This window comes from Girardinichthys multiradiatus, chromosome 8 (genome assembly GCF_021462225.1).
Source record: "Girardinichthys multiradiatus isolate DD_20200921_A chromosome 8, DD_fGirMul_XY1, whole genome shotgun sequence".
Classification (NCBI taxonomy): domain Eukaryota; kingdom Metazoa; phylum Chordata; class Actinopteri; order Cyprinodontiformes; family Goodeidae; genus Girardinichthys; species Girardinichthys multiradiatus.
In genome coordinates this window covers 11654550-11898342 of record NC_061801.1, presented here as the reverse complement: position 1 = coordinate 11898342, position 243793 = coordinate 11654550, and the positions used below count along the sequence as shown (strand labels likewise).

Below are 243793 nucleotides of genomic sequence, written 5' to 3'. Positions count from 1 at the left end.
AGCAACTACAGCAAAAGGAACGTGCGTGTTTTCATCATGGAAAAGGCTCAGGAGATTGATGCCTTCATCACTTCTCAGAGTGATCAGGGTGATGATGAGAAGAGCCCGTCTGAGCTTCCAGGGGCCATAAAGTTCAGCTTCAGGAAGGACATCAGCTGCGTGCGTGTGCTGGCCTCGCAGACTCAAGAAGTGCCATGGGAGCCTGAGCGCTTTCTGTCTGTCTTTGTGGAGGACGAAGAGGATGAAAACATCTGCTCCAAGCAGATCATACACAACATGTCACTAAGTGCCCCAGTCACTGTTTTGCTCTATGACGTCTGATCCATTCACTGTTATCTACACACATGTTAAAAAAACATAAAATACTTATATCATTGTCACACAAAAACCTAAATGATCTTGCTACTTACATATCTCTTGTGACACTTCCAATAAAATCCCTTCTTACCATTTATGTCTCTGCTTCATCATTACAAAGTAAAAAGACATAAGTTATTTATTTGGTCCAGTCGACTGATGACTGGTCCTCCTTGATCATCTGCTATACCGCAGGCCTTAAGACTGTCACTACACTGAGAATAAGTAGAAGCCTACTGACAGTATATGCCATATTAGATGTCATTGTAATAATTGAAGTTATCACTTGAATGGGTGTTGTGAAAGGAACTGTTGTAAAACATGCATTACCTTATTTTGTGGATCAGTCTTTACCCATGTGCTAAAAATATGCAGGACTTAACTTTAAACAAAGTGGTACACTTGTTTTAACATCTGGAAAATGTGGCATAACATTTTCTACGAAAATGACCAAAAAACAAGTCACTTTTATGCAGACACAGGGAGGTAAGTCATGAAGAATAATTGTATACACAATAAATAAATGACTCTACAGAGCCAGGGAGTCAAATAAGCAGAGATTCAAAAGGTAAACCAGAGAAGAGAACAAAACAAACACAGGTAGGAGCTGGAAACAACCGTTTATCGTTATCATCATCATTGTTATTATTATTATTATTATTTTTTAATTTTCAGTTCTGGGATTTAAATATGTATAGGCAAAGATGAAATAGAGATGCATTTAAAAACCCAAAGCTAATCATTGCAACAATCAATGACATTATATAGAACAACTAGAATAGAACAGTGTAGAATACAAAATAATAATTCTTTATTTGTCCAGAAACAGAAACACATAAAGATGTGAAATAATAGAAAATGTACAGAAAAGTATATACAAGTGCAGTGAAATAAAGCATACCTTGCTATCATTTTTTTTTTTTGTGTGTGTACATTTTTCCAAAACTGGCTATGTACAAGTATGTAGAAAGATCTGTGCAAAGAACACCACAGAAATGTAAACAACATTGCCTACTGAAGAAGTTTAATAATATACTCGTTACAAGTTCAGTAGTCGTACTGCAATGGTTTTAAGAAAAGACAAAATTAAAGGGGGGAAATACAATAGTTCGTGTGTATTTGTAGTTCCCATCCTGAACTGTAAGAGGCAATACTCCATCTTGAGACGGGAACCAACGAAGAAGACATTCACTTCCTGTTAGGTCAAAGTTCGGCAGCTAACAGATAACTTGTTAGCCTAGCGGCTAATTAGATCAAACTAATTTCTCTGCAAAATGGATGTAAATCAGGCGAAACAAGAACATTTACTCGCTTTAAAAGGTAATTACAGTTCTACAGCACATATGTTATCGTTACAGAATTTGTTCAGATGCAAAAAAATAAATAAATAAAACATTTCATTAGTCTGTTTCTGCTCTTAGATGCTAAAAGCGCCGCAGACACCTTTAAATCGTTTTTGTTAGCTATAAAGTGAAGGTTTGCTGTAGCTGTGCATAAACTGATAACTTCAGCCGTCATGGAGGTTTTGTCGGACTTATGAGTTGTTTCAAGTGTCGTCTTCATAGCTGTGGCTGTGAACCAAGTTAGCTTCATATTTTAACGCATTAAAGTTCCTTATTGGACAATTTAAGTCAAAGTGAGACACAGACTGCGTCTTTTTATGTGTCCGTGTAGGAAAGTGCATTTATCGCTATGTCGTGCAAAATCATTTGTAATATTTACATACTTTGTTTGTGATTGCCTCAGTTTGCTAATATGTTTTTATTATGCCCAAAATATGGTGACTACAGCTTTTCCCTGTTGTTTTTGGTAAACTAAATATTTGTGGTCACAGGACTTGAAAGAATACAGAGGATGGAACATTTATTTATTTAGCCAGGTGACGTATTTCATATAATACACTAACCTTTTTCACTGGTTGGGGGTCTAGGTTTAACTGAGATGTTTTTCCGCACTTTTTTTTTTTTTTTTTTTTTTCATTTATTGACAAAGAAAAATAGAAACCGATTATTGAAGAATGATTTACCTAGCTCAAACTAGATAAAACTTAAGCATTACTAAAAACCAACATTTTCTTCACTCGTGCATCAGTTTGATGATTATGCTTTTTGCAACTCACTGCTATTGATTTGCTTTGAATCTGTGCAACTAACAGAACAAAGCTCTGTCTATCTCACGTAGACAGAGTCCGTATGCCTACTATGACAAATTTACACTCATTTTTACAGCAAACTTTATCTTTTTAGATCTTGCATGTCATTTAAACCCACCGTATTACCGCCATCTAATGTGCAGTTAATATGGGCCTATTATACGTAATCAGTCGACTTTGTATAGAGGTTTTTGCACATAATGTCATAAGCCCCTGTGTAGTTGTTTATATATATATTTTCTGCATAACAGAGCAAGCTTTGGTATTTATGGAATGCCAAAGTGCTCAAAATTAAATAAATAAATCAGACATTATGAAATAAGTATCTACATCAATAAATAATAGATAAACACATAATGAGACAGTGAAATTGTGAAATATTTAAATACATATTAAATTCTCAGCTCATTATGAAATATGTTTCATTTTCCATTTAAAATCAGCTTTATAATACACTGCTCAAAAATAAAGGAACACTTAAACAACATAATATAACTCCTAGTAAACGTCTGTGTTTTCAACTGAATGACTTGGCCTGTCAATCAGTGGTAACAGGGCGGAACCACTTTTTTGATTGGCTGCTCCTTTACCAAGACAGAAGCAATCCCACACTAAGTATCGAGTTAGGGCTGAAGGTTCAATTCAAATAGGGCTGCCGATGCACCTGTCTCCGTGTCCTCTGTTCGGAGGAGGGGAGCTCAGGTGCCATTGGTCACTGTTTCAGAGGCGAAATCGTCTGACTCCCGCCCAGCATTGAAAATATCCAATGCTTCTTCCAGTGAGCATTCCTAGATCTGAATGAATGAAATATTCTCATTGAATACTTTGTTCTGTACAAAGTTGAATGTGCTGACAACAAAATCACACAAAAATCATCAATGGAAATCAAATGTATTAACCAATTGGAGTCACACGCAAAATTAAAGTGGATCCAACTTTGATGTAATGTCCTTAAAACAAGTCAAAATGAGGCTCAGTAAGTGTGTGGCCTCCACGTGCCTGTATGACCTCCCTACAACGCCTGGGCATGCTCCTGATGAGACAGCGGATGGTCTCCTGGGGGATCTCCTCCCAGACCTGGACTAAAGCATCCGCCAACTCCTGGACAGTCTGTGGTGCAACGTGACGTTGGTGGATGGAGCGAGACATGATGTCCAGATTAGAGGGTGACACGGGAGTGGATTTTCTCTCCTGTCCCATCCCGCTCCCACAGAAAAATGTCTTGTCCCATCCCAATCCCAGGCCAGCATAACGAAAAAAATCCTGTCCCGTCCCACTCCTGGTAAATTGACTCCCACTCCCGTCCCGCTCCCATTTAGAACGACTCCCACTCCTGTGACTCTCCCATTTTTGTTTTCTTCATTTAGTCTTTTGGCAATTTCTTTCTTTGAAAGACCAGTTAGGTCCCTGTTTTTAGCTGTAGTAAAAGCCAGTTAAAGTAAAAAGAATAATAATGAAGAAATAATAAAATATCAAACAAGGAAACAGACCATGCCTATCTTCGCTGAATAAACAAAATGTACATAGTTGTATTTTACTTATTTATTAAGTGATTGTTTCCTTTGAACAATGACATCACTTTTATGTTTCAAGTTGCTGAAACGAAAGAAAAATGTACCTAGCAAGAGAAATGTACTTGGTGAACAAAAGGCCAGAAAGGCATTACCTTCACAATTTAGAAACTGTACCTCAATGGTCCTCAGGGACCCCTTCCCTGCAAGTTTTAGATGTGTGTCTGCTCCAGAACACCTGATTTAAATTCTAACATGACCTCCTATACAGGCATCAAGAATGGAGGGTCAAACTGGACAAAATTAATACAATAAAATCATCATTAAATAAATTAATGTTGTGAATGTCCCATAAGTGAAGTAAATGTAACATGAAAGAAATGTGCCATTAAATTAAAGGTACCATTTATTTATTTAATACATCATTAGAAACAATAAATGTACCATTATATCATGAAATGAACTATTATGCAATTAAATGTGCCACTGAATAATTAAGTATAATTTTATAATTTTAAAGACGACATGGCGTAATTAGTGGTACACTTAATATTTAATGATGTATTAAATAAATTGTACATTTAATGGTACATAAAAATTTTTTCTATTTCACAACATATTTATTTAATATCTTCCCTTGATGAAGCCTTTCTACAGAGCCCGCGAGGGGACAAGGATTTTTTCTCTTTTGTGTCCCCACGCAATAGTCTTTGCGTTATTTCGCAATACTTTGTGGGATAGTTTCCAAACCAGATAACTGTAAAAATGAATCAAACACTACACCCGTTTTGAGATTTATTGAGTTTTATTTTGAAATCAGCATTAAATAAAATGATCTTCAATCAGACTAAAAGACAGTTTTTATCCACAAGCTGTCAAACAAACTACTGAACTCTGGACCATAAAACTGCACGAAACCACATATGTGACACTTTGTTTCCTTATTACTGCTGCATGATGTGTACTTTTTTTTGTACGCCATTAGTGTTTTTGTTTTTATCGTGATTTGAACGGTTCTTCTTATCCTAAGCATTTAATCGCATTGTTTACCTGCATATGACAAATAAACCATATCAATGACATATCAGTGTTGTTTGTTTTATGAGCAGTTTGTCATCTGTGCTGTTGCTCCAAAATGCCGAACGCAAAAGTATTGCGTGGGGATGCAAAAGTAATAAATTTCCCCATGTCCCCTCACGGGCTTCCGTACCTTACCTCTTAAATCTTTAGTGCACATGCAGCAATTTTGTTGGTCAGATGAGACTTGACACATGATGGTACTTTTGGTTTGATGAATGAAGAGATGCAGGACTGATTTAATCCAGAATTTGCCTTACAAGTGTCCCTTAATCACTGGTGAACTTGATTACGACTAAACACGTTTTACAAGCAGCAGACTGCATGTTAACAGTGCTACATTCAACTCTCCTGAAGTTCGGTGATATTTGTGACTTTCCTGTCAGCTCTATGAGTTTAATAGATAAGTCCTTATTTCTGACTTTACGTTACAAATCCAATTTTACCACGTCCAGTTCTCCACCTGCGTTTGCTCTATCCTGAATGCAGGTGGAAAACATCGAGCAGAAGCACTGTTGGCTTGTGGGTCGTGTAGTTCGTTTGACTCGCATTATACTATAGGCTTCTTGGAAAAAAAACTACACAATGGCGGCGTCGATCCAAGTTTTTTTTTCTTAAAGTTTATAACAAAGTCTCAGTTTTACATTTCCAAAGACAATTGATCCTAGTTTGTTTTCCCTCCTATTGGTTATCTCCCGCTCCCGTCTGGTCCAGTTCATTTTTTATCCTGTACCGTCCCAATCACGTGATCTTTACTGGTGCTGTCTCCCGTCCCGCGGGATTCCCGTGGGAATCCCGTGACCCGTGGGACTCCCGAAAAAATGTCAGCCTCTAGTCCAGATGTGCTCAATCGGATTCAGGTCTGGGGAACGGGCGGGCCAGTCCATAGCTTCAATGTCTGCTGACACACTGCAGCCACATGAGGTCTAGCATTATCCTGCATTAGGAGGAACCCAGGGCCAACTGCACCAGCATATGGTCTCACAAGGGGTCTGAGGATCTCATCTCGGTACCTAATGGCAGTCAGGCTACCTCTGGCGAGCACATGGAGGACCATGCGGCCCTCCAAAGAAATGCCACCCCATACCATTACTGACCCACTGCCAAACCGGTCATGCTGAAGGACGTTGCAGGCAGCAGATCGCTCTCCACGGTGTCTCCAGACTCTGTCACGTCTGTCACATGTGCTCAGTGTGAACCTGCTTTCATCTGAGAAGAGCACAGGGCGCCAGTGGCGAATTTGCCAATCCTGGTGTTCTCTGGCAAATGCCAAGTGTCCTGCACGGTGTTGGGCTGCGAGCACAACCCCCATTTGTGGACGTTGGGCCCTCATACCATCCTCATGGAGTTGGTTTCTAACGGTTTGTGCAGACACATGCTGATTTGTGGCCTGCTGGAGGTCATTTTGCAGGGCTCTGGCAGTGCTCCTCCTTTTCCTCCTTGCACAAAGGTGGAGGTAGCGGTCCTGCTGTTAAGTTGTTGTCCTCCTACGGCCTCCTCCACGTATCCTGGCATACTGGCCTGTCTCCTGGTAGCGCCTCCAGGCTCTGGACACTACGCTGACAGACACAGCAAACCTTCTTGCCACAGCTCACATTGATGTGCCATCCTGGATGAGCTGCACTACCTGAGCCACTTGTGTGGGTTGTAGAGTCCGTCTCATGCTACCACGAGTGTGAAAGCACCACCAACATTCAAAAGTGACCAAAATATCAGCCAGAAAGCATAGGTACTGAGAAGTGGTCTGTGGTCCCCACCTGCAGAACCACTCCTTTATTGAGTGTGTCTTGCTAATCGCAAAAGATTTCCATTTGTACAACATGTGAAATTAATTGTCAATCAGTGTTGCTTCCTAAGTGGACAGTTTGATTTCACAGACGTTTGGTTTACTTGGAGTTATTGTGTTGTTTAAGTGTTGCCTTTATTTTATTGAGCAGTGTGTATTATAAAGCTGATTTTCAATGGAAAATGAAATATATTTCATAATAATGAGCTGAGAATTTAATATGTATTTAAATATTTCACAATTTCACTGTCACATTATATGTTAATCTATTATTTATTGATGTTGATACTTATTTCATAATGTTTCATTTATTTATTTAATTTTGAGCATTTTGGCGTTCCATAGTATTCAGATGTTGAGGGAAGCTTTAAGGCCTTTAAAAGTGTAGCTGTACCCAGATTAAGGTTTGATCTGGAAAACAGTGGAGCAAAACCTGTTTGAGCCCATGTTTATATTTTTGTTTCTTTTAACTTATACTAGTAACATGTTTTGATTAAACTTTTTATCAAATTTTGGATTTATTTTTATTTAGCTTTTTCCAGAAGTGTACCTGTTAGTTAAATTGTTTTTAATTTATATGCAAGAAAACAAGTCTCATTTTTCTGTCGTTTTTCTTTGTGTCCTTTTTTCTTTTTGCCTTTTGAATCGTTTTTTGTCCATGTCATTTTTAAAGTTGGACCAACTGACATAAACATTCAGGAGGTACTGGAGAGTTAAAGGACTCTTTTTGTTGCAGCTCTGATCTGTTCATAAACATTAGAGGTACATGCGGGTGTTGTATTACAGCGTCACCTTAATCTGCAATGAAAACATCCTAATAACTGCTACCCGGAGTGTGACCTGACAATAACCTAAACCACTTTACTTTACAGTGATGCGGTTAACAAAACCAACTCTGTTCACCAACCTACCAGTGACGTGTGAAGGTCGAGATCTGCCAGGTGAGTCCACAATAATGAACCTGAGTAGAATTTAGTTTCCTGTTTTCTGAGGGCAAGCAGCCAGAATACCACCAGTAGTCTGTGTACTTGTTTCTTAAGTTCACGTTATGCATAACCTATGTGTCTTAGATGAGTGGAAGGAAAACTGGACACAGAGGGCAAACAAACGCAAAAAGGTGCAGACCATCCAAAGGCTAAATATAAAAAGAAATACAATTAACATCTGTTTTGGTTTATTGAAATCATGGAGGCACGGCGCGTGGTGTGAGGTAGAGCATGCAACCCATATACAGAGGTCTCCAGCCTCGACGCAGCCGTCCCGGATTTGAGTCGCAGCCCTGGAGACCCATGCTGCATGTGTTCTCTGTTTTCTCCTCTTCCTGTCTGCCTACTTTGGAAAAGAAAATAACAAAAATAAAGTTCACTACTGCCACAAAAATATGAAAAAAATATTGAAATCATAATCATTTAACATTGTATCAGTTTATTTTAATGTATTCATTTAGCACAAATTTACAACAGATGTCATCTCACAGTACTTGAGAGGCAAAATAAAAAGGTCCAATTGGTATCGGGAAAAAATAGAATCCAATTTGATCCAAATTCAGTTCAGGTTAATCAAAGTTAATCAAATAGTTACTCATTGTGAAAATACATTTAATAATCTTTTTTTTTTTTTGATTACCGTAATTCGATTTATTTATTTATTTTTGTTGATATTTTGTAATTGAAAAAATATATGTTAGACCCATTTGATTAATTGCCAAGGTCTAAAACCTTCCTGATTGGCTTGGAACGGCTCAATTGACAAATTTTAACCAACTCCAGGTACAAAAATAATTATATAATTCATGGTTTTAGTGTTCCTCTTTAGGGAATCTGCTCCTTTCAGTAAGGATTCATAGATTCCCCTCATTTGTTATGTATAAGGGGGATTTATCGCATTGTACCCACACAGAAAAGTAAATGTAACATTTTAAAATCAGCCACTGTTCAGTTTCTTTTTTCAATAACGACTTGCTCAATGCATACCTCATCCTGAAAGCCACATTTTTAAGATGAGGACATTTTATGTGGACATGGTACTGTGACTTTTTGATCCTTCTACAGACGATCGCCATTTAGCTGAGTTCTCTCCAAAATAGTGTCCCATCATTCCCGGGCATTCTCTGGGCTTGTTTAAATCATTTGAAACACTAATATGTACATCCAAACTTGAATATGAGGAAAAAATGTCAAAGCAAAAACAGCAACCGTCACAATAATCTAAAACTTATGTTAGAAGGTATTTAGACACAGCTGTAGCTCTAACACATCTCTAGTTTCACATTGCCTGCTCAAAACTTTAGACTTTTTAGAGTTTCTTCTTTTCCTTTAGTGAGGTGCTGCTCGATGAAGTGCACTGGTAACTGAACCCCACAAAAACCATAAATCTCTACCGACGTTTCTGGGTAGCATTGCTATTTATACATGTACCATCGAAGTGAAAGTATATCTTTCGCTTGCTAAAAAGGGATTAGATGCATTTGACATCAACAGTGCAAAGCAGTACCGTTTGCCTGAATTTGGATTTGTAGATATAGACAAATGTAAGGATTATGTTGTGGATAATATAGTGATGGCTGGTAACATAAAACAAGTGTAATGTAATGGAAACAGTTACTCGATGTAGTTAGTTTTCTCACCGCTTGATAATAAATACAAACAACTAAAGAAATTCACCTAAATTGATTTTACAAAGCCTTTCTAAGTCCACCATACTTGGTTTGGAAGATGCACAGTTTTTATCTTTTGTTTATATCTTTTGCATTATTGCCACAACATGTAACAATGAAATAAGAGTCAATATACCCATCTACTCCAACACATTTGTGGTAAAACAAGATAGGAATTAAGGAAACAGGAAGTTTAAATTAACTTCTTTTCTGAAGCTGCTGCTTTACGTTGTCCTATGCTTCTGTGTTGGCATACTGAAAAATGCATGTAATGTCATGCTGGCCTAAGCATGAAGAAATTAAGGAGATTTTGTGGGACACAAAGTTTTCTTACAACTTTGAAGTTTATTTGTTGCATTTGAAACACTCCTGCTTTGAATAGTGAATGTTTACTGGGATTAAGAGTGTGGAAATCAATGTTCCTACGCATTAAGACAAGATACTTGACCATCTGGGAATGAAATTGTAGTGCTATATTAGTGCCACCAAGTGGTCAGGTAATTATTCGCTAAATTACCCAGAAAGTAGGCCATACCATCATACCAGTGTTGCATTAGATGAAGGAGATATTGGGTCATTGCTGCAATATTTGAGGAACAGTTGCTGAAATGTTGTAGCAGTGGCACCCTATTGCAGTAAACTTGGCATTTCAGAGCTGCAGAGATAATGCTCCAGAATCTTCTGACATGTCCAAAATATCTGAAGCAGCCTAGCTTATCTGGTTATCATGTTTTTTATGCTATGATGTTGATGGAGCATTATTTACATCAGGCTGCATTATACTTTGTCTTTAAAAAACGAGGCAAATACGCTAAGGTGCAGAAATGAAAGAATAGCTTATAGTCAGTGCCAACATACCACACTCATCATTGTACTCCTTCACTGTCCTATTTCTGTTAGCTTACTTTTTTGTTTAGTTCTCCAGCTTTCATGTAACGCTCAGTGGAACCTCTGAGTCATATCCTTTTAAACTCGGTTGTGTCTTCGCAGGAGATTTGTTTGCTCAACTGATGAGAGAGGACCCCTCCACCATCAAAGGAGCAGAGACGTTAATGCTGGGAGAGATGCTTACCTTACCACAGAACTTTGGGTAGGAAATGTCCAGTTTTCTTATGGTGCTTATTTTAAAACAAATGAAGCAGTTTTGTGTTACACAATCCCCTCTTTGCACTGCTTAGGAATATTTTCCTTGGTGAGACGTTCTCCAGTTACATTAGCGTACATAATGACAGCAACCAAGTGGTAAAAGACATTCTTGTGAAGGTACTGTAGCAGTTGGACAGGGACCTGAAACCTTTGATTGCAGTTTGCATGTCATTGTGACGTGTGGCATGATTCACAACAGGCTGATCTGCAGACGAGCTCACAGAGGCTCAATCTGTCTGCGTCCAACACTGCAGTAGCAGAGCTCAAACCCGAGAGCTGCATTGATGATGTTATTCACCATGAAGTCAAAGAAATCGGAACACATATGTGAGTCTGAATTTCCTGTTTGTTCTATTAAACTCTGAAATGTTCTCCTGTCTAAATCTAATGAGAGGATACAGTGCCTTCAGAAGTGTTCATACCTTTGAATGTTTTACAGTTTATTAAGTTACAACCACATACCTCTTTGTTTTAGTCTATAACATACATCTCAATTAAATACAAAGTAAAAACCACACTTTATTTTGTTTTCAAACTTCACAAAGAAAAAAAATGTGGCGCACAAATGTGTTCAGCCCTATTTTCTCTAATCCCCCTTTATAAAATCCGGTTCAACAAATTGCCTTCAGAAGTCACCCAATTGATAAATAGACTTGTGTGTTATCCACATGCCTATACACTTCTTCTACCTGTGTTATTTAAGCTTGGTATAAATACATCTCTTCTGTGAAGGCCTCAGATCAACATTTAGGCATAAATGGACAACGGCATGTGTGAAGGAAAAGTAACACTGCATATGACCCTGATCACACCATCACCACTGCAAAACCTGGGGATGGTGGTGGGTGCATCATGCTGTGGGGATGCTTGTTTTCACCAGGGTCTGCAAAGCTGGTCAAGAGTCGATGAAAAGATAGATGGAGTTAAATAAAACCACAAACCTGTACAAAAACCTGTTAGAGGCGGCAAAAGACTTGAGAATGGGGTTGAGGTTCACTTTCCAGCAGGACAACTGCCCTAAACATACAGCCACACCAGTGGCTGGCCTTGAAAACTGATGTTCTCCTGAGCTATTCGTCTTATCTCACAGAGCTTTAGCTACTTTGCATAGAAGAATGGGCAAATATATGCTCAGCTGTTAGGGCTGGCAGCTGTTTTCCTTCTACTTCACAATTACTCACTACTTTGTGTTGGGTTCTCTCATAAGATTAAACTAGAATACTTGAGAGTTTGTGGTTGTAATGTGACAGAAACTGAAAAAAATGTTTGCTATAAATACTTCTACAGTTTGGGCAAACATTGCTGATTTTGTAACTTGCTCTCTACTTGCAGCCTAGTGTGTGCGGTCAGCTACACCTCTCAGTTTGGGGAGAAACTTTATTTTCGGAAGTTCTTCAAATTCCAGGTGAGATATATTTGAACGTTCTTATTAGATGGTAGTGCTGAGATCATGGGGAGTCTTGGAGGAGACTCGAGAAATGCCACATACCTACAGCAGTGCAAATGCAATTACCCTTCCCCGCTTACAGTCATCTGCCCTCACTTTGGGAATGAACCAAAGCCTTGCTTTCTACATTGTAATGTCATTTTAACTCTAACAATGATTCAGGCTTGTTTTTATTGTTTTTCTTAGTAAACAGTCATTTCTTATTCACCCAAATGGAATCGCAGTGTGATAAAACGTCAGCGTTTAGTTTTCAATCTATTTTCAATCAGGTTTTGAAGCCGCTGGATGTGAAGACAAAATTCTACAATGCAGAGGTAAGTGGCACTTACCATCACTATTACTTCCCATGCTTTCTATCATATTTCATGCCATTGTGCAGAACATGTTTCCAGCTTCTACTAGAAGCAATTGGCTTTGGATTAGATCTACTTGAAAACCCTTGGATCCCCAGAGATGTCAAACAGGTCACGATTTGTTCTTTTGGAGGCTTATCCTCTTGTTTGGAGCTCAGATCTGGAGATGAAGGGTCTTTTTAAGTAGAGGCAATGTTGTTTTAGTTTCAGTTTTTATTTTCTTTTTCTCATTTTCATGTAGTAGTTTTTTTTTTTTTTTCAACTGCATATGTTCATTGTCACCAACTTTTGCATGTAACCTCATTCATTATGTCTTGTATTTTTATTTTCTCCATTAGAGTGACCTCAGTTCTGTGGTAATTCTTTCTTCTGTTCTCATGGCTGAACACTAGCTTCTCTCAATCCTTACTGGTGCTGCAAGACTGTTGTCTTTCCGAGCCTACAGAAAGGTGCAAAATTACAGAATGGGAGCAAATGTTTGAAGATGAAAGCTTATTCCACCTTATATATTGTTAAAGAAAACTAAAGTCAACTTCCATTGGTGTTCTGTTGCCCTTTCATTGGACGCTCATGCTTTCTTGCACTTACTCTGCACAGGGCTTGGTGTAAATATTGAAGATCGTGGTTTTAAATTGTGGTGGGTGGGAACAGCATTAATTACAGTTCACATCACTAAGAATACATAAGGCATTATTTTGATTGGTCTACATGGGAAATATCAAAATATTGTTACAGTTCAGGTATGAATAATGTAAGATTTTGATTCTTTCCAGTAAACTGTGAGGCTTCTTCAGAATGGCTTTGCATGCAGCAGACATGATAAGCTCTGTGATTTAATAATAAATTAATTCTGAGTTGTTCATGTTCAGATCCTCGGTTCTGAGTTGCAGGCATGAACTAATCTCTGCTTTATCCTAATTGAATTTCACTGTGTTTGCTAGAGGTTGCACAGACAAAGTGACAGCTGGAAATGTTCTGGTCTTCCCAAAGCATCAACTTTACTGTCTTCAAAAAGAAAATAACAATCCTTTACATGCAGCATGTTGAGAAAACGAATGTGTGAAATACTTACTTTTCTTTTAGTTTAATGGACTTTTTCCCTTCACTTTTAATGCTTTTTCTTCAAAAGAATAAGAGTTAAAACTAGAGATGAACTGGTGATCATGACAACCATAGCGCTCTTTGGTGAGGATGTTGTTACTGGAAGGAGACTTATACTTTAGTCACCTCTGTTATCAGTATCGGTGAGTTTAAAAAAAAATTTAATCTGAAGAAGTTACCTAAAGAAAACTGGATTTTCTATTTAGGCATGTTTGCCCCTCATGCAGGCTACTACAACATAAATGCTAGTCATTTTCCCCTTTGCCATTTCTTCCTTATAGCAGTGTTGGTTGTTTCACACTGAAATATTTCAGGCATTAAACCAAGCAGGTCGTCAGCTGAACCCTTTCTATGGGACATTTTGTCAAACTGTTGGATTAGTGTCTCTAGGGTTCTCTTAGGGCTCAATGAAATCATTTTATACATTTTTCTCATATACATGTATTTAGTTATATTTTCACTTGAAGAGCATGTAACCACATATATTAAAAAAGATGGGTTAAAATAAAAATATGTAGAACAGCGACATCTATAGGCAAAGTAAGGTATAAACAAACAGTTTTCCTGAATTTGAATGTATTGTAAAATAACTCAGTCCAGATTTGGTTAATTTAGCTTTGGTTATCAGATTTCCTGACACATTCAGTGGGGCAAAAATGCTCTGAACAGAGTCATAATCTTCCTGCATACCAGCCTATTGCTGCAGTATATTTTGTCTTACTTGCACAATATAAACTGTATTAAATAAGGAAAGAAATTGAAAAATGTTGCACTGCAATACATAAAATGAACAAATATTTGATGCTTGTGAGACTGTAACTTTGTTAAGTTGAAACAAACAGATCACCATCTCTGTGCAGCCTCTCCTATTCATGCAGCTCAGCACTTGTACTAACATGTTGGTAAAAAGGTACACTGAGCAAACCCGATAGAATATAATTCTTGCAAATGGTTCTGTTTGTTTACTGGGTCAGGTAAACAAATAATTACTGAATGATTCTCACATCACCTGAAGAACAGCTCAAAAGATAGGTTCACATTTTTTCTCTGTTTTTATCTCTAAAGCGCCTTGTACTGTAATCTTTCATTATGGCAAAACGCTGATTATGTTCTACTCAAAGTGGTTGGAAACAAAACAATGAAACTTGTGTGCCAATTATATAACAGTCAGCTGTAGTCAAGAATACCTAGTATTTTACAAATTTACATAGTTTTTATAGGAATAAAATTTTTAACAATAATAATAAATAAAATTTAAAAAACTTGCCTTGTCTTATGACAGAGGGTTTTGTCCTTTACCTCATTCAGTAACATCTTGAACACTCATCCTGACCAATAATGACTAGAGGAAAATAATTGTAGCATATAACTAGAGATTCACAGAGAAAGCTGCTCTTGGCTGGAATTGACAAATTTTCAGCTTGATCGGCCCTGTTGACCAGCCGGTGTTGACTCTGCAACGGAGTGAAAAAGACCCAAAGTTAGTTGTTTTTAATATCAGTGAGATGTTCAAAATTGAATTCAGAGGAACCAAAGAGATATTATTTGAACATACAGGTCCTTCTCAAAATATTAGCATATTGTGATAAAGTTCATTATTTTCCATAATGTAATGATGAAAATTTAACATTCATATATTTTAGATTCATTGCACACTAACTGAAATATTTGAATGTTAAATTTTCATCATTACATTATGGAAAATAATGAACTTTATCACAATATGCTAATATTTTGAGAAGGACCTGTTTTTAAAATGAAACTGTGCTACAACATGTCAAAATGTCTTCGGTTCCCTCAGGTTGTGAGAGAGACTTTCAGCGGGTAACAGGAAGGCCAAACAGAGAACAGCAAATCAGCTGTATTTGGTATTTTCCGTTTGAGCTTTGAAATATTGGAGCATTCCTCAGAGATTAGACATGGAGACTGTGGTTTTAGTAATGCTAGCTAGGCTGATTGCTAACATAAGATGCTAAAGACTTTAAAATGGCAGCTCTGTAATAAGTTTTTCTTTTTAATAAGAATTTTAAATATCAATAAAACTGGTTTTCTTAGTGTCTTATTTTTCACACGTGTCATGTCATGGTTTTTTCTTTCTAATATAAATAAGTAATGAACACCCACATAAATGTTTATTGTTGTGCTTATATCTATATCAAAATTTCTAAAGAACAGTCAAAGTCAGCTAAAATTGATATGTGCAGGTCAAAGCTTTACAAAAACCAGTAATGGGAATTTGGCCTAAAATCCTTTATGTAGTTACTGAAATATAGGTGAGCCTTCTTTTAAAATGGTTTTCAAAAATGTGAACTTATCCTTTGAGACAGTAAGATATTTCAAAAGCTAACTTTAAATAGCTCATATATTGCTCAGTTTACCTAGAAAAATGTGTCATTTGCAATTATGGTTATGGAGAAATATTAGTGTAAACCCCCAAGCCTTCTCCGTTGTAGACAGATGAAGTGTTTCTGGAAGCTCAGATCCAGAACATCACCACCTCTCCAATGTTCATGGAGAAAGTATCTCTTGAACCTTCCATGATGTACAACGTTACAGAGCTCAACTCAGTCACATCCAGAGATCAAGGGTAAAAGTGCCTGCTCCTTTCTCCTGAGTACAAAAAAATGTGGAAGTACCCTTAATGCTCATCAGTAATTTATCACCCGGCAGAGAGTCCACGTTTGGGAAAATGTCCTACCTGCAGCCCATGGACACGCGGCAGTACTTGTACTGCCTGAAGCCAAAGACGGAGTACGCAGAGAAGGCCGGCGTCATCAAGGGAGTGACTGTGATAGGGAAGCTTGACATTGTGTGGAAGACTAACCTCGGGGAGAGGGGGAGGCTGCAGACCAGTCAGCTCCAGAGAATGGTATCAGAGTATCCCCTTTATAGGTTCCTGCTTCATCAGATATAGATTACTGCACTGTGTTCACTTGTGTATCCTCCAGGCTCCGGGATATGGAGACATTAGGCTGTCTTTGGAAGTTATCCCTGACACTGTAAACCTTGAAGAACCTTTTGACATCGTCTGTAAAATCACAAACTGCAGGTGCCAAAATCCCCTTAAAAGCTCTTCTATAACCCTCATAATAACTTATCAAAAGAGGTACAGTGTAATGAAAAAGTATTTGTCCCCTACTGAAATTTGTCTGGTTTAGTTTTTTTTCTCTTAAAGTTAACTTGAATAAATGCATAATTCCACTTTAAAATGGTTATTTCATTTATTGACAAAAAGTTATCCAAACCCCTTAACCCAATAACTGGTTGTGCCAGCCTTGGCAGCAACAACTGCGTTTGTGATAACTTGCAGTAACCCAGACACTTAAGCTCAAGGTCCAACCGGATTCTCCTATAGGACTTTCTACTAGTGAGCAGAATACATTACACCACCACCATGTTTGACTGTCAGTATGATGGTCTGTTTCTGAAATAGTGGGTTCATTTTATGCTCGATGTAATGGGATGCACACTTTCTAAAAAAATATTCATATACATCTGTGAGCAGAATATTTTCCCAAAAGTCTTGTATCATCAAAATGTTTTCATCTTGGAGCTCTCTCGTTGGTAGATCTTTTAGCCTACCATCAGATGGGTTTTATTTAGGTGATATCTTGATTATGAACTCTTACTTTCCAAAACAATAAATAAATAAAATAATGTTAGTCATAGATTTTTCTACTTTTTTACATCGAGCCATGTTGTTTTGGATAGCTTTTTTCTCTCAGTGAATGAAATCATTCAAAAACCTATTTTTGTATTTACTCAAGTTCTCTTTGTCAGATGTTTAAAATTTGTTAATCTGAAACATTTAAGTTTGACCCAAAAAAAGCAAAAACTAACAATTTCGGTGAGGGGGCAAATACTTTTTCTTAACCCTTTGTGACCCAATGGTGTTAACTGACATCCTCTCTTGTAACCCTTATGTTGTAGTGAAAGAACCATGGACCTGGTGATGGAGATGTGCAACATGAGGTCAATCCACTGGTGTGGAATATCAGGACGGCAGCTGGGAAAGCTCACTCCTGGTGCCTCCCTCTTGCTGCCGCTCACAGTCTTCTCCTCTGAGCAGGGTCTGCAGGTATGATCCAGACCTTCTGAAGAAACATTTTATTCCTGTTTTATAGGTTATCTCATGTTTTCTGTTATTTGCTTCAGAGCATTTCTGGACTGAGACTCACTGACACGTTTCTAAAGAGGACGTACGAATATGACGACATTGCCCAAGTGTGTGTGGTCTGCCCGTTCATGAGCAACGAGTGCTAGAAGTTTTACCAGATGTTTTTTGCATTTAAGATATGAAAGGACCAACTGTGGAGATCTGCACTAATATTTCACTGTTTTGCATCTTAAGGGGATGATTCTGTATTTTAAAATGAATTGTGAATAATATGAATTGTTTCCTTTGACAATAATCTTGTAAATGTGTTTTGAGTTAATAAATTCTGTGTACACTTTGATTCCTTCACCAATATTTTACTATGAAAACTGTTAAGACATTCACAAAAATATTCAACGTAAACCCTAATTTCTTCATTTTTAAAGGATTCATTGCCACTACTCTGTTTTCATTAACATGTAACTTAAGCCCGGCTCCTATATAAAGACTAATGCTAAGGATGCTGAAGAGAAAAATTGTCAATAATCCTAATTTTAGTTTTCAAATTATTTGAACAAATAATGCAAAACATGGGCAACATTAAAATTTGTCCTCACAAAGAAAGTAACACACAGGATCTGTTACCTTGTGTTAGTGTGACTATAAAATTATTTTGTCAAATGGAAGCAGAGCTAAATATTTTAGAAGTGTAGTTATGTTGTATTAACAACCTACAATTCTACAGAGGGACCTCCTCAGGTGCAGTTATTTTGTAAAACTAAATTCACATATACATGCAGTAGCATAAATCCACACTCAGAGTTAAGCACATTTAAATGATCATGACCAAACTTTTTTATAAAATAACCAATGGCACATTTAATATCTAAAAATAAGCATTATCCTAATTTAGACGTTAAACTGATCAGAGTACCTAGGATCTTTTTATTTGTAATCCATTGCTTCCTTTTTCCCTGGGGTATAAATATGGTGTGACCTGTTTCTTTTGGCCGCTCCTCAAAATGGGAAAGACAAGAAAGCATACCACTCAAGAGAGGCAAATATGTGTTCTTTATAAGTATGGAGATGGCTACAACAAAATGGATACTGGCTTTAAGTTGTACATATCTACAGGTGGAGCGAACGCCCCATATACAGATGCTATAGTCCTCGACACAGCCGTCCTTGAGACCTTTGCTGTATGTCTTCTCCGTTTTTTCTGCCCATTTCCTGTCTGGTATCTGTCAATAAAGCCACTACTGCCAAAAAATATTTTAAAAAAACTGTTAAATACATCTGGAGCTGTGCCAAACAAGGCTGGATGAGGAGCCACCATGCAGAGTGAACAGGATGGTAGGGGTAGAACTGCAGCTGAAAGAGGGTGAGTGGGGGTCACCAAACCTTCAAAACAATTTAACTGTCTACAAGGGTTGGACAATAAAACTGAAACACTTGTCATTTTAGTGTGGGAGGTTTCATGACTAAATTGGACCAGCCTGGTAGCCAGTCTTCATTGATTGCACATTGCACCAGTAAGAGCAGAGTGTGAAGGTTCAATTAGCAGGGTAAGAGCACAGTTTTGCTCAAAATATTGAAATGCACACATTATAGGTGACATACCAGAGTTCAAAAGAGGACAAATTGTTGGTGCACGTCTTGCTGGCGCATCTGTGACCAAGACAGCAAGTCTTTGTGATGTATCAAGAGCCACGGTATCCAGGGTAATGTCAGCATACCACCAAGGACGAACCACATGCAACAGGATTAACCGTGGACGCAAGAGGAAGCTGTCTGAAAGGGATGTTCGGGTGCTAACCTGGATTGTATCCAAAAAACATAAAACCACGGCTGCCCAAATCACGGCAGAATTGAATGTGCACCTCAACTCTCCTGTTTCCACCAGAACTGTCCGTCGGGAGCTCCGCAGGGTCAATATACACGGCCGGGCTGCTATAGCCAAACCTTTGGTCACTCATGCCAATGCCAAACGTCGGTTTCAATGATGCAAGGAGCCCAAATCTTGGGCTGTGGACAATGTGAAACATGTATTGTTCTCTGATGAGTCCACCTTTACTGTTTTCCCCACATCTGGGAGAATTACGGTGTGGAGAAGCCCCAAAGAAGCGTACCACCCAGACTGTTGCATGCCCAGAGTGAAGCATGGGGGTGGATCAGTGATGGTTTGGGCTGCCATATCATGGCATTCCCTTGGCCCAATACTTGTGCTAGATGGGCGCGTCACTGCCAAGGACTACCGAACCATTCTTGAGGACCATGTGCATCCAATGGTTCAAACATTGTATCCTGAAGGCGGTGCCATGTATCAGGATGACAATGCACCAATACACACAGTAAGACTGGTGAAAGATTGGTTTGATGAACATGAAAGTGAAGTTGAACATCTCCCATGGCCTGCACAGTCACCAGATCTAAATATTATTGAGCCACTTTGGGGTGTTTTGGAGGAGCGAGTCAGGAAATGTTTTCCTCCACCAGTATCACGTAGTGACCTGGCCACTATCCTGCAAGAAGAATGGCTTAAAATCCCTCAGACCTCTGAGCAGGACTTGTATATGTCATTCCCAAGATGAACTGACGCTGTATTGGCCGCAAAAGGAGGCCCTGCACCATACTAATAAATTATTGTGGTCTAAAACCAGGTGTTTCAGTTTCATTGTCCAACCCCTGTAGATGCCAACTGGAAAAGCTCTTTCTGTTCTACAATCAAGTATAAATGTATGGAGTTTGTTAAATGCTATTAGGATTTTTAACTGCAGCCTTGTGCTTGGGTCAGATGAGATTCAGATTCAACTTTTCTGCAAAAAAATACTTCACGTGTGTCTGGCGAAGAAATAAAGCATAAATATGTGATAAAGTACCCAATGTCCACTATCGAGATGCTGTGGGCCTTTTTCTCTTGCAAAATGCCTGGGAACAGGCTATGACATCATGGACTTCCTAGAATACTTCAAATAAAAATCTTGTTGTCTCTAGCAGTAAACAAAAAAATGGCTGATCATTGGCTCTTTCAGCAGGTCATCGTTCCGATGCATATGGCCAAATCAACACAAATGGTTCAGCAAATATAAAATCAGCCTCAAATCTCCAACCCTAAATCCCATTGACAACCTGTGGATTGACCTGAAGAGAGGGGAGTTTAAAAGAAGATCTAACAACGATCAAACATTCCTCTCTCCATATAGTCCAACCTTGCCAAATGTTATCAAAGACTAAGTACTTCTGTCCTTCTGGCAAAAGATGGTTGTAGAAAGTATTAACCACAGGTATACTAACTGGTAATCTTGTTAAAAGAAAGATTTTGTTCGTAAAATGGGTTATTTTTAACAACAAAAATATTTTTTATGTTTTCTTTGTGAGTTTGTTACTGTAATAAGACCAAATATATTTGGTTCACCTAAGATATTTTAAAATTACAAATCACTGTACTCCATGCACTACAGAATTTACACGTTCAAATAAAGAGAAGAGTCTTTAAGGGAAGGATCACAAGTATTACAGCTAAGCCTCATTAAAATAATCATGGCTTTAAATTAAAGGCATTACATGATGTTCTTGGGAATAAAGAAGTAAAAATAGTTATCAATGATTAATTTGGTATCTACTTAACTCTGTTAGGGATCCAAGATCAGGCCTAAGTGTTGCCACATTAAATCATTATCAAGCACACTATTCTTTCACACTTTTTTCTGTTGAGGTTTCATCTCACTTTTTCGTTACCACACATGCTGTTCAGACATATTTATATTGTTTAAAGACATTTTTATTTTTGATTATACTGAAAAATAAAATAAGAAATCTTCACTGAGAGCAAGTGTACCCAAGTCAAAGTCCTTGTTTTTGTGCACAAACTCGGCAATGAGGCTGATTCAGCAATTTATTAATCTCAATGGTTAAAAAATACATGGATTAATTTACTGGACCTTTCAGAACAATGTCAGACACGATAGCCTCTATCTCTACATTACAATTTTCCAAAAACACCCTTTTTTATAGTTTATTGTTTTACCAGACTTCCATGGATTTTCTTTACAGATTTTATATAATTACTCATACTCGAGTCGTACTCGTCATCTTCAGTTTATCTGGGACCGGGTCGCGGAGACAGCAGACTAAGCAGAGACGCCCAGACTTTCCTCTTCCCAGACATCTCCTACGGCTCCTCTGGGAAAAGCCCAAAGCATTCCCAGGCCAGTCGAGAGACATGTGGCAGAAGGTGCTCAGATGAGACCCAAATTGAACTACGTGTAAATTACTATGTATGGTGAAAAGCTAACACTGCACATCACCCTGAACATAGCATTCCCATGGTGGAACATAGTAGTGGCAGCGTCATGCTGCAGGGGTGCCTCCCTTTAGCAACGATAGAGAAGCTGGTTAGAGTTGGGAAGCTGGATTGAGCTAAACATGGATGACAGGAAAACCTGTTCAAGGCTACAGAAGACTTGAAACTCAAGGGGGCGTTCACCTTCCAGAATGACTAGAAATCCCAAACGTACAGCAACAGATACAATGGGATGGTTTATGCCAAAGCATAATAATGTGTTAAAATGGCCCAGTCAAAGCCCAGACATGAAACATCTCCTAAATGATTGCTAAATATATTTTATGTTTGAAACACAAAGTCAATGTGACTTGATCATTTGTTAAAGTTTAGCAACCAGAATTCATGAACTATCTTGTATGCAAAACACAATTCATTCACAAGTTATAAAAAGATTTAAATGTCTCACATTTGTCAAAGCACACAACAAATGAGGCATGTTCAGTTTTAAGACATTTATTATTTTCTCACTAAGACAAAAGAAAGTGCTGCCTTAGCATTTATATTAGTTTCCATAAAGCATTTTATCTCAAATACCAGATTTAGGAGCATGCAGAAATTAAAAGTAGGAAGATGTTGTTGGTCACCAACTGAACCGGCTGCAAACACTGCCAATACAATTACATTGTTGTCTTAATGATGAGGTGTATGCATTCAATAGCAGTGATGTGAGTCCCATATAATTAAGGGCTCACTGTTTTCTGGTCAAACAAAGCAAATACAGAGTTAAAAGTTGATTCGGACTACAAAAATAATATTAAACCTTATAAACAAACTAAGCCTGATGTTGTATTTGTATGAAAAGCTGCAATGTTCACTGCTATGCAGTTAAAGTACATTCCTCCTCCAATCTTTCTGAATATTTTATGAATAGAGAGATGGATCCTCAACTCAGAACATGAAGATGGCAGGAGCTTCACAACATCCAACACACAATCTCCACCAAATGTAAAAGATCTGGAGAAAATAATCACTTGATACTCTGTTGGTGGACTGATTGACATCTAGGCTCCTGTCGATGGTATTGTCTTACTTGTATGGGGTGTTTTGTTGAATGGTCCAGTCTCCAGCCTCTCATCTCCTCTCCATTAGTTTCAGTAAAGTGCCTTCGACCCCATCCTCGTCTCTTCTTTCCAGCTGTGCCGGGGTTTTGACTCAAAGAAATGGGTGTAGAGATTGTTATCGCGCCATATGCTTGCTCTTCCTTGGAGGCAAATAGAGTTTCTGCAATGAAATTATTCAGGTCTTATACAAATGTGCCATGGATTAGTGCTAGGTCTGCAGCTGGAGCTTTACCCAAATAAATCATGAGTGCTCCTCGGCGCTGCCGCTGAAGGAACGGCTCCTGATGTGATTCCTTAGCTGCTCGATGAGCTCTGGGTTCTGCTGCTGGATTTCTTGGGCAAACTGTTGGCCCCTGATGGAAAGGCAAGAAAGACAAAGCCAGTGTCAGTGGCTGATATTCCTTAACATCCCAAAAGGTTGGGAATGTAAAATGCAAAACAAATTGCAACCCAAATTTGATAGAAAAATGTCCAAAAACATTGCTGGGAGCAGCAGTAGCAGCTTATCAATGAGACGTGGCCCACGCACGTGTGAGGTTTGATCATCAGCGAATTTTAAGGATGACTGGTCTCATTTCAAGACAACTACTTAATTATTTATAATTAAATTAATTATGCTCGCCTGCAGAATTCCAAGCATTCCAAGTTATTCATTGAAATGCTCATGGCACAGCAGCTGCTATAAAATTGCTGCCCTGCTACTGCTCTGGCAGCAACAACGTCATCAATCAGCTGAAACAAACAATCCACAAAAACCCTATTCACAACAAGATCCATGTGTGCTGGGGTCCCAGATAATAGGGTTCCATCTTAAGTGTTGGGGAAGTGCACACCTCCAAATTGCACATATGTTTGCTGGCAGACCAAGGAAAGCTGTTTCCAGGTGGCAGTTTAGATGCCAAATGTCCCACTGGCAAAGAGAAGTCTTGCCATTGTATTTACCAATAAGAAGAGAGAAGAGCCAGAAGGGAAAAGGCACAAGCAGACGCTGTGCAAAAGTGCACAGTAGGTAGTGTGCTGCACTCAACCTCAACTTCCTAGTGCGGATGTTGGTTCGTCCTGTAACTGGTGGGTTGCCGGTTTAAACCCCCTGTCTCAGTCGTTGTGTCCTTGGACAAGACACTTCACTCGCCTTGCATGCTGATGGTGGTCAGAGGGCCACGGTGGTGCCGATTGTATGGTAGCCACACTTATGTCTGCAACTAAGCAGCTGTGGCTACAATGTAGCTTACGACTGTCAGTGTGCGAATGTGTGTATGAATAGGTGGATGACTGATGGTAGAGTAAAGCGCTTTGGAGTCCTCGGACTAGATAAAGTGCTATACAAGTGCAGGCCATTTACCATTTCAGCCACATTTCAGGGTTTCAAAGCATAAACAGCCTGTGTAAGGTTGTGCAACAAAATCTCAGTTGGATTGAGATCAAGACTTTGAGTACGCCACTACAAAACCTTTGTTTTGTTAAGCCACTGGAACATGGACCTGCTTGTGTGCTTTCAATCATTGTCCTGCTGTCCTACTGCAATCCAACCCACAGTGAGCTTGAGGTTTTCTAGTACATTGGTTCTGACAACTAAGGCAAACCTCCAGTTGCTAAAGAAGCAGAACAGCCCAAACACTTTACCACCACCATGTTTGACTGTCCGTATGATGTCCTGTTCTGTTTAATGCCGGGTGTAATTGGAGGCACACATTCCACTTTTGTCTTGTAGGTCAACAAAACATTTGCCAATAGTCTTTGGGTTAATCATGGTATTTTTTGCAGTGGCTTTGTTTTTTTCATCTGTTTTAGAGCTTCTTTAAATTAGGGCCTGATGTGTTGGTTCTTACTGCATGTTGTCAGACATGTTCAATTTAAGAGATTTCTTGATTTTAAAGGTCGGCCAATAATAATTTTAATGAATGTGATCATGAAGAAGAACCAAAAAGTGTGGTTAAAGAAAATAAAATTACGATTTAACAAAAGGGGGTCAGTTATATTTCATATAGGCCTGCGTTGATTTGGATAGCTTTTTTCCTTAATCAATGAAATCATCGTTTGCTGAAAATTGCATTTTGTATCTAGTCTGTCTATTGTTCTCTCCTATTAAGTTAGTTTGATGATATAAAACATTTATGTCTGACAAAAACAGCATTGTGTTACATTAAAGTCTTGATGTGTCTACCAGCACTAATTATGCCTTCACAAGCTAACCATCATAACTACCTCATACTTTAATTGTGGTAGTTTTTTAGATAAAACACATTTTCTTTAGAACATCTATGATTTTGAAAATAAATATTTAATTATGATTTGTCAGACCTTACAACACTGTTTAGCCATCTTCTGTAAGTCGTTGATTATTTAGTTCCTTTGACAGAAGAGTTCTGACTTGGTTTTATGTTTAGACATATCTGATCCGATTCATGTCTATGGACCATGGCTTAAATAAATTAAATAGTTTCAGATACATTAAATCACAAAAATAATAATCTAGTTGTTTTGCAGTAGACATGACGTATTACAGGAATAGAAGATACAGCTTTGCAGTTTATCAGAGCCAATGTAATGTCATTTTATATGTTATAAACAAAGTTATAAACAAAGTTATTGCTCAGTCTCTTTTTTGCCAGAGACGAATGGATCAATTCCAACAGAAGCTGGAATTATTCCCGGAATAAGCTCTCCAAACCCCATAAACTGATGAAGCAAAGATTTATATTAAAAACACAACGTGTACAAATCTACCGTTTTACATTATTTTACTTACGCTTCAATTAAGCTGGAAATGTCTGACAGTCCTCCCACTCCTGCTGCAGGACCTCTAACTGCATTCGACATCATTCCTGACATGCTGAGCACACAGAGACAGTGAGTTGGTCTGTACTGAAACCTGCTTTAGAACTACAGATCCATTCATGCTTCAAAGCTGCTACCAAACATTAATAAATCCGGATTGCACTCACAGCTGTTGGACTTGTTGGTTCTGCATCACGCTCGCAGCCTGTAAACAGAAATTGAGCTGAAATCAATCGTGTTTCACACAAATGCTGTAAAAGAACAATTTACTGCTGATTGCATTGGCAGTTTTATGACAAAACGTGGCCCACAATTTTTGCTGTGGGGCCTGGGTGCAGTGAGACATATTGGATTCAGATGCATCTTGTCATTGCTGCAGTAAAACTCTGGCAGGTTTGTAGAAGCGTTCTTGACCTGGCTGGCACTCTCATGTGTCATAGTTTTACATGTTAGGAGCCAAGGGTAGAACGTTTTAACAAGACAATAACTCTAATGGTTAAGAGCAACCAGTGGGACCAATGTTAAGGCTCCTGGCTTCCTGTCACAAGTTTTTTGATCAAACTTTCTTAAGTACAATACAGTTTTTAGGAGTCTTACCATGCTGATGAAGGCAGGGTTGTTGATTAAACTAGCCATGTCAAATCCCAGTCCAGCAGCAATCTGCGCCAGAGTATTGGTAATGAAGAAAAAAAACTGTGCAAGTTAACAACAAACAAGTAATCAGTGAGTAACTAAAATAAAAGATTTCCATTTTAACTCACTGGGCTGGAGGCTTCTTTATGCTTCTGCTCTGCAATCTTCAGGTTGGATTTATATGTGTCATTCTCTGGATCTAGAACCAGGGCTTTTTTGAAGTATGAAATTGCCTCTGGATACTTGTTCATAGCAGTTAAAGCCAAACTGCACCCACAAAAAATGTTAACAAATCAGAAATGTATTTATTATATACAAGGTCTTCGACAATTATTGACATCCCTGGTAAAAATGTGTAAAAGGCCATAAAATAAAACTATATTTTATTGCAGCAGCAAAATTTCACAGAGGAAAAGTTTTCATTTGAATTTCTATTCAGTGTAGGACTTTACGATTCAGCCTGTAATTTTCTAGAACTTCAAGGTTGCATTCTGCAACTATCCCAGAATGTACTGTCCTCTAACTTTCCTAAAACTTACCAGCTACATTCCTAAAACCTACCAGACACTTTTCAGGACTCACCAGGTGAAGGTGCCCTCCAGACTCGACCAGGTGCTTTGCTGGACATGAAACCTACTGGCTACTTTCCTTGAACTTACAAGTACTTTCCACACTTATTGGGTGCTGTCTTTTACCAGCTACTTTCCTGTAATTTTCACAGAACGTATCAGAATTTATCAGGTACTTTCCAGAATTTACTAGGTACTTTCCAGAACATAATGGCTACTTTTCTGGAACTTATCACATACTTTGATCAAATTTTGCTAGAACTTTTATTGAACATACCGTGTACTTCCCCTGAACTCATCAGGTACTTTGCAGATCTTGCCTGATAGTTTTAATGAAATATCAAGGTACTTTCATAGAAAGCTAAAGTACCAAGTCCAAGGAAACACCCAGTAAGTTCCAGAAAAGCTTTGGGGAAAGTACCTGGTATGTTCCAGGAATGTAGTATTACTAATGTAGCAGGAAAAAAGCCTCTGAGAAAGCACAGGCTGTCTTATGTGGTGCTACCTACGACGGTGCGACAGTGGCGACAGTGGTAGGGGTCATCCTGTAACCGGTGGGTTGCCGGTTCGAACCACTGCTCTGTCTGTCTCAGTTGTTGTGTATTTGAGCAGCTGTGGCTGCAATGTAGCTTACCACTTTCAGTGTATGAAAGGGTGGATGACTGACTGTAGTATAAAGCACTTTGTTTAAATGAAAACATCAATGCTACAATTACTAGTTTCCAAAGAACTCCTCATCGACAAGTGTAACTACAGCTTTTTATTTGACCTTATTTTTTTTTAGGTTGCTCATACAAGCAACCTAAGTTCTATTTTCCCACCAGTGAAGAGGATGGTAAGGGGAGGGGAAGAAAATCTCCAAAACCCATTGCTGAGGGAACTGCAACAAACGGTGGCATCTTAGTGTCACCAAGTCTCCAAAACAACCTAGCTTTTATGCACCTCTTTACCGGGGATGCCAATATTAGCACAGAGTGCTTTATTGTTGGTATATAGTAATAAACTCACCCCATCCTCCCATATGCTTTGCTGTATGTTGGATCAATCCCAATAGCTCTTTCACAGTCACCATTAGCCTCAGTGTAATTGCCCAGTTTACTGTGAGCTGCAGCCCTGCAAACAAATATATACGCAACTAAATAATTTAGTGGCCACAAATGGAGCTTATGTCAGTGCCTGAAGATATAAGAAAGGATACTTATAACATGAATTTATAAAACCATGATTATAACTGTTACAACATGCAGACTTTTAAAGATTTAAGCACAAACCATGATGATAGCACACCATCATGTAGCCTTTTTGTTCTTAGTACCTGTTGCAATAGTACACAGCGTTTCTTAGATCCAGATCTATAGCCTTTGTGTAGCATTCAACTGCACATCTGTAGTTTTCCTCCTTCATGTGATTGTTCCCTAAATGAATAAAAAAAAAAAAAAAAAACAATTGTTAATGATTTGGATCTTTTACAGCCCTAAACCCATTCTACTTTTTATGTGATTGACTAGTAGAAGAAAAAGGGTTCCCTTTTAAAACAAAATGAGCAAATCTGAAAAGTAAGCCGAGAGATCGTCTTGGAGACCCTTTATTGATAATTCATATCATAGATTACACTTTGAAAAGTTAAATTAAAGAAAAAGACAATAGTGTCTCTGAGTAAGATGTTTATGCCCCGCTTGCTACCAACACAGCTTTATTTCTGGTATTTAATGATGTACTGGAGAAAACTGTCCAGTATTATCAACATGTTTTATATGTTTTTAACCTAATTATTTAGGAATGTGGGTTCCAAAGCACTGAAGTCAAAACATCTTTTTAAAACACTCAACACTCAGAACAACTTTGCATTGATTTTCAGTAAGGGGACCAATAATAAAATATTACTCTGGCATCAGATCCCTTCACTGTTTCTGAAAGGTTTGACATTTTTCCTTTATTGCCTCACTTGTGGATTCTTATATTCTGTTCTGGTATAGATCTTTACCTAAAAGGTCCTTATTTTTAAAGCAAATGGTTTTAAACTGAAATGATGTCTAAATAATGACTGATAGCCCTTGCACATGGGACATCTGCCACACCACTACATAATGTGCTGCCCCATAAAGAAGATATTAACAGTCGTTTATATTCCAAATAACCAGAGTTTATTGGAAGATGGGTGGAGCTAAATACGGGAAAATCCTGGAAGAACATTTTTTTAGGTGCTTAAAGACTTGAGTCTGAGGTGGAGGTTCACTTTCCAGTGGGAGCCAAAACATTCATCCAAACCTATGGTTTAGATGAAATGGTTTAGATGAAAGTATATTCATGTGAATATATCTTTGCCCAGTCAAAGTCCAGACCTAAATCCAATTGAGAATTTGTAGCAAGACTTGAAAATGGTATATACATAGATGTTCTGCATCCAATCTGGTCGAGATTAGGTCACTTTGGAACGAGGAATGGGCAAAACAAAAAAAGAAATCCATCTCTAAATGTGCAAAGACATGCTCCAAAAGGACTTTCAACTCTATATAAAATATTTTAATTTCACTTCACAATTACGCACTACAATTAGTTGGTCAATCACGTAAAATCCCAATAAAACACATTGAAATATGTGGTTGTAATTTGACAAAATGTAAAAAACGTTCAAGGGACATGACTACTTTTGCAAGGCACTGTTTATCCTTAATTTAAAAAGTAAACATGTACCATCATCACCATTGGAAATGCTCCTAAGTCTGCTGGCATTACCTTCATTTTTAAGTTGCTCAGCTCGTTCAATGTCTTCAGGAGATGGGGAGGTCTCTGGTACGGTGAGGTTGTCATTCTGCGTGAAACAGAAAAGTCACTTATGAGATTTAAATGAACAGAGATGAAACTATTAGAGGATTGGTAGCTTCAGAGGTAAAATCATAATGAATAGCAAGGAAATCTACACTACTTTGCTTCTATTTACAAGAGCCAGTGGGAGACTTTGGTATAGGATCGATTTGAAATGGTAATATAACCTCTCTATGACAAGTTAAAACATTTGCAATGAAGCAGGTAAACAGAGCTTACTGTCACCAAGGTAATGCAAATTTTACATAAATATACATTTTTCATCTAAACTGTAAGACCCCTGCTTCCAGCTTGTGCCTTTGCATGTTATCATTCTACACTGATGTCGTTCTCACTACCCACCTTGAGCAGGGCGTTGAGGAATATTTCTCTAAGTGGCTGGGACACAGCAAGATGGCAGTCACTGGAGCTGATCTTGAAGGTAGTCTCCAAACACTGGATCGCAACTGAAGTGAGGAATTAATCATACAGCACAGAGTAAGTAAAAAGGTAAGACATTGAGAGGTTTGTGTAACTGTTAACTGTAGCCTTAATTATAGTCAATGAAGAATGAATGAATGCGCAGTCAGTTTAATAAATCTGAACTCATTTTCACAATTTTATGTTTTTATATCACATAAATCCCAAATAACACATATTGAAGTTGGTGGTTTTAATGTGAAAACGTAGAAAACTTTAAGGAAGTGTTTTCTTTGCAATGGACTGTCTACAGGTGCAGTCAGAGATAAACAGAACAGATAAGGTGGACTGGCTTACCCTCGAGGCTCTCCTGCTCATCAGAATTCAAAGCACTGCGATGAGTTTGATCTCGTAGAAACTGTACAATAGCGAATGCCAGGCGCTTCTCCACTGCCATTTTGACCTAGAAACTGTCGTGCACAGGAGATTCGGTTATAAAAAGGAGGGCACTCGCATACAGTCAACAATTTCAATCCACTATGACTAATTCATCAGAAAATGGGAAATGGATCTGCTTCGGTACAGTTGATGATGATGAAGTAATTGTAATATATTTTAGTAACAAAGCAGTTATTTGTATTTAAATTGTTGTTACTGATTATTCCAATTATTGATTGACTTGTAATGTGAATATTGGATATAGTAATGTTTTTATTAGAGTAATGTGAAGAAACAAAAAATGGAGCTAGAACATTTTTATTCATGCACACATGTAAACACTTCCCTTTTGTGACAAAGGCTGTTGAAAATGTGACATTCAACAAAATGCATTCTTGTCCTTTCTCCCTACTGACAATATTTCAGTGCACTCTTAGTCTTAATGTCTGCTTCCAGCTGGTTCTCATTGTTTATTTTGACTTTTTGGTCCTCTGGAAAAGTAAACACAGAGTTCTTGTGAAACAGCGGAATTTATTTTTCCTAACAGCCATTGTGTCAAAAACACTACTTCTGACTTCTGTGTGCAGGTGATAGCTGAGTCAATTAAAGCAAGATAGAGAGAAGAGATGAAGAGAGACGGATGAAATAATGATACACTGGACATCCGACACACACAGAACCAGTTGGACTGACCAAGCCTGGATCAACTTGGTTAAAATTCGGGTTGCATTGTTTTATTCACCAAAACGTTCATTAATTCTTTTAGCAAGATCATTTTCAGAATTCCTTAAGATTCGACTATGAAATCCAAAGAGAGGAACTGCAGAACCTCCCACACCTGTGCCAAGATGAAAACAGCCCATGTTTCCTTGGAGAGAAAACCTTGAGGCTGGGTCGACCTATTTTTTCGAAGAGATTTTTCGTCCACTCAATGGAAGAGTGTGAGATTCAAAACCATAGGTCAACGGACCCGGTCCAGTTCACTGAAAGGGGACACAAGACCCAAAGCTAAGAGTAAGGTGTTTCATCAGTTTTTTTTTCATGCTGTTTTCAGGCATCAGAAACTGCTGGACCTGAAAGACCTTCCTCTGGTGAATTCTTCATATCTTTTGCAGACGTTCCCCAAAGTTAAGTCAATCATATAGAAATCCCGTATATGTGTGTAAACCGACCATTTGATAAAATGTAATGTTTTACAAGCTAAAGAAAACCTAATCATTCATTCTTCAACCCTTTCAGAATCACTTAGAAGTTATATTTGTTTGTTTAGGTCTTGTTAATTAATTAATCAATATATATTAGTGTAATTTCTTATGATTTTAACTCTGAGAATAAATATTTTATTTTAAATTCCATTTTAGATATCTGGAATAGGTTTTGCTTTTAAATATCGAACATTAAACTTATGACATGAACCAATGGGATTACAGATATCTAAAATGTGTTTTTCCTTGTCAAGATTAAGTTTCAGACGTTCACAGTCTATGTTCTGGATAGGGAGAATGTACTTGTGGATATCAGGAGGTAAACATGTGATGCATAAATGGGAAAGGTGATTTCAGAAATGTTAATAGTAGACACAACAAATGACTACCTAAAATGTTTATTTTGACCACGGAGAATGGTATTATGGATATCTGCTCTGTGGATTCTGTCAGTTATATCATAAAATGGTTTTCCATATATGTCATAAAGTCTTGCAAAGAATTGAGTGTCACTCTAAGGAACATTTCACTGAAAAATCCTAGAGGAAAACTTTGCCTAAAATCTAAAGAAAATATCAATGTGACTGAACAGTAAAATGTAATAAGCTGTCTAAATAAGGACACCTGTTGATTTTTCAGTGTGCTTGAAACGTTATTAGGGTTTGGACAGGATCAAATGTGCTTCCCAAACTTGTGTTTCAAAGTTTTTGCATATGCTAAATTTGGACAGAATAAATTGGCTAAATAAAAATCAGTCGAAATTTAGCATAGTTTTCAATTTGTATTTCTGGGCTAAATAGGGATAAAAAGTTGGCAAGGTTGGCCAACCTGAAATAGCTGTAATAAAGAAGTTCAGAGATGTGTGATTGGATTGTAAACTTCAGGCAGATCTGTATTATTTCATGTATTGTAGACCAGGTAAACCAGTTAATACGCACATATTAAACTGGTAACCTGTCCACAGTGTAAGGTGGTGACTGCTGGGATAGGCTCAAGCCCCCTGAGACCTCAGTAGGATTACGTTCATACTACTTATGAAAACCAGACCTTTTTGTAATTTAGATTATGTATTAAGGCTGCACGGTGGTGCAGTTGGTAGCACTGTTGCCTTACAGCAAGAAGGTCTTGGGTTCAAATCCTGGCCGGGTGTCTTTCTGCATGGAGTTTGCATGTTCTCCCCGTGCATGCGTGGGTTCTCACCGGGTACTCCAGCTTCCTCCCACAGTCCAAAAACATGCCTGTTAGGTTAATTGGTCACTCTCAATTGCCCTTAGGTGTATGAATGAGTGTGTGCGTGGTTGTTTATGTGTTGCCCTGCGATGGACTGGTGACCTGTCCAGGGTGTACCCTGCCTCTCGCCCATAGACTGCTGGAGATAGGCACCAGCTTCCCTGTGACCCACTATGGAATGAGTGGTAGAAAATGAATGACCGACATTTTGTATTATAGAGTATGTATTTTTCTTATGTGTTTGTTGACTGTTCTAGGAGTTGAAATCTACTAAATGCAAAAGTCTTTGGCTATTAAATATTTCTTTATATTTTGCATCCAAAAAGCCAGACTTTATGTTATATTTTGAACTAGTGATGTCTAAAGGTTTACTAGGCTAACATCTGAAAGCAGCTCTCTATACTTTGGGTACGTTTTTTGTATTTCGTATGATAAATTCCTGTTTGTAACCTGGTTATTATGCAAGCATACTGTGCTTTGTAAAAGTAGACATACGTCTTGAAGTTTTTAACATTTTGTGAGATTAAAACCACAAACCTAAGTGTATTCTGTAGAGATTGTATGTGTTAGATCACCAATGTTAATTTAAAGGTGACAGCTTATTTTTACAAACAAATATCTGAAGTGTGGTGTAGATTTGTCTCCTGGAGTCAATACTTAGAACTACCTTTTGTTGAAATTTGATGTAAGTACTATGGGAATTTATTTACCAGTTTTGTATATAGAGACTGAAATTGTAGCCCATCCTTCTTTGCAACTTAGCCCAAACTCAGTCAGATTGGACAGAGAGTGTGAGTGAACAGCATTTTTCAGGTCTTGTCTACAGATTCTCAACTTTAGGTCTGGACTTTGACTTTCATTATACAACATGAATAAGCTTAAATCAAAACCATTCTTTTTTATGTTTGGTTGTATGTTTAGAGTTGTTCTCCTGTTGGAATTTGAACCCCAACCTCAATCTCATTTTTCTGCAGCCTCCAACATGGTTTCTCTTTGGATTAGCCCATAATTAACTGTATCTATCTCTGTCCCTATTGAAGAAAATCCTCCAAACAACATGATACTACCACCATCATGTTTCTCCCACTTGAGCAACAGATATCTGAAGCTCCTCCAAAGTTACCATGGGCATATTGTCCACTTCTCTGATTTATGCTCATCTTTGATCCTCATGATGCAGTTTGTTCACTAATCTTCACTAACAAACCTCCAAGGCCTTTGCAGAACAGCTGGGTTAATACTTAGATTAAATTACAAAAAGATTAAATATATTTATTAATTTCTTTACTTGTTACTAAAATATGTTTCCCTGGATTTTATTTAGGGATTTCTTTGTAAAGGGGGCAGAATAGAAATGCACATCAGGTTTATTGATGTTTCTTATTGAAAAAAATAAAAACCATGTCAGTTGCCTTTACAATAATGTATGTTGTGTTGGTCTTTTACATAAAGTCCCAAAAAATGCAACGTTTGTGGTTGTAATGTGACAAAATATGAAAAAGTTAAATGTATATAATTTTGCAAGACACTGTACATAAAGTGTCTCACTCAATAATTAACTGGTTTTGTGTCTTATTTCGAGAAACTCCGATAGCTTTCCTGTTTTCCTGGGAACGCATAAAGAAATGAAGGGGGTTTCTTGAAATGTACTGTAAACTGTTATTAGTGCGTAATATTAGTGAGCAGGGGCCAAGTCCTGTTGGAAAATAAAATCAGCATCAGAAGGAAGCACGAAGTGTTCTAAATTGTCCTGGTAGATGGCTGGATTGATTGAGGACTTCAGAACACACAGCAGACCAACACCAGTAGATGACATGGCACCCCAAATCATCACTGATGTGGAAACGTCACACTAGACTTCTTCAAGCAAAGTGTATTCAGTGCCTCTCCATTCTTCCTCCTCCTTGGAGCTTGATTTCCAAATGAAATGCAAACTTCACTTTCCTCTGAAAAGAGAACCTTGGACCACTGAGCAACAGTCCTGTTCTTATTTTCTTTAGCCCAGGTAAGATGCTTCTGACAATGTTTTTAGTTCAGGAGTGACTTGACACGAGAAATGTAACATTTGTCCCACATGTGTAGGATTTGTCTGTGTGTGGTGGCTCTTAATGCGCTGACTCCAGTTCACCCCTTGTGAAGTTCTCCCAAATTCCTGAATGTATTTTGCTAGACAATCCTCTCAAGGCTTTGGTTATCCCTGTTACTGGTGCACCTTTTCTACCACACTTTTTTCTTCCACTCAACTTTTTATGAATGTGCTTGGATAGGGCACTCTGTGAACAGCCAGCTTCTTTAGCATTGACCTTTTGTGGCTTACCCTCTGTGTGGAGGGGGTCAATTGCTGTCTTCTGGATATCTGTCATGTCAGCAGTCGTTCCTATGATTGTGTACGCATTTTTAAATTTGTGAAATGTAATATTCTAATTTTGTGAGGCAATGATTTTTATGTTTCATTATCTGAAAGCCATAATGTTAAAAATTACAAGAAAAAAGGTTCGGAATATTTCACTCTATGTGTAATAAATCTATATATGAGTTTCACTTTCTGGGATGAAGCAAAAACTTTTTCACAATATTCAAATTTTCTTAGATGTAGGCTACCTGTATGTTATCAGAAACACCAAGGGCGAATAAACCATTCATAATGCTGTGTTCCTAAATCCTTTACAGTCTGTGCTGACAGCACTAATAAAAGCCTCATACAAAGGTAGCAACATATGAGGCTGACAGAAGGCTAACTGCCTTACTGATTCAGCCGACCATGTTATCTTTCATCGCTCACAATCAAATAAAGCAAAGATACTGGTGTTGCGTGCAGTCCTTGTTTCCAAGACAACTCATTGCATAATTCAGACATATTCATTCTCGTTGCATTCACACATTGGCTGCAGTTCAAGACTGCTTCCCCTACGTCTGATGACCTGATAATCGGTGCAGCAGGGGCAACAAGGAGACCCGGAACTGTTACGTATTTGCCTGCATGCTGAAAGTAAGCAGCAGAAACAAACAAACAAACACTACCTCACATCTCCATCACGTGCTGATGCCATGCGCTGTTCTGTTCATTCTGGTCTGGCTGGCACAGCCACTCCTCCCACTGTGTGTGTGTGTGTGTGTGTGTGTGTGTGTGTTGACACACAGCGAGGCTACATGCAGTGATGCAGGAGCTGTGATGTAAGACCGTTACGGGGGCGCAGAGGTGTTTTGATTAATCGTCCACACTTTATGCTGTTTAAAGCACATTTAACAACCCAGCCAGACTATGACACGCAAGCGGGCGTTGGCTGCTTTAAACAGCCTAATCCGACTACAATGCTGTGCAGCCTGAGTGATGCTGCAGGCTGAAACCAACACAATTCTCTGATAAGGAGCCGGGAAAACACCTCGAACTGAGGAAACATCCCAGCCAAACATCAGCTATTAACCCCATTTATCCATAACACTACATTAAAGGGTAATGATCGATGTCCCCCCCTGCCGCCCACCTACCTGAGCTCCTCAGATGTCTGCTGCCACCGCGTCATGGGGACACAGCGAGCGTATCCTTCCCAGCGCATGCGCTCTGGCTACGGAAATAAGAGGTTCTACACATGCGGAAAGAGCATCGCCATCGACAGACAGGAGCGCAGCTGCTGGGACGGCTGGGATTGTAGTAGTGACAGTAAGACTGGAGGAAGCTGCCTTTTCTGCTAAACGCATGAGAATCCGGCATGTGTGCGTTAGTTGTAGTGTGCAGAACGCTTTGCAGGTATGCTGAACATCTGCTCCTGTAAATCTGGTTGTTCAACATGTGTGCGGCACTTTACAGGATTACAGCTTCATATGCTTACATGGGCTTGTTAAACATGAGAAAAAGTGGAGGAGGTTTTGCTCCTGACCGTTAAATCTGCTCGTGAACTTTCAGCTGTTGTTTGAAAACTGACTGACAGTTATTCCACCCTGTTAATACCTTAGGGTGAAGGGATCCCACTGCTGTGCCATGACATGAAACGTTACACTGACGGCTGGACATAGGAAAGGTTTCTAACTAGCATGGAAAGAATGCAGAGCAGTCTTGACAGTGGGATCATTAGGGGAAAGTCAGCAAATGCTTTAGTGACACCTCTAATGCTGCATGGTTGTTGTTTTTAAGTTGCAAGGAAACATTGATTACGGTAAATTACAACAAAAATCACACAATGTGTTGAAAATATAGGGATGATGATTAGGACTTGTTTTGCAGCTACAGGACCTTGGCAGGCTTGCAGTCGACCATGAAGTCCAGAGTCAATTGTGAGGGCATCTGTGTAACAGCTGAACCTTGGACCAAACTGGGTCATAAAGAAGACTATTACTTCAAATTACTTCTGCTAAGGAGGGTTCTTCATCCTATTGGTGGCAGACCTAGTTTGTCCACATTCTGCTCTGGCTTACTTTTGGTTTAATTAAAACTAGTGAAATAAATTGGAAGAGGATAAAATGCTGTGTTGCAGTTCATTTGACTGTAATGTTTTAAAAAGACTTCACCTTAAAAGGTCCAGGATTATTTTGACATTGACTGTAGACTACAGTGGATATTCTGCAGTAAAATCAGACCAAGACATTCGCACAACATATCAGAGCCACTGGAGCCTCTAAAAATGTGGGTCAAGCATTCAGGCTTGTAGCATGCTCCCAGTTTAACTTGTCAGGAATAGCATAAAAATCACTTGGGACAACATATGTTCTTTCCACTTCCACCAGATTTTCCAGACACATTTATCTTTGCTTTTCCGTGTTTGATTACTGCAACCCGCTGCTATATATTTTTAAGTGCCTGATTTTGACTGTTACATTAACACATGATTGCAGTTATTGGAGTAAATCACTCTCTGTTATGCATTTTGATAATTTCCCTTTGACAGCTGACAGTCGGCATCATCGTGCGTTTACAGACCTGTCTGGTGGAAGAATGAAACTTCTTTTGCTAGATGAAACTGAATACACTGGCATTGATTTTATCAAAAGATTGGATGTTGCTTAACTGAAGCATGCACGGCTAGAAATATGGAATACTTTATACGTGCAATTTAGCTAAAAGCAGTTACATTACTTCGATGTATTTAGTTCGGAGTTAGTGTAATAGTTGTGCATACACAAAATAGTGCATTAGGTATAGATACATTTTTTTTTTCAAATAAAGATCTGAAAAGTGTGTTATGTATTTGTATTTAGTCCCGTTTTACAGCAAATTTAATATGTAAGCTAACAACACATGGCCGTTCGCCTCAACTGGGAAAGAGAGTATTAACAAAAGACACAACCAAAACACCCGTGGTAACTCTGTGGGAGCTGCAGAGATACCCAACTGAGGTGCATTAATCTGTTTGGGGGACAATTATTAGCTGTGAACTCCAGCAATCTGGTCTTTATGGAAGAGTGATAAAAGGAAAGCCAACGGGTCCAGTTCACAGTTTGTCTCAAGTCAAGACCAAAATGTAACTTTCTGGTCTAAATTTAAAATGTTATGTAAGGCATTACTGCACCCTGACACACAATCCTTTTGTTGAAATATGGTGGTGGCAGCATCATGCTGTATGGATGCGATTCTTTCACAAGGACATAAAAGCCAGTCAGCATTGATAAGAAAATTGATGGTGTTAAATGCAGGGCAATCCAGCAAAAAACAAAACAGTTAGAATCTCTAAATGACTGACTGTGGTGGAGATTCACCTTCTAGCGAGACAAGGACCCTAAACATAGAGCCAGAGTTATTATGGAATGTTTTCGCTCAAAATATATTTATGTTAGAATGGATCAGTCAAAGTCCAGACCAAAATCTGAGAATCTTTGGTAAGACTTCAAAATTCCTGTTTACAAAAAATGTTGACTACTTCTTTTTTTCGGCCTATCACATCAAAACCCAGCAACACAACCACAACCTTCCAAGTGTATAAGATGAAAAAGTTCTGATATGCACTGTGTATTTATTTTTAAACAGCATTCAGAAGACTTCTACCACATAGTTAAAATGGACTGTTAACTGTTTTTCCCCAGGTTCTCTGTACATCGCCTGAGAATGAAGATCCCACAGGGGTCTGTGATATCGACCAGAGACTGCTCTCAGGCTGGAAATGGCAGGAACCCACTGAGATGGGATCTTTGCCCAGATGAGATCAGGACTATGACAGACAGCTTGATAGCTAGAGTAAAGAAGGTCTACGATGATGTTGGAGCTCTGCAAATAGAAAGTGTCTCTGTTGAAAACACACTGGAAGCCTTGGCTAATGCTAAACTGGATTATGCATGTGAGTGTGAAGCATGAGTAAGGTGAATTGCTTTTGCTAAGAAAGTCTTTTAAAGAACCAACTTTGAATTCATCCTGCCAACAAATTCTCTGTAATCACCGGCAGTCAAGTAGAAAAGGAGCTTAATGTTGCTGTCAATACAGTTAAGTGGAAAACTAAGCCCAACCCGTGCTGTTTCCATTTGATTTAAGAGTCAAAGCAGCAGCCAGGTGCTGCTAATCGAATGCGCATGATTCCTTCATTCTAAACCGACACTAACCAACACTATAAAAAACAGAGTTTTGGCAGGAAAGGCATCAGCAATGACCTTAAAGAAGCGGCTGATGGTGCCCATCATTCTGGAAAGGGTTACAAGACCAGTTCCCAATAAAGTCCATCATTCTACATTGAGTGGAAGTTACAAACATTTAAAACAGTTTCCAATCTTCCCAGGGATGGACATCTTAAAACATTTACCCCAAGGTCAGACTTGGCAGTGTTTAGAGAATCATAGATTATAAGCGCCCCATCTTAGATTCTAAGGACTCAGTTAGAATGTTCAATGTCAAAGTTAATGACAGTATACTTATTAAAAAAAGGTTTGGTTGGGTTGCAAGAAGAAATCTTCTCTCTAAAAAATATGTAAGCATGACTTAAGTTTGAAAGGTTGCATTTAAGTGAACCTCAAGCCCTCTGAGACAATGTTCTTTGGAAAGACAAGACCAAAGTAGAAATTATTAACCATAGTGGGAAAAAAAACAAAAACAGCCTATTAGCAAAACAGCTCCTACCAACTGTCTAACATGGTGGTGGAGGAGTGATGATTGGGGTGTTTTGTTGTCTTGCTGTTACCGAACCTAGACAAATTTGGTTGATCAGCACAATCATGAACTGCTCGGGTTACCCAAGTATTATAGTGAGGTGTAAATCCATCAGTTTGACAGCTAAAGCTTTGCTCAAACTGGGTCACCCAAAGGACATCCCTAACGCAGCAACTAAGGTACAAGAGCATGGCTGAAAAAGAATAGAATCAAGGTGTTGCAGTGGCCATGTTAAGGTTTAAACTTCAAAAGGGTTAGAAAATGTTGGAATGGGACCTTAAGGAAGCTGTGGATTAATAAATGCATGCAACTCTCAAAGAACTCAAGTGATTATATGAAGTGGAGTCTGGGTAAAACCTTCTCCTCAGAGAGAGACTGAAAATCTCATAGACTGAAAACTACTGTATGAACAAAAACTGCTGAGAGTTTTTGCTGCTTGAGGTGGTTGTACAAGCTATTAAATCTTAGTGTACTTAGCTTTTTCTGTGACTATACAGTATTAAAAGTAATGGAGACTTTCTCATGTCTGAATCTAGACCATGTGTTAATTAAAGGTCAGTTTTTGCTCACAAAATGTAAAAAATACATCAGCAACCCATAGTTTTACAGCTGGGGGTATCATGAATTAATTAATTCATGATTAATCTTGTGCTTTAACTCACTGAACATTTAGAAAGCCAAAAAAAAAAAAGATTACCACGTGGACTAAATCATTGTTAGTTGTTGACTTTTCTTCAGATTTGTCCACAAAATGCTTGCAGTTCTCAGTGGTTCCTTTATGTTTCATCCACTCTCCCAGCATCGCGCCACGTACTTGACTTCCCCCAGTATGTTTTTCCCAATAAGGAGGTCCGATCGGCGAGCACAGAGGCAGACAAGAAACTATCTGAGTTTGACGTGGAGATCAGCATGAGGGAAGACGTGTTCAAGCGTATAGTAGCCTTGCAGGTACGCTTCATGTCAGCCTTTTCATGCCAGGGGGGTGGGGTTGTTTAATCTAACCTTTGATGCCTGGAAATACTAAACTTTTTAGAATGGCCTTGAATCCACCAATAAGATGTTTGTGTGATGTATGTTTTGGCAGAAAAGGTTTCCAGACAATCCCGCTTCTGAAGAAAAGAGATTCTTAGACAGACTGGTTACATTGGGACAGAGGAAAGGATTGCACCTCTCCAAAGAGATACAGCAGGTAAACATTAATGATGAACATTTCATTCTACTCAGTAGGATTTAAGAAAAAACTAAAGTTACTTGTAATTTGGGAAAAAAACAGAAGACATACAAAATATACATTTGGTAAGACTAGTCAGAGTTTTAAATTCTTTCCAGGGAATCATTTGTTTCACTCTTAAAGCAGAATGCTGATATGGGCCATATAGGCAGTTGCTCAGGGCGGCATTAGAAAAGGAGAGGTAGCGCCTAAAATAAAAACTAGTTTATCTGAAAGTTGTGCCCTGGAAAAGTAATCGTTTACTTTTCTCCATGTGCAGTCAACGGGGAGCTGGTGCCCCCTGCTGGATGCTGAGAATAAGGAGACTAGGTTATGTGTTTTGTGCAAAACTACACTACGTTTTATCCTGCCAGAGCCTTAAAATAACTCTTTGACTTTGTGCAAAAACTGCTCACAACATGCGCCAACACATGCGCTTTCACAGGTTTGTACAGCGGAGTTCATCCACTTAATCCAAGGCAGATTGATCTCTGCTTAGATGACCCGATGCAGTGCTCCACTGTGGCTCATGATCAAAATAGATCTCCTCCTGAAAGGTTCTGCTGTCCTGAAACCCCAGCATGGACAGCTCTTCCACTCGTATTGCCTTTGGAGCACCAGGCTTCCCTCCTTTAAATGTTGTATTAAATTTTGGCATAACTTCATAGTGACATGAAACATGAATCTGACAGCCACTTATCATTCTACATAAAAAAATCGGTTTGATCCAGGGAACCCTTACCTCCTGCCCACATTTACACATGAGAGATGTGGATCTCCTCAGTTGTTGGTCGTGATATCGATGTAGGCTTAATTAATGTTCTGTGTAAATGTTCAGTAATTAATCACACATACAGGTCAGATTCATAATGTACATTAAACACCATTTCATGAAATCTGGCTTTTAAAAATATTTCCCATTTTTGAAGCTACAGATTTTTTTTATGATTTCTTTTAGTTTCTAGTTAAATATATTTTATATTGCTAAAGATCATTTTGGACTTGGATGGACTAATAATTTCACCACTTGATTTTCTCTGCTGCACTGCAAGTCCACATTGATTTAAATTTACTATAAATGATCTAAGACCTGCTGTGGGATTTTGTCATGTCCTACACTCTGGTCCAGAATGATAAATTAGTGCAGACATGAAAATAGACCCATTTTTCAGCTGCACACACATTTGATAAATGAGGGTCTTTGTGAAGTTCAATTTGAGGTCCAAATATATTGCAATTTCTTGCAGTGAAGGCTTTCTTATATTTAACCTTGTTTGGTATACATTATGTTATCTCCTATTGTTTTATTTTAGTTCATAATAATAAAAGGTATTGTTTTTGGTGAGATAAGATGCTTTAGATATTGTATTTGTGGATCCATTGATTGTTCATATGAAGTCTGAATTTGTGGCACAACATTCTTGCCATGTCCTTCTTCATTTATCCCAAGGAAGTAAAAAGAACCTCCAAGCTAATCAGTGAGCTGTCCATAGAGTTCAACAGGAATCTGAACGAGGACAATACATTCCTCGTTTTTTCTGAGCATGAACTAGGTAAGCTTGTTTGCTTGAATCACTGCCTGATGCGGAAATGCTCAAAAGGTTCACTCTCGTTTTGTTCATCTTTTGAAGGAGGGCTCACTGATAGCTATCTCAATGGTCTAGAGAAGACAGCAGAGGGGAAGTATAAGGTGACACTGGAATATCCCAATTACTACCCCGTGATGAAGAGGTGTCACAATCCTGAGACCCGGCGGAAGATGGAAACGGCTTTTCACAGCAGGTGCAAACAGGTGAGTTCTGCTATTTATGACAATAGTGCAGCAAGTACAATGTTGAAATCTCTACCTCTTATTACTTTTGTATTTTGCTTACGAAGAATACCATTCTCCTCCTTAAAGGGGTGATTTAGATTTTTTTTCAAAGTGGGGTTCTGTTGAGAGATTATGAGCAGGTAAAAAGGTTACCTGTTGCAGAACACTGTCTTATCTTCATTTTTTTTTTATAATTAGTTGTTTTTTTTAAGATCTTGCCTTTCTTTTTTCTCCAGGTGAACACGGCAATCCTTGAACAGCTAATCCAACACAGGGCAAAGGTGGCAGACTTACTTGGTTACAGCAGCCACGCAAACTATGTGCTGGAGATTAACATGGCTAAACATGCAAGCAATGTGTCCGATTTTATAGGTACGAGTCGTCTGACACTTCGACCATACACAAGCAGACATGATGTAATTTATGTGGTTTGCAGGCTGCAAAGAGGGTCCTCCAGTGTATGCCGTACCTCATTGCTTCTATTCAGCAGAAATACAGCAGTGTTATTGTCAAGAAAATGACCACACCACTGACATTGCTTTTCTGCTTCAGTTGAACACCCTACAGTCCTTCGCTGCATCACTAGCACGGTCACATGCAAGGGAGGTTTATACATTTCATCAAGAAGACAATTCAAAGTGCTTTATCTGACGGAAATACCACATGGCCAACCCCCTCCCCTCCCGATAATGATATGTTAAAAAAATCCCAAACGTCGGCAGATACAGATGTTAATGTTGATATATCATCCATCCCTAAACAGATATATTATGTACAGAAGTCTAAACATTGTGCCTGACATTTGTATTAAATGTAAAGATTAGGTCAGGCCAGGATTTTTAAGTAATGAGGATGAGTTGACAAGAACAGGCTCATGTTTAAAGCACAGCCACATTGTTGTCATAGGGGCCTTTGGAGATTACCAGGAGATAACCCAATAGCACTTGTTTGCCTAATTGAGTCCAGTTGCTACCCAGTCGATGCCTCGAGCTCCAGGATCTGGGAATGAGACTGCATCAAATTGCGTCTCCAGAGAAAAGGACTTACTGACTGCGACAGTGGGGAGAAACTGGTTTCCACACCACTGTTATCCAATGAAATTAATACATGTGCAAGGATGTTTATTTTAGATCTTTAAAAAGCTCTCATATCTAAACAATATTTGTTATATATATCCTCAATGACTATAGACCTGTTGCCCTGACATCTCACATCATGAAGGTCCTAGAGAGACTCCTGTTGGCCCACCTGAGTAAGCAAACAATGAACCATCAGGACCCCCTTCAGTTTGCTTATCGCTGTGGAGTTGGAGTTGAAGATGCCATCATACACCTGCTTCAACAAACCCACTGTCATCTGGACAAAGCCAGCAGCACTGTGAGGATCATGTTCTTTGATTTCTCCAGTACATTTAATACAATCCAACCTGATTTACTTTGTCAGAAACTCCAGAGGACTCAGGTGGAGGCCTCAACAATCTCCTGGATCAAAGACTACCTGACAAACAGACCACAGTTTGTGAGACTGAAGGGTTGTGAGTCTAACCAGGTAGTCAGCAGCACAGGAGCACCACAGGGGACGGTACTTTCACCATTCTTTTTCACTCTGTACACCTCAGACTTCCAGTAAAAGACAGACTCCTGTCATCTGCAGAAATACTCGTATGATTCTGTAGTCGTGGGGTGGATCAGAGATGGACAAGAAGCTGAGTACAGGGAGCTGGTGGACCACTTTGTGGCATGGTGTGGAAACAATCATCTCATGTTGAACGTGACTAAAACAAAGGAGATGATTGTAGATTTTAAGAGAAACAGGAATAAGTCAAACACTATTTCTATCATGGGAGAAGAAGTGGAGGTGGTGGAGGAGTATAAATACCTCGGTGTTCACCTGGACAACAGACTAGAGTGGAGATGCAACTGTGAAGCCATCTACAAGAAGGGACAGAGCAGACTGTACTTCTTGAGGAAGCTTAGGTCCTTTGGTGTTTGCAGCAAGATGCTGCATATCTTCTATAAGTCTGTTGTGGAAAGTGTGATCTCTTCTACCATCATCTCCTGGGGAAGCAGCATCAGAACCAGGGACTTAAAAAAGCTCAACAAGCTGATAAAGAAGGCTGGCTCTGTTCTGGGGACTCCTCTGGAACCTCTGGAGATCATTGTGGAAAGACGGATTCTTCATAAAATGAAGAACATTATGGAGAACTCTGAGCATCCTCTTCATGAGACTGTCCTACAGCAACAGAGTGTCTTCAGTCAGAGGCTTCTTCAGATCTGCTGTAAGACGGAGCGCTACAGGAGATCCTTCCTGCCCACAGCCATCAGCATCTACAACGGCTCTTTGAAGAAACCTACATAATATGAGCTATAACAACATTTAATTTCTCTTTGGGATTAATAAAGTATTTTTGAATTGAATTGAATTGAATTATAAAACTCCAAAAGCACAATTCTACTGATTTTATGTGGAATTCTATGAAAATCTATCAAAATAAGTTGACAAATATAAAGATATCTTGTACTCAGAAAACATCCGTACCTTATTGCATTTGATAGACTAGTCTGTGATATAGATGTTTATTGACTTAACATACTTTTGGTTTGTTTTTTATTCTAAATTGCATAGTTTGTAATTGATTAGTGATTGTAGTGAGAAATTAGCTCCCATTTGTTTTTCTAAGTTACAATTTAGAAACGGGTAAATATTTAAACAGGTTAATATAAGGCACGACAACCTCTCCCTTTCATTAGAAAAATAACCCTAAATTGCACAGTTAATCTGTAACATCCTACATTTGCTTTCTGCAATTGTGGCACCCCCACAGTTGGAGTTGTTGTCTCTACTTACTGAAAGGTTAGAAATCGTACCTTCTTTTAAAGGACCAATTTTATTTTTTAGAAATTGTAAAGTTAAACATTGAGATTTTAAAATGTCTCTAACAGCCTTATCTCAGATCAGCTTTATTGAACTACTAAAAGGAACTAGTTTTAAGTTCATTTCACACAGGATAAAACTGAATTAGTTGATGTTCACCACCTCAACATTTTGAGCAAGATTTACAGTCCCAACATGAACTAGTTCTTATTTTTTCAAAATTGGGATGTTTTAAACTTAATAAAGTTTAAAACTTTATTACTTTGTTGGTGGTGGTGATGATGACTACTTTAAATTATGTCAAACGTTTAGGGTTTTTCTTCATATGGTTTTTGCTCCACAAAAGACTTAGGGTACAAAAAAAAAGGATCAAAACAAACGTTATAGGAGACTGTTCCATTGACTGCTTGTAGTCCTGAGGATTTATCCTGCACTCATTAATGTCTCACAAACCGATTCCCTTTTCCATCTTTTTCAGATGCCTTCTATGAGAGACTAAAGCCCATTGGAATCAAGGAAAGAAAGTACATCCTTGCACTGAAGAAGAGGGAGTGCTTGATGAAGGGCTACCAGTTCGATGGGCAGATCAACGCCTGGGACTTGCCCTACTACATGAACCAAGTGGAGCAGTGCAAGTTTGCTGTGAACAAGGACAAACTGATTGAGTATTTCCCCCTCGAGGTGGTGACAGAAGGGCTGTTTGGCATCTACCAGGAGCTGCTGGGCCTCGCATTCGAAGAGGTTGAGTGTGCTCATGTTTGGCATGAAGATGTCAAACTTTACTCAGCCCGCGACACTGAGACGGGGGAGGAAATTGGACAATTCTACCTGGACTTGCATCCAAGGTAAAGATGTTGACAACATTATCATCTAAAAACGCTAAATTATCCTTATACTTTTAAACAATAGAACAAACTGGAACTTTATGTGCGTTTTCTTCAGGGAAGGGAAATATGGCCACGCTGCTTGCTTCGGCCTCCTGCCGGGCTGCAAAGGACCTGATGGGAAGCGCAGGCTTCCAGTGGCTGTTATGGTGGCTAACTTTACAAGGCCCAGAAAAGGCTGGCCCTCTCTCCTCCAACACCATGAAGTGGAGACATATTTTCATGAGTTTGGTCATGTGATGCATGAGCTCTGCTCTAAGGTGCGAATTCCACGATCAGATGTTTCAGCCTAGTTGCACGCTGTGTATTGTGTGGTTTTTTTTTTTGTTTTGTTCCAGGATAGAGGATGAACTTCTCTTGCGTTTGTTTGACTCAGACCACCTTTTCAGAATTCAGTGGTACTCTGGTGGAAACGGACTTTGTGGAAGTGCCATCCCAGATGCTTGAGAACTGGGTTTGGGAAAAGGAGCCTCTAAGAAGGATGTCTGGCCACTACAAGGATGGGACGCCAGTCCCGGATGATTTGCTGGACAAACTGATTGCGTCCAGGGTAGCAAACACGGGTCAGACACTACGAACTATTTGAGATCTAAAGCTCTCTGTAACATGAATGCTTAGAGCCTCTGCCAATGTCGTTCTCTTTAGGTCTAATGAACCTGCGACAGGTTGTCCTCAGTAGAGTGGACCAGTACCTTCACTCCTGCCCAAGTGCAGATACAGCTGAGGTGTTTGCACAGCACTGCCAGGACATTCTTGGTGTTCCTGCTACACCTGGTCAGTTGTACTATCGACAGCTAGATTGTTAAAGTTATAGAGCCCCAGAATGGGCACTGATTACAGTTAACTTTAAAGCTGCACTTTACTTGAACAACCATGATTAAGATTATTTTGTTTAAAAATGTTAAGGATTTGTCTTACACTTGTAGATGAAATGCTGCTCTGTTGTCCTGACTGCGTTATAAAATTTAATGTACAAACAAAACAGGGAATCTACATCACCTTTTGTATAATGTTATGCGGGTGCTATTTTACCAAGTATGTTAAACCAATATACAATGCCAAGGAACACTAGTTGGACATCAATACATTGTCTATGCCTGCTTATCCACGCAGGGTCGCATGGGGGGGCTGGTGCCTATCTCCAGCTATTATTGGGCTCTTGGATAGGTTGCCAGTCCAATAGAGGGCAGCACAGAGGACAGCCATGCACACACACACACACACACACACACACACACACACACACACACCTAAGGGCAATTTAGAGTAACAAATTAACCTAGCCTGTGAGAAGAAGCCACACAAGCACACGGAGAACAAACAAATTCCCCCAGGCCAGGATTCGAACTCAGTATCTTTTTGCTGCAAGGCAACAGTGCTAACCAAGAAAATAGTTGCATACATGAGGTACAGTGCCTTGCAAAAAATGTATATACTTTACACATTTTGTCACATTACAACCACAAAACTCGATGTGCTTTATGGGATTTAAAATGACAGACCAGTCCAAAGAAGTGCATACATGTAAAGTGAAAGGAAAAGAATACATGTTCTTTAACTTTTTTTACTTAAAATCCATTGCCTAAGTCACCTAATCAGTTAACCACTTGTGTGTAATTTAATCCTAGTGCAAATCCAGCTGTTCTGTGTAGCCCTGAGAGGATTGTTAGGGAGCATTTAGTGATCAAACAGCAACACAAAGACCAAGGAACCAAAAAAGAAATAAAGAAAGAAATATAGCGTGGATCACAGCAGCCAATGGGTCCACTGTAACTCTGGGGGAGCTGCAGTGATCCACAGCTCAGGTAGGAGAATCTATTAATAGCACAAATATTAGTCGCGCACTCCACAAATCTTGCCTTTATGTAAGGGTGGCAAGAAAAATGCCATTGTCAAAAGATACCCATAATAAGCCTTGGACCAAAGTATAGCTTTTTGGCTTATATGCAAAACTTTGTGTTGCAGAAAAAGAATGTTGCACATCCCCACTCACACCATCCCCACAGTGAAACATGGTAGTGGGAGCATGATGCTGTGGGGCTGCTTTTCTTCAGCTGGGACAGGGAAGCTGGCTCAGATTCGATGGGAAGATGTATGGAGCAAAAAACTGAAAGATCCTAGAAGAAAATCTGTTAGGGGCTGTAATAGACTGAGAGTGGGGTGAAGGTTCAGCTTTCCACAGGACCAGAACCTTAAACATGAAGCCAATTTGACAAAGGAACAGCTTAGATCAGGGGGTCTCAACCTTCCCTCCTAGGGGGCCACTGTCCTTCAACTTTTAGATGTGTTCCTGGTCAAACACGCTTGATTCGAATAGTTACGTTTTAGATAATTAGACCTTGATTGCATGAGGAGTAGAGCCTCACGATATTAGTAAGCCTTGCGATGCTGATAAAGATAAAAAATATTGAGATTGATGATATCGGTTGCGATATTTGTCTATATATTTTCTTTTTTCCTCTTATTCTCATCTTTGCTTCCGGTGTGAGCGTCTGCTGCCTTGAGATTCTGTCCAACTGGCTAAATATTATATTAGCATGTAAAATGCAAGTTCATAACACTTGGAATCTATGAGCCAACAATTATTGCACTTAAAACACTCCTTCACATTTTTAATATTGCGCACACAATGACAAAATATTTATGATATATTTTGATTTGATTCAAGCGTGTTGAAATAGGTGCAAATTTAAACATTGCAGGGCACCAGTTTGAGACCTCTGGTTTAAATCAAGGCACATGCAGGTGTAAGAATGGCCTAGTCAAAGTCTAGACCTAAATCCAAGTTGGAATCTGTGGCAAGGGTTGAATGTTGATGTTTAAAGACACTTTTCTTCCAGTCTGAGTGAGCTTGAGTTATTATGTAAATGATAAAGGGCAAAAAATTCAGTTTGAAGGTGTTTAAGGCTGGTAGATATATCCCAAAGGACTTACAGCTGTAACCGCTACAATAGGTGGTTCTGCAAAGCATTGACCTTGGAGGACTGAATGAAAATGTTGTATTTGTAAAACATTTTGCTAATACTGCAATGATGATTGCATTGCATTCTCCTTTGTTAGTAAAAAAGTCTTTATGTAAAGAAATCACTGATAAAAGTTTATTTAAAGCACAGTTTGAAAACCTTGAAAGTAAGCTTTACTTTTAAGATTTCAAACTGTTGAGTCCCTTTCTTATCCTCTCTAATGTGGTCGTATTATTGTCAGCACATAGCAACAGGTGAAGGAAAACTTCCAAAATGGATTCCTGCTATGTCTTAAAGTTCTACTTTAGTCCCTAGTGGGGGGAAAAAACAGCCTCACCATCTGCCTCCAATGCATGTTATTATTTGTCTTATTCTGCAACAGGTAAATCGTACTTTTTTTGAATTTACGTCAACAAATACGTGTTGTGGTTTCTGCAGGCACCAATATGACAGCCAGTTTCAGCCACTTGGCTGGAGGATACGATGGTCAGTACTACAGCTATCTGTGGAGTGAAGTCTACTCAATGGACATTTTTTTCAGTCGTTTTAAAAAGGAAGGCATTATGAACCCAAAGGTTAGTTTGGTTGGTTAGATTGCTTCATTTACTTTGATTTGAACTTGATTTGTATTGCTTAAAATGTCTTCATTTGTGTCCCGTCAGGTTGGGAAAGAGTACAGAAGGGTGATTCTGGAAGCCGGAGGCTCTGTGGACGGGATGGACATGCTGAAGAGCTTCCTCAGACGTGAGCCACACCAGGATGCTTTCTTTCAGTGCAAAGGACTGACTACAGCTCAAGAAACAAAAACTGCATAAAAATGTGTCATTTTTATTATGTAATAAAAATATATGCTTAATTTTACTTCAGTGCAAGGAAACTGATTTAAATAATGGTTACAAAAAACGGGACAAGTTGTTGAAGATTGAGAGGATCATTAGATTTGGTGACAGAGCAGAATTTAGGAAGGAGCAGTCCAGAGATTTGGTGTCTTTCAGAGGTGGAGATGCTGATGTCAGACTAAATATGATAAGAATGTAACTGTTTAGCTATAATGTGCAGAAAAGAAAAGAAAATTCATACATACATACAAGTACAGCTCCAAAAATTAGAATATCGTGAAAAGTTTCAATTATTTTGTCACTCATTTCAGAAAGTGAACCTCATATTTAGATTTATTACATAGTGAATAATTTCAAGCTTTTATTTCTTGTCATTTTAATGTGAACGGCTTACAGATGATGTAGGTGTAATAATGTTTATTATACAAATTTATTCTCCTGGGTTGAGTGCAAAAGTTGCACAAGTTGTTTATCAGAGCCTAAATAACATTTAAGATTAACAGCAGGGGGCGCCAAAACACTACCGATGTTTAAAGTGTAACACATTGGTGCAAACACCTTTTGGGAAATATGATTTAAAACACGTCGTTTACAGCATGGTATGCACATCTACTGTGTTTAGTCTGCGTGGGTACGTATTGAGAAAGAAGGGATAAATTAGAGCCGATAGACGGGGATAATTACAAACACAGCCTAGGTGAGAGAGTGAAAGCATCATCTAAGCGGCTCGGCGTGAAGCTGGAAAATCGACTTCTGGCGGACAGCCGTCTCCTACATGTAAAGGTCGCGGAGAAGAAACTCACCTCCTCATCTGGGCTCTATCAGCCTCCATGTAGCTCCGAGCGACTGCTGAACAGCCGCGACTACGGCCAGTGATTAAACACAAGGAAATTATGACCGAAAACATCTGGGCGCGGCACGCTTTGAGGAAATTGTCTCGCTCAGCCGGAGGTCGTACGCGTTTTTTACCTTTTGTATTTCCTTACTGATTGTCGTGGACATTTTGGATTTTTTTTTTTATGTTTAGTGTCATTTATTCGCACCAGTTGCGGGTCGTGTCGCTGTGGTTCGCCTTTAACTGGTCTGACAGAGACTCATTGAGAGGGTAAACACTTAAAAGAGCGAAAACAGCTGAAGAACTTGAGGGCGGCTGGTTAAGGAAGAAATGTGCGCAGTGGGCCAGCTTCAAGTTGCTTTTTAAGTGGGCAGCACTAGCTAGCTGCTAACCCGAGGCGAACCGTACCTGAAACCTGCCAAGCTAGCCATTGCTGAATTCTTGAAAACATTTGTCGGACAATAGCAGCTTTTCCCACAACCTGGACACCAATAAATGACGGAAAGACTCGACGTGAATTCAGGTAAGTGTCTTTGTTTGCGCAAGTTATGGGGCCCCGTGCTAACATTACTGCTAGCTTCATCGTAGCGTTCTGTGGTCCCATTCTGATACAGTCCGACTTCAGTCTTCTGTATGAATTCAACCTCATTTAACCTTAAACTGTTTTTAAAAATATCGATATTGGTTGTAAAAAGTTTTGACAATGAACTTGGGCACATTTTTTTATCTAAAACAACCGTAGGTTTGGGTCTGTATTATTAATTGTCGCTACAACTTAATATCGGCAGTTGCTCCTTAGAGGTCCGAAAGTTCCACTGCTCAGTAAAGACGAGATACATTATAGGTAATGGTATTCATCAATAAAATAGAAACAAAATGCAATTTATTAAACGTGTAATTATTGTGATACTGTTTGTATCTTAAAGCAGTCGATTTATCTGAACTCAGACGCATAATTTGAGTTCAGGTGACCGTGTTGTCATCTTTTTAACCGATATTATATCTGTTAAGGCTTCAGAGGCCTTTCCAGATCTAATGTAAACAGAGCTATCGGCTGGTTCTCGCTATTGTTTCTGCCAATAATCCAAGAACTGATAACCATCTACAGGGGCAGCCACATTTATTGGAACCCCTGATAAAGATCTGTAAAATAAATTCATCTGTTATTGTAGTAGCAAGTACATTGATTCACCCCAATCATTAGTATTGCTGCTGTCAATACTTGCCAAATTGAAATATCTTGTGTAACATTTCACAGAGCTGGAACATACAAGGCAACGAGTCTTTGACCATACTTTTTTGCACAATCTTTTGGGAAAAATCTTGTGTCCTCCAGTGCTCTCTTCACCATCAGGTTGATTTTGTGCCTTGTGAACCATTTTTGTGTTTTGACTTATTAAAACACATTGATGACCCATTTTCAGTCCTGTGGTAGAGTCCACCATATCATCATGTAAAATCCGATGTTTTATTGAGTTTGTGATACCCAGCACCTTAACAGTGCTTTAGAAAGAGAAACAGGCCCACAGCATCACAGGTCCTCCACCATTCTCTACAGTGAACAAGAATAGCTTTTTGAAATATTAAGTAACAGGTTTAGTGTGTGGAGCCACATGATAACATTACTGCTTGCTGTTAGCTAGTCTTATTTATTAACTTTACCTGGTTTGGTGGACAAAAGTGCCAAGATTCAGTTAATAGTTTGAGCAGTTGTTACTCAAATTTGGTCCGTTGTGAATTAAAAATGAAAGCTGATGTAATGTTTGTTACATTTTCAATAGAGTTGTGCAGTAAAACAAACAATACATCTAAAGGGGCAATTTTATTTTCATTGAAATATTAATTATCCTCATGTTCAAATAATGCAAAATGCATGCATTTAGTAATATAATGTAGTAATGAACATTTTTTTTATATAATGACGTGTATTTCATGGAGTGTCGCATGTTTCATAAGCTCCTTTGCCATCTTGCTTTGTATTCTCAACACATCATACCTTTTGTACCTTTTGTATATTAAAAGCTGTCACTTTGTTAAATGTCATCCCCTCCAACAGTCATTAAACTAATAGTTGTAGCAGCAGCTTTGTCCTCATTGTTTCCACAGATTTGGATTAGTGTGCTGTACAATCAGTTTATAGGCATTTTTATCCTCTCTCTATATACCAACATTACTGCTGTATTGGTGTTTCAGAGCTACGATAGTGGCTAAGATTGTCTAACTTAATAAAAGAAAAAGCAAAAAACATGCAGGGAAAACATGTGGGAACTTTCAGACCATTTTGAACAATATTGTTGTTTGCCCTGTCAAGTGAAAGCGATTGACCTCTGAATTATTATGAAACGGAATTTGTTCTGAATCACCCAAGTTTCTGTCTGTGACGATGATTTCATTTATCAAAACACATGAGACCTGACTGTGCTCAGACAAAAGAGGTTGTTGTTAAAGGGAGAGCGTTGTTGTGTGACAGGATACCAACACTTTCTGCGTTCAAATCAGGGGATTGTTGCCTTCAGACTCATGCTCCTAATTTGATGGCTGTGTTGTTGTCTTGTAAACAGATTCTATATCTGATGAGGCTTCAGAGGCCTTTCTAGCTCTAATGTAAACAGAGCTATCAGCTGCCTCTTGTCATTTCCTCTGCTTATAATCTAAGAACTGATAGAAATCAGATTAAGTCTATGGTGGTAACCAAATTTATTCCCACTTCTGGTAAAAATGTGTTGTACTCAAAGATCTTAGAAAAATGTGACTTTTTAATTTAAAAATATTTATTCGAGGGGGTGCTGAAGCTTTTTTAAACTTTACTTTTTTTTGTTGTTTTTAGGAACTTTTAATTAGTTTTAACATAACATATTTCATAACCGTGTGTTTTCCCTGAGACATAATTATGATGCATATTTGACATAAAAGCCTTTTTTTCTTAGCCACTTCCCACTAAACGGACATACCGTCTACATTTAATCTTTTATTCAAACACCACACAAAGTGTGCAGGAAAATTTAAAACAAAACAAAAAAAGATCTGTAGCTAAGCAGGCTGCTTGGGGTCATTAAGTCTCCATAACAACCATGATACACCATTTACATGACAACTAGTTGTTTGGAAAAAAAAAATGCTTGAAAAAACGTTTTCTAGCCTACCGTCACACAAATGTAACCATGCTAAGCTCTACAGGAACGTTAACCTCTGGTTTGGTCATAGGAGTCTTAAGCTTTAGCTTTTTTCACTCCATGTGGGTTTTGTGTCACAAAGTACATGGAAAAGCCCCTCAAGTCCAAAGTATGGTGGAGGATCCATGATGCTGTGTTGGCCTGTTTTTCTTCCAATGAACGGCATCATGAACTCTTTGAAGTAAGCAAAAATAATAATAATAATAAAAAATAGGGGTGCAACTAACAATTATTTTGCTAATCGATTAATCAGTCCACTATTTTGTTGATGAATCTATTATTAAATCTAATAGCAAAATGTGCTTAGGAGATTTGTTTTTTTTTTTTTTTACAGAATTTGAACCAGGTGAAGCTAAAACAATGCCACTTGAGGAGTTCTAGATAGAGCATGTTTACAGACAGGTTTTCATCCTAAATGCAAAATGTATATATATTTTTGGACTATTTTGGCTGAATTACTACTCTGAGTGCTTTGTTCTTTCAGCAAATGGCATGTTATAGAGTCTGTTTACTCCAGTTAACGACTATTCGATTACTAAATTAGTTGACAATTATTTCAATAATCTAATTAATTGTTTCAGTCCTAAAAAATATTTTACATAAAAAAATCAGGTGGACTCTGCCAGTAGACTGAAAAAGGGCCATGATTTGGTCTTTCAGGAATATGTTTCAAAACAAATGACTAAATCAACACATAAATGGTTTTCACTCAAAGTTGACTATCTCATGGCCATTTAAAGGCTGTGTGCTGAGCTGTAAAAAAAGCGAGAGGACCCAAGTCTCTGGGCAATCTAGAAATGTTGTGCAAAGATCCCTCGGTAAGCTCGAACGTTTTGAAATGTTGGACTAATTGCTGTCCAATCGGCAAAATGGTGGTATACAAAGTATCAGCGGCAGGATTGTCAAACATTGCGGCACTGATGGATTTTGTTAAGAACAGTATTTCATAACATGCAGGTGCATCTTTCTTATTTTCAGCTCTGTAACTGCACATCCTAAAGCAGATATTTCCAAGTGGCAGTAATCTGTCGCTTTCACCAAGCTCTGGAAAATCGTTCCCGAACTTCACACACACTCTTCTCACATTTCCACTCCTGATAAAAAAGATGCTCATACTGTGAAGCGAACATACACTTGCACGGCATTTTTAAATGTATTAAGCTTTTAGATCCCCTGATTATTTACTGCACGTTTTCTAAAACCAAAGATAAGATGGACAGTAAAAGAAAAATACTCTCTGCTAGCCTCTGTTCTCACAGTAGTTTTGTTACGCTTTCCCCTTTTTATGTTTTAACTCAAAGGAGACAAACATCTGACAAAGGCACCAAACTACACTTAATGTTTTGTGTTTAATTGATGGTTTCCCTCATTGCTAATTCTTGTCAGATGACTGTGCTATTCTTTAAAGATGGAGATGTTAAAGCCTGGACTAATAAAGTCAGCTATGATTGAGTATTTTAGTTTTAGAGAGGTCAAACTACTCTGTTCAGGTCTTTCTAAATCTTCTCTGCTTCTACTTGGCGGTTATATTGTTTTAAAAGCCTACTGAATTGCATCTTTACTACCTTAGTGCCGTAGTTCCTGCTAAAAAAACAGCAGTGGGATATCAGAGCATGGGTTGGATTTTTGGACTTTCTGTCGATGTTCAATGTTGCTTTTGAACAAATAACATTGTGTTTTGTGCTTTTTTTCCCCCATCGCAGTGACTAGATGTTTGCCCAGGGATATTTTATCCCAAAGAGTGGAGCTCTTTTACTTCCTAAAGATACCAGCCTCTGGGGAAACTACTAGAGTGCTCATTTCTTCTCTGGCAAACCAATTTCATAGGCTTCCTTTTTCTCAGTCTGAACAGAAATGAGAAATAAGCTATTCCAAAGAGCACATGTACTTGATGCACATGTGTATTTGTTGATCACTGGCAAGTGAATAAATGTTGTGGCTGACGCTTAACAAAACCGGACCCGAGTTGAATGAAAATACTTTCATGCTGTGCTGTGTTTGATGTAAAATTGGCATAAGTTGGCATAAGGCTTCCAGCTGTAGTCACCTGTTATAAAGGAAGGAACATACATTTATTTGACAACTACAGTGCTGTGCAAAAGGACTCAAAACCCTTGAACGTTTTCACACTGTCAACCACAAACTTTAGCTTGTATGTGATAGACCACCATAAATTAATACATAATTGAGAAGTAGAGGAAAAAGGATACATGGGTTTAAAAATTTTTGTGAATATTTACATTTTGCTATAGATTATCAATTGTGTATAAGTGTGGATGCTAAACCATTAATTGTAGGTCTGTTTGTATATTCAGAGTCATTGTCTGCCTGTCTCAAGCCATCTAACTGGTTCTTTCAGGATTGCCCTACATTTATCTTTGTATTTCAAGTATTCTCAGCAGTTTCTTGTCCTTGTTGAAGAAAAGCAACCATAAAGCATGATACTGCCACCCCTGTGTCTCTTTGGGGATGGTGGATCCATAGGGATGGGCAGCATTAACCTTTCCTCCATCCAGAGCATTTAGCATGTAGGCCAAAATGTTTAGCATGACTTGTAACACATTTCATCTGACATTGTTAACTGCTTCTTCAATAAACGCCAGATTTCTGCAGAACTAATACAACTAATGGCTGCTCCATCCACATTTTCTCCTACTTGAGCTGTGGATCTCTGCAGCTCCTCCAGAGTTATTATGAGCCTTACGGCAGCTTCTCTGATTAATGTTCTCCTACCCTGGCATGTAGGTTTAAGTGGCCGACTATGTTTTGGTAGGCTTACAATTGTGTTTCGGATGATGGAGTGAACATTGCTCTGTGGGACTAAACCCTCTGAGTCGGCTCTTCTATTGCAAATAAAATCGAAAGATGTTAATGTTGAAGGTCTGAAATTTATTGATATGTTGTCTTGTATGTACTCTGATAAACCAAAACATTTTTCAGTTATTATTTTAAAGCAGAAGATGTATAGTACTCCTTCCAGATGTGCGTTTCTCACATTTTACTACAACAGCGAGGAGAATGAGCTGAAAACATTGCTGGGCAGTCTGGTTTTTCACTTGAACAGAATATTTAGTAACTTTTAAATGCATTATTTTCAGTATTTTATGCAACCATTTAAAATTGAAGCTAATTTCCAATCTGTCCTAAATTATGGCTCATAGTATTTTCCAATACTGTTTTTTTTTATTAAAAATGTCAATGCTCTTCTTATGAAAACATAAAGTGTTAAATGTTTATAATCCTGTTGTCTGATTAGGCCACATAAACATCAGAGTGCCTCAACTGATTTGATGCATGAAGGATTTAGGATTTATGTTATGAATTATGGCGCAGAAAACAATTACATTTCGGTTAGGTGTTAAAACTGGTTATATACAGGGGTTGGACAATGAAACTGAAACACCTGTCATTTTGGTGTGGGAGGTTTCATGGCTAAATTGGACCAGCCTGGTAGCCAGTCTTCATTGATTGCACATTGCACCACTAAGAGCAGAGTGTGAAGGTTCAATTAGCAGGGTAAGAGCACAGTTTTGCTCAAAATATTGAAATGCACACAACATTATAGGTGACATACCAGAGTTCAAAAGAGGACAAATTGTTGGTGCACGTCTTGCTGGCGCATCTGTGACCAAGACAGCAAGTCTTTGTGATGTATCAAGAGCCACGGTATCCAGGGTAATGTCAGCAAACCACCAAGAAGGACGAACCACATCCAACAGGATTAACTGTGGACGCAAGAGGAAGCTGTCTGAAAGGGATGTACGGGTGCTAACCCGGATTGTATCCAAAAAACATAAAACCACGGCTGCCCAAATCACGGCAGAATTAAATGTGCACCTGAACTCTCCTGTTTCCACCAGAACTGTCCGTCAGGAGCTCCACAGGGTCAATATACATGGCCAGGCTGCTATAGCCAAACCTTTGGTCACTCATGCCAATGCCAAACGTCGGTTTCAATGGTGCAAGGAGCGCAAATCTTTGGCTGTGGACAATGTGAAACATGTATTGTTCTCTGATGAGTCCACCTTTACTGTTTTCCCCACATCCGGGAGAGTTACGGTGTGGAGAAGCCCCAAAGAAGCGTACCACCCAGACTGTTGCATGCTCAGAGTGAAGCATGGGGGTGGATCAGTGATGGTTTGGGCTGCCATATCATGGCATTCCCTTGGCCCAATACTTGTGCTAGATGGGCGCATCACTGCCAAGGACTACCGAACCATTCTTGAGGACCATGTGCATCCAGTGGTTCAAACATTGTATCCTGAAGGCGGTGCCGTGTATCAGGATGACAATGCACCAATACACACAGCAAGACTGGTGAAAGATTGGTTTGATGAACATGAAAGTGAAGTTGAACATCTCCCATGGCCTGCACAGTCACCAGATCTAAATATTATTGAGCCACTTTGGGGTGTTTTGGAGGAGCGAGTCAGGAAACGTTTTCCTCCACCAGTATCACGTAGTGACCTGGTCCCTATCCTGCAAGAAGAATGGCTTAAAATCCCTCTGACCACTGTGCAGGACTTGTATATGTCATTCCCAGGATGAACTGACGCTGTATTGGCCGCAAAAGGAGGCCCTGCACCATACTAATAAATTATTGTGGTCTAAAACCAGGTGTTTCAGTTTCATTGTCCAACCCCTGTGTGTGTATATAGATCTATATCTATAGATATATATAGATCTATATCTATAGATCTATATAGATATAGATATATATATATCTATATATAGATATAGATATAGATATATCTATATATAGATATAGATATATCTATAGATATAGATATATCTATAGATATAGATATATCTATAGATATAGATATATCTATAGATATAGATATATCTATATCTATATAGATCTATATATATAGATCTATATCTATATAGATATATAGATATAGATATACCATAGATATAGATAGATATAGATCTATATATATAGATATAGATCTATATATATAGATATAGATCTATATCTATATAGATCTATAGATCTATATCTATATAGATCTATAGATCTATATCTATATAGATCTATAGATATATAGATATAGATATACCCTAGATATATAGATATAGATATATAGATATAGATATAGATATATAGATATAGATATAGATATATAGATATAGATATATATATATATCTATATAGATCTATAGATCTATATCTATATAGATCTATAGATCTATATCTATATAGATCTATAGATCTATATCTATATAGATCTATAGATATATAGATATAGATATACCCTAGATATATAGATATAGATATATAGATATAGATATAGATATATAGATATAGATATATATATATATCTATGGATGCTATAGATATAGATATATATATAGATTATGATAGATGTTTGGTCCATAACATGCTTTGTGAGAATGCGATTTGGCTCCTAGTCAGTGTAAATATGGAGATTTCCATAGATTTGATATGCTGGTGGAGTGGGTTGAAACATCTGTGCATTCAGCTTCCCCCAAATGATTACTGTGTGGCTGTGACCCACTTATCAGAGCATCTGTCTGCAGCTCATTGAGTCTCATCAACAGCTCTGTTGGTAAACTGAACTGTGGTTCTGTCATGTTTGGTATTTAAGGGTTAAAAAAACAAACCAATAGAGAGATTTCAAACTGACCATGTTAACATGTGAGGGGAAATATGGTCTAGACCTATCAGTGGAATGAAATGACATTTTTTTGTAGGAACTTGCATTCTCACTTGTGTAATGGAAGGATTTTGAAAGGGTTATGTTTACCACATGGGGAAAAAATAGGTTCTTTGAAATTAACCTACCAAGAAGAGATCTGTCGTAATAACCACTGAAGACGCCACCTGCACACACATGCTTTGTGCTTTTTACAGGCTGCTTTAATATGATTAGGAGTAATGGTTTTGTTTTTTGTTTTTTATTAAATATTGCACTATGCAATATTACATTTGATATTTTTAATACTTAGATTGCTGTGTGAGTGGGGTCAGATGTCTCCCAACATGCCATTCGCAGTGTTTTTCTTTAAATTGGGAGGCTTAATGAATCTCCAGAATGATCGTTCAACATATTGCTTATACAAAAATGCAATTCAAACTATTTGCTGTTGAACATTAAACACATTTGTAATCTTTAGGATAACACAGGCTAGGTTTTGTACTTTGTCTCATCAAGCATGGACAGACGGTTTTCCCAGAGTTACTGCAAATCTAAGTAAAACATTATTGTCAATAGTGTAAACATTAGTCTCTGTATCTTGTTTATAAAACAAACGCACTACTTACTTGTCAATACCTGTCTTTATGGTACTGCTCATTCTTTCCTTTATGTTATTGCGCATTTATACAGCAAAACTGTCCCTCATGGGATTTTGTTTTGTGCATGTTTTTACTTCTGTCATTTATCTTGTTTCCTGTATGGTGCCTGTTTTGAAATCTCATGCGTTGTGCAGCTGTATCATAAGCAATTTCCTTCAGACATTTTTCTAATTGTGATTAAGACTTGTACATAATTCTTACTGGTATTGTAAGCCTGTTAAAAACCCACCCATCTATTTTCTGCACTTGAAGGATATAATTTTAGTCTAGTTAGATTTCAAGTAATCGGACAATGGAATATACTGTACTCATTTGTGCTTTACAGAACTGTCCGCCGAAACATATCCGTTGTTTTAGATGAACTGAGTCAGAAGGAACTCAGTATCTCTGTCTTTAACTCAGATCAGCATCTGTAAAAACAATCCTGATTGGGATATCCTTGGTCTTCACACATGGCAGATTTAAATGTTAGCTTATACTTACTGCTAGTTTAGATGAACATTAACACTGTTTTACATCATTGAATATTGTTGTCTTTGGTTGGTTCTGCTCTTTGGACTGGGTGCACAGATGGATATTGTGCTAATGTGTTGTTTTTTCTAGCCTTTGTGGGGTTTTTCTCATGACGTCAAGTTAAGGTTATTTGTTACTTCTAAACGTTTGCATAAACCATTGAAACAGTTAGATCATGAAGCTTTATGTTTAACCACATTATCATTATTCAATGTCAATTCAAGCTTCCGACTTTTATAAAGCTTTTGTGGACAAATATTTATTTTACCAGATTCTGTTTTTTTTGTTTTTTGTTTTTTTCTTTAGGATTTTTTAGGATTTATAACATAGCAAAATATAAAAACAGTATTCAGTATATATGTTTTCCAGCTTTCCTGCTTTGATTGGCCATTAACAATTTAGGCGATTGAAGATTTTGTCTAACGTGGCTGTGGGGGAGAGAAACGATTTTCTTCTGCTTGCCTGTCATGATATGACGCCGTTTATACCCACCCTTTGAAGATGATATGATTTTAGAACGCTTTAACGTTAGCGGTCACACAAGGTGAAAGGAAGCAGGAACAGACTCAGCGCGTGCACTATAGCCGACATAAAAACCACACATAGGGAGCCCAAATGTCAGTCGCTCATTAAAAATCAGTGTATCAGTCTAAATTTCAACGTAGTGGTGACAGTTTTCAGGGTAGCAGCCAGCTATGCTAAAGTGCGCTGGCGAGAACCCTGTAAAAAACAATCTGTCACAGCCTGAATGAACCACAGACATGCCTTGACATGTCATAGAAAATAGTTTCCTTTTTAAATTGCCTCATATGTCTCTTATCTTTCCTCTGGTTTAGTTTGAAGCACTTTATTAAAAATGGCTAACTGGGAGTTTTGTTCAGTAACGGTGTCGTTACAGCACCAAGTATGGGACGGATTTCTGAACGGCCAGTCATCTGTCAGGTCTGTTCCAGCTGAAAATCAGTTGGTTCCAGTCACCTTGGTTCAAATTCAATTCAAAAATACTTTATTAATCCCAAAGGGAAATTAAATGTCGTTGTAGATCATTATGAAGGTTTCTTCAAAGAGTCGTTGTAGATGCTGATGACTGTGGGCAGGAAGGATCTCCTGTAGCGCTCCGTCTTACAGCAGATCTGAAGAAGCCTCTGACTGAAGACACTTCATCTCTCTACACAGCACATTTAAGTTGACTATTTGTTGCCTCTGAAAGTGAAATAGGAAAATAAATATTGGCTAATAGTGCATGGAAAGCTTTTATATAAATTGAGCATTTCTGTGTTAAGGGACACTTCTTATACACTATGTAAATTTCTTCCTTGTTTGCATAGCGTCTGTTCTTCTTTCAGGTGGTTTCCTTCTCCCAGCTGCTTTCAGTTTCATGGATTACAGTGGTGCTAAATCAAAGGGAATAGAGTAGAAAGAAATACAGTCTTAACACTAAACAACCCCCCACTGTCAACCACATTTGGTTTGAAATGGGTGCTCCTCCCTCTTCATTCTCTGTGTGTGATGGAAGGAACTTTTCTTTGTCAGGAATCAGTATCCCAAATAGATGTGATGAGGATAAAGGCACCCTAGAGGAAGCTGGGCAGAAACTAATGAGTGTCAGTGCAGTCCAATGTGTTTGAAACCGATCGTGAGCTCTCTGTGAATAAGTCAAAAAATGTTCTTCCTTCCTGTCATTCCCTCCCTTTCTGTTGCTGCTTCGTTCAGTCCCTCCCTGCCTTCTGTTGTGCAGCTCTATTGTGCTCATTGAGGACAGAGGAGATATGATCCTGTCTTTTTAGGTCGTTCAATAGATTTTTCTTTCTCTAAGATCAGCTGGCATGGCTGATGCTTTCCCAAAAAATCAAGACAATACTGTTATGTTTTTGTGTTTTGTTTATTTTATTTGATCTCTGTTTAATCTGGTAAAGTCCAATTGTGTTCGAGACTTGTTTTTTTACAAGGGCTTCAGGTCAACAACTCACTTCATAATAACTGCAAGTACAAAAGACAGATTACAAACAACAGAATTAAAAAAAATCATAAATCTTTCTGACCTGAGATGTAAGGCCACATTGGGTTTCTAGAACTTTTACATTTGTTCTATCTCCATCACATAATCTAGAATCTATCATCTTTTAAGCTACTGCCCCTTGTGTGTCCTAATGTTAGTGCTAACCCAACAGTTTAGGGATTTTCTGATTGTCCATAAAAAAACTAAAGCTCTCTCTTAAACCTAAATAAATTTTAAAGTTGTGCTTAAAGCTTCACGAATGGCTTTTACAACCCAGATTTGACTACTTGCCATGTCAATATGCCAACTTTTTAACGTGATGAATCTGTTTGGATATTGCAGGTTTCCCATCAGATTTTAGAAGAAATAGTTAATGTAAGAGACTGTCCTTATTACACAGAAGTAAATTCAATTCAATTTATTTATATAGCACCAATTCGCAACGCATGCCGTCTCAAGGTACTTAACAAAGTCCATTCAATCGAAGCGTACAGATTTCAAGTCAGTTATATACATTCCAATTAATCCTTACTATCAAACAGTGCAGTCAGATTCAGTTATTTATTCAAATTGGTTAAAAGGTTTCCTTAGAAAAACCTTTTAACCAATTTGAATAAATAACTGCAGATTGCATTGAGTCAATGACTTGCAGCATTCACTTCTCCTGGATGAGCATGTAGCGACAGTGGACAGTCGCTTGCATTGACTTAGCAGCAATCCCTCATACTGAGCATGTTTGTATAAATAAAGCATCGAAGTAGATTTATGATATTGTGGAATTTAACACACTGCGTAAAGTGGTGATCTGCCCATGCAGTATGTAATTTCATGGAATAAACTGTAAATGTGTTAAAGTTTACAGCTTGTGAGTTTCAAAGCTGGTCTAAGATCTTTGCTTTATATTGACAATAATGGTGCAAGATGCGTTGGTCAAATGAAACTAAAAGCTGTAAATTATTTGACTTTGCATTGATTTTTCTTTTAATGCCGGGTTTCTGATATTTTTATTTATCTTTTTTGTCAGATAATCAGACTCTTGTTGGATCTGTCATCGGCCAACCACTGGGATCCAGGTCCTTGAATCATAAATGACAAGGTATGAAAGGCAGACCACTCATTTCATTCAGGTCTTCTTCATTGGTTATTTAGTTGTAACAGCTCTAATTCAGTTTTACATTTTACACTTTATTAATCTCTGACCTGATTGCTTGTTTAGTAATTCTGTTGCTCCCCTTTTCATTGGTTTACAAGAAACAAGAATGTTCTGTTCAGGAAAACAGACCAACTACAGGATTAGAAACAACAGTTAGTTGTTCTATTTTGAATTTAACATTTGTTCACACAGAGTTTCAGAAAAGACTCTGGGGCAGCGCAACATTAGGAAAATCATGAATCCAAAAACAAGATGGAATATTGTGACATAATGTTTGAATCATGTGTTTTCTGTTGTTACCTGAAAGATGATGAAGATGCTCTGTCCATTTTTGACTTCTGTACTATTCACATTTGTCACTAAATCCAGTCACAGTTCAGTCACTTATGACTTTTTTCCCATTATATGGTGTGGTATGACACCTTTGCTTTATGACCTTGTTTCAAAGTCCATCACGAACCCTACAACCTAAACCACTGATATCTTATTTGTGCATAAACATTGCATATGCACATGCACTAGTTTGTTCACCCTTTTTCCTACCTACTTACTAAAACTGAGCTCTGTAGCACTTAGCTACCCTTTCACAAACTATGTTTTGTACTTTAGCCTCTCTGTACTCTGCACTTGTGAATTGCTCTGAAAAAATGGTGTACTAATAAGTAATTGGTATTGTAATAACCACACACAAGGAAGTGTGTTCCTTTGCTGTGTCACAACAAGCTGATATCATGATTGTTAAATCAGCCCCACAGCGACTCTACTGTGGAAAATAAAGAAGGGAGGATCCAGTTGAATGATCATATAATCATACTTTATGATGCTGATGAACACATCATTATTTTGTTCCAAGCATGTGTAACTTGGCAGCCTCTACTAGAGAGGTACCCAGTCACAGATTTTATGAAACTTTATTGTGGGGATTCCTATGTATTATGAATAATCAACATTTAAATGTTTTTGCTACTTTCAGGAAAAATGTAGAATTTTATCAGCCTTCACAAAATGTTTACTGTCAAATAAAACATGGGAAAAAAATGGGACCTTTTTCTACATAAATAAAAATCTAAAAATACAGTCAAATCTTCCAGATTATGGGACAGAGGTATTTATACTGGTAAAACCAAATTAAAGAGAATAGCAGCATATCTTCTTTACAAAACAGATTATATTTTGCTTTTTTGTTTTTCTTCATATAACCCAAAATATAGAAGTTCAAAATATCACAAGATATATTTTTTCTAAAAGATCCAGTGATGATAAATAACAGCTAAACCCAGGTTGATTTCTGAGTAAAAAGCTCAGATTTACTGTTAAGTGTTACATTGTTAAATCATTTACCGTAAATTCCGGATTATAAACTGCTATTTTTTTCACACACTTTGAACACTGCGGCCTATACAACGGTGCGGCTAATGCGTGTTTTTTTGTTTTTTTTCATGCCGCCAAAAACATTTTGCCTGGTAACAGTAGAAGAATCAAACTGATGATTAGTTCAAAGAGGTCCAATGAACTTGTGCGATAAATCAAGAACACTTTCACAATTCAATTACCGGTATTGTTAATCAGTCATTTATATTCACCCTCATCAACATGGAAAATCACCAACGGGTTTCGAAAGGCTGGACTGCTGCGTGATTAACGGGACCGGGTGCGCTCAAGTGAGAGTGACAACGAAGAGGCTGAAGTGAGTGACGAGATCCTAAAAAAGCATAAGCAACGAAATTTGTGTGTTACTGATAACGTACGTATATTTAAAGGTAGCCGTGTTACAGGCACTGTTAAAAAAAAAAAGCATTTGCAAAATGTATTTGTTTATATTAACAAACGGATTAAATTAAAAGTTAAAACATCCTCATGCGTAAAATCTTTTTCTGTAAATATCTCGTATTACAAAGTGGGACACCCGCGGCTTAAAATCCAGTGCGGCCTGTACAAGTACAAAATTGGTTTTCTTTTTAAAATTAGAGCATGCTGCTTTTAATCAGGTTCGCTCTGTAGTCTGGAATTTACGATATTTATTTATTGTAACTGTATAAAGGTGTTTTGGCCAGAGGCGGTTCCTAGGGCAGTCCAACAGTGTGTGCATGAGAGAGTATGGAAGCATTATGAAATAAGTATCAACATCAATGAATAATAGATAAAGATATAATGTAACAGTAAAATTGTGAAATAATTGAATGTATATGTATATGTTCCTACCCATCCATTCACACATTAGGGATGTCTCGGAGCCCTCCATAGAGATCAGTGTGAGCAAAAAGGCCAAATGACAGGAGGCACGCAATGATTTTGCATTGCTTTGTTGATGGAGACAGGTTTGTGTTTGAAAGCTGAGATTTCCGTTTATCTTCAGTCCAACTTTTACTTGTTAGACGACGACTCCTGTAATTCCTTTACTCTTGTTTGTGCACTTGTCATTGTGAAAAGCTTCTCAACAGCAGACATTCAATATACTTATCTGCCCTCCTAATTTCACTGATAGAGGTGCCAAATAACATGAGACAGAAAATCAATGATTCATAGTTCTCTAATGATGGATCTCCTGTTTGTGAGCACGCAGCTCTGTTAAATGTTCATGTGCTTCTCAAAATATCTTCCTTTTTTTTTTTTTTTTTTGAATTCTTTTAGTTTTTTTATGCTTCTCATTCTGTCAGACGCCAGCCTTTAAGAGCTCAGGCTCTGTTAGCCCAGGTGTGGTTGAACTGCTATGTCACAAAACCTGTTCCCTTCATAAATCGCAGCCATCTTATAATTGGTCAGGATGACGTGTTAGTGGTAACTTGTTTTCACGGAGCTTCAGCTTTATTCTTCAGGGCCAAATTCCTCACATACAGAATCTGTTGTGAGCTCTTCCAGCTTATTTACATGATTAAGACATGATTATTTGGAATGGAATGGGAAAGTTTGCTTCCTTATATTCCTATAGACGTCTTTTGTGTGAGTGAAATACATTTTGCCATTTGTTTAGCAGCATTTTTGTAAGGCTTTCCAAACAGCTATAACCAATGATCTTTAGTTCCAATTAGCTACCGTGGTGCACGTATATTCCAGAGACGTACACGAAATGAAAACTCATCTATTATATTAGTTTATCTATTAGTCATTTGTTTTGTATTTAAGGATGAAAAATTGTTTTGCATTAATAAGTTAATGAATTGCAGTTAGTCTGTATTTTCATGGAATTTTTAATTATTCTGTATTTTATAATTACCAATAAATGTATAATATCCACACATTCTGTTTCTTTAATGGCAGATTATATGCAGCTTTCCTCCTTTTAGTGAATAGACTTTCCTGGGTATATATAATTCAGGGCTGCAGTATTTGCAGGCTGTTCGAAACAGTATATAATGAGCAGATCCAATGACGAGACATTCAACAGCAACCTTATTTGTTTCAGTGTTCTTCAGGATGGATGCAGGAAATTGTTGAAATGTCTGCATGGATGCATATCTCTGACCTGAATATGTCTGACCTGGTTATTGAGTCTTGGCAAATTGTATCATGTTCCCTCAGTTTGTTTCGCCCACATAGAAAATCACACAAACAAACAAGCAACTGTGTCAGATTGCTGGTCCAGTTCCTCCGCTACGGCTCGAACATCCTCCTTTACTCTTGGTCACCCATGACGGGTCTTTTTTTAAGGAGCTCTTTGTGTTTTGATCTTTTTTTTTTTTCTTCTTTTCATTATTGCTGTTGACCCTGACATTCCAGTGTACAATTGTTTCAGTTTCTTTCTTTCGTGGGCATCCATGGGTGTGACCTAGATCATTAGGAGATCTGTCTTCAGGGCGTGTTGCTTGAATGAGTTTAAGATGAGACAACACGCTTTGTTTTTAAGCAGTTGTACTCACAATTTGGTGTATTTGTTTTTTCATTGTTAGAAACTGATACATAGGAAATGCTAAATGCATGTTATAATTAGCATCAAAGTTGAACAGGGTGAACACCCATGCTTTTATTACTGTTTCACAGTAAGGAACTGTAAAACGTTTTCATTGTTTTGTAATGTTTTACATTAGTTACCAGTTTATTCATTTTTCTTGCGCTCAAAAGATTTCATGTTTGATTTTAAAGTATTCATGTATATTCTGTAGATTGATTTTCACACCCACTGTTTATTGATTGGTGTTCTGATTAATTGTGGTCCAATCAGCTCTTTTAAGATATGACAGATTAGGACTCCCTGCTAATGGATTTATGCAACCAACCTTTTCTTAAAGTAGAGTAGAAGCCGAGTATAGAAAACTAATTTAAATTAGAGATAGACAATTTAGCAGTTATCATCACATTATCCACATGTGCAATATTGAAACAACAAAGGACTGTTTAGCTGTAATACTTGATGGACTAATGTATTTTAACTGCTATACATTCATGCTCGTCGTAATATGACTACACCTAAAATACAGTTTAGTACAATTGTTGTCTGAGATGGTTAAGGTTATGAAGAGGGTTTGGAACATCTGCATAGCATCAGATATTAACGCAACTATCACAATTGCATCGTTTTCTATTGAATGCCCTACTTTAAAACGTGTTTTTTTTTAGTTTTTTTTTTTTATTCATTGGGTATGAAATCTCCCTCTGGCGGGGGCTAATATGACCAGCACATGCATCTCCACTCTTGAAGAAATTGTTAAATAATTAAATTTCAGAAGCTTAAATAAATGCAACGGTGGTTATGTTTTTTAATGACTATCAGGTATAGTTGTAATGATCTTCAAAGGATCACATATTTGCTTGTCATTTTTTTCCTATTTATTTCCAAACCTCTGGCTGTTTAATTTTGCAATAATGTTTACGCTTCCACAACATAAGTAAGAGGTGTTACTGTAAATGGTGACACCTCCAGTGCTGCGTTTCCCAACACTCATGTTTCCCCGTTTAGTTTAGGCCATTAACAATCCTCCCCAGAAATGGATAAAGAGCTGCTTAGGGAGTTATTTCCTTGGAATAAAGTGCTCTGAAAAACAAACTGAATTCACTGACAGATATAAACATACTGAAATAAAAACAATTGCTTCAGGACGTTTTGTATTTAAAATATAAAAATCAGAGCAGGTACAACCAGAGCAGTATCCACCATGAAGTTTATACATCTGTTGGTTCACATCCTTTGAGTCAACGCCTTTGATGCTGGGGCCTCCCTCAGGAAATATATGTCCAAAAAAATGTAACCTTTACCACAGATGTACAGAAGTAATGTAATGTCTTACTTAAAGCAAAAGTTTCCTCTGTTCCCTTTATGCTTATTTTCTTATTCAAGCTTTTTAACAATCCGAATTTTTTTTTTCTGGAACTTTGATGGAAGGTATAGAGCAAAGCATTATGGGTGACCTGCTATATTATTTCAAATGTGAGTTGGTCTGTATACATGTTGTGACATTATGCAAATACTTAGGCAGACTATGTCACCAGTCAGTGGACCTGTTCATCCTGTTGCATCTCTCTCTGTTCCCTGAACTGTTTTTAAACTAAATGACTTTTACGTTGCCTCAGATCTCACATACATGGACTCCACTGTAGAAAGGTAAATATGATCAGAGATTGGCGGCCATGGTGTGCACCAAAAACAGTGTTTTACTCATATGTACTGATATATGTAATTTGTCTTATAGATATGCCTATATCACTGTTTCAACAATTAAACATGTGTCTATTTAAAGATGTCTTAAAGTGATTATAAGTTTTGTGTTGTAAAATCCTTTGACGTTCTCTTGGTTAATCAAGATTTAGTATCACTTGCCAGCTGCGGTGAGCTCATTTCACAGGATATCGTCTTGTTGCACATTTGAGCAGCACCCTCGATATGTCTTCATGTAGCCAGGAAGTGGCTTTCAGAAACTAAAGCAGGTAGTTCGTAAAAGTCTGCGGTCCCTCGAGAACTTTACATTATCCACCTGGCAGATACATGTCTTAAGAAGTTGTTTTAATGTGGTTGTCAATGGCAACACTTTCTTTTTCTTGTTGTTTAGCCAAACAGTCGAGCAAATGTTTGATGTCTTTTCAGTTTATTGCTAATCTCTTAAGTTGCAGAAAAATGGAGCATGACTGGAATGATGAGAGAATATGTAGGCCTTTGACAAGATTATAAATTCCACAAAAAAACAACCTGCTTTCACCTAAATCTTTTAAAACAAGTTTTCATTATTAACTTATTTAATTTAAAACACATCACTAGCCATAACCAATTAAGGCAGAATGAAGTTCCAGTTATGTAATAAAGAAGGAGCTATTTTTAGGTTCAACGAAAAAAATCTAGCTTAATAATTTTAATGTTTTTGCAATGACTCCGTCAGAACTGATCAGCATTTAATACTTAAGGGCCTGTTGCAGCGTATGGGTACTCTAGTATTTGTGTTCTGTGACTTTGTATGAATGCGTTTATGGAAAATTAATAAAATCATCTTTTCATGGCAGCGCTGTACTTTTTAATGCAGCGTTGGTTTAAGTGCAATTCCTGTTTACATATTTCCCATAGACGAACATTTCAAGACGAAGTGAAATACAGGACTGACTACTAGAAGCTTGCACAAAAGGCCAGAACATAAACATGCTTATTAATGACCTCGGTGTGTTTTAGTAAGAATGTAACCTTTGAAGGAGGACTGCCTTTTGCCAAGTTTATATCGGTGTCTGGGGGATCCGAGGCATCTCTGTAACCTTCGAGTTGCAAAGACCTGAACAAATTAGGTTAAAGTAGGACTGTGTTCGTTTTCTTCAGGCTCATCTGTGTCTTTAGATAACATGGGGAATTATTCATTAGAGTAATTATGACTGTCATCTCAAAAGGGTATTGGATGAAGCTATCCCAGATTCAGGCTTCTCATGCAGAGTAGACGAGGGAGAAAATGTATCCCACTGCAACTTGACTTGGTTTCCTGCAACCACAGATGCTGATTAGAAGTTGTAATGTGTTCATTACATCCTTTTCCCAGTAATGAGGATATTATCAGCCGCACAGCGGCTTTTTGCTCCACTTTCAAAAAGGGCAGGTCCTTCAGCAGATCTTAAGCTGCTGTTACTAATCTCATCATGTATGTTGGTTCCAAGCATAAAGACAGGCATCACATTTAGTGAAACCTCATTTTCAACATCCTGTAATGTTATGTGAACTGTGTGTCATTTATGATGCATCATTTTTACATATTGCATTGTGTTGGGATGTGGATAGAAATTTGTCACCGTCACCTTCTTGTTGCTTTATTTTCTAATCCTTAACAATTGTATGGCTCATCACAATATGTGTGCCAGTATTGTATCACAAGGACAAATTGGAGGCAATATTTGATGGTCTACTGCACCTGTATTCCATCCCTGCACGCCAAGGCGTGCAACCCTTGCTGCCTGCACCTGGTACAGAGTTTGGAGATCAGGGGCCTCATGTACTAAAGAGTGAGCAGCTTTCATACTAAAAGTTGGCAGTAGGGAAAAATACTGAAAAGTGCGGCCCACAAAATAATTCAGATGTATGAAACTGTGCATAGACATTTCTCCGCACATGTAGCCTTCATACATTCCAATTTGCAAGGAATTCTGCGCAGCTGCACATGGTGCTTTGACTGCCTGGCTCCTGCAGAGTAGGATTAGTAACCGTAAGGCACACACCGAGTGTCCAAATAACCATGGTAACAGTGCTGTGGCAGTCAGAGAACTGAACCGGTTCCTTTCGGTGGAAAACACTAAGAGAGACTGTGTCTACACACCATGAGGAATGTTTGTAGTCAGTTGCATCAAACCAACAACTACTTCAATGACATCAGCAGCCAAAACCTGACTTAAAATAAAATGTTTGTCGGCTCGAACCCGTTTAGTTCTACAATGTCTGCAATAGATCCAAATGGTGCTGTCTGGCTGCTGTATGGAGCTCTATTATAGTTAAATGCTTATCATTATAATGTTGTGAATATGCCTCCTATATTTCTATTAGAAAGACTGTCACCACACATACTGTGAAGTACTTCAAATCTTTAAAACGATTCAGGACGTCACAACAAAAAGAAAAAAAGGAAAATTACCTAGAAGCCACTATCATGCACGGAGCCTGCTGGAGGTTTGTTACCAACACAACTATTATAATTAAAATTATTAGAGTTATTGTTATAGCATAAAGGAATCATGAGTTGAGGAGACCAACGTGCCATTGCATTAGTGAGACACATTTGACACAAATAGGTTGACATATATTAAATGGAAATGCTTTCTATTCATAAATTCATATTCACTTACAGATGGGGCCCTTATAGCAGTCCAGTCTGTATCTCTGATTACATTCAGAAATCGACTCCTCACTTCAAATGAGAGCTACTAGTTAGGGTAACTTTATATATATCTGAGCAACATATGGATGACGCCCTCCCATATGGCTGGCATGGCCTGGCTCAAGGATGAATAAATACCCAACCTGTCAGTCAGCTCCCTCTGAAAAGCTTCGGTTGAAAGGACTGCAACGTAGTGAGAACTCCAACTGGCACCAGCGACGCATGGTTCCTCCCGGTGTCGCTCTGTAACGTGTGGGCCAGCTCTGTGCAGAACTCCAAAATAATTGGCCTGTGTAATCTAAACCTAATACGCTAATAAGACATGCATCATCATGTGCCAGCAGATCAGTTCGATCTCAGACAAAAAAACACTCCCTCTGACTTCTTCCATTGGTGATGCCCTCCAGCTGTACCAAAGCTGCCGTTGTTCCACAGTTACGCGCAACTTTACACAGCTATTTATGGACATGTGTGACTGTCTACAGCTTGTTCACCTTAGGAATCATCAGACCTGACTTATTGGGATATAATCTGCACATCCAACACCGTTTTCCTTTTCAGTTAGAATGAAAGTGCCGCTTAGATGATTCCCATGCATTTTATACTCCTCAGTGCACAGACCGATGCACATTTCCATCTACAGGTGACAAAAACAGAGGAAGCTTTACAGTTTACATCCAACTGTGGATTCCATCATTTTCCGAGATGTTACGTTACTGTATGAGGTTAAATGTAATGCAGTTTCATCGCTCATGTTTGAACCATAAAAGCTCAAGCACGTGAAAAAACATCAGGTTTGATGCTCCATGAATAAAAGTAATGCCGAATAGAGTCATATTTCAGTGGTTTAGGAAAGTTTTAGTTCACTGTAGTTGTCAATTCAAAAGGTCTGCGTGGCTTCTGCACATTTTCCTGTCAGTTCATAAGTAAGCGTGGATTCAAGCACCATTTCACGCAACGTTTTTATACATGCCGAGTTGTGCGTTTTTGTGCGTAAGCACGCTTCATACATGAGGCCCCAGGATGATGAAGCTCAGAGTCATGGGACATTATGATGGTGAAAATAAAAGTGAAGAGTGAGGAAGACTTGATAACTCAATAACAGTAGATACCATTAGCACAGTATTCAACAATTTCACAATTGGCTATTTTATTAATATTGTGCAGCTAATGATGCAGGATATTCAGTATGTCTGTAGATCTGTGGCAGCCTGAATTAGCTGGAGTTCACATTACTTTGGCTCCAGATGTGCAGAAAGGCAAGGGTGATTAGATGTGTTCCTAAAGTTCAAAGAACTTTTCCACCTAATTTTAGACTAAACAAAATCTGACTTTAATGTAACTGAATATTCAACGTGCCCCTATAGCATCATCTGATTCAGCGAGAATGCTTTTCTGACTTTTATAAATAGATTTTGTTGCAAATCAAACATATTCCACTAATTATAATGAAATCCAGTGTTACACAAATGTCGGTAGGCAGAAAATGTCTAGTCATTATGATGATTATTCATTCAGAGCAGTTCTGTACAGGACAGAAGATCAGGAAATGCTGTTAAAAGCTCTTTGTCACAGATCTGATTACTGACCCTCATTTCACCACGTTCAAAGAAAACAATCGTGGTTTTGTTTTTTTAGAGTCATATAAGACCACTGAGACCAGAGCTCACTGGTGAGAACGAAAGCCAGAGGGAAAACTAAACTGGAACTTCAGGTTCCCCCAGCTGCATTCCCTGTTTGTGATACTACGAAAAGGCTTGTCCTTTTACCAGTTTCAGTTGCACTTCTAGCCATTGTTTCAGGAGGGTTTACGTTCATCAAGCATGTAAAGCAGTTCAATAGAAAGCAACTGTGGTTATGATCAGGAGTTGTACATTGTGTTAGGTTACCTGGGTACATGGCTCTGGGTCTCAGTTGTTGCACTACTGTCTTAACCTCATATCAACTGTGTTAGGAGGAGCAGTTCCCTGGTGGTCTTAGCTATATGTGACATATTCGCTCAAATGACTACCACAAACAATGGGATTAAATACAATTCATTATAATTTCGGTGCCTTTCCAATGTTTTAGAATAACCTATATAAGACTGAAAAATAAAAATGACCATTTATGATAGAAGGTATATTATTTACGCAAACATTTATAACATATAATTGCATTTATGTAAAAGAAAAAAATAATTATTTCTGTTATCATTTATAATAATATAGCATTAATTTGCTTTTTAGATTTTGATACAGAATCAACTTTATTTATATAGAGCATTTCAAACAGAAATTTAACTAATTTCCTCAAATTCTCTAGAAGTTCATCAAAATAACTTTAAATAATGCTGGAGTGTGGTCTTGCTTATTCTCTGGTGTGAGTTAAAATAAACTTCTGGAGTTTATTTTCTAAAAGCTGATTCTGCAAACTGCACGTGCATTGCAGTACCTAGTAACTTGTAATATTTTGTCCGTGATACAATAGTTAAGTCTAAATGAGTCAAGCTGGTTCCATATGATGCTGATATGATAAAACCCAGTAGATCATTGATCTAATTGGAGATGAATCCCATCTGGGTAAAAATTACAACTTCCCTTCAATGGCTAATGCACTCACAAAATTCATAGCTTTATAAAGTCATTAGTTAGCCATACACATTTACAATAATCAATCACAGATGTCTCATTTGGATTGCAAGTTGATGTGCATGAATAAATACACAAGACCGTTTTAACAGTGACTCTGAGGTTATAGATTTATGTACAGACAGACGCTCACGCCTACAACATAAAGGTAGACAGTGGACCTTACTACTTATGTTGGTGATCATTTTGATCAAATGTTCTGTTCTTGTGGACAGATCGAGATCGAGGATGTACACAGAGTTTTAAGTTTCTAAAACTCCCCAGCTATAGTCAACTGTGTTTTGGGTGCTGTTTTTCTTAGCTTGCTTGTAAAGTTGTTTGGGCAATATCTGCAACTTTCTACACTACTAAGATAGCACATGTCAATGATTGTCCATGGGGTGAGCGTTTGTGGTCAAGGCATGTGTGAAATGATGTCTCATGCTCTCTGAACACAGTTTGAGCTTGATGAATCCTGGCATTGTCATCCCACATTAGAGTGGCTTCTCTAACGGCTATCTCATGTGGTTGTTTAAGGAAGGGGAAGCGACTTGCAGCATCTGTTTGGGTTAGACCATTATTACCAGCTGAGACCTGAGAATATCTGCTATCCTTTTCTGAGAGGCTATAATATAGTTTAGGTAAATCAAAGTGGAGGTATTTGTTTAGAAAAGCTGTATTCATACACCATTAACATGGAGCTTATTATTTATACTGTTCTGTTTCTAAGGTCAGTTTCATCCTTTGTCTTTTAGGTTATTGTTTTGTTGCATGTTTTATATATTTTTGTAGTACTAAGCATTACGCTTCGGTTCCTTATATCAGTTTAACCTCTTGGTGTGAGCTTTCTGTTGGTTTACTGTTTTGTAGAAATTAAACACATGTTAAAATATTCATGAGAAATGTGAGATCATGACTTAACACTTATTTACTCCCTACCAGTAAATCTTTGAACTTTTTACGACGGTGCTAGTACCAACACTTTTTAAGCAACCCATCACGAACTCGTGACAAAATAAAACCGTTTTATGGGTATGGGGTAAGAACGCTGTCAAAAACAATGTGTATGTAAAGACGGAAATGTGTGCATATTAGTCAATAGTTGTGCATAAGTAAAATCCAAAAGAGGTATTGTACATTTTCTCTATAAGAATACAAAATAAAATGTTACAACTTCAAGAAATTACAAACACAAAGTTCAGGTTTACAGTTGTGGTTTATTCTTTATGAATACAATATGCTATAACAGTTTGTGAATACGATTTCTTTTCTTTGAGAATACGAATTTACATCAGCGATTTGGTGTCACTGTTTTTTTTTTTTTTTTTTTTTTTTTTTCCAACCTTAGCAGGACCAAAACAGACAAAAATAGGTAGAAATCCTACTACCCAAAAATGACCTGCGAGGGAGGTGGGAATTTTTGCTTGGACCCTGAAATAAAGGTGGGGGTTGGTGGTGGGAGGATGCTAAATATTTCTCACTGGCTGAATATTACCAGTTTTATGTTTCAGTCATCTCCCAGTTTATATTCCCCTGCAGTATATATTTTCTGTTAATTTTTAAGGAACTGACCGGAGTTCTGCTATTTGTATGCATGAAATGCGTTGATAAAATCCACCAATCTTAGTGGAAATATTTAATCAAAGGAAGCATGGACTTCTGCTCTGTGTCTCCGTGGAGGCAGAGAGAGTAGAGATGCGCGATATATCAATGTTTAGGGAAAAATAAAATCTACATTTATGCCACGTGAGATATGCAACTTACTCTGTTGTTAACATTTATTTAAATTGCCATAGAATCTTCTGCAAATAATTCGCTGGAAGCTAGGCCTGGTTCACACGGCAGGCTTTTAAAATTGTCGGCTGATTTTCAAAACCCGAGAGACCCCACATGTGGTGATGAAAAAAATCAGATGGAAAAGGTTTAGTCCTACAGTGTGTGGTGTCCAGCCACACGACAAGCACAACACACTACACACGAACAGATTTCACTCAAACATTCAGATGTCAGATGGGAAATCTTGCAAACCCTCTCAAGATCAAACGTGAGTTCAGAGTAATTCCCTTCCTTGTTTCCTGTCACCTCGCTTCTTGATGGTCCTGACATCTATCTGAGCAGACTAGATCACTCTTAATACGCCACACACATCACACACAGCAGGATTATCTTAAGGGACGTTACAGATATTGGGGCATATCAGAAGTGGAAGATCGGGGCAAAGATTGGCATTAAAATGCTGCCATGTGAACCAGGCATTAGTTTTCCCTAATGCTCCTAAATGCATCACTCCCCGCCCATCCAGGTGAGCCACAGCATCATGGCAACAGCAGAAACAATTGAACAGCTCTACAAGAATAAGAGTCAGTTGTCACAACAATACACAAAGGACATGTCTGCAGAGGAAAAACCTTCTGAATCAAGGAGTGATTAGAAGGAAAAGAGTTTAAACAACTGGGATTTTTTTTTTGTCATGCTGGAAACAGACGTTGGCTCATTTCTGTTAAACTTGCTGGGGATTTTAACTGCAGTTTGTCTTAAAAATGAGTTTGAAATCTCAGCTGGAGTCAACAAGACTGAGGCTGGCAGAGACATCAAGGCACCAAACAGAGCAGCTGAGCTGATGAAAAGGGACCGAGTAGTTTCTCAGTTTAAAAAGAAGAGTTAATGGACAGCCGGGTCTAGTGATGAACTTTGTTAATGTTTGTCTCGTCAGTGAAAGGATGAGTAATTCTGCTGCTGTGTAAAGCATCTTTTATTCTGATCTCTTTGTCGCTTTCTTTTATGCTGTGTCCGATGTCACCTTGAACACTTGCTTATACTGCTTATGTTGCTTTAAATATTGATTATTTATAACTTGCATTCACAATGCATTCACAATATTTTTCATTGAATCTCCTTTCGAAATCGTCTCTTTCCTCTGGACCAGCTCAGATTTGGTGCTTTGATCAAAACGTTTTTTCAGGGCAAGAGTTGGTGTTTTCAGCATTGGAAAAGGAAAGAAATTGTGCTAATAAAGCACTGGCACCAGTTAACTAGTGGAACTAGTTTTGGGGTAAACAGCTGTTTGCAGATCAATAACAAGGGCTTCAGCAATTATAAGTGTTGAGCAATTGTCGCATCATTTATCGTTCTGGTCAAAGTCAAAAAATAGGTCATTGTCTAAAGAAGCACAATCAGGATTGGTACTGTTGCTGATTTAACAAGTTTGTCCATTGTAGATCATGTGAAATCCTAAAAAAAAAACTGACGTTTGTTTCATTTTTTTTAAATGAGTGAAAAATAAAGTGAGCGTCTGTGGTAAACATAAAGCATCCAGGTTAAAAGGTGAGCTAAAGCTGCATCATAGAACAAGACAAAAAGCCTGCTGGCTCTCCACCTATTTTGAGGAAGTGGTTTTCTCTTTCCTCTTCCTTCTCAGACTCAGGCAGCACCACCAACCCTGTTAGTTCCTGTGAGCTGCTGTGTCCCCCGCTGTGCATTGTTTCTGTCACTGTAATCTCTGATGTAAATTTGCAGCTGTGGCTAAGCAATCCCATAACAGGCCACTGCAATCTGGATGAAAAGCTGTTCTCCTAAAGCAGGAGCTAGCTTGTACTAATCATATTCTGCCATATCAACCAGAGGGCTCCTATAAATAACACAAGCTGTTCGCCACTGTCAAAAGCTGTGTTTGTTTCCGCTTAACCCCGACACACTCAAAGACGATCACACATTTCCACGCCTTTGTCAGCTTGGAACATCGGTTCTGATGGTAAATATCTTCAAATATATAAAATTTTCTGTTAGAAAATAACAATTGTATCCCAACATATTTAATTGACCTCTGGGGTTGTAAGAATGCATTCACAGCCTTTTTATTAATAATCAGAAATAATTTGTAGAGCACTTTTGCTATGGTGTAGCACAGAGTATTGTATAGGTACATTTAATAAATTATTAGTCATAAATTATACTCTTCTAGATGAAAACAAAACCCAGGTTATAGAAAAAAGTATAAAATTCTAAAATATAAACCATAAATGGTACAGAAGTAAATAAATAACAATAACTAAAGAACAAAATATTGTTGACAAAATGTTTAATAAATGCAACTAGTAATAATAATGATAATAATGATGACAATCCCAATGAAAATAATGAATTAGGAATAACTAAGAAATAAGAATTAAATCTAATTAATAAAATAGATAATTAAATATATAACTAATAAATGACACTTAAAGTTGAATTCAAACCCAGGCTGCCAAGATTTTATTTTGCTTTAAAAAAAAAAAAAAAAAAAAAACATAACTCTCAGCTGACTGCAGGTCTTAAGGAAGGCTTTTCCCAAAGGTGAGGGTGAATTGATAGCTGTTAAAACTAGTCAAAAAACTGTTGACATATTTAGTTAGTTCACCTCTATATGTGGTGTTTAAGACTTTAGGGTTTTATTAGCCAGTTGTACCCCAGATCATAGTCGCCATAGCAGCAGCCCTGACTCGGGAGGCACTTGAGTTACACGGAGCGGGGTTGTTAGAGGAAAGTGGTTTCCTGGCTGTGAGTGAGTGAGTGAGTAAATGGTATTCTGTGACTGCTCTACCTTCTGGACTTTTTTATTCACTGTTGCACAGAGGAAGCCACAAAGTTCATTGCCAGGCTGCAAAGTCACACGGCCACAATTCCCACATTCCCACACATTTTTGAAATTTCTCAACAAATGCGGCCACTGTTTGTGAAAGTTCACACTGTGATTCTTAGGATTTTTACCAGTTTCTCAGCTTTCAGGCGAAGCATTTACTAGCAAGATGATGTGTTCCTTAAAGAAGTAGGCTAAGAAGCAATATCTCTGCTGAGAGCTTAACATGGCTGGAATCTGTGTAGCATGTCTTGAATTTCCTTACTTCAGAAAGTGAAAGCTCCTGATGGAGTTTGGCGAGTGGTCAGTCGTCATTCCAGAAACATGTAGGTCAGTGGATGAGCTTATCTGTGCTGTAGGATGTGCTGTTCTCATTAGTGTGCTGCCTTGCAGATTACTTCTGGGGATGCTTTAGGCAGCCCAACTCTTATTTTTATGTAAAAAAAACTGGACAGAACATAAAGGTTTAATAAAAACAAAAACCTTCACAAATGTGAAGATATCCATAAGGAAGGTGGAGCATCGATGCACATCACCACCTTATATCTCCTTCACCAGCAGCTTGTTCCCCTAAGAATCCCAACCAATTTAGATCTCTAAATGTATTAACCAGCATCATGTTCTTTGAATCACGAGGTTTACTTTAATATATGAAGATCAGATGAATGTAAGAGGCATATGCTTACAATTCCTTGGTTTACTGTGGGACTCAAAATAAGCACCATTGGGACCTGCAACGCATCTTTTCTTTTGTAGCTTATAGAAAGAAAAATCAGAATCGTTCAAGATGGGAATCAGCAGCTCAGACATTCAGTATTTGCCTAAACAGGTGATCAGTGCATCTCTGGTTAGTTTAAAAATAATAGACAAGAAGAATAATATGCCAGACAATTTTGAGCTGAAAAAACACTTTCCTTACTGAGCAAACAGATGGATAGAATATATGAAGTTTAGATAAAAAAAAAAACATTTATTGAGTTTATTATTGAACTTAAAATTGTGGTAAAAGGATAAAAATATACAAATAAATGCAAAAGAAAATGCAATAACACCAAATAAAAATAAAACTTATGGTGAAAACAAATCAGATAAACGGGCTGGACTAAGACCATTATTACTTTCATAAACCAATAAAACCAGTTTTTTTGGGTTATGTGAATATTGAAGAATCTGCATTGCTTATAAATTCATCTATATTTACAGTACTGTCAAAGATTACAACTACTGTAAAGGTTTTCAGTCAGGATATTGACAGGTATAATCCGTTGTACTCTTGTAATGAGGCAGGCAATACGCTGTCTTTCTGTCACTGTGAGCAAAAATAAAGTCTCTCAAAAGAAGGTCAGATTATTGCTCTCTTACTTCCCCATCTGTCTGGAAATAAATTGGCTATTGTCTAATGGGTCGGGTCGGGCTTCGCGGCCTAAAGCCAATTTTCGTGGGGTCACAATGTCGTTGGGTAATTTTTACATAAAGACTAACTTGGTTCATAAAAAAAGATTATACACAGTTCTTAAATTAAGTTTCTTTTCTAATGTTTTTTTTAGTTATACACGTCTTCATCTCTGTTATTTTAATATGTTAAGTTTTCAATTTTAAAACCAGGAGCCTTTGTTGGGCCTAAAATATGAGTGAATTGCATAACCCCCAGTTATTCCATCTTTATCCAACTCCCCACTTATTTATTATGCTTTTGATGCTGTCAAAGTGTGCACATAGGTTAGTTTGAAGAAAAAAAAAAGTTCACTTTTGTCTAAACAGCAACACAAATAATTTGACTTCTCCAAACTACCAGATAATTCACTAAATCCTCTTGCTATTTAAAAATATCGATTTTGACAGGGGCTTTCAAGCTGGTAGTGCGCAGAAATTGCACATTTGTTGTGGAAGCAGTACTTTAAGGCTTTAAAACAAAGTATTTTGAACAGCAAATGGCGTTATGGCATCAGGTCAGGTTGAAATTTTCATTATGATTTAGAAATGTTTTTCAAAAATGATGATTTGGCCAATTGTTGCATTTTTGATCGATATTCTGATCAAATCTTAATAATTACATTTTAGTCCAGGTCTGATATTTTATTTACATTTCTGTTCTGAACTAAAATGCATTACAGTCTCAAACGACACAAAACCATGTATAACAGCGGTTTGTACCTTTTGTAGGTATTGCAGCCTATAAATCCCTGTGCTCTCACATACTCTCATAGTGCAACTATTTGATTTCTTTGTTGTTGGCCTTACTGCAGATATTTTGACTTCTTATGTTTGCACACCGGATTTCTACTTGGATTTAGTCAGGAGCTTTGTTGTCCAGCAGTTCTGTCGATCACATGTTTGGGATCATGTAAAGTTGAACCAAGGAGGAAATGATACAAATGCTGGGAAATCACCATTTTCATCACATTACAGTATGATACAAGAAATATTTAAAAAGAAGTGGGTGAAATGTTAGGGATCCAAGCATATCACACAGACTTTAACAGATCGTTCTTGCACAACTCTTCTCCTGGTGTAGCATCACAGACAGATGAACTTATCCTGTGGTGTTGATTATTTAGTTATTGTGGTTTTATTTTTGAAAGGCTTTGTGTTGCTTATCTGTGCTTTAGAAAAATGCTGCTATTTCTCTGAATCGTCCAAATTATCATAAATCTCTCAGGTTGGCATTTGAGGCAGAAATCTTGCCTTGGGTTGTCCCCAGTATTATTAATATTTGTAAATGGAGTTGCACAATATGTGGAGTTGAGATTATCATTCCAATTTCAATATGTTCAGTGCAGCAATGGCAGAAAAATGCTTGGATGTAATATTTGATAGGCTATAACACTTCAGGTGCCATGTATACAACTCTGCTTGTCAGTTTCAAATTTAACAGTTGGACCTTTGCTGTATTTTAATACCGCTGCACCTTACTGAGGGAGGTCCTCTCAGTAGTTCACCCTGCAATAGTAGTTTGAAGTGTGGCGTGTTCTCAGGAAACCAAGTTTTGATGAAATGGAGAGTTGCAGATCTGTAAACGTGGAGGTTTTTGAGCTGAGAAGCAGCATTTCTTAATTTTTTTTTTTAGCCAGCCGGCGGACATTAGCCAGGTGGATTGAGGGCAAGGGTGTGCAGGGTTATTGTACCCCAGGCTTCACGAGCCCGCCTTCACATTTACCTTGTCTGCATCTCCCGGAAGTCCCATAGAGATCCACTACACCACCAACCAAGATCTCAGTGAAAATTTAAGTAAATATGCCTAGAGAGTAAGGCTGCTCAATATATCTAATGTAAATCAGTGTGTGCAATATATATATATATATATATATATATATATATTATATATATATATATATATTTTATATATATATATATATATATATATATATATATATATATATTATATATATATATATATATATAATATATATACAGGTCCTTCTCAAAATATTAGCATATTGTGATAAAGTTCATTATTTTCCATAATGTCATGATGAAAATTTAACATTCATATATTTTAGATTCATTGCACACTAACTGAAATATTTCAGGTCTTTTATTGTCTTAATACGGATGATTTTGGCATACAGCTCATGAAAACCCAAAATTCCTATCTCATAAAATTAGCATATTTCATCCGACCAATAAAAGAAAAGTGTTTTTAATACAAAAAACGTCAACCTTCAAATAATCATGTACAGTTATGCACTCAATACTTGGTCGGGAATCCTTTTGCAGAAATGACTGCTTCAATGCGGCGTGGCATGGAGGCAATCAGCCTGTGGCACTGCTGAGGTCTTATGGAGGCCCAGGATGCTTTGATAGCGGCCTTTAGCTCATCCAGAGTGTTGGGTCTTGAGTCTCTCAACGTTCTCTTCACAATATCCCACAGATTCTCTATGGGGTTCAGGTCAGGAGAGTTGGCAGGCCAATTGAGCACAGTGATACCATGGTCAGTAAACCATTTACCAGTGGTTTTGGCACTGTGAGCAGGTGCCAGGTCGTGCTGAAAAATGAAATCTTCATCTCCATAAAGCTTTTCAGCAGATGGAAGCATGAAGTGCTCTAAAATCTCCTGATAGCTAGCTGCATTGACCCTGCCCTTGATAAAACACAGTGGACCAACACCAGCAGCTGACACGGCACCCCAGACCATCACTGACTGTGGGTACTTGACACTGGACTTCTGGCATTTTGGCATTTCCTTCTCCCCAGTCTTCCTCCAGACTCTGGCACCTTGATTTCCGAATGACATGCAGAATTTGCTTTCATCCGAAAAAAGTACTTTGGACCACTGAGCAACAGTCCAGTGCTGCTTCTCTGTAGCCCAGGTCAGGCGCTTCTGCCGCTGTTTCTGGTTCAAACGTGGCTTGACCTGGGGAATGCGGCACCTGTAGCCCATTTCCTGCACACGCCTGTGCATGGTGGCTCTGGATGTTTCTACTCCAGACTCAGTCCACTGCTTCCGCAGGTCCCCCAAGGTCTGGAATCGGCCCTTCTCCACAATCTTCCTCAGGGTCCGGTCACCTCTTCTCGTTGTGCAGCATTTTCTGCCACACTTTTTCCTTCCCACAGACTTCCCACTGAGGTGCCTTGATACAGCACTCTGGGAACAGCCTATTCGTTCAGAAATTTCTTTCTGTGTCTTACCCTCTTGCTTGAGGGTGTCAATAGTGGCCTTCTGGACAGCAGTCAGGTCGGCAGTCTTACCCATGATTGGGGTTTTGAGTGATGAACCAGGCTGGGAGTTTTAAAGGCCTCAGGAATCTTTTGCAGGTGTTTAGAGTTAACTTGTTGATTCAGATGATTAGGTTCATAGCTCGTTTAGAGACCCTTTTAATGATATGCTAATTTTGTGAGATAGGAATTTTGGGTTTTCATGAGCTGTATGCTAAAATAATCCGTATTAAGACAATAAAAGACTTGAAACATTTCAGTTAGTGTGCAATGAATCTAAAATATATTAATGTTAAATTTTCATCATGACATTTTGGAAAATAATGAACTTTATCACAATATGCTAATATTTTGAGAAGGACCTGTATATATATATATATAATATATATATATATATATTATATATATATATATATATATATAAACAAAGGACTGTTTGGTTGTTCAAAATGATAAAGGTGACAGAATGTTAGAGAAAGAGAGGAAAAAAGAAAATAGGCCTATATGACTACTGATGTTTGCAATATTTTCCTATATGGTGCAGCCCTACTAGAGACTGTCTAATGTTTAGGAGTTCCTCTCTAGTAGAAATGACCAGAAAATGGTGGCAAACAGCAGAAGCACCCCAAAACAAACAAAGTAATAGAGAGCGAAGTGCCGAGGCTGCCATCTTCGGTGGCATCTAGAGTCTTAATCAACGATGCATAAGTACATGTTATGAAAAAAAAAATGTGCCCAATTACAATCTAACAGCATCTCTTTGGTAATACAGCCAAACGTGTATGCTCTTTATTGCTTACATATGTAGCCGTTAGAAACCATTAAATCTGAATGAATTCCTGTGCAGGTTTTAACATGTTTTGCTCATCTGTTCTTATCATTTCTCTGCCCGTCCTGTTTTGTTTTTGCTCTTTATGCTACACCCATTCCTCATGACAGCGCCTGTAAGTTTTCTCTGTTTTTTCTTGCATACCTAACGATAACCCACAACTGCTCCCCTTCCCCTCTCCCATGCTAAATAGTCTGCACCATCTATACATGCTCTTTACTCTGGGTTAATGTAGCCAGGCACTCTGTCAACCCCTCTGGTGATGGAACAGATTACTTAGGAGTATTTATACATGAGCTTTCTGCTTCTGTGGCACTGATTGTGTGGGATGCAGACAGCCTCTTGGTTGTGCATACCTCCTGAGTGTGGGCAAGTTCATGCATACATGGAAATGGAGGAACTGCTGACTGTTGATCTTTCCAGATAGCTTTAGGCAGATTTTAAAGGCTCCTTCTGGAAAATGTCTGTATTATATAATCAGGAAGAACATGATGGATATCCTTCAGCATGAAAAATGCCAGGATAGCCAAATTAATTATATTTTCTAACTCACCTACGCACTGTGCAGCCCAAGTATATCTGCTCATACCTGCCAAAATATGATGGGACTAGTCTGGACACAGCTGATTGAATTTCATTGGAAACAAAAAAGGTTTCATGTAGATTCTTTTGAATAACTCTTTCTGATCCAGACAGAGTCTGGCTTTAATTTAGAAGAAGACCATCACAATATTCAAGCTCAGTGAGGGTGTAAAGATGCACAGTGAAAGACGTGCGCTGAGATTATGTGCTGTGGCAGCATTCAGATTAAGATGAGGGGGAGGAAAAGTCACATTCCCTGCATGCTCCAGTGAACACTGGCTCTGTTGACCAGGGCACATTCCATATTGGGCACTGTACTTAGAGAAAACCATGGTGTTGACCCCAGACTTAAGCATAAACAGCATATACTAATATTTCCTTACCACATCCCTCCTTTAAGCTTTTTATTTGTTCAAAAAGATGGGACAGAGTTAGTGTCTTAAATATTTTTGCATTAAGAACGCAGTTTTCTATAAATCCAGCTAAAAACCCAAACGTTTGCTTCAAACTTCCAAAATATGGAGTCAGTCATTGAACATATGCCTTTTCTAACACAGAAAATGAAGGAAAAAAATGGGAAGTGGACTAAAAAGGCTCAATTTTCTTTGTTTTCTGTTTTTTTTTTTTTTTATTTTGATGAGAAATAATTGTAAATTGTAAACAAAGTAGTTGGGAAATGATACTTGGTGTGAAATGACCCCCCTGGGTCAATATTCTGCAGTTACAGCTGGAAGTCTTTAAGTCCACTAGCTTTGCACATATAAAAATGGAAATGTTTCCTATCAGGACAATCAGTTAATTTTGATACTGTTGCTGAATATTGCAATGCCGTCATTGATTACACTTAACCTACATTTTCCTGACTTTCTTTTCAATCATTGCAATTATCATTTTTTTGTAAGGTTTTGGCATCTGTAATTTTAAATCTGGTGTGGGCAACAATTCAGTTAGAGACTACCCAACCTGCTAATTGTGTTATTGGCATGCACAGTATGAATGTGTGGCGCTGGAAATTTGACATCCAAACATCTATTGCATCAAGGCAGTCCTTATTGCTTTTAAAATTGTATTTAAAGATGTGATTGTAGTTCATGGTATGGGGTTTATCTGCACTTTATGTTCTAACATGAATAGAGTTTGATCTTAAACTTTCCATTGTAGCTCTGGTCGTATTTTTAGGGTCGTTGTCCCACAGCATGATGCTGTCACCAGCTTGTCGATCATTGAAATGATGTCTTTTCTCCAGATGTTAATAAGGAAAACCGACAATTATCTTTTTCTTCTACTAATTCTGCTTTTTATGAAGACGTATTAAAATACATATGTATACATAGATTTCTTTTGGATTATTGTGAATAAGATACTTTGCCCTTTTAGACAGGAAACTGAATTTATATTATTTTTTTGGCCTCTGCTGTGGAGATGGGAGGTTCAGTTCACCACAACAACATTCATGTTGAGCAGGATAAGAAGAACAAGCCAAATGAAACTCTTTAGGAAATGTATGTTTATCATAAATCAGCCAGTCATGCAATAAGATGACCCAAGAGTAAAAAGAGTCCCAGAGCTATACCTAACCATGCACAAACAGTTTTGGAGCTGAAAGGAAATTACCCATTGCTTTAATTTCTGCACTGAGCTTGTGTCAGTTTGACGTGGAGCCTAAATATTTAAGAGAAGAAAGCAACTGTCTTTTTTTCCAATGAGGGGAGGGCTCACTTCAAAAGTTTCATTAGAACTTTTATGGTTATGATGAAAAATTACATAGCTGTGTGTTGCAACTATATATTCTCTCACTGCACTAAAAACAAATTACGGTAATGATCAAGGAACCCTCTCCATTCTCTCTGCTCTCCCTCTCCAGTCCCTGAGGATGTCCAAGCGCAGCTTCTTTGTTCGCCTGGTGCCATGCCGGTGTTTGCGGGGTGAGGAGGAGGCGGTGACATCTCTGGACTACTCCCACTGCAGCCTGGAGACCGTTCCTAAGGAGATCTTTAACTTTGAGAAGACGCTGCAGGAGCTCTACCTCGATGCCAATCAGATCGAGGAACTGCCTAAAGTAGGACATTTTAAACTTTCTGTCTCAACATCTTTGTAGGTTTGTTGAAAACCTGCTGCAGTAAAATGGCTGGCTGGGTTTGGTGTTAATAAAAGTTAGCTGTTCCCCTTTTCTTCTAAAAGAATAAAACAGAAATGCAGAGATGGGTATCGGAGTAAAGACACCATTAAAATCCAACTTTTTGCTATGCTAGTAGACTTGTTACAGTGCACTCTCCTTCTTAGTACAACTATCCTTGCATTCATATGCCGAAGGTTGCAGTTCAATCTCCATCCCCAATATACAGGTCCTTCTCAAAATATTAGCATATTGTGATAAAGTTCATTATTTTCTATAATGTAATGATGAAAATTTAACATTCATATATTTTAGATTCATTGCACACTAACTGAAATATTTCAGGTCTTTTATTGTCTTAATACGGATGATTTTGGCATACAGCTCATGAAAACCCAAAATTCCTATCTCCCAAAATTAGCATATCATTAAAAGGGTCTCTAAACGAGCTATGAACCTAAACATCTGAATCAACGAGTTAACTCTAACCACTGCAAAAGATTCCTGAGGCCTTTAAAACTCCCAGCCTGGTTCATCACTCAAAACCCCAATCATGGGTAAGACTGCCGACCGGACTGCTGTCCAGAAGGCCACTATTGACACCCTCAAGCAAGAAGGTAAGACACAGAAAGAAATTTCTGAACGAATAGGCTGTTCCCAGAGTGCTGTATCAAGGCACCTCAGTGGGAAGTCTGTGGGAAGGAAAAAGTGTGGCAGAAAACGCTGCACAACGAGAAGAGGTGACCGGACCCTGAGGAAGATTGTGGAGAAGGGCCGATTCCAGACCTTGGGGGACCTGCGGAAGCAGTGGACTGAGTGTGGAGTAGAAACATCCAGAGCTACCGTGCACAGGCGTGTGCAGGAAATGGGCTACAGGTGCCGCATTCCCCAGGTCAAGCCACTTTTGAACCAGAAACAGCGGCAGAAGCGCCTGACCTGGGCTACAGAGAAGCAGCACTGGACCACTTTGGACCACTGAGCAACAGCTCTGCATGTCTGCATGTCATTCGGAAATCAAGGTGCCAGAGTCTGGAGGAAGACTGGGGAGAAGGAAATGCCAAAATACCAGAAGTCCAGTGTCAAGTACCCACAGTCAGTGATGGTCTGGGGTGCCGTGTCAGCTGCTGGTGTTGGTCCACTGTGTTTTATCAAGGGCAGGGTCAATGCAGCTAGCTATCAGGAGATTTTGGAAACTTCATGCTTCCATCTGCTGAAAAGCTTTATGGAGATGAAGATTTCATTTTTCAGCACGACCTGGCACCTGCGCACAGTGCCAAAACCACTGGTAAATGGTTTACTGACCATGGTATCACTGTGCTCAATTGGCCTGCCAACTCTCCTGACCTGAACCCCATAGAGAATCTGTGGGATATTGTGAAGAGAACGTTGAGAGACTCAAGACCCAACACTCTGGATGAGCTAAAGGCCGCTATCGAAGCATCCTGGGCCTCCATAAGACCTCAGCAGTGCCGCAGGCTGATTGCCTCCATGCCACGCCGCATTGAAGCAGTCATTTCTGCAAAAGGATTCCCGACCAAGTATTGAATGCATAACTGTACATGATTATTTGAAGGTTAACGTTTTTTGTATTAAAAACACTTTTCTTTTATTGGTCGGATGAAATATTCTAATTTTGTGAGATAGGAATTTTGGGTTTTCATGAGCTGTATGCCAAAATCATCCGTATTAAGACAATAAAAGACCTGAAATATTTCAGTTAGTGTGCAATGAATCTAAAATATATGAATGTTCAATTTTCATCATGACATTATGGAAAATAATGAACTTTATCACAATATGCTAATATTTTGAGAAGGACATGTAACATCGGCAGTCCCATATTGTAGTAGATTCCCACCCCTGAAACACAGTTGGCTATAACTGTTTCTGAATGGTTCGGAAAGAGTGATGAAGAGTCTGTGCTGTTGATACACTAGCAAGTGTTTTAATCTGATCGGATAGGGTGGAAATATTATTAATGTAAGAACATAGAAACTATTCTTAAGGAGTTTACTTGAAACATTTTTATTTATAATGACGTTGTAAATGGTGAACCTGAGTTCTCAACTTCTTTTCTCTTCCTCCAGCAACTGTTTAACTGCCAGTTACTCAACCGACTGAGCATGCCGGATAATGACATCTCGGTGTTGCCGGCAGCGATCGCAAACCTCATTAACCTCAGGGAGCTTGATGTCAGCAAAAACAGTAAGCCAAAGAACCAAGGGTCTTCACTGTGCACCTTTGCTTTTCAGCAGAAATTGGCCTACGGTCAGAAGTCATTTTGAACCACAGGTAAAACCAGGTCACTCAAAGCTCTGGTCTCAGATCAGCCTGCTGTAACCTTAAAACATCGGTGTCTCACTGACCCGTGTTGCCATCCCTTTTTGGCTGCTTTTAATGTTCATCACATAAAAAAAAATCTGTTTCCTAATTGCTTTCTTGTTTGGACATTCTGAGGTAAAATGTCACAACAAGATTTGGTTAATAAATAGCGTAACAGTACAACGTCTCAAGACGATAATGAACAAGTCACTGCATGCTGTCTTGTAAATGCTTTCTCAATAATTCCCAGGAAGAAAACAACTGTCTTATCTTCCTTAAACGGATCTACTTAGATTTCCTTAATGAATGAATGAATGCATTTTCATCCAGCCTTTCTGAGTTAATACTTTAGAATCAGCCTTTGTATTGTTGGAGTATGTCTCTACTACAGGTCCTTCTCAAAATATTAGCATATTGTGATAAAGTTCATTATTTTCCATAATATAATTATGAAAATTTAACATTCATATATTTTAGATTCATTGCACACGAACTGAAATATTTCAGGTCTTTTATTGTCTTAATACGGATGATTTTGGCATAGAGCTCATGAAAACCCAAAATTCCTATCTCACAAAATTAGCATATCATTAAAAGGGTCTCTAAACGAGCTATGAACCTAATCATCTGAATCAACGAGTTAACTCTAAACACCTGCAAAAGATTCCTGAGGCCTTTAAAACTCCCAGCCTGGTTCATCACTCAAAACCCCAATCATGGGTAAGACTGCCGACCTGACTGCTGTCCAGAAGGCCACTATTGACACCCTCAAGCAAGAGGGTAAGACACAGAAAGAAATTTCTGAATGAATAGGCTGTTCCCAGAGTGCTGTATCAAGGCACCTCAGTGGGAAGTCTGTGGGAAGGAAAAAGTGTGGCAGAAAACGCTGCACAACGAGAAGAGGTGACCAGACCCTGAGGAAGATTGTGGAGAAGGGCCGATTCCAGACCTTGGGGGACCTGCGGAAGCAGTGGACTGAGTCTGGAGTAGAAACATCCAGAGCCACCGTGCACAGGCGTGTGCAGGAAATGGGCTACAGGTGCCGCATTCCCCAGGTCAAGCCACTTTTGAACCAGAAAAAGCCGCAGAAGCGCCTGACCTGGGCTACAGAGAAGCAGCACTGGACTGTTGCTCAGTGGTCCAAAGTACTTTTTTCAGATGAAAGCAAATTCTGCATGTCATTCAGAAATCAAGGTGCCAGAGTCTGGAGGAAGACTGGGGAGAAGGAAATGCCAAAATGCCAGAAGTCCAGTGTCAAGTACCCACAGTCAGTGATGGTCTGGGGTGCCGTGTCAGCTGCTGGTGTTGGTCCACTGTGTTTTATCAAGGGCAGGGTCAATGCAGCTAGCTATCAGGAGATTTTGGAGCACTTCATGTTTCCATCTGCTGAAAAGCTTTATGGAGATGAAGATTTCATTTTTCAGCAGGACCTGGCACCTGCTCACAGTGCCAAAACCACTGGTAAATGGTTTACTGACCATGTTATCACTGTGCTCAATTGGCCTGCCAACTCTCCTGACCTGAACCCCATAGAGAATCTGTGGGATATTGTGAAGAGAACGTTGAGAGACTCAAGACCCAACACTCTGGATGAGCTAAAGGCCGCTATCGAAGCATCCTGGGCCTCCATAAGACCTCAGCAGTGCCACAGGCTGATTGCCTCCATGCCACGCCGCATTGAAGCAGTCATTTCTGCCAAAGGATTCCCGACCAAGTATTGAGTGCATAACTGTACATGATTATTTGAAGGTTGACGTTTTTTTGTATTAAAAACACTTTTCTTTTATTGGTCGGATGAAATATGCTAATTTTGTGAGATAGGAATTTTGAGTTTTCATGAGCTGTATGCCACAATCATCCGTATTAAGACAATAAAAGACCTGAAATATTTCAGTTAGTGTGCAATGAATCTAAAATATATGAATGTTAAATTTTCATCATGACATTATGGAAAATAATGAACTTTATCACAATATGCTAATATTTTGAGAAGGACTTGTAGCTTTGCATATCTGCAGTCTGACAGTTTTGCCCATTCTTCTTTGCTCAATCTCAGTCAGATTGGATGGAAAGTGACTGAACGTTCGAGCTCTTTAATTGGATTTAGGTCTGGACATTGACTGGATCATCCTAACACATAAACCGTTCTATTCTAGCTCCGGATGTATGTTTAGGATAAACATACAGCAACATGTAGGATGGAAGGTAAACCTCTGCCCCAGTCTCAATTCTTGCAGCCTCTTGCAGGTTCTTTTATTAAGGATTATCTTGTATTTAACTCAATCCATGTTCCCATCAGCCCTGACCAGCTTTTTGTCCCTGTTGAAGAAAAGCCCCACAGCATAATGCTGTCGCCATCATGTTTCAGCATGAGGATGGTGGGTGTTTAGAGTTATCTACGTTGGTAGATTTTCACCATGCATAGTGTTGGCCTATTGGCCAAAAGGTGCAGTTATACTCTCTTCTGACCACTCTAGCTTCAGTCATGTGTCCCCTATTATGGTTTACATCGAATAACAAACATGACTTCTCATGACTTTCCTCCTGCCATTCTTCCATAGAGGTTGCGATAGAATGACTAATAGATAGCTTTTTTTTTTTTTTTGTAGTATCAGAGTTGAGGGGAGCTGAAAAGGAATGTGTGCCACATTTCTTGGGTTTTTAGTTGTAAAAAACAAAGTAAAAGCAGAATTTTCAAAATTTGTAGGTTTTATTGTGACAAAGTTTATAAGTTTTAACAGCTATGAATACTTTTGCAAGGTGCTCCATGTAGATTTACTTAAGAGCTCACTGTTGGCATAATGGGAACATATAAACAATCTGATTAAAGTCTCAGTCTTTTATCGTCATCCTTTTAAATCCAGTTTTGCTGTAATTGCCTTCTGTCCTTGAACACTAAGTTCTAGTTCAGTGCAGAAGCAGCCAAGAATAAACATAGTTTTGGATCTTACTGCCCTTTGTTGATGATCCAGAGCTTCTGGTGTCATGTTTACATTAAAAACAGCTTATCCTTGTACACAAACACTTCAGACTAAGTGTTGGTGACACAAAACAAAGTAGAGGATATAAACCTTGAGACTTGATCAATGTTCTCTTTCTTAGAGTTTAAACATTGTTTGGTGAGAACTTGCAGACTGGCGTTTGGTCTAATCTTTATATTCTGTTATTTTATGTTCCAGGGGTTTTTCTCTGTGGTTAAGAAAGGATCTTTAAGATGTAATTTTCTTCAGTCTGTGTTTATAAAATGCTCATGAAATGAAGCACTGATGTGAAACAGCATTCTCTTTTGAATTTCTAAGTGACTGATTTGAATTTTTTTCTGTATTGTGTTTTGCTCAAGGTATCCAAGAGTTTCCAGAAAACATCAAGAACTGCAAAGTCCTAGCTATTGTAGAAGCCAGTGTAAATCCTATAGCCAAGTGAGTGTGCATTTCCCTCCCTTAATGCCTTGCATTTCACTTGAATGTCAAACATATTCTGATGCTGAAGTACCTTTTAAGAGACTCTCTGCGTTTGTTTTGTCAGGCTCCCAGAGGGTTTCACTCAGCTTCTGAGTCTGACGCAGCTCTACCTGAATGACGCCTTCCTTGAGTTTTTACCAGCCAGTTTTGGCAGGTCAGTTTTTTATTTCCAGTCTATATTAGAGAGAAATTGTAAACTCCAAAAAGTACAAAATCTATTTTTCTTTATGTTTTTGTTTTTAGTCCATCTATTGTGTGAAGTAAAGATTTACATAATTATTTTTGTGTTTTCTGTTGAAATTTAAAATGAAACAAATTCTCTTGCTTTGGCAAAAATACCAGTGCGAATTGTACCAAGAATATGGTATATCCAAATGATGATTTGTGTTGGACTTATATTATGGAACAAATTATGTAAATATAAATGAAGGGTCCACTTTCACTCACTGTATAAATAATTACAGCTTAATATTTGGGCATTTTACTTAAAAAGCACAGCATCAAAACTCTAGAGTTTACTTTGCGGAAGCAGATTTGAGTTTTTATTTACCTTTCCCATAAAGTACATAAAATAGTAAAACTAGCAATCTTCTCAAACTTCACCCAGATCACTTGGTCATAAATATATGTTCAATATACTCATATACTCATCTTATGGTACACTAAGTCCTTTGTCACTGTGTTGTTATTGACTCTATGATCTTTAGTCCCTCTAAAAATATTATCTCATGAATAATCATCCTCTAAAATAGATTGTGTCTTCTCAGCTTTTGAGTCAAGTTCTCCTTTCTTGTCCAAATTTGGTCACTTCCTGCATGAGAAAGAAACAGGATGACAGTAACCAAAGATCTTTCTTTAGACATTTAGAGCAGTTCACAAATCATATTTGTTTAATCAATAATTTATCCAAGTGTCATAAAGTAGTTAACCTAGCTGTTTATGCCTCCAATTTACCTCAGGAGTTATTCACAAGCCCATAACCTATAGAAATTGTAATGGGGTATTGTGGAACATGTGGCCCATTTGGTTCTGCAGTCCCAGCTGCATCATCTGAAAGTGCAAATAGTTTTCATTTACTTACATCTCAAGTCCCCAGCTAGCTGGTTGCACAGACCACCCGTAATCGCCACATTACATACTTGAGCTCCAACACATATTTACCCTTTCACAAGTAAGCTAGTACAGCTATTAGTTACTTGCTTTGGGAGTCAGGAGTGTAACAGTAGCAGTTTGACCTTTTTGTATGAGAAAACATTTAAATGCATCTCGTAGAAACGTGGCTCTAGATTTAAAAAAAATGAAGTATTAAATATCTGAAATGCTGTAAAACATTTGAAATAATGCAGTTGCCTTAAATAAATTAACCACAAAGAGAAATGTACTTCCATGATACAATCTAGTGTGAAAGCTGGGTGTCATGTAAAAAAAAGAAAAAGAAATCGGGTCAGCTGTTTCATCCTTACATTGTGGTGAGGTCAGATGAGGTGAAGCGTGTGTAATTACATGCTGCTTGTTAAAGGCAGTTCTGAGCATCAGATCTCTAGATGTAGTTTTATTCTTCCAATCACTACTTGACTTTCATGAGACAAAGACAGCTGCACTTTAAACTCAAAGGTTGGAACATATTTGAGCAGAATATGACTCTGACTTTTTCTTGTTGCAGGTTGACGAAGCTACAGATACTGGAGTTGAGGGAGAACCAGTTAAAGATGCTTCCAAAGTAGGTGGTTTTCACCCGTCTGCCATGAATATTCCCAGCCTTTATCACTGCTTCTTGGCTTGTTACCTTCTGCTTAGAAACCATCTAATATGGACTTCATCCTGTCTCTCCTTTTTATTTCCACACCTCTGCTTGTATTGAATGCCATTGTGTTACATAAAGGCCCTCTTCACTTGGCCTCTTGCTGTGACAGGTTTTATAATCCCCAGCTAACTCTCTGGGGCAAGGATTATTTCACCATTTTCACAGGGGGGGGGACTAAAATTCCCACAAATATTAGAGAAGGCTTCTGGTGCTTTTCACCAAAGTTACTTTCCCTTTTAGTTTTTGTTTTTTTCCTCACTGTCTCTGTTTTTCTTTCATGCTTCACTTACTGCATCATTTCATGCCCTTCCCATTTTCTCAGCAAAACCAAGTTTCCCTACTTTCCTTTAAGTTCTTCCTTCCTCTGGCAGAGTTTCCTTTTGTTGTCATGCCTCACCGTTGTCAGTGACAGACAGGCCAGCCAGCGCTCACAGTGTGGCGCAGCCGGTGCTGCAGCTCAGCAGCGGATCTTCTTTTTTTCGCTGTGTTCGAGTGACACAGGACAGACCTGTTAGAAGCTGGATCCCTGACAAAGAAGAGGACTAATGATCGGGAATGTTGCCAGAGCAACACACAAGCATCTCGCAGATGTAAACAAATGTGTGCACACACAAAGGGGCACAGCTGAAGTCTTTTCATTGTTTCCATATAGAAGGTTCAGCATCTTTTCTCATCCTTTCTCCCACTGCACAGACACACACGGATTACACGCATGAACTGAACGTTTAGCTGTGTTTTTAAAGAACGTTCAAAACAACTTTGGGTGATGAAGTGGTAGGGTTTTTTTTCTTCACACTTTCTAGATGAGGCCGCACAGCTTTTTCATACCCCATTTTAAACTGCCTATAGGGGTCATATTTGTGCCGACTTTGAGGCCATAATGTGTAAAAGCTGGTTAATACTTACTTTCATTGTCATGAGTAATTATTTTACATTGAAACTAATTGCTAAAATGTTTTGAATTATATTTATAATTTGTGCATTGTGTCCAATATCATTACTTTATGGGAGGCACATTAAAGGAAATAAATTCCACAGTGGTGGACCTTAAGCTCTCCATCCTGCTCTGAATATCAGGGAGTTCAAGGTAACACTGCTCACCCCACTTTTAGGCACACATTGGAGGTCTTTATGCTCAATTCCAATTTTTTTGTTGAAATCCAATTTTTGTTTTGCGTGGTCGTTCAAACTACTATGGCGACAGAAGCACGCTGTTTACGGAAGTAACAACAGATGTCGGCATTTCTGTCTTACGTTGATGAGCAATGAGAGCTGACAATATTATGACCACATCATAACAAGACAAAGAAAGGTAAGACAAAAAGAGAAGACGGCTATTAACAATGGCCTTCAGTGGAGCAGCGACGGCTATGTCTGTAGAGAGGTCTGTGTGGATGCGTAGTCGGAGCCAGGACAATAACATAATAGTCGGACAAAATGTGACATGACCGTTCAGACTGCGGACACTTTGAAAACTTTTGTATAGGTGTCTGATTCAGCACTACATATGATAGTGGCACACAGATTATTTTTAGAGGAGAAAAGATTGGAATTGGGCCATTGTGACTGCCATGGAAAAGATCCGATACGGGTCGCCTATGCCTGCGGTGTGAATGTAGCCCAAAAGGCCTTATCAAATCTCAAATATCAAACAGAACGTAGTTTGTTTTTTTGTTTTTTTCCCATTTGCTTAGTTCTAAGTGTAAATCTACATTTCTCTTAAGTATTTTTAGAAATAAGGAAGCTCAATAATCATAAAAAAGTACAAATATCACTTAGTATTTCCTTTTAATTTTACAATATTTTTGGAAAACTTTGTATAGCACCCCCATTTCTATTTAATTTGGTTCTGATCTTGCTTTACGCAATTCTTATGAAATTTGAAGGATCATTACCCTTGATCAAACCAAAATGACTCCAACGACCCCCTGTAGTTAGATAATATTTATTCAGCCTGTTCTGTATGGCAGACTGAGTAGATTATAGAAAATCACTTTGACTTGTTTGTTTTCAAAGTGGTGTGAAACATCGACGACAGGCATGCGCATTGTTGCTACAAAACATGCCCGAATAAGTTGGATACCAAATGTACAAAATGGCAAATGGACAAAACTGACCAAAGCCACATTCTTGCTTCAAGTTCAAGAACCAGTGGAGTTGTAGTTATACTCAGTGGCCAGCGGACCTGCTGTTAGCAATACAAGCTAATAACAATGTATTCTTACTTTTGTGTTTTTAAACACTATAGTAATATGTTCCTTTTAAAGATTATATTGTACTGTGTGTCAAACATTTAATGAGATGCATTTGTCAAAGGTGCTGATTTTAAATGCAAGGCAGCCATGTTAGATTTTTAGATCTGGGTTGGTGAGAAATCTCTAACTTTTCCACTTTTCCAGATCTTTCTGTTCATTTTTTCTTCTTTAACCTAAACTAACTGAATTAAAACCCTTGATCTCAGCTTGTTGTAATTAAAACATTGAACAGCGTGTATTTGGCTGTGACATCAATTTGAAAGAATGTTTCTATTTTGTTTTTTGTTTTTTTAGTTTAATGATTATATTTTATCTTACAAGTAGATTTTGACAGACAATTAAAATACACCAGTACTGCAAAGAATACAAACGTTTTTATAAATCTATAATTTCCTCTTTGCAGCTATTGGTCAGTCAAATAATGTCCAAACAATAAGAGGGTAACAAGTCCTGGTTTTTATCCACGTGTTTACAGTGTAGCCGGGAATGTGAGCCTGTGACCTGAATGTGTGGAGCAAGGCTGAGGGCGAGCATACGTCACATTTTCCTTTCATTTAAAATGTAGTTCTTTCACATCTGGGCACCAAAAGCTATATATGATATATATATGATTAGTCAGTGGCAGGAGAAAAGGGAGAATATCCAAAAACATTTACAATATTACATGTAGATACAGATGAAAATCCCCAAGGTTTTTTTTTTATTATTATTCTTTGGCTTGCTTTCCCAAGTATATGTTCTGCATCGCTTGCAGTCTTAGCTTTTGCTTTTGATTAAGTACCAACACATGGATTTGCAGTCATTATTGTATGTTACATAAATCTTGTGTGGAATTTTTAGACATTTTGTGGCTCCGTTTTCAGTGTGCATCATCTTGTGTGTCAATAGGAGCATGCAGAAGCTTACACAGCTGGAGAGGTTGGACCTGGGGAGTAATGAGTTCACTGAAGTGGTAAGTAGCTGTCAGTCTGTCAATCCCTAGAGCACTCTACCTCTTCAGAGGTGACCTCATCTCCCCCTTCCTTAATTAGTTGGCTTTTCCTTTAATATTTTAGAACAATATCCAACTTTTTTGTTTTTGGTTTATGTAACAGTTTCATATCTCGCTTGTTTTTTCTGCATCTTTAGCCTGAGGTGTTGAAGCACCTGAGTGGACTCAAGGAGCTTTGGATGGATGGAAACAAACTGACATTTCTTCCTGGGGTAAAATGTTCTTTGAACACTAATAATTTCTCCTAATGTATGGCTATTCAGAATTCCTTTCATGAGACTCTTATTTTCCATCCAAACAGCCTGCTTGCTGTAAGTGGGTCAGAGCATTAGTTCTGCTGGCAGCATGTCAGCAGCATCAGCTGTAATCACAGACTGGCCTTTTATTAGCAATGAAGTCTGTTAAGCATAGAAATCCAAAGGATTAGGTGCAAATCATTCAATACATGTGAAATGTGTGTCTTTACTTAACTGGGCTGAACTTCAGGCTAAAATCTGGCATATGACACTTCCCACTAACTAATGTATTTCACATCTAAGGTGACGCTGGATTTCTATCACACTCTTTAGTTTCTGTGAGATCATTTATTGACTTTAATGCATGCTGCCTCCTGTCTGTCCAGATGCTAGGGATGATGAAACAGCTGCTATATCTGGATGTGTCAAAGAACAACTTGGAGATGGTAGATGAAAATATCTCCGGCTGTGAGAACCTGCAGGACCTCCTGCTCTCAAGCAATGCCCTCACACAGCTGCCTGGCTCCATCGGTGAGGATTACAGTTCACCTTATTTGAAGAAAGTCTGTTATGAAACACCTCATGTCTTTGTTTCAGCGGCTGAATTCTCATCTGGGTTGATTACAAAGAGTTCCTGTGTGGCTTAAGTACATTTATCTACCACCCAACTATCAAAACATTTTTTTTTTTTTTCAATTTTCAGGATTGTATTGTCCATAAATGTGTTGAACATTCATAAATGCAACTCTCTTAATTGTGGTTTACTTCACTTTCAATTATATGCATAAGATTTTTGTTAGAAAAAAAGAGTTACTTTCTAACCCACCTCAAAGCAAAGTCATCAACAAAAATCTCCAGGGTTCCTACTGGAAATCTTGAAAAGAATGTGGGTCTTTTTATCTCTCAATAGGTGTGGACAATTTTTGAATTTCCAGATTTTATCCTTCATTCAACTACCAAAAGATTTAATAAAAAAAAAAAAAAAATCAGAATTTCTGGAAAATATACGGCTTTTTGCATTGGCTATTTAAATGATATTCTTTTCTTTGATATGCCACATTACAACTTGATATCTTCTACAACTCCCTTTTTTATTTTTTATTTTGTTTTTTGTATTGACAGAGAACCCACATATAACTGCATCCTCAGTTGTTTTTCTAACCCTCCTGGATAATAGTTTTAAGCTGGAAGTCTGGGTCTTAAATGTCTGGTTTAAATGCAAATTAAACACAACTCCTGTCTTTTTAAATAATTTGATGACTGATCACAAGGAATCTGTATTTGGTATAAATCAATCAAGTCCAGATCTAATCTAAAAATCTTGAGTGTTTTAGATTTTAAAAGTGAGCTGATATAATTTGGTCCAAATGGCAAAAATGCTGTAAAACAGCCCTTTACCACACTGCTGAATTAAACGCTGCCTTCAGATAGTAAAACTCAGTTATTTTTCTTCTCAGATGTCTTCTGTTTTACAAGAACTACCAGGAAAATCTTGTATGAATTTGGAACTCGAAGGTTTTTAAGAAGCTCTGATCAAGAAATAAATGAGAGCATTTATTCTGGATTTCTTTACCTAAGTGAATGTTTTTATACGAAAGCGATTCTTTACACAATCAGTCTAAAACGTAATATGAAAGCTACAAATTGACTTTATTCCAGCCTTTATGACTTCAAATAAAAATGTGAACACCCAACTTGGATAGTTGAATGGATGCACATCATTGTGTGCATCCACAAAAACTAAACTGGGTAAAATAAGGCGTTTTTATTTTTTGGTTACATACAATACCAAAATGCCACCCCAGCCACTTCAGAAAGAGAGCACACCGAAACAGGGGCAGCTGTGGCGTCAATTGGAAGAGCTGTCTTTTAGCAGTTGGAAAGTTGTGGGTTCAATTCCAGTTTCCTGTCCCTCCACATGTCAATGTGCCCCTGGAAAAGGCACTTAACCCCAACTTGCCTACCTATCAGTGTGTGTGTGTTTGTGAGCGCGGCTGGGTGTTGTGGTTCTAATGTTAAACGCCATGAGTGGCTGGGGGGATTAGAAAGGAGCTATATACCTATTTCCTTTTTTTTTTTTAAGTCCTAAGATGGGACCAAGCTCTGTTATGCTGGGTGTCGTGCTATGCCCCTGTGCTTAAGGGAAACAGATTACTAGAATTTAGTATGTAGTCACATAATTAATGGGAGGGCAAAAGTTAAAAAAGAAAAGAGAAAAGTCACTTTCTGTGAAGTAGGATGGTCACAGAGTTGGCTTACGTGTGGAAGGGTGGATGGTCTATGTAACAGATCAACATTTGGAGCAGCCGGCTCCAAGTTAAACATGTGAAAAATAGGTTAGAACGCTCCAAATCTTATTTAAACCTGTTATAATGATTCTAAAGAGAAAAATGAATATTTTTTTGACTAATACGAGACATACTGTATAGTGTATATTAAAGAATAGCTTGTTTTTTCGTCTCTGGGCAACATAAAGTAGGACAAGGGTCATAAAACAGTCTAAGCTGATGCCCACTGCTGTCGATGTCAGAGCTGAGTACTCCTAAACATAATACTGTATTGATGTTAGTATTACTGAATCTAATTAACTGCTTTAATGGAGCCTCCTCTTTGTGGTTAAACAGTCATTGATAATCAATAACTACCCTGCGCTGTTGTATTCCTCTTCCTGATCCAATCGCTTTGTGTTTTTTTACTTCAGGCTCCTTCAAGAAACTGACTACACTGAAGGTGGATGAGAACCAGCTGATGTATTTGCCGGACTCCATTGGAGGGTGAGTGTTACAGCGGTAGCTCTAAAATAATCTGCAGAATAAACCACGAGATCAGTGGATTATTGTGCTATTTGCATCATCCGGTCACTGATCAGATAAAGTCCAGATAAATCGGATATTCCTACAGAACATTAGTATTCTGCTTCTTTGTATTGTTTAGCATATTGAGCTCCTCTGTAATTGTTCTTACTTTGTGGGCTAAATCAGATTAACCAAATATTGTAGTTTTATGGAAGAAGCCGACAATCTTGAGGGGGAGCTTGTGGGAAATCCCCAGACACATTTCTTATCGACTAAAGCAGCCTTCACTTTTCTCAGGCTGATAGGTAAATGTAACTGGTGACGGCTGCTGAATACTGCTCACATACAGACCCACTATCTACTCTAGTCACTGGAGTCCACTACACAGATTACAATCTATTAAATCTATTTTCCCACATCCATAAAAAGATGTAAATCTACATTAACTGACTAATACAACTGCAGCTGCACAGTCTATTTTCTTCCCATGTTATTGTTTCCAAACACTGTGAGTTACCCCTTATGTCAGAATGCATCTCCTTGTTTGCTTTGACACAGATTATGTGACAAAGCCTATGGTTTTACTTAATCCCCTGGAAGCATTTTAGCCTAAGCAAGCTAATTTCTTCTGGTTTATACTTAAATATTTATTCTGTGCCCTCCCTTTACTCTGTGATTTTGGCCAGAGGTCTGTTTCCCAGGTTCTTTAGATTCACATGGATCTCCTAAATCAAAATTGATGTTTAGAATTTCAAATGTTTTACTTTCTTGAGTAATTTAAATGAACATTGAACATTTGTCCTTTTGAAAGAAGGTGGTGGTATTCAGACCCTTTTGTCTTTATATGTGCAAGTTGACCAAAATGTCTTCTGTGTTTAATTGGGATTTTATGTGATAGACTAACAAAGTAGTTCATTGTGAAGTGAAACGCAGATGTTTTCACCTTTTTTAACAACAAAATAGAAACATCCAAGTGTAGCATTTATTTACACTCAGCCTCTCTGAGTCAGTTCTGTGTAGCATAATCCTTTGCTGCGAGTACAGAATGTCAGCTTTATGCCTCTAGAGTTCACACTGTGGTTGAAAGGATTGGATTGTATGAATATAAATGTATGAATATACATTTTGAATACACATTTTTTTTAAATTTTCCACACATTCTCAATCGAATTCAGTTGTGGGCTTTGACTGGGCCATTCCAACGCATAATTGTATGTGATCTAAACAGTTCCAATGTAAACCCGGCTTTGTTTAGGGTTGTTGTCTCAAGTCTTTTGCAGTCTTCCACTGTCACCCTATATTTAGCTCCATTCATCTTGCACCAACTAAGAGCAGCTTCTGTGTCTCTGATAAAGATCTTCCCCACAGCATGATTTTGCCACCACCATGTTTAACAATAGTGTGTTCAAGCTGATATGTGGTGTTAGGTTTCTACCACTTTTTGGTTAGTTTTGGTCCCTTCTGAGCACCTTATTCCTTATTTTTGCTGTGTCCTCTACAGGGTCTATGGAAAAGTGCAAACAGGATTTTAATGTTTGACAATTGCTTTCTTTTTGACACTATTCCATTAAGGACACATTTGTAGAGTGCATAACTCTCAGAAGATCCCCCAGAGTCACTATGGACTTATTGTCTGCCTCTTATTAATGCCTCCTCCCCTCAGACAGACCTGTCAGTATTGGTCTACAGCCATGTCTTAGTAGGTTGGTTACAGTTATAACATACTCTTTTTTCCATTCACATTAAGGATTATAACCTTCTGCTGCTTTAACTTCTCCACAACGTTACCTCTGACCTTTCTGCCGTGTTCCTTGGTCTTTGTGATGCTGTTTGGTTTGTTCTTTAACAAACCAGAAATAGAAGGTTGGGTTCATACTGAAATTAAATTACACATGGGATAAATTATTTCACTAAATGCTTTCACAAAAATAGAAATTCGTGCCACACTTTTCAGATTTTTATTTATAAAAAGAAAAACAAGCTTTTGTTTCTTTACACTTCACAAGTTTGTGCAACTTTGTGTTAGTGTATTACATAATACCCTAATAAACAAAATTTTGCTTGTTTGTAGCTTAACAATCAAATGTGAAAAACATTAAAGGGTACGTCACTGTAGCAAGGCACAGCGTATTTGTTTAATTTGCACATTTAGGCTTGCATTAATGTGAAAGCAGTCTGGTTTAATCATCCTCTGTCACACCATTAGACTGACATCTATTGACGAGCTGGACTGTAGTTTCAATGAGATTGAAGCCTTGCCCTCCTCCGTCGGCCAGTGTGTCAGCATTCGCACTTTTGCTGCCGATCACAACTTTCTCTCCCAGCTTCCCCCTGAGGTGAGCCTGTTCATTGGTTCATACATTTCTGTCAGTCCATTCAGCTAGGCCTGCTGGCTCAGTGCTCACTAGTTCTTGGTTTACTCCCTTCACAGTTGGGCAACTGGAAGAGCGCAACTGTGCTGTTTCTGCATTCCAACAAGCTGGAGTCTTTGCCTGAGGAGATGGGCGACATGCAGAGGCTCAAAGTCATCAATCTGAGCAACAACAAGTGAGTCTCGACTGACCGTGTTGATTTCTTCTGTTCTTAGGGATCTGGTGTTAAATGCAGTCTTATCCTTATAGACTTCTGTTCGAAATATAACCCGCTTAAAATATACAAATATATATTCTTGTTTTTTCTACTACAGGTTAAAGAATCTTCCCTACAGTTTCACCCAACTCAGTGAGATGACTGCCATGTGGCTCTCTGAAAACCAGGTAAGACAAATGTTGTGTATAAAGTTTCGTTGAATTAAATCCAAACTGTCAGATGAAGTAAAAAATAAATAAAAATCAACAGTAAGCCCAAGAGGTAAGACCAAGTGTCTCAAAGGTAAACATTTGAAATGCATGAAACCACCTCCTGGATATTTGATCTAAGCATGTCGGATAGCGGTGGGGGTCAGCCACAAGTGACTGTCAAAGCCCCGTCTTTCAAGTGTAGCAGGATGCTAATGGATGTCAGAAAATGAGATCCTTATCTTAAATGTCTAAGGAAAACAGAGAGGGAACTCTCTACTGAAACCTTGGTATTTGGTGTGTGTTTATCTGAATGACACTGAACCAGTGAGATAAGACTGCAGCAGTCAGCTAGGGGCAAATAAGATAAGGAAAGCAGACTTCTTCCCCTGCTCCTGATAAAATGCAGCTCTACACATGTAATGCAGCTTGGAATCCTTCACATTTTTAAATGCTGGATCTATTCGTATTAAACAGAGCTTAAGAGCAAAGCATTACCTTCCTTTTGTCTGCAGAGGGATACCAATGTTTGAGAAGACTCTGTGTTACAGTACTTGAATAGGTGCTGGGCCTGTCTGGCTTATAAATATTTACACATTACAGTCTGCCTTCCACAAGATCCTTGAATAAATTATTCATGCCAATTCATCTCTGGGGCTGACTATTCTAAGGCTCAGTTAAACTACCTTGACGAATCATCCCTGGGAGCCTGCAGCCATTTTAAAATGCTGCAGCAAAGGTTTTTTAGAGCATCCGCTGCTAGAATTACAGTCCCTAACTAAATGACACCAAAGGATTTTAAAGCAGCAGCAGAGAAATTGTTGACAGGAAAACGCACCCTGTAGTTCTTAAGAAATGTCCTTGTTAAAGCGCATGAGAGGTGAGGAAACTCAACATGACGAGCATCAAGGAGGCAGGTTACAGGGTACAGTTGTCTTGATAATGCAAGGATTGTTGAGCAAAATATATTTTAACTTGGTGCTCCACTGTGGTCCGAAACTATTTAAATGGTTCACTGCAGGAGAGGAAACGGGAGTACCCAGGTCAATTTTGACCAATTTATACAAACTCTGATTTGTATGTGGACAGTTTTACTACAAATGTTAATTATCTGTGGAGCACAAAGACTTTTAAACTCTCCATTCATTTATTAAAGGGGGAAAAAGTGACATCACCATATATCTTCAAAATTAAAAACAAAGATACGTGGCTGATTTCTGATCTCTTTTATTTATTTTTGTATAGCTTTGACTGATTTTAGACAATTCTGATTAAAATTTAAGAACTAGACTTCACAGCATTCAGTCATTTTTTTCTATCCTTCCTGTCGTGAAGCGTTAGCAGTCACTATAAGTGGGTTTTACTCCTTTTTAAAATAAATAGAAAAAGATTCAGGAAGTTTTCTTTTTCTACATCCCTTAGCCTCTTATATTATCAATTACAAACTATACACGGCTGCACATTTGCAAATACAGCATGTTCTATGATCTCAAGAATAAACACCAATTTTGTTTTATTGTAATTAGCCTTCCTGTTATCTACCGACGTCTGCTCTGGGTCAGTATGCTCCTTTGCTAACTTAGCTAAATGTTCCCAAGGTGGGTACGCGACTGACGTCCTGTGGCAGACGGCTCTTTTTGATATACAAAAAATCTGGTACAGAACAATCAAAGCTGCAAAAGTGCAACATCATGAAAGAGTTAAATGACCAGCACTGACAATAGGTTAGTTTTCGCAACCTCAATTAGTTTCTCTTTGAATCACTTCTTAACTGAATCCACATTACCGATACTGAAAAGTTTGAGTCTTCTTCCCTCAGTAGCAACGTTCATACGGAAGAGTGTTGTGGTTCCCGCCACCTGGCATCTCTTGGACAACGTGCGTTCAGTGATTGGAAACAGATTGTAGTCTCTGACCAGCTCCTTACATTTCACCACAGTGAGACTATTCTAAACAGCCTATTTGAAATTAGGTGTGTTGAAGAAGTCAATGTGATATAAACTAATTACACTGAATAAATAAACTCTGTAGAAGCATTTAAACCAAGCATTCCTCATTTTTGAAAGCTGCCCTGTTCTTCAAAAGATACGTCTCCAAACACAAGTGATACTTTATTTTAGCTGTTGTCAAGGTAAAGACAATGGGTGGACTTTTCCAAATTAAAATGTTTTATCATATACCGTAAATTCCGGATTATAAGCCGCTGCTTTTTTCCCACACTTTGAACACTGCGGCCTATGCGACGGTGCGGTTGATGCATGTTTTTTTTCATGCCGCCAAAAACATTTTGCCTGGTAACAGTAGAAGAATCAAATTGATGATTAGTTCAAAGAGCTCCAATGAACTTGTGCGATAAATCAGGAGCACTTTCACAATTCAATTACCGGTATTGTTAATAAGTCGTTTATATTCACCCTCGTCAACATGGAAAATCACCAACGGGTTTTGAAAGGCTGGACTGCTGCGTGATTAACGGGACCGGGTGCGCTCAAGTGAGAGCGACAACGAAGAGGCTGAAGTGAGTGATGAGATCCTGAGGCTGTTCAATTCGGACACTGAAGAAAAGGACTTTGATGGTTTCAGTGCGCAGGAAGAAGATGAAGAATGCAATCAATGACTTTTGACCTGGTAGGCTGCAGTGTAAATCAGTTAGGAGATATTGGAATGTTGTTCGTGCACTGTTCAGTAAAAAAGCATAAGCAACGAAATTTGTGTGTTACTGATGACGTACGTATATTTAAAGGTAGCCGTGTTACAGGCACTGTTCGAAAAAAAGCATTTGCAATATGTATGTGTTTATATTATCATACGGATTAAGTTAAAAGTAAAAAATTCCTCACGTGTAATATCTTTCTGTGTAAATCGTATTACAACGTGGGACACCCGCGGCTTAACATCCGGTGCGGCCTGTACAAGTACAACATTGGTTTTCTTTTTAAAATTAGAGCATGCGGCTTTTAATCAGGTTCGCTCGGTAGTCTGGAATTTACACTGCCTTAGATTTCTTTGGTCAAAGAAGATGGGAAACAAGGTTGGTGCCCATGATTTAAAGTGCTTTAAAACTACAAGATAGTAGAGGAACATTGAATTTAGTGTTAGTGCTAATTTTGTGTTGAGGCTTCTGCATCTGACATTTGTCAGATCACTTCACCCCATATCTCATTATCAATCTTTTTCATGCTGCCAAGGTGAGGAAACCCCAGAACAATCTTTTTCAGTAACAAAGAGCTACTGATTTCAGAGAGATGACGTTCTTTCTGTCTCCCACAGTCGAAGCCCCTGATCCCTCTCCAGAAGGAGGAGGATCCAGAGACTCACAAAACTGTGCTGACCAACTACATGTTCCCACAGCAAACCAGGACAGATGACTGTGAGTGCACAAGACTTTGACTGTATCATGCAACTCATTAAACCAAATGCATTGTACAAAAATGTAATTGTACTAAAATTGCCAATGTATAAACTAACTTTTGGGTGCATTTCATTTGTTTAGACATTGCATTACCTGGACTAAAGTTACCATGTTTGTTTTCACAAACTTATGGGTGACCTACAAGGATCCCTAACTGCATGTTTTATGAGAATTGGTTATATGAGGCTGCAGAAGAAACCCGAGTGGTTGTCTTGTTTCCATTACAGCAGATAGCATGCACTGACCCTGTTTCATCTTGGCTTTTGAGTAATTAGAGGGTTCAGGATCTCCACACTTAAGCACCTGAAATAGTCAGAAGTCAAAAGCTTTCTTTTCTGTTCTGCTCTCTATTTCTCGTATAGCAACTATAGCGTAATATAGATCAGCCTTTTTTTATTTACGTGCTGTTTTCTCTAGGAGCTGGAATTAGTGACCACTTCAGTGCAGTGATAATGTTTTCTAGAGTTTCAATGAGGGGAACACTCAAAAGATGCCTCAGATTATCCACTGAACTTTCACATTACAACATGGAAAGTTGAACTGGAGTTCTTTTTATAAAGCTGTCCCTCAACTACGAAAAACCAGATCAGATCTCTACACATGAAGTGTTGATGTCTTCCTAAGTTGAGGCTGAACATTATTTTGACACAGGAAACCACACAGGCTGATTTTCTATCTGAACTGTCTGCCTGAATCTGTCTGCATGCTCAAAGGTCTCATAATACGTGATATGCAGATACAATTTATTCCTAATGATGGGCAGCTGCAGAAAGTGATTTTGCAGTTTCAAGAAAGCTGTGTTTCAACCGCTAGCTCAGGGACTCTTTACATAATAATTGTGCTCTTGTTTTCCTACTGGCAACATGCTGCATGTACATAAGTTACAGTATAACAGTGGACAGAGCTGGATGTTTTGTTTTGTAAATCAAAATACCCCTTTGTTGCTAATTTAGGGTTAAGCATCTAACTTCTTTCAGGTTTCTCCTACATAGCATCAGTTTAACACATGCTCTCACAGTGCCATCTGGTGGTCAAAATCAAGCTTGAATTACTGCATTTGAATTATTTAATTTAAAAAGACTAATTACTAATTGACTTCTTGGCCTCTGTTACATCGCAGTCATCCCCAACTCTGACTCTGAGAGTTTCAATCCGGCTCTCTGGGAGGAGCAACGCAAGCAGCGCGCTCAGGTGGCCTTCGAGTGCGACGAGGACAAGGATGAGAGAGAAACACCCCCGAGGGTTAGTGACGCTCATTTGTTATTACTTGCATAATTGGGAAAGCGGTGGGAGTGTCACTTAGGACAACTGCAAAGCCATTGTTAGTAAAATTCTGCTTTCTCTGCAAAAAGTATGATAAATAGTTTTGTTTAATAACTTAATTTTCTTTTTAACTGAACTTTCCTTTGGGTCTAAATGCTATGAAACTATTTTCCCGCTCAAACTAATTTAGTTTGATGTACCTTTTAATATCTTTGATTTTGTGCATGATTTAAAAACTGGGGATTGTAATGGTTGGAGTGAAGCTCAGATGCTGAACCGATAAAAATAAAGGCTGTGTTTTGAATACTGGAACTTCCCTCTAGAGGTCCAGGGACCGCGTTCTTTCCCTGACCGTATTATTACAATGAAGGAACCAGGAACTAAAACCTTTTTTAAGTAGCTGTTTTATATGGTTGTGAAAGTAGTAGTTTGAGGCCCACAGATTGAGGTTTTCCCAGCACACGAGTACACCAGCATGTACATTGTTGGTTTCTGCTTCAACGTTTGAATAGCTGATCTTCAGAAAAACCCATAACGCATTCATAGCTGTTTCAGTGAAGGCAGCAGTTAAGCAGGCCTTATCCTTTCTGTTTTATTAGCTTTATTATTTGTCTTTCCTCTGCTGGACATCCATCATGAAGAATGGACTCATTCAGAAAATATTACCAAAACGTAGACCACAGAAGGATAGATCAACAGCCACTGTCTAAAGGAACAGTGAAATAAGTCTTTAAGCTAAAGGCATCGAGAACTAACTTGAATAATGGAGAACTGGTGTCAGTGTAGTGCTTTAATCAACTTGGAAGCACAAATCATGTTTCACCCTGCTTGTTCTGGACCGAATAATGTTGATGTGTTTGACTAAAGGCATTCTGGTGGGAATAAGTTGAAAAAGTTAATAAAAAATAGACTTGTTATATATTTTTGGACCTTTGAATTTAAACATGTGTATTCGCATTCCTCCAGGAGGGGAACCTGAAACGGTACCCGACCCCTTACCCAGACGAGCTGAAGAACATGGTAAAAACAGCCCAGTCTGTGGCTCACAGGCTGAAGGAGGATGAAACAAGTGACGAGTCTGGGAAAGAGTCCAAACCAGTAGAAAGGAACCACATTGGAGTGCAGGACGTGGGAGTTAAGGTCAGCTTTAGCTAAAATAAATATGGAAATATATTAGTCACTTTCATTTTGTGGATTCTTTTTTCTTTAGAGCCTCATCAGTAAGTTATAGAAAGGCCTTTATGGCCTTGAACTATTTCACATTTTGTGACGTTATGACCACAAAGGTTGATGTATTTTATCTCTGAAAAACCAACACAAAGTAGTGAAATATTGTTGAAGGCAATGGATTCATTTTCAGTATTTCTTTTTTTTTTTTTACAAAGAAAAATCTGAAAAGCAAAGCCTGCATTTATATTCAGCTCTCTTTACTCTGGTACCCCTAAATAAAACCTTGTGCAACCAACTGCCTTCAGGTTGTGGAGAAGTTTAAAGAAGGGTTTATAGTTTATAAAACAACATACAATGCTTTAAACATCTCAATGTGCACTTTTCATGGCACAATATTAAAACTCTCAAGACATCATCGTTAATATAAACTGACAGATTCACAGCTCAGGTAGAAGAATCTGGTGACAGACAACAATGATTCGTGTGCTACACAAATCTGCCTTTTATGGAGGAGTTGCAAGAAAAGTTGATGTATTATTTGCATATTGCCACAAGCCACTTGGTGTTGCAGCAAGTATGTAGAAAGAGGTGCCCTGGTCACCTGAGACCAAAATTAAACTTTTTAGACTCTACGTAAAACTAATGTTTTGCTGAAATCAAACACTCCCCACCTTGAAACATGGTGCGGCAGTGTCATGCTGTGGGGAAGCCGAAGCAGGGCAGCAGGCAAGAGCTAATGGGAAGATGACTTGAGCTGAATGCAGGGCAATCCTTGTAGATAAGCTGTTACAGGCTGCAGTGGAAGTTCACCTTCCAGCAGGAGAACTTTAAACATTTAGCCAGAGCTGGTTAAATCAAAGCAAGTTGTTGTATTAGAATGGCCTAGTCAAAGTTCAGGCCTATTTCTAATCTAATCCAATACAAATGCAATTTGTAAAACATGAAAACAAATGATGCTTTTCCTTCATAGTTATTCTCTACTGTGTGTTGGTCCATTACACAAAATCCCAATAAAATACATGTTAGGGGTTACAAAATGTGAATATGGTAAAGAGGTGTAAATAGTATTGCTTGGCATCGCATATTATGGCACATATATAAAAGGAAAGCTTTTAATATTTAACAGACCGTTTTTTGTTCTAAAGGTGATAGAGGCCCCCTGTCCCAACGGTGTAGCATCAGACATTGAACCTCCAGTATCTTCAGCTCGTCTCCAAAATGCTCCTGCAGCTGAATTAAAAGACACTTTAGAGCCCATCAGCTCCCAGATCATTCCCTTTAAATCTTCAGAGGGTTCAGTGCTGAACCACGAGGACACACTAGAGGTGGTTACCATTTTACCGAGTTTCCTCCTTTTCCAAAAAATGAAAAAATACTCAAAATTTCATAGAATTATCCAGCTTTTTAAAAAGTCCTGTCTTCTTCTTCAGGACACTGAGGAGCTTTCAGAGGAAGAAGAGATGAAAATCGCAGAGATGAGACCTCCTCTTATTGAGATTTCCATCAATCAGCCTAAAGTAGTGACTCTAAGTAAGGATAAAAAAGGTAAGCCTAAAGTTAAGGAAGTATAATTTTAGATTTTAAGAGAAACAAATTCAGTGGTGCTCATTTAAAAGTAATATTTCTCTTTAATAGATGATGGAAAAGATGCTGATTCTTTGCTGGATGACACCGTGGCCAACAGTAACCAGAACAACAGCAACTGTTCATCACCATCGCGCATGTCCGACTCTGTGTCTTTGACCACCGACAGCAGTCAGGACAACTCTCTGTGCACGCCTGAGAGGGAGTCCAAGATGCCCTTTCTTCCAAAAAGCAGGTAGGTAGAATTCAAGGCTTAAGTGAAGGAAAACTCATTCTGTTGTTTCTACACAATCTAATTTTGTGTTTCTGTCTTCTGGCAATAAATATTTCTAGGCAAGACGATGAGAATATGAACCAGCCAAAGGACACCACCCCTCTGCTCCATAATGGTAATGGATCTGAACCGTCCCTTCAGGCCCTTTTAAAAACCCAGCAGACCCCACCACACTATGACCTGGCAATGGAAGCCAAACTGGCCTTCATTGAGAAGGAGATAACCAACGGAATGGGAGACGCCTATACAAAGTGGGACCAGATCAATATGAACGTGACCAAGCTGCCAGCCTACCACACTGCTCAGTTTAATCAGTTGGACAAAGCAGAGACTGGTTCAGTTGAGGACTTCAACAGCAAGCAGAGTTACGGTAATGACAACGTGGACCACACACAGAATGGGAATCAGCTAGGAAGTGACTGCATCAATAGTCTTGTGAACAGAAGCCAAGGGATGAGAGGGGAGACATCTGCTCTACACGCAGCCTCGCCAGGCATGGCTGCCAACAGTGACATTTCTCTGTCTCGCAGCACAGAGGAGTTGTCTCCAGAGAAAAGATGTCACCCGCCACAGGTGATGAAATCTCACAGCATTAGCAATATAGAAACAGGAGGCATGAAGCTGTACTCCTTTGATGGGGACGATGATGCTGCAGCAGTGACCAGAATGACGGGGGCTGGTCCAGGGCCAGGAGCTCAGGGCCAGAACATTGTCAGGAGCAAGTCAGCCAGTCAGTTACTCAATGACCAGAGTTTCCTGGTCTACCCTGGCTCCTCAACATCTTCCTCAGACCTGCTGTCCGCCTCTAAGCCTCATGTCAGCACCAGCAGATATCCACCCTCCTCCACCATGAGTATGGGAGCTCCTCCCCCTCAATACAATATTCAGTACGCGAGCAGCGCTATACCTAAAGACGGCCCCTGGGCTCAGAGGGCAGCCGTGCCACTTGACCACCAAGGCTACCTCCCACCTCATCCACACTCCCTCGCCAACACCAATTTCTCAAACCGCAACCAGGCACCTCCTTATCCTCTACAGCCTCAGCAGAGGGGACCCCCTATGGCCCCCATAGGAGACTGGACTAAGGAGAGGCTTCATTCTACCAGCGGGCAGCCTAGAAGCAGCACTCTGCAGCGGCAAAGCAGCTCCGCTTCCTCAGTCTCAATGGGCGACCCAAGGCGCATCCAAGTGCCCGAGGGAGAGTACATGACTTACAGGGACATTAACACCCTCGCCAGGGGGCCCCTGGCAATGAGCCAGGCCTTGCAGAGGCCCTTCTCTGCTCGAACTTACAGCATCGATGCAGCCGTAGCTTCCAGGCCTGTCAGTGCCAGGCCCCAGCCCCGCGAGCTTCCAGAAAGGACCATGTCTGTTAGCGATTTCAACTACCAGCAAAGCAGCCCCAGCAAGCAGCCCAACACCAGGGTGAAGTCTGAGCACTCGCTTCTGGACGGACCAGGTCAGATGTCAGGAGGGATGGGACCAGGAAGGGTGCCCACAGACTGGCGGGACCAAGTGATGCGGCATATCGAAGCCAAGAAAATGGAGAAGGTAAAAAGTACCGATATGATCCATTTTTACGGCTACCAAAATGTTTCAATGTTTCACCTTTTTTTCTTCTTTGATACATAGTTAGGTTCCAACCATTCAGATATATAGCTTTAGTGGCTAAGCTACATTTTAGACACTATTTTGGGCTGCAGACGGGGTTATAACAAATAACACTGTTAGGGGAGAAATGCATCTTGGGTCTTCTCAAAGTGACCTAAATCTGTGGTCTTTAAAGCCATTGTATGCCACAGATAGGCCCAGAGTGAACAGAGCTTTCAATGACTAAATAGAGCCATAGCATATAGCAATATAAAGCCATAATGTGGTGCTGCCCATCACCCACTTGTTGCTGCACACTGCTGGCCAGCAGGCTGAAAGGAAGCTCCTAGACTTTTTTTCTTTGCTAGTGAGCAAATGTAGTTGTCTAGAAATATTGCCAGTTGTGAAAAAACATGGACAGTCATGATGCAGATACTGTGGATGTTAATTAATCCATTCTTATAGATTGATGGACACTTCGGTTATGAAGTGAATGAGTTGGTAGAGCAGTCATGATGAGATGCCTTTTTTAATGAAATCTGTGTATTAGTTTTGATCTGCCACGCATTCCTCTTATTAGGGTAGGCAAGTTACAGATGTCTATAAAACTTCCTGCTGCCCCTAGGGTTGAGCTAATATTAGCTGATTATTCTAATAGAGGTACTATAGAAAGAGCAATGTAGCACATATTATTTGCCATAAGTACTTAAAAAGTACTTCTGTGTTTTTATGTGTGAAATTCAAAACACATATTCATATATAACTGTCTTAGATTAATTTTGATACCACAGATGTTTGATATTTGGACACCTGAATTATATCATGTAATACTTTTTCATTTATTTGTGTAAACACTGTGTAAAGCCTCAGTATTTTTCCTCATGGTTATCATACTTTAAGAATCTCATGTTGGCCAATGCCTAAACACAAACACCAACTTAAACGTTGGTTTCTTGCTCAGCACCAAGGCTAATTTCCACTGTAATGTTGATTTTTTTTTTTTTTTTTTGTTTCATGTTCATAATGTGTATTTCCATTTCTCCTTTAAATGCAAAATACAAATCTTGCATATTCCAGCAGGTTTAAAACAAGAAATGGGACAGTCACAGTAAATATTTTCTTATGGGTTTGTTCCAACATGGAACCGTTAATCGAAGCACCTTTAATAAGTAGGTAAACAAATAAAAGCAAAGAGTTTTTCCGAGACTACTAACCCATCTGCAGAACTCTGATTCACTGCATCCTGGTCTTTACTGTAAATCTGTCGATTGTTTTTGTTTTTTTTTTGTCTCTCACTCATTTTGTGGATTGCATGGCAACCTCTGACATGTCGGCTGCGTCCTTGTCGTCAGAATGTGCTGTCTCGCTCCTATCATTTCAATACTTCTCCGCTGAGCTGGTCTCACTATGGCAGCTGTAGGGATATGCAGGCCAGCCAAGCGGGCGTGGTCTTAAGTGGCACTGACCGACAGCCCTACGGAGCCCTGAGCTTCCGTGTGAGTACTGTGAACTTGTAGTTAGCTCCTGCAGTTCATACTAAGCCAGGGCTTCTAGCACCGGCTAGTTTCACATTATTTTTAAAATGGAAAAAAAAAAAGAAAAGTCTGTTTCCTTGTCTATCAGATGTTGAGAAGTGATCAGACTCCCAGAAGCCATCTTTCACTTGTCCTTTCAGAGACAAACCAGAGTTTAGTGTTTCTCAACATCTGATTTCCCGTTACTAAAATTCATGTCTGGTGCTTAATTTCAGAGTGAAACCTGGAAGGATTCCAGTTTCGTGTTGCTTGTGATCATTAGCAGAAAAGCTGTTTAACAGGGGCCTTGTTATTTTTAATATTTGATATATGCAACAAAATATAAAAAATAATCCAGTAGCAAATGTAAATATTCTTAAAGCTATTCCTCTTTAGCTAAAGTAAAACAGTCTCATCCTGTTTCCATTTGTTCATAAGTTGCAGATCAGATGGGACAGAACAGCCCCTTTTACACATGCTGTGCTCTTTACCATCATAAAAACGTCCCAGTGTCCCTCACCATCTCACCACAAATAAATCCTCCTGTGATTGTAATTGGCTGTCTGGACCATGTTGTTTTCTCCTTTAATGGCAATGCTTAACTCATCGTCTTCACTCCAACCTTTGATCACTTCAGCCTGACTTCATAGCCTCCCACTTGGTGTGTGGAGTTAAAAATATGTTGATGAGAGGTAAGATATTAATGATGTAGATGTGGGAATTAGAACGTAGATTGAGACTTCCTGATCTCATTGTTTTTATGTGTGACGTCTTCCTTTCCTAAACACTTAATAAAAACTAAATCCTGCTTAGTTCTTGATTTGAGCCAAAACATAATTGAATGTTTCCCATTAAAAACCTGATATGATGACCTTGTCCCTCTCTGATGAATCAATACCTTGCTTTGGTGTCATTATAAGACAAACTGTGTCCCTGTCATCCTTTCAACTTGTCGTGCATATTGATTGAAGAAGTAACTAGTACTTGTTTGACATGTGTCATTTCAGTGCAATAATTATCAAAATGTTCCTTTCAGGATGACGTTTTTGTTCCACAAGGGCCACAAAGCTACACCATGGACCCCCACAGAAAAGTAGGTGTAATTCATGTGATCCTATACTGATATTTGTAGATTAAACTTAAACCGTGTAAATCATGCTGCTTTTATCAACTGATAATACAAACACAAGGTCAAGCCTAATAATTAGTGCGTACATATAAAAAGAAAATTATATAGGATTTCCATTTTTTTTTTTTCTTTTAACAAATACTTTAAAATGTGGCATGTATTTGTAATCTAAATGATGAGAGTAAATCAGGGGCTTAATGTGAGAGCATGTCATGCATTTTTTATTTGTAAACCTTTTAGCAAGGCACTAAGCTTGTACACATGAGTCTTAACCAATAGCTGAGCATTCAGTTCATCACTGTGTGTTTCTGTTGCCTAGGTGCCTTTGATGAATGGTCAGATGGGACCTTCTGTTCGTCCTCAGATCAGCATGACCTCAATGACTCGCCATCCTTCCAGAGAGCAGCTCATCGACTATCTGATGCTCAAAGTCTCCCAGCAGCCCCATGGGCCTCCCCGTATTCCTCACGACATGCTACGGCAAGAGGTGAGGGCATAGTTTTCTCTTCTAAACGCTCAAGTGAAATATCATATTTAGCAGCTAATACAAGTACAAACACTCCTTTGTTTCTAGACATCCAAATGACCTCAGATTGTCCTTTTATTTTGCTTATTCCTTAGACGTTTTCTTTCATTTTCATCTTCTTAGTGATCAGCACTATGATAATCTTCTAAAATTACTGTCCTTGTTGGAGCTCTAACTCCAGCCAGTTCTTGTTTATGTGTTTATGTGCTGCTGGCAAGTTTTTATTAGCGGTTATTGATATTTTAACATAACCATAAACATCCGAATATAATGGCTGCAAATTTATTAATACTCCTTGACCTTATCAGATTTTGTCCCTTACAATGCTGCCAACTGCCTCCAGAGGTCACCTAATTAGTAAATTGAGTCTGTCTGTGTGTAATTTAGTCTAATACGGTTGTTCTGTATCATCAAGAGATGCAGATGGCCGTTCTGAAGAGTAGCAAGTAGAAAGCCATAATATTCCAGGACGATCGTGGATGAAAACCAGTTGGAGGCTGCAAAAGACTTGAAACTGGATCAGAGGTTTATCTTCTAACAGAACAACAACCCTAAAGATAGAGCCAGAGCTATAATCGAATAGTTTAGATCTAAGTGTATTCATTTGTTGGAAAGTCCGACATGTTGACATGGGGGGCTGAATACAGAGCAAGGCTTTGAATGTGCTATGATGTGTTGGTCTATCAGATACAATCCCAGTCATACACAGTACAGTTTGTGGTTGTAACATTAGAAGATTCAAGGGGTATGAATACTTTTGAAAGGCACTGTATATGAGATATAAAATGAGACATGATTAGAAGATCACATTTGAGAGTAGCTAATAATGTAGCTGTAGGAGTCTTTTCCAGAAAGGTTTTTCCTCTCAGTTCCAGAAAAAGTCACTGAGGGAAGTTAAAGTACTTTAACTTCAGTAGCATTTAGTATCCACTGCTGCATTTACCTAATGCCTTTATCTCAAAATAAATCATCCTATGTTTTTCAGGTTCTAAATACAGCAGGATGGTCTTTACTTGTGTCCTGGTCTTATTTTGAGAAGTTGATTTTGAGCAGCACATCATCACTGCTACAGAGTCTAAACTGGTGTTTTCTTGTCTTCCAACTTAATCTTTTTGCAACATTTTTTTCCTCTTCATAAAAACAAATAATCTCTTTAAATAATCATTTCATTTTCTCCCTTACTCTGCATCAAAGATCAATACTAGAATTAAGTCTGGATTTCAAGGGGAAAATCTTACGAAGCATTACATATCTGGGCATTTTCTTCAAACTTTCCCACCAGGAGGGACTCGCTCTCTCTCTGTACAATGAGGCTTTGCAAATCTATCCCCAGATATATATATATTGTTGTAACCGACAGTGAGTGAAGTGAAACAGTGGCTTATTTAAAGTGTGTGGGTGTGTTTCAGATCCGTGTGAAAGTAGAGAAGAATCCAGAGCTGGGTTTCAGTATATCAGGAGGCGTGGGAGGCCGGGGAAACCCCTTTCGTCCTGATGATAATGTAAGCTTATTCTTTTTATCTTGTATTCTTTCATTTGGCTTTGAAAGACATTTTGTGTTCAGGTTTTCTACACAGTCTGAAAAGTAGTTTGGAATTTGATTAAATAACTTTTCCAGGTCTGAATAGGAAAAAGGAAACAGAGTACGGACGGAAACTATATTTCCTATCCCGTTCACTTAATAGAATGGAGCCCTCCATCTGTCCGCCTAATTATTTATTCATCCATGCGTCAGTTGAGACATTTGTTATCCATGCATCTATCCATCTGTGCTTCAATGAATTTCTCCATCCATCCATTCGCCTATGCATCCATCTATCCCTGCATGTCCATCTGCACGTCCGTCTATCCTTCCTTACGTTCACCAGTACATTAGTTTATCCACACATTCGTGCGTCTTTCCGTCCATCCTTCCCATCCATTCATGCATACATAAACACAACCATGGATACATCAGCACACAGCCTGTGTTTTCTGCAGCTTTTGTTTAAAGCCTGTCATCTTAACTTATGTAGAATTACACACTTCACAATTAACTAAAAAGGGATGGAGAACTATGGAACTTTGAGTCTAGAACTATGTGGTATTTTGAAATGTAAAAACAACTTGGAAATCTGCGCCCATTATTATTATTATTATTATTATTATCATCATCATTATTATTATAGTTTCAAAACACTGAATTTTATATCTGTAACTTTGTGTTATTTTAGGGAATTTTTGTGACACGAGTTCAACCTGAGGGGCCAGCATCCAAAATTCTTCAACCTGGAGATAGAATAATTCAGGTATTCTATCCCAGAACATGATTGTGAAAAGTATAAGTAATATATATAAATGTAATGTGGATTCAAGTTGGAAACAAATCTATTTTTTCGTCCACAGGCAAATGGATACAATTTTGTTAATATCGATCATGGGAATGCAGTGTCCCTGCTGAAGACATTCCCAACCACTGTGGATTTAATTATCATACGAGAAGTGCAAGCATAGACTCGTCTGAATCTGTCCTCCAGTAGAATGGCATGGCACATGAAAGAAGAACCAAGAAATTTATAGCGACTGTCACATTTTTATACGCAGAAGAGACTGATCTGCTGACACCTATTGGGACTATTTATAGTTGAGACCTCCTGAGGTCTTTGTCGCCTCGATTAAACGGGGAGTACCACTGAATGTAGTGGATCTTAGTGAGACAGCAGCCAACACATGCAAGTACGTGTCCTCAAAAAGCCGTCACTGTGGTATACACATATATATATATATATATATATTTTTTTTATATACAAAAACCTGAAGATTTGATGGAAACTCTGTGGTCTTTGTACAGATCAGCTTTTTTAAAGTCAACCACTTATCAACCACTTGTCAAAGTTTGGGTTTTACATCTTCAGATGGGGCATGGAGGTGACCACTAGGGGGCAGGGCTCCCTCCCCTCTTATTTGTCCTTAAGTTTGCATTTTATTTAATTTTTTGTTTTATTTAGTGAAACAATTTCCCAGTTGCCAGGCGACATTATCAAAAGGGATTGCGTTACGTGCTTCTCATGGAGAGACGAATGTAGATCAAGGAAGCGTTTGTTTCTGTTTTTATTAGAAGATCAAAGAGTAAACAAGAGGGGATCGTCCACTCCGGCTTCCATAAACCTGTGAACATCCACCAGCACACAGACACCTCAGTTGTGTTCTGGATAACCAGACCTGTGCCATCTGGAAATTCATCCCAACTTGTCAGATGTTTTCAGAAATGCAGCTGATCCGATAATGAGACAAGAAGACAGGATAGAATTCTTGTCTGTTCAGAATGTGCAAGTTTTGTTTGGAATAAGGACCAAAACTGGGGCAATAAGCACATTTTGGTTCACACAGGATGAGATAAAGGTGCTAAAGCCAACTTTTCCCATCAGTTTTGCTGAAAGTAGGTTGAGGTTACTCTATTTAACCAAAGCAAGCATTAATAAAATAAACAGAGGGTAAAGGCAGGGACTGTTCTCAGAAAGATTTTAGGATAGTTAGGTGGTTAGTTAGTTGTGGGATTTCATCTTTTAGGTCGCCATCAACGCAAAAAAAGATCTTCAATATCTAACTTTTTTTTTTTTTTTTTTACACAGAAGAAAACCACGGGTTGCCTTTTGTGTCTGTTTTGTCCTCATCACTCATCACTTTGAAGCAGTCTTGTGTTTTTATTGTTCTTCGCTGTACAGAGAACAGGGATGGGAGACAAATTGTCAAGTGCCATAGACCTTGAACTGTTTGAACAAGGGGAGGACGTTCAGCCCCCAGGAACCCAAGCAATACCCACACTCAAAACCCTTCAAGTACATCTGCAGCATAATGGCTTCAAAGCAATATTTAAAAACCTTTATTTTTGTTCACCCAGCATCGTTTTTAAAACTAAACACAAGCTTTTAGTACTCCCTGATGATTTTACATGTTTTTATATTGTGAAATGATCTTTTTTTTTATATAATGAAATGGCACAGTGTTTGTGGCATTGCTCAAAAAGATTCTCTTCGTTGTGTAAGACTTTTTGTCACTTTGGCTGATAAATTTTACTGTTTTGTCAAGTACTGGATGTCTTGCTGTTTGGGTTTCAATTTCTAGTTCCACTGTGGTGTGGGGGTGGTACTGATCCAGCATTCTCACCTGTAAAAGGACTGTGATCAAGATTCATATTACCCCGCCTGTTGATATTCAGACACAGGTACAACAGAGAGATGTGTTTCCAAAACTAGAGGAAATGATAAAATACACACAAAGTTATTGTCCAGTGAATTCCATTTAATATAAATATAGAAGCATTCTCCACTGGTTGCCAGTAGAATATTTTCTGTTGTCCGGCTGGATTTTTGAATCATCTTATGCTATTTGCATTGGCAACCAAATAAAAATACAGATTAACTGAGTTTTAGTTCCTTCAACTACACCAGTAGTTGCTCTAATGAAAGATATTTGTTCTAAATGAAGCTGACCATTAGTTCATCTACTTGATCTGACATTGGTAAATTTTGATTTACAAGAAAGAGATTTTTCACACAGTTTGTTGTATTGTACTCTGAAATCATTGATTGTATTTGTTTTAACATTCTTTTTTTGTTTTTTTAACAATGGAGATTAATTTCTTGGGTTATGGTCACTTTATAATCACTTTAAACGAATTGTCTGATATTTTAGACAATCTAGGGGTAAAAACAATTCTCTTTTCACTGTTTCTTCATCCATGTTTTTGTTTTTCGCTCCCACTTTTATATTTATTTAGCAAACTTACATGGAATTTTAGACCTTACTAATGAAATTGTAAATATTGAAAAAAATTGGTGACTTGCGATTGTAAAACCAGCAATAAATTGCAATGCCGAGGCTCCCATTTAATTGTATAGCTAGTATTTCTAATGTTTCTCCGGAAACGGTCACAGTGAGATGATTGAAATGCATTTATCCAACATTCCAGATTTTGTACATAATTTCCTGTTTCAGAAGTTACCTGTGGGGCAATAAACTAATGCTGTTTAACAGTGATGCTTTTGTTTTTCTGTCTTAGTTATCTTAAGGGCTAATGGAATAGCTGAGGATTACTCAATAAATAGCCCAGTGTATTAGAACGTCATTCACTGTGAGAAAGCTGGTGCTACCTTTAAAACAGGCTACTAGTTTTGTCATTTCTGACAACAGTTGTGTCACCAGAATACCTAGATTAGCAGGCGGTGGTTGTGCAAAACATAGTGGAAGTGAATGGAAAAAGCTAAAAGTCTCCCTTTCTGTCCTTGTTTAATTGCAGTCAGAAGGTTTTTTGCAGGACCCTGTCAGTCATGTCAACTCTGTTAGGCTGTCCACGTTTAGTTTACATGTTTAGCCTTAAAAAGTCTCTCTAGTCACATGTGGATTTACGGTAAGTCAAAAATACTGATACACAATCTCAGGAAAAATGCTTTGGAGGAGGATGGGTTCACTCTGTTTTTTGCAGGACAGGCTGGATACTTGTACTGAGCGACGTGGGTCAAACTGGGGCCCAGTGTGCTCCTGGCCTTTTGTAAGCTGCTCCTCTGCTCAAAAATGAATTCACTTTTTTTATTTGTTTCTTTACATTTCCACACATATTCATTACTGACAAACTGGTGAAACTTCGGTTTATTTAAAAAAATATATTTTTTTTTAATGTCAACTTGACCTTGTGTTGTCTCCCCTTTGTTGTAGACAAACCCGTTGGTGGGGGAAAAAAAGAAAAAACACCAAACCTTTGCTTTTGTGAAATTTTACGGGAAGGTTTTTATCCATAAATATTCAAAAGTTCACAAATGGGTGGTAAAGACTTTTTGTGGAAAAAAATGACTAAGGTGAGGTATGAATGAAGTAAATGAATTACCAATTTGCAGAGGCATTTTTTGAAAAACGATGGCAATGTTGAATATTTTTACACAGTAAAAAAAATATATATATCACTGGTTTAAAGCACGATATTTTTTTTTTATTAAGACTTCATTTTATGACTTTATTACGTTTTTTCACAAATAAGTTGAAATTTTTTTCTTTGTGTGTGTATATTTGTTCTTTTAAGTGCTTCCATCTGTGTCTCTGTCCTGAAATGGTGCTCAGTTTATCTTTTAAATTAAAATGTTTTTTTTGTTTGTTTTTTTAATGGTTAACGTTACATTTGATTAGCTTTGAAAAATACATTTAAGTTTTTGGTTTACCATTAACTTTTGTTGTATGACTTGCATTTCATATTGGTTTGCTTTGGGAGCCAGTTAGTGAGCTTAAATTATGATTTGCCGAAAAGTGTAAAAAGTGAATAAATCAGCTGTAATTTTTTATTTTTTCATTTTAAAAGTAGTGTAATGTTTCTTCCTACAGGGGGGCTGTGATGCTCAAAGCTGATATTTAGACGGCTTTCAAAAATAAGAAGAAGAAGAGTAAAACCTGCCGCACCGCCCTCTGGCGCCGACAAGGATAATTGAGAAATATTAATACAGTACAAACACTATAGTTCGAAAAATATATAAGACGAAACGCTTTATTGTTTGCACAATGAGCGGTATACCGGGGACTGCAGTCGTCCAGGTCACCAACTTGTCTTCGGCTGTGAGCAGCGAGCAGATGCGCACTCTGTTCGGCTTCCTGGGAGACATCGAGGAGCTCCGTCTCTATCCCCCCGAGTAAGAGCTGCTTTTCCGGTCTGAGCTAGCAAGGCAATGCCGCGGTGCAGCGGCCTGGTCAGGGTCCAACATAAGCATTGATATGTAGCTGCCCCCAAATGTTTTTAGATGACTAACGTTGCTTTCTGTTCTTCTAATTCCTCCATACAGCAACACCCCTCTGTCGTTCTCCTCCAAAGTGTGTTATATAAAGTACCGAGACCCGTCAAGTGTTGGTGTAGCGCAACATCTCACCAACACCGTTTTTATTGACAGAGCTTTGATAGTGGTGCCCTGCGCAGAAGGTGAGTGCAAGCTGCTTGGTTTAAACGTATTACAATAAAAACCTTCTTAAATAGCTGTGGGCGTCTTCTCTGGAACTCCTTTTTGTGTCTTTGGGGCTGGTGTTGGATAGTTTAGAGCAGGCATGGGCCGGGATGCAAACCTATTTAAACAAAGATTAAAAACAAAAATACATTGCGTTTATTTTTAGACAGACCTACTGCTTATAATATAGTGTTACATAGATTTTTTTCTGAATTTTTGTTACCTAGATTTAAACAAAATGGAGAATAAACACGCTCTAAATGTAACATTTTTGTGCTTGTTGGAAACCGTGGCAGCCTTCTTTCTGCCAGCTGACTGGCAGTGCAGCAATAGGGAGGAGAGGGGCCGTGCTGTTGTACTCTCTGGATCATAGAGCCGATGAGAAGTCCAGTCACATCAAAACTTTCTGTCAAATCTCATTAAAAGTAGATATGCACCAATCAGAAATGTGATAAGAATTTCTTTTTGGTTCTGATTTCATTTTCTAAGGCACTTTGGAGAATACCATGAGCTGTGGGTTCATTGACACTGCTATTGGATTTGAATACTACAGAATATTCAGCTGAGTTTAATAATGTTGCAATAATCCCGTAGGAAAATTAAACCTTTATAGGAGCTCTCATTACCCGTTTCTTGAAACATTCAAAAAGACAAAGCATCAAAGTGTGCACTGTTGGTTGATGCGTTTATAGAACAGAAATGATGCATTTAGGGAGCAACAAAAAAAAAAATCGAGTCTTTTAGTATTTGACCCACCGATGACAGATCAGAGGCGATCTAGCCAAAACGGTCTGATTCTGATCTCTGTCCAAGCGAGTGGTGCAGCTCTAATTATAAAGAACTAATCCCCAGGAAACGCATGACAGAAATGATTAGGTTGTGAGACTTTGTTGAGCCTTGATACCAGAAACCGGCCCATGCCTAGATTGGATTTAAAGTATTTTGTTGGTCAGTACTGGACTCAGATGATGGGTTTAGCTATAGCTAATGTCTCCAAGCACCCGTTTAGGTTTCTGTTTGGTGTTGCACTGGTTCTGGCATATAAATTAAGGGAGACCGACCTTACCATGAACACTGGACTGTCTGGAATTGCAGCTTGTCTATCTAATGTGACCAAATCAACTGCTAAAGAGTAAACTCAGGTTTTTTTCTCTTTTTCATTTTTTGTTGGTGCTCTTTTTCATTTAACTCCCCCCTCCCTTTTCATTTTTTGGTACCTGTGTACACTTTTAATGATTACACTTCTAACCTGATGCATTGTGTCCACGTGACTTGGTGCTGGATGGCTACTGAGTTTATTAATTTGGTTTTGTATGTTTTTTCTGTGTGATTATGTGTGCATATCAGATGACTAGACTGGCCCAGCTGTTACACTACACTAGCCTGAGTCAGGCATTGTTTTCCAAGCCACTATCCCCGATCGGGCCAACGCAGCCTTCAAGGGGGGGATGTGACCCGGAGAATAGCCCGCAGAACCTTCCAAGATGGACACCTTGTCTCTTTGTTTTTTTTTTTTTTTTTTTCGTTTTTGTTTTCGGTTTGTTTCCTTTCCATACTATCCCATGTTGTCCACTCTCTACTGTCTCTATCTAGAAACTGCAGGTTGTGTTTATATTTGTTATTTTTGTTTGTTATTTTGATTATTGTCCAACTCCCCCACTCCCCTCTCTCTTTCCGCTGCAGCTGGAGCTTGTGTGTGATTGAATTCAGTCCAGGTTGCTACGGCACACCGGTGGGATATGTGCCACACAAAAGATGCTATGAGGATCACTAACTCTTTTGTTCTCTTGTCTCCTACGTCTGTTGACGTAGTGAAGGGCTAGTCTTGGTGGAAAAAGTGAGCCTCAGTAATGAAGCATATACATATATCTTTCTTTTAAATAATCTGTGCACTTACTCATCTGCTCGACACTGAACTAAAAAGCAACATTTAGTACTTTTTTCACGTTACTTCAGTACCGCTCTGATGTGAATGTTTAGTAATGACACAGAAGTGATCAGTGTAGCATCATTCTCTCTTTGTAATACATGCATTAATAAAGTGCTCTGTTCATGTTTTGCTTAACAAAGATGGTTGCTTGCCCCTTTATGCTGAATCCCCTCTAGCTCTAGGCCTAATTGTACAGTGCCTTCCAAAATTGTTCTCACCCACTTTTTCTAGTTTTGTCTCATTACAACCACAGACCTTCATGTATTTATTGGGATTTAACGGGCTTGACCAACACAGAGTGCTGCATGATTGTGGAGTATTTTTTAAAAAAAAGTAGAAATCTGAAGAGTGGCCGCACGTCTGTGTCGGGGTATGTCTGTACCAGCTCTGCATGTCTGCAGATTGAACGTTTTGCCCGTTCTACTTCGTGAAAACTCTTGAGCTCAGTCAGATTGGATTTAACAGGTTTTAGGGTTTGTCACAGATTCTCAGATAGATTTAGGTCTGGACAACAGATATGCTTTGATCTAAGCTATTACAGGTCCTTCTCAAAATATTAGCATATTGTGATAAAGTTCATTATTTTCCATAATGTAATGATGAAAATTGAACATTCATATATTTTAGATTCATTGCACACTAACTGAAATATTTCAGGTCTTTTATTGTCTTAATACGGATGATTTTGGCATACAGCTCATGAAAACCCAAAATTCCTATCTCACAAAATTAGCATATTTCATCCGACCAATAAAAGAAAAGTGTTTTTAATACAAAAAACGTCAACCTTCAAATAATCATGTACAGTTATGCATTCAATACTTGGTCAGGAATCCTTTGGCAGAAATGACTGCTTCAATGCGGCGTGGCATGGAGGCAATCAGCCTGTGGCACTGCTGAGGTCTTATGGAGGCCCAGGATGCTTCGATAGCGGCCTTTAGCTCATCCAGAGTGTTGGGTCTTGAGTCTCTCAACGTTCTCTTCACAATATCCCACAAATTCTCTATGAGGTTCAGGTCAGGAGAGTTGGCAGGCCAATTGAGCACAGTGATACCATGGTCAGTAAACCATTTACCAGTGGTTTTGGCACTGTGAGCAGGTGCCAGGTCGTGCTGAAAAATGAAATCTTCATCTCCATAAAGCTTTTCAGCAGATGGAAGCATGAAGTGCTCCAAAATCTCCTGATAGCTAGCTGCATTGACCCTGCCCTTGATAAAACACAGTGGACCAACACCAGCAGCTGACACGGCACCCCAGACCATCACTGACTGTGGGTACTTGACACTGGACTTCTGGCATTTTGGCATTTCCTTCTCCCCAGTCTTCCTCCAGACTCTGGCACCTTGATTTCCGAATGACATGCAGAATTTGCTTTCATCCGAAAAAAGTACTTTGGACCACTGAGCAACAGTCCAGTGCTGCTTCTCTGTAGCCCAGGTCAGGCGCTTCTGCCGCTGTTTCTGGTTCAAAAGTGGCTTGGCCTGGAGAATGCGGCACCTGTAGCCCATTTCCTGCACACGCCTGTGCACGGTGGCTCTGGATGTTTCTACTCCAGACTCAGTCCACTGCTTCCGCAGGTCCCCCAAGGTCTGGAATCGGCCCTTCTCCACTATCTTCCTCAGGGTCCGGTCACCTCTTCTTGTTGTGCAGCGTTTTCTGCCACACTTTTTCCTTCCCACAGACTTCCCACTGAGGTGCCTTGATACAGCACTCTGGGAACAGCCTATTCGTTCAGAAATGTCTTTCTGTGTCTTACCCTCTTGCTTGAGGGTGTCAATAGTGGCCTTCTGGACAGCAGTCAGGTCGGCAGTCTTACCCATGATTGGGGTTTTGAGTGATGAACCAGGCTGGGAGTTTTAAAGGCCTCAGGAATCTTTTGCAGGTGTTTAGAGTTAACTTGTTGATTCAGATGATTAGGTTCATAGCTCGTTTAGAGACCCTTTTAATGATATGCTAATTTTGTGAGATAGGAATTTTGGGTTTTCATGAGCTGTATGCCAAAATCATCCGTATTAAGATAATAAAAGACCTGAAATATTTCAGTTAGTGTGCAATGAATCTAAAATATATGAATGTTAAATTTTCATCATTACATTATAGAAAATAATGAACTTTATCACAATATGCTAATATTTTGAGAAGGACCTGTATATTCTATCTCGCTCACCTGCTCCACCACTGACCCGCGGCGTGCCCCCCAGTCTCAAGTCTTTTGCTGCCTTTAACAGGTTATATTTTAGGATTGCTCTGTATTTAACTCCATCTATCTTCCCTGTCCCTGCTGACGGAAAGCAGCCCCACATCTTGATCCTACCACCTCCGTGTTTGGGGATGTTATGCTGAGAGTCGTGCCGTGTTGTGGCATTGAGATTATGATTGTGATTTATTATATTTTGAAGCTCTCCGTGGTTTTGGCAAACTGCAGATTGGACGTAGATTAAACAGTGCTCTGTGAGATGTTCAGGATTTGAAATTGTTTGTACCCAAACCCTGCTTTAACCCTCTCCAGAACTCTGTCTGGTTTGTTCCTTGGTCTTCTTAAAGCTGGTTGCTCATTAATGTTCTCAGAGGCCATCAGATAACAGCTGTATTTATACTGAGATTAAGTCACTCACAGGTGGAATAGATTTACTAAGCAGCTGACGTCTGTAGACAATTAGTTGAAACGAATTTTATTAAGGGGTATCAGAGTAACGAGGGCTGAATATCAAAGCAAGCCACACTTTTCAGCCATTTTTTGCTTGTTTTTGTGATGGAGAACAAACATGAACCATTTTCCTTCACATCCAAATCATACTTTACGTTGTGTTGGTCAATCACATAAAGTCCCAGTGAAATAGATGTGAGTTTGTGGCTTTAGCGGGACAGAATGTTCAAACGTTTAAGGGTGCGAATGCTTTTTGCGAGGCACTGTAGCTGTTTTCTCTTCCTCCTCCTCAGCCAGGAAGAACATTATCATCCACAGTGGAATGAGCACAATTCCTAATTGGTTGTTTTATTGATCTCTAGCATTTCCAAAGTTCTTAAAATTGTTGTTCTTTTTTGTATCTGATGTTCTGTGTGCTATTAGTGATGCAGCCATTGGGGTTGTCTTGTGTTGCACACCTTTCCAACACCGCGAAACGATCGCCCCCCTCCCCCCGCGGAAAAGCGTCCATGCTTGATATCGTATGGTTCATGACCAATATGTTTCCAGTACAGGTGACCCATCAAAGTGTTGACTCATTCTCTGCATTGTGTTTTTTTAATTTTTTTTTTATTAACCTATAAAAACAGAAAGCAGCAAAACAAATAATCAGTTCCCTTTTTGATTTTGCATAAACAGCTATTCTTTTGCACTTTGTATTAATGATGCATATTGACTGAGAAGAGTAGTTTAATAAAACCCAAGTAAGGATGTTCGGTCTCCAGTATGCCATGAGTAGCACGTAGACCACTTTTTAGGCTGAATGGGGAAGTGTATGCTCTCTTTCTCTCTAGAATACAGTGGGCTAAATGTGCAGACATAGAGGCAGAGAGAAGAGCGCCTCCCCTGCCTTCCCTAACATCCGTTTTGTCCTCCAGGGAAAATTCCCGAGGAGGCCAAGGCTCTGTCGCTGTTGGCACCTGCCACCCCGGTACCCAGTCTGATTCCAGGCGGAGGGCTGCTGCCGATTCCCACTCCTGCTCCACTTCAGAACGTGAGTCTCTGTCGACGACTTTGTTTTGTGTTTTTCGTTTTTTTTAACACACACTGGTTATATCCAACCTCTGTCTGTGCGGTTTGCACCTACAGCTGAACCTCCCCTTAGTGAATCGGATTACAGCGGGTCTCGACGCCACAGCGTCTGTGCTCGCTCAGCCTCCCCTCGTCGGAAATGTCGACCCATCGAAAATCGACGAGATACGGAGGACGGTTTATGTTGGAAACTTAAACTCGCAGGTAGGGTTAAATATAAACCTAAATAAAGAGATGTATTTAAAGATATGTTTTCAACTTGATTTGTCATTCTCCTGTTTTTTTATTTTTTATTATTTTATTTTAAAATGCTTCGTAGTAACGCAGAGTAAAAAAAGCATCCTTTCTTACAATGGATCCCTCATATTCATTGCATTATTTTAACAGCATAAAGAGATTGCATGACGCTGCATAGGATCAGATGTGGGAACTCTCTTGAAAATGCATTTAGACCTTTTAATATAAAACAACCAATGTAATGTTCACCATGACTGCATTTTACATCAAAACCTTCAACATCTGATACCATCTGACTGTGACTTTCCCCAGATAATACACAAGGACATCCCAGTATGCATACCCCTTTTACTACACACCTCATTTGTAGTTAACTGGAATTTTATGTGATAGACCAACTCATAGTGGGTCATAGTTCATAGTTCAAAGAAAGTGATAGTTTCAGCATTTTTACTAATTAAAATATGAGAACGGTGACGTGTCTCTGGATTCATCTCCTTTTACTGAGATACCCCTAAATAAAATCCTGTGCATCCAGTTGCCTTCAGAAGTATTCTAGTTATTCAACAGATTCCACATTTGTGTGATTTTATCTCAGTATAGAGCAGCAGAAAGGTCAGGGATAATGTTATGGAAAAGTTTTAAACATCTCATTAGGACCTGACCTTCAGCTTTGGGGACACATCAAACTTTTGGATGCAGCTTTTCTGGTTAGGTGAGACTAAATGGAACTTCCTGGCCTTTGTGCATTGAGGAAAATGAATACTACACACCTGGACAGATGATCCTATGATGTGGTGTTGGTAGCAGCAAGCTGTGGGAATACATTCCTTTTAAAACAAATTTCTTTTTCAAATTGGATTTCTTTGCCCCAGACCACCACAGCAGAGCAGCTGCTGGAGTTCTTCAAGCAGGTGGGAGACGTGAAGTTTGTTCGAATGGCCGGAGACGAGACTCAGCCAACTCGTTTCGCCTTCGTAGAGTTCATCGAACAGGAGTCTGTGGCCAGAGCCCTCACTTTAAACGGAGTCATGTTTGGAGACAGACCCCTGAAGTATGTCCTCAGACTATTACCTGTACCTCACTTTAGCAGATTTTTACTTTTTACCTGAACCTATGAAATGTGGTTGGAAAACATTAGTTTCTATATTTACCATGTGGTGTTTTTTAAGTGGAAGGGTTAAATCTGTTTTAGGGTCAATCATTCCAATAACGCCATAGTAAAACCCCCTGAGCTGACGCCACAGGCTGCTGCTAAGGAGCTGGAAAATGTGATGAAGAGGGTGAGGGAGGCCCAGTCCACCATTGCTGCTGCCATTGAGCCTGGTTGGATATTTGGATTTATTTGAAATATACACATTGTGCTCCGTAAATCTACTCAAGTTGTTTTCTTTATGCCGATGCTAAGATTCCCGCTTGTCCTTTTTGTAGAAACAAAAAAGCGTTCCTCCAGCCATTCTCAAAGGTTACGGCGGTCCCGTTCCCGGACACGCTCTCGTTCCCACTCGAGATCGCAAAGGAAAAGGTCCCGCTCCAAACACAGGTGCTTAGAAAGTCTCTCTTTGACAAGGTACTGTTATTGTGGTGTTCAGTTGGTAATATTTTGCTTTTTTCCTGCTGGTGGAGCAGACCAGCACAAAGGTCCTGGCCTGGGGGCGACTCCCACAGTTCGAGAAGCGGTCACAGGAGGCGCTCTCGTTCCAGAGACAGGAGACATGCCAGGAGTCGGTCCAGGTGTGTTGACAGCAGCTAGCTTTACAGGTCTAAATTCTGTACAGTAACTGGACATCAGATTTCATTCATTAAAAGTTTGATTTATTCTGTAATTCCGACATTTGGCAGAAGGGGTCGCCATGTTCCCATTGATCATCACTTTTCTCTGACGGAAGATAAAACCATATCTAAATTTTTTTAAATTTTTTAAACAAATCCAGGGGCAGATATTTCTTAAAGTGATTCATAATATTGTGGTAAATGTTTTTTTATGAAGTTTTTTTTTTTTTTTTCATTAGGGGCCACAAAAGGAGGAGCAGAGATCGGTCCAGAACCCCTCGAAGGAAAGTTAGATCACCTTCGCCAAAACGGCAAGTCCACCAGCTTTCAGGCCCCCAATCTGAATGCTGTCTTTATGTTTTGCAGTACCTGTGTTATATTTGTTGCTCAGCGTCTGAAAGTTTGGTTCTTCCTGTTAATTCGTTTCTGTTGGCCTCCTAGAAGTAAAAGGGAGAAGAAGAGGGAGCGCAGCAGAGACAGAAAGGAGCGCTCCACATCCCGGAAGAGGAGTCGCAAAGATGAGGACCGGATAAAGAGCAAATCCAAGACAACAAAGGTGAAAAGGCAGATGTTATTAACAGATGTTATGTGTTATACAAACAAAAATTCACATGTTGGGCCAGGTTTAGTAAAATATTAAAGACTCTACAGACCGATGCTGATTTGTTTTTTGTTTTTTGTTTTTTTTTCTTTAAGTCTGTCCTGCCAACTCAAATAAGGACTATATAATACAATAAATGTGCTGCTGCTGGTTCCTAGATAAAGGGTGTCGTTTTTAATCCAAGAGAAAATAACAGAATTACAAGATTATCACCATTTCTGAATAAAGACATATGAATTTTTCCAACTCTAAAAAGATGCTGTGAGTTGAAGCGCTGGCGGATTAATTGCTGTTTCTCTACTGCTATTAAACTCTCTTTGCATCATGTGAAATTAAAGTTGATATATTTCGCTTGCTGGTTTTAGGGATTTCTTTTTTTTTTTTTTCTCTTAATAAAACACTTGAAAGTCTGGGTGTGTGGAAGCTGCAAAGGCTAAACGTCTGCAGCACGCCGCCAGCGTTTTAAGGTGGCAGCCAGTGTGTGACAGCTGCTGCGGTTCTGTGACTGAATTAAACAAAACTGTTCAAGTAGATTTACTCTCACTGGTTCTTTAACATCAATATGAATGTTGTAAAAATGTAGTTTATTTCTCCTAAAATGTCTCTCCCTAAAGCATACCTGAGTGCAGGAGCATCGTACCACAACAGATTGCTCTGTCCAACTTCAGGTAGTCTGGTTTCTGTGGTAGATGTTTCCACTTCATGTCATTTCCGACACAACTAACCTACTTTGAGTTTACGGTAGAGAAGAGATCCACCCAAATGATAGATCTGAGAACAAAAAGGTGTCAAGTTTTTTATCTTACCATGCTCCATCTAATCTGACGATAACAATCTGAATATTTACTGTGTGACAGCTGAAAACAAGAACCAAAGGCGTCTCCAAGAGCTCTGCTTGTTGCAGTTGCATGATAGTTTTGTCACGAACAGTGGTTCACAGCTTTTTATGAAGTGTGATATAGTTTATTCTGTTTCTGAAGTAAACGCAAAACTGTTGGGTTAAACTTGAGTCAAATATGAGGCCATTTTTGGCTTAAATTATCCCAACCATGTCACCAAGCCAAGCAGAGCGCAGCATCTACAGTTTACCTATATTAAATAATCTTCCGCTGTCAATAACAGTAAATATTGCAAAGACGATATCACTTGTGACATTTGCTTATTTTTTTGCTGTCCTCTATGATCTTTAGCATTTTGGGCAAAGTCATTTGTGTGCAGTGTGAGAATCTGCTGCTGTGAGACTCTGTCACACTGGCTAAAAATTACATTAAGTTAATAACACTTGGAATATATTAAAATGTATCCGAAGAGCCCTCTGCGATATAAATGCTGCACACTCGGATAATGCGATGACGATATATTTACAGTATATTGTGCAGCCTTAGAATCAACCTAAGCGAGGCAAATATATGTTAAAAAAAAACCCATCAATTCCTGTTTTTAAGCCATTATTATTCACAACATGACACTTTGTGCAAATTAACCATCAGCATCTTCCAGGAATTCTGTTACCCCGTCCTCATTATTAACTCAAACATATCCATCTGGTCTCCTTTGCTTCTGATGCTGTAAAATCCAGCAGGTTAACGTGTTGGAAGCAGTCATGCAGGAGAGTCTGTGGTGGCTCATAGTTTATAATCAACTGACCTCGCACTGTTTTAGGCTGCCATTAAAATATAATTGTCCAGGTGTATAACTGCAGTGAAATGTTAGATTTTGTATTAATTTCAAGCTAGAACTATTGTTTTTTCCTGGGTGATGTGGTTGTTCAACATGTAGTTGTTGTGTTTTTTTTTTTATTATTATTACAAGAATTTGGTCTGCATAGAGGTAAAATCCCACATTTTGGTTCCGATGTATATGTAAAAGCCCACTAATATTTGGTAAACCTTAGGAGGTTTAGATACACACTTTTTGTAGCCATCAAGAAGCTTCTAGCAGACGTCTGGGTGGATATTCAGAGACAGAAGCAACAGAGCTCATTTCATTTTGTTGGTTTTAGGGCACAGACTGGTCCTTTAGGCTTAGTCGGAGCTAAATTTGGAGCTTTTGGAAGGGCATTCCAGAAGCTTAATTCTGGAATATGGAATAAAGTGTTTCTCCAGAACGCATGTGGCTTATCCAGTTGGGCTGGAGGGTGCTGATTTTGAAGCAGGACCGGGTTGGTCCTCTGTGAGAACATTCTGTGATGTAAAACTGGCTTCGCTGTGGCCCGTCCCATTCAATATACAGGGGTTAGACAATGAAACTGAAACACCTGGTTTTAGACCACAATAATTTATTAGTATGGTGTAGGGCCTCCTTTTGCGGCCAATACGGCGTCAGTTCATCTTGGGAATGACATATACAAGTCCTGCACAGTGGTCAGAGGGATTTTAAGCCATTCTTCTTGCAGGATAGTGACCAGGTCACTACGTGATACTGGTGGAGGAAAACGTTTCCTGACTCGCTCCTCCAAAACACCCCAAAGTGGCTCAATAATATTTAGATCTGGTGACTGTGCAGGCCATGGGAGATGTTCAACTTCACTTTCATGTTCATCAAACCAATCTTTCACCAGTCTTGCTGTGTTTATTGGTGCATTGTCATCCTGATACACGGCACCGCCTTCAGGATACAATGTTTGAACCATTGGATGCACATGGTCCTCAAGAATGGTTCGGTAGTCCTTGGCAGTGACGCGCCCATCTAGCACAAGTATTGGGCCAAGGGAATGCCATGATATGGCAGCCCAAACCATCACTGATCCATCCCCATGCTTCACTCTGGGCATGCAACAGTCTGGGTGGTACGCTTCTTTGGGGCTTCTCCACACCGTAACTCTCCCGGATGTGGGGAAAACAGTAAAGGTGGACTCATCAGAGAACAATACATGTTTCACATTGTCCACAGACCAAGATTTGCGCTCCTTGCACCATTGAAACCGACGTTTGGCATTGGCATGAGTGACCAAAGGTTTGGCTATAGCAGCCCGGCCGTGTATATTGACCCTGTGGAGCTCCTGACGGACAGTTCTGGTGGAAACAGGAGAGTTGAGGTGCACATTTAATTCTGCCGTGATTTGGGCAGCCGTGGTTTTATGTTTTTTGGATACAATCCGGGTTAGCACCCGAACATCCCTTTTCAGACAGCTTCCAGTTAATCCTGTTGGATGTGGTTCGTCCTTCTTGGTGGTATGCTGACATTACCCTGGATACCGTGGCTCTTGATACATCACAAAGACTTGCTGTCTTGGTCACAGATGCGCCAGCAAGACGTGCACCAACAATTTGTCCTCTTTTGAACTCTGGTATGTCACCTATAATGTTGTGTGCATTTCAATATTTTGAGCAAAACTGTGCTCTTACCCTGCTAATTGAACCTTCACACTCTGCTCTTACTGGTGCAATGTGCAATCAATGAAGACTGGCTACCAGGCTGGTCCAATTTAGCCATGAAACCTCCCACACTAAAATGACAGGTGTTTCAGTTTAATTGTCAACCCCTGTAGTTGTGTCTTTCATTAGGGCTGTTTACCTTGGCAAGTTAGCCTAATGGATAAAATGAAGAAGGAATTGTACATTTCTCTGCATTACATTTATGTCGGTTGCCATAGGTATGGATTTTACAGCTTCACCAGTCACCATGTCATCCTCACTGTAGTAATGGTCTTTTTGTTCAGCAGGAATACAAAACGAAAGAAAAGTATGAGAGTGACAGAGAAGGCTCAGCCACTCCAAGTGAAGACATGACATCATCACCGTGCGCCCAGCACAACGGCAGCTACAAGACTCACAGCGAGGAGGAGCTGTTTCTGGGTGGGAATGCAACCAAGTAACACAAGCTGCTCATGTCTCCATTCGTGCGTCATATGAAACGTTTCTCACTTGTCACCTCATCACGAGTTTCTTCTTTTTTATATTGTGAACTCCTGGAAACCTGCAAATTCCTGCCTGAAGGACATTCATCGCTTTCAGTGTTGGAGAGACAGTGTACAATACAAACTCACTCCTTTCAGAATAAAAGGACATTAAGGTCATCCTGACCGCAGCGCTTGTTTCAAAGCGGGTAAAATGAATGACGTAATGTTGCAGAAAGCCTGCAGTGTGCTCCAACACTTTGTTCAAGGCTTGGAAAATGAGTTGGAAAATAGTTTCAGAGCTGTTGAGATCTACCGTTTAATGTTGGAAACTTGGAAGACGAAGCCAGCTACATAACCTCTGGGGGGAAAAACACATTAACACAAGACATTTTTTGTAAAAGTCTGGATTTTATCATTGACTCTAAACTTCATTAATGCCTCTCAGATTTCAGTATGTAAAACCTTTTCCTCTATAGGCATGGACTGGTATGAGATAGATTAAAAATACTAACCATTAATATGTGAAACATGATCAAATGGTTTTAATGATAAACAGCTTGCCAACAATGGTGTTAAAATAGCGTTACCATGGAAAAACTGATGGGTAGGGCACATTTAGTTTCCAAATGGTTTTCCTGGCCGTAAATATTTACAAAGAGCTGAACTGGTCTTTTTTTTTTTTTTGTATTATGAAAACGTCATAGTCTTCTTTCAGCCTGCTGACTGGCAGTGTACAGGAATATCACTCTATGCTCCAAACAGCCGAAGAGAACACTTTGCTCCAGAACTTCTCTGGAACAGCTGGACTGAAACACAAAGGAACTTTATCTGTTCAGGTAAGGAAATGGACCACACGAGCTTTGATGAGGACTTTTATATCTGCAATAGTGAAAAACTGGATCAATTTGGTCAACCAAAAAAAAAAAAATAATAATAACAGTATTTAATTTTTGGATGCCTAAATTTATGAGGGCTTTTTTACTATGTAGTTTTAGCCAGATCCAATAGAGTAGTTGTACCAGAACTGTTTCCATATATCATGTGTTGTATCAGTTGATAAATTACTCCCTTCAAATACTCAAACTTTAAAGCTACCAAATAAAATTCATTGGCATTATCATATTATCTCATTTAATTTATTTTTTTTTGTTTCTCAAATAAGTTGTGAATGATTTAAAGGTCAGAATGATTTAATTCGGTTATCCTTAACAGGAAACAAAAGAACGTCCAAAAGTGTAGAAAAAAAGAAAAAATAGGTTTGCAATGGTTAGAAATTACAATAAACCTTCATTAAACTAAAAATAACATAAATGAGAAAAATTAGCGGCAGAAATTGGTGTGGCCACGACAGCAACTTCCTCTAATTAGTTGTTTTAGAGAAGCATGTTTGTCTCTAGACGTGTCAGGACCTTCTTGTTTGTTTCAGGATGTAAGCTGGACGTTCTTTCTCTGGAAGTGTACAGAAAGTGGTCTGGTCTGCCCTTCAAGGTTCATCAGTTTGTTGTACTAGCTTGACAAGAGGGATTCTAGACCCAACACTGAATGCGTGAGGTTAATTGTGACTTGAAGAAAACGAGTTTCTACAGATTCTGAAGTGCTTATTTATTTCTGGGTGGACAGTTGAAGGACTATTTGATCTCGGAGGTTTGTGAAGTGTCCTTTTACTCATGTTTTACTCCTGATTTCTGCACCATCCAGGAACTGAATTGTCCTACATGATGTAAAGACGTTTAACAACTCGGCGCACTGAACAGACGGCATGCTGTTACTGCAAGCCTGGTCTCATTGATTATTTTTCTAACTTGGTCTAGGTTTAGGTATCATTATATCTGTTTTTAGAAAGCCACTGCAACATTGCAGTTAACCATGTTTCATTTTTTCTTCTACTGTAACAAAAATGTTTTTCCTGTTTTTCATATTCAAAACAAGCTTAAGGCATAACATGCAGAATGTGTACAGGCTGGGGAGATCTGAAATGCCAAACTGTACGGAAGCACTGAGGGGTCAAAAAGTGCCTAGATTACGACTGTACAGTAAATGAAGAAAAATATTGAGACTCATTTGGATGTTTTGCAAATAAAACTAATCAGATGTTAAAGTATAGTGATTTGTCAGAGTAGACTAAACATTTATGGGATGTTTTTGTCTTTTTACCATGTGATTCGATGTGTTGATATAATTATGTGTGCTCATCTAAACATGTTTTCAAAGTAGCAACAGATGTGTTTTGTTTTTTTTTCTAGCCCTATTTTTAATGGTTTACTTTTCTTTTTAACAAACACTTCTGTCTGAATTAATGAGCTTCAAATTACAGGTACATCTGCAAATATGTGAAAAATGCACTTTTTTTCACAGTCTCCACATTTGATGGCTTCTTTTTTTGGAGCAGAGGGTTGATGCTGTTTAGGAGTCGATGTAATGGCTGAGTATAGTTGTTCATGAAATGTTTGGATGTATGTACATATAACTCTTTAGTTTGAACCTAAAATATGTTTTATTCATTTGCAAAAGCTCTCAATAAAGAGACTTTTCACTCTGTTTTGCTTGTCTGTTGCCTTTTCTTAGTGTTTCAGTTCTAACAGTGTAACAAAGTGTTAAGTAATGTTTACTGCAACCAGATGATAGGTCAACATTCCTATCCATGATATGGACAAGCAGTAACTTTCATGGGGATTAATGCTTTGATGTGTATGTGCTTCAAACTGATTCTCCATCAGATTCCAACTAGAGCTGCACAATAAATCAACATCAGTGTGTCATAACACAATTTCAAAGTCCTTGGATTTGAGAGCATGTTATATTTCAACAGTCACACAATTATATATGCCAAGAATACATAAAAAAATATTTAACATTATTTAACCCGTGGGATGGACTTTAATAGTCCTCGATACCTATGCTGGTGGGGACAGTCCGATGAAGGAAAAGATTCAGAAATATATAGATTAATCATAATTGGTATTTTCATTGCCAGAGTTTCTGTATTATTGGTACTGTAATCACAATGTTTCCTGATATCGTGCAGCCATAATTTCAGTTCTTGGTTTCATGATCTAAAGGAATCAAAACTGACTTGGCGAGTCTAGAAGTATCTTGTTACGTTAGAGATTCTCTATTCAAACAAAGCTTTTAATGTTTGATTTGATTGTTGAGAAGCAAATTTTGTCACACCTAATACATATTAATAATCAAATTACACCCAGTGCAATCACTTGCTGAGATCTTGTTTATGCTTGGGTTGGTATTTGGTCCCAATATCCAATACTTTTTAACAAATACTTTTCTTTAAGCATTTGCCCTCTTTTTCGCTTATTTTCAACCAAGTATAGTTCCTTGTAAAGGTTTTCAGCTTTTTCAAACTTTGTTATATTGTAAACACAAACTCAGGATGGCCAAGGTACCTCTGGAGGAGCTGCAGAGTTCCACAGCTCGACAGGACAGCGTACATGTTTCCAAGTTATGTAGAGCAAAGTGAACATGTGGAAGAAGTTGCTTCAGTCAGATTAGACCAAAATCAAACCTACAGGGAAAACCCTGTGTGGCAAAAAAACAACACTGCACCTCACCCTGAACTCTAACCCCATCGTGACACGTTAGTGGCAGCAGGTTGCTGTGGGGATGTTGTTCTCAAGCAGGGAAAGGGTAGCTGGTCAGGACTAATGGGAAGATGGACGGAGCGAAACTCAATGCAATTCTTGGAAGGAAACCTGGTAGAGGCCAGACACACATGCAAGCCACACTTTTCAGATGACTTGAACTTCAACTTGATAGTTATGCACTACTTTGTATTGGTCTAAAACGTTACACCCTAATAAAATACACTACGCTTGTAATGCGACATGATATTTTGTAGTATTGGGGACCAATGGTAGAAAGCTCCTTAAAGCCCCAGTTTTACATAGGATGCTTCAATACTAACCGCCTGTTCTCGTTTTCACTTTTGTTATCAAAGTGTTATCAGTAGGGGATATTTTACTTTAAATGTGTATTTTTTTATTGTAGATTTTGTAGTAAATAAAAACACTGTGCTACACTGTGTGGATCTTGGTGTGACAGATTTGTTGTAGCGGGTGAGGAATCCACAGAGATCTGTTTAGCTCACCAAACTTTTTAATAGGTGTGAACGTTTCAGAAATCCCTATATGGTCAATGGCTAATAAGTCACACACAGGAAGGCATTGTTAATAAAGACATAAGATACTGTATCTTTTATATTTCCTGTAGTCACAGCTCAAGTAGTTATGTTATTCACCTTGTGGTTGAGCTTTTCACAAAAATACAAGCTAAATATAATGTTGTTGTTGAAACTGAGTGAAGCTTATAATAAACATGTCCTGCATAAAGCATTTGTCACAAAATAGTGGACATGTGCTCACTGTCTGATGGAGGACTACTGCTAAATTGTCTCATGTAGTCTAATTTCATAGACTTTAACATGGTCAAATCTTCCGGGGTACTTTCGATGCTTGGAGTGTTAGAGCTATCTGCTGCCATTCCCTGCGGGATCAGGGTATGGAGCATTTCCATCGTTGTATAACCGCCTGCAAAGGGTAAAGGTGAGCTTTGGAATTGTGTGCTCTGTGTGTCCTGTAAAGTGTCATCATGTAGGTTATCTTCTGACGCGCTGTCTGAGTCCATCTCGCTCCAGGTATGTGTGATTTCTGGACAGTCTCTCACATCCTCACAGTTCCTGAGAAGTGGCAGCACTGATGCCAACGGGATCACGGCTTCCTTCTCTAGTAACTGAAGACTCTTTGTGTCCCATTCCTCCACTTTTAGAGTTGCTAATGCCACAAGGAGTTTCTGAGTAAAAGATAATGTATCATCAACAGTTTGCATTTCTTCAGTTAGGCTCTTTACAAGTGCTGAAGAAATAGCAGAAATACATGTTTACCAGTTGACTGGGACTCTCTATTATCTGCACTGCATTGCTGTGTCCAGGGTTGGGGATGCTTGGCCACATAATGGCTTTTGCCCTGAGTAGAGTCAATAGATGAGTAATGTTGTGTTTTGTCCTTAAAAAGACCTTCAACTTTACTTCCAACAAATGTAGGGTATAAATGGTCTACCTTTTTATTACTGGAGACCCGAATAACAGCAGGAAGGCCACAAAAATTAGGGCTGTTATTGCACCACTGATGCTGAAAGTTACTGTGCAAATAACAACACACACAATAATTTCAACTTAAGCTCAAAAATGATAAATGTTTTAAAAGTTATTAATTTGATATAACCTTTATGATCTGTTTTGAAGACACTTGGAACACTCCGGATTCCTGCTCCTGCTGATGTGAAACCAGATATCTGGACCTGATATGCTGTCCCACTTTTGAGGTTCTCCATGTGAAAGCTGGTAAAACCTGGATCCACTGTTATATCTGCAAAGAAACTGGAGTTTGTTTGGGTTGTGTTGATGGTGCCTAGGAATTCCATTAGACACCAACAGGAATCTTTGTTGGCTGATTACTGCAGCAGCATTTTTAGAGATTTTTGTTTTTTTTTTTTGCATTTGACAACCTTTGATACCTCCAAAAGGAGGTATCCACTGTCGCTACATGCATGCTCAGTATGAGGGATTGCTGCAAAGTCAACGCCAGTGACTGTCCACTGTCTCTACATGCTCATCCAGGAGGAGGGAATGCTGCAAGTCACTGACTGGATGCAATCTGCTGGGTTTCCTTAGACAGAAAAACTTTTTATCCAATTTGAATAAATAACTGAATCTGACTGCACTGTTCAATAGTTAGGATTAATTGGAATGTATGTACCTGACTTGAAATCTGTATGATTCGACTGAATTAACTCAGCCCATTTTAAAGTTAAACAGTAAACGAAACTTGCCAATTATTTTTACCTCTGCCTTCCTCCATCCCATTGGATGGGGTAAGGGGGAGTCAGGTTTAGCCTAAACAGGCTCAGTTATAGTTGAGGTGCAAATACACCCTCCATTTCTGCTACCTGTATGACCCCTTCTCTTTTCCAATGGTTATAATCAGTCTGACAGAGAAAGGTACCCCCAATACATAGCCCCTACACATAGCCCATTCTAAAATGGCCAAACTCTAACACTCAGTAGTTTATTCTAACCTCCCCAACAACCCCACACCATTTCAAACCCTTTGTGAAGTGCCTTGAGATGACTTTTTATGAATTGGCGCTGTTGGGACCCCAGCCATGGTTACAATCTGAAAGGCCAGTACGAGCTTTTCTGGAACTTTCAAAATAAATCGCATTAACCTACTTCCAGCACAGCCAGAAACGGGGTAATGGCAGACTTCCCGTGACGTCATTGTCCGTATAAAAATTTTGCAACAAACCGACCACTTCCGCGCAGGTCCCCAGAGGAACTGGATGGAGGGACACAGCGTGCTAATGTCTCTTTGCTGGCAAACAGACAAAACTCTTCAAACTGGATCCAAGAGTGTCATACGATCACACGATCATATGCACTAAGTTAAGTAGGAATGAATTGCTGTTTGTGTATCCGGTATTCATTCATGAACGGGGGTAATTAAGGTACAAGCGTGGCTTGACTTTCTCTCCGAGGTCTACAGAAGCACACTGTTCTAGAGAGTTCCCAGCAGAGACCCTGTCTCTACGATGCCGAGTGGAGCAGTTTTCCCGGTCTGAAGGAAGGACAAGGGGACCGCATCACCATGGCTACAGCAGTAATGTGCAGTTTGGCCGGCTGACAGAACGAGCCGCCCCACCCCACAGCTACAGAGGTTAGCTGCAGTTAACCCTTTGTTCACTCTGGATTCTTTCTTCAACTTCGTCGCCTCAGACAACTTTTCCTCAGCACGGTTCATGTAAGAGGTTGTGTTTTGGGCAGAGAGTAAGTAGTTTAGAATGAAATAATCTAAACATTTTTCGTTTTATGACGTTTGGTTTTGTTTCTGTTGAAACTCAGCTATTTTAGTGCTAGCATTTTATCTGCTAAGCACATGTGCTCAGTTTGTGTTGTGTTTGTTTTTTTAAAATTAAGACGAACTTTATTTAAAGGGTGATTTTAAACACAGAAGATCGGCCATAACGTGCTGTCCACGCTCATGCATTATAACCCTTTTATTAGCGATATTTTAAAGGTATGTGCTTGATTCTATAGCCCTGTCCCAATACCTGCACTTCCACCCTTGTGTCCCTGAATTGCGCGTTCCCGTTGATGGGTTCGAATGCGTAGTGTGTGTCTCCAGAGTCGTCCTTAGCCCCGCCCCCTTTGTACCCCACATCCGCCCTTCTATATTACCCACAATCCACTGCTGCAGATGAAGTTCTGAGCAAAAACCAATCACAACCACTTGTTCAAAGTACACACTTCATAGAGGGGTGTAGTGTGGGTATTGGGACAGGGCCTATGATAAGCTATAAGCTTCTTTTGTTAGCTTCAACCGCTAACAGCTAAGAACACGTGCTTGCCTACTAAAGATCATTTACCCAAAAAGGTTTAGTTTTCAATGTAGTAAAATAATATTTCCCTAATATTATTTTACTAAACTTGATAGCTAAGTAACACAATTAAGTCCATTTCTCAAAGATTTGGTTCTTATTCAAAATAATATTTCTTTAAATATTATTTTAATAAATATAGGCAGCTAATTAAACACCATTGAGAATTGGTCATCCAGAAGGTTGGTTTTATTCAGCAAATCATTCTTTAAAATATTATTTTATTAAAATAATATTTTATCTGATCTTGCATTGTGAATGGTTGTTGAAAGGTATACCAATTGTTGTCTTAGTTAGTTCCACGACTAACTTAACTTCACTTTCAGATTCTTCAAGACAATCCTTGGTTCTCAAACATAAATAACATTGCATGGTAATGTTGCATCACTTTATTGGTCATGGTTTTCAACCATCTTTGATCAACTTGTTTATATTGTACATAGCCCATTAGTCTTCCTTATTCTTTAGTTCTGCTTGGTAGTTTAGTTGGATTGTTTTAGCATGGTAAAGAGTTTATTGATTGAGATATGTTTGACTTTGACTTGACTTCTCGTACTCGTACTCGTCGTCTTCCGCTTATCCGGGACCGGGTCGCGGGGGCAGCAGACTCAACAGAGACGCCCAGACGTCCCTCTCCCCAGACACCTCCTCCAGCTCCTCCAGGGGGAGCCCAAGGCGTTCCCAGGCCAACCGAGAGACATAGTCCCTCCAGCGTGTCCTGGGCCGTCCCCTGGGCCTCCTCCCAGTGGGACGTGCCTGGAACACCTCGCGAGGAAAGCGTCCATGAGGCATCCGGTATAGATGCCCGAGCCACCTCAACTGGCTCCTTTCAATGTGGAGGAGCAGCGGCTCTACTCCGAGCCCCTCCCGGATGGCCGAGCTCCTCACCCTATCTCTAAGGGAGTGCCCGGCCACCCTACGGAGGAAGCTCATTTCAGCCGCTTGTATCCGGGATCTCGTTCTTTCGGTCATGATCCAAAGTTCATGGCCATAGGTGAGGGTAGGAAAGTAGACCGACCGGTAAATCGAGAGCTTCGCTTTTCGGCTCAGCTCTCTCTTCACCACAACGGACCGGCACAGCGCCCCCATTACTGTGGCAGCCGCACCGATCCGTCTGTCGATCTCCCGCTCCATTCTTCCCTCACTCGTGAACAAGACCCCGAGATACTTAAACTCCTCCACTTGAGGCAGGAACTCCCCTCCAACCTGAAGAGGACAAGCCACCCTTTTCCGGTCGAGTACCATGGCCTCGGACTTGGAGGAACTGATCCTCATCCCAGCCGCTTCACACTCGGCTGCGAACCGCCACAGTGCATGCTGTAGGTCTTGGCTAGAGGGGGCCAGTAGGACCAGGTCATCTGCAAAAAGAAGAGACAAAATCCACTGGTCCCCAAACCCGACCCCCTCCGGCCCTTGGCTGCGTCTAGAAATCCTGTCCATAAAAGTTATGAACAGGACTGGTGACAAAGGGCAGCCCTGCCGGAGTCCAACATGCACTGGGAACAGGTCCGACTTAGTGCCGGCAATGCGGACCAAACTCCTGCTCCGCTCGTACAGGGACCGGATGGCCCCTAGTAAAGGGCCCCCGATTCCATACTCCTAGAGCACCCCCCACAGGGCATCACGAGGGACACAGTCGAATGCCTTCTCCAGGTCCACAAAACACATGTGAACCGGTTGGGCAAACTCCCATGAACCCTCGAGCACCCTGTAGAGGGTGTAGAGCTGGTCCAGTGTTCCATGGCCGGGACGAAAACCACACTGCTCCTCCTGAAGCCGAGGTTCGACTATCGGTCGGACTCTCCTCTCCAATACCCTGGCGTAGGCCTTACCAGGGAGGCTGAGGAGTGTGATCCCCCTGTAGTTGGAACACACCCTCCGGCCCCCCTTCTTATGAAGGGGGACCACCACCCCAGTCTGCCAGTCCAGAGGCACTGTCCCCGACCGCCACGCAATGTTGAAGAGACATGTCAACCATGACAGCCCTACAACATCCAGAGACTTGAGGTACTCAGGGCGGATCTCATCCACCCCCGAAGCCTTGCCACCGCGGAGCTTTTTAACCACCTTGGTGACTTCAGCCTGGGTGATGAAAGAGTTCAACCCCGAGTCCCCAGCCTCTGTTTCCACCACGGAATGCGTGATGGCAGGATTGAGGAGATCCTCGAAGTTCTCCTTCCACCGCCCGATAATGTCCTCAGTCGAGGTCAGCAGTCTCCCGCCCCCACTATAAACAGTGTTGGCGAAGCACTGCTTCCCCCTCCTGAGGCGACGGACGGTTTGCCAGAATCGCTTCGAGGCCAACCGGTAGTCCTTCTCCATGGCCTCACCGAACTTCTCCCAGGTCCGAGTTTTTGCCTCTGCCACGGCCCGGGCCGCAGCACGCTTGGCCTCACGGTACCCGTCAGCCGCCTCAGGAGTCCCACAAGCCAACCACAGCTGATAGGACTCCTTCTTCAGCTTAACAGCATCCCTTACTGCCAGTGTCCACCACCGGGTTCTGGGATTTCCGCCGCGACAGGCACCGCAAACCTTACGGCCACAGCTACGGGCAGCAGCATCGACAATAGATGCGGAGAACATGGTCCACTCGGACTCTATGTCTCCAACATCCCCCGGGATCTGGTCGAAGCTCTCCCGGAGGTGGGAGTTGAATACATCCCTGGCCGAGGGCTCTGCCAGGCGTTCCCAGCAGACCCTCACTATGCGCTTGGGCCTGCCAAGTCTGTCCGGCTTTCTCCTCCTCCAGCGGATCCAACTCACCACCAGGTGATGATCAGTGGACAGCTCAGCCCCTCTCTTCACCCGAGTGTCCAAAACATGCGGCCGAAGGTCTGATGATACGACAACAAAGTCGATCATCGACCTCCTGCCTAGGGTGTCCTGGTGCCAAGTCCACTGATGGACACCCTTATGTTTGAACATGGTGTTCGTTATGACAATCCGTGACTAGCACAGAAGTCCAATAACAAAACACCACTCGGATTCAGATCGGGGAGGCCATTCCTCCCGATCACGCCTCTCCAGGTGTCACTGTCGTTCCCCACGTGGGTGTTGAAGTCCCCCAGCAGAATAATGGAGTCCCCGGGAGGGGCACTATCCAGCACCCCCGACAGGGACGCCAAGAAGGCTGGGTACTCTGCACTGCCACTCGGCCCGTAGGCTGAAATGATAGTCAGAGACCTCTCCCCAACCCAAAGGCGCAGGGATACGACCCTCTCATCCACTGGGGTAAACCCCAACACGAGACGGCTGAGCTGGGGGGTAACAAGCAAACCCACACCAGCCCGCCGCCTCTCCCCGTGGGCCACTCCAGAGTAGAACAGAGTCCAACCCCTCTCAAGGAGATGGGTTCCAGAGCCCACGCTGTGCGTGGAGGCGAGCCCGACTATTTCTAGTCGATATCTCTCGACCTCCCGCACAAGCTCAGGCTCCTTCCCCCCCAGCGAGGTGACATTCCACGTCCCTAGAGCCAGCCTAAGCATCCGGGGATCGGGCCGCTGAGGTCTCCACCTTCGTCCGCCACCCAATCCTCTTTGCACAGGTCCCTCACGGTTCCTCCTGCAGGTGGTGGGCCCACTGGGGGATGGCCTCGCGTCTCTCGTTCGGGCTTGACTTATTTTTGTTAATAAATTCTTGTATTTTAAGAAATTGTGTACAGAATGTGTACAGAGTTTTGCTATTCAATAATGTCAGAGCTTGGCTCATCCCTTTCAATTTTGCCCTAATGCCACCGTCTTATTGGGCTGGTATTCACAGGACAACCCTTAACAGACCGAAATATTATTTAATAAATATTATTTCGGTATTAATATTAAATAATATATTCATATTCATAATTACAACATTCTTGGCGTTCCTGCGGGTGGGCATTATTATGAACAGCTTGCACTGTGCATATATGAGAAGGAATAAATCATAACTGCACATTATTGATGCACTGAGTGATTAGCTTAAAATCAGCTGTCACTGGTCACAATAGGACTCAAAACATCAGAGTTCTAACATAAGATGTCACTGATTTTATTTAAGAGAACAGTATAACTTGTGACATTCCTGGAGTTCACAATATTAGACTTATGTTAAAGTTAATAACTCCAATAATATCTCCGTGCTAGTAACAATCAACTCTGCTACATAGGAAAAATTTTAGATGTTCTGACGCAGTCCAGTTTCTTCTGTATAAGCAATAACTTGAGACTTGGTTTAACTTCAGTTAACCTCACTGTCCAGACAGTTGCTGCACATCTGTATCCAGAGGCTGTGTTTTGTGTTTTTACCACAATTTGAAACTGAATTAACGTTGCAGTTAATTTTAGTATTTGACCTGATTTTTGATGCATGTATCCATTCAGGGACTTTATAGTTTGTTTTATGTTTTGAAAGAACAGGATTTATTGCCAGATTAAATCCCAAATTTAATCTAATCCACTTTGCCATAAAGGGGGGTGTCAATAGCCAAACTGCAATTATTACCCTTAGGAGGTGTAGCAATTTTCTTTTCCCTATGTATTTTAAACAAAATTCCTTTAAAGGTTAAAAATAGTGTCTAATCACTAGTTCCTCCCAAAGGAAGGCCAAGAATGAATGCTAAAATCACAAAATATCCCTAAAGAAAGGAGTAGCATTGTAACACTTGGAGCATAGTGTTGTTACAAGTCACAAGTTGAATGGTCAACTTGTGCACCTGTTTTACACTCATACAAATGTTTGCCATATATGTATAGTCAAAGATACATATATAGATGTTTTTGCTTTTAGCAATTTCTCATAACTTTGTTGTTGTTTTGTAGTGTCTGCCAGAAGGATGGAATCCCACTCCGTTATGAATTTAGCAGACGTGGAGATGCAGAAGGTTGTTGCTGATCTCATCTGTTCGTCTCCAGATGAGCAGAATGCTTTAAATCAATTTAACCTTGCTGCATGTGATAGAAAGATTCAAGAATTACTTGACCTAATTGAAAATCCAACTAGAGAGATTCGGATTTCAAATGTGGTTGGTAGGCTTACCTTGTTGTATCAGCAGAAATCACAACTGGAAGCTAAAAGATATTTTCAGTTACAGACTGCCCATCAGATGACCCTCGAAAGAGAGAATGCTGTGAAGTTTGAGCTCTCAAAAGCTGAGGAGAGGATGGAGAAAGCTGAAGCAAAGTTAAAGGACCTGAAGGCAGATGAGCTCAAAAAAGCTTCATCCCAAAAGGGGGGACAGATCCCCACCTCTCAGGTACCTAATTTGCATTTTCACTCACAGCAGCCACAGCAAGGAGGCAGACTCAGACAACAGGCATCCAGTGCCTACAGAGTCTCCCCTTCCTAAACTTAGTCCAAGTGTCCAACTTACTTCCACAGACCTTAACAGAAGTGTTGGAAGTCAGATGGTCTCCAGTGGTGTCCTGGAAAATCTCATTGCAGTGAACAACCACCTAGATGACAGTGCCGGACTCAACGCGCACAAGGAGTCCAATTGGGTGGAAGGAGCAGCCTTCCAACCTGATCTGCACCCCTCTCCCTTCTGACTCTGTGTCGACCCCTAGGGGCCAGGAGAGACGCACATGGTTCTCAGGTGACTCAATCCAACCTGACCCACCACCACAGGCACGAGTTCCTTCATTAGAAAGCTCTCGTTTAAGTCATGAGAAAACTTGTTTTCTTCCCCAGAGGCTAGATCATGATCTTCCACCATTTCATGAACATAACCAACTTGACATCTTAGATGGACGTGGTCCATCTTGGGAGCATGGTGTCCGTTTTAAGCAGCTTGAATCCCTTGCATTGAAGTTTTTGATCCAGGTAGCCAGGGATCAAATATTGATGCTTATCTGCTTGAGGTTGAACATTGTCTTTTTGACTTGTGTTTTCCTTCTTCTCTTGAGAAGCTGAGGCTTATTTGGAAAACAACAGCTAAGAGTGTTCATGTGTTCATAGAAACTCTTCCTCCAGAAATTAGTGACAGTTATCCAGCTTTTTGCCAGGCTCTTAGAGAGGAGTACTATTTACTGTTGGAAAAATGTATATAAGTTATCATTGTTTAGTTGAAACTAGGTTTATGTTTTAAGTTCTACTCTGGTTAAGATAATTCCTGTGATTGTTTTTTAGTGTGTAAAAGGGAGTGGAAAGTTAAGGAATGTGGTCTGGAGTGGGTCACTCTCTGGACATGCTTTTTATGTTTTAATCTCCATATGAATTGGCTGAACCGATTCCCGCTTTTTGCTTGTAAGAATGTGAGTTGTAAATAAAAGGCTGGTGCAAGGATTTATTATTTGTGAGAAGGAAGTCGCTATTTGGCAGAGGACTAGCTCACACTTGCAAGTCAAACTTACTTGGTTCATCTGTGCCTTATTCATACACTTGTCTGTGTTTATCAGCTTTCTAACTCTAACATTTACAGAGATGAAACCGCTGCCACTATTGATGCTTTGGCAGTTTTGCAAAAAGAGGATGAACCTCCCAGAGAATATTTCCACTGTTTGAAGACAGCTTACTTTCAGGGATGTTATGCTCCAGGTCTTGAAGAAGACCACACTTTTAAGTCTTTGTTTCTTCACAACCTCCACGTTAGCGTGCAGTATGACGTGACCATGCATTGCATAACGGAGAATCTCTCCATGCAGGAGATTCGTAGATATGCACAGGTTGTGTGGGAAACACGTCTCCGTTCAGACAGAACAGGAAAAGGCAAAGTTAGAGTGTTAAACATTCAAACTGAGAACAGGCCTAAGAAGAAGCGCAAAGTCAGTCCCCAAGTGATGCAACAGAACCTGGGGTGTGGTAACTGGCGTCAGCCAAAATCCAAGCCACCAGTTAAAAGACAAACACCTTTTCACAGTGCAACATCAAAGTGTAAGGTTGGTGGTAAAGGGTGGAGCCATTCCAAAGATGTCATCACAAAGGAGGAGTTTGAGATGATCTACAGGTGCATTATAACTGAGGTAACGACGTTCCTAAAAGACATGGCAAGCCGTTGCAGTCCAGAATCAACCCTGTAAAATCTATCCAACAAGGTATGAAGATGGTAAATAATTTATCTCACCCTATATTCTGTTTTAATCTTTTCTTTCTTATGGTTTTGAACTTGAGAAATTAAAGTTTTAAAAGCAGTATTATGATGGTGTGAAAATTATTACAAGATTTTTTTCTTTTGTTTTTTTTAAACATTTTATTAGTGTTAGTCTCTGCCCAAAGCTGTCTCACTCCTGTCCAAACACTAACCTCTGAACCAAAAATGAACTGTTGAACTCTGCCTACCTACAAGAACCCAGTGACTCTTTTCACATGGCTGAGGATTGATGGTTAGCCCCAAAGACTGAACTTCATCTCACTCTTCGGAACTAAAGGGAGTATGTTGGGACCCCAGCCATGGTTACAAAATGAAAGGCCAGTACGAGGTTTTCCGGAATTTTCAAAATCACATTAACCTACTTCAAGCACAGCCAGAAATGGGGCAACAGCGGACTTCCCGTGACGTCACTGTCCGAATAAAAACCCCGCTTTTGCAACAAACTGACCTCTTCCACGCAGGTCCCCAGCGGAACTGGACGGAGGGACACAGCGCACTAATGTCTCTTTGCGGGCAAACAGACATAACTCTTCAAACTGGATCCAAGAGTGTCATACGATCACGCAATCATATGCACTAAGTTAAGTAGGAATTAATTGCTGTTTATGTATCCTGTATTCATTCATGAATGGGGGTAATTACGGTACAAGCGTTGCTTAACTTTCTTTCTGAGGTCTACAGAAGCAAACTGTGTTCTAGAGAGTTCCCAGCAGAGACCCTGTTTCTACGACGCCGAGTGGAGCAGTTTTCCCGTCTGAAGGAAGGACAATGGGACCGCATCACCATGGCTACAGTAGTAATGTGCAGTTTGGCGGCTGACAGAACGAGCCGCCCCACCCCACAGCTACAGAGGTTAGCTGCAGTTAACCCTTTGTTCACTCTGGATTCTTTCTTCAACTTCGTCGCCTCGAACAACTTTTCCTCAGCATGGGTCACTTAAGAGATAGTGTTTTGGGCAAAGAGTAAGTAGTTTAGAATGAAATAATCTAAACATTTTTCATTTTATGACGTTTGGTTTTGTTTGTGTTGAAGCTCAGCCATCTTAGTGCTAGCAGATTATCTGCTCAGCACATGTGCTCAGTTTGTGTTTGTTTTTTTTAAAGTTAAGACAAACTTTATTTAAAAGGTGGTTTTATACACAGATCGGCCATAACGTCCCGTCCACGCTCATGCATTTTAACCCTTTTATTAGTGATATTTTAAAGGTATGTGCTTGATTCTATGATAAGCTATAAGCTTCTTTTGTTAGCTTCAACCGCTAACAGCTAAGAACACGTGCTTGTCTACTAAAGATCATTTACCCAAAAAGGTTTAGTTTTCAATGTAGTAAAATAATATTTCCCTAATATTATTTTACTAAACTTGATAACTAAGTAACACAATTAAGCCCATTTCTCAAAGATTTGGTTCTTATTCAAAATAATATTCTTTAAATATTATTTTAATAAATAAAGGCCGCTAATTAAACATTGTTGAGAATTGGTCATCCAGAAGGTTGGTTTTATTCAGCAAATCATTCTTTAAAATATTATTTTATTAAAATAATATTTTATCTGATCTTGCATTGTGAATGGTTGTTGAAAGGTATACCAATTATTATCTTAGTTAGCTCCAAGACTAACTTAACTTCACTTCCAGATTCTTCAAGATAATCCTTGGTTCTCAAACATAAATAACATTGCAACAATTCAATTCAAAGATACTTTATTGATCCCCGAGGGGAAATTGCATGGTAATGTTGCATCACTTTATTGGTCATGGTTTTCAACCATCTTTAATGAACTTGTTTATATTGTACATAGCCCATTAGTCTTCCTTATTCTTTAATTCTGCTTGGTAGTTTAGTTGGATTGTTTTAGCATGGTAAAGAGTTTGTTGATTGAAATATGTTTGACTTTGAGTTGACTTATTTTTGTTAATAAATTCTTGTATTTTAAGAAATTGTGTGAATTCATTCCATGTGTTTGCAGAGTTTATGCTGTTCAATAATGTCAGAACGTGGCTCACCCTTTCAATTTTGTCCTAATGCCACCGCCTTATTGGGCTGATATTCACAGGACAACCCTTAACAGACCGAAATATTATTTAATAAATATTAAAGTATTAATATTAAATAATATATCCATATTTATGATTACAACAGCGCTATATAAATAAGACCGAAGACTTCTCTGGTTCTTTTATTTTACTCTGAGTCTGACAACAGCCATAAACTGAGCAGCATTATATGGCTTTTGTTGGGTTTGTGTCACTACAAATCACATCACGTTACTTTTTCTGCTTGTGGGGCTGCCTTGCTGTTGACAATCCCGACCACATCGAGATGGTACTCTGTTGTAATGGAGAATGAACCAAACCGTGTAAAGCCGACCTGAGACAGATTGAGTAGAGTAGGTACTAATTAAAAAGGGCCGTAACTGTTCTTCGGGCTTTGCTCCTTTGTACCTTGACTTCAGAACTTGTTCCAAAAATCTGCTGGGGCAAATCAGCAGACTGATTGTCACAACTGCCCCAAGTGCTTCAATGACCACTGGCACTACTAAGGTCTTGATTTTCTACAATTTCAGTATTTGCTCTTTGAGCCCTTGGTGTTTTTGAGCTTGTTCCTCTTAAAGTTGCTATAACTTGGAATACATTTTCCACCTCACTGTGGTTAGTCCATATGGTTGGTTTTCATTCTGGATCTGAAAGTCCAACAGAATCTTAGTCTTTTCATTCTTCATCTCCCTTGGTGGTGCCTTGCTACTTAAACTGGGGGAATTCCAGCCCTTACTCGGCCCATATGTTTTTGTACGCTAATCCAGCTACTGGGTGTTCCATGTCCGCTTGCCTGTTAGCATTGTTCACCAAGACAATGTTCCCTCTCAGGGACCCTCGCTGGGTAAACCCTCCTTGCATTTTGAGGAATGTTCTTGCATTTATCAATGGCTCTTATCTTTTCATTTGGACAGGCTATTATACCAGTGGCAGCAGGTTGCTGCACACTGGTGCAGTTGTTAGCACTGTTCTCCATGCTGCAAAAAGGTCTTGGGTTTGAATGTTGTGTGGGATCTTTCCGCATTGAGTTTGCATGTTCTCCACATGCATACATGAATTCTCACAGGGTACACGGTACACTTTCCTTGCACAGTCTGAAAATATTCTTGTGAGGTTGATTGTTTTTTCTAAATTGCCCTTGGAGTGAATGTCTGCAGAGGTATTTGTCCTATTTGTCTCTGTGTTGCCCTCTGTTCGATTGGCAACCCTTTAACTGTGTACCATGCATCACTTCAAATGACCAAAGTAAATAGCCACCTTTCCCCAGTTGACCTTTCAAGGATAAGCAGGTATAGACAATGAATGAATGGTGTCTGATGGGTAGCACAGCCTACATATCAATGCTATGTACTGAATAGGTATCCCGATTCCCATATATTTTCGGCACTGCCTTTCCTTTCTGTAGGGCCTTGGTTGTGGTTGACTACCTTGTAGTTACTGTTTGAATGTGGGTATTTCTAGCTTAAGCATCGGCAATGATGCCAACTGACCAATCCCTTCACTGATACACTTTATCTGTCTTGAAAAGCATTTGGCCATACTTGCCCAGTCCAAATGACATTACAGTGTTCTTGCTTTATATTTTGGTTAGGTGGATAAGTCACTCAATGTCTTACTCATTTATGGCATACAGCTTGGCATATGCATTAAACATGGTACATATCTTCTACTATAGCAAGATTAAAACATGACTGTTGCCTAAGAGGCTTTGAACATGTTCGCAGCTGAGAATTTACAGGTTAGTAGTGTTGCTATTTGAAGTATGTACTATACACAGACACTACTTTGGTTTGGTAAATGGTAATAGGCCTGTACTTGTGTGTAAGGAGATATTGTGATATAAAAACACCACACGCTTTTCATCAAAGTAAAGTCACAAATCAGTATTCTGGGTTAGACTCTTTCATCACCCAGGCTGAAGTCATCGAGGTGGTTAAAAAGCTCCGCTGTGGTAGGGCTTCAGGGGTGGATGAGATCCGCCTGAGTGCCTCAAGTCTTTGGATGTCGTGGGGCTTTCATGGTTGACACGCCTCTTCAACACATGCCGGAGGGGGTCTGGTTTGGGGAGCAGTGGATTACATCTCTTCTTTTTGCAGATGACGTGGTCCTGCTGGCCCCCTCTAGCCAAGACCTACAGCATGCGCTGGGGCGGTTCGCAGCCGAGTGTGAAGCAGCTGGGATGAAGATCAGTTACTCCAAATCTGAGGCAATGGTTCTCGACCGGAAAAAGATGGCCTGTCCTTTCCAGGTTGGAGGGGAGTTCCTGCCTCAAGTGGAGGAGTTCAAGTATCTCGGGGTCAGAATGGAGTGGGAGATCGACAGACGGATCAGTGCGGCTGCCGCAGTAATGGGGAAGCTGTGCTTGTCCGTTGTGGTGAAGAGAGAGCTGAGCCGAAAAGCGAAGCTCTCGATTTACCGGTCGGTCTACGTTCCTACCCTCACCTATGGCCATGAACTTTGGATCATGACCGAAACAACGAGATCCTGGATACAAGCGGCTGAAATGAGCTCCCTCCGTAGGGTGGCCGGGCACTCTCTTAGAGATAGGGCGAGGAGCTCGGAGTAGAGCCGCTGCTCCTCCACATCGAGAGGAGCCAGTTGAGGTGGCTCGGGCATCTATGCCGGATGCCTCCTGGACGCCTTTCTCAGGAGGTGTTCCAGGCACATCCCACTGGGAGGAGGCCCAGGACACGCTGGAGGGACTATGTCTCTTGGCTAGCCTGGTAATGCCTTGGGCTCTCCCCGGAGGAGCTGGAGGAGGTGTCTGGGGAGAGGGACGTCTGGGTGTCTCTGCTGAGTCTGCTGCCCCGCGACCCGGTCCCGGTTAAAGCGGAAGACGACAAGTACGAGTGAAGTCACAATTCATTTTGCTGTCAGATACATATGTTAACCTATTTAAAACACATTTTGAGATATATGAACTCATCAGATCACTTGTGAACATACAAAAACAGAATTTTCAAAACTGGATTATTCTTATTGTAGAACATTCTACAGAGATTACAGATTCCTTAAAATCCAGTTTATTTGTTCAATTCAATTTATTTATATAGCGCCAATTCACAACACGTCATCTCAAGGCACTTCACAAAAGTCAGGTGCATACATTCCAATTAGTCCTAACCATTGAACAGTGCAGTCAGATTGAGTTATTTATTCAAATTGGATAAAAAGTTTTTCTGTCTAAGGAAACCCAGCAAATTGCATTGAGTCAGAGACTTGCAGCATTCACTCCTCCCGGATGAGCATGTAGAGACAGTGGACAGTCACTGGTGTTGAATTTGCAGCAATCCCTCATACTGAGCATGCATGTAGCGACAGTGGAGAGGAAAATCTCCCTTTTAAACATTTGCTCTATTTCTAAAAATGTACAAATAAAAGTTGCATTTTCTCTTATCTCGTCTCGTTAACCCATTATCATCTTGGCTTGTGAGTTGGATGTATCAATTCACATGTAGCCTAGAGAAATGTTTGCACAGAGTCTCTGATTACCATTGTTCTTCTGATACATTAATGTAGTCTTGCTCCACTATGGCAGTTTTTGACCTTTTAATAAGGCACACCTAAGATAAGCTTTACGTAAAGCTGATTAGTTTTAAAACCATAGCAAATACTTTTAAGATTGCATTGCATTCCACTTTTTAGCCTTGCACTCAGGATATTTACTTGAACTAAGGTTTGTTTCAGAAGCAGTATACCACAGATTTCCCTTTTGTCTAGATCTCATTCATACTTAATCACAGATGTCTCTCAGAAGTGTTTTTGGGTCATGTTTTTAGCCAACACATTATATGCCTAAGCTATTTTTTTCAGCCTGACTTACACCATTGAAGTTATAAAAAACAACTCGTATATTCCAATGCTGTATATGTATAGACATCTATAGGGCAAGGCAGAAATAAAGATGTGAAAAGACACAATTTATTTATACTATTTATTTCACTAAAATTCTTTGTAATTATAATTTGGTTTCAAATGACTGGTTCTTACTGTGCTCTGTACTTGTCTCCCTGTAGTGAGACTCAGTGTAGTGGATGATGTAACCCAGCAGGAACCCTCTCAAGTCTTCCTCTTGGATATTTGACCACTGCAGCACCGCTGAATTAACCGTCACATTGTGGAAGCTGATGTTTGCAGGAGAGCTGACTGGAGCTGTTGGGGATTCAAAGACATGACAACATAAAGCACTAACAGAATTGTTTGGATTGTGAAATAAACTTAGATTGTAAGTTTAGAAAAGGACATGCAGTCTTTGACTTACATCCTTCAATGTAATAAAACTCTGTAGTCCCATAGGTGCTCTCACTGTTGTTGATGTACTTCATGTTGCAGGTGTTCTTGTTTGTTCGCAGATGCAGAGTGATGCTGTATCTCTTAAAAGGCTCCAAATGTTCTGGAGTAATAAAAAAAAAAAAGAAATACAAATAAATTGGTTATTGTATAGGTAGGACATTTAATTTACAGTGGATAAAATAAGTATTGGAACATGTCAATGTATTTCTTAGTTGAAATATTTCTAATGGGGCCGTTGACATGCAATACACACCAGAAAATTTGTCCACAAATGAAGTTATAGGTAAAAAAATGGAATGACATAGAGAATAAGTATCAAACACATGAATAAAAGGAATATACAAAAAGCCAAGAAACATGCTAAAATTTGTCTATGTTTAGAAAGCATTCCTTAATATCAGATAGATTAACATGGCCTATGAAAAGGATTCTCATTACCAAAGTGTTGCACAGAGTGGTCTGATTAGTAAAACCAAATGAGACCTTTACAGACAGGTCTCTGTTGCAAACCATACTAATAAGTAATGCACTCAACAGCAATAAGCTCTGTGCACACCCATGTAGACTCCACCGCTGAAGAAGCATGTTAAAGCACCATATTTGTACGAGGATTGCTTCTGCTCATCACACAAAAAACAACATGCCAAAAGTGAGGTTTGCAAGTGGGAACATCATGATGTGGGCTGTCTACAGCATATGACAGTGGCAGGCATCAAGAAACTACAGGAAGTATAAATAGTGAAATGTACTGGAACATGCTTGAAAAGAATCTGAAGATGAAATGAGTGTGGATTTTCAAGAAAGATAAAGGTTCCAAACACACAGCCAAGGAATGTCTTAACTAGTTTCAGAGAAATAAGGTAAAATGGCCCAGTCAATCGCCTGACTTGTGTCCAATCGAAACAAAAAACATTGGAGATCAGAATCCATACAACAGACCCCCAGGACCTTCAAGATTTGATGTTTGTTTGGAAGAATGGGTCAAAATCACATCTAATCTATGCCTCTGGCCATACAGGATTAGTCTTGAATGCCTCATTAGCAAGAAAGTATTTTCCACAAAGTATTTAATATGTTTCTTTTCCTCTAGATAGGGACTTCAAGGAAGAGGAGAAAGTGTTATAAGATTAAAAGATATTGTTTTGTGGACTCATTATCAACCTCTTGTTATACTAAACAAATCCCATTAATATGACCTAAAAAAACCAACAGTCTCATTATTTCAAAAAGATAATAGACAATTTCTTATCAACAGCAGACCCAAAACATAGCATCTCCAGACCCCTTTTCTGATACTTGGGGATTTTGAGCAACCTTCACTAAGTATGTCTCCTTCTGCACCAGAAACAATAAAAAACTCGGAGTTATTGTATGCCAATACCAAGGAGGCATTGCCTCTCCCTTCCTTACAGGGCTCAGATCACAACCTGGTTCATCTCCAGCCTGTGTATAAACCTTTTGTACACAGAGAACCAGTGGTGACAGGCACATTGAAGAAATGGCCTGTATGAGTAGACTGAAGATGCTCTGAGGGACTGTTTTAGCTTCACTGTATGGGGACACCACTGTGCTTCTCATGGAGGTATAGTGTTTCTCAAGTATGAAGCCCTGGATCAGCCCTGAAAAAAGACTCTCTTCAAGGAGAATAAAAAAATCCTTTAGATTAGGAAACAAGGAGGAACTCAGAGCTATGCAGAAGGGCCTGAGAAGAAAGATCAGTGATGGAAAAAAACATCTACAGGAAGACGATGGAGGACCAGCTTTCAATCTTCATGTGAGGAACGAGCTGGGAAAAATCAAGGTGTGAAAGGCTGCAGGTTCAGATTGCATCGGCTCCAGGTTCCTGAGGTACTGTGCAGATGAACTGCGTGGCATCATGGGATACATGGTCAACATAACATCATGCATCTGATGAAGACCCTTCGCCCACTGGAGGGTTCCTCATTGGAACCGCTGCAATTTGCCTGCCAGTCTAGCATTGGGGTGGATGATGCCATCATCTACCTCCTGCACTGAGCTCTGACCCACCTGGAGAAGCCTGGAAGCACTGTGAGGATAATGTTCTTTGATTTCTCCACTGCTTTTAGTACCATGGACCCTGGACGTCTGAGGGACAAGGTGGAGCTGTCAGAACTAGACCACCTTCTATCCCAGTGGATACTGGACAGCCTCACTGGCCCCCTGCAGTGTGTGAGGACACGAGGCTATGTCTCTGACATGTTGGTCTGCAGCATGGGGCCTCCACAGGGAACTGTCCTGGCACTGGCACTGTTCCTGTTCACCTTCTACACTGCACAGCCATCTTCAGAAGTTCTTAGTCGACCTTGGTCACAGGTGAGGACAACTCAGTCCACAGACAATGGACACAGGACTTTGTGAACTTGTGCCAGTGGGACCACCTCCTGATTAATGTGGGGAAAACCATGGAGCTAGTGCTGGATTGCATACATACCCACCACACTGACACTGGTGAACATCCAGAGAACATTGAACTTGTGGACTCTCGTCATTACCTGGGTTTTAACCCGGAAAATAAATTGGACTGGAGCCAAAACACTGATGCTTATTACAGGAAGGGTGAGAGCAGACTCTGCCTGCTAAGGAGACTGATATTGTTTGGAGTACATGGAGAGCTCCTTAAGACCTTTTTTGACTCTGGTGGCATTAGCCATCTTCTATGGTGTAGTTTGTGGGAGCAGCAATTTATCTACAGCTGAGATGAAGCGGTTAGATAAGCTCATCAGGAAGACCATGTCTGTTCTAGGATGCCTCCTGGACACAGTGCAGGTAGTGAGAAACAGAAGGACTCTTGCAAAAACAACATAACTATTGGACAATGACATGAAACTGTTGCAGGACTTGTGTTACTCACTGTCAAATCTTAACTAAAAGAGTCAATTTCTCGGTGCTAAAACAAATGTTCGAGTTCTAAACATTAATAACAATAATTTTAAACAAATGGTTTGAACCCCTTTTTCCCAAATAAATGAAAACCATTTTGAAACCATCCTGTTTCCCCATATATTGAACAAAACATCATTCCAACTTTCAGTCCACTTCAGCCTCATCCTCAGACTGTCACAATGACATGTTTAATACATGTTTAATACCAAACCGCCTTATTTTCTCACCTTTTACATGACTACATGACCACTCAACTTATTTAAAAATAAGCTGAGTGGGTGGGGTGGAAAAACTGGCTCTAGTCTTGTTGTCCAGGCTTCACCTTGAAGCGCACTACCTAAATAAATGCATGAAACCACAAAAATTAGCAAGAGTGGCATCTGCAAATTAGCTCCAAGTAAATCTGCATTATGTTCTGAATTATTGCTACCATTGGATTCATTTGGCACAATTTAGCAGCTGTGTTTGTCTTGGAACAGTGTGGGAACGATTTTATGGTGCAGTATAAAACCACATGAGAATGATCTAAGTGCATTTTCAATTTCACAGGCACAGTAGTTTATGTTTTAGTAGAAACATCGCTGCTTCCTCTTGTAGTCTGTGCTGTTCCAACCCCAATTTACTACAGTAACCCAAAACACACAAACTAATCATGATGCATGCTCTGTAGTTAACTTCTATTCATTGTTGCTCAATTAATAACTCTTGCTTGATTACACAAACTATGTAATCTGCTGTTAACACTGATCAAAGTCTTTCAGTTTGTGAAAATTGTCAAAGAATCGTTTTTGCAGCAGAGGAAAATATACACAGCCGTTGTTCAGCTGACCTCCCTTTGTAGTAATGTGACCCTTAATAGTTGGTCACAAGTTAGACCAATTGCCCACCTGATAAAGAGGATAAGGTCTTGTTGCTGTCGCTGTCCTCAAAGAAGGATCTGTAATGTGCTGAATGCTCTTTTTCCATCCACTCCACGGAGTAGCAGACATACATTGTGATCAGATCAGTTCTCCAGGAGATTGTAAATGCTGTACTGTTGTGGACTGTCACATTCAGCCTCCTGTCTCCTGAATCTGTAGATTCAGAGTTTCATCAGTCTACGCAACAGGGTCATTCATTTTTGTAACCAAAACACTCTGTTCAGTTTGTAATTAATCAAGACTTAAGATGGAAAGAAAGCAGAAAAATGTGATTTTCTTACTGTTGGTGTCTTCATACTGAGGTATGATATGAGTCACAGCTGAAGAGAAGCTTACATTGTTGAAAGCTCTGATGTTGAGCTGATAAGCTGAGTAAGAGAGAACCAGTTTGATCTCAGGCTCTGAGGTCGTCATCTGGTCCTGTGGAGGCTCTCCAGACTCTTTCCAAATGGTCACGCGGTAGCCGTCACACAGCTCTTTGACAGGAAACTACCAAACAGCATAATTTCAGTTCCACCGCTGAGTCCTCATGTATTACCAGTTTTTTCCACGATGTGTAAAAAAAAAAGTTTTGATATAATATGTGCAAGTACCTTCCAGGTTATGGAAAACAACCGGCGGCCGGTTATCTCTTTAATATCAGTGTATTTGGAGCTGATAATGATGGGTGGAGTTTTAAGTTCTAAAAAAGGGATAGAACATACTTCGACATAAATACATTTTTCCTTTAATTGGATCATTGTAGTTAATGTTTTACATAAGTTCTGAATTTATCTGAAATCAGGTCAGCACAAGCAAAAAGCTCACCTGATGGGACAGTGTAAGTTTTACTCCATGGACACTGTGAGCATTTGTCACTAGTCACACATTGTATCTGAACAGCGTAGACTAGTGAGGAGTTTAGCTTTTCCAGTCTAACTGCATTCGGATACTGAGATTCCACAGACTGTAAACAGAACAGAAATTATTTAGTGGAAGCAATTCAAAGCAGGATTTATGGAAACTTGATTAGTTATTTGTGTAACTTTTAGCACTAATAACATAGTTAGTCCTTTGTAGGTTTTTTGGTAGACTATGAAGATACAGAAAAAACTTGTGAAGAATAATTTAAAAACAGTTTTATTGTTCAAAACCATAATTTCTTTATAATTAACATCTGCATAAAATTTTTCTTAACTAAATTGACTATTTTTGTAAAGTGTATAGAGATGACATTTTTGTGAATTGGTGTTATTGAGAAACTGAATTGAAATCCAGGTATGTTGCTATTATTAAAATCAAAGTTGTAACTTTATCATCAGTAATCCTTCTTACCTTATTACAAAACAATGACTTGCTTTACAATTGTTAGTTATTATGTCTTATTACTGAGGGTATTAAACTTGTCTATCTTCACACACATATGAACTTTAGTTGAGCATAGCCATTCCTAATCCATAGTGTTTTAAATGGTGTTGGCCCACCTTTGCAGCTGTATTAACTTTAACTCTTCTGTGAAGTCTTTTCAGTTTGGGAATGTTCTTATGGGAGTTTTGGACCATTCTTCCAGAAGTGCATTTCCGTGGTCAAACACTGATGTTGGTCGAGAAGGTCTGGTTTGCATTCTCTGCTGGGAATCATTCCAAAGTTGTATCTGATTGAGGTCAGGACTCTGTGCAGGCCAGTGAGGACCACACCTACTCATTAATATCTTCATGGCTCTTGCTTTGTTCAGTAATGCACAGTCATTTAGGAACAGGAAGAAGCCACCCCAAACTGTTCAAAGTTGGGAGCATAAAATTGCCAAAATGCCTTGGTAAGAGCTCATTTCATTGGAAGGGTCTGAGCACAATGCCTGAGAAACAGCCCCACACCATAATCCCCTCTGCACCAAAACTTTGCAGGTCAGGCAAGTGCCATTGTCCTGGCAACTGCCTAACCCAGCTTCATCCATTGGATTGCCAGACAGAGAGGCATTATTCAACACTTCAGAGAACATGTCTCCACTGAATCCGGAGCTGGCATTCTTTCCACCACTCCATCCAACACTTTACATTGTAGCTACTGATGTATGGACCGGATGCAGCTGTGTCTGCTGTGTCTACTCTACACCACACTATCTACAAACCTCAATCGGATTTTTCATGGCCTAGCACTATGTGGTCAAGGTGCTGTCATTCTCGCACCCACTTTGTTACGATACCACTAACAGTTCACTGGGAAATGTTTAACAACAAGAACATTTCTCATCCGAAAATTTTGCACAGCTGGCATTACTATTACTGTACCATACTAGAACTCACTGAAGTCTTGAGAGTGACCCATTCGTCTGCAAATGCTTCTAGAAGTAGTCTGCATGTCTAGGTTTGGATTGTATACACCTTTGGCCCTGATTGGGAAGCCTGAATTCAATTATTTTAACTGGGGAGCAATTATTGACATTGTCACGCATATGTTTAGTGTTAGAAAATCCACCAAAAAAATTATGTTGAACATACTTATTCATTAGGTGATATTAGATTTAGCTGAAAAGAATCTTTCATTCTAAAGCAGATGCTCTTTAGATTGTCCAAATGCAATGTTTGCCACTATGAAATTGCTTTGATAAACTGGTATTTACATGTATCTCAATTCATTTCAAATAATTTTCTTTAGTGTAAACAGTCTAATCTGCCAGTGAGATTTGTTTTGAAATTGCCTGCAGTGTGGTTTAGAAGTCCAAGTGGGAGAACCACTGCAACATTTTGAGGGCAGAGCCAAGGAGCTGAACACCAGGCAGTCCGAGGCTGACCTTGCCAGCTGAACAGCAGTTTGTCACGATATTCCCCGTTGGCAGCATGGGAGAGACAGGAGCATGGGAACTGCACCTGCTGAGGTCTAAACTCTGTTCCCAAAGAGGTGTCACAACAGTCTGATTTCTGACTGAGCAATCAGGAGAGTTCTCCTGACAACGGCCAAACCCAGACTCCTCCATTAGATTGTCAGAAAGAGTGGCATGATTTGTGTGGTGTCAAAAAGAGGTAAGAGTGCAGTCTGATATCAGAACAGACAAGGTCCTTCTTAGCAGCATTTCAAAGTGGCCATGGCTGATGGAGCAAACGTGGAGTTCATTTCCCTAATTTTCTTTTCCAAACTCTCACTAAAATGAAGGCATGTATTTAAATAAAAATACAAATTAAGTAAAAAAAACGATCTACCTTTCAGTTAGAGATATTAATAAACACTTAATAAAGGTAAAACTTTGCTTAGCAAATTATAATTTAAACATTCATTCTCAAGTCCCTTCAAATATTCCTTAAAGTGGTTGGATTATATGTTTCTTGATAATATCCGTTTTTTAAATTATTGCTAAAACATAGTGCTTAGAGTTGCTCTGGATTAAACATCTTAATAACTGTATGTGTAGTATACAGGTGCTTCTAAAAAAATTAGCATATTGTGATAAAGTTCATTATTTTTCATAATGTCATGATGAAAATTTAACATTCATATATTTTAGATTCATTGCACACTAACTGAAATATTTCAGGTCTTTTATTGTCTTAATACGGATGATTTTGGCATACAGCTCATGAAAACCCAAAATTCCTATCTCACAAAATTATCATATCATTAAAAGGGACTCTAAACGAGCTATGAACCTAATCATCTGAATCAACGAGTTAACTCTAAACACCTGCAAAAGATTCCTGAGGCCTTTAAAACTCCCAGCCTGGTTCATTACTCAAAACCCCAATCATGGGTAAGACTGCCGACCTGACTGCTGTCCAGAAGGCCACTATTGACACCCTCAAGCAAGAGGGTAAGACACAGAAAGACATTTCTGAACGAATAGGCTGTTCCCAGAGTGCTGTATCAAGGCACCTCAGTGGGAAGTCTGTGGGAAGGAAAAAGTGTGTCAGAAAACGCTGCACAACGAGAAGAGGTGACCGGACCCTGAGGAAGATTGTGGAGAAGGGCCGATTCCAGACCTTGGGGGACCTGCGGAAGCAGTGGACTGAGTCTGGAGTAGAAACATCCAGAGCCACCGTGCACAGGCGTGTGCAGGAAATGGGCTACAGGTGCCGCATTCCCCAGACCTGGGCTACAGAGAAGCAGCACTGGACTGTTGCTCAGTGGTCCAAAGTACTTTTTTCGGATGAAAGCAAATTCTGCACGTCATTCGGAAATCAAGGTGCCAGAGTCTGGAGGAAGACTGGGGAGAAGGAAATGCCAAAATGCCAGAAGTCCAGTGTCAAGTACCCACAGTCAGTGATGGTCTGGGTTGCCGTGTCAGCTGCTGGTGTTGGTCCACTGTGTTTTATCAAGGGCAGGGTCAATGCAGCTAGCTATCAGGAGATTTTGGAGCACTTCATGCTTCCATCTGCTGAAAAGCTTTATGGAGATGAAGATTTCATTTTTCAGCACGACCTGGCACCTGCTCACAGTGCCAAAACCACTGGTAAATGGTTTACTGACCATGGTATCACTGTGCTCAATTGGCCTGCCAACTCTCCTGACCTGAACCCCATAGAGAATCTGTGGGATATTGTGAAGAGAACGTTGAGAGACTCAAGACCCAACACTCTGGATGAGCTAAAGGCCGCTATCGAAGCATCCTGGGCCTCCATAAGACCTCAGCAGTGCCACAGGCTGATTGCCTCCATGCCACGCCGCATTGAAGCAGTCATTTCTGCCAAAGGATTCCCGACCAAGTATTGAGTGAATAACTGTACATGATTATTTGAAGGTTGACGTTTTTTGTATTAAAAACACTTTTCTTTTATTGGTCGGATTAAATATGCTAATTTTGTGAGATAGGAATTTTGGGTTTTCATGAGCTGTATGCCAAAATCATCCGTATTAAGACAATAAAAGACCTGAAATATTTCAGTTAGTGTGCAATGAATCTAAAATATATGAATGTTAAATTTTCATCATTACATTATAGAAAATAATGAACTTTATCACAATATGCTAATATTTTGAGAAGGACCTGTAAATTGTACTGAGAAGAATTTGAAGATCCTCAAAAAGAGCCATTTCACACTTAGACTTTGTATCCAGGAAAATGAAGTGTTTCTAAACGTATAGTGAAAATCAATCACAATATTAAGAGACATTAAAACAGTGTACAAAATGTAAACAGCTTTCTAAAAAGTGGTAGAGAAGTGCTATTACAAAACACTTAAATTAGCAAAAACATACATATTAAGAAACATTGTAAAAGGGTTCTTTTACCTATAAAGTAACGTTTAGTACATATATTTACTTGATAACTGCATGTGATTCCACTTCTCAAATATATCTTACTATATCTGCATACCTCTGAATATTATTTTCAAATGATGTTATGTGGTCAGTAAACATAGGTGTTATAACAACAGAATTGCAATGCTTTGTATAAACAGGTGATTATTCCTTGCCTTTTTCCATGAGTGGCTGCCCAGGACCTTATATCTCACAGAGAACTTGCTAATGTACTTTACGTCGTCCGGATGCCAGCTCACGTTCACCTGCAGGTCTCCCGGTGGGCGACTTAGTAGCACGTCCTTTGGAGGGTCGCAGCGAGCTGAAATAGTGAAATTAAACAGAAAGCCTTTCTGTTTTAGATTCAACTTAATTCAAATTCAAAAATACTTTATTAATTCCAAAGGGAAATTAAATGTTGTTGTAGCTCATATTATGAAGGTTTCTTCAAAGAGCCGTTGTAGATGCTGATGGCTGTGGACAGGAAGGATCTCTTGTAGCGCTCCGTCTTACAGCAGATCTGAAGAAGCCTCTGACTGAAGACACTCTGTTGTTGTAGGACAGTCTCATGCTCAAGTTTCTCCATAATGTTCTTCATTTTATGAAGAATCCGTCTTTCCACAATGATCTCAAGAGGTTCCAGAGGAGTCCCCAGAACAGAGCCAGCCTTTTTTATCAGCTTGTTGAGCTTTTTTAAGTCCCTGGCTCTGATGCTGCTACCCCAGCAGATGATGGCAGAAGAAATCACACTCTCCACAACAGACTTATAGAAGATATGCAGCATCTTGCTGCAAACACCAAAGGACCTAAGCTTCAATAAGATCAGTCAGGATTTACCAATGTTATTTCCTTTTGCCAGATTAATAAGAGAACATTTTGTTTTACCCTTTAATTACTTCAAAGGTTTACATGCATTTCCATCATATTTTGGAGAATTTAATTTTCAACTGTAAAACGTAGGTCAAACATTCTGGCTATCCTTTCTTGTTGCAACAATTTGCTGGAATTTTGCGCCATTTCTCCTAACTAAATAACCGAGTGAGGTTCTGTAGGCTGCCTTGCTTGATAACACCTATTTAGTTCTGCGCACAAATTTTCTACTCCAAAACATTGACATTTTTGTCCTTAAGCCATGTTGAAACAGATTTAGTAGAATCCTCAAGGTCATTGTCCATTTAGAAGATCTATCGGGGCCCGAGCTTTACCTTCCTGTTTCAATATTTTTTCACATAATGCAACCTCATGGTGCAGCCCTCATAATTCACAGTTCGCGTTGTGTTTTCAGGCTTGCTAGCTTCCCCCTTTTTCCTCATTATGACCAAGCACTTCAACTTCAGTTACATCAGACCACAGAATGTGTCTCCAAAACAAAGGGCAGATTACGTGTGAGCAGATTACAGCCAGATTACAGCATCAAGATATAATCTGTTTTTTTCTGTTGCTGTTGAAGTAATGGCTTCTTAATTTCAGTTCATATTAATACAGGACTCGCTTCACCGTGGACTCCTTCCTTAACTGTATGATGACTGGACATTCCTACAGTGTTTATACCTGCGTTAATGTTTGAACAGATGGACACGGGACCTTCAGCCATCTGAAAATTGTACCCAAGGATGAACTAAACCAGATTTACTCATACATCTGGCAGGTTAAGGCTTAAAGTATTCCTTTAGTTTGACCAAGATGTTTCTTCTGACTGGACGTAATATCTATGTTTTGGAGTGGCCCAGCAAGAGCCCTGTCTTGAACCTGATAGAGAATATGTGGAGGGAGCTAGACATTAGGGTGATGACAAAGAGGCTGTTAAACCTTAAAGACTTTGAAGCTCATCACTAAAGATAAACTGTCAACAATAACAGTGAAAACATGACAAAAAAAACTGTTGATTAAGAAGGGTTGATTGTGGATTTGTCAAAAAGAAATCTTCCACTTGTTATTAAGAAAGGTATAAATAATATTTATCATGCCAAAATAGATACTCCTTTTACATCTATTACCGTTTGAGATACAATTGTATGTGTATATATTTATATATATATATATCTGTATAGATCCATCTATATAGATCTATATAGATATATATAGGATAAATCAAATGTAGATACATTTTTGGACATACCCAGGCTCTTTGGTGAACCCTTGAAAACTGCCTTTGTGCAATTTGTCGTCTCCGAGATTTCAAAAACCTCCACTGTCAAGTTGTGATGAGAAAATATTCTTATCTTTTTATTGAATCCTTCAATGTTGTAAGAAACATAACAATGGGGTTTGTCTCTGCAAGGACGAAAATGTGAAAAAAGTGACATTAAAATTTTTTAAGTAAAAATTAGTTGAACAACATATAAATAAGGGAAAGTAAATATCGTACGGTTGTTGTAAGATGAGTGTGTAGGATTTATTTGATCCACGTTTTCCAGGTTCCCAGGTACATTTGTTATCATGCATGTATTTACCAAAACAGTCTAGATTATGGACTCCATCTGTAAAAGCAGAAACAGTTGATGTTCCAATCTCTGATCTCATTGCACTGGCTAATGATTAAACACAGAAAGACTCAGATGAAGATGTGATTACCTGAATGAATCCCACAGTGTTGGTATTTGCCTGAAATGTTCTTTGACTTGCATTTTACTGGAACAAAATATTGTTTATGAAAGCACATCAATGAGGTAAATGCTGTGTATCATTGGTACAAGACTTCCCACACACTGATTAAACACACATTTTAGTCCTGTTACACTTAAAAGCCTGAGTCAAGAAATAATAGTCAGCAAATTCTATTAGAAAAACCTGGATTTCTCTATTTCTGTATCATAACTGATTTACTAGATGTTTATGGTTATGTCTTTGTCAGATTTCCAAATGGCACACCTAAAAAGCATTTACCAATGATACACAACTAACCTTGTTAGTAAGGTAGTAGTTCCTGAAATACATGTATAACAGATTTCTGATTTACAGAAAAACTGCAGGTTATTTATCAGAAAAAGCAACAAGAGCATGAATAAGCTGGAGTCCAAAACAAAGAAACCCAGTCCTACCTGCAGAAACTTGAACATGTGAGAAGATTGGAATATAGAGTACAAGCATCAAACCTTGAAAATAAATAAGAACATAATTACAATGTGATAATTTCACATCTAGAAACCATATTATAGAGAAAGAGAAGAACAAATTATGATAAAGATGCCTTACCAAAAATGAGAATGTGCAAATAGCCTCCCAATAAATAATATTTTGGGTCTGAATAAACGTTCTGCACTCTACGGCCCAACATGTTGCTTGAGAGACTGAAACCACGACAGTAGGTTTTGGGAAATCTTACACCCACAGCTCGGTGCCATTCACAAGCGTGGTGCACAAGCCTGCTGCTTTGTTGCGACTGAACAAGGAGGAAATATTTTGGGGAGTTTTACGCACGGCGAGGAGGGGCGGGGACAAATTATGACACAGTAAGAACAGCTCAGAGACTGACAAAAGACAGTAGCTCTCAGAATAACTAAACGTTTTTTCAACCTCTGTCCAAAAATAGAGCTGCTCAACATGAAAACCTTGTTCCTTTTGCACTGTATAAATGTTATCTGCAGGAAGGTCCTAACATGTAAAGTTTCAGTTCAAATGACTGAATGTGTTTTAAATGCTGTAAGGTAAGATAAGGTAAGTTTATTTATATAGCACTTTTCAGCAATGAGACACTCAAAGCGCTGTACATACAATTACAATACAATCACAAAGCAAATAAACATAGACAGCTTTTCAGTAATGTCTTTGTGTGATGTTATTGAAAGGCTTACTTTGATTCAACATGAGAACCCAAATGACTTTCTGCCTGGTGATTTCAGGAGCTCTTCACTGCTGTTTTGCTTTCAAAGAATCAAGTGCAAAACAAATTTTCTGCTGAAACCACTAAGTGTGTCTTTCAGTCTAACTCACTGGACAACCTTTGTGCGCCTTGAAAAGAAACCTGTTGGTTTTAGAAAACAACAGCAGAGGAAAAATGCAATTTTTTGCAAAGACAGCACTCTTGCAAAAGTGTTGAACTCTGGAATTCCTCGAAAAAGATGTAGAGCAGCCATCTCCTGCACACGGCCAAAAAATGCAGTAAATGTATAGAGTCAGTCAAAACGTTTATCTGTTATGTGTCAGTTTTGCTTGTTAAAGGTTAGGTGATGCATTAATTTTAACAGAGACCACAAATTAACAGTTTTTTATTTTATTTTAAACCAACAATCTAAACCTTTATTGACTGGACACTCTTTTAACTTCAACAATGTGTGTTAAGCGACCGTAAAAATGTTGACTTTAAATAACTATATCTGCTCTTACTCACATATTATATTGCTTATATCAAGGTCCAAATAATAAAATTGAAAGTCTAACCAATATTCTTCCTATCAGAATACTGTGCAGTGAAACCTCTAGAGAGATTTGATCTCATCATAGTAATAATCAGGTATTTAAATTTGTCCAAAGTCAGACGCATTGTGTGCGACATCTGACTCAAACAGTTAGCGTTCCTTCTGACATTTTCAAATGTCATTGAATTAATTGCATAACATGACATAAAAGTAGTAACTGAAGGAGCTTTTATGTTTGCAAAATCACCTCTGTTATCAATCTCAATCGAAGGAGAAGAAATTTTTCTTGTCCACAGTTCTTTCCAGGAACTCTCTTAATGTTTGTACAACCCTTTTAATTGGATAAAAAATATCAGATAAGGTCAAGCTTTAGAACAGTTCTCAAACATAAACATTGTATTGTAATGTTGCATCACTCTTTTGGTCATGGTTCTCAATCATCTTTAATCAACTTGTTTATATTGTACATAGTCCATTAGTCTTCCTCATTCTTTAATTCTGTTTGGTAGTTTAGTTGGATTGTTTTATTAAAGGGTTTGTTAATTGAAATATGTTTGACTTTGAGTTGACTTATTTTGTTAATAAATTCTTGTATTTTAAGAAATTGTGTGAATTCATTCCATGTGTGTGCAGAGTTTATGCTCTTCAATAATGTCAGAGCTCGTCTCACACCTTTCTAGTTTGTCCTAATACCATCGCCTTACTGGGCTGGTATTCACAGGACAACCCTTAACAGACCGACATATTATTTGATAAAATATTAATATTAAATAATATTCTCAGATTCATGATGCTAACACTACTTTTAAGGAACTATCAGAAATGCTCTGATCAGCCAGTATTTATGCCCCCGTTTCTTATATTTTAGGTGAATTTCTTTGCAGTTAGCTTGGACCTGAGCGGCTGCTTGAAGGTGCTGTGTTATTTTGACCTGTTTAAAGGGCCGCAATTTTTATTTTTACTTCTTTGGCATTTTGAGACTGCTGGAGATAGGCACCAGCTTCCCCACGACCCACTATGGATAAGCGGTAGAAAATGACTGACTGACTGGCATTTTGAGGTAAATAAAACCAAGCTTTTCTTTTAAACCTCCCACATTGTTCCACTTCTTAATTCAAAGCCCCTCATAAGAACCCAGATGTGGAACTTCTCACAGCCAAGACTCTTCAGCATTTTCCCTGAAAATGTCTGACCCTGATTTTTTTTAATCACATATCCTCTTTGGTCAGGAGAGTCTGAACACAGACTGCCAAGTCAAGCTCATCACCAAAGATGTTCTTTTCAAGGTTTCAAGGTTCTCTTATGAAGCTTCTGTCTGCAGCCTATAAGGGTGAACCTGGCTTGAATCTCTTTTTTTGTGCCCTCCTGTCTCACTTAAACTGTGTGCTTGCCGTCCTCCAGAGTCTAAATTGCCTTTTGAGTCATTTTCCTGCTCAAATGCCAAAGGAAGGTGTCTTGAGGTTTGTGTGTGGGGGGGGGGGGGTCTTGCAGTCTCCTTTCTGACATTATCATTTGAAATATGAGAAACATTTTCAATTCAGACAGAAAGAAAGGCAACACATTTTACATCAGAATAAGAGAAGTGTTTTCTGTCTATCCAAGCAGATTTTCTGCCACATAACACTTTACCTTACAGTCCTGCCATGTATATCATTCTGACTGCCAGGTTCATGAGGCAGCAACACATTCTCAAACTGCAGCACCTCCACTACTGTAAGTCCCATCTAGTCTTGTAGTTTTCCTGAAAACACATCTGTAGTCAAAACCCAACACAACTAATCTTACAGCTGCCCCACAAGTATGTTGAGTTCAAAGTGTATTTCTCTGAAACACTTAGTCTTTCTCTTTATGGATGCTTTAAGTAAAAAACACCTTTTTAGAGACACCTGCTTGCAGATTATAAGCAGGAATGTTTACTTAGCGGTGACAGCAGCATTTGTAAAAACATGAAAGTACATAAGCAGCATGTCTTCATTCGTTCTTTTTAAGAAGGCGAAGCACCAAGACTGTTTCATGTACTATTAGTTGCATGTTCCTCTTTCTGTAGTGAGCTGAAAACGCACAGGAAGTTCACTTCACACCTCGCCAACTTCAGCCAGTTGGTATGGAAAACGTCATTATAGCTGTTTATTATCATCTTAATCTCCACACTTTACTACAGTATTTTCCCATCTACGGGAAAAACAATCTGACAAAACTATGAACAAAACTGATTTTTGGCATTTTCAGAGATAATCCACATTAAATTAAAATTCATCATTAAAATGCGTAAATAGTCAAAGATCTCCTTGACAGGAAGCTGATTTCCGCTAAATGAGCAAGTGTCTGCCTACTCATGTTTTTCTGAAATGTAAATTTCCCCATCCTTAGCTCTTATCATACTTCAGATCAGCCATGTGCTGTAAGTCATTTGACAAACCTGAGTTGAAATGTGACATGGGTTCCTCTCTCTCTCTCTCTGTTTTGCTTTGATCTGATTACACTACTGTTGTAGTTTAACTTTAAGGGGTACCATCAGAGAGTCCAAACTAGGTCATCTCCACAGTTGGCATTTGTGCATGATTCATGAATAGGTATGTTTTAAAAGGCACCTGAATAATTTCCAGCAGTTCTGTGTTTTTGACAACAAAAAGGCCTTCAGATTGAATATTCTATTTGTTGAAGGTTTTAGGTGAAACATACCCAAAGAACAATATCAGTACTTAATATTCAAAATGTTTTTGAATGATTAAACCACATAAATTGTTACCAAATATGATATAAGAAGACCACAAACTCCGGTTAACATGGCAGGTTTTTGTGAGGTAAACAATTATGCCGAGATAAATGATTTCCTTTTCCCACCTTTAATGTGACATATGACATATGTACGACCTATTTACAAATCAACCTAAAATCTTTTAGAATTAAAAAAGTGTGCACACCCTCTCATAACTAGGGATGTGGCTATGACCAGAAGCCACGGTCTGCTGAGAGTTGCCAAAGCATTGGAAGGATTTCATTGTTAAAAGGTATCAGTCAGGAGAAATGAAAAAATATATATATATATTTTGAGATCTTATATATACAGGGCTATACTTGTTGCCCCTAAATGTTTCAGATCATGGAAAAATCTGTATCAGACAAAACTAACCTGAGTAAAAGCAAAATGTAGTTTTCAGCTGAAAATTGTTTTTATAACATAAAACAAAAACTATCAAAACCAAACTAGCCCAATGTGAAAAACTAAATCAAGTTAAACTGTGTATTAACTGTCATCAACCACATTTTTTGTTTCAATTTAACCAGCCACGCCTGTGCCTGATTACCGGTGTAATGAAGGGATAACTTCAAAATAACACTGACAACTTATCCAGGAGGTCACAAAAAAAACCAGAACATTTTCTAAGGCACTACGGAGCTTGCTTGCCTAAGCCAAGCTTGGTGTTCAGAATTCAACATTAAGTAAGTTACTGGGCCAAAAACGGCATCCATGCGACTGTTCCAAGGTAAAAAACCACTGCTAAACAAAAGGAACACAATGTCCATCTCACATTTCCACAAAAAACCTTGATGAAGACTTTTGGGAAAATATTTGGTGAACAGACAACACAAAAGTGAATCTTATTGCAATGTGTGCCTGCCTTTATACCTGGGGTTCAGGAAAAGAACATCTTACTGACAGCCAAACACAGTGGAGGTAGTGTGGTGATCTGGGGCTGCGATGCTACTTCAGGATGAGGAAGACTGGCCATTATTCCAGCTCTCCACCTGAGAGTCCTGAAGGGGAATATCCATCCATCAGTTTATGACCCTAAGCTCAAAGGCCATTGGGTTAGATCCAAACACACCAGCAAGCCCACATCTAGATGGCTCAAAAAAAACAAAATGAAAGTTAAAAAGTCCAGACTTAAAACTGGTTTTGAAGCTGTAGCCTGATCTTAAACAGGCCTTTTTGGGAAACCATTAAATGTGGCTGCATTTTAAAAATTCCTCAAAGAAGAGTGGGCAACCATTCTTCCACTGGTAATGGATATGTGCATAAAATGTTTAGCTCGCTCTGACTGGTCTTGGTGTTTAAAGAAACTGCTGAACTAAAACTGAAGAACTGTGTTTCAATGTCTGCATGAAATAAACTTTGGTCTGTATTTTCTCTGTGTTTAAGACTCTCTTTAACCTTCATCCCAAAAGTGGACACCAATCACCTTGAATGCAAAACAGATCAAACTAGCCTTCATTATATTTTGAAGTGCACCACCTAGAGGTGAGAAAGATCATCAGGACAGTAAAACATTGAGTGTTGGTTTTATAATTATTTCAGAGCTATCTACCTTTTAAAATGTGCATTTATAACTACTGGGTTAACAGAGGATAAACAGAGATGTGTCCCAGGAAGGCAAGCACAAGGCTTTTATGAATATTTTTCACTTTTTGTGCCCTCAAGACTTTTACAGTGACTCGTTAAATAATTTATTTTTTTTAAATATATGTTTTCAGCACTAGTGGCCTTTATTTTGTATTTTTCTTTAACAGTAGGCAGACAGGAAAGAGGGGTAGAGAGAAGGGGAGACATTCAGCAAATGTCACCAGGTCCAGGACTCAAACCCGGGACAGCTGCTTCGAGGACTATAGCTTCTGCACATGGTCGCACGCTTTCGCCCCTACACCATCAGCGCCGTGCCCTAAACAATTTTTTTGATGATTAACTAGCAGTCTTTTCATAAAACAGCTGTTCTGTAAACATGCTGAGTTGTCTGTTGGATGGCTTCACAAGGAAACCTGAAGAAATACTGAGCAAGACAATAAAATTATGAGGAGTGGGTTGAGACTTTTGCACGGGGATGTAGATAAAGTAATATTGCACATTAAATATGATAAAGTGACAGCACTGAAAACACATTGTCATTATTCTCCAAAGCTTCATATTTGATTGAAGAAGTAGATAAAGGATTGAGAAAATGCCTCTGATCATTTCTGCTTCAGTTTATCAGCTGGTCTGTGGAGAAATAATGTCTCTAAGATGTTCTGTAGGGGTCGGCATGGGGCCCCACGAACATATGAGGCCCCTGAGGAAGTTCATCTGACCATGCTGAGGTTGATTATAAGCTCCAAAGAGTTGCACAGCTTGCTTCTTTAATTAGTTATAAGGATTTTTAGTAAAAATATCAAAACTAAACAAAATGTTTGTGTAGGAACATACAGTGGCACCATAGTGCATTAGGTAAGCTGACATCATAAGAGAAGCAATCTATGGAATCTGGATCACAACAGTGTAGAATATCTGAGATACTTTCTCTCGGCCATTTTTCTACAAACCTTCATCCAGCGAACAGCTTTTTAGCCTCACAGTTTGAAGAAATCAGCAGAAAAGCAAACCTAAAGAATATTTTACTGAACCATTTCTGAACACATCAGGTCAGTATTTACAGCTGCTTTCAGGACTCTGTAACATCTAAATAACTCACTTAGATCAATATAACAACAGTAAAGTGAAGAGTTCATTTAATTTGATCAACAACAGACTCTAATGTTACAGAAAATAAATTCCCTAATGTTAACCTTATCAGTCAAGTTAAATAAATCTATGCTAAGACTTCAGCTAAATGCAGTTTTCTCACAGATCCTGCAGAAGTAAAATGTCCACGATCAAACACAGATATTATGCAGAATGACTCTGGTTTAAAGGCTTTTAAATTAAAATTAAAATGTCAAAAGTGTGGTCAGTATTTGAGTCACCTTCCTAGGTCAGTGCTTTGTGAACCACATTTTTGCTGCATTTACAGTTGCAGATCTTTGAGGTATGTCTCTAGCAGCTTTGCACATCTGGAGTCTGTACAGGTCCTTCTCAAAATATTAGCATATTGTGATAAAGTTCATTATTTTCCATAATGTCATGATGAAAATTTTACATTCATATATTTTAGATTTATTGCACACTAACTGAAATATTTCAGGTCTTTTATTATCTTAATACGGATGATTTTGGCATACAGCTCATGAAAACCCAAAATTCCTATCTCACAAAATTAGCATATCATTAAAAGGGTCTCTAAACGAGCTATGAACCTAATCATCTGAATCAACGAGTTAACTCTAAACACCTGCAAAAGATTCCTGAGGCCTTTAAAACTCCCAGCCTGGTTCATCACTCAAAACCCCAATCATGGGTAAGACTGCCGACCGGACTGCTGTCCAGAAGGCCACTATTGACACCCTCAAGCAAGAGGGTAAGACACAGAAAGAAATTTCTGAACGAATAGGCTGTTCCCAGAGTGCTGTATCAAGGCACCTCAGTGGGAAGTCTGTGGGAAGGAAAAAGTGTGGCAGAAAACGCTGCACAACGAGAAGAGGTGACCGGACCCTGAGGAAGATTGTGGAGAAGGGCCGATTCCAGACCTTGGGGGACCTGCGGAAGCAGTGGACTGAGTCTGGAGTAGAAACATCCAGAGCCACCGTGCACAGGCGTGTGCAGGAAATGGGCTACAGGTGCTGCATTCCCCAGGTCAAGCCACTTTTGAACCAGAAACAGCGGCAGAAGCGCCTGACCTGGGCTACAGAGAAGCAGCACTGGACTGTTGCTCAGTGGTCCAAAGTACTTTTTTTGGATGAAAGCAAATTCTGCATGTCATTCAGAAATCAAGGTGCCAGAGTCTGGAGGAAGACTGGGGAGAAGGAAATGCCAAAATGCCAGAAGTCCAGTGTCAAGTACCCACAGTCAGTGATGGTCTGGGGTGCCGTGTCAGCTGCTGGTGTTGGTCCACTGTGTTTTATCAAGGGCAGGGTCAATGCAGCTAGCTATCAGGAGATTTTGGAGCACTTCATGCTTCCATCTGCTGAAAAGCTTTATGGAGATGAAGATTTCATTTTTCAGCACGACCTGGCACCTGCTCACAGTGCCAAAACCACTGGTAAATGGTTTACTGACCATGGTATCACTGTGCTCAATTGGCCTGCCAACTCTCCTGACCTGAACTCCATAGAGAATCTGTGGGATATTGTGAAGAGAACGTTGAGAGACTCAAGACCCAACACTCTGGATGAGCTAAAGGCCGCTATCGAAGCATCCTGGGCCTCCATAAGACCTCAGCAGTGCCACAGGCTGATTGCCTCCATGCCACGCCGCATTGAAGCAGTCATTTCTGCCAAAGGATTCCTGACCAAGTATTGAGTGAATAACTGTACATGATTATTTGAAGGTTGATGTTTTTTGTATTAAAAACACTTTTCTTTTATTGGTCGGATGAAATATGCTAATTCTGTGAGATAGGAATTTTGGGTTTTCATGAGCTGTATGCCACAATCATCCGTATTAAGACAATAAAAGACCTGAAATATTTCAGTTAGTGTGCAATGAATCTAAAATATATGAATGTTAAATTTTCATCATTACATTATGGAAAATAATGAACTTTATCACAATATGCTAATATTTTGAGAAGGACCTGTATATTCCTTTTTTTGAAATTTTTTGAAAACTGGACAGCCCTGCATTTGTTGAGAAGGCATCCCATGCTTTCTGCTGTGAAAATGGAGACTAACGTGCTCTGTGCACGGGCCTGCACCGCAGATTAATATCAGCCGAGATTCTCTTTTCATTTCTTGTATTTCTGGGGGTTAGGGGAAGTAACTTCATGATGGTTTAGCACAGAAAATCCACGTTAAACAGACTGAAGTCTGTGGTTGTGATGAGAGACAAAATGTGGAACGTTTTAAGAAGAATAAATCATGTTTCACCTTAAGCGTTCCTCACATATTTGAATTTGAATAGTGGTTTAATGGTGGGATTTAACTAGTTTTTGAATATTTTAAAACAATTACATGTGTAACTTAGATTTTGTCAGCAATTTAAGGAGTAAGTTAAATAGCAGCTTAATTTCTTCATTTGTCACAGAAATCTTGATGTCAGGATGAGTTCAGTGAACTACCAAGATTCAAGGAGCTCCGTCTCCAACAAGGAGCTCATAGAAGAATTTGACCTTATCCTGGCAGAGAAGGGGGTGAAGTTTGAAAACATTGTCCCCATTGACTGGGACATTGTAGAAAACCTTCTTAGGGAGAAGATCAGCCCCTCTCCTCCTAAATTACCAAGGCCTCCTCTTCCTCCTGTCATTCCTGCTCCACCACAGATCACAGCATGTTATGAAAAATCAGACATCTGGATGAGTTCAGGGAATGATAAAGATTCAGAGAGCTCTGTCTCCGATAAGGATCCCATGGAAGAATTTGCATGGATCCTAACAGAGAAGGAAGAATTGTTAGAGAATTTGGTCCCCACTGACTGGGACATTGTAGAAGACCTTCTTGGGGAGAAGATCAGCCCCTCTCCTCCTCTTATTGTCTCTGATCCACCACAGTTCACAAGCTGTAATGAAAATTCAGACATCAGGATGAGTTCAGGGAACGAGGAACATTCAGAGAACTTTGACTCCATGAAGGAGCTCATGGAAGACTTTCACTGGATCATGGGAGAGGAGATAAAGTTTGAAAACATGGTCCCCACTGATTGGGACAATATACAAGACCGTTTTAGGGAGAAGGTCAGCCCCCTTCCTCCACCATCTCCAGCACTTCCTCCTTGTCCTTCTCCTCCAAATGTTATCTCTGCTCCACCAGAGTTCAGTATCAATACTAACATTGTGGTCAGTCAGAGTGGAGATCAAGATTACATGTTCTGGCCTCCGCCACCAACATTTACACCTCGTGCTGCTCTTCCTCGTCATCCTGTCATCCCTGCTCCACCAGGGTCCAACTGTAACAACAACATTGTATTCAATCTGGGTGGAGATCACGGTCACATGTTCTGGCCTCCACCTCCAACATTTACACCTCATCCTGCTCCTTATATCCCAGCTCCTCCTCCTCGTCCTCCTGTCATCCCTGCTCCATCAGGGTCCAACTGTAACAAAAATATTATATTCAGTCTGGGAGGAGATCATGGTCACATGTTCAGACCTCCACCTCCAACATTTACACCTCATCCTGCTCCTTATATCCCAGCTCCTCCTCCTCGTCCTCCTGTCATCCCTGCTCCATCAGGGTCCAACTGTAACAACAACATTGTATTCAGTCTGGGTGGAGATCATGGTCACATGTTCTGGCCTCCTCCTCCACCATTTACACCTCATCCTGCTCCTTATATCCCAGCTCCTCCTCCTCATCCTCCTGTCATCCCTGCTCCATCAGGGTCCAACTGTAACAAAAATATTATATTCAGTCTGGGAGGAGATCATGGTCACATGTTCAGACCTCCACCTCCAACATTTACACCTCAAGCTTCTTCTGCTCCTCCTCTGCCTCCTGTGATCCTTGCTCCACCTCAGCTCAGAGTAACTCATGGAAATTCAGACATCAGGATGAATTCAGTGAACGACCAAATTTTAAGGAGCACTGCCTCCAACAAGGAGCTCATAGAAGATGCTGAATGCCTTCCACCAGAGAAGAGGGTAAAGTTTGGCAGCATGGTCTCCACTGACTGGACCATCACGGATGAATTTCTTGGGAAGAAGGTGGTCTCTCCTCCTCCTTTATCACCTCATCCTCCTCCTGCCATGCCTGCTCCACCACAGTTCAACATTAACACTAACATTGCAGTCAGTCAGGATGGAGTTCAAGATTACATGTTCTGGCCTCTGCCTCCAACATTTACACCTCGTGCTCCTCCTCCTCTTGTTCTCCCTGCCAAGCCACAGTCCATGATCCGCTCTCACAGTGCAGATAGTCAGAGTGGAAGATATGGCAACATTTTACACCAGCCAGCAGGTGGCGCTCACAGGCAGGGACAGGTGAGACAGGTGAGGACAGATGTCTTCCATCACTAAATATACTAATCAGTGTTCAACGTTGAAGTTTTATCTTACCTAGATTAATGAAGAAATGTGAGCGTTATTAGCAAACGTCTTTAGGAGTAAAGTATTCTGAGTTAATTACCAGAAATTTATTCTGAATAAGTGGATATTTCTAAATCAAAATCAAAATAGTTTTCTATCATTTCAATCTGCACCAAACAGCGAACAGGTAAAAATGTTTTGAAATGTTTCTGAATATCCAGTAAGATTATGTTTTTCTGATAATATAACAGACAAACCAGTCTCAGTAGCAACAATTGACACTGAACCTGGGTCTTTCCTGGTTTTCTAATCGGGGGGTTGCGGGTATCCTGTTACCTGGTGGGTCAGTTCCACCACAGCTGCTTGTAACACATCTGTTTTGTGTGTTTTTACCTTCAGATCCTGAACAGTTTACCCATAGTCCAACTCCCTACAAATGTTATCCTGCAACCACTTGGACTTCTGTAAGTAAAACACACATCATGATCAACAAAACACTAAACCTGTTGAGCTTTTGTTTGTGTGTTCACACAGTCATGTTACTGTGTGTCTGTGCAGGAATGGAGAAGTCTTGTATGGAGCTGTTCCTCCACCTCCTCTGCTGAACAGCTGTAACTCAAAGTAATATTTTTATAGATTCATTTAAAGTATTTTCTTCTCATATGTTTGTTTCAGTGGATGGGGTTTCTGTGGGGATGTTCAGGCTCTTTCAACGATCTCTGAGAGGGATTTTTGTTCTGTTGTGTCTCAGCAGTGAGAGAAAGTGTGAGGACAAACAAGATGGTGGACGAGCATATGTAAAAAAGCCACCAAATGCCTTCATGCTTTTCCTCAAGGAGCAAAGACCAAAGGTGGTGGCTGAGCTGAACATGAACCACAGTGTAGCTGTGAATAGCATTGTGGGAGAAAAGGTGAGTCAGATTGATCTTGCACTGGAAATCAGCATCAAATCAGATCGATCAAGAACCACATATTGACTGTGGTTTTGTCAAGTCAAAGTTCTAAAAATAAACTCAGTCCAGGAAATCAACTTCAGAAATGATTAAAAAAAATCTTCTGTAGCAAAAAGTAAAGAACTTTGATTTAATCATACATGAACAGAGTATGACAGTAAATCAAATGCAGCAAAAACAATCTGAAATTTTCAAGAAGCCAAAGGTTTTATATTCCTAGTTGAGGATGTTGCCTCAGCTGGCCTGTTGCTGTGCAGTTATCAGTGTAAATACTAACAGGGTCTGTCGCCTTTCCACAGTGGAAGTCTTTGTCAGAGGAGCAAAAGGCCAAATATTATGACCAGGCCAGAGTGGAAAAACAGCTCCATGAGCAGCAACATCCTGAGTGGTCCAACACTGATAACTATGTATGTGCACTCTGTTCAAACATGGACTCTTCAGCAAACAAATGCTAATAAAACACTGAGGGTGCAATTAGTTTCTGTCCACGGGTGTCTGAGAATCTGATATATTTCATTTTTAGGGCAAGAAGAGGAAGAGGATAAGACAAAAGAACACAGAAAGCAGCAGCATGGCCTGTAAGACTGATTTCTCTACTTCCCAGCATGTGTTCATGTGATGAAAATATGAAACGTGATCATAGTGAGTCAGTCTGGATCACATTACTGGCTCTCAGGGTATTTTGTGAAGTTTAGATCAACTCATTTAATTACAGTGCCTTGCAGAAGTATTCACACCCCTCGAACATTTTCCATTTTTTTACGCACACAAACTCTACATATGTAGAGAAAATTGTTCTCAAGGTTAATGAGCAACATTTACAGAGTTACAAAGCCTTTCCCATCTTCAGGCTGAAATGTCATGATTTTTCATCCAGTTTAAAACCATTTTGTGTCTGATTACATAAAATGACTCTAAATGCTGGCTGCACAGTGAATTGGGAGTTAGCAGAGTTGTCTCACAGCTAAAAGGTGCTGGACTCACTGTGACACATTTCATACATGAACACCTAAAGCACTTTAACACACTTTTATTGCTCTGGTTGTGTCTATGTTTTTATAGCTTTATCTCCCTCTAACCTTGTGTTCTCTCTTTGTTTGTTGTCCACAGAAACTCCAAAAGGCTCGGTGCATTTCTTTGCTTAATCCCCGACTGCCCCTCAGAGCCGGCCCAAGACTATCTAGGGTCCACCGCAGAGACTGATTCATGGCCCTGCTTCCACTTATGCCAATAAAATTATTGTTTTGCATTTAAAAAGCCTGGTTTCATGGTTTATTATTATGTCAACAAAGAAAGTGACCATGTCACTGAAGGTGTTTTACTTGAGCTTCACAGTAGTCACTTTCTCTGATTACTCTACAGATATAATCTGTGGAGATGGGTTACTTCTTTCTGACATTAGATTTAGCAGCATTATGTGCAGCTTTTTACCTCATAGAGCTAGAAAGGAGAGGTCAATTATTATTTATGTACACTTTATAAAGAAAAAGTGCGGGCCATTTGGCTTTTGGGTGAAGTTTATGGAAAATGTAAAAAGTTCATGCTATAATGATAATATGTCATAAAATAGGACATTTATGTAGAAGCATGCAATGGTGATTTCCCTATATCAAACAATTTATTAAAAGAAAAGCCAACTACAGTTGGTATATCCCAATATCAACGTCTCTATAACATGTCATGTGATACTTGGGTGCCTCTAATTTCCCTTAAATGTGTCTAGATTTGAGTAGCATCCATCATCTGCTTCCGCAGGGCACTGTTCACAATGAAGTGGTCATCAGTGTGGGATGTGGCCAAAGGACGTCTACTATGCCTTTCTGTGACTCCTCCAATCTCTCTGCATCTGTTGCAACCTGCTGAAGACACTCTGTGACACTCTAAGCTAAGTGACCACTTTAGTCTGAGAATATCCTGTTAAAAGCCTCACAATGTTGAGGTACTGTTGATCAATTGTTTGATTTTGTCTTGGTCCCATGATGTCAAACTGTGAACACCATGATGAGGAGGGCTGTTTAAATACCAGTTATTATTGAGCCAGGAATGTCCTGGTCGATTCATGATCAAACACCTGTTGTGAATTTTGTCATTAAGCTCCTTGTTAGAAAACAGCAAGTTGTGCAAAAAGTACTGAAATATTGAACAGTTGGAAATGTGCATTCTGAAGTTTAGAGAAGATCACATTAGGTTCACCTGTAAAGGCTATGGTGTATTGTAGGTCCATCCTGTTCCTAACCTTTTGTGAGTATTGTATATTCACAGTAATCATAAAATGTTTCTCAAACCACAGACACAAAGAGCAGATGAGTAAACTAGTTGCATTGAATTATGAGTCTAACACAACCATCATATTGTGAACAATGTCCTGTGTATGATTACAACTAAGATAAACCATTTCTAATTTTTGGTTTTTAATATAAATTCTACAACTTCTAGTCTTCATGCTGTTGCCACTGCAAATGGAAACATATAAGAAACAGTTCAATATTCTTTAGAAATAGAAAAATGGCTCATTTAATCTATCTGTGAACCTTCCGAATTCACCGTTATTTGTAGAGATAGTTCCTTGTTTTAGTAGGTGAGAGCTTTAAGGAATATCATTTGAAAAACAGTCCGAGCAAAAGGGTGTCGTAGCAAAAACAGAAGATTTCAGAGAATGCCAGGAAACAAATGATGTTTATCAGACTGAAAAAGTTGTACAGCTTTAAAGAATCTGAGCTTTAAGAATAAAATTCTCAAAAGAACCAATGAACTTTACTATAACTAAAAGCCTTCTCATTTGTTAATGGTGGTGACTAATATTGAACAACATGGCAGGGCTCCAAGGAAAAACAGACTGTTAAACATTTTTTTTTTAATATATTTAGAACAGATTATTCCAACATTACTTTAAATGACAGGTTAGTAGTTTGCTTTGTATTGTTATTAAGGGATGGCATGGAGGCAGGCAGAATGATTTTCAGGTGACATTAAGTAAAGAAAATGACAACTTGTAAACTAAAACAAGGTATAAACCACAGGAAGAACCTGGAATCAATGAGAAACAGGAGGATCCAGCAAACAGTGGTTAAAAACAAATGTTATACTAGGACAATCATCACCAGAATGATCAACTGAATGTACTGCAGCTGTGAGGGGAGCATCACTGGAGGAACTGAGGGAAAAGGACTAATTGACAGAATAAATACAAAGAGGGGTCCAGGGAAAACCAGAGCGACATAGAAATAAAACTAAAAATAACAGAAGTAACACAATAACACACATCAAAGTGCAACAGATCATAAGAGTCGCTGTGTTACATTTACTCGGGAAGATGCAACTGGGATCAAGGAATTACCACACCAAACTTTAACTGTGTTCCAGTTGCAGGGAGGAAAATCAGGAAGATCTAGCAATTGTTGTCCTTGGTGGCCAAGATAAGTGCTATTAACAATAAATCCTGACATCAGTATGTTTTTCTGAATTATATTATAAGGTGTCTGTGCTGTAGACAGGACACCTGATGCTGTTTACTGCTGTTAATATGCTTTATAGACTACAAGTGGGACTTTAGACTTTACTGTATGCTTATTTACATTATGTGATGCTAAGATACCATAGATCTTTTTAAGCATGTAAACAAAGAAGATGAATTAACCTAATTGTGAATGAAGTGAACGTTCTAGATTATTACAAATAAAACTAGTTAACCATAGTAAGATGTGTGCTTTTTTTCATATTTTCAATTTACCGTAGTTGTAGCTTTATTGTTACATAATGTTGGATGTTAAAGATTACAGAGATTAGAAAGTGCTAAATATTTGTAGCCTGACAAACAGAACCCAGGGAATAGTCAGTAGTCTAGATGCGAGAGGGGACTTGCTGCAGAGAAAGATGGGTAGAGCTGAAACAGCTTTAAACCTGTCTAACCGTAGATCTTCTTGCTCTTCTTGGCCGCAAAACTCCACCACCTTGCACAGGATGAACTCAGACTGTAAAATCAAAGAATGGATGGCTCCAGTAAATCATCCCATCATTTTCTGGGCAGTGCTGCCCTCTAGTGGTGGCCTAGCATCCTGCTTTTGATCAGCACCTTCAACACATGGGATTTCATAGACTCTGTAAACATTACTGAAATTCTTGGAAAAAGAACTGGTCCAAACAAACAAAAAACATTTGTAAAAGTTAACGCCGAACCAATCTGAGTATCAAATACCTGCTATTTGTGGGGACTTATTTCTTTAGTTTCATTATTCAGGGAAAACAACATTTCTCAGAAACAGAGCCACAGAAAGCTTTACGATTATGTCAGCCATGTTTAAACGAACAGATGCTGACCATTAGGAAAACAAACAAATCAAACCATGCAAATAGGGATGCATCTGTGTGGTTAAGGACGTCAGCCCCGGGTGCGTGCCGTTGGCCGAGGACTGCTTGCCTGGTGAGTTTGTCCCGTCTGGGTGTGGGGTCAGGGGGTCCGGTGTGGGTATGGGGTTTGGTGGTGTACTGTGACCGGGTGGACCCCTCTTTTGTTCCTGTCCCCCTCACTGGATGAGGACAGGGGCCATTGGGGGCCAGGATCGGGGCAGGAGGTCAAGGTCTGGGCCGTATAGGCGGTGCCGGCACTAGTCTGGACTCGTGGCTCAGGCGGTCTGCCTGTCTCCACCCCAGAGTGAGGGGGACCACCTCCTCCTGGGTCTGGGGGCTGGTTGCCCCTCGAGGGTATCGGTATAGACCTATAGAGTTTGTATGATCCAAGCAAGTGAGCTTACGGCGTTCATGGTTGTGTCTATATCTTGGGGGGTTGTGGGTGTTTTGATGTGTACGTGTGAGGGTGAGAACATGCGATTGTGACTGTGTGTGCCTGTTTTTGTGTCAATTGGGTTTTGGGCTGCTCCCTTTCCTGAATCATCTTAGGCCCCCATCAAATGTGGGGCCTAAATTAAAATTTCTAAATGATCAGGGGAGTTACTTTTTGCACCTAAATGTAGTTTTCTGCACCAAAGCATGCGGTTTTCTGGGATTCTCTTCTGCAAGGGGCCCTTAATTCTGCTTTGTTTGCCAGAGAAAACCACCAAAAGACAGCACCACCAAAAGGAAGCTAGCCAGAACGCACACAACATTTCTGAAGGTCAGAGGCATCCACGTGCAGTCAGTGGAGGAAAACAACAAATATATATAGCCCTCTTAATGTAAATCTCCACCCAATAAATTTCAATGTTCAACACAAACCACCCAAAGCTACTGATGATCTCCGGTGCTAATTATTAGTTTAGTGTAGGGATATTTGCATTGCATACAATTACATTTCTTAAGAACATTTCCATTCTTGTGTTAGATAATGTGTTTTTGTTTTGATGTAAGAAAGAAAGGGCTGTTGGTCTCTTTTCAAGTCATATTTTCCTCAGAACAATGAAGGGAGCCTTTACTCTTTCAGAGAAGGTCTCTGTAGTGCATCCTGCTACTCAGACGATTTGTTTTCAGCTGTATTTTTCCTCAACCTTTGATTCAAACATTCAAGGCCAGAGAGCAACGATCGATGCTCAGAATGTAAAGTTCATTCAGGGAAATTTGTGATGTGCAGCATTGTGAACAAATATTTGCTGCAGGACACAAAGTGAGAGCAACAATGACTGAATAAAAATATAAAATGAATTGTTGACATTTATGATAATCGTTTTATCCTGATTATAATAATTAAACTGATAACTAATAGCAACAGCTCGTCGGAAGGTGGTTGAAACGTTGGGTCGGCTCCTTTTGATATCACCCGTGCATCACTTGGCTTGTAAGAGGAAAAGGAAGGATCTACTGCTAAGGAGGGAAAAAGGTGATAAAACGTTTTCTTGCATGGGAGTTAAACATAAAGGAGTCAGTGCCTGGTATAACAAATGTGCATAAAATGTTCATGGGTTATTCATGACATACAGCTATATCTTATCGGTATACAACCATAAGCTATATCTTATGGTTGTAAACATACATTTTTTGCAACCATGAGGCAAAAAGTAATCTAGTACTTTTTCCTAGACTAAGCTTTCTATGGCTTATTATATACTGTGTCCAGTAATGGGGAGCAGGCGCCTCCCAGTGGTTTACTAGGTTAATGCACTGTGGTGAAATATTGCTGTAAATTGCAGGTGGGCAAAGAAGTTGGTGTCTAATTTGTAGCTTATGATAAAGTGCTAAATAAAAGGGCTGTAATGTGTTTGTCAGGTGGTTCCCACTTTTTTGGGCTTACACTGCAGGTTTCCCCCACTTGAAAAGGCAGCTTGCTTCAATAGGATTCAAACTGGATTTCACTCAATGACCCAGAAACAATTTTTCTTTTCCTCCTTTCCTTTATTTTTAAAGTTCACATGTGGTCACAATAGGTGAAAAACCTTAAACACAAAGAAAACACAAAAGGGTTAAGCAAAAACCCAATAAACCACATTTAACTATGATCAAAATAATTAGCCCTTTAAACGATTATAAATTATTCTTGAGCTAAGTATAACATCCCAAATTAAACACCCAAAAATCAAACAAATATTTAAAGCATTAAATATCAGTTTCTACATATATTCAAGTACAATCTGCAGCTCACTGGCTCCTTCCTTTTCTTGAAACAAGCTTTCTCAGTCCTGCAGTGTTCATTTTCCAGCACCTCTCTCACACATCATCAGCAGCTCATATGTTAGAGAATACCTCCTCCAAACAATTCATTTAATCGTCTCCACCTGGAGAAAACAGGCTGCTGCCACCAGGGTGGGAGACACACCCAGACCTGCACTCAGCCAGAAAGGGGCGGGGCCTGAAGCTCAGCTCAACACCTCCCACTCGATCTTCCCACGGAAACCGCTGGCAAGATTGCATAAAATCAGCTTTCTCCTGGGTTTCCTGCCTACTCCTCTGCTGTCAGCAGGACTACTAACCGTCTGACATCTCTGTGAAGAATTGTGGTCTGAGTGCCCCCCAGAATGCTGGAACTGGGATACTTGGATGCAGGATTCTTGGATGTGAGTCTCACCTCTGGGACACAGCAACCTGTCACGACTCTAACATTCACATCACGCACAATGCCTCTGGAGTCCGCCCCCTCCCAAGCTTAAAGTGACCTTTCAATGCATTCTGATCACACAGCCAAACAATGTCTCCGACTGCAACATTTCTTTGTGTGGTGTGCCATTTACTTCTGACAAAGAGATCTGGTCCAGCAAGTTGGCTCCAGGACCTCCAAAACTTGTTAACCTGGTGCTGCATTTCTTGAAGTCTTTGATAAGGATAACTTGTGAAGTCAAAAGTTTTGCAGTCATTACTTGATGATGCTCGTCCCAGCAGAAGTGAATTAGGTGTAATATACTGTACTGTGTCTTCCTGGCTCTGAACTCTGGCATCAATAGGGCGTTCATTTGCAAGGTTAGCAGCAAGTTGAAGTGTTGTTTGAAACTCACTGAAGGTGAGCCCTGACTCTTTCCAGACTCTGGAATGCCTTTTTTACAATCCGAACAGCTGCTTCAGCAGAACCATTTCGATGTGGAGAATCCGCTGGCTGGATTTTCCACTGCCAGTCAGTTCCATTTTGAGCTGAAGTTTCTTCCACAGAGGACCTGTTCATGCCATCCAGAAACTGGTACAACTCCTCCAAAACAGGCTTGGCACCAACAAAATTGGTCCCTGGATCAGACCCGATCTTTTTAGGATGCCCTCGAATCACTGTGAATCTCTGATAAGCCATTAGAAAACTTTCAGTTGACATAGAGTTAGCAAGCTCTGTGTGAATTGCTCTACTGGCCATGCAGCAGAATGCCACCCCCCAAACTTTAACTGTGACTCTCCTTCTCACATCATCTTTAACCTGATAAGGTCCAAACAGGTCAACTGTTGTAAACTCAAATGGGGCTGCGGGCCTAGTTCTCTCTTGAGGCAAATCACTCATCACTTGCTGACATATTTTAGCTCTGGCTTTCTTGCAAGTCACACAATTTTCAATGACTTTTTGAGCAATTCTTCGTCCCTTGATTATCCATGCTCTCTTTCTCACCTTCAAAAGAGTTGCAGCCACTCCCTCGTGACCCCTGCTGTGAGCTTCATGAACCAGCAGCGTTGAGACCCAGGCATTGTGTGGTAATAGGGGAACACCAACTCGGTCTCCATTGAAAGCCTGGACTCTTCCACCACAAACCAGAAGCCCAGATTCTTCCTCTTGGTAGACCACCAAACGGTCTATTGTGGTGGCTGGAAAGGTGACGCCTTCCTGTGCAGCAAGAAAAAGATCTCTTAAAGCATCTTGGCGCTCTACTACAGTAATGACACCAGCTAATGACACTGCCTCCCACTTTGGGGTCCTCATGAACCTTTTCTGGCCTGCAAAGCATTTTGCAGCCCGCCAGACCTGGGCAATTGTCCGGATCAGTCGAGTCAAACTGCTGAATCGTCTTACATCCACCAGGTTCTTGACTGTAGTGCCAGCAGGTGGTCTCCGAAGCTCTAGATCTGGGGGTTCTTTTCTTTCAAAGCTCTTGTAAGTACCGCAGCAAATGATTTTTTCTGCATCTTTCCAACAGTCTCTCTTGCAGCTGATGAAACATCCTTTGGAGATTTAATTGGCCATTTATCAGCTGGTAAACTCAGAAAATCTGGGCCTCGTTGCCTTGTTGAATTTTCCTCTAAATCTTTTAAACCACACCCACAAGTAATGATATCAGCAATGTTCAGGGGGCCAGGGATCCACCACCAATCCTGCAGTTGTGTACTATTTTGGATTTCTCCAACCCTGTTAGCAAAAAAGGATTGGAAACCATAGCTTTCACGCAGAATTGCACAAAAGACAGTTTGGCTGTCAACAAAGTGGTACCACTGCTTTACCTGAATTTGACAATGTTGCACAAAGTACCTCTTTAAGCAGGCAGCAAATACTGCTCCACACAGCTCTGCCTTGACTGCTTCCCCCTTGTGGTCTAAGGGTGTCAATTTAGCTTTAGACTCCACAAGTCTTACTATTGGGCCTTGATCACATGCCCAACGCAGGTAGAGAATGGCACCATAAGCCTGCTCGCTTCCATCAGAAAAGGTAATTGCATCCACTGGTGTCAGAGCTCTCAGAAACTTGACCTTACTCAGCTGAGCATATTCTTCAAAGAGACTGATAGCATCTGCTCTAAGCTTTTCTGAGAGTGCAAGGTCCCAACTGTCTTTAATGGTTCTATGCTTAGCCTCCTGAAATGCTCTACGGACCAGAATGGCCCCTTTCTGCTTGACAGGCGTTGTCAGACCAATTGGGTCATATAGCCCGGAAACCTGGCTGAGTAATTCTCGTCGTGTCAGTGGGTTTGGTGTCTGAGCTCTCACCTGCTCCAGTTGAAGGTCTTTGCCGAGTCTCATTTTCCTTTTTCTCTTTGAGACGTTTATTCCAACCATGACATGGAGGCTATCATCTTCCAAGATGTAGCCAAGGCCAAGAGCTTTGTTTTCTTCCTCTCCAAGCTGATTCGGCAGAATCATAATCTTTGGAGCAGCCTCCAGTTTCTGCTTCCCAGCAGTCTGCCTCCCACTTTGACCAGAGAAGACCCATGGCTTCAATTCAAACGCCCCTGCATTTAAGATCTGCTCGACATTTTTTGTGATGAGTCTGAGCTGGTTCAAGTTGTTATGAGAGATCAAAAGGTCATCAATATAGCTATGCTCCTCTATTACTCGACGCTCCTCCACAAAATGGCTGAACTCTGGGAGATTTGCCGTTTCCTTTAGGGCAAGTTGAGCAATACAACCTGCTGGCTTATCGCCAATGTTGACTCTTGTGACTGAAAATTCACCTAGCTCCTCCTCCTCAGAGTCACGCCACAGGAACCTATGCAGGTGCACCTCTCGGTCTTCAAGCCACACTGAATTATACATCTTCTGTATGTCCCCCAGAGCTGCAAAACTTCCACTTCGAAACCTGAGAAGCACAGCACGGATTGAATTTAGCACATCTGGGCCTTTTGGCAGGAGATCATTTAAACTCACCCCTTTGCACTTCTGACTACTGTTCCAGACCAACCTTACTGGAGTTGTGACAGAGCGCGGGTTTGGTGCAATAAGGTGGCTGATATACCATACTGGACCAGTCCATATATTCAAGATATCTTTAGACAACTTCATTGCAGCTCGGCGCTCAACCATCTCATGAATTTGAGCTGCATATGCGGTCTTCCACTCTGGCTCCTTAGCCAGTTGTCTCTCAATCCTCATAAATGTAGCTTCAATTACACTCCTGTTACTTGGTAATGTGGCTGGATCTTCTACCCAGGGATACTTGGCATGCCAATGAGGCTTCTCACTATGGTCATCAGCAACTACATACGTGAGCCCACACTTTACTACTTCCAGCTCCCTTTCTTCAGCAAGGGTCATTTCTTTTCCTCCTGGCTGGCAGTTCCCACAGCGGCAGCCTCCACATTTTGGAATACAGCCGGCACCAATACTGTCCCATTTCCACCACTCTAGGAACCTGGATGTAGTAGCTGGACAACTGGACTTGTGTCTGGAGGCAACTGGAGGTTGAAAGGTAATCAATTTTTGCTGGTTTTGTGCATTGTAACTTGGGGCTACACAAATATGTTCCTCATACTTCACAGCAGCAGTTCTCATAGATCTTGCAAAGTGTGTTTGTGATGTGTGAGCTCATATAGTGACTTCTTCAAACAACTCAGGATGGGTGCCAGCAACTGTTTTTCCCAATGGTCCATCCCACAACACGAGATCCCCAACAGTGCTGATTCTCTGTGATGCGAGCTGACCCTCTTTGTGGCTTATAAGGAGGTGAATCTCTTTTGGCCTTAACAGGTCACCGAGTGGGATGCCTGGGAAGAACTTTTGCAGCTTCTCTGGAGACACATGCTTATGGATATCTGCAATACTGTCTAGCCCATAACAAACCAGTTGATGGGACGTGAAAGTGCCTCTTGAGCTACGGATATGAATTTTCAGGAGGTACCGCTTTGTTTTAACAGAGACTTTCATGCCTCCTACACCATGGACCACAAGCGTGATATCTTCACTTCTGAGATTTAGTCAGGCTGCTGCCTTATGAGTGATATAATTTGAATCAGAAGCTAGATCAATCAGTGTCCCAATTTTTTGTCCATCATTAGCTGTGACTTCCAGAATCATCATTATGACAGTCCATTCTGTTAGTCCATTCTCTTCTAGAAGACTCGAGTGACTTTTTGCAACATGGGAGATCTTTGATGCTGTGTTACAAAATACATTTTGACATTGCTGGGCTAATTCAGGTGAGAGTTTTTTAAAGAATTCTTCTTGAGCTTCAGTGTAATTTGTCCTGTTACTACCTCCTACTATTCCACTTCTGTTCCTCCTTTGGATTGTGCTGTCTCTAGATGTTTCAGCGTTTGGACATATAGAGTAATGGTGGTCTATGCCTCTCTTCTCACACTCAGAATTGTTACACAAAAATGAAGTTTTGCAGTGATCATCAGCGTTGTGGACTTCCAGACATTTCCAGCAGGCTCCCAACTTCCGCACTGCATCCTTCTTCTCTGTAAAATTAAGCACACGGAATTTCTTACAGAAGTATAGTTTTTTTCTGTGTTTGATGTCCCCACAAACAACACACCCTGATGTATGGCTGATTGACTGGTTTGAGGTTCTAGTCCTTGCTTGCCTCTGCTCGGGTCGAGTTTCTTTTCTCTGTGAGTCCTCATCCCTCAGTTGGTCGAGCTGCTCATAAATACTCTCCTGACTCTTGAGGAAGGCCAGAAGATTGTCAAAGCGCTTCTCTGGTTTATTACTTATCCTCTCAGCTGTAAAGAGAAGCCACTCTTTCTTCAAGGCATCAGGTAGTTTGCTTTCAATGGACTTTGTCACTAGAGGATTTTTTAAAGCACCATTGTCCCCAAGGTCATTTAGATCTTCTAGGGCCTTTTCAATAACTTGGATTAGCTCAACAATTCTCTTGGGCTGGTGACTTTTGACATGTGGAAATCTCTGGAGCTCCTCAAATATTTCAATAGCAATAGCTGGTTGGGATCCAAACCTGTTCTCCAGTACACAAAAAATGTCATCTGCTGTTTTATAGGTCACCAGTTGAAGCTCTTATTTTCTCATCCAAACTGTCAATGAGCTGGAACTTTTTAACTTCTTTTGACCCGGTGGGTTCTCCTTGACTCTGAAGAGCCTCCCAGTCTCTTTTCCAGCGATGAAAATCTCGCCTGATGCCAGTAAACGTGGGGAGGGAGGTTGGCTTCAGTCTGATGGCTGATGTTGAGTAGCTGATGGGAGATGTGCTTGCAATTCCTCCAGCATCTTCTCTAGCCTTGGCTTCAATGAACTCTGCCTTTCTGGACATTAACTTTGGAACAATCTGCTCAAGCTCTCTTACACACAAATGAAAATACTTCTGCTCAGCTGGAGGGGCCCAGCACTTCCACTGTGTGTACTGCTCCTTTGCCTTCTTCACCAATCTTTCCATGTAGTCGAACATGAAGTCAAAAGCCTCTTTACTCCCACCAGAATCAAAAGACACCACACTCTTCACTTTCTCTTCTGCAGCTTTCACCACTATTGTCAGTTCCTCTTCACCATAGTTTGCCCACAGTGTCTTCTGGACAAGGTCCTTCAGCTCCTTCAGCTTCACATTCACTTGAAGTTTTCTCAATGTCAGCCTTTTGCAGCTCACTCAACTGTGGAACTTCTCCAGAATCTTCTAAGTCTGCCTCTGCAAGATATTGAGCCTCCACACCCAGACCTGTACTCAGCCAGAAAGGGGCGGGGCCTGAAGCTCAGCTCAACAGTGTTTTTAAGAAGTCTACAGGGAAGCTCAACATGTTTTAACAGGGGTGGCCCAATTGGAGACCACTAATCAGCTTGGGGTGGGTCACAAAAATCAAGTCCTGATGCTATCAGGAGCATCAGGAGTGGTAATGACCTCGTGGCTTTCTTGTGTTTTTGGTTTGTCATGCTCTGTTTTTGATGTCAAACCGCTAAAGGCAGTGAGGCTGGCTGCACTAGGCTGTTCATCCTGGTAAATTTGTGCACAACAAGTGAGCTGGCACTGACTATGTGGAGAGAAAGAAAATACTAAATAAGAGTATAAGAGTATTTTAATACTGCGGCAGCTACTCCAACAGCTGCTGACACTAAACACACACCAACCAGCCACGGTCATCACTCCACAGTATATTAACAATGACCAAGTTAAACTGACATGTCAAAAAGGCCAAAGCTCTTGGGTGCTCGGGGAAGAAAGAAAAAAAAAGAGGAGGCAAAACAGGAACAACACACAGGTAATTGATGTCTGTTGAAAATCAATACCTAAGGTTCTCTTGCTAGCTAGCTTGCTTGGAGCAGAAGGTGGAGTGAGCATAACGATATATGCAGCAAGTGAACGATTAGCTAAAGCTAGTTTACTTTGGAGGACCTCAGAGTAAACATTGCTAATTGAAAAATAATAGCAAGAGTTACCATCAGCGACTCCCACCTTAGAGGAAGTTTGAAAGAATTTAGGTGTAGAAATAGCGGACACGTCTCCTATGTCCTACTGGATAGACTACCAGGTATAATGTTACATTTTTATTGACCAGTAGACATCCAACATTAGACCAGAAGTGGGTTTCATGATCCATTATCATATCTCATTTGAGGCTGAGGGTGAAGTAGCCTGTCATCATCATGTTATAAGCACTTTTATTGAAACAAGACTATGATCAAAATAAATAATAAAGCCAGAGTTTTGTTGCCAAGTTAAAGTTGATTTTGCAACCTATTTACATAGTGAGATTTTTGATAAATATTCATCAGTAATGTGGATATGATAGTGGATAAGGTAACTAATATGAGGAAAACTACTAAGACAGTTTGGCAAGTACACAAAATGACAGCACTTTACTATAGTCTAATGTAGCCTTTAAATCAGGAAACCAAAACCCGGGCCACTTGCAGACAGCTCTACCTCCGACTACAGAGATGTAACAAATTGTCCTGCACCCTCTATCTCAGCTGCCTCAGGTGATGCTACAACAGCAAGTTATGTCCCCTCTACCTCAATTTTCCACTTTACCATCAAATCTGAGAAACACAATGCAAATTTGACCCTCTTACATGACAAAAAGCTCACAGAAATTTACTCAAATATGTGGGTAGCTCTGAGAACCTAAGCCACTATACCAGTTATGGTAGCTACTGCTGAAAGGAGCTTCTCAAAGCTCAAGCTCATTAAAACCTACCTGAGAACTACTATGATGCAAGAACATCTCAGTGGACTTTCCATCATAAGTATAAATCCCATAGTCTCAAAACAACTTGCTTATGATAACGTTAAAGATGACTTTGCTGCAACAAAGGCAAGACAAGTGAAGCTGTAGATTTGAGGTACTGAGTCAAATTGAGGCCTTAAGACTTCTCGAAATGCAGACAATGTCCAGAGTCACTACTTTGCCTCAGTTGACATTCATTTTGTAATGTTGTCTCCAGGTTATTTTGTTTATAGGGCCCTCATTAATGTTTTAAAGGAACTGATACCAATAACTGGCCTCCACGCTCCCCTGACCTAAATCCAATAGAACCTCCCTGGGACATCATGTTCAGGTCCATCTGACGCCACCAGGTTGCACCTCAGACTGTCCAGGAGCGTAATTATTTGCTGGTCATGATCTAGGAGGAGATACCACTACACATCATCCATCATCTCAAAAGGACCATGCTCCGATATTGTCAGGCAGGCTTACAAGCACGTAGGGGCCACACAAACTAAGTACCATTTGGAGTTGCTGCAATGACATTTCAGCAAATTGGACTAGCCTGCTGGATCAGTTTTTCAGTTTAAGTTTCTCAGTGTCTTTGGATTAAGTCCCCTGTGGGTTGATAATTTTAATCAAATTATGTGGCTTCCTTTTGTTACTAACACATTACCCATTCCATATCAATATGGATATCCAGCATGATTTTTTTTCCAATTAAAATCTTATGTGTTTTCAAAGTGTTCTGTTACTTTTTTTTAAAACAGCGTATACATGTATAAAAGTCAGTCAGTCAGTCAGTCAGTTTCTACCGCTTCTTCCATAGTGCGTCACGGGGAAGCTGGTGCCTATCTCCAGCAGTCTATGGGCGAGAGGCATGGTACACCCTGGACAGGTCACCAGTCCATTGCAGGTACATGTATAAAAGCTTTATAAAAATTAGTTTGAAACGTCGTAACACTACATCAGCTCATGTTATCAAGTAAAAATTCTTTATGTCTCTGATGAACTATATAATAATAATAAAAAGAGATTCGGATAATGTGTGGTCTAAACCTTTACTATTGCTTCTGCACAGGCTTTTTCGTAGATACCAGCGTGTGAATAGTGCGGCTCCACTCATAGCGTTTGACAGGTTTGGCAGCCTCTGTGATCTGATTGGTCCACACTTGTGGGCGTGGCTTAGTTTGAGGCAGCAGGCTGTAGTTGTCAGATATGAAGCGCAGTGACAGAATGGTCTGGCGCTGCTGGGAACGTAATGAGCCACAAAATCCAAAAAGAGGGAATAGCTTTGGGTTTTAGACGGGGCAGCTTGATATTTTAATAAGCGGCATTGAGTTACAATGTCAACGTCGTGCCTCTGTTTTTACTCAAGCTAAAGAAGAAAAGAAGAAGTGGACTTCTGCAGCGTCTTAAAATGATCCGGACAGGTGTGCTGGCAAGTTAATTACAAAAGCCGCATTTGTTGTGGCGTCGCATTAAAAAAAAAACTTGACACCATGGAGCAGCAGCAGGTCTCGGTGTCTGGAAGCGGTAGAAGTCCGTCTTCTTCTTCCTCCAGTTCCAACGTCGTGTCCGAGGGAGAAGAGACGACGCCTGGTGTGGAGATTAAAGTTAATGGCGATACTATACAAAACCTGGACTGTGGAAGGGGCAAAACAGCTGGAGACGGTGGACACCCAGGCTATGACAGGGAGGCACCAGAGAATGACGATAATGATGAAGATGATCAGAAGGAGGAAGACGATATGGTAAACACACAAACTACAGGAACACATTTCAGTCCCCCCCTAAAAATAACTATTACCTCGACTGTTTTGATATTTGACAAAGCCTTCAGCCTTTTAAATACTAGTATGTTTTGTTTACATGTTTTTGTTCTTGCCATGACAGTTAATCAATAAAGTTATGTTTTTATGAGAGCCAACTCAAGGCATAAGCAAACTAAGCAACTGCTCATGCCGCCAACCTCCAAGTGTCCCAGAAATATCGCCTAATTCAAGTTTACAATGGTATAAAGTAGACATTAGTGCTAATCATACAAAAGCAGCATCCTGTTTGATAACTTTCTTCTTCTGATTAAGCCGTTTTCCCCCACAGACTACGAATAACAGGAATCGCCAAGAATGTAAACTTTTTAGGGTTCTTTGTTGAATCGTAATTAGTTCCTGAATTTGTAACAGATTCATATTTTATTCTTAGTCAGGTCTTGCAATTCTTGAAGCCTTTGGAATTCATGGCAAACGTTTTGAGCTGTCCAAAATTTTGATGCTGAACTCCCAAATACAAAACATCTCAGTAAAAACTGTAGTAGGTAACCTTTGTAAAAAAAAAGTATTTTTTATATATTTGTTAAAACTGCCACTATGTCCTGACAGTAGAATATGTGACAGTCTGTGAAAAAAGTCGAGCTCCTCCGGCTCCTCCCAGTGGTCTTACTGCTATTTGCTGAAATACACCACTCATGGTCAGAAACAACCAATCAAAGCCAGGAGGAGTGTCTTAGCAGTGTCAATCACGCTGGTATATACGCTGCCTACACTCCTCCCGCACAGTGTGTACTGTCGTTCAAGCTCATGATTGCCGGTGTGCTGCAATTGTGCTAATGGTGCTAATAGTTTCTTATTACATTTTATGTCAAAATCAAGCACTTTAGTTCAACTTCTTTTAAAACATTTGAACTTATAAATATCAACAATCATTATTCAAATAACGTTCCCTTCTGCTAGTCCCCCATCACTTTTAAAATTGTCAAGTATAGTAACGACTGCAAATTTAATTGTACCTGATTCTTAGGTGCATTCAGCATATTGATAACTGGTTCCTGACGTTCATGCAGTATTCTTAATAGATTCTTATAAATCATACTGAATTCTCGACAATATTTGTGCGACTTAAACCGAATCTCACAATTTATCTTTATCTATTGTACTTTGTCATTACTCAATCTTAGGGTGTCCCAGATTGGACCAAAAAATGTACAAAGTTCTAATGATCTCGCAAACCCTTAGATTGAACAATTGTTGGTAATTGTTATTCCTGGTCTGTGTGGAATATGGGCATTAACCAGTATTAATAGGTAAGGTAGCGAAATGTTCAAGAGCTGTTTGTTGAAAAGAGAGAACTTCAACTGAAAGCCTTAGAAGAGCATCATATATCTTGTTTTTGGCTAAAGATTAAAGCCACAGTGTTTCAAAAGCTGAAATTGTGGGGTACTTTACGGCCAGCAATTTACATTTAAACCCAAAATTAACCAAATGAGCTTAGTTAAAACCAGACCATGCACAGGGTAATTAAGCATGTTCTCAAGAAAGTTGATTTTTTTTTTCTTTTTTGGTACATAAGTATTTGAAACTACTAGCTTAAATTGCTTGTTGTGAAAAAAAGTGAGTCATATTCTCTGTATGTTCACTTTACGTTGTCAGTGGGCATTCTCCATACATTCTGCAATACCAAATAAAAAGCAGGTGACAGAGCAGCCGGTACAGCGGTTACAGCAAACGTGGCGTCTGCAGACCTGCTCACATATAAGCATACTTTGCCTTCACTTCTGAAGCCACAACAGAATTTCTCTGAAAACAAAATATTTTCTACCTTTTTGAACATGTTATATCAACGCCACAGATTCAGCTAACAAGGCCAATTCAGGTATTTTGTTTAGATGCATAATGTTCAAACATGGATGATATAATGGTGATATTAGCCAAGCTTTGGTGAGTGATAAAAATGGTTTAGTGTTCGATATCTGTTGATTCTAAACAATTGTGCCTATAAAATAACCTATTAAAAGAAGCTAAATCCATTTTATTTAGGGCCTCACAAACTCTTTGGCCAGTTCTAGTGATTTTAGAAAGTAAAATTAAGTACATAATTATATACCCCTCCATGTTTACATTTGTCTTTAAACCCTTTTTATACACACAGATGTCAAGCAGTGAACCTCTAATTTTACAGAAGTCATTAGTTTTGTCGCTGTTGTCAAAATATTTGTAAGCATGCATCTTGCCTTGGCTGAGCTCATGTTTATTGGGTCATTCTAATGTTCTGAAGTCAGAGAACAACTTACGCTCCTATAACAGTTCATGATTGCAGCTCCTTTGACTTCATGTGCTTTATTTCCTGTTCATTATTATCTTGCAACCATACCTTGCACACATGTTTTCACCCCATCCAACCATTTCAGTTTGTCATGTTACGTTCACAAACCTTAATGCATTTTATTGGAATTGTATGTGGTAGACAAACAAAGTAGCGCATATTGGGGAAGTGAAAGAAAACTGGGACATGGTTTTGAAAATTTCAAAATTTTAAGCCAAACGAATAAAATCCTGTGCCTTTTACCAATTGCCTTGAGAAGTTGCATAATTAGTATGATTTAATCTCAATATAAATCCAGCTGTTCTGTGAAGGTTTATTGGAGAACATTAGAGAACAAACAACATCATAAAGGCCAAGGAGCACACCAGAGAGGTCAGGCATAAAGTTTTGGAGATGTTTTAAGCTGGGTTGGACTACAAAAGCTTTAAATATCATGAGCGCTGTTTAATCATTTATTCAAAAGTGAAGGGTGTGGCAAAGCTCGGCTGGAAGAATCTCCACAACAATTAGTTGACCTCTTGACAAATCTAATCTTTATGGAGGAGTGGCAAAAAGAAAAAGAGACATTGCTGTGAGAAAGACTTAATAAATCCAATTTAGACTTTGCCCCGAGCCATTTAGGGAACACAGCAGATATGAGAAAGAAGATGCTCTGGTCAGATGAGCCTGGAAGTAAACCTGTTGGCCTAAATGCAAAACATTGTTTCTGGATAAACATAACTTAAACATATAGCTGAAGCTGGAATGAGTTGGCTTAGATCAAAGCTTATTTATGTTAGACTGTCCCAGTCAAGACTTAAGTTCTCAGAATTAAATTCATTTGAGAGTCTGTGTAAGATTTGATATTTACAGGTGCTATCCATCCAATCTCACTGAGCTTAAGCTATTTTGTAAATAAGAATGGTCCTAAACCTTTGTATCTAGATGAGGAAACCTGGTGGAGACGCACCTCAAATTATTAGCTGTAACTTCCAGATGGTTTTTCTTGAGCGTATTGCTACAGAGAGATTGATTCCAAATGCCTGCCACACTTTCCAGATTTTATGTGTAAAAAAAATAAAAAATAAATCATACATATATTTGTTCCTCTATCTTAATAAATCCTAATAAAACATTGAAATTTGTGATTGAAATGTGAAACATGTTCAGGGTATGAAGACTGTTGCTACTTAATGCTTGGTCACTCATTCAAAGAACGTTAGATTATCTGAAAATAACATGATAAATGAATAAAAAAGCAAAACCCACATGTTCTGTAACAATGAAAGCCACAGTTCAGAAAAGTATGTTAAGAACTATCTATTAATTTACACCTTTGAGAAGAAAAAATCTGTCCCAAAGCTTCCGTGTATTTTTTTGATATGCCAGTACTAAACCCCACGATAAAAACTTTATTCCCTAAAGTAATCGAGTTAACCGACAACATAAAGCATCATTCACAATTATTGACCCCAGTACTAAAGATGGGGAATTCATTTTTCAGATAAATGTTTTATTGTGGTAGCATAATGTTTATACAAAACAATTTAGCATTAGATAAAAAAAATTTACAAAATTACAGTGACGTTTTTCTTGAGATTATGTATTTTAAATTGATCAAAGATAAATCCATGACATGATGATCGTAATCCATGACATCCTGTTTTGTGCGAAGACGGAAGATGATATTCAAGTGAAGGAGATGTGTGTCAGTCATCATCAATAGTTCACAATTTTGGAATTGGTGCTAATGCTTTGTTTTTGTCTTTTTGCCTTTTTTACCCCTTTCTTTTGTCATCTACGTTTTTATTGGTTTTTCAACAAAAACAAAACAGCCAGGTAATTGTTTATCATACCAAAATAATAATATAAGCATTTCAAAGAGGAATTTATTTTCATTTATAACAAAGGAAAATAAGTCATTCACCAGTGTTTCTCAGAATGGCAGTCCATCTGATTGTCCCAGTGTTGCAAGAGAGAAAGCAGTCCCAGGATTTCTTGAAATTTTCAGGATTGCTACTTAGCTTGACCAGCATGTGTTTATATGACACTATTTCCTGCATGATTTCCAACCAGTTTTTAATATCCAGAGCAAAAGTGGACTTCAATAATCTGAGGATTACTCTGGCAGCCACGACCACCCCCACCTGCATACCTATGCTTCGGTGTTTTGTGTCATGATTATATGCATGATGCTGGTGTCCACTAGGTTGCAAGCCTGAGTTTGTGTGAATGCATAAACGTGATGTATAGACAATAGAGTAAGTGTGTGATAGGGAACACCGGTAAAGGGATTTGTTTGAAAATGCTATGCCCGAGCTACCTTAAAGGACCTGATCATCAGAAGACAACTGGCTCTTGTCAAACATAACATTTTTATACAGGTCCTTCTCAAAATATTAGCATATTGTGATAAAGTTCATTATTTTCCATAATGTAATGATAAAAATTTAACATTCATATATTTTAGATTCATTGCACACTAACTGAAATATTTCAGGTCTTTTATTGTCTTAATACGGATGATTTTGGCATACAGCTCATGAAAACCCAAAATTCCTATCTCACAAAATTAGCATATTTCATCCGACCAATAAAACAAAAGTGTTTTTAATACAAAAAACGTCAACCTTCAAATAATCATGTACAGTTATGCACTCAATACTTGGTCGGGAATCCTTTGGCAGAAATGACTGCTTCAATGTGGCGTGGCATGGAGGCAATCAGCCTGTGGCACTGCTGAGGTCTTATGGAGGCCCAGGATGCTTCGATAGCGGCCTTTAGCTCATCCAGAGTGTTGGGTCTTGAGTCTCTCAACGTTCTCTTCACAATATCCCACAGATTCTCTATGGGGTTCAGGTCAGGAGAGTTGGCAGGCCAATTGAGCACAGTGATACCATGGTCAGTAAACCATTTACCAGTGGTTTTGGCACTGTGAGCAGGTGCCAGGTCGTGCTGAAAAATGAAATCTTCATCTCCATAAAGCTTTTCAGCAGATGGAAGCATGAAGTGCTCCAAAATCTCCTGATAGCTAGCTGCATTGACCCTGCCCTTGATAAAACACAGTGGACCAACACCAGCAGCTGACACGGCAACCCAGACCATCACTGACTGTGGGTACTTGACACTGGACTTCTGGCATTTTGGCATTTACTTCTCCCCAGTTTTCCTCCAGACTCTGGCACCTTGATTTCCGAATGACATGCAGAATTTGCTTTCATCTGAAAAAAGTACTTTGGACCACTGAGCAACAGTCCAGTGCTGCTTCTCTGTAGCCCAGGTCAGGCGCTTCTGCCGCTGTTTCTGGTTCAAAAGTGGCTTGACCTGGGGAATGCAGCACCTGTAGCCCATTTCCTGCACACGCCTGTGCACGGTGGCTCTGGATGTTTCTACTCCAGACTCAGTCCACTGCTTCCGCAAGTCCCCCAAGGTCTGGAATCGGCCCTTCTCCACAATCTTCCTCAGGGTCCGGTCACCTCTTCTCGTTGTGCAGCGTTTTCTGCCACACTTTTTCCTTCCCACAGACTTCCCACTGAGGTGCCTTGATACAGCACTCTGGGAACAGCCTATTCGTTCAGAAATGTCTTTCTGTGTCTTACCCTCTTGCTTGAGGGTGTCAATAGTGGCCTTCTGGACAGCAGTCAGGTCGGCAGTCTTACCCATGATTGGGGTTTTGAGTGATGAACCAGGCTGGGAGTTTTAAAGGCCTCAGGAATCTTTTGCAGGTGTTTAGAGTTAACTTGTTGATTCAGATGATTAGGTTCATAGCTCGTTTAGAGACCCTTTTAATGATATGCTAATTTTGTGAGATAGGAATTTTGGGTTTTCATGAGCTGTATGCCAAAATCATCCGTATTAAGACAATAAAAGACCTGAAATATTTCAGTTAGTGTGCAATGAATCTAAAATATATGAATGTTAAATTTTCATCATGACATTATGGAAAATAATTAACTTTTTCACAATATGCTAATATTTTGAGAAGGACCTGTATATGGGGCATCGATGTCTGATCCACCAATATGCATAGTCTTGGTGACATGGGTATCACCATACCCAGCTACTTTCCTATGTGTTGTAATACTATTTTCCAGAATGGAAAATAAATTAATGGTAAGTAGAGCCATTCAACGAAGCCTATATGGAGTTAAATTAAATCTATGCACTTCTTATAATGAATAGATTTTACTTGACACTCTTTAATATGTTTCCAATTATTTGATAGTCTTTTTAACAATTCATCATCATTAATAGTACAGCCAGGCTCCCTCTGCCAGACTGTCCTCAGAGTTTTATAGATATCCTTTGTATGCTGTTAAATAATAAAACAAATTGTGGATGCTTTGTGTTTTACACTGGGTGAATCCAGAAATTTCTGCGTTTCTGTATCTTTAACAATGCAAACACAAATCTGTAGGTATTTGCAAAGTTTATCTTTTTTAAATATTATTTCAGAGCATGAGTTATGAAAAAGATGCAAACACCACATCTGTATGTAAATCACCTGTATTGTGCATTCCTTTCATAAGTCATTGTTTCCAGTAAAGTTTTTCCCTACACAGATAGAAGTGTTGAACCATAACAAATAATGCAGGTGTTTTAAAAAGTGACACAACACATTTCCTGTCCACCTCCCTCCATACTGCTTTCAAGAGTGCCAATACTGCATCTGAAAAGAGAAGTTGTCTGTTATCCGTTGAGCCATAGGAAAGAATGTCTACTGCAATGAACGGACTCACCAGGTCCGCCTCGATGTTCATGTAGCTCAGCTTTGTTTCTCTTCCTTCACAATATTTGGCCAATCTAGACATTTCAAATGCAAGACTTTATAACCTTACACAAGGGAGGGCCATACACCCTATTTCTATTTTTCTTGACCCAATAGAAGTCTTTAACAAAAATCCCATATTGTTTTTAAACTTACAGTGGCATATCAGCAGGCACACATAATTGATCAGTGGGTCTACAACTATTTTTATTGCATTTAACCTTCATCCATTAAAAAAGCTTCAGTTTTCCCCATTTGGCAAGGTTTGTTCTCCTGAAGAAGTGATTCTATATTCAGGGGAATATTCAGCTTGTGCTCTTTTCCTCCTGCTTGTATCCCTTTAATTCTTGAGTCAGCTCTTACTGAAATGGCTAATGGATCCACCACCAGCGTTAAAAGTAGCAGGGATGGGCCGCAGCCTTGTCTTATCTCCCTGGTGAGATAAAAACAAATTGGACACCCGCCCATTCGTCATGACCGCTGCTTTTGGTTTAGAGTACAGTATTTGCACGCATTTGCAGAACACTGATCCAAATCCTAATTTTGAGAGGTCTGTCATAAGAACCCCTTCTCCACACAGTCAAAAGCCTTCTCAACATCTGAAGAGGATGCTGCAACAAGGACTGAATTAGATTGTTTCATGTGTATTTGAGAAGTAAGCCTCCCCATGTTGTCTACTTGGTCTGGGAGTTCCTTTCTGTCTTTCTTTAGGAATAAGCAAGATTAAAGCCTCTTAAATGTGGAGGTAGAGAACCTGTCAGCTGATATTTGAGATTACAAACTGATATAAATTATTTAAGTTTTTTTTTTTTTTACAATTGTTTTCTTTCTCTAAAACTGATTTCTTTTTCCAGTCCCTTTTTTTTTTTTACAGTGTTTTATTTATTTATTCTTTTCATTTTTGATGCTCAAGCAATGACTTTTCCTCTCATGAGTGCTTTCGATCCCTCCCACACAGAGGAAATATTATCTGTAGAACCAATATTTGTTTGGAGAAAAATGCAAGTCCTCCAAACTGGAATTACTAAGCGACTAATTTTGAAGTAACATAGTATTAAGTCTCCAATGTCGTTTCCTTTCTTTATCCACATTGAAATTTACATGTAACTGTACTATGCTATAGTCACCTATGGTAGTTGTGCCTAATTAACAGCCCAATACTGACTCCACTCACTAATTAGATACTAAGAAAGTCAATACCTACCCATAACTTAGGGCTGTCATGTCATGTCATGTTTGATTGCAACCCTGTCCTTAGGTGAAGACTTTCCACTGGGTGTGCTTTTGTCAATAAATCCATCCATTATCTGATTGAAATCACCTTCTAGTATAATATAACTTTCTTTGTTATCTATTACACCTTTGATTTTATGAAAGAAGAATCAGACAGTCCAAATTTCATTCAACAAAATTTCAGTACAGATTAATTGTCCTTCTTTATCATTATGTTGCTTAAGCATCACAAAACTTAGATTCTTATTAACAAGGATTATATGCGATTCTTGGAGAAATGCAACATCAGGGCCTTTAGATTTTAGATCAAAGATCAAAACCTTTCTTATAAATTGATTCCCAAATCCATTTATGTTCTATGATATCATGTTAATGTATGCCTTAACCATCTTTTGCTACCTGGGTCCCTGTTTCAGAAATTGGGGTTAGTGAAAACTCAGAGTAAGCTCTGGAGTTAGTATGTGTATACTGTACCCTGGGTTTTCGGTTTCAGAAAGCCAGGTTGCAGTTACCCTGTGTCAGTTTACCACTGCAACTTACTCTGTGAACCAACCCTGCTCGGTAGCAGGGTTTATTGAACTAACCCTGGGTTTGGTCTGTTTTCGCTGAGATCTAGCACAAGGAGTGTCAGAAATAGTGTCTGCCTGTAGACGTTGGAGTGCAAATATTCCCCAGAAATCTCCATAAGGACAGGGTGATCAGACCGCAATTATATGTCTTAACAATATTCCCAGCCTGCACTTCGCTGGAATGAACAAATGGCTGCCCTTTGTTTTTATGCCAACGTCAGCTTTTTGTATAACATAGGTGATGCTGGAAATCCTTCAAAGGCAACTGTATGTCGTGCTGTCAGGAATGTTACTGTTGCACTTAATGCCCATGATGTTGATCGCAGACATTCAGTGAAGTGAGATTGTCCTTCTTAGCCGAGTGGACTGTGTCCCTGCCTGTCATGCCGGACAGTGGGGTTAAATCACTGACATGAGATTGAAGTGTAATTCTGTTTTATGTTATTATCATCAGGCGCAAATAACTTTCGTTTAGTTCAATTTTATTTTTTAGGAGCTGCCACCTCTCTCAAATGCCAAATAATAAGTCTAAATCACAAATTTATCTATTTATATATTTTTGGGTTTCCAGGCATACATGGCAGTTACATTCAGTGCTTCACTAAATAATGGAGATCATCTTTTATTTTATGTTTAATATTGCACAGTTTTTACATTATGCTGTCACCAATGTCACCTGACTACGCTGCACCTCTAATTTAATTAATATGAGTATGTCATGTTGATGACCACACACTATGTTAGAAAATAAATTTCACTTATCCTAGATTTTTTTTTTTCTCCTATAATACATCTTCAAACTTTTTGTGACTCCTGTTTTGTCTGACTGGTTCTTATAGCTTTTAGTCTAGTAACTTCTTTTGTGGTTTTGGTGATATATGAACTTGCATGCTGTTATTGCTTTTTGCTTTGTTGCTGACACACCCAAATTTTCCCCTTGTGGGACAATGAAGGTATTTCTATTCTATTATGTTAAATACACTTAATCAATACAAATTTTGCTGACATGCAGCTAATTGTGGCTTTGCACCGTGAAGATCATATGTGATGCAGCCACATAATCAGCAATGGGTAAACCAAGAGGGCCGGGTCTGTGCATGGCACATGTTTTTCATGAGTCTATGTCTCAGTTGGTTAAACAGAAAGATATAACTGGACCTTAACTGATTTAACTGTACTTTTATATTTCATCTTGATTTGCTGCCATGTCCTTTTTGTGCCTGCTGGGTTGCACCTAGACACACGTTTATTGCAGACACAAATTTTTTTTTTGGACATTGAATAAGTGTAGTATCACGAATTCAACTTTAATTCTCTGTCAAATCACACTCGTGCATTGACTTGGTCTCTGCCACGCTAACTCTTGCTATTTTGCATCAACAACAGTATTGCATGTCCTCTTCTTGCCAATATGTTAGCATCTGGGCCTGTTTCAGAATGTCCTCCTCTCCTTTCCACGTGCTGGTGTTTCACTTCCATCTCCTGCAGACGTTTCTTTACAGCGCTGAAAGCTCTCCACTTTTGCGCAAGCTCCCTCGTCAGATCCTCGGAAGAATATTTTGCAGCCTTCTTATTCCAGTTCTCATTTCTCTTTCGCAACCTGTAGCACCTTTTCTTAAGCAGATGAGTGCAGAAACATATTGGGATGGTTTGGGGTGCTTTGTTCATATCTGGTTTGGGAACCAGCAAGCCTTCCATGAAGGCTGAATCCCTAAAAAAGGATCCTCCCCACATACTGAGCCATGTTCCCTCTTTCTGCTTTGCCTTCTTTCAGCCCCACCATTCTCACATTATTCCTCCAGCTCTGGCTCGCCAAATCCTCCACTCATGCCCAGAGCGTCGCCACTTTCTTGTCACGTCTCTCCGCACATTTCTCCACCCCGAGCGTTTACATCTTCGACATTGGGACACTTGTTCCATTTCTCCCAATCTTATTTGAATATTTTCCATTTTCCATATATTTTCCAGTCTTTCTTTAGTTGTTTTCTTGATCAAGACAACATCTGCAAGCAGCCCTTGCAATATTGCGCTCATTTTCTGTATTTCTTCCATAAAGTTACAGTCTGTATGTTTCCCATCAGTACAGTTTGAGTCCTTCAGAAGACTCAGAGTCGCCCATTCACTCAAAGACGTTGTGCATCTAGCGATTTAATTTCTAGTTATTATTTTAACATTACAACAATCGTAGCCTAAGCTAACTTTTGATGGCTGCCTCTATTTGAACTTATGGCTGCTTTTTAAACATTATTATTAAGACTTGTTTGATTATGCACCAAATTGAATATTTCACCTTGATTGGTGTACAGTACAGTTATAGCAGTGATACGCAGGAAACAGAAGGAGAACATGAGGAAGCTCAAATGTGCGCCTCAGCTTTTTTATTCACCCACCGTGGATAATTCTGCAGACTGGTTTTACTGGCTTTGTGCACTCTGGGGGCTTTTGGGGTATCTGAAATTCCAAGCATTTGTCTGTTCTTAAAGTTCGTAATTAAAGATGACATGCCTTTGGAGATTAAGTGTAGAACGCAAAACCACTTCTTATTTCTAGTATGCGCAGGAAGTATAAAATATTGTGCAATGCCATTGCTTTTACCACTCAGTTTTTGCCTCATTTTTGATGCATTTTCTGAAGACTGCAGGATTAAAAAGAAACTTGTGTTCATGTTTGGTGTTTTTAACCAAAAATGGAACACAATTAGCCTCTGTTTTTAGGTCTGCTTAAGGTAGTATTTGTTTGTATTGCCTACTGGGGACACACTAGCATTTGTTGGATGACATCCCTAAGTTGGTGTCATGTTTGCTAATGGTGTGTTGCCTAACTGATTTGATCACACTGAATGACAGGCCATTACCCTAATTGGGCTGAGATATAAACGGCGAACAGCCTGGTCTCATTATATTTCAAATAATGTGGTCTAATCTGCAGATTTTAAATGTGAAATGCATGAAACAAAATATTTTTTCCACTGTATTGTTACAAAACATGCAAAGCTGGAGCAGAATTCTTTGTGTATAAATAGATTTTAAATCTCTCTCAACCATTTATGTTTATCAAAAATAGGGCTGCAACTAATGATTATTTTGCTAATCGATTAATCTGTTGACTATTCAATTAACAGATTAATAATCGGATAACAAAAGGTTCTTAAGAGAAAAAATATTTTTTTGGACAGTTTTGGCTTAATTACTGCTCTTAGTGTGTGGTTCTTTCAGAAAATAGCATGCATTGGTCTGTATGCTCCAGTTAACCATTATTTGATACTAAATTAGTTGATGAATATTTCAATTGATTTTTCACAATAAATCCAATTAGTTGTTTAAGCCCTAACCAAATACAGTTAAAAATATACAAGCATCTGTCCTAACATTGAACTTTAACCTTGTGAATTGTACCATTCTCCTCTCTGCCTTTTGAAGTTCCAACTTCATGCTCATCTAAAACCAGTGACCTCATTTGTGCTGAGCACAGAAGATTAGATGTAATTTGACCTGCCAAGCTGAAGTAAACAGTCGAGCCGCTGGCTAGAATGCTGCCATGCAGGCTGGTATTACCGCAGTGTTAATCAGGGAATCCTGACCTCTGACTTGAGTCGTTCTGGGCACAGATGACATCACTTCTTCTTTCTGATCGCCTCGGTAACTGTTACTTCTCTAAATTTAGAAGTGTGCAAGGATTCAAGTACTGAGACTTTGAATATGCCGGTTCTTTGGTGGTGCACTGTTTCTTTTTTTCCACTGCTGTGTTTGACACCTATATTTTACGGGTCAGTGTGATTGCAGCTTCTGCCTGAAACATATAAATCTGTCTGTAGTTGCGGATAAGCAATATCTATAGATAATCCTATGTTTAGTTCTTGAAACAAAGACAATGTGAGTGGAAATAAATGTGTTGCATTCAGTCAGATGTGTGGTACACAGTGTCTGTTTATTGCTCTTTATGTTTGAGAAGAGGACTTCACATTTATCACTCATTTTTACAGGTGAATCTAGAGAGACCTGGTTTAAACACATACAGTAAATAACGTGTTTAATGCTTTTTCTATGTTTTTGTATACATTTCTTAAACAAATCCTTATAAAGCAAATGTCATAAAGTTTTATTTGGAATTGAACAGAAATTGCACATTGTAGAAAAGCAAAACACTTTCATATGGGTGTGTCTGCAATTTGCAATGTAAAAGCAGCATATTTTACATGTGTGTTTCTGTCAGTATCAAATTGTTAGTTTTTTGGGTTTTAACTTTTTTTCTGTGTCATATAGGGCAGCAAAACCTGCATGTTCACCTCTGGCTGTCAATAATGGCCCTTTGAACCCAAATGGCAGATGCAGTGAACTTGCTGCGGCTCCTCAGTTTAAGCTTGTGGAGTACAGTTCAAATCTACGAGGCGACTATTTTCTTGCAAAGCTGCTAAATTTCATGCAATATTTTCAGCTATTAGGATTCATTTGCATTAGTCCCAGTTGTAAGATGGCAAAGATGAAAAGTAGCAAGGTGAAGGTTGTGTTTTTATGAGACCTTAGGATTCACAGATCATTGGGAGGAACTATTGGACATAAGGAAGCTTCGTTTCTGCTGTTAATGTTTGCATTCTGCTCTACAAGAGGCTATTTGATGGGCACCTTGTTAGTATTTGGTTGGAGATGGATTTGGTGAGGAAAGTGGAAACAAATTGTTGCATTACCCGTATCACTGAAACAGTTTATCTTTATGCACAGTGGGACCTTTTTTGCTTTCAGTCTGAAAGGACCTGAAGCACTGAGCAATCCTTAAAATATGTTTTCACAATGTCATTTTTTTAAGATGAATAATATAATTTTAGCTATTATTATTTTCAAAAGATTTAACTGGACCTTTGAATGTCTTTTTTTAAATTTCTCAAACCCTGGCAGATCACCTTATCCAGGTTGTTTCAGTATCCCGTTTGGTGTTCTACAGGTTTACGTTTTTCACATTACGACTACATGTGTTCTTAGATTTTCTTTGATACTTTTCCTATGGTTGAAAGTAGGGCTGCACGATATTTAGAAAAGATGTGATAATATTGGGGAATGTTGCGATAAAAATGTGACTAAACGCATAATTAAGTATTTCTGTTTTGATTTATAGAACAGTTAGACCCTAGATGAAAAGTCTGTCCAGCTACGCAAAAAACTAAAAATAATTCCATCTCAATTACAGGGTTTTATAGAAATAGTTGCTTTCGGCTGGTGTCTGAAATTTTTGCAGTGTAACAACTTAGATGTAGTTTCTTAATGACTTGACTGTCTTAGCCCCTCTTCACCTTCTAACACTTCCTGTGCTATAATAAATAACGTGTCACTGAATATATCAGAGGTATAGACAGCAAATTGTTTTAAATACCCTGCATTCAGGCTAGCAGTTATTGCAGTATAGGCAGTTCTGTGCAATATGCACATTGCATTCAGTCATATTGCAATTACACCAGATATGTGTAATGAAGTGCAGCACTATTTCAAAGTCTCTTTTAATTAAATGCCTCAAAAACCCCTGGAGTTAACAGAGTTTTCTCTAGCTGTGTGGAGCAAACATTATAGCAGCGCTCCCCTCCCCCACCTCTTGCTGCACACTGAGTTAGCTGGCTGAAAGAAAGCTGGTACACTTTTCCCTCACAAGGACAACAAAGCTGGCTGTTTGGAAAACAGGAAAATCTGTTGACACGCAAATTACTGGCAGTCATGGTGTGGAAACTGAAGTTCCACCCATTCCTGTCATTACGGTAATAATGTTTTATACCTGCCAGGCTACAAACAACACGTCTGTTACGCAGCTGGGTGCGGACTGTGGCTATATGAGCAGGTTCATTATTTAAGCAGCTAAGATGAGCTCGGGATGCTTGTGTTACTCTAATTAACAGATTCACAAAAAGGGCTAATATTCTGCACACAAAAAAAAACATTGTTTATTTGAAAACTGATACCAAAATTAGTAAATGTTTATTAAAATTGTTTGCTTAATTGAAAAACAAATGTATTACAGATGTTTAAAGTTTTTGACAACAGTAGAAATAATTATTTATATAATAGCCATTGGGTCATGTTTTCCTTTTTTACTGTAAAATGTTGTGTAAGTATCATGGTACTGTGAAATTGTGGTATTTTTACTTAAGGCTATCATACTGTGAAAGTCTCATACCTATCCAGTCCTAATGTAAAAACAGAACCCCTTATCATTTAAAATTAAGCTGATGGAAATGAGATAGTAAAACTTCCTAAATCAATGTGAAGATGAAACATCAGCTGAAAATGGAAAGCAAACTGTGATAAATAAGAAAATTATTAAAATATAAAATTTGTTTGAATCCAGGTGAGCGATTGTTATGTACTGTGAACCATCAGATTCAGTTTCTTTTGATGCTAATATGAGGTTTGGGGTTGTTGTTGATCAACATTTAATTCCAAGGTTGTATGGAGATCGCTAACAGTAAGTTGACACACAGTGGGGTTTCTGTTTATGAAGCTCTAATTGGAAAGGTTCATCCCGTATCACTTCCTGGTCAAACCGGTCCAGTAATCTTTTATTGACCTTTCTATAATTAGATTTGGGGTTTAAGATGATTTCTGTCCTTAATGAAGGTTTGCAGCATTCCTTGAGGTTTTGAGAAAATATCTCTTACAACCCTTTGTCCAACATGCATTACAACACCTCAGTTTTACAGCCCTATTCATACTAGCTAGTTTGACTTGAAAGGAGTGTCGCGCAACTCCACTTCACTAGCCAGTTTTGTGGGATGTGTATACACACTAATCATAATCATAATCATCATCTTTATTGGTCATTGCACATGTACATTACAACGAAATTTGTCCTCTGCATTTAACCCATCCCTTATAGGGAGCAGTGATACTAGAATGACCACTAGAATGGTCCTACAGCTTTTAATATTAGGTATTTGCTTAACAAACCCTGGGTTGAACTTTTGTTCCCAGAATGTTATACCTGTCAGCATTACAACCTATTACTTTGTAGCTATATTAATGGTGGGTTTTATGGACTGCTATATAAACAAGTTTTGTTGGTCTCCCTTTGATATGCTTCATGATAACACTATGCACTTTTCTGGACTTTACCAATTTGTACAGCCACTATAAATCTGAGATACCTACCAGCCTTGACATGCTGCTTTACTGGTTACACAAGCTGCCAGTGTGTTAATCATTAAGGCACCAGTCTTTTATGTGTGCTGTTGCTTTTATATCCCCTTATAATCATATCAGCTGTGTTGCAAACTTTCCTACTTCTGGTCGTCATGGTGGGACGGCACATTTGGACGATTAAAGTTGTTTAGTTTCACGCAGATATTTTAGTAGTCATTCAGCATACACCATTACTGTAGCCAAATTATATTTCACTTGCAGAATATCATCAAAGGTCCTACTTGGAATTCACCATTGATTTGCAATTTGTTTCTGCAGCATATTCCTTTTAAAACAGGTATGGACAAAATATGGCTAAAGGGCCAAAAAAAGCCCTGAATCCCCTTTTATCCAGTCAGAAAATCTAAAGCAAAAGAAACAATAAACCGTAAAAAATAGCATTTCATTCGTTTATTGAGGATGACTCTTTGGATAGTTAAGATTGTGTATTAGTATCAATCATTATGCTGTATTATAAAAGCAGTTAGCACTGCTTGCCATTCGTCTGAATTCGATAGTGATTTTTTGAAAGGCCTCTTTATTCAGGCAGCAGATTGATGTTGAACCAACCAATGAGCTTATTGTGCTAACATGTCATTGATGGATAAGAGGAGATAAAGCTTTTATATTCATAAAAACTACTCACTCCTGCTGTATTGTACTCTGCTTTATTTATATTCTGCCCTGATAAATACTGAAATGGTTTATGCAGCTGTGTGCCTTCTTCGGTACACAGCTTGCCCGAGTCACGGACAGTCCATGCTGTCTTCTTAAAGAACACGGTTCTAGTTAGGTGGAACCAAAGTCAATTCAAAGTAGCTTTATTTGAAGACATTGTAAAATGGTTATTGTTGAACATTGTCATTATGGGGGCAGCTCAGAATTTTCTCCTAAACTGCAACTCACAGTAACAACTCAGATATAAATGGCAATTTTCAGTTTATTGTTCAGCTGCTGAGCTTTCAGCTTTAATTTTGTAGTGTCATTTTTGGACTGTCAGTGGTGCTTTCATCCACAGCCTCCTGCAGATTTCACTACGTTTCTACAGATACGGACTGAAATCCATTGTTGAATGTTTTGGAATATTTTTATATAATATAATTACAGACCCTGAAAGATGAGCACCAGCAATATTGACCAGTGTTCAAGCCACTGTAGAAAAGAGGTTGGCCTTGTGAGTTGTATCTTACCAAGGGTTTGTTTAGTTTCACTGTAAATTAGCTGACAACTCAAGCTGTAAGGTGTTGATTGTGTTCTTTAGAGAGCCTGGGGGAAGAAACTGTCTCTGTGGCATCTGGTTTTTGCAAGTAGTTCTCTGTAGTGCCTACCTGAAGGTAAAAGTCCAAGCAGTTTGTGTGAGGCCTGCAGAAATGTTAGCTGCTCTTTTCCTGGCTCTAGACCTGGATGGATAGAAGATCCACCGTGATAATTGTTTGTTGCAGTTTAGACCTGTCCTGTTTTGTAGATGAGCCAAACGACACAATGATGGATGTGCACAGTACAGACTGAATTATTGTAGTGTAGAAGATGATCAGCAACTCCTGTGGGAGATTGTACTTCTTCAGTTGTAGCAGAAAGTAGAGTCTGCTGGGCCTTCTTTTGAACAGTGTTAAATGTGCGAAGACCACCACAGGTACAGAGAAAGATCCATTATTTGTGTTAGCCCCCAATATTGACAAAATGTTTGGATCGGACATTGGGCTGAAATCACACCTCCATGCACCCAGATGGACTCTGTATTCTTGTGTTGTCCCCGATTTTATTTTAGCTGATTTGACGATGGGTATTACAATGTTGGTGGTACAACTGGCAAGATATTATTTTGGCAAGCTGAGTCTGCTGCAGTGAACTGACTATTTGCTGTCAGCAGGTGGTTATGTCTGGTGAGATTAACTATATTTATTCTAACATTTATTTGTGTTTTAGGCTGGACATCCTGTTGTATTCATGTTTGAGGTTCCTATTTTGTAGTAGAAAAGGAAGAACTTCTTGAGTTGCCCTGTTATGTGACATAGTCGACATTGACAACATCTCCACCAATTTAAAATTGCTTATAAAGCAGCATTTTTGGGTTCTCTGGAGAAAAAAGACACTGTAACAAACTGACAGACAAGAAATGTATGATTTGTACGCACTGTGAAAATACTGTGATCCACTAACCATTAGCTTCTAACAGCGCTTAAGTTAGCATCTGCTTTAAAGCTTCCAATCACTACTAAACTGAAGGACTATTTCAGTTTTTTTGCATAAGGTAATTTTTAATTTAAATTCTAAAATACTGATCAAACCTAAATTGGATATTTCTGCACTAAACTGAGAACAGTGTGGTATTTGAAAACTCAAAAGGAAAACATTTTCAGTCCATTTTTGACATTCAACCCCTTTTTTAAAATTTTCAAAACATAAAAGCTGCAATATATGTCCTTGTCAAACCTGGACTATTCTGAAATTTTCTGCACTGATTGGACTCTTTAAAACATTATTGTGATTTGTGAAAGCATTACTCTTTTTAAAAAAAAAGAGTTTCCTAGTTTTCCCTAAATATCATCCTTTTTATGAACCCAATATCAAGTATGAACTGAATACATATTTATTCCAAAACGTAAATATTTAAGCTTTACTCCACAAATAGTTACAAGGAGCTTCAGAAGATAACGGCATGTTCTGGAACATTTCGGTCCTTGAAATCATGGCAGCCTGTTTATCAAGTTTAAACCAAGGTAGGCTCTATCTACAGCCTAGAAATGCATAGACTCTTACAGTTTGTGGTGCTAACTGGGCTGACTGCAGCAATAACTAATAAAAAAAAAAGAGTTGAAAAATGTCAGGACTATATCAATTTACACCACTTCCCTACACTCCTAATATAAATAATTGACTATTTTGTGCAAAACACATATATGCACTTTAATAATTTAATATGTTGCTTCAAACCAATCATTAAAATGTTTTTTTTTTTTTTTTCTTTAATAACAGCGCAGGACTTTTTTAGATAAACAGTTTATTTCTGGTAGTTGTAGCAGTGTTGATGCGTAACAGTTGGACGCACATAACAATCGGTCTTGGTTTAAAGTCTATAGAGGAAAGAAAATTGTGCACAGCATTGTAGCCTTTCGCACAAGTATAGTTTGAAATACCCATCAGGGTAGATATATGATTCATACATATTGAGATTAAAATATAATTTAATTCTAGTAGAATTTCCTGTTCTATTTTCAGAGGAAAATAAAGTAGGAAATGCTAAGATTGCTTTTGTTTCAAAAACATTTACTGTAGTGGATTTAGCAATGACTTCACATAACTAAGCAGTCAAATACTATTAAAACTGTATAAATAAATTGAGACCAAATGTAGTTTTAGAGTGAGCTCTTTTGTGTTCTTAGAAAGGTAAATAAAATGGAGCAGAAGAGTGTGGGAGTTGGCTGAACGGTCAGGGCAAAGCATGAAAGAAGGTGAGGGAGAAGTAGGAAGAAATCGCATTGCAGAAGTGAATCTGAGGAGGCAGCTGGAACAACAGTGTGAAGCGTGTACTAATTTCATGCCTTAACTCTTGCCAGTGTGTTCATAGTTTACAGATTTGTGGTTCTTAAAGAGATCAGTGTTGTAGTTTTTTGCTTAGTTGTCTTTTTATTGGCATCTTTGGGACAGTAGCAGAGACAGGGAAGCCTCTTTCATCAGTAGGACTACAGTAACATCAACCCCAATTATGTTTTTTTTTTTTTCATGTTCAAGAAAATGTACCTCTGTTTGAGAAAAAGGCTTTTTTACCAATCACATGTTCTTGCATAAACTCTGTTCTTAATTTCTTTGCTGTCAGTCAGAGAGCATCACAATCTAGTTTATTTAGTTTAACTTAGTGACACTGTCCTTTTTTGTTTTATTCAGGGGTAACCAAAGTGGGTGTCAGGACCCCCTCGAGGGTCACGGTACACCAAGTGGGGGATCGCAAGATAATTTGCAGGATTATGATGGGACTGCAGAGGCTTATGGAGGGCCAAAATGGACAAATTAAATAAATTCAGTCAGTCAGTCAGTCATTTTCTACCGCTTATTCCATAGTGGATCGCGGGGGAGCTGGTGCCTATCTCCAGCAGTCTATGGGCGAGAGGCGGGGTACACCCTGGACAGATCGCCAGTCCATCGCAGGGCAACACACAAACAACCATGCACACACTCATTCATACACCTAAGGGCAATTTATAGTGACCAATTAACCTAACAGGCATGTCTTTGGACTGTGGGAGGAAGCCGGAGTACCCGGTGAGAACCCACACATGCACGGGGAGAACATGCAAACTCCATGCAGAAAGACCCCCGGTCGGGAATTGAACCCAGGACCTTTTTGCTGCAAGGCAACAATGCTACCTACTGCGCCACCGTGCATTTGTCATCAAATAAATAAATGTACCATGAAATGTCAAATGAAATAATATGATGAAATTAAGTGATGAAATGTCTTTTTAAAAAATGTATTCATTTAAAAATACATATAATTATTTCACTCTATATTTTATAAATAAATAGAGTGTAAATATTTTATGCATTTTAAGGGGGTCGCCAGTCTGTTATTTTGGGGATCACAGGCGGAAAGGTTTGGCAACCCCTGCCCTAATTTAATGTGATCCACTCTGTCCGTGCATGCCTGTTGGAGTGAAATATGTACTGCATGATTCAGTCAAATAATTTACAACTGAACTGCGACCAAACAAAGACTACTTCCCTAAAAGCAAAATCAATATTGTTAGATGAGTTTGTTCAAACTAACCATGTGTGAGATTCAGAGATCTGCAAATAAAGTGAGCCTGAAAATTCAAACCACCAGAAGGATTTTCAAATAATCCAGAGACTTTGTTTTGTTTAAAAAATGTCACAAAGTAAAACATTTAGGGACAGTGAATGTAAAACATTTAGGGAGGTGTTTAGCCACTTTATTTTTAGTCTGAATTTTAGTCTGAATGCAGACACTCAAACTAAAGGAATACATTTTAGATTATTTATCATTTTGTTAGTTATTGAATAATGTTTCATTATTGTTTAGAGATCATATTAGAGCGTTTATTGACATATATGTCAAACCTTTTAAGATAAATAAAACTGTCTTAATTTAAACACAAAAAGGTGGAATAAAGCCACTTGTATTTTTAGATTATGGAAAATATTTCTCTGTTGCTCCGTGCATCTCATCTGGACTTATCAAAATCGTATGTAAAAAAAAAAAAAAGATTGGTTTGGCTGTACTATGCTTTCTGTATGAAAACAATGACTCCGCTGACACACTGACTTGCCTTAGTCATCTCTTTGTGGACAATTATTAATTCAATTCAGTTTATTTATATAGCGCCAATTCCCAACACATGTTGTCTCAAGGCACTTCACAACAGTCAGGTTACATACATTCCAATTAGTCATAACCATTGAACAGTGCAGTCAGAGTTAGTTATTTATTCAAATTGGATAAAAAGTTTTTCTGTCTAAGGAAACCCAGCAGATTGCATCCAGTCAGTGACTTGCAGCATTCACTCCTCCCGGATGAGCATGTAGATACAGTGGACAGTCACTGGCGGTGATTGTCCACTGTTATTAGCGGTGTAATGGTTCACAAAAATCACAGTTTATTGCGAATTTAGGTTTTAAAGTCATGGTTTGGTAGACTTTGATCAAGATAAATTCATAAATATTAGGATTTTTTACTTTGGTCGGCAGTAAAGAAACAACTTTTTAATTTTCTGGAATCAATTTGATTTTATTATGTTTTAAAACTTAAAAGTGGAAAGTGTAAAACAGACTGAAGATTTGGCACTATATTGCCAAACGTACTGGGTCACAGCACCAAAACAATGAATCCTGATGTTACAATAACTTCCATGGCTGCAGGTGTGAAAAGTTTAGTGTGGAGAACGTGGATTGGTCTGCACAGAGTCCTGACCTCAATCGTCTTGAACACCTTTGGGATGAATCAGAGTGGATGCTGAAATTCTGGCTTTCTCATCTAACTATGAACACACTCCTAAACCTTGAGGAAGATGTTAACAGAATAGTTATAGTTGCTATTGCTGACAACGGCGGGTCCATCAACAAATTGGACATTTATAGATTAACAAAAGGATGTCATAAAAGTTAATGTACATGTAAAAGTAGATGGACAAATACTGTTATAGATAGACTATACAGTAATATAGTAGTGTTTAGATGTTTTTAAGATTGTGGCCATCTTTGAGAATTAATCACGTTTAAACCACTTTTTAGTTGTTGGGATATATGACAACCTACATCCCAGCAGTACCTGAATGCAACATGCGCAGCTGTTGTGGAAAATCCCCTCTCATCAGCGGGTTTTCCTCCGACTTGCATTTTATAATGATATACAGAGGTTGGGTTGAATGGATAAGGTAGCCATTTGGACGTCAGCCGATTTTTCTCCAGTACCAGTAATGTTTACATACTTCGACTTTTAAATTTTGTTTTAAATCTACATACAAAAATCAAACAAAAAGATTGCATTTAATTTTGAATGTTAATGTTTTGTTTTAATCATGAAATCACTTTTTAGTGAAGGTTGATGACCTAATCTATCATTGTACCAAACCAATCATTAACATCCTAGAATATTCCTTTTTAAAAGCCCTAACCAATAACTAATAACCAGATCTGAAAACATATCTAAGTAAATAATTTACTTACTTTTTTGGTTAAAAAGTAAGTAAAACGCTCACGACCTGTGTTTCCAAAGTAGATTGAATGAGACAATAATCGTAAGAATGTGGAAAATGTTTTTGCCTTATGTGAAAATATGTCTGAATGAAACTGTATGTGCTTTCAACAGGTTGTCCTAATATATCTACCACGTTTAACCTACGAATTCTCTGATTCTTCATATCATTGTGACACACAGTAACCCTTATTTGACCAGTGAGTACTCTGAGGATCTGTTCTGTGAATCTGGAAGGTCAACAGTGAAGAATGGATCAGTGCCTGCTTGTGTATCAACAGTTGCTTATGTTAGATAATGTTTAGCTGTTTCTGCGCACCGGTTCTGCCCGTGTTCTGTACCTCTAAACAAACAGCCGTTTTTTTAAGCAGCAGGCAGGATGATAAGAAGAACATCCCGTGTCAATGTTCACTTTGAGACTAAGAGGATTAACACAATCTGGTTAAGACTCTGTTCACTCCTATGAGGGGATTGCTGTGTAGAATCTGTCATTGATTTTTGACTCCTCTTTCCTCTCCTTTGTTGGAGGATTTCTGGTTGTAGTCCCTGCTTTCTGTGAAGATTCTAAGTGATGTGGAGGAAGTTTGTTGGTGCTTAGACAAAATGTCCCTTCGTAGGAATTTAACTGTTCCTCCACATTCGTCATCTAATGGAACCAAGGTAAGAGACTGTAGCCTTTTATTCTGATAACTGGGTTCAAAAATAGGACGCATGACTATTATATCATAAATTTAAACAGCAGTCTAAAATCCAATCAGAAGGGTGTTGTGGAATTAAGTTACTCTTATCACTGTTTACAATCAAACCTCATGGTCACATGGTTTACAGGAGCTCTGTAAAAGTTTGTTTTAGACTGTGTATGAGTTGATTTCCTCTAGTGTTTTTCATGACATAAATCCCAAATATACATCATTACCAAATATGACTTGTTCTCTGGCCTGAGACCAGGCTGCACATATTTTATAGACTGCATATGTTAAGTCTCTAAGGTCCCTCTGCAGGGAAAAATGTCTTGGTTGGACAAATGGTGCGTTAGGTAGTTTCCAATGCAGAAAATAATAAATTGTAACATAGATGAAGGTATGAAACTGAAGAAGGAAAGGATTGCTGTTTACTTAAGATCTTGTCAACACAGGAAGCTGAATTCTCAAGGGAGAGCATACAAAATTCAACTGCAACTTAAGCTTTGGCTGGTTAATTTATTTTTTTCTTTAAATACAGTGATGATGCCATTAAGCATCCTTTGGTTTAGGTCTTAATGATCGGTCTTAATGAGTGGTTTAGGTCTTAGTCACACACTAAAACTGAAATGTTTTACTGCTGTTCTTCCTATGATTAAACACTGGGATAGTTGGAGCTGAGAGCAGGCAAAGAGGGATTCAGTCTGGAAGGAAATTCATGGAGGGTGGAATAAGACGGATGTTGTGGCTGTCACTGTTGAAGTCAGCTCTGGGGAAAAAACCGACAAATGAACTTTTGTAAAGAGTTCAAGGATGCATTACACAAAACATTTAATGGCCATGGAAATTTTTGCTTAACATGATTTATTGAACCGTTTAAAAAAAAAAAAAAACATGCCAAATGAAAGTAAAATGAGCCATAATAACAAAACCAAACAAGGGAAACTTCACAATGGAGTTAGTAGCCATTAAGTACCCATGCATTAATGCTGTTCACTAATTTGAAAGTATCCTCAAGAAGATTCTCTTCTTATGCTGATTATTTTTGATTTAATCTATACTAGAAAGCTGTGTTGAAGGACATGTAATCAGTTCAGTTTGACTCATTGCATAAACCACAGACTTGTTTCCAGCAGTGTAAATGTCTACTGTATCATTGTCTTTTCTGGATTTATTGGTAGGTGATAAACTAACATAAAGGTCCATTATCACCATGATTGGTATTGATCAGTATTTTAAGCTTGGAAATAAATCTTCTCTTCTGTTGTTTCTCTTTGGCAGTATCTCCTAGTGTAGCTACCGTCCCATTCTGCACTAATGGAAAACATATCGTTAGATGTAAGGGGTATTTTGTTGGACTAGACATCACCTAGAAAAAGACATGCATCACACATTTAAAAACAACTATTTTTGACTCTTTAAACTAAAAAGACATCCTGAGAGTGAAGTACCCTGCTATAATGTAAGAATCTTTTTAGTAGCATTTTTAAAAAGGGACCCTTCTGCATTAAGGGGAAAACATTGTGGCACTACGAGGGAAATGGATTTATTGTAATTATACTATAGGGCACCCCTTGTTCACATTGACTCCGTCATCCGTGTGTTTTGCTCTCCGTCGCAAATAGAAGCCATACCACAGCCAGTATTTTGGTTTAGGGGGCAATCATTTTTATACAAAGGACCAGGTTGGTTTGGGGAGGGTTTGTTTTTCCTTAAAAAGAGAAATTATTTGAAAACTGAATTTTTTAAAATGTCTTCAGGTTTTCATATTTCTGATTTAACGTTTGTTTGATCTGAATAAATCTGTGGGGTGGAATATTTTTTTTAAAACAGTGTGACAAGGGTATTAGTCACTTGATGGCTTTTCACAGGCAGTATTCACTTTTAATACACTTACTGGTCCTTCTCAAAATATTAGCATATTGTGATAAAGTTCATTATTTTCCATAATGTCATGATGAAAATTTAACATTCATATATTTTAGATTCATTGCACACTTACTGAAATATTTCAGGTCTTTTATTGTCTTAATACGGATGATTTTGGCATAGAGCTCATGAAAACCCAAAATTCCCATCTCACAAAATTAGCATATTTCATCCGACCAATAAAAGAAAAGTGTTTTTAATACAAAAAACGTCAACTTTCAAATAATCATGTACAGTTATGCACTCAATACTTGGTCGGGAATCCTTTTGCAGAAATGACTGCTTCAATGCGGCGTGGCATGGAGGCAATCAGCCTGTGGCACTGCTGAGGTCTTATGGAGGCCCAGGATGCTTCGATAGCGGCCTTTAGCTCATCCAGAGTGTTGGGTCTTGAGTCTCTCAACGTTCTCTCCACAATATCCCACAGATTCTCTATGGGGTTCAGGTCAGGAGAGTTGGCAGGCCAATTGAGCACAGTGATACCATGGTCAGTAAACCATTTACCAGTGGTTTTGGTACTGTGAGCAGGTGCCAGATCGTGCTGAAAAATGAAATCTTCATCTCCATAAAGCTTTTCAGCAGATGGAAGCATGAAGTGCTCCAAAATCTCCTGATAGCTAGCTGCATTGACCCTGCCCTTGATAAAACACAGTGGACCAACACCAGCAGCTGACACGGCACCCCAGACCATCACTGACTGTGGGTACTTGACACTGGACCTCTGGCATTTTGGCATTTCCTTCTCCCCAGTTTTCCTCCAGACTCTGGCACCTTGATTTCCGAATGACATGCAGAATTTGCTTTCATCCGAAAAAAGTACTTTGGACCACTGAGCAACAGTCCAGTGCTGCTTCTCTGTAGCCCAGGTCAGGCGCTTCTGCCGCTGTTTCTGGTTCAAAAGTGGCTTGACCTGGGGAATGCGGCACCTGTAGCCCATTTCCTGCACACACCTGTGCACGGTGGCTCTGGATGTTTCTACTCCAGACTCAGTCCACTGCTTCCGCAGGTCCCCCAAGGTCTGGAATCGGCCCTTCTCCGCAATCTTCCTCAAGGTCCGGTCACCTCTTCTCGTTGTGCAGCGTTTTCTGCCACACTTTTTCCTTCCCACAGACTTCCCACTGAGGTGCCTTGATACAGCACTCTGGGAACAGCCTATTCGTTCAGAAATTTCTTTCTGTGTCTTACCCTCTTGCTTGAGGGTGTCAATAGTGGCCTTCTGGACAGCAGTCAGGTCGGCAGTCTTACCCATGATTGGGGTTTTGAGTGATGAACCAGGCTGGGAGTTTTAAAGGCCTCAGGAATCTTTTGCAGGTGCTTAGAGTTAACTCGTTGATTCAGATGATTAGGTTCATAGCTCGTTTAGAGACCCTTTTAATGATATGCTAATTTTGTGAGATAGGAATTTTGGGTTTTCATGAGCTGTATGCCAAAATCATCCGTATTAAGACAATAAAAGACCTGAAATATTTCAGTTAGTGTGCAATGAATCTAAAATATATGAATGTTAAATTTTCATCATGACATTATGGAAAATAATTAACTTTATCACAATATGCTAATATTTTGAGAAGGACCTGTATATGTTAAGTGGCTTTTTCAGTGTCATCGCACTATTTCCCTCAGTTTGAACAATGAACACCTGTATTTGAACAGGGCTGGGTAATTAGCTTCACAATTATTTTGACAAACTACTGTGTCCAGGTGATCAGTTCATCATTTCAAAGGCTAATTGTCTCAAACAACAGCACATTGACTTGCTAATTAAAGAGATTATTCCCAAAATCTTGTGCTAGCTGCCTGTAATTCAGTAGCAAATTATTTAACACCTGCATGATGAAATTACATTATACAACGGGCAGTATTCTGTCATGTGTGTTTAATAATTAAACTCAAACAACATGTGAACACATCGATTTAAGACGTACTGTATATTTTGTCACTGAGCATGTGGACTTTTTTTGGGGAAAGGATTTATAGAAAGATGTTCCCTAGAAATGATTAATTATCGTGAACATGTGTTATTCTCTGGAGGAAGCGATAAAGAAACAATGGCAGGGAGAGCAAAGAACGAAACAAGATGGCACTGACTGAAAGTAGTTGTAACTTGACGTGATGTATGGGATCATTCTTCCTGTTTCGCTGTAAACCTGAGAATAATGCGTCTTAGCAACCAACCAAAGTTTTTAATAACAATTTGTTCCCCCTTTGAAAAGTTCCCTTCATCCATCTCAGTAAAATGAGCAACACATCACCACAAAACCTTCAAAAAGGAGGCAATTTCCTGCTCTATGATGATGTCTGCAAGGTACATATATGTGCAACAGTTGAGGATTTACACCTTTACAGCACACTGTTTTAAGTAAAATATTTGTATAGACATTTTGATTTTCTGGTTTAAAAAAAACAAAAAACTATTAAAACTGCTCCTAAATGTGGTGTTTTCACTCTTCAGCCTTGTAGTACAGCTAGGCAGTGATCCAGAATGTCAATGCTGCAAAGTTTTTATTAGCTTGAACTACTAAAGTATTATTTACTCAACCTTGGGAAATATTTGTGCCTAATCTTGTCTGTGTGATGAAATGTTGCTTTTCTCCCTGCTCTGTCAGTTTGTTGGTGTTGTGTACAGAAGAAGTTTAATTCCCTTGCATTCAGTGTTTTCCCCACCTTTAGAGTATTTAGTTGCTGTAATCTTGGCTGCTAAAACCCAACCACAGGCTTTCAGTCTGTGCTTAACACTTGTTTAGCTTTCTACAGCATGCTGCTTTTCTGTCAAGCCCCCTCCAAGTTTGTTCAGACTATTCACCTTCATCTGTAAAGCACTGATAACCTAAGGAACCATAAATCTTTGATGTAGTTTTTAGCATGTTTCTTGTGTTCACTAAAGATCTAAAGTTATCAGAAGGCAGTATGTATTGAAATTTTTTTTTTAAACTGTATAAGTATTTACAGTACACATCCAATTTATACACAGAAATATATAGTCAATCCAATCACATAGACCAGTTCAAAGTCACTTGCATGCAGTCAAGTCTATCTTAGTTATTGAATAATGCAGTCAAGTTCCGTTTTTTTATTCAAATTGGTTAAAACATTTTTGTGTTTGGAAACCCAGGCGAATGCAAAGGATCACAGGCTTTGCAGCAGTCTCTCCCGAACGAGCATGTAATGACAGCAGACAGTTTGTTGCATCCTGTCCCCCTTACTGGGAGACACTAAAACCACGGAAGTATTGGTCAGGTAGAACTTTCTATGTTACAGAAAAGGTTGACACTGCTAAAACAGAATGCCAGGCCAGGTATAGCTTCTAGGGCTGAAACAATTTATTTAATACAATACCTCAAATACAAACATTCTTCAAGGCAAATTATCTCCCTTGAGGTTTCATTAATTTCTGTTTATCTTTTCAACGCATAGGTCTGGCTGGGTGGTTATTTGTATTGCACAACACTCTCACTTCCGCTAATCCTGCCAAGTGCGATTACCAGCTATGGAGGGAGACGGCGAGGGGCAAAAAGAAACTCCAAGTGGGGTCGTTTTAAACTTAACAGAAAAGAAAGCACTACGTGTTATGCAAAATTGAATTTGTTTTCCATAATACCGTTGGCACTTACATACACTACAAGGGTTCTATTTTATTTTATCCTTTTTGGTGTTAAAAAAAATCTCATAAAAAATCCAGAATGCAATACGTAGCACAAGCCTTTACCAGCATCACTACAGAGATAGCTCAGGATAACCTGAGCCACTCTAACTACAAGCTTTTATCAAAAAGGAATGTTTTAAGCCTAGTCCTAACAGTAAACGATGTGTCTGCATGTCATGACTAAAATTGGGAGCTGTTTCCATAGCTAAGAAGCCTCCCATTCAACGTTTAGAAACTTGAGGAACCACCAGTAAAACCTGCAGTCTGAGAGCGAAGTGATCTGTGGGGAACATAAGGAACAATCAGATCTCTGATAGTTGATGAAACTTAATTAAGTACATTAAACAGACAGAAGAAGGCTTTTACTGCATTTTTGTACTTCCTGATTGTAAAGAATTTCAATAGTCCAGCCTTGAAGTAACAAATGCATGGACTCTTTTTTTTTTTTCAGCATCATTCTCGATATTTCTAATTTTGACAATATTACAAAGGTGAAAGAAGGAGCTCCTGCAAATCTGTTGGAGTTTTTGGAGTTTTTGAAATCCTGGTTAAAGATAACAAATGTTATGTACTTTATTAGCAGAGGCCAATTTAATGCCATCTAGAATAAGTGACTGACTAAGTAGTTTGTTTTTCAGAGGCTCAGTTACATCTGTCTTGTCTGAATTTAAAAGCAGAAATTTTAAACTCACCCATGTTTATATGTCTCCATGACCTGCCTGTAGTCTAACTAACTGATTTTGATTCATCATGATTTATGGATAAATGTAGCCAAGTATCATCAACAAAGCAGTGGAAATTTACCCTATGCTTTCTGTTAATTTTACCAACTAGAAGGATATCTAGTAAAAATAACTGGCCCAAGCAGTGAACCCTGTGGTACTCCGCTAGTAACCCTGGAGTGTAGAGATTTATCATTAACATGAACAAGTCGGAATCTGTCAGACAAAAATAAACTAAGGGAGCAAAGTGCTGTTCCCTTGCTCCCCTCAGTGTGTCTGAGCCTTCCCATCTCTTTAAACAGTTGGGAAGACTCGGTCATTTCCTTTTTTGTGAAATGGCTACCTTGAAAGTTAAGTACAGACCAAATCAGATTTCTATTTGTAAAAATGTTTAAAATTACTTGGATGTAAAATGTAAGTCAATTTAAAAAATCTTTAAGGCAACAATTGGTGCCCTGCCACTTAAAACACCTATAACAATGCATAGCATTGGTTGTTTAGGTGGGATTCAGTTCTTAATTTGTTAAATTAAAGCTTACTAAACCAAAGTTTTGGTTTCTCTACACTGGCTCTTTTCATTGGCTCATTAAGGTGACAAGACTTTTTCTTTTAGATCATGTACCTCTCTCTGATTTCATGTTACTTGTAAGCTTAGTGGGTGCCAAATACAGCATTAATGTTTTCCTCATTGCTTCTAGAATTGCTGGGATTGTTGAAGTTGTTAGAGAAATGCATCAAATCCCCTTGGAGTGTAGCAAAGAAGCTCTACCGTGCTTTGCAAAAGTATCCATACCCCTTGACCCTTTTCACATTTTGTTACATTACAACCACTAACTTCAGTCTATGCTATTGGTTATGTGGTTGACCAAAGTTTTACTGATTAACCAACTAGTGCATAGTGGTGAAGTACGAAGATGATTTTGTATATAAAAATATGTGAGATTTTATATATAAAATCTGATTTATGGCATGAATTGGTACTAAACCTCCTTTACTTTGATTTTCTTAAATAAAATGGGGTGAGCAATTGCCTTTAGAGTTCAGCCAATGTGTAAAGAGTTAACTGGTGTGCAAATTAATTTTTGTATTCAGCTGTTTTGTGAAGGTATCGGGGAGTAGAAGAACATTAATAAACATCATCATAAAGACCAAGAACCACTGCAGATAGGTCAGGGAGAAAGTTGTGGAGAGATTTAAAGCGGGTTTAGCTTATAAAACAATTTCCCAAGGATGAAACATCTCCATGAACTTAGGTGTCCACCTAAAAGAATATCCTGGACAAAGAGAACATTAATCAGATAAATTTATAAGGCCCGGTAACTCTTGAGGAACTGCAAGGATCTAAAGGTCAGGGTAAAGAATCTGTTTGGCACAAGTCATGTAAAGCACATACATGTGGAGGAAAGGGCTGTGGTCAGACAAGCCCAAAATCAAACTTTTTGGCCTACAAGTAAATCTATGGGGGGGGGGAGGGGGATGAACACTGCACATTACCCCAAACACACCATCTCTACCGTGATGCATGGCGGTGGCAGCATCATGCTGTAGGGATGATTTTCTTCATCCAGGACAGGTGTTGGGGCAGCAGGTTAGAGTTGATGTGAAGATCAAGATAAATGCAGAGGAATGCTAAAGACTTGAGACTTGTGCCTAGGTTCACCTTGCAGCGGGTTAATTACCCTAAACAAACAGCCAGAGCTATTACTAAACAATTTTAAACTGCCCAGACAAGTCCAGACCTAAATCGTTCTGACAGTATATGACCAGATGTGTCTGTTCAGTTTCTCTCCATCTGATCCCAAAAGACTTGTAACTTGAACTGCAGTAAAATGTGATTCTACTAAGTATTGGCTCAGACGGAGTGATTACAAAGCACACTACACTAATTAGATGTTTACATGAGAAAAAAACAAAACAAAAAGCAATGCATTTTCTTCCCATGTATCAGTTATGCACTACTATGTCTTGGTCTATCACATAGAATCTCATTAAAGGGTCAGTATTGTGCAGCTTACTGTATGTTTAACCGTTTGCTGTCTGCTTTGACAACAAAACATTGTTGATACTGTCGACTGTGAATCAGAGTCAGGGTGGAAAAGAGGATGCAGTGAGAGAGGGAGGAAAGGTGTTTGATGTTGCTCTCAGGAGCTCTATGTGACCCTGCTGCAAATAGAGAGGAATGGTGGGAGAAAGGCCAATGGCTGCTGCCAAAACTGAAACCAGTGTGCTATTTTCTATGAACATAGAAAGTGAACTATGGCTGGCTGACTTCAGGGCTTTCCATGTAATCAAGTAGGCATTTAAAAGGCTGACACCCACTCTTAAATCAACGCAGAGGTTTTGAATGTAAATATATCGCACTAATATCCTTTGTAATAAGTGAGTCTACAATGTGTGGCTGCATTAGCCTCTTAAATGCTGATATGTTTAGAGTGGGAAGCATGGGTCTACAGATTATCCTGGTGATTCATGGCTATGTGTCCTATAATCACAGTTGAGCTAATGCAAAAATCACTTGGAGCCATGCAGCTTTGGCAGCCTCCACAGTTTTACTGGCTCTCATTTTTATTGTGGTTTACCAGAAAAATAAAAGCAAAAGGTGGCAAGGATCACCACTCATACACAACTAAGCTTGTTTGGTGATTAATCTATAAATGTTAGTTTGTACAATTGTTTTTCTTACAAGTAATTCTTCTAACAGTGTCTGAGTGGATTGTGCATTGAAGGAAAAATTTATTCTACATTATGTTCTGCTCTGTAAGTAGATGTTTTACAGTGCTTTGCAAATATATTCAATAGCCTTCAGCTTTTTTACATTTTGTCATGTAACAGCCACAGACAATGAATTGCATTGGGACTTTCATAACTCTGAAGAAGAAGGATACATGAAGCAAGGACTTTTACTAAGCCCCCTTGAGTCAATACTTTGTAGAGCCACCTTTAGCTGCAATAATGCTACAGGTCTTTTGGTGTGTATCTAAATTAGCTTTGCATATCTAGAGACTACACAGTATTATTCAAAATAATTTAAAAGATGTAGAAAAACTCAAAGGGTACAAATATTTTGCAAACCGCTGAGCATTAATGTAAACCTGAAATATGTGTCTAGACTGTCTTTGAGGTGGGAAACATAATGGTGCTTTTCTCTTGGAGGCCATAGGGTGTACACAGTTTTACAAATGTTTTTAGTTAAAGGGAAGAATTTTGAAAGAACTGTATTGAGAAATCCAGAAGATATTGTGAAATACATCCGGCTCCCTGAGACAGAAAACCATCACTTGGGCGTCGTTCAGGTCATGGACCACATTACATCATGGTCAGATGTGTATGGGTAGATTTCATAATAACCCTTCTTGAATTTCCTGGCTTAGAACAATATGGCTTATTACCCGTGATTGTCTCGCAGCATAACTGAAAGCTGCTTACAGGGTTTGCTTTAATGTTACATAACATGGACTCCGTTACTAAATAATTTGAATATTTTTGTCTTTAAACACCTGGACACTGTTGCACCAGCTGTTAACAGGATCACCTTCAGAGTTTTTCTTTTCTAGTCAGGAAAACACATTTTCTAAAGAATCTATTTAGAGAAAAGCTTTTACAGATGCATTTAACTTTAGAATCTAGGCATGTTCTGCTCATTGCAAAGTTTTATTTCTGAAAGTTGAAATGTTTATCCCCTCACAGACTGTTCTTGCTTTCTTTTGACACCTAACAACCCCAGTAATTGAAAAGCTGCCAGCTTCCTATAGCAACTGATGTAGACTTCAGATAAGCAAGGCATTTATTATTATCTTGGTTGATGCAAGTCTGATTGACTGAGTCACTGCTTTAACCATTAGCACCTGGGATTTCTGAAAAAGATCCTGTTTGTTTTTGCAACCCAGTCAAAGTTTGCTGCTGGAGCCCAAACCTTTCTTTTCTTGCTCTTTAGAAGATCTCTAAGACAGGAAATTACTGTTTGTAGTAAACACAGATACCGCCAGCTTTTCTTGTAGACTATTAACTTAATTTTATTAGTTCAGCATTGTTTAGTTCAACCTGTGGGTGAACATATTTTTCAGCATGTGATAAATGTGTGTGGATGTGATTTAAATATTTTGTGAATGCTTCTAATAGATGTAAGAGTCAAATAACTTTGTTATCTGAGCTTTTCATCTCTGCACCACCACTGTTTATTTCCTAAATATTAGCTGGTGGTTGTGCAGGGGTGTTTGTTTCCATTTGGTTGCTCTTGCTGCAGTGCAGCGTCTGTCTGGGTGAATCTTTTTTCACACAGTATTCAAATCTCTTACTATAAATTGTTTGACATCACTTGCAGATCAAGTTTAGGTTGTCCTTCCCCTTTTTTACAGCCCTAGCAGATGCCTGATCAACACTGGGAATGCGCTCACTTTCTTGTCACTGGTGGTAGTGGCTTTGTCACCACTGGAACCCAAAGTTATTTGTCATCAGAAATGTAAACAGTTCCCCAGCAGTATGCTTTGGACCAGTGATGTATTCTTACTTTTTGAAGATTCCCTGCAAGCACAGAAGATGATAGCACAAAATCTGACTTGGGAAGTAGGGATGGGTGATGTAGTCTTTGGCAGTATTTATTACAAAATAAAACTGATGATAATAAGTACTGCTAATTTAAGCACAGTCTTTTGGCTGTAAATCTTTTACTGCCTGAAGTATATACCCTCACAAACACAAATATTGCCCTAAAACTAAAAGGCTTCTTCAATGCACATATTTCTGAGTCACATTTATTGCCATGTTTTTTTTAATCTTGCTGTCTTTTTTAGTTAATCTGTCTTTTTTTTTTACTTAGTGTTTTGATTTTGGATGAATTTGTGACCAACCAGTTAGCACCCATCTGTTACTTGCTTTTCTCACTAAAGGTATTATAAAACACACTGCTAAATGCTGTCCAGTATACAGGTCATTCTCAAAATATTAGCATATTGTGATAAAGTTAATTGTTTTCCATAATGTAATGATGAAAATTTTACATTCATATATTTTAGATTCATTGCACACTAACTGAAATATTTCAGGTCTTTTATTGTCTTAATACGGATGATTTTGGCATACAGCTCATGAAAACCCAAAATTCCCATCTCACAAAATTAGCATATCATTAAAAGGGTCTCTAAACGAGCTATGAACCTAATCATCTGAATCAACGAGTTAACTCTAAACACCTGCAAAAGATTCCTGAGGCCTTTAAGACTCCCAGCCTGGTTCATCACTCAAAACCCCAATCATGGGTAAGACTGCCGACCTGACTGCTGTCCAGAAGGCCACTATTGACACCCTCAAGCAAGAGGGTAAGACACAGAAAGAAATTTCTGAACGAATAGGCTGTTCCCAGAGTGCTGTATCAAGGCACCTCAGTGGGAAGTCTGTGGGAAGGAAAAAGTGTGGCAGAAAACGCTGCACAACGAGAAGAGGTGACCGGACCCTGAGGAAGATTGTGGAGAAGGGCCGATTCCAGACCTTGGGGGACCTGCGGAAGCAGTGGACTGAGTCTGGAGTAGAAACATCCAGAGCCACCGTGCACAGGCGTGTGCAAGAAATGGGCTGCAGGTGCCGCATTCCCCAGGTCAAGCCACTTTTGAAGCAGAAACAGCGGCAGAAGCGCCTGACCTGGGCTACAGAGAAGCAGCACTGGACTGTTGCTCAGTGGTCCAAAGTACTTTTTTCGGATGAAAGCAAATTCTGCATGTCATTCGGAAATCAAGGTGCCAGAGTCTGGAGGAAGACTGGGGAGAAGGAAATGCCAAAATGCCAGAAGTCCAGTGTCAAGTACCCACAGTCAGTGATGGTCTGGGGTGCCGTGTCAGCTGCTGGTGTTGGTCCACTGTGTTTTATCAAGGGCAGGGTCAATGCAGCTAGCTATCAGGAGATTTTGGAGCACTTCATGCTTCCATCTGCTGAAAAGCTTTATGGAGAAGATTTCATTTTTCAGCACGACCTGGCACCTGCTCACAGTGCCAAAACCACTGGTAAATGGTTTACTGACCATGGTATCACTGTGCTCAATTGGCCTGCCAACTCTCCTGACCTGAACCCCATAGAGAATCTGTGGGATATTGTGAAGAGAACGTTGAGAGACTCAAGACCCAACACTCTGGATGAGCTAAAGGCCGCTATCGAAGCATCCTGGGCCTCCATAAGACCTCAGCAGTGCCACAGGCTGATTGCCTCCATGCCACGCCGCATTGAAGCAGTCATTTCTGCAAAAGGATTCCCGACCAAGTATTGAGTGCATAACTGTACATGATTATTTGAAGGTTGACGTTTTTTGTATTAAAAACACTTTTCTTTTATTGGTCGGATGAAATATGCTAATTTTGTGAGATAGGAATTTTGGGTTTTCCTGAGCTGTATGCCAAAATCATCCGTATTAAGACAATAAAAGACCTGAAATATTTCAGTTAGTGTGCAATGAATCTAAAATATATGAATGTTAAATTTTCATCATGACATTATGGAAAATAATGAACTTTATCACAATATGCTAATATTTTGAGAAGGACCTGTAGGGTTTTTAAGTTCTCAACCAAGATTTGTACACTAATGGCATTATGCTTAATTGTAAGATTTAATTTACTTCTATTGTTGCAGCAAAAGTTGGATTAACCAATATGCAAATCTCTTAAAATCAAATGTGACAATTATTATTATTTAATAAAACATATAAGTGGTATAAAAATGTGAGCTGTGATCTGGGCAATTTTTTGTGCCAAAACAGATTTAGTGGAAAAACGCCCACTAAGCAACACTGTGAAATCACCACTCTTAGACGCTGCTCATTCAGCTCTTTTATTGTATAGAAAAACGAATGCATCACACAGAACAGGGTTTCCACAGACTTTAAAATCCGAGGATTTTAAAGTTGTCAAGCAAGAAAAATCGCTTGAAAACTAATTGAAAAAACCAAAACCTCAAATTTGGAAAAGTCTGGAAATTTTTAAAATGGGAAGTGTGCAGAAACCTTTTTTTTTAAAATAAACAATAATGAGCATCCATACAACTTGCTTTGAAATTCTTCTGCTTTATGGGTAAAAGTATATTTATTTCATGAGAAATGATTAGAAAGGTCGCTGTTGTGACTTTCTATCTACAAAGGTTTCTTGTATTTATTCCTAGCAGTGCTTGGATCATGAATCATTCCCTGGGGGGAGCAGGGGGCATTTCCTTCCACACACGGCTCTCAGCTCGATGGATCTTTGTATTCTCAGGGAGGGCCTCTTCCTCACCACTGGGCTTTGTTATGTTGAGCTTCATGGTGTCCTCTTCAGAGAGCACAATAGGCTTGTAATAGACAACGCTGAACAATGCAATATGTAATCTGTTTGTTCCTGAAGATATTGTTTTCTAGATGCCTCTGATAAAGAGGTTTTCTGTTTTCATATGGAGTAACAAATCTTTTCTTTTTTGTTATGTAAGAAATCTGCCTCAGATTGAACCCAGATTTGGGTTCAATAATCTGAGGGCTTTGCTTTATGTGCTTGAAATTTTTAGCTTGGTAATCTTGTTTCTCAATTTGTTTTTCCTGAACTCTTCAAGAAGGACATAATAGTTGTCCTAAATTTGGGCATTCCTGTATATTCCAATCCATATGTACAAAAACAAAGTGAAGATTAATATTTTTGTATCACAACAGAGAAACAATTCCAGTCAGCAGCCAATTTTGTTTTTTTTTTTGTGCATCTCTAGTTTTTCATGAAGTTTTGTGGGGTTTTTTTGAGACATATTTCCAAACACAAGCTGCTATGATGATCTTTTAGAAGGGCCTGGGATCCCTTCTATCAAGCCCCCTCTTTCTACTGTCATTTAGCATGGTATTTTAGGTCTAGCTATGCTGCATCTTCCTGTCAGTCTTACCTCTTTTTCACCATTTCTGCAGTTGGACAACATCCTCTACCCACCTCTTATACTCCTGAGAAAGTCCAGTATTTCTGAGCTAACCCAGGGATTAAGCTCCGCTCTCAAATTCAAATGGCATCTCAGCGATGATGGAAAACAGCTTCGTAGAAGAAGCCTTGGTGGTGGTTTGACAGGTAATTTATTTGTATTTATTCATCTTTGTGTTTGGTCTTTACATTTTACTTCCAAATGTGAAAAAGAAACTAACAATATTAGCTTTTTCTTCTTTGTGATTTCTTCTTGTTTTGTTTAGTTTAATGCACCATTGTGACTCATAGTCAAATGACAAATGCATGACGTCTTTTGTTTTTAAAAGCACACGCAGAGACTCTGGATTCCTGTACAGCCTATGTTTACTGTATTTGATCTTGCTCATACAGTGGGAAAACACGTCTAAATCATTTTCTACTGCCTTTTTGATGGCAATCATTCTTTCCACAGCTTAGAAATAAATCGTAATGCTCAATATCACAGACAGGAAACGACTTTTTGCTAATGATAATCACATCACTGCCCACAGACCAATCTCTATCTCCACTTTCATAATACATGGTTGTTTCTTAATGGAAGTAAATTGCTCTAAAATGTCTCTTCATGCCAGTGAAAACATGTTTCATTTATAAAATGTTTTAGCACGAAGGAGAAAGACTTCCATTATAATGCATCCATTGAAGTTTCATTTGACACGTTGAGACAAGGATTAACAGATTCTGCTGTGAGCAATTTCCACTTTTTGGTGAGAAACGACTTGAAGAAAATCCGTTCACATGTACAGCTCACGGCCCTGGGCCTCCGCAATTGAAGACGTAACATTTCTCAAACTTGCTTGGCAAGTCAAGCCAGCCACTTCAGAGAAGAGTAATTATTTTCCCAGACAGTTGCTGAATTTATTTCTGTTTATGTGAATACAAATGTTGCCACAAAGGGACGTTTGTGGGGAACTTTTGCAGCTCCCAACACAGAAGAAGAGGTCAGTGCTATAGCTGGAATGTGACTGAAAGGACACTTTTACCAAATAAACTCTTTATCCAGCACATAATTTACTAAACTGTAGTGCAGGTTTGTTGCTTAACATCCTGTTTATTGAGCTAATTATGTGAATTAAGTCTTTATAGACACCGATTTTATTTAGTTCCTAGACAAAGAGATAAATTATTGTTTTAGTATGAAAGGATTGTCTTCCTCTATTTATAAAGGGCTATATTCAAGTAGTGAACAGGGCTGATTCAGCCTGAGGGCTGCTAGTTAAATAGGCTTGTTGTAAAACAAGTCTTATAAAAGATTTTATCTTTTAACTGGCTGTAAGTATTATTTCAGCGGATTCCTTAAAACCCTTTTTGTTTTCGCTCCACACACTGGTTTGAAGGGTGTGAAAGACAGCAGGTAGAAGACTGTATCACATACCTCAGGAAACCTGTGAAAACTAGCAGCTCACAGGGTGTAATGGTGCACGGTACCGGGTTCACAAGAACGAGTCCAGACAAGAGTTTTAGCAATAGTCCCGATGTTTGTTCCTTTTTTGGTGCTGTTTTTCTATTCACTACCCTAAATGCGGCCACACAAACATTTAAACAGTGACTACTTCAATGCTTTTGTTAGTGTTGTCCGCCCGCTGGATGTGGAATCTTTTTATTAGTCGTCTCTGTCAACACAACATAGATACGCCTGAACAATGACTTCCTTTTATGCTTGAAAGCCAGAGCTTCTTACAGTGCCTCGTGAAATTATTCGGTCCCCTTGAACTTTTTAACCTTTTGCCACATTTCAGGTTTCAAACACAAAGATATAAAATTCAAATTTTTGTGAAGAATCAACAACAAGTGGGACACAATCGTGAAGTGGAATGAAATTTATTGGATGTGTCAAACTTTTTTAACAAATAAAAAACTGAAAAGTGGGGCTTGCAATATTATTCGGCCCCCTTGCGTTAATACTTTGTTGCGCCACCCTTTGCTGCAATTACAGCTGCAAGTCTCTTGGGGTATGTTTCTATCAGTTTTGCACATCGAGAGACTGAAATTCTTGCCCATTCTTCCTTGCAAAACAGGTCGAGCTCAGTGAGGTTGGATAGAGAGCGTTCGTGAACAGCAGTCTTCAGCTCTTTCCACAGATTCTCGATTGGATTCAGGTCTGGACTTTGACTTGGCCATTCCAACACCTGGATAAGTTTATTTGTGAACCATTCCATTGTAGATTTGCCTTTATGTTTTGGATCATTGTCTTGTTGGAAGATAAATCTCTGTCCCAGTCTCAGGTCTCTTGCAGACTCCAACAGGTTTTCTTCCAGAATGGTCCTGTATTTGGCCCATCCATCTTCCCATCAATTTTGACCATCTTCCCTGTCCCTGCTGATGAAAAGCAGGTCCAAACCATGATGCTGCCACCACCATGTTTGACAGTGGGGATGGTGTGTTCAGGTTGATGAGCGGTGTTGCTTTTACGCCAAACATATCATTTTGCATTGTGACCAAACAGTTTGCTTTTGGTTTCATCTGACCAGAGCACCTTCTTCCACATGTTTGGTGTGTCTCCCAGGTGGCTTGTAGCAAACTTTAAATGAGACTTTTTATGGATATCTTTGAGAAATGGCTTTCTTCTTTCCACTCTTCCATAAAGGCCAGATTTGTGCAGTGAACGACTGATTGATGTCCTATGGACAGACTCTCCCACCTCAGCTGTAGATCTCTGCAGTTCATCCACAGTGATCATGGGCCTCTTGACTGCATCTCTGATCAGTCTTCTCCTTGTTCGAGATGAAAGTTTAGAGGAACGGCCGGGTCTTGGTAGATTTGCAGTGGTCTGATACTCCTTCCATTTCAATATGATTGCTTGCACAGTGCTCCTTGGGATGTTTAAAGCTTGGGAAATCTTTTTGTATCCAAATCCAGCTTTAAACTTCTCCACAACAGTATCTCGGACCTGCCTGGTGTGTTCCTTGGTCTTCATGATTCTCTATTATTATAATTGTTGTTATTCAATATTTCATTATGGCCCCTTGTAGCCAAACAGACTCCCAGCTGTCAGGAGCATCAGGAGTGGTAATGACCTCATGGCTTTCTTGTGTTGTTGGTTTGTCATGCTTCATTTATGATGTCAAACCGCTAAAGGCAATGAGGGTGGCTGCACTAATAGGCTGTTCATCATGGTAAATTAGTGCACAACAAGAGAGCTGGCACTGACTGTGGACAGAAAGAAAATACTAAATAAGTTGGTCAGTTTTTGAGTATTTATTCTTGTAGAAATTCAACTAAGAGTTAAAGGGACAGAAGACCAAATGATTATCCTAAAAAGCAGTTTAGTCAGAGTTAAAGTATTACTGCAATTAAACAGTTTATCACAAGTTTCATTTTTCCCCTGGATAGAAGGTTTTTTGGTCTTATGAATACATTGTCCCTTTGGACAGAAACCAATAAAAGGCCCTTTTGTTCTGTCTGCCTGATTTGCTTGCTTATTGCAGTAAGTTAGAACAAGTCAGGCTCTATGTAATATATGGCTTTAAAAGACTAATTGTTGAGCTATATACAGGTCCTTCTCAAAATATTAGCATATTGTGATAAAGTTCATTATTTTCCATAATGTCATGATGAAAATTTAACATTCATATATTTTAGATTCATTGCACACTAACTGAAATATTTCAGGTCTTTTATTGTCTTAATACGGATGATTTTGGCATACAGCTCATGAAAACCCAAAATTCCTATCTCAAAAAATTAGCATATCATTAAAAGGGTCTCTAAACGAGCTATGAACCTAATCATCTGAATCAACGAGTTAACTCTAAACACCTGCAAAAGATTCCTGAGGCCTTTAAAACTCCCAGCCTGGTTCATCACTCAAAACCCCAATCATGGGTAAGACTGCCGACCTGACTGCTGTCCAGAAGGCCACTATTGACACCCTCAAGCAAGAGGGTAAGACACACAAAGAAATTTCTGAACGAATAGGCTGTTCCCAGAGTGCTGTATCAAGGCACCTCAGTGGGAAGTCTGTGAGAAGGAAAAAGTGTGGCAGAAAACGCTGCACAACGAGAAGAGGTGACCGGACCCTGAGGAAGATTGTGGAGAAGGGCCGATTCCAGACCTTGGGGGACCTGCGGAAGCAGTGGACTGAGTCTGGAGTAGAAACATCCAGAGCCACCGTGCACAGGCGTGTGCAGGAAATGGGCTACAGGTGCTGCATTCCACAGGTCAAGCCACTTTTGAACCAGAAACAGCGGCAGAAGCGCCTGACCTGGGCTACAGAGAAGCAGCACCGGACTGTTGCTCAGTGGTCCAAAGTACTTTTTTCGGATGAAAGCAAATTCTGCATGTCATTCGGAAATCAACGTGCCAGAGTCTGGAGGAAGACTGGGGAGAAGGAAATGCCAAAATGCCAGAAGTCCAGTGTCAAGTACCCACAGTCAGTGATGGTCTGGGGTGCCGTGTCAGCTGCTGGTGTTGGTCCACTGTGTTTTATCAAGGGCAGGGTCAATGCAGCTAGCTATCAGGAGATTTTGGAGCACTTCATGCTTCCATCTGCTGAAAAGCTTTATGGAGATGAAGATTTCATTTTTTAGCATGACCTGGCACCTGCTCACAGTGCCAAAACCACTGGTAAATGGTTTACTGACCATGGTATCACTGTGCTCAATTGGCCTGCCAACTCTCCTGACCTGAACCCCATAGAGAATCTGTGGGATATTGTGAAGAGAACGTTGAGAGACTCAAGACCCAACACTCTGGATGAGCTAAAGGCCGCTATCGAAGCATCCTGGGCCTCCATAAGACCTCAGCAGTACCACAAGCTGATTGCCTCCATGCCACGCCGCATTGAAGCAGTCATTTCTGCCAAAGGATTCCCAACCAAGTATTGAGTGCATAACTGTACATGATTATTTGAAGGTTGACGTTTTTTGTATTAAAAACACTTTTCTTTTATTGGTCGGATGAAATATGCTAATTTTGTGAGATAGGAATTTTGGGTTTTCATGAGCTGTATGCCAAAATCATCCGTATTAAGACAATAAAAGACCTGAAATATTTCAGTTAGTGTGCAATGAATCTAAAATATATGAATGTTCAATTTTCATCATGACATTATGGAAAATAATGAACTTTATCACAATATGCTAATATTTTGAGAAGGACCTGTATAGATGACACCATCTTGCTGATGAAACTGTTGGCCTTTTGGTTAATAAAATGCGTGCAGCTTTGAATAAATGCATTAACCTTTAGGAGCTGGTTTTCAAAAAACAGTATGGATAAACAAACCAGTGGTGCAGTTACAGCATGAAGGATGTTTTTCTGTTTAATCCGAGAGCAGGTTTTCCTTGTGTTGATGAATGTGTGTTAACCTCTGCACCTGGTTTTCACATGCAGCAGGAACAACACTGACAGGTAAACATAAATTAAAGGGCTGACTTATTCCGTCTTTCTCTAGAAAGGTTAGAACATTAAGTGCTGTTCTTTTGACATTGTGACCTCTAAGGGGGTAAAACAACTTTTTGTTTAAATTTTTATTTAACAACAGCAAAAAATCTTTTACAAAACCTAACATGTGCGCTTTGTGTCCTAATTCACCTTAGAGTGATGGGAAAGGCAAATAGCCTTATTTACCCTCGCTTTACGTGTTTCAAGAGCATCGATGTTCCTATTGGAGATAATTTGAAATGGATTTTTTCCCATTATGAATCCTAAATGCAGTGGAAACATTTACTCAAAGTTGGGAAGTGACCTTTCTCATAAATTTGTCTGTTGTAAAAGCATCTTTACCCTTTTACCCGTCTGTGCTGATACACACCTTCCCGAGTGTTGAGTAGTTTGTGAGGGTTTCCTTTATGCCGGGATGTGGTAGGCTGTCGCAAGGGAAAGCATTTGCCGGTAAGGAAGGAAAGACCTCACTTTTCCCTTCTCATCCTGTTGATTCTCAATTTAATTTTCCTGGATTTAAAGCATTGATCACAGAGAGGCCGTGGAGAAAATATGGCACAGCAGACAAAGGTTTCTGAGTTATTTTTTAATTAATTTAATTTCTGATTCTTTCTGACTTGGATCAGATTTTCCAAGTTACATGGAATTGGCCCAGAACTTCCTGATGCTCTGCATCTGCATCTCATATAAAGATTTGTAAAAAAGCCTAAATTCATCTTTTACTGTTGCTGTATATTATTATCCAGAAAAATCAGCAAAAATGTACTCCTAGTTTGAAGGAATTTATTCTGTGAGGGGAAAAAGTAAGAATTATTATTATTGTTAGCAAATTCAGCATAAGCACACGTGTTGGCACCCTTAAGAATTCTTAAAGAAAGTTTTCTAATTTATACTTTTTAAAAAGGGGATCAGATTGTCTAGGAACTTGGAAAAAATAGGTTTCCCTGCAGCATAAACATGATTTGACAGAGACTTATTTTTCAGACACTCCTACAAATGGGAAAGTAGAAGGGACCTACCATTCAAGTTAGACAGATGTGTGTTAGTCTTAAGTCAAGAAAGGCCTATAAAACAATCTGTACTTTCCTAAACCTACCTATATTTAGTGAGGGCAATTAATAAAAAGCTACATAAAACAAGGCTGGGTGAGACCTGAGTTTGTCTTCCAAACGTGCACACTGACTAGAATGGCAAGCGACGTTTAAACTCCCAAAGATAACCAACAGAGGATGGTAAGGTAAGGTAAGTTTATTTATATAGTGCTATTCAGTAACAAGACATTCAAAGCGCTGTACATGAGGAAGAACAATTACAATACAATCACAAAGAAAATAAACACAGATACAGACAGAAAAACAAATCAAATGACACTTATAATCCTTGAGAGTAATAATAATTAATGATCCTTCCAAGTTTACTGGTAGAAATTGGTTCCAAGCCACTCTTCATAATAAAGCATCTTATGCTAAAAGAAGATGATAATATTGATAGTCTCATCATTCCACTGAAATCTAACTTGGGAAGCTGAGTCACTGGTACAAAACAGCTTTAATCCACATTTTCAGGTGCTAATAATATATTGCTTTTACTGGTACTGAAGTTGAACTAAGTAATAACAGTCCATTGTAGTTTAATTAAGAAAGCTGGGTCGGTCATTGGTGTAAGAGCAGCTAAAGTCCAAATTACTAATAATATTTGTTTTTCGCTGGTAATCCTTCTGATAAAACTAAAAATTAAGAAAAAATAATGAAATACTAATAATAATTGGCTTTTGCTGGTAATCCTTCTGAGAAATCTGAAAATCTATGAAAAGTAATGAAATCACACATTTAGGTAAAGTAAGATAGGAGAAAAAAAAATCATATTTCAGACTATTCTGAGCAGAATAGAGTGAAATAGTACAAAAAACCTCAGCAGGTGTAAGCAACACACACATAAGTAAAGATTTAGCAAGGGTACAGTGGAATCTTGAGGGTGCGAATATATATAAGTCTGAGTGGGTTTGCTAGAATTAGACTGTCAACACTGATAGAAACGCCATTGTCCTTGAGAAGAGAGGTGAAAGTTTTATCAATCGGCCGCATAGTCCTATCAGCACACAGCTGGTAGGGGAGTGCTGGGGAAGAGCGTCATGTTTATATAACATCCAGGAGATATTTTGTCGATAGCCAGTTAGCAGAAGTTGCCAAGGCCACATTGGGGCGCCAGATTTAGAAAAACAATAAATGTTGTGGTTCAGGCAGTTGTGAATTTCCAACTACCTTAAGAGTTTTACTGGTATGTCTCAATTGCAAATCCAAATAGCCAAATTTCTGGTACTTTCCGCAGATCTCGAGCGTACAACTTCTCCAAGATTATATGCCAGGCTGCGATTCTGTTCAAAAATCGTGTCCAACTTGTGATTCTGCTCTCTTAACATTCCAGTCTGAGTGTTGATCGCTCTACAGACTCCATCCAACATCGCAGGCAGCTTTAGAATGGTTTGAACAGCTGCCCACATTTTGCGAATCACTCAATAAGCCAGGTAACCACCAACTCCAAAAAGCAGAAATCCTGTTATCAAAAGTCCAAATATGTACATATTTTCTATGTCCTCGACTGACATCGTAGTCAGGCACACAATCTTCCACTGCTGCCAAGAATCCATTGTGTATCCAGAGAAGAACGTCCCGTTCTTCACACAGGAAGAAAAATTCCTGTGTGAGATTATTCTACTAAATTTATTGTAAGTCATTTTCCGTCATTACCAGGGGTGCTGATATATGTTGAGATGGCTACAGATATGATTTAAGCTAATCTGTCACCCTGAACTGACAACCTCTTGGCCTTAATGAAGAATCAACAAATGCATTATGCTTCAAATGTGTGGAGCTTCTCAATTAAGTCCACTCTTGCAAGTGTTGTTGAATCTTCTGACATCTGAAAAGACTTTCCTTCCTCTGCTTTTTTGGAAAAAGATTTGCATTGGAACTACAAGTACATTTAGCCTGTTTATCAGGCCCTGTATTCAATAGTTTAATAAATGTTGTCAGCAGGGCAGTGGACCTAAAATATACCTTCAGCAGCTCATCATATCAGCTGATAAAAATAGATGCTTCCCTCAGAATAAATGAACTGGAGATATCCTCTTGCAGTTCAGAGCA

General features: G+C 39.2%; 7 protein-coding genes and 1 pseudogene across 26 annotated transcripts in view; 6 read left to right on the top strand and 2 right to left on the bottom strand.

Moving 5' to 3' along the window:
- Nucleotides 1-1520: 1520 nt before the first annotated feature.
- trappc13 (trafficking protein particle complex subunit 13) lies at nt 1521-18043 on the top strand. Of its 3 annotated transcripts, XM_047373576.1 has the most exons (14): nt 1571-1677; nt 2192-2236; nt 7756-7824; nt 10530-10629; nt 10718-10802; nt 10885-11012; nt 12018-12090; nt 12402-12446; nt 12824-12841; nt 16040-16173; nt 16257-16455; nt 16535-16635; nt 17517-17664; nt 17742-18043. In XM_047373576.1, the coding sequence occupies exons 3-14, from the start codon at nt 7758-7760 to the stop codon at nt 17847-17849; spliced, it is 1206 nt and encodes a 401-aa protein (XP_047229532.1). In that variant the 5' UTR covers nt 1571-1677; nt 2192-2236; nt 7756-7757; the 3' UTR covers nt 17850-18043. The 3 variants fall into 3 exon arrangements, with proteins under 3 accessions (XP_047229529.1, XP_047229531.1, XP_047229532.1); XM_047373573.1 differs by lacking the exon at nt 2192-2236 and having other exon boundaries at nt 1521-1677; XM_047373575.1 differs by lacking the exons at nt 2192-2236; nt 12824-12841 and having other exon boundaries at nt 1521-1677.
- A 4421-nt stretch (nt 18044-22464) lies between these two features.
- On the bottom strand, nt 22465-51743 carry sgtb (small glutamine rich tetratricopeptide repeat co-chaperone beta). 4 transcript variants are annotated; one of them, XM_047372311.1, is made up of 12 exons: nt 51619-51743; nt 30651-30763; nt 30237-30340; nt 29805-29880; nt 28384-28483; nt 28077-28181; nt 26628-26766; nt 26464-26526; nt 26034-26071; nt 25838-25921; nt 23321-23441; nt 22465-23248 (listed from the first exon to the last, which is right to left on the bottom strand). In XM_047372311.1, the coding sequence occupies exons 2-11, from the start codon at nt 30748-30750 to the stop codon at nt 23330-23332; spliced, it is 921 nt and encodes a 306-aa protein (XP_047228267.1). In that variant the 5' UTR covers nt 30751-30763; nt 51619-51743; the 3' UTR covers nt 22465-23248; nt 23321-23329. The 4 variants fall into 4 exon arrangements, with proteins under 4 accessions (XP_047228267.1, XP_047228266.1, XP_047228269.1 ...); XM_047372310.1 differs by lacking the exon at nt 51619-51743 and adding an exon at nt 36656-36792; XM_047372313.1 differs by lacking the exon at nt 51619-51743 and adding an exon at nt 36656-36792 and having other exon boundaries at nt 22465-23228.
- Nucleotides 36656-50837, top strand: nln (neurolysin (metallopeptidase M3 family)). 3 transcript variants are annotated; one of them, XM_047372302.1, is made up of 13 exons: nt 36736-36827; nt 39182-39432; nt 41032-41180; nt 41317-41421; nt 42893-42995; nt 43074-43234; nt 43492-43627; nt 46608-46974; nt 47072-47273; nt 47390-47576; nt 47659-47787; nt 50415-50551; nt 50639-50837. In XM_047372302.1, the coding sequence occupies exons 2-13, from the start codon at nt 39204-39206 to the stop codon at nt 50789-50791; spliced, it is 2058 nt and encodes a 685-aa protein (XP_047228258.1). In that variant the 5' UTR covers nt 36736-36827; nt 39182-39203; the 3' UTR covers nt 50792-50837. The 3 variants fall into 3 exon arrangements, with proteins under 3 accessions (XP_047228259.1, XP_047228258.1, XP_047228257.1); XM_047372301.1 differs by having other exon boundaries at nt 36751-36914; XM_047372303.1 differs by lacking the exon at nt 39182-39432 and having other exon boundaries at nt 36656-36827.
- On the top strand, nt 51739-122606 carry erbin (erbb2 interacting protein). Of its 6 annotated transcripts, none has more exons than XM_047372295.1 (27): nt 51740-52173; nt 64682-64753; nt 88233-88427; nt 90572-90689; nt 94147-94225; nt 94332-94421; nt 95931-95987; nt 99215-99278; nt 99455-99529; nt 99940-100084; nt 102255-102327; nt 104555-104684; nt 104780-104895; nt 105035-105104; nt 108396-108495; nt 109658-109779; nt 110767-110940; nt 112116-112295; nt 112401-112515; nt 112606-112789; nt 112888-114379; nt 115771-115914; nt 116969-117025; nt 117381-117548; nt 118997-119089; nt 119801-119875; nt 119973-122606. In XM_047372295.1, the coding sequence occupies exons 3-27, from the start codon at nt 88242-88244 to the stop codon at nt 120078-120080; spliced, it is 4215 nt and encodes a 1404-aa protein (XP_047228251.1). In that variant the 5' UTR covers nt 51740-52173; nt 64682-64753; nt 88233-88241; the 3' UTR covers nt 120081-122606. The 6 variants fall into 6 exon arrangements, with proteins under 6 accessions (XP_047228253.1, XP_047228251.1, XP_047228254.1 ...); XM_047372296.1 differs by lacking the exon at nt 51740-52173 and adding an exon at nt 54787-55004; XM_047372297.1 differs by lacking the exon at nt 64682-64753 and having other exon boundaries at nt 51739-52173.
- Nucleotides 122607-123978: 1372 nt separating this feature from the next.
- On the top strand, nt 123979-139184 carry srek1 (splicing regulatory glutamine/lysine-rich protein 1). 5 transcript variants are annotated; one of them, XM_047372308.1, is made up of 13 exons: nt 124391-124524; nt 125894-126083; nt 126230-126383; nt 129547-129677; nt 130041-130156; nt 130252-130398; nt 131307-131485; nt 131627-131757; nt 131863-131974; nt 132061-132165; nt 132444-132515; nt 132646-132760; nt 136467-139184. In XM_047372308.1, exons 4-13 carry the CDS (start codon nt 129647-129649, stop codon nt 136620-136622), a joined length of 1164 nt encoding a protein of 387 aa, XP_047228264.1. In that variant the 5' UTR covers nt 124391-124524; nt 125894-126083; nt 126230-126383; nt 129547-129646; the 3' UTR covers nt 136623-139184. The 5 variants fall into 5 exon arrangements, with proteins under 5 accessions (XP_047228260.1, XP_047228263.1, XP_047228261.1 ...); XM_047372307.1 differs by lacking the exons at nt 125894-126083; nt 126230-126383; nt 129547-129677 and adding exons at nt 123980-124240; nt 133420-133473 and having other exon boundaries at nt 136470-136592; XM_047372304.1 differs by lacking the exons at nt 125894-126083; nt 126230-126383; nt 129547-129677 and adding an exon at nt 123979-124240.
- A 1468-nt stretch (nt 139185-140652) lies between these two features.
- LOC124872806 (interleukin-31 receptor subunit alpha) lies at nt 140653-169874 on the bottom strand. The gene is made up of 16 exons (XM_047373162.1): nt 169710-169874; nt 169556-169609; nt 169089-169145; nt 168883-168994; nt 168634-168788; nt 166691-166836; nt 162114-162252; nt 161900-161988; nt 161588-161795; nt 161274-161459; nt 157451-157582; nt 157180-157341; nt 141881-142024; nt 141716-141797; nt 141541-141622; nt 140653-141449 (listed from the first exon to the last, which is right to left on the bottom strand). Exons 1-16 carry the CDS (start codon nt 169789-169791, stop codon nt 140997-140999), a joined length of 2283 nt encoding a protein of 760 aa, XP_047229118.1. The 5' UTR covers nt 169792-169874; the 3' UTR covers nt 140653-140996.
- A 5829-nt stretch (nt 169875-175703) lies between these two features.
- LOC124872845 lies at nt 175704-183934 on the top strand (annotated as a pseudogene).
- Nucleotides 183935-196966: 13032 nt separating this feature from the next.
- Nucleotides 196967-243793, top strand: part of mast4 (microtubule associated serine/threonine kinase family member 4) — a 147473-nt gene continuing 100646 nt past the window's right edge. For 2 of the 4 annotated variants that reach the window (XM_047372084.1, XM_047372083.1), the window contains exons 1-2: nt 196967-197580; nt 235217-235370. In XM_047372084.1, the coding sequence (XP_047228040.1) occupies nt 197329-197580; nt 235217-235370 (406 nt within the window). In that variant the 5' untranslated portion in view covers nt 196967-197328. Of the gene's footprint in view, nt 197581-220930; nt 221003-235216; nt 235371-243793 lie in introns of those variants that run through there. The other 2 variants (XM_047372085.1, XM_047372086.1) reach the window with 2 other exon arrangements.

Bases quoted from the DNA above. Each gene is read 5' to 3' on its own strand.
- trappc13 (XM_047373573.1), top strand. From the start codon at position 1,632: ATGGATGTAAATCAGGCGAAACAAGAACATTTACTCGCTTTAAAAG. The intron at 10,630-10,717 runs GTAGGAAATGTC...TGCACTGCTTAG, and splicing joins ACCTTACCACAGAACTTTGG to GAATATTTTCCTTGGTGAGA. The intron at 16,174-16,256 runs GTAAAAGTGCCT...ATCACCCGGCAG, and splicing joins GTCACATCCAGAGATCAAGG to AGAGTCCACGTTTGGGAAAA.
- sgtb (XM_047372311.1), bottom strand. From the start codon at position 30,750: ATGGCAGTGGAGAAGCGCCTGGCATTCGCTATTGTACAGTTTCTACGA. The intron at 30,341-30,650 runs GTAAGCCAGTCC...TCCTCACTTCAG, and splicing joins TGAGCAGGAGAGCCTCGAGG to TTGCGATCCAGTGTTTGGAG. The intron at 29,881-30,236 runs GTGGGTAGTGAG...TGTTTCACGCAG, and splicing joins TCCTCAACGCCCTGCTCAAG to AATGACAACCTCACCGTACC.
- nln (XM_047372301.1), top strand. From the start codon at position 36,877: ATGTGTGCGTTAGTTGTAGTGTGCAGAACGCTTTGCAG. The intron at 43,628-46,607 runs GTACGAGTCGTC...CATCTTTTTCAG, and splicing joins CAATGTGTCCGATTTTATAG to ATGCCTTCTATGAGAGACTA. The intron at 47,577-47,658 runs GTCAGACACTAC...CGTTCTCTTTAG, and splicing joins GTCCAGGGTAGCAAACACGG to GTCTAATGAACCTGCGACAG.
- erbin (XM_047372297.1), top strand. From the start codon at position 88,242: ATGTCCAAGCGCAGCTTCTTTGTTCGCCTGGTGCCATGCCGGTGTTTG. The intron at 104,896-105,034 runs GTGAGTCTCGAC...TTTCTACTACAG, and splicing joins ATCAATCTGAGCAACAACAA to GTTAAAGAATCTTCCCTACA. The intron at 112,516-112,605 runs GTAAGCCTAAAG...TCTCTTTAATAG, and splicing joins TCTAAGTAAGGATAAAAAAG to ATGATGGAAAAGATGCTGAT.
- srek1 (XM_047372304.1), top strand. From the start codon at position 124,113: ATGAGCGGTATACCGGGGACTGCAGTCGTCCAGGTCACCAACTTGTCT. The intron at 132,166-132,443 runs GTGTGTTGACAG...TTTTTTCATTAG, and splicing joins CATGCCAGGAGTCGGTCCAG to GGGCCACAAAAGGAGGAGCA. The intron at 132,761-136,466 runs GTGAAAAGGCAG...CTTTTTGTTCAG, and splicing joins GCAAATCCAAGACAACAAAG to CAGGAATACAAAACGAAAGA.
- LOC124872806 (XM_047373162.1), bottom strand. From the start codon at position 169,791: ATGTTGGGCCGTAGAGTGCAGAACGTTTATTCAGACCCAAAATATTAT. The intron at 162,253-166,690 runs GCAAGGAATAAT...TTCTGTTTACAG, and splicing joins GCAGCCACTCATGGAAAAAG to TCTGTGGAATCTCAGTATCC. The intron at 161,989-162,113 runs GTGAGCTTTTTG...TCCCTTTTTTAG, and splicing joins AACTTACACTGTCCCATCAG to AACTTAAAACTCCACCCATC.